Raw genomic sequence first — 282,156 nt, forward strand, 5'->3', positions numbered from 1 at the left:
TCACACAGTGAGGCAGTATCTCATTTAAAATGCAAGAGTGAACAAGGAGACATTGTTTCCATCTATCTTGTTGTTTCAAGTATGATGTTAGCTCTTGGAAGTAAATTTATATGGTTTCATTTATCTCTCCAACATAGGAAATTTCAAGAGAAGCCAATATATTTTTCATACATATTTTTGAGTATATTCATTCTGAGTGCTGGTTTTCATGTTTTTGCAAGTTCAGAGCACTTGTCTCACACAACTTGAGATATAATTAATCGCACAGGAGTAGGATTATATGTTTAACACTTTGTATTTTGAAAAAAATCAGACTCTCCAGAGGCTGCTCCATTTCCAGTGTAGTAATGTATATAAGCAACTTTCCATCAGCAGACGTGTTTGAGCAGATATACACAGCTTTACAGCTCCTCATTGGCTTCAGAATACAGGAAAAAAACACAGACTTGGTTACACTAATGAATTACAGCAACTTGTTTTAAAGTTTTTGATGAGAAAAAAAAGCTAATGAAGGAGTGTTTCCTAAAATCTCTTCATGGTTAAACTCTGGTTTAAGCCATTATGGCTGACACACAATATACATTCACAGCAGAAATAGAAAAGAAAAACTAATTAATATTAGGGGAAAAAAAAAAAAAAAGAAGAAGTGAAACCCTTGGACATAATTTCTTTCTTCTGCAGAATATCCATGCACCAGCTACTGCTCAGAGGAAGTTCTGCATAACTCAGGGTGAAAATACCCATCAGTGCTCTGCCATAGTAGGCACTCTGCATGGGATTCATCTGAAAAAATGTGGATTTCTACACCTAAGTGAGGCTTCCTTTTTAGTCCCCACAGAGAAACAGGCATTTCATGCTGAAATATGTCTCATCTTGAACTAAAGATCTACATTTGGTCAGATGAATCACGCGATAAAAATACCTATCTCTATCCACTATGCTGCTCTCTCCCAGAGTTAAAGATGACCAACTCAGATGTAGATGTCCTTGTCATACTTTCTGACCTCTAGGTGACAAGAATCCCATCCTAACTACCACTTCAGCATTAGTTGCTAACTACAGCTGCAGCTGCTTACAATTCCCTCTTACCCTGATAGTCATCCAGCTATATCTCCTTGGGCAGCTGTGCATGAAAAACACTTTCTGTAATGACCAGCCTGAGCTGGGTACTACTGCTGTCCCAGCCTGTACTGTCAGGCAAATCCTGTAAGGCTCAACAAAGTCCATATGGGAGAAGTACTGACTGACTGTATAATGGTACATTTTTTCCAGTATAGTACAGTAAAAGCAATGACAAGTTAAAGTCATAAGGAAAAACAGAGTGGGATTCAGTAAAAAGAATAAAACTATATCTAAAACAGAAAGATAAAAAAAAAAAAAAAAACAAACATTTCAACCAGGTACATAACATATGAGAGAAAATTATGTTTTAAGGTGAAAAACTAAATAATTTTGATGATTGTTATAAACCACAGTCCTTCTCCTTTGTACTCTCAGCAGAAGTCATCACAAGACTGATCTGTACAATGCTTCTAAGGATGCCCTGAGCATTCACTCTTCACTGTTTCTCTATAGCCATTAACTACGCTTCTCATTTTCTTCTTTGAACTTGTGTTCAAGCTGATACTCTTTGGCCCTTTTTTTAAATTATTTTTCACATAGTTCACTCAGTCCTCTTCCTCTCTCGTTCATCTTAGAAACTGATAAGAATGATAAACTGACCTTTTTCTTTGACTCAAATACAGGAACTTCCTGATACCACAGATGCAGCCCCCTGTCTTCTCTCCTGTTTTCAGTTCCACCTGCACTGTGGACACTAATTGAGAGGGAAGAGCACAGCTGTTCATTAAAACACAATATGTGCAGCAGCTTAGTCTCCTAAAGGAGTCATTCCTTCAATCTGTTTCAACATGTATTACTCTGTGTGTATATATAGATATGTATATCAAAGAAGACAAAAAAAAAAAAAAAAAAAAAAAAGAAGAAGAAAAGAGTCCAAGTTTAAGGTTGCTAAATTCTGTTAGGGTGTGGATATTTATATATTTATGTCATGTATGTATTTATAATGCCATCCAACAATTTTATCAAAATTACTCTGAAAGGTTCTTTCTTGTGAAAAGATCGTAGCTCAGAATATAAATATATATCAATAGCTGCAAGTATTTGATACATTTAGAAACTAGTTGAGAAGAATCAAAATCAAACATGAAGGCATGCTGGGGCAAAAGTATGTTCTGGAGTGTGCCTTGCATTGGTAGCACCCAAAAGAAGAATAGAACATCAGAGGTGTCTCCAGCCCAGCATGCTGTCTCCAACAGCAACCCAAACCAGATGGCAGAGGGGGGGTAAGAACTAGTAACCATTATTTCTCCCAACTAACCCCCTAGACTTCAAATTTTTCAGCTTGGGCTGTTTCTTGAACCAAATAGGGTTTGTCTGTTTAGTAACCTTCCATGAATATTTCCTCCAAGAATTTATTCAGTCTCCTTGAAACAATGCATCCACAACATCTTTTGGTGAGGGGCTCCTCAGGTCTGGTACCTAAAACTTAAGTAATTCTAAATGCACCAGTTGTGAGGTGAAATCTGGGCAGAATTGTAAGACAAAACCATGAACCATCCATCTTTAATTGTTACAGCATAAAACCAGAAAAAATACTGAGGATTTTCACAAACCTATTGCACTTTCAGATACAACCAGTCTATTTCTAATTTATTTTTTTTTACTCTGCAGCAGTATTAGGATTACTCAGAATTTCCTGCCACTCTTTCCAAATGGCTCCTTTGCATTATTGCTAATGGTCATTCTCCAAATCTTTGACTCTTTTTGTATAGACACAATTCATTTGATATTAATGTCACTTGCCCATGAATTTATAAAGCTGTTATCGCTGTGACGCTTCTCAGTTTTTTGCTTGGTTTTGCCAGAATACCATAGGTGGAGCTTTAATCTTTGCTGACTCATCCCAGTAAACTACTAGCCCATCACGTCTCCAGACTTTTCAACAGAGAATACTTTTTTTTTCTTTGAAGAGAAACCAAATTGTGTTTTAACAATCTGTACACTGTATGAGGGACAACCTACCAAATCAAACGTTTAGGCCTGAACTTTAACTTTTTGTTAAAGTTTTGGCTTTGTAATTTGCTGTGATCCTTTTTTCATTTTGGGTCCTTTTACTTGTAACAGAATCTGCAGACTATAAATCACTCTCCAGAAATATCCACAGCAGTATCTGACAAAAAAAGCAGTGAGCTTTGTGTTTGAGTCTTAAAAGGAAACATTTTCAGAAGGGTACTAGAGGAGCTAGTAGAAGAAATGAGGAATCACTTCAGATTATTTTTTAAAGAAGAATGACTTAATAAAGATTTTTTGAGAAATGGTGAAAACATAATGCTCTGATTTCCTGAATAAGTCATAACTTATCAACAGCTTTTGCCTTATAAATATTATTTTTCCCAGCATGAAGGTCTTTTAAAATCTCAGATGCCTGGGTTTCAAGGGCTAACGATATAGATAGTGTGAGAAAGAACACAGAGACAGTGTCTTTGCATCTTAACTATAGCAGTCCTCTTCTTTCCAGCACTGAACCAAGCTACACCCAGAGCATAGGGAGATAAATGTGGGAGCTGTACGCTTGACGTCTAATATCTGCTACTGAAGATTTGGGATTTGATTTAGTGCCTCTATTGGAAGGTTTGAAAAAAACAGGTCTTCCATCTTCTTTTAATAAATTCATTTTTAGACCTGCAATTTACCTTTTTGGCAGTTTTACGATTCAGAACAATGGGCCTTTTTTAGTTGTGTAATTTTTTTGGCTGTTTCCGTTTTCTCTCACATTTATAAGCAGAAAAGTGGTGTTCAGTAATTTGCAGAACAGGGAAGCAGGACACATTCATAGCTCCCTAGCTGGAAAAACTTCACCATGATTCCTGATTGCAGAAAATGTTGGGGGACTATTTGACATTTTTTAATAGTTCCTTGCACATTACTAGGCTACATTATATTAATTCCATATATGCCTGCTATATTGGAATTTCTGAAAAGTAACAAATTCTGAAATGACATAATACAAATAGCTCCCAGCAGAAGGGAAAAGATATTTTCTGTAAGGAAGAAAAGGATCCCATAATAGTATGACTTTGCTTTTATTTCCCAGTAATCTAAAAACAAAAAGACATTAGAGGGGGTGGGGGTGGGGATGGCACAGGACAGGAGATGTTTAAGAGGACACGGGTAAGCTCTGAAGACTAGTGATCCTGATGAATCTGAGACATGGTGAACTCAGGACACTGTGCTGGCCAAATTTGTGCAAGGCCACCAACACACATTACCAGAAACAGGTTGTGTGATTACTCAGACCACATACAAGAATGTGGTGGCTGGTATGGGCAGAAAAAGACAACAGGATTACATGTTCACCACCTCCTGGGGGACTTTCTGAACTTGTACCTAGAGGCCACTGGGGCATCAATGTGACCCTCCACTTTTGAGCAGACTTCTCAGTTGACCTCCTTATTGTCGCTCCCACTAGGTAACTATGAGTGAGTATGTGTGTGTGTGTGAACTGTGTGAGGAAACAAGTCAATGCACTTTGTGAACAGCTATTTGGTATTAAAAACAATGACTAGATTCTTTAAACAACAAAAACTTAAAACAATAGTCATTCTAATAAATTTTGGTTATGATCTGCCCCCGCCCCTGACACAAGAACCTGTCAGCAAAAAAGGAGGTCACAAAAGCAGCCATCATCCCTCTGCATACACGCATGGCATCTCGTCTGGCGGCGGTTGTGAGTAACACATATGCTATAACTGCATTTTCTTAAAGATTGTACAATTTGATAAAAATAACAAGAGTGACACAGCTGTTGGGTCAGCTTCTGTATTGCATTAACCTTTTACAAACCTAGATGTCTTGAGCCCATGGTTCAACCAGTTTTTAAATAAATTTTAATTGTTTTTAAATAAACTGTTAACAGAGGAAGAAACTATTCTGTATTCTATATAGATAAATATAGCATCATCTAATCTGTCTTCTGTCAGCCAAAAGAAAATAAAGAAATTCTGAGATTGATGCAGCAATTCAGTTGTGTCATATCACCATAAAACTGAATTAAGATCATAGTAAATCAGTCCTGTTATGTTTGCAACTCTCAGCAGATATTCTGTGCTCCAAGTTCCATTTCTTTGCTAGGAAGCAGGTGCTGGGAATGTCCCTTGATCAGAAACCAATGCCAGCTTCACAGTCCTTTTATGCCTTGCTTGCTCATAGACCTGGACAGGATCCCAGTCTGTGACTGCTCCATGTACACATACCTGCACTGGCTTCAATCTCCCCTGCTATTAGCAGTGCACACAGGATGATTAGGGTGATGGGATAACAGGTGTTCATGTGGTTGTTTCTATAGGGAAAATGTCTTCCATGCATCAGGACCAGTAACAAGAAAAAGGTGGTGGTATTTCTTATTCAGGTTGCTCATGGTTCAGTGTAAAGGATGTGTTAGATATAGCGTGGCTTTTTTTTTTTTTTTTTCATTTAGATCCTTTTCTACAGTTTGTGGGAGGAATCTTGGAATGATGCTGTGCTTAGCATTTTTCTAGAAATAAAATCACAGCATTATTCATATAATAAAACATTCATCTTCACTTTCTCCAGATTTCCACAAGAGTTTACTATATTATTCTAAGGGAAGCACAACTGCTTTTATACTTCTATTCAATTCTGTTCATTAACAGTAAAAGCCAGGGTTGTATTCTTGTTCTTTTGATTCTTGTAGTCAGCATCCTTTTCTGTAAATGAAAGTCCCATAGGGCATCTTTGCCTTTGTCTAAACCCAGTAAGAATGGAAGAAACACTTAGGCTTTCAAAGGAAAAAAAAAGGGAAAAAGAAAAAAAAAACCCACAAAAACAACACAAAATCACCCCATTCCAAACAATATAATTAGGACAACTAAGGATCTAGCCTCCACCCAGTACGCATACATAATTCTGATTAATGTTATCAGAAAATACAGACTCACAGACTGGAGAATAGGTCCCTTAGCTCGGAAGAGAGCATTACTCTTGTATCTGAATGTGTCCTTTTAAAAAATGACCCTTAAGTTTATCCCACAGCAACTATTTTCCCTTTTACTGCATATTTGAAACTATTTTAGTTTGAAGTGCTGTCAGGAAACTAAAATCTTGTTATAAAATTCCCCACAGAATTTGAACCACATGTTTAAAGAATCACTTGATATTAATTGCCAGATACATGGAAATAAATTCTGTGATACCCATGTGGACCATCTCACAGATGGCAAGATGTAACAGGGAACAGAGTCCATCCAGTTTATGCTCCTTAATGCAACAGCATACAGGAGTATTTTTGTAGAGAGGAAAAAGGAAAGAAAAAGGAAAGGAAAAGGAATTGTAAAATGGTTTTATCCCCTTGTTTTCTTAAATATCATTATGACTATATAGGTCTATATTCTGCAGTAACAATAACAAACAGAAGATCTATGCAGATATGGGCTCCAGAAAAAAAAAAAAAACCAAACAAAACCAACCTCTTAGACAATTACAGAATCTTACTTCTGTTTCAATTTTCCATATTGTAAGAAGGGAGGAAACTTATTTTAGTAAGCCATTTACTGAAACAATCTCAAAACCTATTTCATTAACTCATGTTCCTCATATCAGCAGACAAGATTCAAGCTTTTGCCTTCTCAGCTGTTTTGATGGGCAAAATATTACACCTCCCTCACAGATGTGCCATCAGGCAGGGATGCTTTCAAAACAAGTTTAAACAAGAAATGCTGGACTGGCAATTAAATTCAATCACTCTGTTTAGCTAACACATCCGTAAAAACAACCTCTTCTTTTTGCCAGTAGAATACAGATGTGTTTCTGACTTGCTGTATACACTTGAAGGCCTTCAGGTCATTTCCACCTCGATATACCAGAGATGGTCCATTACTGTGACACCAGGCACTGCAGTTCACTTGTGTATATATAGTTCAGTATCTCTTGTATTCCTCTGTGTGAAGTCTGTTATCTCTTCACTAAAAAATAGATGTTTTTAATCCTGGTAGAATGTGATTCTTCTGGGAAGTTTACTGAGAATGGAAATAATTGGTGTGTGGCCTAAGAAGGCTAATGCTCTTAAGTTATCTTTACAGACAAAATCTACTGAGGTCAACTGGAATCTTTCAGTTTGCTTCACAGACTTTTATGGCTAAAAGAAATCATTACATCTTCTAGTCTGAGCTCCTTCTTATTAAATTTCAACCAATTAGGTTTGCAGTGTGCTCACTAACTTGTTTTTGGCTAAAGCATATCTTTCAAAAAGGCATCCAACCTTGATTTTAGGACCTTAGCAGTTGAAGGACTGGTCACATCGATACATATGTTGTTCCAGAGATTAAAATCTGTGAGAAAATAACATTTGCAAACTTGTGCTTTTCATACATTAGAATTTGCTTGATTTATGTTTCTGGAAATTGGCTGTTGTCCTTCCTATCATTGATAAATTTTAGCCTTTTACCACTCACTATTTTCCTCAGAAACTTACTTATAGAAATAAGTAATTTCTCAGTCTCTCTTTTAACAAACAAAACAGATTTTTCTGTCTGCATAAATCTTGATCTAGTTCTAGTTAATTAGAAGCTGCCTTGAACTATTTTCTCTAATGTAAAATTATCTGTCTGTATGAGACAAAAAATATCTCATTTTTTCTGTTCCAGTTTTTAACATAGATTTAGAAAGAAGAATAAAAGAGTGGTTTGCAGCTGACAATCTGATTTAAGCCACATTCAGACATAGAACTACCTAAATGTATCCTAAACACAAGTCACTGATTCCCTATCTATAATTCTAAAATTTAGGGGTTTTTACAACAGCATCACACTGGACAGTTTCCTGTCTGCTATAATCACTTCTCAGAGGTGTTGCTTTCCAGAGTTGCAGCCCCTCATTTTGTAACAGTTATATACTTCAGGTTTAGATGTATAATTTAGACCTATGCAAATATGATTCTAAATTATGCTACTATTCTGAATTTCAGGCATTTTCTACTGATCTTCATCTGCTCCTCTCCTTCATTTAATAGAGTTTCTATACTGGATGCTAGCATGACACTAATACCTAATGCTAGTTCCTTTTAATTCTGCAAAAAGTTAAATAGAAAATAAGAGCTAGTGACTGACATGGGTGAGTTTCAAGCTAGCAAGCTTGTACATTTGCCTGAAAAGAGTAGGAAGCACTGCAATAGAAGATACATTACATCATTCTCAAATGCAGCTATGCCAGCAACAGCAGCTGGGAAGAGTATGGGGTTCTAATTACAGATTGCATCAATCTCTGTGAACAGAAGCAAATCTCCTTCCTAGGTTTCAGAGTTGCAGCTTGCCTGGAGAGGCATAATGAGTTAGGATTAAATGTTCACTTACAATAGGATGACATTATAGGATGTAAGCAGATGTTGCATGTAAGAGCTCTAATGATACATATTTCAGTGCACCAAAACTTCGAACTTCTAAATTAAGTCTTTATTAACCTAACTGTAGGCGTGAGGATCCCTTATTTTGGGATGCAGAATCAGTGATTGGAAGAGTGTTCTCTGTGCATGTATAGTAAGATTATAAACCAGCTAGAAACATCTTAAAAGAAATACTGGGAGAGGGTTTCCACACAAGAATGAGGCAATGTGTGTTGAATGCAAACAGAAATAGTGAAATTACAATGCTAAAAGTCAAAGTTTACCAGATGATACTGAGAGGTAAGCATGTTATCATATTCTCTCCCATAGCAACATTAATCCCCAAAGACCCCAAATTAAGATAGCACTGCTGTGTACTGTAACATTTAATCTGTGTTACTAACAATGCAATCGTAGTTCTAAGAGGATAATGAAATTGTGTTAAATCTGACCTCAAAGCACACATATTATAGCCCGAGAGTATGGTTCAAACACATCTCCATTTTGTTTGTTTTTTATTCCTATTACTCTGACTTCATCACTGCTGCTGGCTTTAAAAAAAATATTTCCTACTGTATCAGGAAGTTTATTCAACAACAAAGAACCTATTTAAAACCTTTTTAAAGGGTGTATAAAAATCAGTAATAAAGGTTAGACGGATTTCCTTTGCATCATCTGTACCATGAAACCAAGTATACTGATGCCCTTGTCTTCCCCTCTGCTGTTTAAAAGCCTACACCAAAACACATAACTCTCCAGGTGTTTGGAAGTCTAAGCAGAGCCTTAATAAATGGTGGTAAGGGAATTATTTAGAGCCAGAAGACTAGATACCTAAGACAGGCTTCTGCTTCAAATGGTTGAAAAACCTAAGGGATTCTTACATCAGAAGATCATTAAAGCCAATGCATCCGAGCTTCTGCTGATCTCCACGCATCACATCTTCCATGACCATCCTCTCACAGAAGGACACACTGCACCAGCCTTCCTCTGCTGTGAAGGACTCACTGATACATGTGAAAGTTAGGACTGCCTGGCACCAAGACTGGCCTTCAGAATCAGGCAGCTATAACCAGACACTGACAAACACTCTCGCTCCTGTGCCAAGAAAAGATCTACTGCAAGACTATTGACAGCATCATTTGCTTGTAAAAAAATTGTGTTGTCAATTCAGTTAATGCTAGAAGACAAACAAGATGCAAGGACTAGAAAGCCAAAATAATCCCTTTTCTCCTGTTTGATGGAAAGGAACAAAAGGGGATCAGAGAACATTTTAGTTTGATATTCCTAATCATTCCTCACAGAGCAGACATCTATGAGCAGAAAATAATAGCTTGCTTAATAAGTTATCTTGTTTACTAAACATAAAGAGAATCATGAACCTACAAATTTAAATCTGGCAAATTAAGATTTTAAAATATCTTTAATGGAGCTCTATTGAGTTTACCATAAAATTTATCTAAGGAGTCAAAGGTGACTCCAGGACAGAGCATGTCCTCATTGACAAGCACCACTCTGGACTACCTGAGCAGGTCACAGAAGTGGATCCCATCAACGATCCAGTGAAAATGAGATGAACATGAGATGACAAGTCAGGTCCAAGATCCAGTCAACCCAGGAAATTCAGCAACATCAGCTGGGGACAAGGCACAGATACTTCTAAAACACAGATCAGCAACAGCTCCAGGCAGATCTGAAACAGGGCACCCAGGCCCGTGTGCAGAGTGTGGGAGAGGGTCCCAGGTGAGGCTGCTCAGAGCCGCTAAGGCCTATTGGTGCCCTCAGGGCCCTGATACAGAGACCCTCTTTTTTTTCCTTTTCTTTTAATGCTAAGTACATTGCTTCTGGGATGTACTTTTAATGTTATTACTTTTCTTATATTTTGACAGACATGTACAGCTGTGCTCTTCAAGTACTTAGAATTCTTACTAACGTGGGTTTATTCATTTCAATAGGAGCAATATGCAATACCTATTCTTAAATAAATATGCAATTGGGTCATATTAGTTCAGTGACAGGGGTTTATTTGTGCCTCAGAGCTTCCTATGCAAAATTAGCCAGAATATATGAAGAAAAATTCTCTTGGTAGTTTCCTAGGATCTGTGTACAGAGGGAGGTGGGCTTGCCCAGCCACCCACTGCTGCAGTGACGACTGAACCACTGAGCTGCACAAGTTTCCAAAAGCCACAAAAGGTCCAGGGCTCTCTGAGGGCTCCTCTCTCTTTGGTTGCTGTTTGCATGCACACACCTGCTTTCAGCAACACGGCTCCATCCCTACAGGCACTTCCCAGGCACAGTATGTTATTTTCATTGCTATGGCATGGAGAGCTTGAATTTAACATTGAGATTACTTTTACTTAAACACTGCACAACTCAAGCAGTAAGAGCTTGGCTTTGACTGCAAACCAGAGCCTCAGGCTTTGAAAATAGAAAACAAACTTTGTTCTCTATAGCTGCAACCCACTTCCTTGCTGAAAAATAGCAACTGCTGCATGCAGAGCCTGTGCAGAAGTTGTGCAGTTTCACGAGAATAGATTTTTATTGAGAAGAGACCCTGTATAGAGAAAATCTTACTATTACCAAGGTACTGAATAAACATGGTGACACAGAGCAAGGACAACTAGCTAAATTTAGAGCACAGATTCAAATGCCTTCAGCTTATATTGCCAATTATGTCTAATTTAGGAGCATAGTTGTGACCAGAGAAAGAGATTTCCACAAATAAATTAGAACACTAGTGGCCAGAGGTGCTATTTTTTTTCTACTGTCCATACACAAAGTTTAAGTGACTGCCCTGATTTAAGTGGTTCACACTAGGTGATTTCATCTGAGCCTAGAATGGCAACTGTTAGAAATACCACTTCTGCAAATCCTTCTCCTTTTCCACCCCTGTGTGCTTGAGTTTAGAATAAGATCACACATTTTTTCAACTGGATGAGAGTAGAAAGATTATTCTTTCCCTCATGTAGGCTGTCCAGGCATTTGTCTTCTGACCAACACAGGTTTCTGTATGCCTGGAAACAGTACTGGAAGGAGATGTGGCTGGTGGGACAGGCATGGGTTTGTTACCCTAGTCCTGTGAATCCAAGAATTATGAGGGATATGAATTGGATGTGTTCTCTCTGCAAAGGAGTTCCAAAATGCATAGTATTACCCTGGAATAAAATTTTATTTTTTAATTCTTTTCCTAGGTGTGTAGTTTATCCAAGAAACACTCTTTTTTTGTTCTCTTTCTTAATTACTTACCCTTTCTGAGAATTTTTTTCCTACCTTGTTTCATAGCCCTGTCCAGCTTCCTTTGACATTTTCTGCTATACAGCCACCATTCTGGAAAAACGCTTTTTCCCCTGTCACCCATCTATCTGTTCTTCTATTTCCATCTTGTCTCAGCAACCAGAATACATACCTTTTTGGTTTTGTTTTTGGCATCCTTGCTTGTTTATTGTTTGTCTAAATTTTATTTATCTCACTGAAAGTCTTTAAGGATTCTGTTGACACAGAGAAAGCAAAAGTTTCTTTATGCTGGATTTTTTTTGTGTGTGTGTGTGGACTACTTATACCAGTGCCTTGTAAACCAGTCAATCCAATACTCCTGAAGTCAAGGTTTGCAGTTCTCCTGAAGAACTGATTTTATCATCTTGTCTATATTATAAAGGCACTGTCTGGTTGCTCAGTCAACAACATATCCATTAAAAATACTATTCTTCTTATAACTTAACCATTCCAAATTGTAATTGGCCCAAAAGCTGGCCTACAAGTACTGGCCCACTGTTGTGTTCAAACTGTTTTCTTCAAAAGGAAAACCAAAGGCCTTTTAAAAGATCTTACTATTCTGAATCCAACTGAAAGACTGTCATGGTAATGGCTAGACAAAAGCTATCGCCTGCCCTGTCTTCCTTTCCCATTCCAAGGTAATATTACTGCACATAACAAGTGCTGTTCTGATACTTCATCTTTAATTTAGACTTCTCTAGAATTTGTCAGCTTAAGCCAGAGACTTAACACTATTTTTATGCAGCTTTTTTGTACTTAACGACAGACAATCCATTCTGCTGCAGAGCAGTAAACAAGCTCACTGCAAGATGCCAATTGGGAATCACAATGGGAAATAACTGATCTCCTGTGTGATATAAGCTAAAATGGTGTGTCCTACAGCCAACCTTGAGACTTGATAAAACATTGTTTTGTGAGAGATTAACTCACACTTAATACAAACTGCGGCAAACACCATACATTATCAGATAACACAGAGGTGTTTTAAAAACAACCTTAGTTTATTGAGAGGCAAGTAAAGCTAGCAATCATATATATGTCGAGAGATGTCTGTGTATTTATAGTTTAGATGTGCAAGTGCACGTGTATGAAGTTGAAAGCAACTTTAAATCTGATCTCCTCTTGTTGCCACTGATACTGGCATAGTACTGAGGTACTTTTGATTAATTTAGAGACACATAAGAAAGTGTGAAGGATCAAATTTATCTGTTCTTTCAGGTGGCTATGAGCTGCTGTAGTTCACACCAAAACAAAAGAACTGTAAATCTGAAATAACTGGCAAATGGTCAGGGGGTTGACTTTCTGACTAATTTTGATTTAGAGAAATAGTCCAAAGCAGCTAAAATGTGCTGCTGAAGTTTGCAAACAGTCTTAGTGAAATATTTTCATTACACTGTACTAAGACTGAAGGAAAGAAAATTTAGGAAAGGCCATCTCTTTCTATCCATCAAATACTTGCCTTCTTTCCAAAAAATCCCTCTGAGATCATATAAAAACCTTCAGATCTAAGCCTAATCTAGTTCCTGTTTTGTTTGGTCTTGAGAAGGTATAAGAAAGAGAACTTACTTTAAACTTAAAAGTCTACAAACTAAGGATAGTGCATCATCCTTGAGTTATTTTTAGCTTGTTCAGATCATGGAGAAAATAAAACAAAATCTGACAAAGGAGAAATTATATAAAAGGAAACCATGACTCCGGATGCCTGAAAAATACCTGTCTTCATTTAAACAGATTATTGGGGTCACATGATTCACAATCTAACGATTGTTCTTTTGTAAACAGACAAGGAAAATTCTTGTCATTCACAGCTGTTTCATCTTAAAGCAGTTCTGAATGTTTTTGCACAAAGCACTGTTACATTCAATATGAAAGGATACTGAAAGGAAAATCAAGCAACTCTGATGGCAGGGGACAGGGGTTGTGTGGGGGTGGCAATAAGGATTATCAGCATTAGCAGTCCAGGTGTCTCCCAATGTCCTATTGCACACAATCAGGAGGCTGTAACTGAAATGTATCAGTTTACACCCGTCAGCATTATTCCATTTTCTTTTGCCACCCACTGGCTGAGAATTTCTATCTTGTACTGTTCAAGTTGCTCTGCCACCTCTCAGTGCTATCTTGATAAGTACCTTGGCTTTCCCAGTTAAAATGCATAGTAGGTCATGCATATGAAAAGCATTCCTATTTCTTGGAAATGATCAGAGTACACATTATGCCCTGGGGTTATCAAAAAGCCCTTATGAATATGTCCAACTGTTCCCCAGCTCAGGTGGTGCTTGAAGTTGCACAGTATGGACTTCAGGTATTGCTGCTGTTAAATGCTTTTTTTCATCTGGGGAACTTTTATCAGAGAAAGCTATTATCTGCCTTACTTCCCGGACAACACCATAAAGCTGAAGATTCTTAAAGATTCTTTGCTGCTATTTCTACAAAGTACTTGCTACGTTTTAGTTATTCGTTCTTCCCTTTTGCATGTATGGATAGATATGCATATACAAGTGAAAGTACCCCATTTCATTCTACAAATGTAAAAATAACAATACCAATTATCTCAGTTCTTTCTTAATTGCACTTACAGACACAGAGCCCTTTTTAAATAGCATATAAACAAAACATGTTATTTGAGCACTGACAATATATATTCCCAAACCTCACTGTTACTTGAGGGGAAAAAAATCACAGCAAAAGTAATATTTCAATATGACAAATTCATGTGTAATACTGACTCTTCTACTCCGCTTACTTTAAAGCAGGGGTCCTCAAACTACGGCCCGCGGGCTGGATACGGCCCCCAGGGTCCTCAATCCAGCCCCCGGTATTTACAGACACCCCCGCCGGGGGTTGGGGGGAAACCAAGCAGCCGCAGATGACTGCCTGCCACTGCATCCGCGCCGGCCCCCTGGTTAAAAAGCTTGAGGACCCCTGATGTAGAGGTTGCCTGCACTGCAGGCTTCAGGGTAGGTGGGACAGCAGCATCTGTGGAAGGGCAGTACCAGCTCCACATGCCTGGAGAAGGGAATAGGCAGTGTCAACACAGACAAGGAAGTCAGCGTGTGGTGGAAAAGCTTTCTCCTCTCTTTGGGTGGTGCTGGAGCCATGGAGAAGTGGCACAGACTCCTAGAAATGGCTTCACTAAGAGCTGGAGCTTCATGGTAATTGTGCAGCTTGGGACTCAGATGTTTTTCCAGGAGAGCTTAAAATGCAGTCAATGCTGACAGATTGTGATAGGTTTATATTTTCTCTGTTCAGTGTCAGACACGATTCCCTGTGTTGTAGTGTTGGTAAGAGTATGAAAATAATATTTGTGGCAGAATGCAGTTTTGTCAGGCTGTACATGTAGACTAACAGTAGGCAAGCGGGACGGTTTGCCCCAAGGCCCATCACTTGGAAGGAATAGAGTAGATTACAGACTTTACAGTAGAATATGTCATCATATAGATAAGAGACATACAGAGAGCATATATTTGTGAGTATAGTGGAGGGAATAAAAATTTTTGTCCTCGATCTCTTTGATTATTTGTACGTCATTACCTTCATGGGAAGGCCTCAGCTAGGCACAAACATCTCTTCACACTAAAGTCTCTTGGAAGAAGACTGTGTCACTAGGTCCTGTTTAAAACCAAACCACATACACACACAAAAAAAAATCCAAAACAAAAAAAAACACACCTTTTTTTTTTTTTCATGCATTGCATATTTGTAAGGGCAGAGCAAGGAAATGCTGCCTAATTTTCATCATCTGGCTTCATCAGGAGGTAAGAGTGAATCTTAATCTCTCCTGCATCCTCTATTCTGAAAAACGTGTGCTTCAGAAGAAACAACTTAAGGAGTTTATACTCCACATCCCTAATTTCCTAGAATGTTAACAGTGAAGCCTAAAGCAACTTGGATCATATTATAAACGTTTAAAGCTAATCCAGGGATCTAAGTGCAGCCCAGAGGGCATTCTTTGAAACAGGAAATTCTTGCCCCAAAATGCAAAGACTTATATGGTTCAAGTCAAGCAGTGTAGCAAAAGCAGGTCAAATAAGAACTGTGTTATTGACCTTCCTGTGGTTTCTCTGTGTAAGCATTGAGTAGCATAGCCTAGCTGACAATTAAAGTTTGTACATATTGTACAGCTTTCCAATACCAATATGATTTTATTTTTCTCTCAGATAAAGCTGGAATCAGCAGGTTAAAGGTTATGTCTACCTTACATTTGAACATATCTATAAATGTTTGCCCTTGTGCAGGTTACAAGCCTTGAGGGTTTTTTGTTTGTGTTTATCTCTTCATTGACTACAAATCAGATATTGCATAGAGAAGCTGGCTAGATTCAATCTGATATCCAGTCCAACTTTGGTTTATTGTTACTATCTGATTCAAAGAATTATTTAACCCATGCGTTGCTTTTGCATTGGGTTTTCCCAGTAGATACGCTAGGACTTGTAATATTTCTGGACTCTTGGGTGTACAGATGAAATACTTTGTACTTTTTTCTCCTCATTAGCACCCTAGCTGATTTCTCTTGAACTAATAAATAAAATGACACTAAAAAGCAGAGTGGCAAAACCATGTTTGTCATCCTCAGCAGCAAGAGGTGTTATTTCTTGCATGCAATAATGCATAAAAGTTCTTATCAGGGAACAAAACAACAATCAAGTGCCAAGAGCTGAAGCATATGAAATAAAAGCCTCTTACATTTTAAGTGGAGTGGGTAGAAGAAAACGACAAAAAATAAGACAGTGGGAAAATCCCAGAAAGGAGGGAAGTCAAGGCAAAGGCATACCTGATATAATCCGCAGCAGCTGTAGTACAGTCATTATCTAACCAAGTATGTCACCGGATTCCCAAAACATTAGATGAGCAAATATTTTGCCTTTAGAAAAACTCTGAATGATCTGATAACAGGCACATGGCACAGCGTAATTGTCTCACGCTTTAATCCTGGCTTGTTTCACTGCATAGTTCAGGACAAATCACTTTTCACCCCTCACCATCTTCTAAGTGTGAATAATTATAGCTATCCTACTTCACAAAGGTGGTATTAGGAACAATTTAATTGATGCCTGTGCAGTGCTTTAAGAAACTTGGGTGGGTAGATCAATGCTAAATTAGAGCAGGCAATTATATTCAGCCTGAGGGAGAGAAATCAATATCCATATGGCAAGACAGGAGGAACACTTTCAGGGGCCTGTTTTAAATCTCCCTTACTCCACTCTCACATCCCTGTATTCTGTGTACTTCCTTGGAATTAGCACTGGAAAGATAAAAGTAGTCAGACCTGGTAAACCCATACCTGTGAGTAACAGTGGCCAAAATGATCTGCTTGGGACTGGAAGAGAAAGAAAAGAGGAAAAGCAGTTACAGCTGAAGCTCTTCCATACTGTGCAGACTATTCTTCACTTTTACACAGGCTTGGATTTTTATCAAGTATTACCTTTTAGGGGAATAATGTTATTACATTTCTAGAGGAAAACTGAAATGCTCACACTGAGATTTTGTATTTTATGGCAGAATATTTTTTTATTTTCCTTCCTTTGGAATAATGACTGAACCTTTTATTTAGTTACTGTCTCAATAAAATTATTTCTTAAATGAACCGAGGTATGACCTGAACCTTCAAAATCAATTCACTGATTACATCTTAGAGGGTAAAAAAAAAGTTTCTAAAGAAGATTTTTATGCCTAAATATATAAACTCAACTAATAAATATTTTCAAAATATTAGATCTATTTCAAAGCATGAAACATGAAAACTTTTACATTTGTTTCTAAAGTATTTTTCTCATGTGCAATTAGGCAAAAAATCCTGACAAATTTTATGGAACAGCCCACTTTTTACAAAATGAAAATACTATATAAAAAAGGTTATAGCTAATTTTTTTTCATTCACAGGACCCCAATCTTAATTTTGCTGTGATCTCTGCACCACTCCGAAGAGTCTGGAAAGCTGTTTTATCCAGCAGGTGAGGACTGTCCTGATGAGGGGGTGAGTTATAGCAAAAGCAGTGATCGGTTATTAGAACAATTCCTTTGGGCAAAGGGGATAAGTTGGCAGCTGGAATTATGTTAGGCTGTCCTGGAAGCTTGAGACTGCTTTCACACCTCAGATCCAGTGCCAGAATTAAACAACAACTCAGAGTTGGGCCTGGAGAGTACAACATATTAATATCGACATGTCTTCCTTGAAAAAGCGTATGCACAAGTGTGCAAGTGTATTGCACTTCATGCTCCTGGGAACCAGCAGAGAGCCTTTCAAGTCAAGACGTGATTAGATTTGAACACTGGCCCTTTTTTTATGGTGTTTATTGCTAGAGAAATGCATGTTTTGTAAACTTGGTGCAAAGCATACTGAATTTCCACAAGCTGAAAAGGCTGGATCCTTCCACAAACACACGCTTCTACCTGAAATCTTTCTCTTTACTGTTACTGATGATGCTGTTGCTGGTTGTTGGGACTTGCAATTAAAAGTTAAGTGAAAGTTTTTGTTTATTTTGCAGTAGAATTCTTAAATATTTATGAAGGACCTTAAGTCTAGCTTGCCTTGAGGAAATATAGATGAATTAATAATTTATGTGGTTGTTTTGCAGAAAATTAAAGGTTGGGAACAAGTGTTTAAAAATTAAATCATCCACAATCTAAGACAGCAGATGTTATTTTGGTAAAATCTTGCAAACGACAAAGTACGAGGTGTTATCTTCTCCTTGGTCCAACTAAAATCTTAATGATTTATTACAATAGAGCAGATTCTAAGGCCTGAGGCTAGTTAATGTCAGAATAATGAAGAGGAACTTCAATTATATAGCCTAGATTTTTTATATTTGCTTTTGTTTTATTTTATTGCCTGCAGTGAGAAAGACTATCTGTATATTGCATAGTGATTTGTAAGATGTTGCACTCCCACAAAAATCACTGCATATTTCATTAGTAATCCCACAATGGAATCCCCTGTAACTAAAATGCGTGTGCATCTACCTGTGTAGCAATAGTAGTAGTAGTAGTAGTAGTAATCGTTGTCGTGATGATGATAATAATAATAATAATAATGTGGAAAATAGATTCTGTAATTACATGGCTTAATAACTTGATGATTCTTACTTCTTTTTTTCCAGTATCACTTTTTTTCCTTCTTCATTTTTCTGTTTTATCAGTGACAGGTGTCTGTAGCTCTCACTAAGTCTAGACATCATAGTTAGCCAATTTCTGGTCAGCATCATAAGTTGATAGTTAGACAACGTCTATAATGGGTTTCCTTCTTGGCTTTCTCTGCTTTAATGATCTGCCCTGACAATACAGTTCCAAATTCTGCTTTTGTATATTTAAAAGCCTTCCATGATTAAATCTATATTGAGAAGTTGTAAACAAATTGTCTTGCTGGAAGTAATGACAGGCATGCAGTCTTTTGGAGCTATCTTTTTACAATAAAATTCTCTTTACAACTACAGTATCTATGTCCTGAACACAGTCTGATGGCTAGTTTAGTCCTGCTTCTGGATCTGTTTCCAGTGCAATGCTTCTGCTAAGATCAATGCAAAACTTTCACAAAAAGAAAAAACTCTGATACCAGAACTTGGAGAAAGATCTGTTCTGTGAACACAAATTCCAAAAGCAAGTGCAGAACTTCATACCAGTATCCAAAGAAACCATACACTAATTTCTTCTCTCATTTTTTGCTTGTTTGACTGTGACTTCAACTGCATGTATAAAAATTGGTCATTTTGGCAATTTAAAGACATCAGTATATCAGCCTGTAACCACAACTGCAAATATAAAAGAGGTTTTTTACCCTGCAAATAAAAGATCTGTACAGCAGAGCAGATGAGAGAATTTTGTGTTCATATTCCATCTAATAAGAACCCAAAGGATTTCACTGCTATTAAAAATGTAAGTTAAGCAGAGACGTCTTCAATTTAAATAAAAAGTATATGCAGGAAAAAAATCTAATCATAAAGGGATGCTCTTTCAAGATACCATGTGAGGATTTAGCAATATGATTCCCAAGATGCGAATAAAGGCAGAAGAGCTAAACTTTTACATTGCTTGATAATATAATTCAGCTCTGCAGTTTGGCATTTTCTGCTCAGAGGAAACCAAGCACTGGCAATTCATCTACACTGATGCTAAGTTATGGTTGGTATAGGTATGTAAGACTGTAATTGCACAGTAATAATAAATGAGAAACTTTCACAAAAAAAATACATACATAACAGTTCATAGACTCAGTCTGTTCTGTTTTCCTTCTAAATGTTCATCTTCAATCAGTGTTGCAAAAATCAATCTCTTTTTATCTTGGTGGATTCCCCCCCCCCCCCCCCCCCCCCCGCCCCGTTCTAAGTTGCTGTTTATGAGATTGACTATTCCTAGGGATTTCAGAGGAAGCTATGTTTGTCTAGCACACATATCTTAATAAAATGGCAGCACTCTGAGTAAACTGAAGTGCTTGAAAGTAGAATCACTTTTCTAAATATTAAATGTAAAGGACATAATGAGTAGATTGATTTGATAGCATTATAGTTTGCATCTCCTGACTTTCTCTAGATGTGCATTTCCATATATGTAATCTTTCCTTTTTTTAATGTTCTTTCTAGTAAGCAAATTAATCTAACATTCCCACTGCTGGGGTTATTTTCATCATTTATTGTGTCAATGTTATTCAACATAGTCAAAACATAAATCTATTGCCTAGTTTTTAAGGGTCCATTATGAGATGCCAACCATTTTGTTCCCCCTTTCCAGACACAAAATGCAATTCATGAATGTCATCAAGTTCTAGGGGCTTCCTGCATGATGCAGAGCATTGTTGTGACAAGCACTAGTACTGCAAAGGCCAAATATTAGGAACGTTCAGGTTTTGAAACAGCAGGTTTGGCTTGCTGTGAGATATGGTTGAAAACCACAGTTATAGCACATAAAAAACCATCAGGGGTCTCAAACTTGCTCTTGTTTACTAGCAGTTGAAAAAGGAGAGGAATGAAAAGCTTTTGAAATCTGTCACGGAAGAGAGGAGACCATCTAGCATGCTTCAAAATATCTGGCAAGTCAGTGGTTAGAGAAGACACCTCACACCTTGAAGTTCAAGTGTCAGATCCTTCCTTTCAATAATCTGAAATTAAAATCTCTGCCTTCCACTTTTCTGATAAAATTTCTGCAAAGAGTTTCTATGAAATATTTCAGTTGCAATGAAACATCTCATAATATATGAACTACTGCACTGTTAAGTACTGTAAAAAATTATTCAGTTGCACCTCTGTAAACCAGACTGGATTTAAAATTGTTTAAGTGCCTGAAGCTCTGTTGACTTCAGTAAAACAAAACCCCTTTTAATTCAATTGAAGTTCTGGCCCAAAGGATCTAAGAAAAACTGTTGAAAGTTAAATGAAAATAACTTAGAATTATGTTTCTCAAAAAAATTCCTTTTATCTAGAAACCAAAAGTAAGATACAGAAATGTTTTGAGAAGTTAATAATGTATCTGACACTTCTTCCAATTTCCAAACAATCTGGAATTCACAAACAGCTGGTTTGCATAATATCTACAAGCATTGCAGATTAGACGCAAGCTATCACTTTCAACAGGACTAGCCAATCTGAAAATGCATTCTCTTTTACATTTTAGCAGTCATGTTTCATTACACAGCTAATGTTCTATTAGTCTGTCTAATGTAACATGACATGACTGGTAAAATTTGAGGAAGCAGACAATTTTTCATATTAGAAAACCACTCTTCCTCTCTCTGAACTGGTTGTCAATTCTGTTTTGAATGCACCAAACTCTAATCTTGTCTAAATCACCTATATGGGAGAACTAGCTAACATAGCAGCTATCTTACTACCAGAGGAATTAAAAACTAAGTTTGAACAGCTTGGCATGTCACTTTAAAACAAAAAAAAATTTAAAAAAATCATGACATACGATGTTTGTTTCTGTGAATGTGCTTTGAAAGCCTGTTATGGTTGAATACACGCTTTTTCTCTACTGTTTATGTATTCAACTACCCACACATACAAAATATAATTGGGTTGTACTTTTTTAATTAAGAAAAACATCACATAGATAGATGTTAAGGAAAATATATTGCAAAGTTTGATTCTTTTTGGAAGCTGAGTACTAAGAATTGAAAGCAGATGGAAATATCATAGTCCTACACATGTGACATGGATGTAGTCCTTAGACAAATGCAATTCTCATTAACTTTGGCAAGTGATCTGTTTTAATAACGATTTTGAACCGTAATGAACAAATATTTCTTTGGTGCATCTATCCGGAGTATGAGAAGTAACTGGAATGTCAGCTACATCAGAATCCTCAGGTGGGTTGATTTGACTCTACCTGTTGTCTTCAGCAGGGCTAAGGCTGATATAAGCTGCTAATTCAGTCTTAACTACGCAGACTTAGACCTGTGAGGTTTCCAGTTGTCTCTGTTCTTTGTGAGGCTGGCATCTAGAGAAAAGAAGAAAACTTCATGTCTGAACCTACTGAAGTCTGATATAAGTAATGTTTTAAATGAGATACAATGAATCTCATGGTGATCTTTAATGAACATGGAAGAATGACCCGGTTCACCTAGAATATTTGTAATGCTAACAAACATTGCTTAACACCTTAGGACATCTTCATAATCTCAAAGGTGACCAGGTCTGAACTAAGTCATTGACAATAACAGGAGGAGGATTACAGAACCAGTAATACAAATTAGGCTGGTAGGGAGTAGCAACAGTCTTACAAAAGCAGGTTCTCCCAAGTTTGTGGCAATCGTATACTTGGCTAGATATCAGAAATCCTAGTGCCTTTGGCCAGTGGCACCAACACCTCTACCTGCACATTGCTGGAAACTAAAACTATTAATAAGATTGTTTAGCAAAACCCTACTACATACATTAAAAAAGGCTCTCACAAAACCATATTTGTGCTCTATTCTGATGTTGGGTGCTTCTTTCTTTTTTTTTTTTTTTTATGTCAATCAATCAGTGTCTCTGGAGACGAATTCCGTGTCTTGGCAGGAGTTGAGTTAGGTATTAACTGGGCAAAGTTATTTTACGTGATAGAAACTCATATGGGTTTTGATGCATCAAAGCTGCACAATCATGGAGGACCATAACAGCTGTTCCTTTTTCTACTGAGATTTTGGAAAACTTCTGAAATTTAGGAGAGGAAAAATAACAAAATTAATACTTTTCACTCAGTGACTTTAGATACATATTTAGTGTTTTTGACAGTCATAATAGTCTTTTCTTAATTTAAATATACATAAACTATACACAGCATATTTATGCCTGGCATCAGGAAATCATTAGAAATACTTCAATTTTTATATAAAATTTGTTGGAAAAATAATTTTTTTTGTGTGCACCTTTTGCAAAGAAAGTCTATTTTTCAGTTGACAAAGAGGGCATTAATAACCAAAAAATTACAATTTTTCCTAAACTTTCAAGTTAAGTATACCGTGCTTCAGCAAAATTATTACTTCTTTATATTTTATTGAGGTAACAAAAATAGTAAGTGAATTAATCTGCAGAATAAATGTCCTACATGTAATTTTTTCTTTTCAGTTGCAAGACCATTATGAAAGACCAATATTAAAGAATATACCTAGATTTCACCCCAGTGTAAATAAAAGAGTTTTCATTGCAGACTTTTCATTCAGGAAGGATACATACTTATACTATACATGTTTTTCGTATTTAAAGAATAAAAAAAAATGATGAGGCAAAAGTGAGATAGAACTTAATTTTTCTTAGTCATACTGCTAAGGAAAAAAAAAAAAAGGGGAGAGAGTGGTATACATTAAATATCTGCTATAGCAATGGATAAAGCTTCTTTACAAAACCACTAAGACATATCCAATTTTTTTTACATGTCTGAAAATTGTAGACTGGAACCCATCAAAAATATATTTGCACTCCAGGTGTTTCTCTGACTGACACTATTTTTATCTTTCTTACCTTTTTCTAGATTTTTTTATTATCTTTTAGATCTGCCATTTTTTAAAATAATGTATGAAAATGAAATGTCTGCATGTCAGAATCATGTTCTTTTCCTTCATTCTGACCTCGTATCATTAATATGCATTCAGAGTACAGTATTTACTGTGCAACACACCTATCTTGCAAAGCAGCCACTAGGACTATAGACAGGTCCTTGAGATATCCATTTTTGGACAACTAATTCCTTACAAATAACCATAAGGTGACTTTACATAAACAGAGGCAATGATGCTCTTAAAACAAAGTGGTTTTGATTAATAGCTATAAGGTGGTTTTGCTTACCATCATGATCTCATAGGGAGCTTAAAATACATATATATATATAGAGAGAGAGGAAGACCATAGAAAATATTTTAGCCTAACTGCTATCCAAAGCAGAATTATCTGTGCCTGAAAAAATCCTAACAATTGCTTCCTTGCACCGCTCTCCAAATTTCCAGTGAAAAAGATTCCCTAACCTCCGCAAGAAGTCTGTGTACATGCTTAACCACTGCAACTACACTTTTTCTCTGATGGGCTGTACACCTTAAAAAGGGATAGTTCCTTGCAGAAGAGAAAAAGGAAAGGAATATTCTCTTTCAAAGGGTGTGTTTAGGAGAATGAAAAGCAATAGCCCAAGCTGCTATCTGCTGTGGACTTCATCAGGAAAAACAGTTTTTCTTCTTCTGAAAGGCAGTTATTTACCATTCTGAGGGGAGCAAGTTTTACATTCTGCTTTCCTCCAGAAATATTATCCCAAAAATAGTCCACATTTTCAGTAGTCATCTCCTTTTCTAAGTGTCAGATTTACTAGCATGTGTCCACACATGCATATATATACACACACGTTCCAATCCCACGCATATCTTGACTCTATGAGAGAATACATCCTTGCTATCTTCAGTGTGCCAGGTGAATTGGTATCCTTTTTTCTTTGTTGCCAGGATTATTACAATGAAATTGTCTCCACTTGTGATCTCATATTATAAAGATTACCGAAGCTCTGACAACTCAAGGCATTATGATATACTCCTCTCATGCTGTTAAAGCAGATATGGGGAGCAGAGTTCTCTGTAGAGCATAAGTAAAGATTTATAGACGTGGTGAAAGAACACTTTCCCTGCTGCCTTCTTAAAATAATTATGACTTTCCATGAATCTCTTTCTAAATCAAGTGCAGAATGACAAAAGCATAAGGAAACAAGCCACAAAAATACCATCTACAACAAGCCCTTGTGGACTTATTTCAGCAGCATATCATGTCCTTAGGTGAAAACTGTATATAATTATTTCAAGAAGACATATGAGACTTAATGTGAAAAATAAGTATTTATTGTGCCTGCCACTATGTTTCAAAAGCTTGCTTTCTGCCTTGATTGTTGTGTTACTATAATACTTTCATACGATGGTACTAAATATTGAAGGAGTGAACAGATACAAAGTGAAAGACACATAAAAGGGCACAATATGACACAAACATAATAGACTGACCAATTCCATCAGTTATGAACAAATATTTTTATTAAAAAAAATAAATGTAAGCAAATTTTACAGAGACCATTGCTGCTCTTCATTCAGGCTGTAAGAGAACACCTTCAGATTTGTCTGACCTAGCAGCAGCAGCTACGTGGGCTTATTGATATATGGGGTTAGGTAGCTGCTGCGTGTTCAAGGGTATCAGTGTCTTTCCACACTGCCATTTCTGCCTAAGCCTTATATATCTTACTGTAGCAGTACACACCACTGAATTAACACCCTTTGTTCTTTGTGTTAATTACACAGAATAAAACCATTCAAGATTTGTTGTTAACTTGTCAAGAAACAGTGGGGACAAAACCACCCTTCTGTTATATGGATCATAAATGCAGAATTTCTCTCTCAGGTGCTCTCTGACAGCCTTTCTCAGCTGAACAGTGCCTTGACAAGCTGTACAACCATCCTCACGCCTGGCTATTCAAGAACTTCAGCTCACCCACTCAGCCTCTCACCCTGCTGGCAAATGTTCCCCTCAGTCTCGGAAGTGCTGGGCAACACACTCTCATAACAAGATTATTTCATTTCATGAAGGACACCCTGCCCATGAGAAGTCATCAGAAACCCTTTTAATGAGTAGACTTCATTCACAGTCATCCTTAACTGACTGCTTCCCTCATAGCTGACATGTCCCTGGCTGTGTGGCTCCACGTCGGTAGGTAGGATGGGTTACTCCATTCTCCTTGGGTTTGTAACCCCAGATTTTCTGACCTTCAAACACTGGCACAGCCTCAAATGCTGTCTGTGGTTTCATGGCATGAACCTGATCCCAGTATTTTACAGAGATTGCTAAAGCCGTTCAGATAGACTTTTCCTGTTGGGTAGTAGCACGTTCAGTGAATATCCTCAGATCCAGTGAAAACCCCTACATGTAGGCTCTAAAAGATGATCTGGACACACAAAAGAAGTGAATAATAACTACTGATCTATAGGATTTGTATTATTAAATTGCATTAAACTAAAAGATATCAATTTGTGTGATGACTTCAAAGAAAATTATAACATAAATCCAGGTTTATGAACTACAAAGGCTCAGCACTCAAAACTGAGGGTCTTATAGCAGACAAGCATGACAAAGCATTTTAAATAAAAGACCCTGAACAGTGAAACACAAAAAGGTTGGTTTCTGCAAAGAAACAGAAATAACTGCTGAAAGAAAATAGTGACTTCAGATCCATCAAGTTTGCCCATTTTGTTTAGCCAAACCTTCCACTCTCTGATAAACTTCCAAGCTAGTGGATCTTGGTGGATGGCAAAGTTTTCTAACAGCTTGATTCTTTGAGATAAGGTAATTTTATTCTTTAAAATAAAACAATGCTGATGTTTGCGTACTTGGAAGGCAGGCATTCAGGTAATTCTTTAAATTATGTATAAACTTGTGCATGCAAGGAATAAAAAAAAAAAGCTTTTAAGTAACACTTGGTTTGCAAGTACTGTGATGTTAGCTTTGGTTTCACTGAAGCTAACTAGTTTACAAAGTAGTAATGCCCTATAAACATTTAAATTATTGAGATTCTTTAATCTAAAGAAGACAAAGGAGAAGGAGCATGATGGAAAAATGCCTCAGAACAGACTTCAGATACAAATCAGACCATTAGCAAGACCTGTGAACACATCCCATTTAGATTAAGGCAGCAATTAAAGTTGTGCTCATAAGTTTGCGATGTTGTCACTGCAATACAGCTTCTTCTCCCTTGTCAGGGAAGCAAAACATAAGAAGTAGCTAGAAATAATTTGAGAGGGTAAAAACTCCTGAATCTGGGGCAAAAATTCTCCAGTACAAAAAACCAACAACAACAAACAAACAAACAAACAAAAACAGATCAGTAATGCTCCCTCCATTGTAACAAAATTTCTTTCTACGAACAATTGGCCTAAGATGGTCTTAGACTCAGTGAATGTTCCGTGAGCTCACTAACCTGCAAGTAGGTATGTTTTTTGAAGTCCCAGTACCCTTTACAAAAACCTTTGCTTAGACAAAAAAGAAAACAAACCGACTGATTTTGTTTTCTTATTCTTTGATATAGAAAGAAAAGGAAACAAAAAATGGAAACATATGGAAGTGTCATGCAGAAGTAAACAAACTGCAGATGAGTACATTTAATTTATTCTGTGTTCAGTGTTTTTTTCAAGACTGCATTTATATCAAAGTTCACAGAGATCTATCTTTGTTGCATTTTGTATGGTAACTTTCATTTTCTCTTGGACTTACCCAGAACTGATGCCCCAAAAATCAAATAAGAAAATTTTTAATTAACAACACTAACCATTTTTTAACTATTGAACTCTTGCTTATATTTTGACTCTGTTTCTATTAGGCTTGCTGATAAAGGATACATATCAAATACCTGTAATAGCATATAGCATGAAAAAGACATGCTTCTTTTTTTTTGGCTATAATTTACTAATACAAAGCTCTTTATAGAGGTGCTTTTTACTGAATGAGAAATGCTCATGACTATCACTTTTCTTTTAGACAAGTTACATGGAAAGTTATGATGTTTCGTAGTGAACCTCCAGATAAGGAATTAAAATTAACAAGGTCAAATTCATGTCCATTTCACTTCCATTAAATTCAGTGAAGATTTGAATTGCTACATTTTACTATATGTTTATTAATATTTACACATTATATGTTTATAGAGAGAACAATGAATAGTTTATATATATTTCAACAGATATATATGCTTACATACTATTATATTACACAGAACATATTATTGTTATATATAAAGTACAGATATTTCAGTATACCAATCTCTAATTTGTAATGGCAGCATCAAGTTCAACCCTACAGGACAGAGGAAAAGCTCAAGACAAAATCTTTCTATAATTTTTTTAACTGGCACATTTTAGAAGAAGAAAAAATATTATTTTTTCAATGAGTTCAAACACAGCAGAGGCTGGCTTTTAAAGTATAGACCTCTGGTACCCCTTTAACACTTTACTCAGTAATACAAAGTACATTTTCTCTTGTGCTCCATATTACATTCACAATGTATGACACAGAGCTTTTGTGTAATTAAATGTGTTACTCTTGACACTCATACAGAAAACATTCACATTTTAATGGGAAGTGCTGTGTGGATGAAAAAAAAAGACCTATTTGTCATCCTTCATTATGTCAATTTGCCATAATAAATTAACAGGGAAGAAATATTCTCCATATTTCCACTGTGCATTCTATAGCTCTTCTCCAGTGTGTTAAGAGACCAATCTCTTCAGGGAAATAGTGCAGGAGTACTTAAAAGCACTTTGCAATCTGGTGTCTGAATTATATTCTTGTAAACTCTGTTTGGCATTGGATTAATATCTAATTTTGCTCTGACAAGAATAAGCACAATTTATGCCTGCTAAAATGCATATTTAGACTGAATATGAGAACATTTGTTTCTTTCTGGGAAATATACATATAAAGATACAAAAGAGAGCTGGAGCTATGGGGAAACAAAAACCTACACCACCTCTTTAACATTTGTAATGCTGGCAGTTCATGCAGCTGTATACAAAAGAAATTATACAACATACATAAATGTTTTAATAATCCATTTCAAACTCTTTGCAATATACATGATCAGTCACAAAAGAAAAACAGATATATGAATTATGTTGACAGAAAATGTAATGGAAATGGGTAGGGAACAACATATACCCTACATTTTATGAAAAGTGTGTTCTGATAAGCATAATTAATTGGTAAAAAGATCTTATGGGAACATTGTATAATCACTGACCACCATAGTTATCCTTCCTACAGGACTTCAGAGAATATTTATAAAATTATTGCATATTGTTGATAATTCTTGGTTAGGTCGTGACTGACGTCTATGTCTTTTCTATTCTTTGTATCACGGTTTCTTTAGAGATCTTTGAAACCAACAAAAGTCAATTGGTCTTTTTGTTAAATGCCTGGGGAAATTAATCTTTTCCCTGACCTCTCTCCCTCCTGTTATGACAAGAGACCTGATTTGATTTAGTCACTTTTTCAAAAAGTGACTTACTGATTACTACTAGTTAATCTTAATGCTGCTGAAATCAGTGAGAGAATCACTCCGGGATTTTAGTGAAAGACCATGTGTTCACCCAACTAATTGAAAATTTAAGCTCAAAAGGTAAGTTTTTGAGGAAGCTACAGTCACCCACAGATAAAGAATTAGAAAAGATTGCCTTGATTCCACAGAATCCCCACATACCATTTAGTACTTAGCTATTCTAGAATAAAAATCATAAGTTTTGCTTTATTGAATATCTAAGCAGCCACAAATATGCTTGGTGGTTTATTTTTGTTTTGCTTTGTTTTTAAACAGCTGAAAAAGCATTCTGATTGCAATAAAAACAATGTGACGACTGGTCCATCTATCCTTGAGAACTGTTACGAGATTTTTCCTTATCCATGTATTTCTTTGACAATGTAATTTTTTTCTCTAGACAATGTAGGAGATTTTTCTATTTAGACATTGGATATGTATATTTGATATAGTAGCACTTGGTATACTATTAGTATATCTGGAAAAAAGATTACAATTAATAGAGAAATTGTAAAACTGGCACAGATGCATTTTTAGGGAGAGCAACACAAAGATGTTTCAGATGGTAGTAACAAGGTGGTTCCTATGCAAGTTCCTCAAAATTTTATTTTGGAACTCATCTGGTTTATTGTCTTCAACCTGGCACAGTTTTAGATCTCTAATAACACAGTTTGTTGATGCCATGAATGTGGAAGATAGGATGGAAGAGACTGGAACTGAATACCAAAAGACCTGGATGAACAGAAATAGGACTAGATTGAAATGCAAGGTCATGCACATGGAGCTAATAATAAAAGGTTCTCTGGTATCAGATGGAAATGCGTTGTAGGAATGGGATGTGATAGTCAATCTCTGAATGAATGAACTGACAGTATGATGCAGCATAAAAATGGCAAATGCAAACTGAAAATGTATTGCAAAAGGTGAATCCGTCAGGGACAGGCAAGCACCGGTACCATTACACTAGGCCCTGGTTTAACCTCAGCTGCAATTACAGCATTGAGTCTTCTGGCTGGGAAAGGTAACCTTGAAAGAGAACAGGTGCAGAGAAAGCTATGGAAGAAAACAGAGTAGGCCAAATTTTCAGGATGAGCCTGAGACTGTTTTTCTGGTAGAAAAATATACAGAAAAATGAGGCAGAGATGAAAGTGATTGAGATCCATAAATACATCAGTGGATAAATAAAAGAAGGAGCTCATTAAAGGATAATACTGAAGCAAAAATCATTCTAGATGGACATAAACACACTGAGGTGGAAATGAAAAAGACTTTTAGCCATTACACCAAGCAAATTTTATAGCGGCTTTCCAGTTAGATTACTGGAAGATTAGGATTAGATTAGGAAGAGAGCTTTTAAAGGAGATCTTGGTAGATCTAATCCCATTATGAATTGGATTATTTGGTATATGCCTGAGTCAGGAAAGAAATGGGATACATGACACATCCCTTCCATTCTCAACAGCAAGACTCCAGGGGCATCAGTGCTTCTAAGTTACTCTAAAAGGGTAATACATGGTTCTGTAATACCTAAATGTATAAAAGCTGAACACATGTTTAGTGGTGTGTGTCACTTCAGAGAAAATTGAACAATACCAAAAATCAGATTACCAAAGTTGGAATTGAAAGATTAATTTATACACCATCTTCTAAATATGGCATCTAGAAAGACTATGTATACTTTATAGGATGTCACGTGCAATGCAGGTGCCACTTATTTCTCTCTATTTCTGCCAGCTACAGGTATCAAGAAATGCAAATTTACTAAGCATGTGATGCTGAGTGTTTGGATTTGTTACCAAAAAAATCTGTTAAATATGGAAGTAAATGTAAACAGTCACGCTCACAGGCAGCTCTTGAAATACATTATTCAACACAGACTTGTATACATTTACTGTTTTTTTCCATAAACCTAGAGTATGAGTTAAAGAAATTCAGCTGTTTCCATTGTCCAGAGCTTGCCGTGCACCGACAGTTCAAGGAGGAAAACACATCAGCAAGGAGAGGGTCCTAAAATGTGTGTGACACATTTTCTGAATTTTGCAGAGAAGAGCAGAGGGCCCAGCTCTGCAGCATCTCTCCACTGTCAGCGGGACCAGTGGATTCAAACAGAAACATGGCTCAGGCAAAGTTCAGAGCAGCAGTCTGCAGTGTGGCTCCAACAGAACTGGTAAACTTATAAAATTTCTGGTGGTTACAGAAATGACGAAAAAAACAGGGTCCTTAGTTTATCCCCCACAGGCTTGACCTTAACTAAGCTAGTTTTGGATCACAGATGAATCAGGTGATAGTCTATCTTGGTCCAGCAAAGCAGTTCCTGGCCAACAAGATCCTAGCCAACAAGAGATAATTCAGAGGAAATATCCACTTCATGATTCTCACAAAACTTCCCATAGAGAGAATTCCCCGCCTATGGGTTTTAGCAGAGAAAAAGGAGCGCCTCTATTTTATATCAATTACTCCTTGTCAAGCTAAAGATTTTTGATTTTCAGGTTCAGCACTTAATTAATATGAAAATAACTAACATTTTATGTTCCGTTGAAATTCTCTGAAGACTTAGTTCAGCAAAAGAAGTTTCCTGTGGACAGTAAAGGAAGAAATGGTCATATTTCATTTTCTTCAATGCTTCTTCCAAATCAGAAGACAGGAAAGGTTATCCTGGCCTCACTGTTGTTAGAAAACATGGAGAAAGAAGCAAAGGCTTCCAGTCTCCAGCAATTCCAAGCAGTTTCACTCTGCTTGGATCCTTTCTCCCCCTCTAAGTGCAATATTTCAAGTTCTTAAAATAATGAGATAACAGCACCAAAAGTGAAGTGGTCTGTTGACTTCAAAGCTGGAAATTTTCCGGCACTTCTACAGTGGACAAACTTTTCCTATTTGGCTCCAAAATAAATGTTCAGCAAAGTTTTAAGTAGCAGATTATTCTGGGATTTAGAGTTTCACTGTGCTTGAAGAACTAATACTCAGTTATGACCTAAGTCTAAAGCATAGGTGGGTTCCAGTTTAGCTTGTGCATAGATTTTGAAGATTTTTTTCTTTTTCTGTAGGACCTCTCCTCATCAGCACACAGGATGACTTATCTTTGGGGATAACGTGAGACATCTTATAATAATGCTGTCATCTGTTTTCTATCTGCTTTTTTTTTTTTTTAATTTTTAAACACATAGAGTGAAAGAAATTTCAGTATGCATTTCAATGAATGCTTCATTCTTAAACCATTTAAATGGTGACATGAAGAGCAGGACACTATCCCCTTGCATTGCTGGGAAGTTCCAGCGATAAACTGGAAAAGCCACCAAAACTGAAGTGTTCACATATTTCTCACAAGTTATGAGTATTTTGTTTTGGATGCCCTACTCAAAAGCCTGGATCTCATTTGTAGAAGCACTCACCTCTCAGCTGAAGTGATCACACAATAATCTTTCAAAAAGTAAAATGCTAATTCCTAGATAATTTACATTTACACGCAAAATTGGTGGATACATTTCCTTTAATTTGTTATGTCTCAGTTCTCATCTCTACAGTGGGAACGAAGGAAGCACTGTGAAAATAAATTAATATTAATTTGTGAGGTATGCATATGCCATATTGACTGGTATAAGAGAAAATTCTCTTAAGATGCAATTAATATTTTTTCTCAGTAGAGTTTGAATAAATTGGTAAAAAGTGTCTGACCTGCCCAAAAGCCAATGAAAATAAAACAAAACATTACACAGCTGCTTGGTCATTGAGCAGGACTCATCTCCTGCAGTGATAGATGACCTACACTGATGGACCGAAATATAGTACATGGGGTTATATAATTTTAAACTTCATTGTTTCTTTATAATATATATCCACAAGTAGGGAAGGAGAAGATGAGTAGTTAGTAAAGGAGACTTCAGTTCTGATGTTGCCTAACACATGACAGCAACACTTTATTGTAATAAGAGTTAGAGGGTCCCTTCTTCCCTTTCCTTTTCCTTCCTCTCTCTTCCTATTCCTTTCAATTTTCCATGCTCTTTCTATTCTTCAAAGAAGGATGCATAAAAATATTTCAAGAAATGGCCTGATACCAACAAGACTCATCATTGAGGTCAGGAAGCTAGACCTACAGGAGATGTTTCTGTCAGTAGAGCTAACATCAAGCTTGACAATGGTAACAGATGGTCAGCCCTTGCGCAGAGCAGCACCAGAGGAGAGAGAGGAGCACACTTTGCCAACAGGTTTCACAGATATTCATTGATAACAGTGAAATGCTGAGGTTCGGGATGGTTGGTTCATTTCCAAGATCCGCATGGCAGCATGCTCTCGTATTACAGACTTTTCTGTTTCTTTTTCTGCTTTCACGTCTTATTCAAGTTCTCTTGCTCTCTCCTCCACTTCTGGGACTTCATTCTTATCTTCATATCTTCACTGGCTTTTTTCCACCTGATTTTTTTTCACTTAGCCAGCTACGGTCTTCAGTATTTAGATTTCTTCTTTTTACTTATCAGCACATCCAAAATTATAAGCTTCTCACATAGTTTTCCCATCTGACTGTCACACAGACAGATCTGTTGTCTCTTCCCATGTTCCCTTCCTGCGCCTAGCTGTTAGTCATCTGAGTTAAGGCTCTTCATTACCAGTTCCTCCCAGGTCTCAGACCTTTCTCCCATATGTTTTACCATTGAAATCCCTGTACTTCATCTGTGCCAGCTCCTCGATCCCAAGAAATACAGGGAAGACTTGCACTCCTGTTCTCAGCTGAACCAGCCTCCTTCAACAGCATTGGGAGAGGCAAAACCAGGCACCATCTGAATCACCTGGCTGGAGAACAGATAAATGCATGCATTTAGCTGCATAACTCCAACAAACTGCTATTTAGCACGTGTGAACTGAACTTCCAAATGTTTATGAACTGGAAAAATTTAAATGAATTTTAGGAAGATTCCAAGTGGTCCTCAACTAAATTAATACTTATCACCCTGACAACTTACAAGTCTCTTCTGCAGAAGTCTCTGCAGGTTCTAGAGTTATTAACAAATTAAGTCTTACAAGGAATATATTGACAAGAAATAAAACAAAATAATGCCCCTCAGTCTCATTCTCAGGTACAGCTCAGCCATTTTTGTTGGCATGCAGCCCAAGGCAGAGCTCCAGCATACAGAATTTCACGTTGAATCCCTGAAGTTTAGCCAACTGGTAAGAAACTAAAAGCAGTGTAACATAACGTCAGTGTCAGGACCACGGAGGGGCAGTAAAATAACTGAGAGTTATTCCTCTTAAATGTAAACCTTTGCTATTTTGTTAATGCTTATCTGAATCGAAAACAAGTCAATAGGCCTTATATGTTAGTTTGGAACTGGACAGAGCAGTAAAAACATGGTAAACCCATGAAAACAATTACTAGTATAGGTGCCCAATGACCAAAGAACTCTGCACATATCCATTGATCTTCTATTAAAATTAATGTTAGGTCTTTGCAGATAATTTTTTTCTTCTTAAAGGGAGTCATGCATGGACGTTTGAAGACAGAATTTGATACTAAGCCTAGTATCTTTGGAGTTCTTTCTCCCAATGTGAAAGTCTCTCTTTAACATGCCAGTCACATTTCACTAAAATCTTAAATAAAGTACCTCACAGCCTATTATGGTTTAGTATGTTTTCCTGTATATTTATAAAGAGTTGCCAAAACTCTCAGGTGCTGCAGATAAGCCTGCAAAGCAGAGCTTCAACAAAATAAAGTAGGAGATGGTATAAATTCTGAAATATATCAAGGTTAGATTACCTTTGTTGCTTTGTATATCTAAGATTTGAATTGATTTTTCTGGTATGAAAACAATGGGGGGAAGGGACTCCTGATGTAATGCTTTGCAGAAAACAGAAAAGTCAATAATATGCAGACAGCTTGAAAATATAGTATTTACTGATTCAGTGAAGCATGTTTTTAGTGGGTTATGATGGCAAGTTCCAACCTAACAGAAGTATGTCAGCTGTATTTCTTATAAACTTTATCTATTCTTGTAGTGCATGAGTTTGCATAATTCCATAAGATCCATAAACACCTTCACTTTTTATGAAGTTACTGAAAAGTACAGTTTCTTCCCCCAAAAAATAAATTATTCCCATTATAAATTAATAAAAACTTGGGGTATGAGACACTTCACATTGAAGAGAATGCAAGTGTGAAAAATTGGGATATAATTACGTAAAACAACATACCTTTATGACAGACCAGATGTTTGACAAATAAAGCAACACTCTAATCACCAGAATTATTACTGAAACTTGAATTTTAAAATGAAATTGCAGGCAGAATATATTCCTATTACCATTAGCTACAACTGAGACCATGCATCTGTGTGCGACAAAACAGTACAGTTTTTAGTGGTCAGGTGTTGTCTTGTGATCTGAATTTCGTATTTTGTCAAAACACCACCATTCCAAGCTACCATCTCAGTTCCTTTCTTTATGTAAGGAACAGTAGCCATCTTGCACCAATCAGTGTCATTTTCTCCATCATTTTGACTTTCTTAGAAAACTCTCTTGAGTATTCAAAAAGCTCACTTGGTTTAAAAGCAGTCAATGAGATTACAAACCAATGTAACCATATAGGAAATGTAATAAAGGCTGGGCATTTAAATCTTACTATTCTTATCTATTGCTGTTGGATTTGCTTTTTTTGCAGTGAATGACAGTTCTTGTTTATTATTTTCTTCTCAAAGCCTGTTTGTAATAAATGATACGTACTTCTTCAAGTTACAGTATTAAAAATTAACACAACAAAGCTGTTGGATAATACGCTTTGTAGTAGAAAAAGAAATGAATGGAAAAAACCCCACCTTTGTTAAAAAACAGAGGGCTTAACTTTGTATTTCCTTAAAATAATGGCTAACAAGTATCAGCTATTTTTGTACCACCTGAAAGGCAGGAATCTTGGAAAGCCCACAAATTCACAGTTTTGTGTCAGCTAATATCAACGTGATTATCCTATACAACATATGCAAAGACAGACCAGTGTGTGATGCCTTACACCTCTCCCATACTACAATAGGCAGCTCTCAAGCAAGGAGAGAACATTTTGGACTTAGTGAAGAAAACAGAATGAAAAAGCAACCAGCTAAAATATACTTACTTACAATATTTAACAGGCTATCTACAGTAGCAGTAGGCACTCATTCATTTTTGAGTATTTAATGACTCCTTTTGCCACAGCTGGTTGAAATATAGCCCAAATTTTACACTATACAGTGTTGATTTACATCTCCTTCCGATCCCAAATGTCTGCTCTTGAAGCCAGGCAGTCTCACATACTCAAAACATTCTTCTAATGTATCAGTAATTTCTTGATTTTGTAACTGGTCTTAACAAAAGTGAGACTGAGATTTCATTTTCTCAGATTAAAACCATTAAATACCCAGCAGTCTCAGGCCTTTCTGTCTTTGGGCTAAAACAGCATAGTGGCAGCTGACTATGTCTGAGGAGTTGGTTAGGGTGACAAAACACACCCTTAAAACCTTCCTTCTTGGGATAAACACATAAAGAAAGATCATCTAGGAAGTGGGTGAGTCCTGTCAACTGAGATTTTTTAACATTTCCCGGAGTTTCATGTTTGTTTTTTGGGCGGAGGACTTTTCCTAAGCCACAGAGGATTTAGAAGCAATGTGTGGAGGTCTTGAGAGGATGTGTTATCCTACACTCCACATCCCCCAGTGAGCAATGGGATGTGTTTAACAGCACAGCTTATCTATGAGAATTGAGATGGTCTTCTTTCATGCTGTCTCCTACACATGAGATGGCATTTGTTTTCAGGCCCAGTTTCCCCTGTAACATACCAGCTTCTCGTATGCACTGTTGTCACCCAGCTAGCTCTACTCATCATTCCCATCACCTTTCCCATTCTGTTTTCCCAGATAATCATGGGATCAGTCATCATTTTTGCACATACTATCTTCCACTCCCAGACCAAACACAGCTCAATTTAGCAGTGACAGATTCAACTTACCTGAATGCACTTTCCAAAAACAAATATTTTGGCACATGGCAGTTAGGACCACAGCCTAATGTCAAAATGTCCTACACCAAAAAACAAACAAACAAACAAAAAAAACCCAACCAGAAAACATTGTACTTTCATTTTTCCACAGATTTCTTTCAATTAAAGAAGTTGCTTGTGTAAAGAATCAGGTGCAAGCTACAACTTTCATATTCTTTCTGTATCAGTGATTCTATGACTTCTCCAAGTAGTAGCATTTCTGTATGGCGCTTGGCAGGGTGTTGAGCAATGGTTTTAACTACTCCTTTTTCATACTCATTTTTTGAAATTATTTTGATGTATGTTATTTATATAATGGGTATATAGCTATATAATGTACATGTGCACACACATTTATGGATAAACATATAACTTCAGACAACGTATTGGGATTAAAGGGCATATATGTGTATATACATCTGTAAATACATGGAAGGACAAAAGGGCCCAGTATATATCCTATTTTCAGACTATGCTTTTTCATGGTTTTTTTGCTTCGTTTCTCTCTGTAAAAGAACTGGAACTAAAACTTTAAATGGCACACAGTCTAAATAATACATAATTAAATGGGGAAGGTAAACTCATCCAAAATCCTTGTTACAAAGTAAGATTTTTTCATATGCTGCTGTTCACCTTTATACATACTACCTTAAGCATGGCACAGTGTTTTTACCCAAAATGAACACGAAGTGGTAAAATCCCACAGTATATTTCTTTCTCATTACTATTATTATTGAAAAGACCCTCTCTAATTGCAACACAGGAGAGGGGAGTTTACTATGAAAAGAAAATGGCTTGTCTTTAAAATAAAAGAATTTGATCGCATGCTGTTGTTGCCCACCAACAATGAGCTAAAAGAGGTTAATGGATCATGGGTCTGGCAAACAGCCACGCTACCTCCGGCTTGATACATTTAATTGTGTAATCTGGGTTAAGGTTTGGTGCTTTTTTTTTTTTTTTTAATAAGGGCACGAATTGTTGGTAAATAAAAGTTAAGACTTTATTAATTTTTTTTGTCCCCGAAAACAGCACCACTTATCACTGATCTTGACTTGCACAGCGGGAGGAGTGAGGGCGCGCAGGCAGCACCCCCCGCGCCCCAGGCTCCCTGCGCCCCCGCACTCGGGCGCTGCGCTCCGCGGCCGCCGGCCCGCCCGGCGCAACCTGCGCGGGGTCACGGCGCTCCCGCTGGGCGGGGGCGGGCAGCTGCGCGGCGCACCGCGGGCCTCCGCCGGCATCCCCAAGGTGCTGAGGCCCGGATCCTCCGCCGCCCGGGCGGGCATCAGCGCCCGCTCCCGCCTCCCCCGGGGTCCCAAAGCTCCCGGGGGGGAGCGCTGTCTGGGGTCCTCTGCCCACTCCCCGCGGCAAACTCGGCTTGCTACTCAGAAACCGCCACCTGGGGCCACCCCTCCGGCAAGTGTGCGTGTTTGGTTTTGAGGTTCTGGTTTTTGAGAGACTGAGGGAGAGAACTACCGTCAGGAAGGGCGAGCACACGGGAAGTATGCAGCTCCCTCTCCCATCTTGCGTGTTTCTTGGGTACGCTGCCGGAGGAGGCAGGCAACAGCGGCAGCGTTATAATGCAAATCACAAAGCGAGCAACTTTCAGTGCTGCCGTGGCTATTTTTGAATTCTCTCCCGAGAACGGGCTTTTTTGGTGTGCGTGTTGCCTCCCCCCCCCCCCCCCCCCCCCCCTTTCCCGTGTGATTGTTATAATTATGCCCACCCTCTCTTCTCTGCTTGCTCCCCCCCACGAAACCCCGCAGTAACGATGCACTGTCCTCGGTCCGCTTCATCAGGTCACTCCGCTCAGGCAGAAGGTGAGCCGAGCAGGGAGAGCAGCGTTTGCGGCGGGGCACTGCACCGCTGCCCGGCCAGGGCGGGCCCTGCCGCCGCTCCTCCGTTCCTCCGCCGCCGCTCCTGGGGCCCGCCGCCGGCTCTCGGGGGCAGCCGGCTTCCCCCCTCCAGCCGCGCACCGGCGGGGGCCGCCTCCTGGCACCGCCCCGGTGCCTGGGGGAGCGCGGCCGCGGCTGGCGGAGGGGCGGCGGCGCCCCGCGGAGGGCCCAGCCCTGCCCTTCCCTCGGCCGCCGGGCGAGCGGGCAGCACCTGCCTGCGCTGCCGCCTTAGCGGGCTGGGTAGGAGGGAGGCAGGGAAGGAGGGAGGCAGGGAAGGAGGGAGGCAGGCTTCTCTGTGCGCGGGGAGAGGCTCCGGCTCTCAGCTGGGCGCTACCGGCAGCGGCAGCCGCGGCCGTGCTGCACCGGGGGCGGTGGCGGCTCCCGGCACGGCAGGAGAGCGCCGCTGCCGCGGGACCGCAGCTTTGGGGCGGGGGGCTCAAACCTCGCCCGAGAAGTAGAGACAGAGTTTTGCTGTTTTTTTCTTTTCTTTCCTGGTGACTGGGCTTTTTATTATCATTATTTTTAATCCCTACCCCCCACCCCCCCCGGCCGCGGTGCGTGTGCCACCGGGGAGGATGCGCGCCTCCCCCAACCCCTTCCGCGGCAGCTCCCGCCGCGGCGGCGGGGCGGCGCGGGGGGCCGGGGGGGGCCGCGGGGCCGGGGGCGCGCTGGGCCGCACCTGGCTGCGCCGCGCTGCGCGGGCTGCGGCCCCCCAATTCCCCCGCCGCTTCCCGCCGCCCCTCGGTGCCTGAGCAACGCGCACACACGCACGGAGGCACTCACTCACTGACTCGCAGCAGCACGCTGCCGAGCTGCCCAGGCTGCCGAGCAGCGCAGCTCAGCGCCGCGCAGCCCGCCAGGAGCCTCCTTCCTCCTTCTCTCCTCCTCCCTCTCTCTCTCTCTCTCTCTTTCTCTCTCTCCCTCCCTCGCTCGCTCGCTCGCTCTCGCTCGCCCGCCCGCCGCTCTGAAGGATGCCCGGTAAGCAGCGGCGAGGAACGGCACCTCTGCCAGTGCGTGATCTGACGGGTTAGGGACCGCTTTATAGTGCTGCCGCCCGCCGGGGGAGGGCGCGGGGCGGGGGGACGAGGGGAGGGGACATGACAGCGATCCGAGGCAGAAGGCGGCGGGGCTCGCCGAGTGCTCCTCAGAAGGACTTTTAGCTGCGCGGCTGGGGCTCGGATGTGGGCGCCGAGGGACGGGGTCTGTGCAGCGCAGCGGGCACCGGCCGGGGCGGGGGCGCTTCGCCTGGGCTGCGGGTCGCTGCCTGCAGCACCGCGGTGAGTACGGGGCTGCGCGCCGCGACGGCGTCCCGCGAGGACGGGGAAGGTGCCAGGGGCTCCCTGCCGTGCCAGGGGCGCCCTGCGCAGCGGCTCCGCTCCCGCCTTGCTGCGGCCGGGGCGCGAAGGGTACGGTGTCCCCGGCGCGCCCCGGGGACGGTGCCCTGCTTCTCCCCCACCTCGGTTTTGACGACGTCCCCGGGGGCTGGCAGCGCGGTCCGGTGTTGCGGGAGCGGCGGTGCCGCCGTCCGGGCAGAGGGGGAGCTCCGCCGGGCGCCTCACCTGCGGAGGGGAGCAGCCAGGTGCTGCGCGCCCAGGCGCGGCGCTGCGCGGGGCGGCGAGCGGAGCCCCGGCCGGTGCCCCGGCAGCGCGGCGAGGGGGTGCCCGCCGCTGCCCTGCCCGCTGCGCCCCCCGTGCGCTGCAGCGGGCGCCGGTAGCAAAGCGCTCGTGTCCCTCAGGGAAGGCTTAATGTTTGCAAAATGTTTGCGATCAGTTCCTGCGTGGCTCTTGCGTCGCTGGGGTTTGCGCACGGCTAACTCTGCTCGGGCTGGGGCTGAACTCCCGCTACCCAATGCCAGGGGCGGCGGGCAAGGGGCTTTTTGTTCTCCTAGACCTCCTGGTGCGATTTGTGGGAAACGTATGTAAGGGCTGACTGCTGGAGTTTTTTAAGGGGATTTTGCTAAATCACGTAAATATTTTTTTCTTACTTTTACAATGTCTGCTTTGACAATGATCCTTTTTCTCCCTGTTTTGCATCCTGTGCATGATGACTCTTCCACTGAAGTCAATGGTAAAACTCCCAGTTGACTTCAGAGGAAGAAGGTTCTGAACGATACCTAATACTTTTCGAATGAAAGGGACTGGGCAGAAAGCTGAGAGATGGCAAAGTGAGAGGGATGCAGAAAAGAAACTTCATTTTTAAAAGATGGCTTTTTAACCAAAGAGATTTAGCTCTACTCTGTCAGAAATGTCTTCAAGATTTTCATTCCCACTTTGCAGTGGAGAAATATTGGAATGGTTTCTTGACATGTTTCATATCAAGATAGACTGAAGCCCATTGTTTTACCTACAGACATTATAAAGTATTACCAGATCTAGTACCTTATACTTTTCCACTGCTGTATATCTTTTTTTTTTTTTTTTTTCTGCACTAAGAAGTTGGAAGCTGAGGGATACGACTGGATGGGCTCCCACTGACTTCAGTGGCCTGTAGATCAGGCCCAGAAAGGCTCAACACAGAAGTAACGGGAGAAATGTAGTACAGTTTGTAAGGAAAGGTGTTGCATAAGCATTTAACTCATGAACAACTTGCCTCTAGGGAGGAGGAAAATCTAAATGTACATGAATTTTTTATCCTGTTTTTAGAACTCTTTCACAACACAGTTACAAATAAGAAAGAATGCTTCTGATTAATAATTAAAATGCCCATATTTATATGGATGACAAAGAAGATTTTATGCAAAAAAAAAAATCCATTAGCAAATGGAAGTTCTAGTTCACAGAACGTCCTCTGTTCAGTGCAGTGTTTAGATTGGAAGCAGTCGGATATATAATGAAACACAAACGAAAATACTGATATTCAAATGACAAAAGCTAGTCTTATTCCTGTAACCTGACTAACCATTTTCAGTTGCTTGGAATGCCTTAAAAAGGGAAGTGTGAAGACACGCTTTTAATTCTTTTTCAAATCTGAGTGTTGAAAGAACCCAAAAAATGCTGCATGTGGTCAACAGCTTGTCAAGTATCAGAATTATGCCCATACTCCTTGAAGAATTTAACTATTACATTGGTAAGTGTGGTGGGTTAACCCTGGCGGACGCCAGGTGCCCGCCAAAACCACTCCATCACTCCCCTCCTCAGCTTGTTGGGGGAGAGCAAATATAACGGAAAGCTTGTGCATCCAGATGAGGACAGGGGGAGATCACTCTAATTACTGTCATGGGCAAAACAGGCTTGACTTGGGGAAAAAATAGTGTAATTTATTACCAATAAAATTAGAGTAGGATAATGAGAAATAAAACCTAAATGTTACACCACCTTCCCCCCACCCCACCCTTCTTCCCAGCTTAACTTCACTGCTGAGTTCTCTACCTCTTCCCTACCAGTGGTGCAGGGGGACAGGGAATGGGGGCTGTGGTCAGTTCATCACACGCTGTCAGTGCTGCTCCTTCCCCCTCAGGGACAGGGTTCTCAGACTCTTCCTCTGCTCCAGTGTGGGGTCCCTCCCACAGGAGTCAGTTCTCCATGACCTGCTCCAATGTGAGTCCTTCCCGTGGGCTGCAGTTCTTCACACACTGTCCCAGTCTGGGTCCCTTCCATGGGGTGCCATCCTTCAGGCACAGGCTGCTCCAGTGTGGGTCCCCTGTGGGGTCACAAGTCCTGCCAGCAAACCTGCTCCAGCCTGGGCTCCTCTCTCCAGGGGGCCACAGGTCCTGCCAGTAGCCTGGTCCAGTGTGGGCTTCCCACGGGGTCACAGCCTCCTTGGGGCATCCACCTGCTCTGGCGTGGGGTCCTCCACAGGCTGCAGGTGGGTACCTGCTCCACCGTTACTCCCCGTGGGCTGCAGGGGCACAGCCTGCCTCACCATGGGCTTCACCAGGGGCTGCAGGGGAATCTCTGCTCCAGCACCTGAGGCACCTCCTGCCTCCTTCTGCACTGACCTGGGTGTCTGCAGAGTGGTTGCTCTCACATGTTCTCACTCGTCTCTCCAGCTGCAATTGCACAGGTTTTCGTTCTCCTTCTTAAACATGTTACCCCAGAGGTGCTACCACCGTCACTGATGGAATTGGCCTTGGCCAGCAGTGGGTCCGTCTTGGAGCCGGCTGGCATTGGCTCTATCAGACATAGGGGAAGTTTCTAGAAACTTCTCACAGAAGCCACCCCTGTGCCCCCCCTGCTACCAAAACCTTGCCACACAAACCCGATACAGTAGGGAAAACAACCTCTCTCAGTTATGGTCCAATAATGTTTCCCTTCTAAGCACAACTTTGTGTTAATAGGCAAGTATGAAAAAGGTCCGAGGTGCTGCATCTCTTGTTCAGCTTTATTTGTAGGCATCTGGTAGAATTGTCATTGAATTGAACTGAATGTGCCACTGATACTTAACTGTGAACAGATTAATACGTTCATGTTACAATAGAAAAAAGTCCTTGTAAAATGGACAAATGCTTCACTGATTGTCTCTTCTCTCACTGGAATTACATAGGGAAGACAGAAACCTCCCTCTTAAAATGTCATATTACAGGTTCCTTTCTAATTTTCCTGTGAATTCAAATGCTTTTTTTAATCATGTGTCATATATGGAGGTGAAGGGTAAATATTTTATGGGACATTGGATGGAGAAAAATTTTCTTTGAACTGCTTTGTTGCTTCCTGTATTCTCCACTTTATCTGGTGCTTACTGATACATTGTAATGCCATGATCTATTTTTGTTGATAATACTTCCATTTCAAGTCAAATATGAAAAGTATAGTGATTATTTCCATATTAAGAGTTCTGGACTGTTTTGGGGTTTTTTTTTTGAGGGGTGTTGGTGTTTTTTTTAAAGTCCAAAGCGATGCGTAATCCTCTTTGCTTGCTTGAATGAAGACAGTCAGCAGTTCTAAAAATGAAGATTCATATTTGAATAAATCTTAAGTTTTGTCCTGAGAGCCATTGTTTGAAATACTGAATTCTTTTCATTTTGATGTTCCAATACTTGTTCTTCATATGTGCGTATGGAAATGCAGCCAGTTCAGCATCTCCAAAACAGAAAGTTAGGTCTTTAAGGCTTACCTGAAGAGTAACTGAAGAGTATGTAAGATCTGAGTATTTAAAACAGGATTGAAAGAAGCCAGATAATGAACTGCCAGGAATCTCCAGGACATGGTTCTGAATATCTGTTACTCACTTTTAGCATGTTTATAAATCTCATCCTGTTTTGAGGAATAAGTGCTGTTCATCTTTATTCAGGTATATCTTTTTCTAGACTATTTTTGCTGTCCCTTGCCTGCCTCTGAAATGTGTTTATGCCATTGTATTGCTATGGTTGTCAAGTGAGTGGTAGCGAGGTCTCTTAGTATTTGAAAGTAAGAAGCAATATTAGTGTGACTGTTGAAAGTCACCTGAATTTTGTAATTCTTAACACCTTTAAAAACTTTTTCAAAGTCAGTTTGATTCTTTGTTAATCCTAGAACACATTCATCAGATAATCTATTTAGGACTATATTATTCTATCCAGCAATTTTAGAACAAAAGCCTCCACTGTAGCTCAAATCAATCAAAATATTGGTTTTAGGTTATACATTGTACATATGGAACCTGGCATGTAAAGCAGATGGTATGTAAAATTATGCATAGCATGTCTGGAGAGCCATACAATATCTAAATGCAGTGCAACAGAACAAGGAAAGAGTGTCACATGCAACTTAAAATACCAATTACTGGCCTAGTCTAGCCTCAGCTGCACTTTGTTTTCATGTGTGTGTTTGTATGTGTGTTAGTGTGTGCTAATTTTCTCTTACCTCAGTCAGGACTAAAAAATCATGCAGATTGAAATGATATGCTACGGGCTAAGTGAAATAAAGATGCATATACCGGTAAAAATACTTTAGTTTAGTTTGGTATCAAAATACAAATGCATGCAAATTAAAAAAATAATCAAGAACAGAACTTTTAGTCTTTTAAGGAAAATGGCCAGACACCATTTACTACCAAGATTGTGGGTTTATGTTTTATTTATGTACCTGGTTTGCCCAACCCAGCAGTAGCACTTAGTAGTACTTCTGCCCTATTGCATAAATACTCTGTTAGCTCCACATGCTCTTTTTGTAAAGTATTACAAGTTGTAAGCACAAAATTTCTTCCTGAACAAACAAGCATTACTGTGCATTGTTAACATAATCAGATGAAATGGTAATTGCAGAAAGATTCACATCAGCAAAACCCTTAAATAAATATTAGTCTTTAAGCATGTGTGACCTCAAAGGGACCTAATCACCTGTTTTGTTGAACAAAGATTCTTTAATGATCAATGACCATGAAAAGTAATCATTTTCCCAAGTTTATTCAAGTGTTTAAACCTGTGGTTATAAAATATTGTCAGCATCAGGCAACTTTAATTTTTAACTTCCAGGGGAAAAGCTTAAAATATTTCTACTTTTTTTCTATTAAAATGTTTTGTATGGTTTAGAAGTACTGCAAGCTATTAACTGTTTTAAAAAGAGTTTCACAGCTGTATTCTTTGATATTTCTAATCACAGTGAAATTTTGTATATAAGGTATGAAGGATGAAGTTTATAATGAAGGACTACTGCAAAGTGAACTCTAGATATAATATTAGGAACTAATACTGCATAAGGTAGGCTTTAATAGCCAATTTTGTAAGTTCCAGACATTTTTCAAGGAGGCAAATTGAAGGAATGACCCCCTGTTTAAACTGTTGAATATCTCCAAATATTTTTAAGGCTTTTAAAAGTACCTGAGTTGCCATAGAATGTTTCACACTACAAACAAATAAACAAAAAAAGAAGATAATTTCTGTACTTTTTGTGCCCTAGCCCTCTTAGTCCTTTAGGATCTTGTTGCTTTCAACAGCGTTGCTTGAGAAAATACAGCTCACTGTCTGGGGGATAAAAGTCAAGCATTTGTCCTGATATGTTACAGAACAGTGTCTATCAATCCATTTCTCTTTTGGAGATGAAAGAACTTTTATCCATTCAAATCACTGTAATACAATCTTGTATTATAATGGCTTGAACAATCTTGACTGCACACAGTTGCTGGAGTCTCCAAGGGACTGTCATAAATAAAACTATTAGACTGTATTACAGCACACAGGTATTCAGAGTCTACCAAGGGATGACAGGATTTTACATTACAGCACAAATTGCTAAAAAATGTCTGCGAATACCAAAAATGATTGGTAGAAGGACTTCATGAACCGATTTATAATCTAGCTATCTGTTTATCTATACTATTTTTCTTTAAAAGTATGTAAAGGAAATATTAGTATTAATGGATTAATCCTATGTAGAATTTAGTGGAAAATGAGCCAATGAATAAGGGATTTGTCCTCTACAACAGGTACTTAAGCTTGCTCAGCAGCATGTAAACTTTCTGCACTAGCTGACGGACTTTCAACCTACATCGAAACCTCCCTTTGCAACCTGGCATTGCTACTATGATGACAGCTTTAGAAAACTGGCATCTCATGGGAGACAAGTCAGTTTACATCAATGGAAATGGATTTACACTGCCTCCTGGATTCTGTGCAGACAGGTTTGGTTTTATTTTTTCTCTTTCCAGATACTGTTATAGAAGGTGCGACTTTTGCCAGATACACAGACACAACTGAGTTTGGTAAAACCCTAAATGAACCTAGAAACAAGGTTGGAAATGGTGGAGACATGGCAAAATCAAGTAAAAAATATGTAGGGATTGGTCTTACTGGGTTTTTTTAAGAGAGGAAAAAAGTACTCTTTTATGAAAGATCCTTAAGGCAGCAGTAAAACATAAAAAATAAATACAACTGAGTTTAAAAATAAAATTACAAAAGCTGAGTTACCTAACATGTTATGGCCATGGGAGAAGTAACTAAAGCTGATGTACCAATAGGATGGAAGCTTCAAAAGAAGACAAAAGCCAGAACATAACTATTTCCCACATTGGAAATCCAGATGGCCCTGGCAGATTTTGTGTGTATTTGTATACACATATATCTGTGTGTATATATGTGTTTATATATATAATCTTTTTCTTCTAATATCAAAATCTCTACAGTGCTATGCTTCGTTACTATCTGGTTTCCTCACCTCAGTGGGGATTTGCTGGTTGTTCTTCCTTTCTGACCATGAAGATACAGAGGAAGATATGACAGCACAATAAATAGCTGAGTGGTTAAACTGTTTCCTGAAGGTAAAAGAGCAGCGTCCAGTGGTTCCCCTGCAGAATGTTTTAAACCCAAGGCTATAAATAATAGCCAGCACTGCCAACAAACAAACAAACAAACAAACAAAACAAAAAAGTAACCGAAATCTGAAAAAGGAGAAAGCAAAGTGAATCATCAGTTCAGTGTCTGAAGCCAATGTTACGTTATGTCCTGAAAAACATGAATCTGAAAGATATTTTGCCAACAGGCTAGTGTCATCTGCAATCACAGTTAAGATCTTCCTGTTAAGACTTGAAAAAGCAACTACACTCTTACCTTGAAAAACCAGGAAAGTTTATCAGACAGTGTAATATGGAGCTTCAGGAATACAGAAGAACAGAAGATGACAGTAGAGCAGAGGTGTATTTAATGCAGCACTGTATTTAATACAGGAAATAGATATGCCATTTTTTAATATCAGCTTTTGATGCTGAAAAGGCAGTTGATTGGTTTGAGTGGAGCTAACTTTGGCATGATATCAGAAGTAGGATTTGGGGGAAATTATTTTAATTTGCTGCTGCATGTCCTCGTCCTTGTAACTGCTGTGTAAGTATAAATAATGGCAGAGGTGGCAGAAAACCCTTCCTATTTATGATTTCACATTCCTGCCTCTTGTAAAAGGATTAATCTCCAATTAATCAGTGAAACAGATTTGCAGTAGGAAAACAGTCTATCAGCGTAGAGTCTATCAGTATAGTCAGACCACATGCCTTTATTTGTCTTCTGGTGGAAAATAACATTCCTGAATGGTGATGCACAATCTAGCTAAAATAATCTATTATAATCTTTTTGGTAAATAATTTAAAAAATGAAAAGATGACTGGTAACTTTTTTACCAGCTACAGAGTTTTCACTCAGAGGTCGAAAAGCTTTGAGGAGAATTAGTGAAAAGTCATTCTAGAATTAGAAGTTCTCAGTTTGCATGTACCAAACAATTCTGGTTACAACTGACATTGCTAGCCCCTCTTCCAGTATCCTGTATTCAATGGTTTCTGACCTAAGAATGAAATTAATTTCCTTCAGGTATAGCCAAAAAACCCAAGCTTCAGAAAGTTGAATTGTGCAACTGCAGAAAATGGAAACCCAATCCAGCATTCAGATCTACCTAAAAATGTGTTTCATTTCTGTGGCAGCTTTCCCAGCAGTTCTTTGAGGAACTGTTCCCTGGCTGCTAGTGGGGTAGATTCAGGTGGACACGAATCAACAGCTCTTTCCTCCCTTATATGTTGAACCTACTGTGTTGTAAGTACCTTTCCTTCTCTCCTGGTGGCTGGCAAAGAGGCTGTCTATGGTGCAGATACTTTAGAGACATTTGTGTATACTTCCACCTTACACAATTTAATAACAAGAAACAACAAAGGATGAATTTCCTGACAGAAGCTTTACGTACCAGCATTATCCCTGAACAGAAATTATTTTCTTTAACAAAAATGGATCGAAAAAGATTTATCTGTCATTTGGATTTGTCATCTTGCTTCTTATGTAACAAAGCACAAACTAGAAAATTTTGGTTTCTTTGCCTCAGAACCAAGTAAGATATAAGTTTCTTAAAATAATTTTCTCTTTTACACAAGGTAAATATATCCGATTAATGCCTTTTTATTATTTCTCACCTTGAAAATACTCTGCAGTAAAAGAATCCTTATTTTTTGTGTCACTTCAGAATGGATCAAAATTTTTATTACAAAAATTTTGTCTTTGAAGATATTTCAGCCAGCTCTAATGAAAAACTTGAAGCTGGTTGAAATGTCTTTGAAATTTATGTTCTTCAGACATGTAAGTTCCTTGAAACCAAAGCTGTCTGTAGAAAAAAATGTATTTTTATACATTTTCTGTGTGCTGTAATCATATTTCTGTCAAAAGGTGTATTTTTCTTTTTTTTTTATCTACAGGGTGATTTTTAGTAAAAATACGGGGAAAAAAATGTCCCCAAAATATTGACACAAGACTCTTGATTTGTCTCTAATAAAAATGTTTTTATTTCTAAACTTTTTAGATTCATAACTTCCTTTTACAACTTCCAAAAAGAATTTCAAAAGCTCCAAACGTTTTTCCTGATGTGGGGAATACTTCTTGCCCAGTTCTAGAGTGCACACTGTTGGGTAGATGAAATTTTTAGTCTGATGGTTGAAGTGGAAGTTTTGGAAAGGTAACCAGGTGCTTTCCTGGAAAGGCACTTACTTAGTGGAAGGTTGCTAATTATTCCTGAATACAGCTCGTGCTTTGAGGCAGACTGAAGGTGAGAACAGAAAGAAAGCGGAAGGGAAGTGTCTTTTTGCCATAACTAAAGAAAGTAGTAAGTGGGAAGTCAGGTGTGTCTCTTTAACGACTTTAAGAGGAAAATGTCATCTAATGTGTTTAGGCTCAGGGTGTAGGTTTAAAAGAGTGGGCAGCTGGAAAGAAATCTAATTTACTTAGTCTACTGTTTCAGCAATTTAAGTTGAGAATGTGTTGTTTATGTGACTTGACATGTATCAGTAAGCAGCGCTTATGGATGAGACAGCTTGCCTCTAGACTGGGATGTATATCAGCACAAGTGCGCTGGGTCAATATGGAAAGCACAGCATGGAGATACAGTGTAAATCCCCAGCATGGTGGTAGACAGAAGCTGGCCGCTCACTTCTGTTTATCCCCCAGGGACACAAGAGAACAGATTTGTCAGGGTTTGTCTCTTTTATTCTAGTAATAATGATATATTAATTGGGAATGTATGTTGTTTTTGGGTTTTGTTCCTTCTCTCTATTTACAGCTGCTATTATTTCTGCACCCTACCTATATTTTTTATGTGTAAACTGAATGATGCATGGCCTCCCTCTAGCCTGGAGGCCAGCTAAGCATGGCCACTTCCATATGGTTAAGCTCCCTTAGCCTCCTGAGCACAGGCTGCAGCTAGCCTGCCTCTTGGGAATGGTCCCCAGACTGGGCTAGTGCCCTAGCTGTGCCCAGGAAACCCTCAGAAAACAGCTGATCAAGCAGCCAAGATCAAAAGAGCGTCAGGGACTGCTGTGAGATTTTATGTTTCAGAAAAAAAAATAGGTCCAGGGCATGGATTCATGCCATAGCACTATTTAATTCACTAGCATAAAGGTAGTCTTAGTATTATTTAGGTCAGTATGACTCCAAATACACATTGTTTATTCACTTTTCTCGTTGGGAAAGAACTCCACTGATTTAAGTGGTGTTACTCCAACACAGCATGATGTTTTCACAAATAGTGAAAAAGGGGCTTAGTATTTGTTTGTAAGCAGTCATTAACTGTGGCATATGTAATAATGTTCTGAAAGTAGCAGAAGCTTTTAACATGGTATAATATTTTAGGAAATGTTAGCTACTTTTCCACATACTTTTCATTATAGTTACGTTTCTGATTGACTGCTGGGGTCAATTTATCCAGAAATCACTGTTACAGGAAAACTGTTATCTATTTATAGTGCATTTGTTGTCAGAAGTGTGTAAATTATTGAAAAATCCGGTTTATAAAAGTGAGGGTACAAGCACTCCTCAAAGATGCATTGCTACTTTTGCCAGAGAAGGCAAATTGAGACAAAAATCCTTATTTGGTAGAATATTCACTATTCTGTGTGTCAGAAAAAAATGGTTACAAACCAAAAGGGTGTGGTCTCAGAAATCAAACCCCTTTAAGTTTTAAAATAAAGACTTTCTTAGTTAACTGAAATTTATTCTTACACAGCATAGTTGGATAAAATGTTAATAAGTAATTGTATGGCAGTAGACTAATTGCATAACAAAAACAGTATTTCCTTTAGTTGTGGAGGAAAAATACATTAATTGATAGTGGTCCTTATCACAGATTTTTAATTCTTGGTATTTAGCGTCACTGTTACATCTTTTGCAACACCTACAAGTCATGTTCTCTACCCTTTCTTCATCTTATATTGGTGAGCTGTTGCAATGTTTTATGGTTCTTTCACTGATGCAGGATAACACAGCTTCAAAAATACTGAAAATTAATCTGGGTGTGGGTAAATAAAAATGTTGCCTAGGAGAGATTCTGCTTCTCACTGTAATCCTTCAGTACCAGTTTTGTGCTTCGTGGGTTGCATACTTACAAGTGCCCTTGGGGGAAGTTACCTAGCAGAGAGATAATACTTTCCCACCAATGGTAAAATAATTGCCTCCAAATGCCCAGTGTGGGGTAAGACCAAATCTCAGGGCGAAGGTCGTGAGGTCCCGGTGCCTTCTGTGGACGGTGTTTTTGGTTAGAGGTCCAGCAAGCTGCATTGATTAAAAACCTTTGATGGTTTCAAATTGGGAGAAAGAAGAAACCTAAATCTTTTAGCCGTTTCTTCCGCTAAGTGATGCTTTTAGGATATTTCTCAGGGGAGTTTCAAGGAGTCTGATTTAACTATTGCATAAGTACGTACATAATGAACCCAATGGACTCAATGTAGGAAAAAAACTGGATCTGAATCTGATAAATAGACAATAATCAAATATCAGTTTCATTGTTCAGTAGGAGCTCTTTGCCTTGACCAACAAAGACGTGAAGGTTTCTGTAGAAAATTGAAACTTAATGAAGCATACCAGGATTTTGAGCTTAGTTTTAGTTTGGAAGATGGGGTGATATAGAAGTCACTTTGCTTTCCTATTGAAGTGACTGAGTTTCCTAAAATTCTTTATGCTTGGAAAATTGTTCATGTGAGATTTCTTCAGGTTTCTTTCTTTAAAAGATGAAGCTTTTTCATCCAGCCTATTTCTTGGAAAAAGCTCAGAAGTTATGTCCTAGCTCTGCAAATCTCTTCGCAGACTGCCTTGATACCAAAACATCGTCACTGTGGCAATAACTGTAAGTGTCTATTAAATATTTCTGCCTACATTATAGAGGTACTTTGAACAAATGTTAGGTTGAGACATCCAGGGAGAAAGATCATGACAGACTTGGTGACAGTGTGATACTGGTGCCAATAGCTTCCTATAAACTACGAAAAAGCACATGTTACTCTGGCCAAAAATTGTACCTTCCTCTTGACTGCTCTCAGCAGGCGGCAGGCCTGACGCTGACCCCCCCCCAGACTAACCTTGAAGCTGCTGTTACAGTAATGCAGACCCCTCTGTTAGCGTGGTCCTGCAACTGTTTGGCACACGCTACAGCAAAATTCTTCTAGCCCAACTGTGTCAGCTGCCACCTCAGAAGTGTTACTGCCCGCTTATAACTCAAAGTATAACTCTGTCATACAAACGCTTAGTGCAGTATGGTTCTTAAAAGGCATTTTAATCTGCTGGCATTTTAGTTTGTAGGCCTCTGGGGTCAGGTTGAAAAATTACACTAATGCTGAACTTACTCTGATATTCTGGGCAGCGTTCTGAATTTTAAATAACTATCCTCAGAAGGCCACTCTCTTCAAAAATTATCTTTAAGACTGCACACAGAATTTTAAGCTCAGTTCAGTTAATAGCACACTGACATGCAGACAGAAATTTATAAAAATGCAAGGTAAGAATCTCTAAATTTATAGATACTGGCAGTTACTTTAGTTTTCATTATCTGAGTATCTGACCCGTAGATTGCTAACTGTATGAGTTCTGTGTTACTGTAATTGTTAATATTTGTATCTGAATTAACTGTTCTGCATTTTTGGTTTTGCAGTTGACTGCCAATTCAGATATGTTGGATTATTTTAAAACCTATATAGGAAAGGATCCCTTTATAGAAATTAGGAATTAGGCAAGGTGAACGATGTAGGTCTATTTTTCCAAACAATGGCATTCCTTAATCCATTCCCTTACACGTATATAAAGAAAAAACAAGACTGCCACCTCTTGCTTTAGAAAGATTTATGTAAGTATTTCATATGTAGCTTATCAAGTATTTGTTGCTTCTCCCAGTGCTACTGATTCTCATCACACATGGATTCTCATGCCCCTCAGCCTGTATTTTACAGCTTCTTCTGCTGTGGCCCCTTCCACTGCAAAATTGAATTGGATGATCCTTGCTTGTCTAGTCCAACCCATTGGACTCCTTCTCTGGTCCTCTATGAGCTACCTCTTCTGGTCTGACCCTGCCCTCGCCCTCAGACTCTTTCCAAACCACAGATTGCAGTGGGCATCCAGCCATGGAATGGGACCAACTTTTGGGCACAAAATAAACCCCACTGTTTCCAGGCAGGGACTGCAACTCGTTAGCCATCTGTTTTGCTGGATCGTTAGGAATAAAGGCTACCCAGAGACAGGTTTTAGCAAGGCCTTGAGCTATTGTACCTTTCTGGTGTATTTGAACCCTCTCTTGCTTACAGCCTTAGAGGCATGGTAGATCTAACCCTCTCTGTCTTTAAATTAAATTTTGAATAGCTGGAAACATTTCCCATCTCACAGCACATCTTCTTACTGAGCTTGACTGGAGCTGTTCTCCTTTGGGAGGAGGTCTTTTTGAGCCAGAGGGAAAGGAAGGATGAGCTCAATATATTCCTTGTTCTACCAGCTGCCACCGAACGTATTCATCTTCCCTCCAAGGAACTGTGAGTCCAGATCCATTCACACTGCACACCCTGATGAGGCAGAGTGACATCTTCCATGATAGGTGATGAGGCTGTGGTTCCAACCTCTTGGTTTTTTTTTCCTATCGTGTCTAATGAAGAATGCCAAAACAGATGTGTTTCACTGTTGGCGCTTTCAGAAGCAGAATGAAGTAAAAAGCCTAGGATGGCAGAGCTACAGTGAAATCTCGCAGCATGCCATGTACCTGGACTGTGAGAAAAAGAGATTCTTTGGCTTCCCAGATAAGTCACAATCTTTTCTGAGTGCTCCTGCAGATTCTAGGAAGAAGGTTTAACAACTGCTTATCTACCCTGTGTTGCAAAAGGCGTATTAACTTCGGCATGTATCCAGCCCTTTTGCTAGTTAGTGAAGAGTTTCTAGAATGCTTCTTCGGCTCTTTCTAAGATCATGTGTCTTATTTTTAGATTGACAGCAAACTGTGCCTGGCAGTGACATCTGCAAGCTATTCTTTCTGGGACTGAATGGTTGCTTTTGTGCTAGATGTGTGATGCATAATACACCAGTTCTGCTCTTTGAGTAGAAGGAGGGCAGCGTTTGCTTCAGAGGGTTTATTTTATCCTTGTCCTGGTCTAAAATCATTGCCTCCTTAGGAACTGGGTGACTTTTTTTGGTTGTTAGTTGAGGTAGATAATGACTCTGATTTTCCATGGGAGTCTTTTGGTACATAGTGCTCCAAATAATGAAAATAAGAAGGTAATGATAATGCTTTTTATTATTTTCAAAACAAAACAGAAGGAAAATTAAGATTGTGCAATTTCAGAAATAATCCATTAGTTCAGTGTACAAATTGTTCTGTTAATGTCTATAAGCATGCAGTTTTATAGATGTAAAGGTGTATCAAGGAATCCCTGTGTCTTTTGATGTTTAGATACTTTTTTTGAGAGTTCTGGTTGGGGTACTTAGGAGGGCAGAGTCCTCCTGTCAAACTGTTGTGCTTGATTAGTTGCCCATATTCTCATTTGGGGATATCTGCTGTTGCTGCAGAAAAGGATCAAAATGGCATTTTGTTGTCTTTCTCTTCTTCTTGGGAAATAGACATAGAGTTGCCCCTCGTTTGTGAGCTGCAATTGTGATTGTTATCCAGCAAATTCAGGTCTTCAATATTGAAATACTGTGTTACTTGCTTTCATTATGTTAAGTGATCCATGTCAGTTCTTCACTTCTATGAAGAATGACCTATGCTTTCTTATCCTTTCCTCTCCCAGAGTTTGACACAGAATTTCAATGCCACAGGAAGAAAATAACATATATGCAAAAATAATCTATTATTATATATCATTCATAATGGAAAACCGCGACTACTTAACATGTTCATGCTATCCCTGTAATAGAAATTTGCAAATATTAATGAGATTATACCACTGTTCTATTAATATTATCAACTAAGTTCATTTATGTGGAGGTCTTGGGATTTCTGCACAATTATTTTGCATTGTCACTCTAAAGATTTCATTATAAGTCTTAACAGGTCCTGACTACCTTTTTTAATTAAGTCCCCTCAAATTGTATATAACATGTTGCTGGGTATGAAGTATACAGCTCTTCTGCATGTAAGCAGACAGGGAGAATGCCCATTGACATGACTGGTGCTTGTGAAGAGTTACAACTATTTGGAGCCTTGTGGTTCCTTCCCTAGCAGAAAAGAAGTGAATGGCAGATAATCTAGATCTATTCCACATGTAACTCATTCGTGAATACATATATGTCTCTCCTGGGCAAAAAACCACTCAGCACTGTCTCTGGGAGACACAGCCTAAGGCTCCTGCCTAGTTCTTATGTGGCAGCTTTGCAATAAAAAGTGACCCTGCAGTTAACAAACTCTGTAGTTACTGATGCAAAGCTGCTGGAAAAATGACTGCCTTTGCACAGAGCCTGGCACAGCCAAAGCTGAACACTTGTACGCACACAGAGGACAAGAACTCTGTATGTAATAGCACTGCTTGGTGACACCTGCCATAAAAATACCATCGTTGGGGTGGTTATGGTTTAGTTACGTTTAGTAACTGTTTGATACCATAGTTATTTGTAACTTATATTTAATAACTGTGAGGAGTTAACACTCAGTTTTGAAGGGGTTATAAGTTTCTGAAAATGTCCCTGTGAACGGAAATTTCCAAGAAGGGGCTATTGCTGTAGGTACCTGGAAAGTGCAAGGAAAACAGTTCCTCTTTTTTAACTTTACAGAAAATTCCACAATCATGTTAATCATTAAAAAACAAAAGACTTGAATATTTTTAATGCCTGTGGAAACTGAAACTTCCAGGACTGAAAAACTGGAAAAGTTAAATCCAAGGCTATCACCCAAAGAAACCTTTCTTAATATGTATTTGGTCATTCTAGTGCTATTTGACTGAGCTCCAGCTTTTCGGAAAGTATGTAATGCAAGATTTTTTTCTAAACTTATAAATAAATATAGTTCTATATATATTCTTGTAATTATTTGGAATATACTGAGCATTCAAAGGAGAGAGAACTCTTGTCCTCTGTATTTGGCATGAAGGATGTCCTAATGCACACTTTCAGCTTTTGATTGAAGAAGAATGCTGCTGCCCTGTGGATTGCTTACAGAACAGGGGAGAGTCTGGATCTCAGACAGGCAGTCAAATGACATTGTGTAATACGCAGCATGTTTCAAACTTGAGAAATCTTTTTGCTTTTGTTACCTACCTCTCACGTTGTCCCTTTAAAACATCACCGGATAACCTTGGAAGAATCCTACTAAAAGTCCATATAGTGAGACAAAATTAAAGCTGTCATTGTGCAAAAATGTAAACTTAGTAAAAATAATTTACTGCAAATACTAACTCACAGATTTCTGTGTCCTGTGTTTTGAAAAAAGTCAGCGTAAATTATCATTGTTTCCTCCTGACCTTAGAATCTGTGTCATTATGTTTTATTTTTTATTGGAACCTGGCACTGGCAGTTCTTTGGTGCTTCTCTGAAGGTGCTATCTTTGATTTTTAAATAAAAGCAGCAAATGGGGAGGGGTGGGGGGGATATGTAAGTCTCTAGCTGTGACCATGACAAAGAAAACTTAAAACAGAGTTAAAATTTTGTCTTTTTTTCAGAGAGAGTGATTGGCACTTGGATTTTACTACTTGACATAGTCTAATTTTAGGTGTGAATAGTCATATTCAAAGCTCTTTGTGTCTGCACTGGGTCTGAATTTGCCTTTGTGATGTGCAAGAATTCTGGCTCTATTTCTAACTGCCTGAACCCTGCTGCAAAACTACGCCACCCCGTATTTTTTTCCAGTTAATTGAGAAAGAACTTCTGTGCTGTAGGAGACTTTCTGAAAAAATATGACATAAATTAAATAAGGGGAGATTCCAAAAATAATCAGTATTCCGTCATTCAAATAATTTTCCTGGGAATAGAAATTCATAAAATCATGACGTGACTTTCAGTATAATCTCTGAATGGCTTTCATACCCTAGCATAATCACTGAATTTTCCAAAACTACATCTATGGCCAAATACTATATGAGCTAAGGTATTAGTCCTTAAAAATTAATCTTCTTCATTGCATTAATTTCAGAGAAATAAGTAGGGAATTAATTAATAAAATACATTCAAAAAAAATTTTACAGAAACCATTACAACTGTTCTCTGCCATATTCCAGGACCTCTTCTTTTTCTTTTTTTTTTATTTCCCCATAAGCTTTGCATTTTAGTTTAATTGCTCTACAGATTACCAAATTCTGTCACGATATTCAAAGCAGTATTAGAACAGGGGAAAATCTGGGGCTTTCTCCAGACTGCACCTGCACAAGGTGTTCTTCACCATTTTTAATTTATCATGTTCAGAAAATTATCACATGTGTGTTTTTCATAGCGGTGTGTCCATGGACTCTGCCAGCATGAACATCCTTACATGAGATTAAGTGCTTAGTCACATATTTCAGTCTTTTCCTTTCTTTACATATATATATATATTAAAACCAATTCATGCACAGGCATATGTTATATTTCAACATGGACTGAGTTTTGGAAAGATGTTCAGCTACTGCTACTTCAATATTTAATACTAGTTTTAAAAATTATACCTTTAAGTATTTCCATTGTATAAATCTGAATGAAATATTTTAGACTTTTACCATTAAAACTCATTACTTTCTACATTCCTGTAGAATGTACATTTGAGCAAATTAGCTTTTCATCTGGCTGAGCTATTTAATTTATTTTCCTCCCTTTTGTACATTGGTGCATTTTATTTTTTTGAAATGTGCTATTCCCAATAATTTATAAGGAGTCATAATATATTTAATGGGACTGAAAGTGTTGAAATAGTAAAAAAGTTCACTGTTCTGCTAGTAGGAGGGAGATGTCTGTACTATAAATGGGTAACAGCTCCTGTCATTTTTTAGTATGATTGAAACCACAGGCTTGTTTCTGGTAAGACAGACACTACTTTCTAAAACTGTCTCATCTCTTAGCTCACACACCTACCAGCAGAATATGTGACCAATGACTGGAACAAATTCATTTTATTGGACATTATGCCATATTATACCAAATTATAATGATTTCCAAAGTAAGGAACCTGCTTTTCAGGATATTCTTTCACAACAGGAACTTTAACAAATATTTTAAAGGAAAATGTAGTGCAGAAAAAATAAACTATCATATCCAGCCTAAGGGTTTTTCAGGTATTATAAGAGAATTAACTGTTTATCATTCCTACTAAAGTTGGGTGCTTCACAGTATTTGCTTTTTGCAGGGAGGGTAAAAAAAGAAAATGCTGCATATCCCATTCCCAGCATGGTAAGAGGAGCATATTCCCATGATCAGAGCATTGCTGGTGCTAAACACAGAACCTTTTCCTTGCTTTTGGAGGCCATTGAGATCTAAAGATTTAACCTATCATTAAAAAAAAAATATTTCACCTTCTGCAGAATCAGTAACAGTAGTTCCATGTATCGGCAAAGGTGAAGTCTAGGGCAAGATGCATAGGCTTCCTTAAAAGTTTTTTGAAGAATCTGATCCTGGAGTAAGGTTTTAAGTTCGACTACACTGAAAAGTGAAGTATGGGGGTGTGTATGTGTATAACTGCAAGAATGTTCATATTCATAATACAGAAGTGTGTCCCCAAGCACCTTCATGTGGAGCCCTGTTGTCTTACTTAAAAAGGCATATGAGAAAAAACATGTACTGAGCCGTAAGCCATGACTGTGCTCACTGTTCTTAAGGCCAACAGCAAAAAAGTGTATCCATATGTAGACAGCAGCCGTTTTCCAACAACGTCCCATCCACATAATTTCTTACTTGCTCTATTCTTCTCAGACCTGCTAGTTTGTATGTGTTTGCTTAGCATCTCAACCCTCAGATGCCCAGGGTGTGCTCCCATCCCTCTGCCTGGCTCCACAGAGCAGCAGGGTGACCACTGCAGCCATGGCTTGGGCAGGAGGCTGTCCTCTGTCTGCACAGAAACAGTTATGATTGTGGGGAAGACCCTGGTGGGGAAGAGCCACGTTGGAGACCCTTCTCTGTGGCATAAATGTTAACATGTGTGGTCAAGGAAAAGGGTGGAAATGCTCTGAGGATGTTGGGAGGAGCTGGCAAAAGGGCAGGGTGTCAAAGGAACAGGCAGTTGAGTCTTTTGGTTCAAAATGGGCCTGTGTGGCTAGTTGCACCCATAGGTGGGAGCAGAGTAAGCGCAATTTTTGAAGCACATTTCGAGGCTGGGTTAAAAGAGAGGCATAGGAACAGAAATCAGATTTGCAGTCTGCTAGTGATAGCTGCATAGTTTTCACTACTTTCTCAAGAGAACCTGTGGCATAACCAGGAGGGAGTTTTCTTATACAACCAACTAGTATATCCAGCTCGAGACTCTAATGTGCCCCATACCGGTGATTACAGCCACCTTTGATGACAGGCTTCTCTCTGCCCAGTGCATCCAGTGTCTGTGATCTGAGACAGGTCCCACCTTGGGTGAAAACACGGGGAGACAGCAGGCGCTCTGTGGTGGCGGCTGTCCCGAGCGTGAACCGGTGTGACATGAGCTGTGCTCCCAGCAGGACTGCAGTGTAGACATCCCTTTGAGATTCCCAGGTAGGACAAACTTTCAACAGCTGCCTTAGTAGCTAATTAGTCCTATCCATGCTTTGATACATGGTTCAGTCACTGCATGAAAAGTCTTATTTACATATTTTCCACCTGTAGCCTGTTTTTCTATGAGCAAGGGTTTCTGCAAGTGTAATATAATGCCAAGCTTTCCCGTACCGATAGTGTGTTTGAACTGGTACTATTTAAAGGACTCCGATTTTATACTATTAAGACCCAAACCAGATGCCTCCCAATTTTTATTTTTTTTTTGACTGTATTAAGTTTTCATCTTGCTTTTCCTTGAGTCTTTCCCTGGAGAAATTCACAGTAGTCCAGTGCAATAGAAGAAAAAATAAAAGAATATCAGCTTGATGGAAGTGGCTTTTTCTTTCTATTGACATTGAATATAAAGAGGAGATATTCTCTATTTCTTTGTTCTTTTTTAAGAAAAAAAAACCAGCAGAAAAAAGAAAAGGGAAATAGAAGGACTAGGAAAGTTAATATGTTTCTCATTCTTTTGATGTCATTTATACTTGGTTGTAACTCGGAGGTCTTAAACTCAGAAAAGGGCCATGATGGCCAAAGGTCCAGCTGAGTCCTTCCTTGCTTTACAAAACTTACGACTTTAATTTCCTTTGCATATTTATAACTCTTCTACAATTGTACACAAGTAACTGATATTCCTGCTAAAATCATGGCAGTAAATAGGTTTGCATAGTAAGTTGGTACTTGAGTTTGTGAAGGAAAAATACCAAGAAATAGGAAAAGACAGGAAATTGCTTTTGTGGTGTATTAAAGTGCTCCAAAATGATCCAAAACCAAACCATTCCACCAAGGGAGGTGTTTCTCATCATCAGCTACACACTGTGGCATTCCCACATGACAGTGGGCTGCCATTTTACCACAGATGCTTAACCTGCCATACATTAAAATAAATAAAAAAAAGGCATAATGTCCTTTGCTGGTCTTCCTCACCCACTGTAATAATTGCTGGACTTTGTTGCTTCCTGCACTGAGTCTGCAAACAGTGCTGACGGTTATGTCACTGGGAAGGAATGAAATCCCTGCGTGTCCCTACAGATGAATGCTGGAGCTCTTCAGTGTTTTACACGTTGCTGTGCAGTTCATAGTGTCATATGCCACTGCCCCTATGACTGACTGCAGCCTGCAAAGTGACGGTCACCATTACGTTGTCAACATACTCTTTCTGGTATGGAAAGTGTATACTAGCTGCATTTAAAGTAGGGTTCCAGATACTTTTTCCAGCACAGAAATTTGAGGCAAAAAAATCTTCTCCTGGCCAGATACTGAGGGCAGACTTGAATTCAGAGCAGCGCATCACCTAACCCTACACCACAGAATAACTTGTCTTTCCAGCCACCAGCAGCAAAACATTTTCAACTGACTAGATACCATAAACTCATCTGCTAGGGATCTGAAGCAGGCCAGAATAGTCTGTTTCCATATAGTTATGAGTATCTTTTTTCTGGATTGGAATGGCCTTGGTCACTTGCTTGTCTGTCCTAGGAAATCCTGAAAATACCCCTTTTCTTTAGTTGTGGAGTCCTTGCTAGTTGTTGCACACCTGAAAAATGATGGTGTGATGTGACACGTGGTTCTGCACCACAGGAGCCTAGAAGCAGGTTTGTCCTGTGCACATCCAGACACTCCTGGTTCTACTTCAGTCATCACAGGATGGGGGAGATCTCAGCCTCAGGGTCAGTGCATGTGCAACAGGAGAGAAAGACAAGGGAGTTAATTAGTAAGAGCATCCCTGGCATGTTCCATGTTTATGTTTGAGCTTGTTATACATGAATGACTTAATTTCTTATAAACTATTTTTTTACTTTTATAATGTCTATAGTAGAGCGTAGTTCCCCAAGAAACCCATTAGTTGACTTTAAATACCTAAACGTATTCCTGAAATATTTCATTTGTCTACAGATCTTCTTAGACACAGGCGAAAGTGTTTTTTTAAACATTAAGTATTAATTTTGTAATTCATATATAACTTACCATAATCATGTAAATGTACATTCTAATTAACAGTGTAGAAATCAAATTTTTCTGTTAATCCGTGACATACCATTAAATCTGATATTTCAACCATGATGAACTATAATTAGATGAAATATAATTAGATCAAAATACTGTCCTGAACATTTGGTATAAAAGGAAAAATATGTGGCTGCTTACATATGCACCATTATGATAGATGTATTACAAAAGAACATAAGCTAGTGTATTCTAGGGTGTTTTAGTGGTCTTGTTCAGAACATGGCAGGAGTAATTTAAAAAGAGTTCTCTATCAGTTTTATCCACATTATACTTAATGAAACTGTCAAATTGAATCATTAGTATACTAATTTTGGCTCTCTTAATAATCCATTTTGTATTGTATAATCTTACATGATCTTAGAATGATGGGGAATGTATATAATTGTTGGTTGCACTAACAGCTTGTCTGTGTAAGAGCAGAACAGATTTCAAAAATAACCACAGCTTTCAGTTGTGAAGTTTGAGAAACCTTATTTAGTCATCCAGGACAAGAAGGAACCAAAATCAGGGTTCATGACGTCAAACTAGTATCTTGCCTTTCAACAAGGCTGTAAGCAAGTAAGCAGCCATATACCAAATGGCAAACACTTAAAAATACTGGAAAGGTTTTGAAATCAGAGCTCAAATGTTAGGAAACATCACAACCAGGGCACTTTGCTTTCAGCCCTCTCATATAGATGCATTATGATTTAGACTTCAATTACAGGAGTGCATAGTACTTTTTCCAAAGGAATCTTGGCTCATTTTGTATGATGGTTAGAGTGGGCTTTCTAATGAGCAACATTTCATTTTCTTTTTCTTTTTATTGTTTACTGAGTGAACCTGTGCCTCATTCGCTTCATGCTATCAAGGCCTTATCTTGAAGACAGAAATCCTGATTTTCTCGTTGGCTTTTTCCGGTGTTCATTGTTGGAATTTGCAAAAGTCACTAATGTAATCATTGATTTTCATAAGTCCTGAAGAGGAAACAGGTTATCAGTAGTCCATTTTTGCAGTTCAGAACTGAAGCTCAACTGAATGTTAGGAGATGAACTCATTTTTGCTGTTCAGCTTGAAATTCTTCAATATAGGTATGAAGATCTCAAAAGGAAAAAGAAAGAAGGAAGTGGAGAAAATGGCTGGCTTCCTTCATATTAAAAAACCCAAAATAATCTCCTGCTCCTGCAGGAACATGCTAGCTGTTCAAATGTTCATTTCCAGAATATGACTCATTCAGTGAAACTTCTCATGTTTGAGAACAAATTCTAGAATTAATTTTTATTTCCTAAAACAAAAAACAACCCCATCCACACGCCCCACACACCCCAAAACCAAACAAATTTGAGACCTCTACTTATCAAAATAAGGAATTCTGATAGTCTCTGTGTGTTTAGAGAGTGCAATGGCACCTTTCTAATCCATGAAGTAGTAACCAACTCAGAAAATGTATGAGAGTAGATGGGGCTGTGGTTGGGCAATATTTTATACTACTAAAATGATGGTCTAATTTTTTTAAAGTATAGACTGGCTGATGTATTTAATCGTATGCTTTACTAGAGCCCATCAAAGTCCCAACCAAGAACAGATCTAGAGGTCAATCTAAGATCTATATTGAAGATCTATTATAATTTCAAAATGCTTGGAATTCAAATGTTGGTCCTTTTGTTCTGCATATTTGAAAGGTGTATTTCATCAATATACTGGATGTATATAATACATGTTTTCAAAAATTGTTTTTAATTCCCTTGTTACCACATACAACATATTAGACATAGCTACTGAACAGCCCTTTTCTCCTGCTAGAAGTTCTTTCTTTGAAAAGACCTTTTTATTTTATTAGTTACATTATCAATTTACAATTCTTACTGAGTTTTGATGCGATTGAAGTGTAATAAATAAATAAAAAAACCCAAGATCTTCCAAGCAGTGCTTTCTAGTGGTGAACCTTTGGGTTGTTTTTCACTTAGGTTTGTTGGGGTTTTTTTCCTTTCATAAAAAACTATGAAACAATGTCCTATTGTCACACTTTGTTTTGTATTCATATGGGCATTATTCTGCAAGGTCCTCAACTCCTCATGTCATAGGAAAAATATGCTATAGTACATTTTACAAGAGCAAGGATGTTAAACATGTCCTGGCTGTGTTCCAGGTTGATTAATTAATTTTCTGCATAATTTCTCTGAAATTTCAAATGAAAAGATTGTCATTTATTTAGACTCATAGCAGATACAGTATTACATCTACGTTACCCTCCAGAAAAGAATGCATTTCTTATTGCAACTTAATTTTGTGAAGCCTTTTCAACTTCAAGGAACAATAATTGTAGAAGTGTTAGTACATCACAAGAAACTAAGGTTGGCTATTCAAAGCAATGCTCTACCTGTTTCAGGATATGAGATCTTTCATGGTAAATTCAACCTCATGTAAAAGACCAAGATGTAAATGAGACATGGGTTGTGCATATGGTATAGTAACATGGCAGTGTTGTCACATAAAGATGAACCAAGATGGATTTGACGGTTCCTGTGACCTTACTGACCCCTGTGAGGACAGGAGCAATCAGAGTCCTTGAGCACAGATGTGCCCAGGGTTGTTAAGTGGTGCTCTTGACTTGGAGGGAGGCGGGATGTTGCACACACTTTCCTTTCTATTGAACAGCACAGCTGGCCTGTGCATATCAGAGCATCTGCTGCTCCCTCTGAAACGCTGCTGCTGCAATCCCCTTACCACAGGCTCCGCATCCTGCTTGATTCCCACACCTGCCACTTCATAATAGTTACCCCAGTGCAATACAGAAACTGCGTGAAGCAATCCATAACAACAAATTTACAGTTTTAAAATCCAGCAATATCGTTATATAAATAGAGCTGGAATTAAAATGCAGTAATGCAGATGTGTTTCACCTCATGTTTTAGGAGACAACAAAGGATAAGTATGCCCTCAAAGAACCGGTTCTCTCTCTCCCTCTCTCTTTTATCTTACAAAATATAAATACTCAGTAATCCAACTGTAAGAGGTGCTGAAGATCAGCATCTATATCTTCAAAGTTGTTGGATTTTTTCCTGTGGTATAAGTAGGAGGAAGGAATTTTTGGAAGGACCCGAGGGTCTTCAGCCAAAGAAGTGATGGATTCCCATGGGTTTGGCTCTTGTGATGTGATTTTGAGAGAAGGTGCTTCTGATACGTTTCAGGATTGTAAAATGCCAGCCAGGCCTACTTGTGGGTATACCATGTATTTCTGAATTACATAGTCACTCAAGATGTCTACGGATGACTGGAAAACAGAGGCTGAGGCCTTGGCTTCTGAGTTCTGAAAGGGCTTTGGCTGTGAGATTGCAGATGATCTCCGCAGGAGATCTGGTTCCTCCACCCTGCTGTGCTTCCATGCTTTATTCAGACCAGGTTGCTGTAGCCTTTCTGGTCATGCTGGAGCCAGAAGGATCATTTATCACTGAGAGATCTGAAAAACAGTCCTGGTGACTCAGGCTGCCAACCCATTGGCACCTGAATTTTCAGAGCTACTGATACACTCGTTTTATCTGAGTCAGTCTCCAAATGGCAGGGGCTTGTGTTAAATCAGCATTGCATAATCCTGGGGAATGTCAGTGCCTCACCTGCTTTAGCACAGACAATTAGATGGCTTGGTCCTCATCTGTCGCCTCCGCTTCACAGAGTGCTCTGAGGAGACAGTGATTTGAGGACAGAACCTCACTGGGAGAAAAGGGTTTGAAGACAGAGCCTTGTTGTAAGGAAAAAGGGTAAGGTAAGAAAGGTAGGAGGCCATTATGTGGCAGGGCAGCACAGCTCACCACGAGCTAATTGCTTTTCTCTTTGGAGAATGATTTCAGGCTGGAAATAAAACCACTCAGGTAAAATAGCACTTGTCTGGACTGGTAGTGGTTTTCTGGCCAGAAGGTAAGCAAGTGTAAACCCCTCCGCCCATGGTTCAGGGGAAAATAGGGGGCCTGATGCCTCATGCTGCAGCCAGCTCCAGTCCTAGCCTACAGCAAGGCAGGAGTATTGGCAGGGTTAATGGACCAAGGAGAGACCCCTGCTCCTGCGCACGATCTCCGCAAACTCTAATGACACTTGTCCACATGTTTTAGTAGCATCATGATCCCTGATGATATTGTGCCTTTTTTAATACCAGGGGTTTGAGCTACTCAGGTGCGTTCCAAGTTATTATTACCCATTGGTCATAGCTGATGACTGAAAATCCCCAAAGCAGTGCTTAAACTTGGAAAAGCCAAAAAAAAGTATTTTGCCCTTTGGAAGGGTCATCCATTCAGTGCAAGGGTCACAGATCTTTATCTCGCTCTAGCCTCACACTCTCAGGATAGCAACAGAGGGAGCAATGTATTCACCTGACATAGACACAAGGACCTTGCGTCATCAAGCCCCGATATTGTTACTGAGTCTGGTGAAAACTTCAGCCTCTCAGCAGGAGTAATTCCTGCGGAGGGTCTGGTCTGGTCCAGCGGAGGCTGTGCAGAGCCCTTCTGCCCCAGGCGGTGCGGGGGGAAGCTCAGATGGGCAGCAGCGCGGTAGCTGCACAGGGGGCTCTCACTCAGGTCACAGAGCTGGTATGACTGACATGAGAAATAATCTACCAGAGCAGGACTCTGCCACCGGAATCTGACTCTGCTGGAGTCCCTGGTGGGTCTGAAGCCAGCTGCACAATTTAGGGATGGCTGTCACAAGGTATAATGTTCAAAAGGGCTGGTTCCAGTGCTCTGACACACCTCACTCCTCTGCCGTCTGTTTAGGAGAGAATATAATTATCTGGGTCATATGTTACCATCTCATATAGGAAATGAGCTGTGATGGTTAGATTTTTCTGGTGCATACCCAGTATCTGACCCTATTTAGGGTTCTGAGCATTTTTCCTTTCGTTTTTAATTCTTCACTCTTGCTACAGAGGTTGTGGTATGTGGATGACGGTGCTATGGAGCCAGCTGTCTTTATCAGACCAGAACAGGAAAGGACAGACAGTCAATATTTTTAGGTGGCATAACTATTAGTTTATAACCCTGTAACACCAATTCATTTCAAATAGCCTTTATAAAGTTCACAGTAACAGAAATGTTTGTAAATAAACACTGAAAAGGAGATTGTTCTCCAGAACTTTTATGGGCTGACTTTTCTCTTGTACCATCCATTAACAGTGCTTCAGTTTCTAAAGTCCCTGTATATATATGATTGTTCATTAAGAAAAAATGGATGTATTCATTGACAATGAGGCAAGTGATCTTAAACTGGAAAACCACCAGATTTTCATACCATAATCCCTGCATGAAACTACTTTGTTAGCATAAAGAAAGCACTATAAGCTAAAGTCTAAAAAAAAATTTCTACAGTTTTTGAAGTTTCATAAACGTAATTCACATTCTTTTTTGAATGATGCTAACTCTGTAAGAATTTTGCAAGTTGCTTTAATGATAACTGGGATCATTGTATTATATTCTGTATTCAGTAACAGTAGCGGAATATCGTGTATTAGTCTGAATAACTGAAAGCTGGAAGAGACATTTATGCAGTCCACAGATGCATTATGAAAGTACTTCATCTGAAGCAAACACAATTGTATATGCTTTTATTATGTACTCTTTTGGATTTAGCTATGACAGAGTATCTTACAGAGCGTTCTGAGATATTAGACAAAATTGAACATATTGCCTCAGTTCATCCTAATTTTAAGTAGATACGTCTTGGGTTTTTTTTAAGAAAACTTTTCTCAGTGATTGCAGAGACTGTCGTGAGGTGGTACACCATGCTACCGCTTCTTGTAGGCAAATAGCAGCTTTCTGAATGGCAGTTTATTTTTTCCCTCTGAGTTTTCTTAATGATGTTATTCATAGAGTGATAATTTGTCGCTGTGTGAGGCTGCCTGCTCCAGAGGAACTCAGCAGGGGCTGGGAACTGCTGCCTCTCTCAGGTCACTCTGCTGTGAGGCAACAGCTTGTATGCCTGTAGGAACTCACTAACGTCCACCCCCCCTCCCCAAAGAAATAGCACAATAGCACCCCTCAGTTTCCTCCCCTCCCCCTTCTCAATACTGGGTAGCATTTCAAAAATCCCCAAAGAAATAGGAAATTTTGCACACCCACCCAAATATGGATTTTACAAGTGGAGAGAGTGCTTTTCTGTTCTTTCAGAATGCATAAAGTACTTTTTTGACACTTTACATCTGTCAACAGACAACTAAAATATTAAGGAAGAGGACACTTCTGTGACCAAGGTGCCAGCCTAAAAGTCAAATTGGTTGTGTTCCTTATTGAACTAAGGAAGACTGTAGTTAGTCCACCAAATAAATAAATAGATAAATAAAAAGCTTTCAATATCTTTTGACATGTCTTTTCAATGTCTGCCTTGCATATCTAGAGGCAGTGACTTCATGTATGTGACTGCTGCTTGAGGCTGATGTGAATGCTACTGGAACCATTATGTCCAACAGACATCTTCAACACATTACATTTTGCTTATTTTCTCAAATAACTCTAATTGTTAACTCTTGAAGCTTTTTTTTAGTGGTCATTATTAAAAACAGATAGAAGCTAACAACTTGTTTTCACTGTGTTTTATTAGCCACAGGTATCAGAAGATTATTAAAGGTTTAGATGAATGTTTCCTCCACCATTATAGAATGAAATGTACTTGGCTCATTTTATAATGTGTTTCATTTTGTGAAGTGGACATTGTAATATGTTCACTGAATATTTCCTAATGACTTTGGAGAGCCCACAAACATAATACTTTATTAGGAGAAGCTGCAATAAGGTGTGAAATGCAAACTAAAGAGCCTAGTTGAGAAAACGTGTCTCAGTCTCTTCTGCCTTGTACAGCCCTTTGGAATTTAACATTTCTGTGTAATCCTCCTTCTTCCCTGTCTTCCTTAATTAGTACCCCTGTGTACCTACTGAAAATTTCAGCAAGAAAATATTGTTGGTGTGCACAGAAGCACACAACTACCTTAGCAAAATGTTATAAAATTTTTCGTTTTTAAATTATACTTCAGCGTCATTGTGCCTTTGTATTTCCTAAAGGCCAGAAAGATGCTAATTTTGGTGGAAATAGCCTAGATAGTGAGAGAGAGAGAGGCAGGGTGTGCTGGTATTGTCTGAATCGTGGACATATATTTGAAGGGAAGGAATCAGGAGTCATCCTAGAACTATGGGTTCACTCACAGTAGTGTTGCTCTGTTAAGATGAATGGGAGATGTATTGGTTCAGTGACTTTGAAAATGAGGTTATATAAACTCTGCAGGGATCCTTACTTTCTTTCACACCCTCATCCCCAGTGCCATGCAGAAGCCACGTGTGTTGAAGAGTTCATAGTTTCCTGTCTCCTAATGCTTTGTGTCCTCGGTTCTTTCTTATCTTTAAACCTGGAGTTCACCCATTGTCTTGGACTGGATTCTTCACACACACTTCACAGTGTTGCTTACACAGCTAAACACACACTTCTTTGGGGGAGAGAAAGAGTGGGGGGAGTGTGAACTATAGCTTGTGCTGTTCGGCACTGAAGTTGTCAATAGTTTTATCCGATATAGTGCAATTTTTCGTAGAGTTCCAGAAAGCTTTGTTTTTTCCTCCCCTTTCTATGTGAAAAAAAGTGGCAAATTAACATTTTTTTTTCTATCACTGAATTGCAAAAGGTGATTTTTCTTTATTGGCTTATTTGAGGACATTTTGGCAAGAATTGATAATTTAGACTCATTTTGACTCAACGCTTAAAACTGATAGTCAATTTCTCTTTTAACACAATAATTACTCAAAAGAATGGAGTTTTCACAATGAGTCTTCAGGCTCATTATAGACCGTGGACATATGGATGGATGGATGCATTTTTTACTTCTGGAAAATGAAATTCTTACAGAAATTAATTCAATGTGGTTGTATACAATTAAATTTAACAGTGATAGTCCAATAAAGAAGTCTCAATAACTAAAGAAAACAGTTGAAGAATTAAAATCTAGGCTTATCTTAATTCTGGTAGTATTGTAGACCAATTTAGGTAATATGGAGTGAGCTGAGTCTATCTCCCTTTTCTTCCCTACCAGAATTATGTACTTAAGTTCCAGTCAATTACATCTATGTAATTCCATCGCAGGCTTAATCTAAAGACAGTGGGGTGGCCCAGCATTATTGTGGGGTTTAATTTTGCCTTCGGAATCTTTATTACTGGTGATGATGTGTGAAAAGGAAAGAGCACAGCTTGGCTTTCAGAAGCCAGGGTGAGTTTGTTTGGCTGACACTTAGAAACAATAACAAACAAAGCCTTTGTCAGCTGGTCTCAGATGATGTGTAAGTCCCTAGAAAACAGTAAAATTTAAATTATTCCATTTTGGAATGTAATCCCAGTTTAACTTGTAGGTGCTGCAGAGTTTGTGTTGCAAAGTGATTATAAAATATTTATTTACATGCCTTAAGCTAAAAAAAAATTTATGATTGCAAAGAACTAGATCATATCAAACAAAGCAACATGTGCCAAGTATTATATTGTTCCTCACTGAACTCAGTGGTAAGATCTTGACTGAGAGTTAGGCCTACATTAAATAATTTATGACAGGCATTTTTCTAACAAAAGATGAATTCATTTTCCTAAGAAAATTAGCCATCCTTAAACTAAAGCTGAAGTTCTGCTCTACTGAGGTTGGACCAGCATATTTTATGTTTACTTAAATAACGCTCTTAGATACTGAGAGGACACTGCAGTTGATGTTGGTAATAGGTGTGATTTTTAGAACCTCATTGATCCTCTTAAAAATACAAACAAAGAAATAGTTGGTCAACTGTGCTGAAAACAAAATGCCTGAGCACTTGCATTGTCAACCCTCTTCTAAAAAACCAGGTTGTTTATCTGATGGTGTTCCTTAAGGTTTGTAAAAGTAAATATGGTAAAGTTAAATTAACCTCTTGATATCCCTCTAAAGACTTAACAGTAGCTATGTCCTATGAAGACTGAGCCAAGACAGAGAAAGTGTGTGCCCTCCTCAGACTACTGGTTTGTAAAGCACTTCCATTACTGATTTCATGTTCTGTCCCTAACCTGTATGAGTCCTGTGTACTGACTGACCTCTCCTTTCTATTTCAGGGACTCTTGACACTTTTTGTTTTGTTTCCCTATAGGCATTGATTGCACTTTGCTCCTCATTGGTTCCCGTCCCAGGTCTCCACTTTTCATTGTTTGATGTGATTCCTAATACATTCTGCCCCGCTTTTCTTTCCAGACCCTCTTTCACTGTGTTAATATTCCCGGTTTCCTGTTACCCACTGTGTCTCTGTTCTGCTTTCCTCACATCAAGATTCATTATACCCCTTCTCATGTACCTAGAGCTTTGGGTCTTCATCGACAGTCATGCTGGGTCCCCTGTTTTTCTCAGTTCCACGGAAGGTGCAATTTTTACCTGTGCCTAAACGTTCTTCTCTCCCCTATGGCTCTGGCAGCTTCTTCTCCCTCTCTCTTCTCTCTAATCTTATTTTCCTCTCTGAAAGATATATCATTTAGAGTGTCAGCCTATAAAAATCTGTTGGGAAGATAGATAGAGCCAAGGTGGGAGCATTGTTTTGCTGCAAGGTATTAATTTATGTTATCAGCCCTATTCTTTGAGCTGTAGATAACTGGAAAGGTGCTTAGCTGCTTAGGTAAATAGAGGTGAAGGCTTAATGTGTGATACGGTTTTTTTTCTTTTCATGTTTTCCACTTTCTTTTGCTCTGAAAAATCAATATGTTTCTGCCTATTGAATATTTTCTAGAATTTGGAACACTGATCACATGCAATATACAAAAGTGTTATGGACAAAGAAATGTATCAGGCTCAACCAGAGGCTTTATAAACATGGTTAGTTGGTAAACAAAGGTAAATTTTCCTGTCTGCCTTCCTTCCTTCCTTCATGCGTGAGCAAGTGAGTAAAGAAATAGATGTTGTTCTTTTTAGTTCTTATAGGTAATTATGGTTATTCACTGAGGTTTATTTCTCATAGATGGATTTATGAAACTTCCTCAGATTACCTTCTCACTTTCCATGAGCAAGTCTCTCTTTCCATTTATTGTTGTCATCTTCTGATGGTTACATATAGTGGGATTGAAATTCATTTCACCTAACTTTCCACATCTACAGTATTTCAGTTAGATGGCCTTTATAGTTGAAGGAAAGAAAGAAATTTTTAATATATGATTTATTTGACCTGTTTAAAATGTCTACTTTAGATGAAACATGCCATACAAGTACCTCCACTAACTACAAAGAAAACCTAGAGGCACTAGATCAGATGTGAACCTTTTATTTTTGTATTTACATTTACTCAAATTAGGAATCTCAATATATTTATTGGAATTAATTAATAAAATCCACTTCTGTACAGAGTTGGTGTACAAGTAATTTTTATCATGTAAACCTTAACTTTAGAATATGCTTTTTCTCTTTAGTTTGGCTGGAAGGAACCTTTAAAGAAAATCTAGTCCAACCCCCCTGTCATGGTCAGGGACACCTTCCACCAGACCAGGTTGCTCACAGCCCCATCCAGCCTGGCCTGGAACACTTCCAGGGATGGGGCATCCACAGCTTCTCTGGGTAGCCTGTGCCAGTGCCTCACCAGCCCCATTGTAAAGAAAATTCTTTTTCACAGCCAATCTAAATCTACCCTCTTGCAATTTAAAACCATTGTGCCTTATCCTGTCACTACAGGCCTTGGTTTAAAGACTTACTCTGTTTTGAAAGGACACAATAAGGTCTCCCTGGAGTCTTCTCCAAACTGAACAACCCCAACTCCCTCAGTCTTTCCTCACAGGAGAGGTGCTTCATCTCTCAGATAATTTTCATGGCCCTCCTCTGGACTTGTTCCAACAGGTCCGTGTCCTTCCTGTGCTGAAGGTCCAGAGCTGGATGCAGCACTCCTGGTGAGGTGTCACAAGAGCAGAGCACATGGGCAGAGCCACCTCACTTGACTTGCTGGCCCTGCTTCTTTTTATGCAGCACAGACTGGCTTTTCTGTACAATGTTGAACATTGTTATTTGTGTCTTTTTCCACAAATGAGCCCTACCTTCAGAGACAGCACATTGTTGAGGCACTGAGAAAAAAGAAAAAGAATGGCAGGATAAAGAAGAACAGCTCTAGGAATCACTTAAAATCCGAAGTATAATTTATAGTGAAATTTTGCAAACAAAATCTAATACAACAAAGCTAAAATAATTTCCAATGTGTTTTACTAAAACAAGCAGACCTTAAAAAAAAGTCTCTGATAGTTTCTTTACTTAGACCATGTTTGCCCTTTAAACAATTTGCTGACATAGCTGGGATGGGTAGGGGTGAGATGTTTTCACCATCCTGACTGACATAAGTATGATAGCAACTCCCTGGATGTAGAAATGCTTCTAAACCAGAAAAAAAAGCCATTTTGCAAGTGCAGCTTATTCTATTCCCGGAATGAAACTCTTTTGCTGTTGCTCTATCTCCATGGTTTGGATTTACTAATGTAACTTTAGTGTAAAGCTTTTTCAGCAAACCCCTGTAAAGCTAGGGGAGGCCTTCTGCCCTCCAGAAGAATCAGCCCTTATATTCTTGCTTTTCGATAACCTTATTAATCACCTCTGATGAACAACCTTTTTCTTAAGTGACCACATATAAATACCCTCATGTCATCTTTGGAACAAATTCGTTTGACCTTTTGTTGAGGACCTTCTCTGCTGTACAGTCAGTTTATAGTGGTCTCGAGTGGTCACTTATCAGATATGTATATTCATTCAATAAAGATGTGATGTCTAGCTGAATGTCTGCCAAAATGTTATCACTTCCCCTCTTCATTTCTGCCGAACAGTCTGAAACTACTTAATAATTTCTGACATACTGTGTTTCGTCACTACATATAACCTGAATTATCCAGACATATATTATCCAGAGCCTTTATCTCTTATTTTTCAGTGGGTGGGAGAAAGTCAATTACTTATCAGGAAACTGCCATGTTTAATTCTTGAGGGTATTTAGTTCCAGAATATAGTAGGATTTGCATATTCAAGATACTCATTTTATGCTATCCAGGCAATACCTTGTTCTGTAACCTTCTGTAAAGCTCACAGAAATTCTTTGTAGCATTGAGGGAGGAGGGTGCACGCTGCTCTGTGCGCTGGAGAAGAGGTGGGTCAGCATCCCTCACAGCAGCACATTTCCCCACACTGTTTTGAGTGCATCAGCTTTTGCTGGAGTCAGGGCACAGTGGGGTCATCGAGCATTATGGTCTTGTCAGCTTAGGGAGAGTAAACTGCTGTAAGCAAAGACAGGGTTTTAAATGATGTAAATCTACAGGTCTAAGTCCGATTTGTAAATTCCTTCATTTTAATAGCTTTAAGTTGGGTTTTTTGTGGCTTTTCTCTTTTTAAACAGAAAATACAAAACTACAAGAAAGACCCATAACAACTGTTCCAACTCCAGTATGAGAGCATTCATATGAGGAGTTATACCTATATGGCTTGTATGTCCAAAGTAAAAACATCTGTGTTCAGACAAGCCCTTAGAAAGGAATATTTTATAGCTCACCAAGCCTCCTCTGCTCTTCCGAGTGTGGCAAAGCTGTGCTGCTGTGCTCACGGGGATCCTGATTTGTACCCGTGTTAGCGTAATGTACCCATGTTAGCGTAATGCCCTGCTGGAGACGTGGCTGTACCAGGATTTCCTGTACATGAAGTTGACTCAGTGACTGCCTGTACTCTGTCAGCCCAACAAATATCTCTGCTGGTTAAACAACCTCCCTACTTTTAACTTATTTGCAGTCTGTCTATAACGAACTGGTGAGCCTGCTCGAAGCTGCTTGGGCTCTCTCTTCCACCAGATTACATTGTCTCTTCAATTGCTCCAGCATTACCATTTTACTGCTCTCTACGTTAAATATCTGCAAATGATCCAGGCTAAAATCAGAGCAAGGGATGTGTTCTGCAGAACAGAAACTTGACACTATTCCTGCTGACCTGAGATTCCCCTAGTATTCATGGATTTTGGTATGAAGTTAGTAAACTCTTGGTGGACCACAGCATGAGGTGGAGTGCAAACTCAGTGTTATGGGAGTGTAGCCTAGTAAAAAACGAAATCTCATTCAGTTGTGTCGAATAGATTTTTTTTTATGAGAGGTGTGAAAAAAATCTCATTTTCTGCCAAGATGTTGTTTGCGCTTATTACTAAATATTGCAGAATTCCTTTGGGGGATCTCTAATACATAACCAACATAACACCACATGCATTATCCTGGAGATTCCTCTTAAGTTGTTGTGCCTGTTCTTTTACCTTATGTTTTCTTTCTGAGTTAACTCTTTCATAGGCAGCAGCACATCAGGAGAAACAAATTTATTATACTGTTATCATTTTAGGTTACTGATAACTGTCAAGTGCTGTGTCATCTACGTCAAACAGTATAATCCACACTATTACAAGCCAGGGTTCAAAGAGGAACAAGTTCCTGCACATATTGAATGTTTCTTTAGGTCATGAAAATGGTAGGAACTAGACATATGCCATGCCACTTATGCTGATTCAACTGGAAGGTTTAATTACCCCTAATTTTGTTATACTGTAGAACCGTCATGGCAAGAAGTATCTGCTGTGTTGCTGTTGGCTAGAAGAGCTGAGGAACTGACCAAAACAAGATAAGTTATTGCAAACAAGGTTATGCCTGGCACCTGGGGCTCTTTAATTAGCTAGATTGAACTCTAATGAGAACAAATCATTAGAGGAGAGAGCTTTCTGATTTTTTCTTGCATCTTTTTGGGCAAGAATATGGTGCATAAAAGATAGTATGAGGTAAAAGTTCAGATAGGAGCTTAGGATTTTTCCTTAATAACAGGAACAATTTTTGGGGTTTCTTCCCTTTTCTGTTATCTCTGTGGTGCTGGAACCTTTAGGCCAGAGGAAAAGGAGACAGCAGCCAGGTTCCTCCTGGTGCAGGGGTGAGAACTTTGCAGCACTCACTGCTCCACGTTTTTCACTGCCGAGTGGTGTGCATATAAGAAGTCTCCAACCAGCTTCCAGGACAGAGGGAAGCAGGCTATTTAAACAGCTTAAACTGCTAGTCTGAACTAAGATGATTTTATTGGCAGTGGATTAGGAAGTGGTTATGCTGTTGGCTCCACAGCAGGAGATGAACCTATGGCCAAAGTTGAAAAAGCAGTAAAAAGAAACAGGGCATTTGGGTGGCTCTACAGAGCCCATCAGATAACTTTTCCTCCAAATATGCTTCATGGCTGAGTTGTGGACTAATTCTGTCTCATTTGGTTAGCAGTTTTAGTAAACATGACACATCCAAAATACATGTAAGAATAGCCAGTCCCACATGCAGCCAGTCCCACATGCAGCCAGTCATTTTGGAAAGTATTAAACAAAGGCTGATTACAGCCACCAGCAAGCTGGTCTACAGATAGTGGAACGGGGAGAGCAATCTTCCCACAGCTCCTCTGGGTTAGATTTCTAATCTGAGTCACCACTTTAGGCAATCACTTAAGTAGGAATCCCAGTGATCAGATGCTCATTGGTACTGCTTTTTTTTGAGAGAGACTATAGAAGGAGTGGGGCTGGAATATTTTAGCCACACAGATCAGACACTGGTTAAGCTGGATTCAGAACTATATTGGTGCTGAGTTTCTTCTGGCTACCATAATTGCTCTTCTTCTATCCGATGGCAATCAACTTCCCCACACTGACATTAAGGTGTCAACCATGAGATTACTTAAATTGGCTCACTTTTCTGAAAAGATCCGAATGTATCACTGAATGATTACCCCTTCCAGCTATTGCACACACAGGAGTAAAGCAGTGGGTGTGATCGGTGTCTCCCTATTCCCCTTTCAACCCTTTTCATAAAACAGTGATGTTGGGAAAAAAAAAATGCATGTTTGCTCCCTGCTCTGGATTCACTTCGTATTTGGACAGCAATTCAAGTTACCCAGATAAAGAGCAAAGGAGCTTGTAAAATTCTATAATATATTTTTCAGCCACTATTCTAGTACAGACAATTGCTTGAAATACAGAGGACACCAGAGTGAGCCCAACAGTGAGTCAAAAAACCTACAGGTACTTTAGCTGCACATCCACTGTGTACAGTGCTGTTCAGGTAATTTCTTCTCCACCACATACCTGCAACTCAGCTCTACAGATCTCTGTGCCTTAGGCAGCACGACTTCAAAATCCCTCTTTGTATAACTTTCATCTTTAAAATAGGATTTCAGTGCCGATGGCCAAGAAGCTTCCCTCTTAGAGGATCAGAAACCATTCAGCTCTCCTGCAAGTTCAAGGACTTCAGCCTTAGCTCACTCCTTTGGAAGGGCAAGAGAAAAAATGTTACTGTTTCCTCAGTGTGCTTAACCAAAAAATAAATTCTCTGCAGAAAAAGCTAAAAGAATGATCTGGAGTTGTTCTCCTGTACTTGGAGTATTTGAGCAAGTTTGCTTCATTCTTTGAGAATTATTTGACCCAAAGTGATTCTATACAATTTGGCTTCCTTTTCCATTTCAGAACTTCAGTCAGTTAAGAAGGGTGACCTTACTGTTGGATAAGATCCAGACCAGTTCCACTGGTTAATTGTTTAATTAGATCTTTACAGCAGGTAATGCATCTGTAATATGGTTGCTTTGATATATCAAAACACCATAAAAAGCTATTTTTTTTTCTTAAATATTTACTTTATAAATATATTAATACCAGTGTTCAGACATGGAAACTTGCTCCAGGTTTCTGTGCCTGAAATTAAAATGCAAACAATATTTAGTTACTCTAATATTTATCTAACATTTAATTAGCCAGACTTTTACATAACAAATGAATATAAGAAAAGTATTTCTGTGAAACAAGCCACTTTCTTTATCTTGTATCAGTAATTATCAGCCAAGATTTTCTATTTTGGGCTGCATGCAACGTGCATGATAACTGCACAATAAAATAAAAATTCAAGTAAATAAAATAAATAAAAATAAAATTCACTGCTTGAGATTTGCACTTAATTTTGGTCAAAACCATGTATAAAATTGACTTAACTGATTTTGATTGTAGTAAGTATTTATATGACAAGACTATCAGAGACCTAGGCATAATGTGTAATGCTTCCCAAGGCAGCACTTACAAAACAGCAGAGGTGTTGATAGACCTATTTTATGCCTTTTGGCAAGCTTTTGTGAGGAAACTTGCTGTGTTGTATCTACATTATGTTATTCTCACATGTAGTTAATGGGTTTCCCACCACTGAAACAGGAGATCCAAGAACTCCTTGAAAATCTCCAAATTCACTTGGAAGTCCAACTTTAAATATTCAGCTGGAAAGATGGAAGGCCCAGGAAATAAACTCCTTCCTTGTTTTGTCTTTTAAATAACATAGAGTAACAATTTTAAATACTAGGGTATTGTACAGATTCCAGAATTTGTCGCTTTTCTAAGATTTTTTTAAATGATAATATTATAGATTCTTATATATTGTTTATTCTTATGGTTGTTTTGACCACTGTGTTCTACTACTTCAGTGAAATATCCAGTAGAGCTGTTAAGAAACTAAGCCTGTAAGACTCTGTAGTGTCACTTTTTTAGTTTGATTTTGAGTCTTTATCAAATTTTAAACTATTTCTCAGATTAAAGGAATTCTGCAAGCTTGAGAGCACACAAACTTGAAAACATCGCAGTTTAAAAACAGGCTAGAGTAATTTGCCTTTTAGCAGCGTGAGCCAGCACCGCATGTATTGATTCCAAACGGCACAGGCATTGGAGACACATGATGACCCAGTTTTAAAATGCATATTGTTGATTAGAATGGTCATTTCATTTTGGTGGCAGAATGAACAATACTGGAGCACATCCAGGCCCTTAAAACAGTTAATGGCTGCCCTCCTCCAACAGATGGCCACTGTGTTTGTTGATAGTTTGGGTCCGTGCAGCTTACTGCATCACCGGCTTATTGCAACTAGTTGTGCTACAGTTGGAAGAGCCAATTCCACAAGCAGGTTATGTGATGGTGTAATTTATGTACATAATTATCAGCATGCAGTCAAACCACTGTAATGAAGGGATTAATTTCTAGCGACTTGAAGAAAGTGTTAGAGTCAAAGAAGGTAGGTTATTACCAGTTGCTCATTCACTGATGGCCTAATTTATTTTGTATTATAATAAATTTGGTAACTGTTGATAGAAAAAGTCATGCACACAGGCCTACTTCCATTTACCTTAATGGTACTGCAACATCAGATTGCAGCATGAATGAAAAGCTGGTGTGTTTCAATGCCTTGGCAGCTTGCATTGACCTTCAGGAGAAATGAAATGCTCTGTTGGCTAGGGAAACAACTGAGCTGAAACCAGTCAGGCGCAGTAAACTCAGTGAAAGTCTTTCCAAATTAAAAGCTGTTAGCAGCAGCTCAAAACAAGGCAAAAAGTGAGAATGTAACATCTTGCAAGGTGATTTTTATGTGCAGATTAAAACAGGAGGAGAAAAAAAAAGGACAAAGTTCAGATCTAAAGGAATTCCCATTACCTTGAAGAATTTGGAGATTAGATTGAACGTTAGCATCCAAAGGTAGCTGATGTATGAACACACTGCAGAAGCCATAATCTGCTGAAAAGCACTAAGATAAATTTAGGCTACTGACCTTTTAGCGCATTAGGGCATGAAATAAATCACTGGCTGCAAGTAGTAAATTTGCTACAATCAAAATGCTTTCCAAGTACTTCTAGTTAACAGAATTTTGCAGTCAAGAACACTATATTTCTGGAATAACCTTTTAATATTTCAATTATGCCTGAGTATTATGGACCCAATCCTGTGTTGTTGCATGCCCCAAATTCCTATTAATGTCAATGGGTATTTCAGAGGACAAGACGGAAAAGGTCAGGCTTTAAATCAGCCAGCAATGTCCTCATAAATTAGTGGTTATTTACAAACTGATAAAGAACTCAGATTGATCTCTAATACATTTCCACAGATTTCAGCTGCAATGCCTAGAAATATATTTTTTGGTGTTAAAATACGCTTCACCAGGATCCCTTTCTTTATTGCATGGGTTTTACTTCACAGGTGGGTGCCCTGGAGAGGCCAGCCCAGAGGGTGGGAACTAACTAGCTACTGCTGCAAGTTGCAGTCCTTACTTGAAATGCAATGTTTCAGAAATAGATTTTGTAGCCCTGTTTGTTGTGCCCTGCTGAGACCGACGAAGTTACATTTTCATCTGGTCTAGCAACACAGCTTTAACAAGAAGTCACTTCAAGTGCAGGCAATGCTTTCCTCTTCTTTCTGTCCATTCCAGAGCCTTTGTGTGGATGATACACAAGTAATTACACAGTTATAAAGGAAAAGAGTATCGGTGACCTGTATTTGGGGGAAGGAATTATATCTTCCGCTGTCCTTGTGCGTTTTCCTGCCTCTAATGCCACTAAAATTTTTCTCTGCAGAAGATGTAATCCATACAGCACATAAATGTCAAATGCTTTTCCTCGAGGTGGCAAAAGCTTCATTCTTTTTCTGGGGTACATAGAACTTTGACTGGCCAAGCATGGACTTTTTCAGAGGTCATCAGGAACCACTGTTGTCTTGAAAGCTCAAAGGAGTTACAGGGTTCAACATCTTTCAAGATCAGACTTTGGAAGAGACAGGGAGAACTACTATCTCACTGCAGCAGGAGATGATGTTTGTTTTATTTTGCTAGGCCTGGTTATAGTCTCTGTGTGAGGGGGACCGGAAAACTGTATGGAAGGAAACACAACTCTGCTTTGTCAGCTGAAACCCAGATCTCCCTCACTTCACCTGGTCAGCAGCATTTGCTGACCGCAGCAACCAGCGGTGGCTCTCTCCTTGGCTGGAGCAGTGAGTGGTCCCATTTCTCCGCCAGCCAACTGTTAAGAGATTTTTAACAGGTGGATGATCAGCTTTTAATAAAAGTAATTGGTTTATGGAGTGCTTTCATGGGCAGAGTCCTGTATTTTAAAGATCTTAACAAATAACAGCAATTAGCTAGTTTTCAAATAATTTTTATAGGTTGGTTTTTCTACTTTAGTATCCAAGGGATCTTAGCTAGTCATGCTGGACTTTCACTGTTACATGCTTAGTACATTTCCCCTTCCCTGAAATAAGTATTCAAGGCATATGCTTTCAGGCTGCTCAGGGGAATACTTCTCCCCACACAGCTCTCTTGTGAGATTTTCAGGGAATAGCATGTAGGAAGTTATTTTCTGCACAAATGTCTTAGCAAACCCAGAAGGCTGAAATTTGCAGGTTTCCTTCAATTCTGAGGTCATAATAGCATCTAAATAGACAAGGAGAGGTCAGGCACCGACCACTGGTGCTCCTTAAAAATACATACATACATATATAAAGCTTTGGGAATTGAATTCAGTTTCTGACTTTCCTGCTCCTCAGTTTAACAACATGAAGGATAATATGATCACACGTGGCCTGAGATCTGCCCTTAATTCCTGATCATCTTGTTTGCAGTTGAGGTGCCATCTTCTGCTAGGCCTGTTGCCATCCAGGGGGACCTTTTTACGAAGATGACATGCAACAGAAGGATCTTTATTCCACAGCATCAATTCACCAAAAGAAGAAAGAAAAAATAAACCCCCTAGCCCTTTGTGTCTTTATTTTTCAATTGACTACCAGCCTGTTTATGAGCAACTTTTAAAATTATTTCTCAAATTTACAAAATCTGTTCATAAAGCTCCTTTATTTTGCCTTTCTTCAGAGTTTGACTTACATGTCCACAGAAAATTTGAATACAAAACCATCATGCACCTGCACTCTCAGCATATTGCTGGAGTTCAGAGCTCTGTACAGCTTACTTGGCTCTCTGCAGAATACCCCATTTGGTGAAGATATTCAGATAGTATGTCCCATATATGCAGTGTTTTCAGAGTTTGGTGAAGTACAGAGTAGGAGGATTTGGGAGGAGGCTGCGATAATAGTTGACCTTGCAGGCAGTGATCAAGGACATAAATAAGTTACAAGTAAGGTATACAGAAAAGAAAACACAAAAGAGACGAGAGAAAGTTAAAAAGGGGCACTGGAAAAGCAAAAAATCTAAGTTCTTTCACATTGAATATGATCACTGAACATGTATATGCCTTTTATTTGAAGCTAATTTTTACAGGGATCAAAGAAGAGTTTTTCCATCCTAGCCTCCCCTTCTGTTACAGCATATTGTCTCCAGTACTTTCGTCATCTTTTATTTTGCTTCTTTATTTTTAATCTTTCAACTCCATAGCTTTTGGGGATGTTTTTGAACCTATGTGTAGCATTATCCTTTGACATTTGCCTGTCCAACTTAGTAGCCTGTGCACTATCAAAATTTAATCAGGATTCGATATTAGGAGGTGTTGCTTTTAGGTGAGTATATCATCACAGGGAAAGCAAGGGTTTTGTCTGTAAATTTTCAGAAATATTTGTGTCATTATCTAGCAATGAGTGAGAGAGACAGAAATGATTGCCTGTTACGGGGTCATGTGTCAGTCTTAGTGGAGAAAATATTTACACTCACAGTGACCTCATAAACAGTAGGCTTGGTAGTTAATATATTTTTTATGGGATGAGCAAATCACTATAAGGACACAGGATTTGCAATAGAAATGAGAGGTAACATTCTCCATGCTATTTAGTCTGTTTTAAGTATGTTGACAAATATTCTCCTTGAGACCATAGGCTACAGACAATAGAAGGTGGCCACAAGCTGCACCATAGGTCAATACAAACTGAAAGTCCACTAAACGTTCAAAAGAACATTTGTCCCAAACACATGGGTCGAGCATCCGTAATTTTTTCTCACAATGAGAATGTCAAAACTATTGACAGTAGCTGGAAAACACCTGAATAATAACTCCAATGTCTTCCTCATGCCCAGCTTGAAGTATCTCTAAAAGTCCAATTTTTGTGAAGTCCTGAGCATGAGCCTTTTAGAATCAGTTTCTTGATGTGTTCCAGTTTGGGGAAGGAAAAATTTAGGTACATCAATTACCAGAGTTTGAAAGTCTGCTGTAGATGTTTCTGCAATATTAATTATATTATAACCTTGAATAGTTTTCTGAAGAGGATCACCACTAACATGAATGATGATGCTTTGTTCTTGCATATCTACAGTAAGTAATTTACATGAAGCATACAGTCCATGCTCCAAGGGGACATTAAATGCATAAATATGCCTTTAAAATACTTGCTTTATTAATGTATTTATTGATGAAAATGCCTTATTTTTGTTATGTTGTTTATTAATTTAAAGTGCTTCCATGTATGTGTCGCAAGCATCCTTTTGGAATCCCAGCAGAAGCTGCTGCACACTCCATTATTTAAACTTGCTCTGCTTCTGGGTTGGGCTCCCTGTTGTCTTCTGTGAATTCATTTCCCTACTGTCATCTGTTGTATCCAGTTTTTTTCTGGTGGAGAGCTGTCCCTTTGCTCTTACTGATCTAGAAATGAGCAATCAGTAGAGCAAAGTCAAGAAGCTCAATTTAAATCAAACCCCTTTGCCTTGCTAGTTTGACTATACACTGCTGTTTGGTCTTGGAAGTAAAGCGTGGCTGGGCCCATTTAGCATTGAGAAAGGGAACATGAGATTCCTGTTGTAGCACAAGCCAAGGAATTATGGTGAAACAGCTGATAGAAGTCAGTCTGCAAAAACCGGAGGAGCAGAAAGGTTTCACTTAGTCACTTTGTCATTATTAAATAAATAGTGTGATTCCAAGGAAAAACCAGCCAAGACAAATCTTTCACTTCAGGACAAGATACTGTCTTCTTTCCTGTCAGCCAGAATCTTTCCTCAAAGCTTCTTGATTCCTTCCCAGAGCCACCCATGCCTATTGCTCATCATCCCATTGAGCCTACTTTTCTATGCTGACAGTCACTCTTTGCAGCTCAGATGTGACCTTTGAGGCTTTAGCTCGTTATAGCAGAGAGCTAATTTATTTCTTTTTCATTTCCAGTTGTTTAAGCGGTGTCTCTGTTTTAGATGCAGTAGTTAAACCCCTAAATTTTCCTGAATCCAAAATGAGCAGTGGGCACCATCTGAAAGGGTTCTAAATATGAAAAGAAAATTGAATTCATCATTTAGCAGCACTAATTAAAATTTTTGTTTGTTCAGTGCCTTCATTGTTTATTTTAATATCAATATTTTATTAGGCATTGAGAAAAAACCTGCAGTTCTTGGTAAAATGCAAATTCACTTTTGTAGCTTTAAATAAAAATGCAAATTCCTTCTTCCCACTTATCTCTTCAAAAAGAGAACACAGTAATAAAAAAGGAAAAAATTCTTTCTGCCACCTGCATTTCCTTCTCTAGCTTTGGCCACACAGGGAAGTTGCATAGGTATAAACCAAAAAGATGGTTTTAAATTACTTTGCTAAATAGGTGAAAACCTGTCTGTGGATACTGTTTTAATTTTAATAGTGTATTTTATGGGTCAGCTGGGACCAGATTTATGAATGAAACCATCCTTTCACTAATATAAAGCCATGGACATATGAACACAAATGCAGAGGTCAAGGCATAAACCAAATCACTCTACAGTAAGTTCATGCAGCAACACCCCCCCCCCCCACACACACACACACCCCCCAAGAAAAAAACCAAAAACCCAACTCAAACCAAACAAAACTCATTAACCCTCATTTAAGCATTTAAGGCAGCAGGGATGCCCATCTCTTTGGGAAGCTGCTTCATGACTCTAAAGAGTTTGAAGCTCGTCAGGGTGAGGATGTCATCTCTTGTAAAAAAATAATGTATTCATATGCTTGAAGATTAAAGCATATGTCCATAGTGCAGCTACAGAGGCAATTTCAGTGTAACATGGAGACTCAAATCTAGGATTAAACAGTATAGACTACTACTAAGTTTTATTGTAGTGGCATCATAAAACTTGGGATAATTTACCCTACTTGTGTGAAGTATTTAGACATACTCTTTTTAAATATCCATGCAGGTGTCTATCACAATATAACAATCAGCTTTCACATATTATCAAGTGACCAGGTGATAATATTTTACCAGACATCAGCGACTCCATGATAACTGTGCATTGTGCATGCTCCATTTCCTCATGATAAATGTGAAATATTTGATATGGAGTACCCTTTGTAAGCAGACATGTACAGAGGATGCTGCAGAGTAAGATAATGCACAAGAACATCAGCAACTGATTCCTAGGACTACATTTCTGTGTTAAAGCTTCGTGAGAGATTGAAATCCAATTTAAGTTAAATCAGTGCAATTCTCCCCTGCAGGTGGGGCATTAAGATTATTGCAATAGTACACACTAAAAGCTATACTGGTACAATATTTGATTTAAGCAGTTTCCCAGTGTTAGTGGGTATATATTAGTTCAATCCCATATGGAAAGGGAGTAAGTCACACCAGCCTAAGGCCAAATTTGCATTACATGTTTTACTGGCATGCTATATTAGCCAAAAGCCTGACAGTGCACACTCTGGTTGACACAACTATAGGAGTAAAAGCACCTAAAAGCATTTAAAGAAGCAGTTAAGCCAAGAATATTAAGCTTTTGCCAGCAGTAGTCTACATTCAAAGATGTTACATTTCTGGTCAGTCTAGATATAACACCCGTAAGCAAAACAGTAATGAAGGCAGAAGTGCCAGTTCAAAAGCCAGAAAAAAACCCACTTTGGTAGTATATGTTATTCCGTTCAAGGAGCTGGCTTAAGCTGTACCTGCAAAGAAAGCTATTTTATCAGAGTGATCTATTTCTGTACTACAAAGGAGTGGCTGGTGTAATTCTATCAGTGTAGCTCTTATCACCAAACCTGTTAAGTGCAGCCAGGCTCTCAAGATAACTTATTTATCATAGGAGGAGGAAAGGTGTGCTGGAATAAGGCATACTGGCTGCAGTACAGTTTTGCTGATTTAAGTTGCCTTCTCAAGAGAAGGATTTTGCTTGTCATATTCCAGCACAAAGTACTCTTATAGTGGCCTTGACCTTAGAAAACTTTTTACCGTGCAAGTGGTCTTATCAGGGCTTACAGCAATATATAGCTCTCACTAAAAAAGTTATTACTTTAGCTGCAGTGGCTATGTAAAATCGCATAAAAAAGTCTCTGTATAGACCAATATTTAGGCTCCAAATATTTTAATTGGATTTTATTGGAAGTTGTGACTGGATTTTTTTGTAGATTAGCACTTCATTGTTCTGCTCTGGTCCCGATGGTTAACTTCCTGTGTCGTATTAGCTATTTGTAACTTGGTTTTCACTGGAATAAATAAAGGTCTTATTTTGATGAGACCTGAATTTCTGATCTTGTCTGCTGTGTCCTCCTTTGCCTAAGGTCATACGCATGTGCTGCACCCTGAGAATTCCAAATTTATTGTAAAATTCACTGCCAGGCAATTTTCACATAGATATTACATATATAGGTATGGCACAGAGAAGACTCTAAAACTAGCTGGGTTTTTTAAACTTTTTTTTTTTTTAAGAGAGTAATCGACAGGCTTAATTTAATTGCAGTGGCTGAAGAAAATGCTGAAAGCGAACCTGTCTCTTCAGAGACGTTTGATTTGGGATTTTAGCAAGAACTTGCAATTCTGTGTATTTCGTCCACATTTCTACCAGAGTCGTATTAGCTATTGCTTTCATCAGCATGTCTTCTCAGGAGTCCTGCCCTTCTCTGCTTTTTCCTGTGCTGAAGGGTGTCAGACTAAGCTAACAATTATATCACTCCAAGTAACTTTTACTCAGTTTTTCTGAAAGATGAGCTACTTCATCCCAGTTCTCACATTTATCAAGTTCAAAAGAGAGACATTCTCTGTCTTCACAATGAAACAGTCAGGACCTCATAGTTATTCTACCTTGTTGAAAATAATAATCTGATACAATGATTCCCTGATCTTGACATTTCTAATTCATAACTGAGATGTATTTATAATTGACTGTGCAACATCGAAGAGTTACTGTATTTTTATGTACATCCCATATCTTGGAAAACCTACACTCCAACAAAAGCATCGGCAATTAAAGTGATGCTTACCTTTGAATAACCTGTACAAAATTAGAAGTGCAGATAAGGTACTTTTTGGAAATATCTTTTCTTTTGGAAGAAAGCCATCTTCTTTTCCTGCTTTCAGTTCAGCTGCGTGAAAATGCTGTACTTGCCAGCCACCATTGCTTTGGTATTTGGTAATACAGACTAGTATGGTTTACATGATGCTGATAGGATCACAACAAGGGTAAATGTAATATTTTTGATAAATGCAGGAGTTATTTGTACTGTGATATTAAAAATTATTTATAGATAGCAAACCTTTTTTACACAACTAGTCCTCATTCAGTTTTTGTGTTGAGTGGGTAGCCTTTCTCCTGGAAGGAAGCATGGAAAATGTGGAAGAATGAGTTCATTGACAATGATGAATGCCATTCATCAAAATCTAGCTAGTACTGTTCTCATTTGTGTTTAAAATACTGTTGTGGGAAGTTTAGTAATTTTTCTCTTTTCCCCCTTTTTTTTTTTAATAAAGAAATTTTGGCCAGTGATTTTATACTGTCTCACCCAGAGCGATTTTGCATCCTAACCTGAAAGGAACTTTTCCCTGGTGAAAAGCTGGACCACATGCATTTGGAGTTAACTGTCACCTCTTCTTGAGCTTTTAAAGATAGGCTGCAACTGAAATAGCTTACTAATTGTTACTGATCAGAAGTCTGGGACAGCATAAAAAATACTTTTCTGTGGTCAGCCTGGTCCACGTACCTATCCCTACACTGTTTATGAGGAGAAGGAATGTCTTCCCACCACAGGTCAGTAGAGATCATTGCACTTCTCTGCGCAGTGTGGTGTGAGTCCTGTAGTACAACTAACTGGGCATGCTATATTTGTTCAGCTCTCAGTTATTGCTAGGGGTTTAAGGAACTACCACAGCCTAGTTTCTTGCCTTGCCCACAACAGGTTAATCACCTGCAGATCGAAATAAAAATTCAGTCTAGTCAAAATATTAGGTTCTAAACGGGCCAATGGATAACATTTAATGAGCTGTGATATTCAGGAGGTCAGACTCAATGATCAGATGTTCTTTCTGGCATTAAATTGCCTGAAATCAATGATACAGGAGGAAGCAGTGATGCTAAAGCGAGTTAGACATACTTTCCATAAAACAATGCAGAGGCCTCATACACTGTCCAGAATCCCTCAGTTCAAGGAGAGAAAATACAAGCTACTTAAAACTTATGTGAGAACTAAATAGTGCCTTTTTTAATTCAACTTCCATGGGATTAAACTGCAGCACACTTTATGTGAGCACAGTTACACATAAACCATAAATTTTAATCTCTTTGAAATGTTTTTAACAGTCCAGAGAGCTTAATGGTATCAGTTTCCCTCCGCTATTTTTGCTCAACCAAATGCTTAACATGTTTTTGGCCATACAAGTCAATTTTATACTAATGGCAATGTGGAGACATAAATGCCCTTTAATTATAGGGCATTGCGATATTAGTATTGTAAAAAGCCAAGATGCCACTAACAGAATTTTGGCAGACTACATTAGTTGGGGAAAAAAGCTAATTTTATCTGATCATACTGACTGTCTATAAGATCAGCCTTTGGAGTCCCTTTAAGCCAATGTCTCCCGGTTGTGACTGAAAGCAAATGTGTGACAATATAGTAATGATACAACCTGTTCAAAACAAGGACAGCTTTTTGTGATTTGCAAAACTGAAGAAACTGCATAGACATCAGGGATCAGATAACTAGAATTTTAGCAAATCCTATATGCATATTATTATGGTATGCTTAATTGAAAGGAAAGTTCTTTGCTTTATAGAGAGATCAAACTATTTTGAGCTGCAAAGTGTTTGCATAAATTACCCAACATAAAATTGTTTCTGAAGCTGCAGGCAGTTTGGGAACAAACCAAATAGTTAAGAGGCTAAAGAAGACAGTGCTTCCTCATGGGTACTACTACTCAGCTGTATGAAGGTCAAAAATTAAATGGTAGTTGAGTTCAAGGGTGTCCTCAGGCTTTTAGCCTCAGCAAGCCTAGCTTGTTTCTTCGCATCACGGGGACCTGTCATTACCCTGGCAGTTGCTGCTGTCATGCCATATACACTTGGCAGGGGAGCCTCACTTGAACTTCTCAAAAGCCACAAGATAGTCTTCCATTAATAATCAGCTTGAGCTTGATTTGGTAGCTACTTAATTTCTTATGTATGCCAGTCAAAGATTCCAGTAGTTCTACAGTAACAGTCACTTACTTTCAGGTTAAGATTTTGATGGTACCACTTTGCACAGTGGCCACTGCACACAATGAATCCCCACTCCGGTTTCTGTATCCTAAGATAACATCAACATTAAGCTCTAGGTTGCTAGATGGTTCACACTCTGCTGGAAAATAAGTAATTGTAGAGTGAAGATGGTTAATAACGGAGTCCATGGGAACAACCAGATGTTAGAAAGAGTTCCTTTGAATGGAGGAGAGGGATTTAATCAGGACATACTAGCAGTTTCTTTTGAGATAGTGTTCTGACATGTGATTTGTCCTGTTTTTAAAGTCTTTAAGAGAAGGTTAGAAATACATACACTTCAGTTATTGCACTTGTTTACCAACTCAGACATTTACACATACAGTTACACGTTACAGAAGCATATACACACATGCAAAAAGACCCCTACACAGGGGAGTGGTGTTCTGGGATGTCCCAGAATTATGGTGTTTAGGACATCTTCATTCAGTTCCCCAGGGTGTGTATCAGGGCACAGGAATCACACAGTCCCAGCCTGCTTTCCATGCACTCATTCAGTGCACAGAAGAGCATCATATGCTACTGCATGGTGTAGTTCTTTGTCCTCGTGGTTTAGTATGTCTTTACCCAGCATTGTGTACCATCTCAGTTGCTTGCTCCTTATCCAACTTGTTAGTCTCTCTTATCTTGATTTATTCCCATGTCTCATCATACTGGGAAAGTGCCTTTCTCAGACCCTCTTCAGTACCAGTTTCCTTGACTGCTTGCCTTTTAGCTCCCTCTTCACCCACCTAGTATCTTTTTCTTACCTCATTTTGCCCTTTCTCTTTTTCCTCAGCATCTGCAGCTTTCAGGCTGTCTCAACCATCCCATTCTAACTTCTTTATCCTGTTCCATCTCCTAACTTCTTATACTTCTGGCCCCACATCTGCTTCATCCTTGCCTTTCCAGGTATTTCTGTGGAGTATACCTCCGAAGCCCATTGGTGCCCAGTAAATCCTAGTCACTTAATGGATCCAAATCTGAAACCTTGTCCTCATCCTGTCCCCATCTCCTACTGCTCTGGCTGAACTGTCCTGCTGACAGCCTCCTGTTTTATGCCCACATCACTTGTTCAGGCTCCTCCTCACCTCCAGACCTTCTTCTTGCTCCTCCATCAGCACAGGCACATGCATGCAGTGTACCTAGCTCTTGTCTACTTGTCACTTGAGCTAGATGGCTTTCCCTCACCATGCTGGCTGGGATGCCAGCTCCCTGTGCTAACTTCATAGGCTCAGATCAGTGCTTGGGGTGGGCCACACAGCAGCCCAGAGCTGGTACATGCCTACTGAGAACAGGATCTTCAAGAAAAAATTCAGCTACAAAAATCTAACATACCAAATATGAAATTACTGATTTTTTTTCCCCCATGAAAACATATATTTAGATGTAAGAAAAGGTAAAAGATAGATCTTTGGCAGAAAAGTCATATCTGTGTAAGATTTGAGGATCTTGCTCCCAAAACACTAGGGACCATGAAATCTATTACATGAGTCATCCCTACAGATATTGCGGGGTTTTTTTATTTGTTTGTTTGGGCGATTTTTAGCAATGTTGTTTCCAAGCCTCTTTCTTTGAAATGGCTGGAATGAACCAAAATGTTGCAGTCTAAGCCAGACACTTAGGATGAATGCTCTAAGCCCCTTTATTCAAATTTGGGAAGGTTAGAAACAAGTGAAATTAAGATTTTATGATGGAAAGTATTAGACAACTTTGCATTTTCTGTGACTGAAGCAAAGTTCAGACTATCACCTGATTAATAGCTGTAGAGTTAATGAGTATGCAGAAGACATAAAAAGAATTGATCAGCTCTCTGTGGAGTCTTTTGAATAGCTTAGTAGCTTTGGCACCAATGTATAATATGCTGTTGGGTTTTTTAGATGTTATACACATGAGAGAAGACTGGGGCAATGATCCTGCCCCACTTACAATATTGTTTATTCTCCCCTCTCCCCTCTCCCTTGACATCTAATGCCTCAAGATTTGTATTCAGACTTCTTGGCTTTATGAAACTGTTTCCTTTTGGCTTTCATTCCTTCAGTCTCTAACAGTACAAACTGTTTCAGTAAACAAGAATATGATACTGCAAATGGAAGTCTGTATTTTTAGGTAAGATAGAAGCAGTGTAAAAAACAGAGCAGAAGGAAACTTACAGAGTTCTAAAATCTGGAGAGTGTTTATTTTTTCATCAGCTCATTTATCAGTAATATCCAACTTCTTTTTGTGCTGATGTTCTTAATATCTAAAAGGATATGAAATTGCATCCATTATTTATATGGAAGATAATCCAAACTTTACAGATGGCTGATCTGGCATTCATATATGACTCTTAAATATCTAGCACTCCTGAAACTGTGTCTTAAGAACAAAAAGGAACCTCAAGTGACCAGATCCTTTTCACTTGAAAAATAATCATAGAATAACAGAAAATCTCAATTTGGAAGGGTCCCATAAGGATCATTGAGCCCAACTCACTGCTCCTCACAGGACTGCCTAAAACTAAACTATATGACTAAGTTTAATTCAGACGCTCCTTGAACTTTGACAGCTTGGCGCTGTGACCACTTTCCTAGGAATCCTGTTCCAGTGACTGACCGCCCTCTCAGTGAAGAACCTTTTTCTCATGTCCAATCTGAACTTCCACTGATGCAACTTCATTCAATCTCCATGTGTCTAAATAAGTCCTATTAAAAAAAAAGGAAAGAAGAAAAAAAAGAAAACCTTGGTTACATAAAGGTTTAGTCTAGAGAAATAATCAGGCTGGAAAAGGATTAGCTTTTCAAACGAAGCACTCTTCTGTGCTTCATAAACTCCTATTTGAAAGCTGTAAAATGTGGAGTATATGTCCAAATTAGCTCAAACTCCTTTAGATGAAACACTGAAATGGCTCAGTCCTATTCTATTGTGGTTATTTTGAGTGTTTCAAGCATGGGTAGCTGGGAGTCTCCAAAGTAGCTTGATTTTTCAAAAACTGCCTATCTCCACTTGGAGCCTGTAATTCAGCTCCAAGCCACCTGAAGCGAACACCCAGAATCACATTTAACAACTGTAGTGCAGTCAGCTCTGTAAAGCTGACTTTTTGACAGTGTATACCAAATTGCCTGCTTAACTGCAGTTTCTATAATTTAATATTACTGACATTGACATAAGTCAAGTACACATAAATGTGGATATTCAAGTTCAAAGTATTTTATATATTTTTGCTTTAAGATGAAGTAAGTGTTGCTTTATGGCTTTATTATCCCTTTGCTAAAAGGAATCTTCATAGAGATATAGGACCTATAAAATGGAAGAACATTCTAGCATATTTTTGCTGCTTCAGACAAAAATACATAAATATTTTTTTTTATTTTTTTTTTTTTAATTTTGGAAATACAGATATAACCTAGTATATTTCAGAACGTGCCACCAACTGGCAGAAAACAAGGCTGTAGCACCCTAACTCCGAAGCTCAGCTAAGCTATGCACATCCTGACAGGCTCATGTCTGATCTGTTCTTAGAAACCTTCACTGAAGAAGACTTCACAGCCTGCCTAAGCAGTCCAATCTGCCACCCATCTACACTGTTCACAGGTCTAAACTAATGCCTGAACTAAGCCTGTAGTTTCTTCATGCTCCTATTCTGTCAGAAGCCCATCACATGGAAGATGTGTTGCTCCTGCCCTACAAGTGGCCATGCATTCCTGTCTCCCGTTGAGCCCCAGTGTTTATTTCTGCCAATTCAGCAGTTTTTTCCCTGACTATTAATAAAAATGGTGAAATTGCATGTTTTTATTTAAAGGCAAGATTTTATTTTTTTTTGAGCACTTCATTTAAACAGGTCCAGTTTAAATGGATGTCTGAATCAACATGACTGAGAGGAGGCAAATCTCCAAGGGGGAACTGGAACAAGTGGCTAAATATAAAGAAAGTGAATAGTGTTTGGACTATTATAAATGCCATGGTTAATGTTAAACCACAATCTGCAGGTCCCTCATCACAGGATCAGCCCTTCACTTGCTTCTCTGTTCCCAGTGTGTTCCTGAGAAAAAGTTAAATTTCAATTAGAAAGTAGTCAAGAGGTCATAATATGATGAATGAAAGCTGGCAGAAAGATGGTAGAGCTGACCCATGTGACTGCATAGATACCATGAAAGATGTGGTCCCCAAACCATCTGCCTGGTCTGCTGTTCCTCTTTCTTTCCCCAGCCTCAGCTATTCCTGCTCTTTTACCCCTTCCCTTGTCCAAGCTCTGGTGCGCCTCCGGCCTCACAGTACTCTGCTTCAGCTCACTAATGTGGCAGAAATTTACTTGCTCTTTTCACTGGACTAACTTGCTGCACTGGTTCAGCAAACTCATACGAGCAGCAGCAGGCGAGTCTGAGCCCGAGGGGGGCAGGAATGGGAAGCTGCACTGTCCCTGTGCACAGCTGCCCCATCAGAGGGATCTTGAACTCCCTTATATCATAAGCAATAAAAAGATGTTATTCATTCCTTGTACTATATAAATCATGTGCCAATGGTGCTGTCTTATCTGTAGGGCCTTTCATGAGCAAAACCTGAAGACTTGTAAAGCTGTGGCTACTGAGGTTGCAATGTAGTTCAGTCGTGCTTCGTTCTCATTTGTGTGACTAGACCCATTGACTTCAAGTAAAGTCAGCACAGTTAGTAAGTACTCACACTAGAAAAAAGGACTAGAGAAAGGGTCATTATTTTAATCAATAGAATTGAATTAGTTTTCCTTAAATCTAACAGAAGCACACCGCTTGCAAAACAAGGGGGGGGGGGGGGGAATCAGGTCAACAACCCACAATAGAAAAGGAAACATAAGGCATGCAAAGCAGTGTCTGACGCAAAATACTGGGCAAACTGTGCCTTGTTTCTTTCCCTGAAGGCAGCAAGAGACTTGAGTTTCAGCCCAATATCTCCCTGAGAGAAGGGTCAGCATACCCTGACTCTCCACTTAGGGTTTTGGTGGGCGGGTGGCCTCCCTCACCCTGTCAGACGTCTTCAGCTGAGAGGGCAGCAACGCAAGGCATTGGGGAAGGACAAGCACCAAGAAGAAATCCTCACCCTGAGCGTAATTGGGTTATCCTACTGTAAGGATGCCTTAGCAGGGCAGACCTGGACTCTGATGCTGGCCCTTTTATGCAGGTTTTTGTACTAGAAACAGGAATAATATTGCAGAGGGCAACACCTGAAATCCTCCTTTCCCCTCAATTCCAGTTTTTATTGTAAATATTGGCTTTCTTTTCTCCACTTTTCATCTGAAGTTTTAATTCTATATTCCTAAACAGCTGAAAACCTAATCTTTGTCCTGGGATTTAGACTCCTTAATTTTAGTCAAAACACATGCATATATCAGAAGATATATATAATCCCATATCAGCTATAATCTTGCGTGAATGATTAATGAAGTGCTCTTTTTTTCATATTATTTCACTTTATGTTGCTGGCAATCTCAACAGCTAAAGGTTATGATCACTATTTATATGGCTGGTATTTCACATTTGTCCTCATGTCTGGTTTGCTTATGAAAAGTGGATTGTATGTATAGAAAGCAATAGCTACCCACAGTCACCAATATACTATTTCTCTCGTTTGAAGTTTTTGCTAAAATTAGATTGGTATTATGGTTAGCGCATCCTACAGAGTTACTGCCTTCTCTAAGATTGTTTATACATACAAGATTAAAAAAAATGCCTAGCTTGTTGAAATATTGAGGGTATAGACTTTTTTTGCTGAATTGACAAAAAGGAATCTGTACTTGCATTGTATTTTCATATGAAAACGTTACATTGTGTGATAAGAAAAAAATCAGTTTCAACTCCAGATATACGTTCTTATAGTATTATTTCTAGTAAGCTTTATACTAAAAGAAAAAATGGTTTCTGTATTCTGAGGAATTGTTCATTTAGCATCCCCTGGTCAGCTTATACCTTTTTGAATCAAAGTCTTGTTCTGCTTAGATTTCTCATATTGTTCTGACTAAATTCAGAGGTTGAATTTTACCCTTAAAATAATTTGTTCAAAAAGCAATGAATTGTTCCATTGACTTAATTACTTTAAAATGTCCTAAAATATTAATCAATGGAAGATCATTCCTAGTAATAAATGCTTTAATTTATGTTTTTATTTGTAACAGCTGCCCATGAATTTCCAGGATTTGCCCTTTGCAACAATGTACATCACCGTGGCTTCTTCAAACTGCCTTTCATGGTATATTTGAAGAGAAATGTTACTTTCACTGTTGCAGGGTAGTAACAAGGTTTCCTTCATCCTTGTTGCTGCTGTAGGGCTGTTGGAAAAAAAAGAACAGAAGTAAATAGTAGTCATTGTGATTGCTTGCTAATAAAAGTGGATTCCTATTTAGCCTGTGCAACCAAAGAACACTAATACTTTGTTTCAAATCTAGCATGTTCTACTGTAAAATACCTATCACATGACAATATCAATTTCTTTAAATACTGAACTGATATACAGCATATGTATTTTTTTTAGTTAAGCGGGTTTTCTGAGGGCTGACTGGGTATTAGTGTATAAGAGGTTGGTTAAAATGTTTGGGGTTTTTTTTCTTTATTTTGCTGTCTTACCTGATTAGGTTCTCCTCAATGCAAGCCCAGCTTTATACAAAGTTCAAGGTGAAAACTAGTTTGCAGAGGGCACTTAGAATTATGCTTTTATCCTTTAATGATGTTTTCATCATTATATCTGGAAGAAATCTTTGAATCCTCCCTTCTAAGTCTAATCAGCTGCTAATTATTCCAAGCCTACGAAAAGAACAATAATAAAGTATTTGTCATCTTAAGCCCCAAGCGCGATCTACAGCAGTTATTGTTTTTGGTACAGTGAACATTTTTAAAAGCTGATTCATGCAGTGTTTAACACATCTTCCTAGACTGCTTTTTGAATGTCAATTAGATTGAAGCTGAAAATGTAATAGCAATAGCTAACTACAAGAGAGGATTTATATATATCTTATATCAGCATGTTGACATTGCAAACATACAAAAGAGAGAAGAGAAGGAAGGTTAAAGGGAAGCATGATTTGCAATTACCTACTGGATTTTAGTAACAAATAAGAGTAAACTAGAAAGCTGCACCACCACAAAGAGGCTTCAATAATTTATGCACTCATGAAGACTGTCAACAAGTGTGCCATTTATACTTTTCAACAGAAGTTACTCCTTGCTGCCTTAAACTGAAAGCCAAGATCAGTTCTGAATAGAAAAAATGAAAGCAGAGGAGTTTATAAATTTTGAACATTGAAAAAGGATTGAAAACTGGAGAAAATGTAGATGTCATTTGTGGCCCATTTTAACTTGTATTCAGTACGTGTATTCAGAGCAGCATAGAGACAAGCTGCTACTTGTCCATTTTATGAAACCCTGATGAGATCTGCAACAAGACCTTACTATGCTAGATGAGGGAAGGCCTTTCTGAGGTTAAGGGTCCATCTCTAAGAGGTTTTGCTCTTTTTCTTCTGTATTTAAATTAGGGACATAGCTTTTTGCTAGTGACAGTTGCTGTGCTCCACATAGTTGTTCAGGTAGGCAGAGCACAGGTTACTGCTCTCTTTACAAACAGGTGGGTAGGGATAAACTTCTGATAGGAAGTACCCTGTAACTTGTCAGAAACTGCCTACTAGCCAAAATTTCAAAACTGTCTTAAGGTAAAGCCCCATATAGAGAAAGTTAATTTTTTTTAATGGAAGAGAACACAATTTGGCTCAAATGCATATTTGATTTACACATTTACATGGATAAATAACATTAAAATCCCCAAAACGTCACAACTTTTTCTGGGAATTCTTACCATGGTTTATGATTACTGTATTGCACCAGCCCATTTTAGAATGTGAATAGAGCTTAGCATTTCAATCAATACTAAGCCTAGTAACACTGATTCTATATTGATGGCCTGATGACTGATCAGTTGAATTTGGATCTTCTGATAAAATGTATTGTTATGATTATCTTAGAGTTCAGAAGACTGTGAGAGTGTCAAATAAATACTAATGTAATCAAATTTAAAGGTCGTAAAAGCCTGGTGATATAAAAGTAGCTGAAACATTAGTGTGTAAAAATATGAGAGCATTCTGACTATGGAAGATATTAAAATCAAACTGTAAGTAATTGCATTTTGATTATCTTATCTCAGAAATGAAATATTGCAACAGGGCAGAAAAGTAAAATATTTTCTGAGGAAAGCTAACTAATGGAAGCAACCTGTAAGGGAAAATGACCTCCCACATAAGGAGATACAAAAATCTCAAACTTGAAAAGATATGAAAGCTGATATATAATCTAACTATATGTAGTGGATAATGTTCAACCTCTAGGTAGCTACCTGCAGACTGGATGTGTCCTGGAGACAGGTGTGTGGCTGCACAGAGGGTGCTACTAAGAAAACTGCAGTTTGCCTTATCTGAGGTCAAGTTCCATGAGCAGTGGGGCAGGGATGAAAAAGAAGAAAGGAACACCTTTACAAAGCTTGTGGAAGGGGGTTTACAAGTAAGGCACAGAGAGGCCTGAAGAACAGAAGCCCAAAGGTAGCTAAACAGCAGAAATCTGCTCAAAACCACAAAAAGTAGGAAATAAACATTTAGTAAGAATAGGGTCATAAGAGGAATGTGAATCATAGCAAATCAGTCTACTGAAAATCTAAGGTATACTAATGCAGAGAATACAGGAAAGAAGAAAAAGAGCTGGAAGTCTTACTGCAAGATCAAAATATGATTTAATTGGTATAAGGGAGACATACCAATTACCCCTTTTAATTCATATGACAAATATTACAATAAAAGGTTACAGTTTGTCCAAGGGCAGCCAGTGGAATAAAGGAAGTGTTCTTGTCTGGTACATCACAAATTCTTCCTTTTGCCTTCAGACTTGGATTAGTAGAAGACAATAGACCCAACACCAATCAGGTGGATGAGACTTTTTGTGAATGCTATAGTTGCTGAGTGGCAATTGGGAATTTTGACTGTGGATAGAGAGTACTGCAGGGATATGATGTCCAGCACTTTCTAAGATTTGGGTACAAAACTTCGGGAAAGGATTTAGAGGGACATTTTTTATTAACTGATTCCAGACAACAGAGGATATTCACTGATACTATAAAGGCTGAAGACAACCTGGATGACAATGACAGTGGGTTAACAGAGTTCACAGCTTTTCAGAAGAGAGCCCAAGCAGCAGAATGGCAAAACAAAAGCAAGCAGGCAAATTCAGCAGAGACTGAGATTTGAGAAGTAAGGTTAAGGGGAAAGGAGTTAAGCAGAACATCAGTTCTTTTAATCAGCAATTTTAAAAGTAGAGTTTCAAATTGTTCCATTCTTAAGAAAACATATAAAGGGACCAATATAGCTGAATCACAAGCTGTTAAATAATTCTCAGAAGAGCAGAAAAACTAAGGAAAGGGGAAATTAGATTAGATAGTCATGAACAAATTGTAGGAACAAAGCAAAAGACCACAGATATACAGTACACAGAGCTATGGTTAGGAGGGACACCAAAACCTCTCTCTCTCAGAAAAAAAGAGCTATTAAGTACATTTATAAAAAGATAAACAGCAAAAGCTGATATTAAAAAGGAGAGAAGACTACAAGCAGATGATTCTGGGAAGGCCAAAATGTGTAATATTGTAACAAAATATTGACTGATACAACAGCAGGCTGATGACAGAAAGATGAGCAGAAATCAGCACAGATTTCTGAAGAGGACACTGTATTTAATTTCAATCTTACAGAAAAGCAGGCCCTGTGGAAAGGGGAAAATGGTTTAGTAAAGTTCATGACATGATCTCATATAATGTTTTAAAAAATGAGGGGTTTTTTTTCTCTATAAAGCCATATTAAAGTTACATGAAATATATGAACACATCTGGATATTTCTATTTGCCTTTGGCTGGAAGATGTAAAGTAAATACTTTGCAAATGTAATATTCTTTAAAAATAAAGACTGCTTTGCAAATTCAGAAGTCAGATTCAAACAGAACAATATAGCTAGATAAAATTAGGGTGTTTATCATTTGCTTAATTTTAGAGGTTTTCCAGTTTAAATTGAGGACACAGAATAAGTGTTCTTTTCCTTGATCACACATACATGGATGTGTGTGAATATGTAGCTGAAGTGGATTCTATTCCTCCAAAACACGCACGATTAACCACTATTGGAAACCTCTGTTCTATTCAATCAATCCAATCCCATCAGTCAAGCTAGACACACTTTGAACTGGATATATTAGAATGAAATTTTGCAGTGTTTGTGTGTACTTGCTGAGACGTACTGTATGGGACACAGAAATCCCGAATACTGAGGTATTTTTTCTTTGTGAGCTGCAACATCACTTGTCTTGTCTGGTTTCAGAGATACCTGCATGATTTGGGACTTGTTGAAAAGAATATAGCTCCAGACTCAGGTGACCTGTAATGTGTTTCACAGGAAAACCATTCAATCTGCTATTTTTTTGTGAATCAGATACACATCCCATTCTCGAGGTGAGATGCAAGTAATTGAAATCAAGGCTTTTCAGACTTTATGTCTGCATTGTACCATGTAATTGATTTGTTTTTGGTTAAGTCAAATTCCAGCCATGCCAAAAATCTGAAAAACTTCCCCCACTCCTTTTTTTTTCCAGTCTGCTCTCTAAAGTCATTACTCCACTATCTTGATACTTTTGATGACATGAAGTAAAAGGCAGAATAATAAGTTGAGCCAAAGTATTGGTCACAGCAGAAAATTTCTTTAATCATCTAGAAGATAAACCTGGTTGGGATGATTCACTGGAGGTACATTTTCCTTTTTTTAAATTTTTCTTTAACTTTAGGAACATAGTTCTTAGGAAAAACAAGCAAGCAAACAAAAATCAAATGCCTTTTTAAATGTATTTGCCAGCTGCATACTCATTAGCAAACTGTGTTCATTCTACCACTACTTGCTTATCAAACTCATAGCAAACATTTAAATGAATCACGTTAAATGAAAATGTTGAAATTCGCAGTGGCATGTGGAAGACAGACTGTTGTGCTTATATCAGAAGGAATAGTAGGAAAAAATGAGGCAGAAAAATAAGATAAATCCCATGAGAAAATATCTGACTTTCCTGTTCATCCTGTTCAATTGTTGCAGTTTATTTAATTTGGTATATACAAATGAGATTTAAATCATATTACCTATAGCCTAAAGCAATAAGCATTTATTTTAATTTGTAAAAGGGTAAACCATATTTTGCTGTCTGCTTAGTTCTGTGTTATCTAATTTTTTGGCAAATATTGACTAAAGATAGAATTCTGTCTACTTCTATTCTTCTTCGACATTCTTCTCTTGGGACAGGAACATAGATAAAAGAATATTAAACTTTTAATCTTTTCTTCAAAATCCAGTGCATGGTCTAGCACTCAGAGCACACATTTCACTTTTCTAGCTGTATTTGGAGAATTACTCGTTGATATATTTGGCACTTTAGTTTTTACAAGATAGCTACAATTACACAAAAGAAGTCTCTTTTGCAGTTGTCAGTATTCAGGATTTATATTCTACTCACAAAAATTATTTGGGCATATTTTACTTCTTTTTAGAATAAAAAGCAACAAAATAAATAACAAATAAGGAGTCACTAATTCTGAAGCAAATTGCATTTTTCTTCCAGTAAAAGAAAGTAGAGCTTATGGTACGCTGCAGAGATTGTTGTAGGTTCTTGGTTTCTACTAGGACCATGAACAACAGCTGGTGATCTCTCCGATTAGCACACTCTATTCAGAACAAAGATATGATGGTTGTCATACTATTTAAACTACATTTTTGTAATAAGAATACTACTGAAAAGTTCAGCATGATCTTAACACACCAACATAAAATTGCAAGACACTTGAATTGTCCAGAAGGGAAATATAGTAGAGAAAATAAGAGGGAAAGTTAAAAACATTCTAAGACAAGAGAAAAACACAAGCCTCATGTTCTAAAGCAATTTAATAATTAATATAATTTGTGAAATGTTTGATTCAGGCACTCCAAATTGGACTGAAAGCGTTGCTATGAATTTTGTATGTGGCTAAGAGTAGACTTTTATGCAATAGAAGTAGAGAGGAATATTTGCAACATCCAGCATGTGGATTAGCCTTTAGAAACAATTGAATGGTTCATGAAATTCCACCAGCCTCTATGCTGCTTTTGTAACCTGGCATCTCCAACTATCATACTCCCCCCATTCCTAAAACAGCAATATTCCTACTGTTACAGAGCTTTCCTTACTCTAGCACATATCATGTTGAAATAGCAGTAAAAGCAAGGAGACATTTTTCTTCTTAGCAAGGTCATTGCTATTAGTTGGAAGTAAATATTCAATCATTTTTTCTTCCTCAAAAATATTGGCATTATGCCTCAGATGCCTGATATTACTTTGATCATTAATTTTTTTCCTAATCATTGAAGAAGTGGAAATCCAAACTGTTTTTTAATTTTGTCTTTGGTAAATTTGTATCATTGTTATTAGAACATCTTTTGAAAACTGGACACCTGTCCTCCCCAAGCCATAGAAAAACTTTTACTTTATTGGTCTTTAAACAAAACACAGATTATCCAACTACATTTAGGAGAAAAATGCAATGTTCAAAGTTTCTGCATGTAATTAGAAGCGTCACAGCACTCTACAAACTATCAAGCTACAACAAGGTCTTTGACCATCTCATACCAACATACTCTTCAGACAGTCCTTCTCACTGCCTTCACCTCATCTCTCCTCTTGCTCATCTGCTCCCTCTTCGTTGGCTCTCAACCCCTTAACAGAACCAGCCACAGCTGCACCTTATCTACATCGGCCAACCCACCGCCCCTGAAGCCAGCCCACAGCTGTATGTTATCAATGTTAATTAACCCAGCTTCATTCTTCTACAAGTAGTTTCCAACCCCATCTGAACATGACACTTGGAATAAATTCTGTAAAATTCAACACTCCAAGGGTTTTATTTTCTACTATGTTTGTTTTCTGGATACATCTCATTTTAGGTGTTGTGAGATCTGTTGGAAGTATGAAAATGTTACAGCTTGTCAAAAGTTAAACCAGAAAACACTAAGTAGAAACAGTAAATTAAGAAGTCAAATAATACTGCTGTTAGGCTATGTGTCAGTCTCTAACAGGAGAAAGTAGTTCCTGTTAGAACAAGTTAAAGCAGCTTGAAAAGACTAAAAAGAGCAGGTTCATGTTTTTAAATGCTATTGGAAATTGATAGTTTATTATTAGAATATATGCTTACTACTAAAAAATTCCAAAACTGTACAATAGATTAAAAAAAAGAAAAAGCAACCAAACCCTGCACTAGACTATCTAGTTATTCACACATTTTACTGAGGGCTCAAAAATCCCCAATATTATAAAGTCTAGAGTACCACAGTGTGTTCAGTCTAGTATCCTTCTCATCAGCTGCTGTTTTCATAGCTTTCCCTTCTGCTCCTTTAGAGAACACCATGCATGTAGTGTTTATAAACAACAACACTAATGACTAATTTGAAGTTAAAGAACAGACCTCCCCAGCATGTTTAGTCTTTGGACAAAGCTCTAAACATCTCAAAAATGCTCAAAAATTACAAACCAATGCCCTACCCTAGAGATTACAGAATATTATACATCTGTGCAAACCTTTAAGATTTCAGAGTCAGGAGACAATAGAAACTGAATCAAATTTCTGTGTACTCTCCCTGGGGTCAGTAACAAATCAACAGCTGCGTGTTTCCATCAATAATAGTCCATCTGCTGCTGCTACTGCAAAAAAACCCCAAGTTTGAATTCATGTGATTCAGCTAAGGTGAGACAGTGTGGTGGGTGACTGGCTTTACAGATTATAGACCAGGTGCGTTGCTGTCAGCTAAGCAGAATGGATAGTGCTGATGCTTAATTACTATGCACTTGGTTAAGTCATGGTTTACATAGTAAAAAAAGGAAGATTTACAAAGTAAGCCATTCTGTTTAAGATGATCTATGTAATGTAGCAACATTACCTTGAGATTAGAAAGGTTTTAATATAGTCTAGATCTGTACTTACTTATGAAAGCTGTCTTTTGGCTACTGCAGCACCTGGTTTTTATAAGATTTTCTGCAATGTAGCTGTATTTCTAGAAGGTATTCAGTCACTACTCCAGATAAGCAAAGGCTAAGGCAGTAAAAATGTCCACTGGTGATAATAAGGAGATTCATTGATATCTCCTGTTTCTTAATTGGGAAGTGAAAGAGTGGAAGCTTTCAGAAACTCAGTTATAGTCCTCTGATTCTCAAGGGTCACGTCCATCCACTTTTAATAATTTATAACAATGTAAAGAGTAACCTGTTGGAGTCAAAGTGCTTTCCTTTCCATGCTTTTCCCCATCCTTTGATCACCTGCCTGGTGGGAGCTGTCAGAAGGGGTGCTTGTTCCCTGAGACTCCTGTAACAGTGACCTTTCCGCATGGTGAATCTAAGTAAAATACCCCAAAACCCCAAATAATATTATAGATAGCCTTCTACTGATACATATTGAACATTTGTTTTACCTGCCAGGTCCACCCACCAGACTTTTGTAAATGTTTCTGATACCAGCAGAGGTATTTCCAACATGACCAGATCACTATCGATGTCATTTAGAATCCAGTAAAGCTTATAGGCTTATAAAGACCCTTTTCCTTAAATAATTAAGTATGTGAAAAATCTAGGAGGCAAGTGGATAGGTCATCTCAACATCATAAAGATTGCCTTGCTTAAAAATTTTCTAAGTCTTCCCTAAATTATGTTTTTGATCATATTTACGTTGTAAAAAAACCTACACAATTTAATAGGTGAAAAAAACCCTAATAATGTAAATCTGAATAGTGAGTCCAAGACCTGAGCAGCCCTAAATACAGATCCTGCTAAAATATAACTCAGTTTGAACTGACTCAAACCCTAGTTCTACTCAAAGCTTACAGAGAAAAAGACAGTTTCTCTGGATCTAAATAATTAGGACATTACAAGTTCAAACATATCTCTTAAGTGAACAGCCGGTGTAGCTGCTGAACTGTTGTATTTGTGTGTTCACAATAGGGTTTGCCCCATAATATTCAGGAAACAGAATACATAACTTGCTTTAGGTTTGAAATGATCTCACAAAAGTGATTTCACACAGGCTGTATTTTGGCATCCTTGTCTCAAGTGATGAGGCACAGATAGCAGCAGTGCTCCCACCTGAAAGAAGAAATGTTTTGATCTCACCATACAAAGGTAGAAGAGCTCACTGTTACTTAGCTGCTATGTGAACACTTGAGAAGAATAAAAAAATCTGAAAAGTTGCATAAATTTTGAATCTATATAACTATGTGGCATGTACAGATGTGGTGTAATCTGCATGTCCAACTTGTTTCTTTCACTTTGTTAATATCAGCATTTGTCCAAGTTCCAGTGTCCATATAAGTATCCTGCACATATTACAGACAATACACTCCCTTTTACCTGTCACTTTGAGAAACCTCATGCCCCATATGATGCATAGAAAAGCAGTTCATTGCAGAATTAACAGTCTGTGGTTATCTTAAAGTTTAACCTTCCATGTCCTTTAAAACATAGCTGTATCTCAAATGTGTTTGAATATCCATCTTTTTCTTTTATATTCATAACAAAAACTGAAAAGTCAGCAGAGCAAACTCAGTAAGGAACATCCTTCCACCTTTGTCTTGAAGCAATAGACCACTCACAAGTGGAAAAGCTGGCTAGAGGGTGAGCTGGAACCTGGAAGTCAGACATTTTCTCAGCCGCATGCCCAGAGCCTGCAAGGGGCAGCCCAAAATGCAGTCCCTGACAAAAGGTTGAACCTGGGTTAGATCTGAGCATGGCCAGCAACGGGCTACTTGAGTCAGCTGTGTGCTCTTGCAGCAGTGAGGGCTACCTACAGACCAGACTGCATTGTCAAGTTATTTGCAGTCATTCAAGTAAAGTGACTGTTTCCCTAACATTAGCGCTTGTGAGACTTGTCACAAATCTGGACAAATGAGTCCAGCTTGAGGCCCCCAATACATGAAAGACATTGACATGGTAGAGCAAGTCCAGAGGATGGCTGTAGAGCAATGAAGGCAGTGGATTGATTGGCATTGATAACATGCAGCTGTGGCCTTGCCTCAGAGGCGGTGGGTTGATTGACATGGATGATGTGCAGCTGTAGCTTGTTCCTGCCAAGTGGTTAAATAGCCCTGAGGATGGTGGGAGAGGGGTTGGATGGAGGAGGAGCAGCAGTGTTGTGTGGCCTCTGGAGGGAGGAGAAGCAGTTGGGACAGTAGAATCTGACTGAAGGTAAAAGCCTTGTTGCAGCCTACTAGTTTGTTTGTGCTACAATGGATAGCTGCCAAAGTGATAAGGGGGATGGAGCACAGGAGCTGTGTGGATGGGTGGAGCTAGGTTTCTCTGAAATGTGCAAAACAAAAGGGCCTGAGTTATAATGATTGATACTCCAGTTAAATACTGGGGAAAACATTTTTTGCTCCTTTCAAAGTAAGGGTGGTCAAACACTGCACAGGTTGCCCAGGAAGGCTGGAGAATGATTCTCCTTTGGTGATATTCAAAGCTTTACTACATATTACCCTTAATAAACTGATCTAAATTCAAGGTAAGATTTAACTTTAAAGGTGGCCCTGCTTTGAGCAGGGAGGTGAACCAGATGACCTCCATATGTCCCTTCAAATCTAAGTTGTTCTACAATGCTGATATTAAACTGTATGTTTCCCAGCTGTATAATCTTTCTCTACCACCACCCTTGAGTCTTTCTTCTCTGCAGATTTATGAAAGATTTATTTGTGTCCTGTCACAATAATTCATAGCAATCGAAAGGGTTGTATCTTGGCTCTCAAAAAAAAATCCCTGAATTACTTTCTCTACTACCTCCTAGATTCATTAAAATATATACAAAATTGAAATTCTCAGTCATCTTCTCTTGTCAATGAAAATGTCTGCAAGCTTTATTCAGTTTGTTTCTGGACAAGCCCTTTGAATCAACAGAAGTCAGTTATCTAGGCTGCCTTTTTGACCTAATTATGTGCTCTAAAACCTAGAGTGCATCTTGCTCTAAAGCACACTTGATATGATATGGATTTATTATCCACTCCACATACAGAACAGCAGGAAATCAATGTGCACATAACTTGCTAATCTTCTAATAACTGATAATTTAAAAAAGTCAAAGTACTGACTGTCCATTCATATGTACTGTCTAAAATGTGGTCTGTGCAATGTGCATGAGTAGGGAGTTGAAAGTTGTCTGTGAATTTGTAAGGCAAATCATCTGCTAGTTTACATTATTTAAACATTCTCAGAGTCAATAAAGCTATGAAAATTTACAGCGGCTACAAATCTGTCCCTTCCAAGTCTTAATTTTTCACATTTTAGTTAAATTTTGAAACAAAACATTTTAATAATCTCCTTTGGAGCTCAGACAAAGATCACTGAGGTCAATGAAAATGTTCTCAGCAAAGGCAATGGGCTTTTGGTCAGAACTACTACATTTAAGTTACTTGCATTGCAATTGTTACCTCAGTTGTGTCAAAATGACTTTAACGGGGGAAAAAAATTCAGTAGCTCTGGGACATGCAGAGAAATTATTTTAACAGATATTAAACCTAAAGAATAAGATGACATTAGTCAAGATTTGAGGCTTTCTTGGAGTCATGCTTAAGGAAGATACTGCTTTTTCCTATTTTGGTTACATTATATCTCTCTCTCTTTTTCCTCCTCTCCCCTCCACTTTAAGGTTTTCACGCACACACATCTACTCCACACCACCCCTCTTAAAGTCCAGTTTCTTCAATGAAGTTCTAATGGACATATTTTTTGATACAAGTGTTATCAGAAAAGTGGCATATTGGTAGTTGAGAACCAGTTCAAATGTCTCACTGCGAACTGTGTCACAGAGAAGGAGAAAATGAAGTTCTGTAAGAGAAGACATCGTGTTCTGGATAGGGATAATGGAAGAAATATACCATTAAAAATCTGTATGTCCCTTGTCCTGCTACAGTGAACAAATCTAAAAGCCTATCTCATTCCTTTCTGGTTTTTATCAGAGTCAAGCTTGGAAAGCTTCCCAGGTAGCCATAAGGGAAGGAGGGATGTGATTGGAGAAGAGGGAATATTTCAGGGTTTTGGTTTTTTTCAAGACCAATTACCCTTTTGGTCATACTATTTTAAAATGTTAAGTAATAAAACTGCCACATGAAATTTGGATATGATGCCACATAGAAACTTCTCAAGCAAATTCTTATTTTTCACTATAACATAAACATTTGACACTAATGTCTCATTAAATAGCTGAGTCATGAAAGAATTGGAATTTGTGCTCAATTGGTGCTCTGCTGATGTGTAACTGTTAAGAGAATGATAGGCACGTAAAACAGCATGAAGGGAAACCTGACATTTATTTTTAAAAATATTTTTGCTATCTAGTTCTGTATCATTATTCATACTATTAGCAAATTTTACATAAATGAAGGCATTTTTTAAAAAACTTCAAAAGACAGCTTTTGAATTCCCTTCTCTGTTAGCAGAAATCTCACATGGAAGCAGCAATTGTCCCCTCTACAATGGCTTCAGATATTGGAATTATTTCAAAGGTTTTTTTTTTTAAAAAAAGATCTCTTTAAGCATAATGAAAAAAGTACATTTGAAGATTTTTAATTTCAATGGAACTGTTTTCAGGGGCTAATGTCTGAAGCATTGGGGTGACAGTTTATTAGTCCCTGATGCAGGACAGTGAAAGAAGTCTCTTGGCTGCTAGACATCTTCCTGCTAGCAAAATTTCCCTGCATTAGATAATAAGTATCTTCTTTTATTATTATTAATTTTTGCTACTTGTGTTGTCCGTGTTTCTGTAGTATTGCATTACAGTCTTGAATAATGATAGTTTGTAATTAACAGCTAATACAAGAGGTATAATGCTATTTTCATATATGTTCTTTGACTCCTTGCTCTAGTATTAATATGTATTTAAATTATCAAATTAACAAAAGTATGAATTCAGGATGTCTGGGACAAAGAAGGAAGCAACAGCTTTTGCACTTTTTTAAAATTTACTTCATTAGAACTTTTAAGGTAGCACACAGATTCTTCAGATATGATTTCAGCTAAATTTTATTCATGGAAAATCTTGTAGGGGTAATTGATCTAGTCTGTTGCCAGCATTCAGGTACTGCCAGTGGAAGTTCAGTTGAACTGACTGAGTCTGTTTGCTAGGTGAGTTCAGATATCCTGAGTTTGTAAGGATTTAGCTGTATTTTTAATGGTTTTCTTCTTCAGCAGATTAGAACAGATTAAGGCAGATTCTATTTGACAAGCTTTAAAAGAAAAGTCAGTTTTCTCTGCTAGAAGGACAGCAAAGATGGGAAGATGATGCTGAGTGACTGGTGTTACAATGGATAATATTTTAGGTTTAAAAGCGAACAAATAAGACAAAACTCTGTGTTTTCCAATTGTGGCAAAGTCTGCCTGGTGCAGGAGCACGGCAACCAACAGAGTTACAGGTCTGATTTGTACACATTGATCCAGAAAAAGATTTGAATCTGCCTATCGAAACTAATGCCAGCTGTCTGCAGCACCCCTGGGACAAATACGCCAGATGGAGGTTGCCAGAACAGTATAACCATGTCCCTTCCCTGCCAATATGTTCCTTTACAGCAGTGGGACTTGGAGAAAGCACTTGAGCTGTATCACAGGGGAACTCCTCGGATGGGGCTTTCCTCTTTCTTTGTCCAGAAGATGGAAAAAAAAACCCAAACCATAAAAAAAGAAAGAACTGAAAAAAAGCCAGTGACTGTATCTCTGCATCTTCCAGACAATATTTAAGTTATCATCATCATAACTATGGTGCAATAGCATTGCAAATAGTATTGTAAAGCTGCAATTAAGTTCCTCCTTTGTTCCTATTCTGACATTTTCCTTAGCATTTTATCAGTTATTGTAGCTTTTGAGTTTCCCCTATGTTTGTTTTGCCAATAAATAAGATTCCATTATGGTTGCAGTACCACAGCCTATGATTTGATTGCTGTTTGAATCCTTTATGTGTGATTTTTCTTAGGACTTAGTTTTCTGAATCCTAAATAGTTGCACTTGAATTGCACTTGATTTCCAATTCATCAGGCAATGGATTGTGTAAAACTACTGCTAAATATGACCATTCTCTACTCCTTTTCACTAGCACGTACCACACTCATTCCCTTTGAAAGGTAGTGGAGCTTTTGTCGGGACTGAAGCGCTAGAGACATCCAGGCTGCTTATACTTAACCAGTGATGGGGTAGGACTATACTGATGGTCATCTGGTCTGATTTAATAGACTCAGTGGTTAACACAGCCAGACCTAATTCAGTAGTTAAAAATGTTCCGTACAAGTTCTGTTCTACTGTGTCCTTCTGGAACCTTGGCTTTCCACATTTCTAGAAGGGCTTTTTCTAAGTTTGCAGCTATTTAGAAAGCACAAATACCTCTTCTTGTCCCTGTCACAGGTGCATGGGAAATGGTAATCTAACAGTGAGTTATTATGCTAAAAAATTCTGCTGTCTGCTTCTCAGGTGCACATCACAAAAAGACTAATCTTGTATAGATTTTCCTGTTTGTTATCAGAGGCAAAATGGGACTCTTATGCAGGTATATAAAAGTGTTTTTGCTCTTCTTTTCTTTCCTTCATTATGTACAGTGAGAGAGAAGGGTAGCTGCAATTCTTTACAGCTATCAGGAAAGACATGTTACCCTGATTGTAAGTCAATTATTTAAAGTCAATAAATTTGCTTTTAAATAGGGAAGTTATCTGGCTTGTAAGTTAACTGAGCCACGGGTGAGGTGATGCTCTGTATTGTAATGCTTCCAAAGCGAGCTGCCATTTCCAGATCATTTAGGATATCAGTGGTCTGCAGTCAATACTGTGTTGTTTTCTTTTCCAACTTTTTAATTGTATATCCTTACAATTACATATGCTCTGTGGTATCCATTTTTTGCATCGTTTGGTGCCCTCTGTTATCCCAGAAGATCAGGACCTGACTATAACAAGTCTGTGCGCGTTCCTGAAAGCAGTAATAGGCTTCCAATAGGTATGTTCTTGCAGCAGGTTATAACGGCGTACAGCAATGCATTTCCAGTGAGTCTGTCCAACACACAAGCATTTGCCTAGTGACACTGACTTTGCCCCATGTGACCATGAAGAGGGCTAGAAACCATGAAAAGCAGAGGCCTCCTCCACAAGGAGAACATATTCCTATTGCTCCATTTATGATGAAAACAGCCAGGAGGTACTGGCTTAGAGCTGTACATAGCCAAAGGTGCACAGCTTCTTGGGACCCACAGTCACCAGATGACCTCCAGGTAGCAAGGAACTGGCCATAGATGGCACATATTTATACATTTACAAGTTCCTATGTGTTTTCAAACTGGTATGAAAGACTGCTGAAGTTCTACAGTCTCAAAGTAAGCCTAGATTCCATTTCAAGGCAAGAGGCTGTATAACAAACTCACTCCCAGTTGCAGGCTCCTTTTAACTGATTAGTCATTACTGCAAGCAGTATTCAGTTGCACAGCTGGTGTCTCTTGCCCTATCACAATGAACTTTCCCTCCTCCTGGTAAAGAAAAATAAGCAATCTCAATGTCAAATACTAAAGTATGTTGTGTTGACATCAAATTTTGCACCCTGTTGTGTTTTTTTTCCTCCCTGCCCTCCTACTCCCATAGTAAGCTACTGGTGAACTATCTGGATTGTCTGGCGCTCTGCAGGCTATTTCCTATTGCTTCACTTTTTATTTTGAAAAATATGCAAACTTCCATCTGTTTCTTGAATACAATCCTTCTGAGATCTATGTATGAGATTTTTGTGCTGAAGAGGCAGGTTTCTTAGGACTGTCAGTTTATGTAAACACATTTTGAGATTAGTTTTCTGCATCCACATATTCATCCTATCAGTATATTGTATTTTAGATGCCACTCAGAGTAATCACTAAACTTCTGTAGTGTTTGTAATGCAGGCAGGCATCGGTGTTAAGTAAAGCAAAGGCAGAGCTGATCAACAGTAAAATCCCAGGTTTCTGTTTTTAGCCAGGGTGTATGTGCTTGTGCTCTACAGCAGATGTTTCTGCATTTGAGGCAATTTCAATGCTGAGCTATTTTAAAGATAGATTATTCTACATGAACAAGTAAATTCATAATTAATTCCGCTTTCAACTTTTCAAGACTATTTTTTTGCCACTGAGGGAAAACATGTTACTGCCTAAAATGTAAGCTCTGAGAGTTTATATAATTCTAGTTCCATCAGATGGTGTTTCAGTGGCAAAGGATAATGTGTTCTGACCAGAGATGGCTTTGATTCGTACCTAACGCTGAGAGGTAGGATGTGAGTCAGATAACTAAAGGCTGTCATTATGTAACTGAAGAGATGCATGTCAACCAGACCCCATTAGAGCACATTGCCTAAAAATTCTCTCTCTCTCTGAGACAGGTGATGTTGACAGCACTTTTTTCTTACTTGAATGCCGATATAAGCTGTGTTTAGTAATTAACCCTGGGACAAGACTCAGTTTGGAGACCCTGACTATGCAATCTCTCCTCAGAACCGTCTGGCAACTTCGCTGCAGTTTCAGGATACCCTCTTTAGGGTAAGAAAGGCCACTTTGCTGAGTGGAAATAAGCAATGTTGGCAGATAACTGCATGCAATTCTACATTTTCTGAAGGAATGCTTTTATGGCTTCTTGTGATGTGGTAAATCTGAGTTGCTGCAGTGACTTGTGATACGACTTCCCTGTTCTGGCCTCCTGGAATGAAACTGGGGGAAAATGGAACTGCAAAAGGTCTTGTCAGTGGTTTAGCATGTGTCCTCACCACAAAAGGGGAGAGCTACTGGTCCAAATAACTCTCTAGATTTTAGGCAGTCCTACTTAGTCATCTAAAAAGCACAGGCTTAAATACCAGAAAATTTGGATTAAATGTTTGGGATAGACACAAATGGAAAGAAAAAGCTGCATGTGAAAGTGGAGACTGACCTTCCTTTTCAGCAAAACATGGTGAGCTGAGATGTCTGTATAGCTCTGTGCAGGGCTGTGTCCTAGGGGTGGTACAGCTGCACCTGTGCGACACAGAGACATGGGGCCAGCTGCCCTTGGCATCCTGCTGTACCAACTCAGCTGCATCTCTGTTCCAGAGCTGTAGGTGGTCTTAGTCCAGATACCTGAGTGGAGTGGGACAACATGACACAAATATACATTTGATGTGAGGCACTCTGTTCACATTCTTGCAGCTCTCACTGCTTTGACTCTTTTTTTCTTTACCTCTTCAGTGGCTGAGGTTTTGCGTATACATTTTTTTGTGTGGTTATTAAAGTGACATGATTATGTTTGTTTTCCTTTCGAGGGTTGTTGGTGTCCAGATTATAGTATTTTGGAATATTACTATATTTTAAAAGTTATCAGAAAACATCTAATCTGAAGAATGTGATCTTGTGGATACAAACACACTTCTGAATAGGGCAAAATAAGTTTTGGGTCTGGTAATAGCTTCTTCTTTCACTATATCAATGGAAGCTACTGGTGGTGTGCAGTGTTAGCAGTCAGCCCTTGGGCAAGAAAGGAAAAATCACTAATGCTGGCAGAAGGAGTAGGTTTTTCTGCATAGCCTTATGGATTTAATTTTTTTTTTTCATGCTCTAGTGTGTATATTTACAATGTGTGTATTCTTGGGAATTTGTATTTTGGAGTTCAAATGCAGCTTCAGACAATACAGCAACATTTTCTTGATCATCTCTCTTGCTAAAGTACAAAAGGTTCTTTGCTTAATATCATATTTTATCTTTTTATAGTCTTCCAACACTTCTGTGTTCCACAAAGAGCAGTTGGGGGAGAATTTTTGGACTTTATAGTTCTAATCCTCTTTTATGTGGGTCACAGGTGTTTTTTTTCAAATAGGTGTCTCATTATCTTCCACAAATACTAAGGCAATGCTGGTCCTAATAGTAAAATAAAAATTATATCAACTAATTTAAGACCCAGTGCTGGAGTTTTGGTGCCACTGTTTCCCTCTCAAGTGTCATTCTTCTTCTAGAATAGAAAGGAGCAAGCGAGGGGAAGATGGGGGACAGGGGAATAAAGAAACAGGAGTGGTTTTAGAAAACAAAACCTGTGTGTCACTTGGCTAAAGGAGGAGGTGACAATCAACCATATTTTATTAAATGTAAATGGAAGAGAACAAACTTGTAAATGCTGTGTTCATGTAACCCTGAGTCAATGAATGACTCCGTATCAAAGACTGGTTTTCGTTTCAGGAACTGGTGTCTGAGACACAGCCTAATTCCTGGAGGCAGCCATTCATCCAAATGGAACTTGTAGATAAAATGAATGGAGTTTAGTCTTAAAAAGAAAGACAGACAGACAAAAACTGTGTGGAAAAAGCAGATTCCTTCTCTTTCCCACCCTGCTTAAGAAAAAGCTTTTGCTTTGAATTGCTTTTATTAATTTTGTATTGAATTAAGTATACTGTCAAACCTCTTGTCCACATTGCTCAAAACAGTGTTTGACTAAGTTGACAGCTATTATAAAAGCCTTTACTTGAGCCCAAATCATCTTTTCATTGCTGCTGAAGTCCCTCAGAGAATATGAAACAAAATTGAATAGGTTGCACTTTATAACTATTAATGAGCCTTCTTTCTAGGTATATAAACTGTCAAAAATGGTAAAACATTATAAAAAATCTCTTGTCTAGTTAATATTTCTTAACATTGCCAGATCACATCAGTTTTTGACAATCATTCATGTTATGTCAGTTTTAATGCTGTTCAACATGGTACAGGATTTCCCTTGGCTTCAACCTACTTTTATTATTTATGTGAAATAACTTTTCTCTAACATAAATGGAAGCTACTTTTTCCTTATATGCTTTGTAGCATGTTTTTATTTTCTGGACACGTGCTATATTATAACATTTCATTTCATTTCTTGACTTATTCAGTAATTACTTTTGAACAATTTGAACAAATTAATATGTATCTGAGTTGTATTTTAGATAAGTAGAATCTAAATTAGCTTGTGCAAAAGGCAGACCAAGTCTCAGTTTCAGAAAGTCCTTGAGGATGTCCTTAGTTTTCAGTCTTTAAGTCCTACTTGAGTCCTATTCACTTCCCTGGTTTACACCAAACTTCAGCTCAAGGTTAGCAAATCATATAAGCACATGCTTAAGCTTTGCTATTCAGAAGTCATGATGTAAGAATAAGTCAAAACAAGCCAACAATATTTGCACTTGGTTTTATTTGCCTTTTTTTTACATGTTCTGATAATATTTTCAAATTTTAGCACAGCTATCAAGGCCAGCAATATGCTTAAAAATTATAACTCGACAATTAAGCAAAAATAACTCCTAGAAGCTAGTTCTTTAAGAAAAGCACGTCAGGAGACTCACAAAAAGTCATGGGCGCTCTCAGTATTGAATTGTCCTGAACAAACTACTTAATGCTGAATTATGGATTACATCTAATAGCAAAATGAGTAAGCGAATGTTTTAACAGACTACTTCTGCCAGGCTAGGCTTTTCCCCAGGCTTCTCTTCGGCTGGACATGAATCAGCTCTGGTCCTTAAACTACATAACTATGTCTGTGTATTGCTAATTTGCTCTGCTGTGTCTCACTGTCTTCCTGGTTTGGGAGGCAGGTGGGTCAGCCCCTCTCTAAAATGCTGTAACTGAAGGCTTTTGTGTTTCGCACACTTAATCTGAAACTTTTTGTATTTCACATTTCTTTCTAATCTAAAGATGTTGTTTCTCATTAAAATCTGTACCCTGTGCTGCAGTTGGTACTTTTGCAGCAGTGACTGCTTTGAATTGGCTTCATTTTCATTAGACAATGGGTAACAAATCACTATGCTGAGGAGTCTTACTAACAGTTAATGTTTTATAAATACATGGCCATTATGCATTGCAGTATGCTACTTTAAAAATAGCTCTTTTCATATCATTCTTATGGTACAAAAGGGAGAATAAAAGGTAATTATGTGATACTTCACAAATCTGTATTTAAAGTGATTAAAAATTGGGATGATGTTTCCCATTGTGAATCTTCTTAGTAATGACAATCGATATGAAAATACACAAAGAAATGGAATTAAGTATTCCACATTCTTTTGCATATCCTGTTTTTTCAATTGTCTAAATAATAGCTTAGTTTTTCTATAACATTTTTTGTATTTATTTCTTTCACTTTGCTGTTAATTACTTTTATAGTGATCAAAGAAGCCTAGGAATCTTGATTTACAAGTGCTAAACTAGAGACTTCACTTCTCACAGTTCCGATTCTTCTGTGATTATGGTCTATTAATGTTACCAAGGACTTAAAAGTGCTTGTGAGGCTGAGGCTTGCTTTCAAACAGAACAGAAGCTGTGGGAAATATTGGAAAGACTGAGCATGAACAATTAAGTTATTCTACCAGCATAGGCTGTAATCCTATTGCTACTGTGTATTGGTTACAGTCTTCAGGACTGTGTCCATAAGCTAAATATTTAAAAGTCAGATGTTAGAATAGGGCCTCTGCCAGCTCTCTCCATCTCAGCACTGCCTGAGGGTGGGATTTGTTTGACCTAAGTCCAACTGTCAGAAAATCAGGTGTCTAAAAAAATCCATCACCTGTTGTGGCACAAAGCAGACAGATTCACATGCATAGAGATTTATCGGTTGGGTCCACAGCTGGTGCCATGCATTGCCACTCGAAGTAGCTTCTGGGGAAAGGTAAAAACAGAAAAGGAAAGGGGGGAAAAGGGAAAATGAAAACTGTCCCTGGTGGCCATCAGGGGAGAGCATTAACAAGGTCCACAGCTGAGCACCCCCAGGCCCTGCTTCCATCAGCAGCAGGTGGTTTACCAACACACACACACACACACACACACAAACTTTTGTAGTAAGTATATGGATGTCTTCAAGACCTGCTCGAGCTGTCCGCTGTTTAGGGGCATGGTGCTGATGAAGCACACTTTGGGGGCAGGTGCTGCAACTGGTTAAGCTGTGTGCATGCATTTTATTTGGTTCAGTGGGTAACCAAAGTGTAGGGAAATGATGGAAGAAGGGAGACTTGCACACCGGTGGCAGTCATTTCCCATAAGAACACACCATAACAGCCTTGAGGCTTGCAGATGCAAGGATGTGAGAATAACAATGGGAAAACATTGCCACAAGGCTCTGGGAAAACACTGTCATGGTGGCTTTGACACATGTGATCTGCGACTGAAAGGCAGGTTGTGACTGAAAGTTGCAGGTATGAGGCCCTTGGTGATAGAAAACACGAAGAGACTGTGCAACAGTGCCTTGGGAAGGGATGAACCACCCCAGGGAGGTGCCTGTCTCCACTGGCTACAGAGGGATTCCCATTGAAGTTTTTTCCTTAACTTTTAGTTAATGCGAGTTGAATCCTACTCCATATACACACATCTGACAGCATGATACTTTTAATGTGAAGTTATATATCTGCCTCCAGGAATCTTCATAGGCCATGCTCCTGGTGATAGTACATTTTTCTTGTGTACTTACAGCTATCTTTAGCTTAGCACTTTCAGTAGAATACTTCTATTTATATCAAAATGACATATTCTGTAAGGAATTGACACTCTTCTAAAATGATCTGAGAAAATGGCCTTGTCCACACTCAGCAGTTGCAGCACTTCAGCTGTGCCAGGAAGCTGAAAAAGGCCAGTATGCAATAACTGAAAATTATGCCTAAATATTTCAGCAGCTCATGTTGTTATATCATCAGTTATATCTTGCTTATCCAGGCATATTCCCACAGGATTTAATGAACTGCTTAGAGTGGTAGTACTTCAGTCCCATTAGCAGCTGGAGAGGTAAAACAATTTCAGTAGAAGGAATCCCTTCCATCACTGAAATAGTTACACAGGCACAATATGTCATGTAGAGCAGGGCTAAGAAACCATTGTAGGATGATTTACTGACTACAGCACTGGGATTTTTGTTCTCTTCCCTGCCTTCTACCACCTGCTGTATCCAGTTTTTAAGTTAGATTCTTCTTTTGACAGAGCATCACTCATGCAGATCACCGTCCTGTTAAGGTTATTCTGATATATTCCCTTTGTGTGACTACCTCTCTGAAGATCAGGCCCTTCACCCAAGTCTACAAGGTTGAAGAACTGCTGCTGCTCTAGCTATGATCTCTAGTTCAGGAGCGAAAGGACTAGCAGGAATAAAACTAGTCCTCAGGCTCTTTAACATACAGTACCTCAAGTATAGTGAACTGCCTTATCTGATCTCAGCTCCGATACTGCTCATCCCTCCTTCACTGAAGTGGCTACTCTCATCCTTTGGTGGGTGTTACATTAACCTGTAGCTCATAGGACCCCATCACAAACCTACAAACACACAGATGCCAACATGCAGTTGCATCCAGGAATGAAGCTCTGATAGTCAGATTGACATAATCAGTAATCCACATATCAACCATTTTTATGTGGTTTGGTAGCAGCTCTGTTCCCAAGGAGTATAGATATTCAGTATTTCTATCAACAGCAAGGTCTGGGCTTGATGACCAATTTGGCTGGTTTGTCTGAAATGTGTAGATAGTATCTTCAGCAGTCATGTAGTATCACTTTTTAAAACATTTTTTGTCAAATAGTTATCAGTTTTGCAGGTATAAGCATTTAACAGAATAATGTTTTTTGACAGCTTAACGAAGTTTGAAAGCATCAAGCACCAGCACTTAGATAATGACACTGGCAGGAATGCTTTTACTGCATTAGATGCCAATTAAATTACTGATTTCATAATTATAAATCAGCACATTACAGTGGATAATTAATGTTGTCACACTCAAGCTGAAATACTTTATATAAGCACAAGCCTTTGCTCTGTTGATTTGCTAATTCAGGAACCAGAAAATATTGCATATCGTCTTTTAATATTTGAATATGTATCTTTTTAGGATTTCTGCTCCTGCCTGCAGCCATAGCAGCACACTGTGCTATATAATTTAATGAGCCTGGACAGTGTTCAGAACGGAGGTAACAGTCTCCAGGAAAAGAACTGTTCATATAAAATTAAGACTAGATGGGGGAGGGGTGACCCAAAAAACTTAAAAATAATTGCCAGACTTATCATTTTACCAGTAAGATAACCTGTTAGAAGAAAGGTGGTTGGCAGCTCACAGGAGCAAGGACTTGGTGCAGAAAGTTTTGTTTGTTATTTGGAATTGCTCTAGATTATAAAAGGGGTGGTGAAGAACTAGTTCTAGAATAAGGTCTTCAGTCCTATAATAATAAATTATAATGCCCCAAATCTTCTCAGCTACTTGAACTTCATTGTGGTCAAACTGACTGATTTTCCATTGATAAGTCACACTAATAAATGCATAGAGAACCTAACCATAAAACACCTGGAAAACTATAGATTAAAACACTTTAATCCCTCTTTGAGCGGAAAATAGGGTCTGATAGTATCTTTTTTTCTCAGAGATAAAAATCCTATGATAGTTGACCAAGTATCAACACAGTAATTCCACTTGTAACCACAGATGTGTTCTATTGATTTGGGCTAGGAAGTGGGAGACCAAACCTCAAGGCCATCCCCATCTTCAGGGAGTTTAAAATCACAGCTTCCCCAACCAGGAAAACACAATCAGATTAATGGACTTGCTTTGTGAAAGCATCTTCCACATCTCTGTTGTAATTGGGCCACACGGAAAAGTGGTGGGGCTAGAAGAAGAACAACTACAAGAGACCCATTTCTGGTTAAAAATTTAAGACACTGTTCCTGTTAGCCAGATATGGGGTTCCAGCCTCTGCTCTCAGAATTCTTCGTGCCTCTGTTGTTCAATATTGTTGTATTAAAAATATACCACAGTTCTCAGCATGTTCAATAAAAGAATGAAACTTATGTGCACCTATCCAAAGTTGCACATTCTGGTTTGTAAGGGAATCGGGCGTGCATGGGAACAAAATAAAATCAGAAGCTGCTTTAGGTCACCATTTGTCTTTACTGTCTACAACTTCTGACACAGGCACCCTGCAGTATGCCTTTCAACATTGCTTTACTTTCCCAGCTCTTTTATGTAGTTAGTTTTCTTTCTTTACCAAATAACAAATTTCTGGTCATAAAGTAGAACCACTTTCCTGACTGCTCAGTAGGATCTTGAACCCTCCAAATATTATGTTTTAAAGTGTGGAACTGCCAAGTGTATGCAGCAGTGGAGAGTGGCATCTGCTGACCTGATCGTTCATATTTACATTAAAGAAAATCAGATTAAGTACTTTATGATTTTAAATATTGAAAAAGATGTAATTTTGTCAGTATATGGCTTTATGATAAAAGTATATGAATTTAAAGAGGTAAAAAATGGAAATAAAACTAGTTTATTTTAATGTAATTTTTCAATACTAAAATAAGGAAAATGTTAAATTTTTACAAAATGTCTGTACTTTATCAAATATAGTGTAAAGGTAATTGTTATGCTTTTATGAGTAAACAGGAATGATACAATGACTGCCTATTCCCAATTTTCTACATACATATACGTTCTCTCTTTTTGACGTTAATACAATTTTGAAACATTTAGCTGCAAGAATTAGTCTTGGGATTTTTTTATGCCATTAATAATTTTGTAGTCCACAACTTTTTAAATTGAAAAATAAGCCTATCTTTTATTATTGAGACAAAAGCAACACTGTCTTTATAAATATGTATATACACCCAAAGTTAATCAGTTCACTGTTCTGGAATTAGCTGACTTGTTTGCCTTGGTGTGAGGCCAATTAGCAGGAACCCAGGGACAGTGTCAGCTGACAGCTGGAAAGAGATCCCAAGCTCTGCAGCATACGGTTTGCTATGTTGTACAAAACGCTGAGCTTATGGTATTAATGCTTTAATATTACTTATTAGAATTTTCATCAGCAATCTGTCTGCCACTTCTTAATGAGCAAAATATACTGAAAGGAACTGTTTTCCTCAAAACAATACTTATGCTGGTGTTTGAAAAAGCAGCATTTTGGTTGGTATTCCTAAAAAGGGGTTAGTGAGAAGAAAACCAAAAGAAAAATCATAACAGATAAGCAGAATGGGGGCAGAGGGGGGGAGAAGGAAGACATTTTACTGTCCAGAAAGCTGCATAAGTCAGAACAATTTCTTAATGAACACCTTTAGAAGATTATTAAAGAGGCTTGTTCATGTGAATCTAGCTTTTAAAGAAAAATGTATACTTTAAGAACTGAATGTTTAATGGAGTTGTACTTTTGAGGTCCAAAAGTGGATTCAAATATTTTTTTGATAAACAGTTGTGAATAGTTGAATTTTTTCTAGCATAGAATATACATGCACAAATACAGTCTACTGACATAACAGGTACAATATAGAAACACAGTTTGTGTCTTTTAAGATTTAGAATGAATCACAGCTGTTTTCCTAGTCTGTTTATACTTGAAAGGCTGGATAAATAAAACAAAACCACCTAATAGGATCAGAAAGTTAAGCCCCACAAGAGTGAGCAACACTGAAGGTACGTTATTTATTTTCCATCTTTAACTTTATTCTTCTCTAGAGAAGAATATATTCTAGAGAATATATCCTCTATATGTCCTTATATATATTTATAGGGAGATAATGCAATTCTCCCTGTATTTCGCACATCATCTGTATGGGCAACGTTGATGTTGCACACTCCTGAAATCCCTGCCACGACTGGGAAGGAGCGGCCAGCCAGAACCTACTACATGGGATGTGGCTGGAGTCATAAATATAAGATGTCCATGAAAATTACACATAAACAATTCAAGATTAGTATTGATCTATTTTTTGCATTATTTACAGTTGCCCTTGAGTCCATGTGCATGGTTTTAATGGAGCTTAGCTGCATTAGGATTCAAGCTGAATATCACATTAGATGCCCCCCACCCCTGGGGAGAAAAGTTTTCCAAGTGCAGTAATAATGGAAAACACATATCTGCAGAGCGCCAAAGATGACTGTATAACCTCCTGTGTTGGCTGCTATGTAGATTAACGCATGACTGTGCAAAATAATAGATATTTGTTGATAAGGTAGAAGTAATATGTGTGGTTAATGGACTGAAATTAAAATTGCCACATGTCTTCCTTTGTCTGGGGAAGTTTCATCACTGAATTAAAACATTAGGAGAATAATAATAGAAGTAAAGAAAGGTGGTTGTTTTTTTTTTTTTCCAGAGAAATTTAAAAACAAAAGTGTGATGGGAGTGAATGACCTTGCATGATTCACAGGCTTAAATAGGCTCCCGCTGGCAGCGCACTTTTGAAGGGCAGATAACAATCCCGCTGTTCTCGTCAGGAATTGCAGTCACTGTGACAGAGCTTGTCATGTGCTGTCTATGGGAGCAGCAGCAGAGAAGAGTGCAGATTTGAGATCAGCGTTATCTGTCAAGAAAGAGATTTATCTGTGACTCGAGTATTTTGAAACGTACACATCCCTCATTTGAGTTTTGGGAGTTTGAGAGGGTCCACAGGCAGAACCACTGGATCAGCACTTTCCCTGAAAAAGCTACACAAAAAGGGTTATGTAGCGATAGGAAAAATTTATGTCCTGTGCAAGGAGGAAATGACGAGGTGCATGGGTGCAGCCAGTGCTCCCTGGAGAAAGTACGGTCGTGTGTGTAGAGGCAGTTTAAGGTGGCAACGTTGTTGCCAGCCAGTCTTCCTGATGAGGCAACTGGAGATGTGATGCAGTGCTAGCATCTCATTGTATCACTTTTTTCTGGGAATGGTCTGCTTTTCTGTATGAAAGCTGCAAGGATAGCCATCAGCGGAACAGCCCGACTCTTCACCATGCGACGTTCTCCCTTAGCAAGGATAATTTTATTTCTCAAGTCATGTAGGCTTTAGCGGGCAGTATCTGTGGCAGTATAACTAAGAGCAGCTCCAGCTTCCTAGGGAATCTAATACCCTGAGTTACAGATAGAGGAAAAAAGTAAGTTTGTTACTGGATAAGAGCAAAGGATTTGCTAGCGTGGAATTAATATTTTTTAATAATGGATTGTTACTGAAAAAATGTGTAATATAAAACACTGACATTGTTAGCGCTGCATTTATACTATCATAACTTAAAAGCAAGTAGAAGACAGTAGATCTGTTATTTTACTCAGTAGCATGATGCAATGATCTTACCTATGATGCAATTGGTATAAGTGTGTTTTATAATGGTCTCCCTTGCTTAAACCAGAGCGCCCTGTCTGTCTAGCCCTGTTTGTTTGTCCTGCCTTTCCAAATCCTTGTAGTCTGGGACCCTGCTCCCTCCATATCATAGACCTTAATGCATTTGTACTTCCTGAAGACGAGATAGCAAGGAGAAAGATGAGTGTCTCAGGATTTATTGTTTTTTTAACACAAAGTTGGTGATTGTGAGTGAATGTAGAGTTTAGGTATGTTTGAGACTGAAAGCTATATGTAACTTTTGGACATTCATATTAATACTTCGGGAAAAGATTCAGATCATGATTCAAACTACTAAATTTAAGCATTCACATCTAGGTGTCCAGATGAACTAGGTGTCTAAGCTCTCATTATTGTCAGTAGTTCATTAGTCAAAGGCTTAATACAGTTATCCTAGAGAGCTACCAGTAGGTGTTTACAGCAGTCAAAAGCATCAGAAATAGTGGTTCAGCCACCTCCCTGGCTGCTTGGCCTGTTCTACTGCTGCTTATTAAAGATTTCCTGCAAGATTTCACCTGGTACCAAAGTCCAGAGGGACCAACCCTTGTTTTTCAGGGCTACAGGGTGTTTTTTTGACAAAACAAACAGAAATGACTAATAAAACTCAGCCTTCTTAAACAGAAGTTATTTGGTGTCAATTTGTGCAAAGAGCTATACTATTGAGATACAGAGCTGCATGCAAAAAAAAATATATATCCATTAAATGTAAGGGTTTGAGAAAATTAACAATTTATTCTAAGTACGCTTGTCTAGTACAATAATGTATTTCTGTCCATATTAAAAACATACTGCTCATAAGTTTTAATCACATTTTGTGAGGTCTGATCTGCAAATCTTCAGCACTTAGCCTTCAAAGAAGTTCTATGTCATTTCACCCAGTGTTTGGGTAGCAAGAGTACTGAGACAAGTGTGCCTGGTGTCTGTGTTCCTGAAGGGAGGTAAAGGAAGAAAAGGAGATACATGATAGGAAAGGTGGTCGCAAGGCTGCCTGTTACTTTTAGGTAAGAGCCTCCTCTTCTGTTTGGCTTAACTCCCAAAGTGCCTAAAACCATGCTGAAAGACTGTGAACGAGAAAAAGTTACAGATTTGTATATGATGGTGATATCCTTGACTTGAGACAGTGCTTTCACTTTCAGCAATTTGGAGGACCTGAGGCAGAGCAGCACATTTGTGCCTAAACTAATAGGTTCTGCTGAGAAAGCCTGCAAGCATGGCCATGGCTGTACTGCTCCTTGAGTCAGCTCAGATGTTTCTACATCATGTTGTCCAACACACAGAACTCCAAAATTGTCTCTAGGCAGGAAGTGGAGCAAAAGAGATGTCTATCTGTACCCTCTGCTTAGACAAGCCCCTTAACTTTATGCAGGTTTTCCTTCCTGGAAGGCACGTCAGCATTTTACCGGCTGCTCCATCTTGGAGAGAGATGGCAACAGAATCAGCTAAAAGTCCTTAGGAACTCAGAGAATTATCGTAAGGGACAAATACTGGTCCCACCACTATCAACACTGCATTTGTAAGTTAGGAGAGTTGAGACTGCTTTCTGCTGACCAGACTGCTCTACAAGGCAGTGAAGTCTGTCAGATTGCAAGTAGCAATCCTCACACACCTCCCACGGCACATGCTCGCCATCAGCATTCATTTCTGTATTCCCCAAACATGATGGGGAACATCAGCTGAGGTTCAGCCTTCTCTCAGCAAGCTAAGAAGCTACATTGCCAGGAAATCACAAGGGTGTAGCTGGACATGGTGGGAAAATATAAGTGTTTCACAGATAGAGCAGACTAGTTCTTTTCTAGATAGGAGGATCAAGAAAAATATCAGCTGATGCAATAGTTAATGTCAGTTTAGAATTATGTTAGTTAGCTATGATTTGTGACAGAAGTGATTGTAAAATGAATTGTAACACCCCAGCCTATGCAGATATCAGTTTCATTTTCTGGTATTTTTTTTCTGACCTCAATGCATTTTTCCAGCCTCTTTTGCTTCATCATACCTTGTCTACTTCATTTCCCCCCCTTCTTCAGCACTCACTCCCTTGCGGGTTCATTGTTGTTTACTGCTGATATGACTGAGCTTTGTGCACGTCTGTGCCCAGTGCAGGAGCTTCTTGATACGAATGTTGACCGAAGACTTTATTCACACAGTTAATATTTGACTAAACATTTTTTCATCAGTGGGTAGCACTGAACATCTAGGCTTTTTTTTTTCCTTTGTTTAACCTTTGGTGCTTTGCATGAGACTATTATTACACATATTCTGAAAATGGGTATCACTGACTTCAGCGTTATTGGGAGAACACACTAGTCAACAGTTTAAGAGCAATTTTTGTACTGATAGTAATTTACAGTTAAGCACATGAACAGAAATCATATGAATTCTTACAGTGAGTGGTATTTTTCTCTGCGAATAGGTCAGAGATGCAAAACACCCAAAAAGTGTACTTCTAGCCCTTCACAGCTAGCTTTTCAAATTGTATTTATTGATTTTTAAATATGCAATAACACTTGCCATGTATTGCGTAAGAAGGCATGAGGGACCTTAAAGAAGTGTCAGTCTCAACAAAATCATCTTTCACTGCGATAATTTTTTTAATTAGTCTTTAGTGCTCTAAGCTTAAATCTTGATGAAGCAGTTCAGTTCAGAGAGGTGCCTGGTTTAGAAAATGGACTCCCTTGTTTTAGATGATTAGCTGTCATCACAGATTTTGAGTTTTTACACTTAACATACTCCAAGCTCCATGGAAATTCTTTGAAGAATTAATCTTACTGTGTTTTCAGATTCCATTGGAAACCTATAATGTTGCCTTCTATCCTTAAAAGCCATCAGGTTATGCATTCCTTTCTATGAATTTTTGATAAGGTGGTCCAGAACAAGGGAAAGAAGTAGATAATTTCATGAAGTCTGTATTCTCTGTTTAAATGCTTGCTTTGTAGAACTAAACTAGATCATGCAAAACTCCCAGCAGATCCATGAATAAGAAATACATTTTGACTCGTATATTATTTTCTGCTGCAAAGCTTCTGCACATTTTATGAGAAAATAGATCCTAGTTTATTAAAAGAAGAAAAATTCAATAATGGGATTTTTTTAATTACTTAGTTTCATCATTCAGTTCTGTCGTATATGCAAGTGTCTTACTACACAAACCAAACCTGCAAATCTGCGTGTTTCTAGCAGCTGGTCTTAGAAATGAGGTTTCCCTTGGTACAATGGGGAAGAAATCCTTGGGGTCCTGCACGCAGTTATATTTGCACCTGCTGGATCAGTTGGGCTCACCTGGTCCATGGACTGTACATGCATGCTGCCATGCAGCTGTCTTTCATGCCACCCAGCCTCTTTGGAGCCTCATCTCCTTTTTGAAAACATGAATTTGTATAAAACGGTTCCCTGTTTAGTGCAGCTTGAGTGGTGGACAAAGCAAAAGATTGCATACGAGTACACAGCATAGAATTTATCTGTACAAGTTGCATTTCACTTCACCGTGGTAAGCTTGATAGCTGTATTTCTGGAGCCTGCCTAATCCACAAAAAAAGTGTCAGTTTTCTTCCTGATGAGAAAAGCTGAAATAACTTAAACACTGTTTCCCTAGTATTTATCTGCTTTCTGAAGATATGAAAGCATGTTCAGAGACTATAACAAAAAGGTGGATAAAATGTGAGTGATATTATGGAACTATAACAAAAAAAAAAGGTAGTAACAATTCAGTGAATATTAATCTTTAAATCAAATCAATCCAGCAATCAATCCAGTATTGAAAGAAATGCTGGGGTTTTTATAGTCTTAATATTTTCTCAGATATTCATAGCAGCCTTAAATGAAAAGAGAACAATTATTGTTCTTTTGAGGGCATGTACAACAGGACACTAAAATGTAAAAATGAGTTTTCTGTGTTGTGTAATATTATTGTGATAGAGAAAAACACAGTTAAAAAGTTAAATAGTTTGCGGCTTGGTTACTTTAAAAAAAAAAATTGATGATTCACTAAAGAATGTCTTTCAGGGTCTTGTATTACTCGTTACAGGCACCTTTTTATGAAGATTCATAGCTGTGACAATTCAGCCTATTGATATCAAAAACACTTTGTGCAAATGCTCTGTGCTCCTTTGTTCCACTGACAATATGCAAAGCCCTTCTTGTATCATTTGGGATGTTCCTCTATTTGAACTTGGAGATTTCTAGCTTCAGTCATCTGTTCAATCAATAATGCATTTTATAAAACAACAATGCTTTAGGATTGTTTTCTGTTGCTCCAGGCACCACTACATACAGAATGGCAGTGGTTTTGTGGGTTTAAGTTTAAAACAGTATTTTTACTAGCTGTTGCAGAAAACTACAATTACGTTTCTTTTGTGTTTAGATTCTGGATATGTTACAAAATGACTATAATTATGTAGAAAAGAAAGTGATGATTATATGGTTGACTTTTTTACATTTCAAAACTATACAAATATTATAGTAACATTGCATGTCTGAGTTACTGTCATAGAAAAGTGAAGGGTACACGTTTCCTTCTGGCCTTAAACCAGGCTGTTTGTGGTGTATCTCAGGTCAACCTCTGTAGGGTGTAACCACTGCAGTAAGCCCTCCAGTGTCTAAAATTCAGGGGTCCCCAAGCTTTTTAACCAGGGGGCCGGTGTGTGGATGCAGTGGCAGGCAGTCATCTGCGGCTGCTTGGTTTCCCCCCAACCCCCGGCCAGGGCGGGGGGGGGGGGTGTCTGTAAATTGAGGGCTGGATTGAGGACCCTGGGGGCCGTATCCAGCCCGCGGGCCGTAGTTTGAGGACCCCTGGTCTACATGATGAGCACAGTGGATGATTTAGGCACCTCAGAGGATGAAAAGAAAAATGGCTTTGGAATATGTCATCCTTGTGTAAAAAGTATTAAGTTAGCAAACAACTAGAAACTTTGAAACACGGAAATGAGACTGAATTTGCTTATCTGGCCTGGCAACCAACACCTCATTCAAATCTCACCCCCAGCTAGATTTTGATCACTGACAAATTCAAGCAAGCAACTTCTTTTGTTACTGATCAAGAAAGGAAAGCATGTCATCAAATTTGGTATGTGTGTATTTTTAACTGTTGCCTGGACAGACAAATTAGTTTTTCTTGCATAAATTACTTTCATAGGTTGCTTTCTTGAATAATAAATTTTTGCACCTGTGACACTGGTGAAAGAATTTTTTAAATGAAAAATACTCTTTGACCTGACCATGCTGTGGGTTCTAGTTCTATCAAGGTGCAAGTGTAAAATGCTTGCTTTAAATAGAGTCATAGCCATGACTCCCAGCCATAGTAGATTCCCAGCTTCTAAACCAACCAAAGTGAATAATTGTGACAAGTGGCAGGCGAGTATGCTGGGTGCCTGGGGCTTTGCTCTCTTCAGTGGGGAGAATAAGTGTCCTACTTAAAATTGCTGCAACCTAAGGAGCCTCACTGTGCGTAGCTTATGAGTCCTCGATGGGGCATAATGTCATATAAGTCACCCAACAAGTGCTTTGTTTGGGAAATAGAACCCAAAAGGGAATTTTAAAAATTTGTATCTTTAATATTTTTTTAATGGAACTCTTGTTTGAAAACTTTTTTCTTCTCTTTATCAGCTTAGTTTTCCCTGTAAGCGTAGCGTTCAAAATTTAACCAGGGAAAAAATACAGAAAAGCTTCTTTCCTAATGTCAGGATAATCTTTTAAACATAAAACCCAGAGGATAACAATATGAATGCTACCTCAAAAACTGGGTCACTCATCACTCTTAAGAAAAGTTATATTCCATTCTTACAGTGCATCAGAAAAAACATAGTGCTTTGATAGAAGTAAAAAAACACTGCTAAAACAGCAAGATAGATTTCAAATTATTTTTATTATTCCAATCCGCCTTGTTTCTCTGAAATTTTCTTCTGGAAAACTTTTATGAGAAATAAGCTAAGTAAACTTGTTTTCTACTATTCTTTCTTCCTAAATGCCAATAAATTTATTTGTATCTGGAGTGATAAAACTACCTAACTTGTTTCGCATTTACTACCGTGGGTTTCCTGCACAACTGAAAACTTTCCCAGACCACCTTCTGTGTTGCCCTTTCTTCATCTATGTGACAGTGATTATCTCAATCTATAATAAGTAGAGGCACAGAGCTGAATTTCTTATGCCCTCCTTGCACTTATGCTCCGCCTGGCTCAGGGTGTAGATGCTGAATGTACTTACATGCTAATTCAGCACTTCTGCTCCCCTGGAGAAAAGCTAAATAAAGTTTGAAAGTAGGGGGGAAAAAAGGCATTTCCTTGGCAAATGAATGCAGCATTTTTTAGGTCAGGTCCTCATTAGTGGAAATCAATGTATCATCATTGACTTCCATAAAGCTATGGCAAATTACATCAGCTCACAGTCTATATGCAGTGATGATATTTGCATTTGTTGAGGCTTTGAACAAGAGCTGTAAAGCTTTCATATGAAACAGATTTGTTGCACTGGGAGTTCTTAAGACAGTTTCTGTTTAGAGCATTTGGAATTTGCTGTTTTTCAGATTTTCAGCAGTGCTATAAAGTATCATATTACTTGTTCCTCTGGCATTTCCTAATTAGTAATGCTGAGCAGAAATTTTTTTGAATGTGAACTGATGTGCCTCTGTCCATTTTGTACATTTCAAAATTAATCTGATCGGAAATGTGTCTATAGAAATTAATTAAATTACCAGATGTTATACCTGAGTTCTTGAACCTGAAAGTTTGTCTATGAAAGTACTTATTTGAGAAGTATAATTGATTTGCATAAATATATTTGCAAATAAGATTATTCTTTTGTTTTTCAGCAAAGCTAGTGTGAAAATTTTAAAATTTTGATCCCCAAAAATACATGAAAATGTTTCTCCTAAATTGCTTTCCTTTTCTTTACTATCTCTAATCTTAAGCTTATTCGATGGCAAATCCATCATTGTCCACATGAGTCGCCACAGGGCTCATACATAACTGGTGGGCAAGCTGAGCTTCAGAAACACGAGTGCAGGTTATATGCATGCTGTGACAGCAACAAGCCCAAGGGCAAGGTCTTCTATTCTGTAGAAGTAAGGTTGAGGTCCTTGGGACCATCTGTTCCACAGGTCTCTAGAGAAAAGTATGAAAAAAGGAGTGAGCACTTTCTGGAATCTTCTCAGACAGTGATTTAAGAATGATTCTTTCTGTGTACTCCTGAAAGTAGTCCTTCTAAAAGAAAAAAAAAAAAAAAAAAAAAAAAAAACAACTTGGTAGATTAAATCCCCTTCTGAGACATCCATCAGTCCCTAGCTGCACTGAGACTGTACCTGCTCAGAGCAGGGTCAGAGAACAGGGCTGCAAATATGTCTGTGACTAGTCACGGTTTAGTTCAACTCTGCCTGTTGTCTTTCCCATCACCTTTATCTTGATGCTTGAAGGTAGAAGTGGAAGATTTGCTGAACATCAGTAGTGTCACTTCAGCCTGAATGAAAGGGAGTGTAGGAATCGGAGCTGAAACTAACATTTCATTAGGCCCACACAGCTGTTCCCTTTTTCTGGCATCCAGGTGCCTCTGACATCTGTTTGGTCTCTGCTGCTGTATGCAGGGTGGACCTCAGGATCCAGGGAATGGCCATTGATGATCTCTTTGGGTCACATGTTGTGCCAGATCAACCCAGTCTTCCAGTAATTCATAGCTGGTGTGTAATGCAAAATTAACTTAAGGGGGAATTGTAAGAAAAGAAGAGAGGTCTCCCTCCATAAGCACCTGCTTTGAAAAGATTGTGTTTTGCTGATGGGTGGTTTTTTTTTTGTTTTTTCAGTGTTGCCAGTGTTCTTGATGTGATTGTAAGCACAATGATATTTTGTGGTCATTTTAAAAGACCAGAGTCTAGTGAGCACATAAGAACCCCAGTTTTCATTGAAGAATGAATTAAAAGAGACCCATGTTGTAGGAAACATAAAACCTTGAAGGCATGCCCTGATTGCATGGGAAAGGCTTGGTAACCAGAAGAGGATAGAAAATAACAACTCTTTTATCACAACAGGGGAAAAAAATCCTCTTTTTTTATTTTGATTCAAAGGAGGTTTTTCAGCTACAGATTCTTTCTGTGCTACAGCAGTCATGAGAACTCCTAAGAAAATTTATACTCTGCATGTCTTTAAAGCTCATGGGTGGAGTAGTACACATGTGGAGCTAAATCAATGCCCTTCATGTCCAGCTTATCATACTGGGATGAGAGGCTCGCAGAGTCTCTGCTTAACTTCTTGCACCCTATTTGCAAGCTTTCTGTGAAAAGTATTCATATTAACATAAGTGGAAAACTTTTACTGGGAAAGGCCCTGTAGGGTTGCCTTTAAGGCTTCTTGGCTCCATCGTGTAAATCATAGTAGATTAATTAGATGTTATGGCTGCAAACCACAGCTGAAAGAGAAGATCTATTGGCCTAGTTATGTGGCTAAACAAGCTTTCTATGCATCCACAGAAGCTCCACTGCTCTTACGAACAGTCTGCTGAACATAATCACAAGTGGCACTGTTTCCACATATTGACAGTTTCTGCGCATTGCAGGTTCTTGTGTTGTACTTACCAACATGATGCCTGAGTACCCTAAAGATGTACACTTAATTTCCAAAACTGACATGCATGAGAAGTAATGTGGTTACTCACTAATGTTAATTGACTTCTAAAAAACCAAAAAGTTTTTCAGATAGTACTGATCTTGATATGTTTAACAGAAATAGAGTGGAACTTATCCACCAAAGCGAAAAGTCTTTCCAAGCATTCATCCTTCTTTTTCAGTGAAGCAGCTTCTGTCACTCACTTGCCAATCCTTGACAATCTTCATTCATCACATGCCTCTTTTTCAGTTGTTTTCCCCAGACTTCCTATCAGTTTCAGATGATGAAACACCACCAGCCAAAACAGCAATTCTTGGTGCTGTGTTCTAGAGGATCTGGTTTTCACCAGAGCTGGTAAACACACGTGCATAGAAATAACACATGAAGTGGGAACAACTTCAACTGACCCTGTTTTGATTTCAGTTGCTTTCTCAATTTTTAATGAAAGCTGCCTTCCTTTTGTTGAAGAAAGATTCTACACACACACACACACACCCCAAACTGTCTAGTTCTTAAGCAGCATTAGGTAAAGAAGATATTATGTACATGTAAAGCTGAACATCAAAGTTAACTCTGTATTTTGCTGGATTGATTCATTTCTTATTCTCCCAGGTAACCAAAAAGAGCATCAGATCACCTCAGAGCAGATTGTAATTCTTTCTTTTTCTTTCTTTCTTTCTTTCTTTTATTTTCATGGGAAAGAATGGTATATTGAAGCTGTCTGAGCAATGCTGGGGTTTGGGTTGGGGGTTTTTTTCTAGTTTTAAGTAAAGCAAATATGACCATGGGGAGGAATAATTTTATCCCAGTGGTCCTGATGCTGATCTCTTTTTTGCCAAAGTAAATCAAGAATAATCTTACCAACATCAGTACAGCCACATCAGTAAAATTCTAGTGGGAATATGGAATATGGCACAGTATGTCTGTAAAGTATAATGAAAGATTGCAGTGGGAATTGTTGTTCCTGTGTATCTCTGCAGGAAATCAGTGGAATTTGGTATTTGAGATGGTTGAATAAAAGAAACTTCTAGTTTTAGTTAATCAAGGCTGAGTTAATTAATCTGACATGTGACAGGAGAACACTGTGAAACTTCAACCATGTCATCTGAGACTGGACTGAATACCTCTGCTCTGGAACCGAAAAATGCTTTTCAAATCTGCTGTTAATATGATAATGGTTGGCAGCATTTGGGCAGGGCGGGAGCTGACATAAAAACAAATTGGAAACAAAGGCTGCTGCTCTGTTTCAAACCTGCCTGTTAAGTGTTGCAGAGCAGTCCTTTCTCTGTGTATTTATGAAGGAAAGCAGGAACCGGTAAGATAATTTTGTTAGCACAGGCCACTTCTTTGCATTCTTCATGGCTGACAGTGTCTTCACTCAAACTGCAGAACCAATTTCTGAAAAAGCGGCCATTTAGGCTGTTTAAACAACTGACTGGGTAGTGACAGGCTGCTTTTACGGGCTGCACAGATAGATACATGGTGCATCCATACCCACAGCGCTGCCTCATACACCTCACAGCTGTCCCTTGGCGTGCCCATGGAAAACTCCAGTTCCCCCATAGCTGCGGGTGTTGCACAAGGCTGCTGCAACAGCCAGGAGAGAGCAGGGACCAGTGGGCAACGTATGGAGGTTGAAGGATGCTGCCTTTGAGGGAGGGAGGTTAAATCAGATCCCAGGAGGTTCAGTGCAGGATTACATTCTTTTCACTACCTGCCTGGAAACATATTAAAAGCCTTCACATTGAGAAAACGAGAAACTGCTGAAAACACAGATTAAACACATAAACTGTCCAGTCAGAGAAATTAGAACTGGAAAATAATAATTCCTCTAATTTACATGCTTATCAGTTTAGGATGAGAAGGTGGTCAAGAAGAGACATTCAACTCATTTTATAATTGGCTTGTACTTCATTTCCAAATGAGAAAAAACTTCCTTTAATGGGCCAAGGTGCTGAAAAGATAAGCCATCATGATACTTGCGTTGAGAATGTACATACGGCTCCCTCCAGTCTGCGCACCTTTGTATGGCAGCTCAGTCTGTGAGGTTAGGCTTCTGTGAGGCTGTGCTTCCTCCGGAAAGCTGGTGGGGCTGAGGCTCTTCGGGTCACATACATACGATCTGGTTTGGGATTTGGAGTGCTGCTGTGTCAATTTCGCTCAGAAAGTTAAGAAAACTCTTTCCTCCTAGCAATACCCAGCATTTTGTGGGCAGCAGGTCTGGCGGTAGCGTTTGATCTGTCAGCAGAACTGGGCCTTCTGCTCAGCAGAGTGACCCGGGGAGCAGGGGGCCTTGGGGCGCCTCGTGTCCAGCCTCCCGCTGAAAGCAGGCAGGTCGTGCAGCCCGTAGCCCAGCCACGTCTTGTTGAGTGTTGAGTATCTCCAAGGATAGAGATTCCACAGCCTCTCTGGGCAACCTGCTCCAGCTGGCCACCTTCACGGAAATTATTTTTTTTTCTTTTTACACAGCCAGAATTTCCTGTGTTGTGTGTTGTGAGTGCTGCTTCTAGCCCTCCTGCTGTCCACCTTTGAGGACAGTCTCGTTCCATGTTCTCCACACACTCCTCTTAGGTGCCTGCAGACCGCAGCAAGGTCTCTCATTAGCCTTCACTCCTTAAGGCTGAACACAGTTCTCTCATCCTCTCATTGTAAGTCATATGTTCCATTAATGGGTCTTCTGGTGGTTTCTGTTGCCTTTTTTAAAAAAAATCCAGATAACTGGAATATTTGGAAGCTGCAGTTAAGAGGACATGGCACAGGACCAAGTATACAGCTACCCTTACACTCCCTAACATTAAATAAAGAAGAGCTCACATGTGATCTTGAGCTCACGGATTAGGAAAGACAGATACCGCGACACAGGAATGAAGAATCCCTTCTTATGGTGGCTTGCCAGCTGTTCTCCCCCACTTACATTTTGTATCAGGTACTACATGGTAAGATGTAGTAAGTAGCTCTTACTTCCTACATCAGTAGATGCAGCAGCTGATACTCATATGGATCCAGGTTTTGAAGGAAAACACTTACATAGCACTTATCATAATATATGCTTATTTTACCCTCTTCCTTTTGTCACAAAATAATTATAGTGTTATGACTACATGTATTTAAATACATGTGAACATAGAAATGCATCTATTATGAGAAATATCTTCATACCGAATGTCTCTTTTTTAAATACAGGTTCCGTAACTGCATTCATGAAACCTTTGGACAGGGTTGTCAGTTTGTAGTGCGCTGATGAGTGTGTGTGAGTCCCACTGGTCCTCCCTGTCTTCTCACTGTCACACAAAGCTGCCAAGGGTCAGTATGTGTTGCAGCCCTCCTTTCACAGCGAGCATGCTGTAGCCAAGGCTGTGACATGGATAGTGTCATAGTTCCATCCACACCTTGGTTCCTTTTGCGCTGTCTCTCATGTCAGCGTCATAGTAAGGCATCTCTCGTCCCAGAGGTGTGGATGCTGGGCCACTGGCTGTTCCTTTTTCTGACTCTCATAGAAAACAGATTTCCTGCTAAGAAAATTCACATTGGCCTTGTGTCTGCAGGGAGATGTCCCCTCAAGGGGAAGTTCACTATTTATGTCCTCCAGGAGCTAGAGATTTCCTCATAAAACTGACCCCTTTCTGTAGATCATGCGCCAGAGCTTCAGCTGCTGTAGCTGGCTGTACAGTTGTGCTGATGTGCTGAATTTAGGTTAGCAGAGCAGCTGCTCTTGTCCCAGGTAGCAGTTTGTATTGAATAACTGTTGCAGAGCTGGTGCACTTGAGCCTACATAAATTGTATGTGATGTGTACATATTGCATATACAGTCTATATATGGAATATGGTGGATTAAAGGTATATGCGTGCTCTTTTGTGGTACTTTGAATAACACTTAGGTATAAATGAGGTTTTATTTATTGTACATACTGTTGTTGAAGGGTACTTTGAGAAGAAGTTTGTTGATGATCATATTATCCTTCTTTTTCCTATTAAACATTTATTACAATAGAACTTTGTTATTTCAGACTACTGCCTCAAGAGATTTATAGCACATTTAACACCTCTCTTTTTTTAACATAATTTTAGTTTGAGGATTTTTTTACTTGTAGCTTTCTTAGTGTCGACACACTGCAGTAGGTTTGCACCATAGTAACACGTTACTCAGCATGGAATGTGAATGCCATTTTTGCCTGACAGTTAAGAAACAGGAGGTTTGTGCTTATTTTGAAATGTGGACACACTAGCACAGTGTGTTTACCAACCTCTGTTAGACATTGATGCAAATAGTCCAAGTTCTGTTTCACCACACTCAAATTTGAGTTCAAATAGAAAACCATATATTTTAAAAAATACAAGCTGCTAGTATTCAGCTTTTTGGTGGCAAATTGTTAAGCTGCTTGGAATTCATTCCACAATGCAGACAAAATTTATCTTGGAACTGAGAAGTTGATGGGCATGGTGGTGTGGTGGTCATGATGATATGCCATGGCTTCACATGTCTCTAAAACATATTGAATAACAGCTAAATAGGTAATATGTGGCATGTCAAAATTTGTGAGAATGGACTGTTGTTTCCCTGAGGGTAATTGCACTTCATACATATGCAGCAGGTGGAAGAAGCAATCTGTAGAAATTCCTCCCAGATTTCATCAAGAGTTCCTCGACTAAGTGCGGTCAGCTCTGCAGGTCTGTGCTGGAGGGCTTCCCAGTGCTACTGCCCTGAGGCAATCTGTCAGAAGGATTTACACCAGAGGTACAAATACTAGAAGCTCCAGCTTCTTAGAAGTTGGGGCAGTCGATTGTCAGGGTTGGACAGATGCCACAGGCTCAGAAATCTTGGGTTATTCTAAAAACTATTTTCATGGAGCAGAGGGAAACCAGGAGGTGAAAATCTGTATGAGAACCCCAGATTCCTATTTTTTTCCTTCTTCTTCATCCCCAGTCACGTAATTATGGCTCTCTGTATGTGTTTTCACAGCATTCATGGCAAATTCATTGTTTTTGTAGGAACCAGCTCTGACTGTGTCTTGAACCTGCCAGAGCAGCCCTGATACTTGCTGCCAGGACAGCCTCTTCACTGCCATCCAAGTAGCTGTAGCTGCTCTCTGCACTGTTTTTCAGCAGCATCTAGAAGGAAATGTAGCCAGTTGGCTGCTTCTTATTCATTTTAACTTTTACATAGATTTCTATTAAAATACTGACATGTGAAATGCTTTGGAAGGATGCACATTAACTATTATGTTATTAAATTATAGTATCTGGATGTGGGCTCAAAATAGCTCTGAAAGCAAACAATGGAGTAGTTCATTAGGTCTTAGTCTGAATGACCTTTGGCATTAGTTACTTCAGGTAGTTGCTACTGCAAGAGATCACAGTAAGAAGTAAAAGAAAAAATCTACCCTTTGAGATTTAATGCCTTCTATCTCTGTTGAAGCAGAAAGTATGATACAGCTGCCATGGCTTAATCTAACTCATTTAATTTTACATTGCAAGGGACTAGGTGTATGCACATGGCCGGGTTTTGTGTTATTATTTGAGGAAGAGTAACTTTCATGTGTGGAGAAAGAGGAGGTCACGTACAAATTTTTAGTTGCTTGCTATAAAAAAAAAAAGGTTTCTTTAATATTTCTTCTTAAACTCTTCTGTTTTCATCTGTTTTCATAAGATTTCTTGCAGAGTGCTTTCTCGTACTTGGGGAAAAAAAAAAGAAAAAAAAAGAGCATTTAGCAGATTCAGAGAAGGAAACCCGTAAACTAACTCAAGTTTATTATTAAAAACAAACAAACAACCTTCAGCAGATCTTACTTCTTGGTGTGCCTTGACTCATGGTTTTTAATGGTTGGAGTCCATGATACTGGTCACTGGCGCAGCCACACAATTACACAGCGCCTAGCTGCCCTCGGTAGGTGTGGGAACCAGCTCAGCCTTGAGCAGTGCAAACCTTCATGCAGTGCAGGTGACTCCTCTTGCATAGTCTCTAATGAGAGACAGTATCCGTTGCTTTGAATTCAATGAGCTTTTGAAATGCTTTTAAGTCATCAAGTGGCTGAGTAAGGGGCTTGCTCTCTTAATGGAGAGGAACGATACATCTACATCTATTGGTTATTCTCTTATTGTTCCGTCCTTCTCTCCTCCTGTCTCCCTACTAAGCGAATGCAGGAAAGGCAGGAGATGTGTCGTAAGGGTGTGTGGGAGTATGTGAGGACCACAGCTGGCTGGATTATGCTCAAACAACTGTGTAGGACAGGAGGTGTCAAGCCTGGCAAGGTTTAGTCCCTACCACCTATGGGGAGTGATGTCCATGTGAACTATGGCCAGGGTGATGCCTAGGACATGTGCAGAACCGACCAGTTCATTTCAAAAGGGAGCCCAGGAGCAAAGTAATGTGTGGCAAGGGGGAACAGTCAGAAGACCAGGACCCAGCAGCAATTCATGGACCAAAACAGTAGCTAAGACTGCATGAAGGCACTGCTTGGATCCCTGAAAATGTTGCTGCTTCCTTATTGATAAAGCCCCTGGATATGCCTAAGTGTATCTAGCTTATAAAGAAAACAGCTAGAAGATTTTGTGGGCAAAAAGAAACACAACTTACTGGTTAATAATGTTGACACTAACGCTAGCACCTTTACAAGAAAAACAATCAGTCCGCTGAAAGGAATCCTACTCTGGGAAAGAACTAAAAGGGGTTGGATCTACCATGTTCTTTTGCCCTTTTGTGGGGCACGGAGATGCCTATAGATCCTAGTCATGAAGTCTGAAAGGACACATTGGCCAAATAATCTAGTCTTAGGTAAAGTGGATAAATGCACGGTGAGAATGGACAGTTGTTAATCAAAAATCTGTAGTGTTCTCATTATCACAGCAAGAAAGAGTTCAATTAGAAATCAAATAAGAGAAAAATAGTAATGATGTTACCTCATTTAATTTGATTTTTCACTTCATATGTATTCATTTAATCTATTTACAATAAAGAAATTTATGACATTTGTGTTCATTATATATAATTACATATATTGATATTTGCTTATATTCCATGTTGAATTGTGGCTTTTATTGGTAGATCTGTCATTCCTGAAACTTACTGTTTATAATCAATATGACATTTCATCAAATAACAGATGAGAAATCCTATCTATTACTAAGTTTGAAAGCAATCTTTTCTTGGCAGAATATGTGTGTTCATTTGAACTGAACAGTATCCATTTTATAAATAAGTCTACATACTGTCAACACATTTTTGACTAGTCTCCTGAAGTCTGATGGGAAACAAGTCCATTCGGCAATTAGAGAATGCCTATAAAATAACAGGACTTTCAGCAACAGTAGTATTAGGGAGCTTGAGTACTGCCCTCGAAAATTGCAAGTTATTTAATTCCTGTAATACACTTATAGGAAAGAAGGGAAATGCATATATGCAGCTTTCCTCCAGAAGTTTTTTCAAATCTCCCTCCTTTTCTCTAAAACCTCGAAGGTAGTTGAGGTTGTCAAAGCAGAGCCCTTGGAATACATTCTGTTTATCTTGTGATCAACTTAGCTGAAAATCCTGTAACTCAGAGCACGGCTTATTTGTGATATGTCAAGAGCCCTTGAGAGCTCTCTCTTAAGGGGTTTATTGCTTTTGCTTTTCGTGCTGTCTATGTCGCACACAGGAGCGATGGCAAACACTGTTTGGATCTAATGCTAAAATCTATATCTCTAAGTGTCACTGACATCAAAGGAATCAGACCCTTCTGATTTCCGAGGTCCCAATCACACATCTGAGAGAGTTCTTTTGTCTCCTTCACATGACTATTAATCTCATCTCCAGGGAGAGCTTGTGTACTTGCAGAGAAGTTTTGTGGGGCTGGTTTCCATGTTTGTTTTCTGGAGACAAACTGTTGGTTTCAAAGATACTGTGCATAATATGGCATGATTTCACAGAGCTGTAGTTGAGATGTTTTATTATTTATTTCAGCTGAACATTTACTCTATGAAACTGGAGCAATCAAAAGAGGGCTTTTGGGACATTATCAGTTCAGTCTAATGTATGAGCTCCGATTATTGTATCATTATAATATGCTGCTCGGTGTCTTTTGCCATTGATTTACCTACATTTTTTAAATTGCTCAATCAGAAGCCATTTATCTGATAAATTATTAACAAATAAATGTTCCTGATGGAAAAACAAATAATTCAGTGTTGTAAATCATGTCTCACACAGGCAACAGCAGTCAGAAGTTAACTGCTTTTGAGCCAAGTAAGTAGTTTATGTAATGTACATGGAAATTATGTAGTGAAATAAACATTTCATTGCAAAGAAAGGATGGCTGTTATTTTCCTAGACTTATACCAGATTCTGCAGTGTCTGCATTGTACATTTCTATTTTCTTTTATTAGTACACCAAACGTAAAACAAAATTTAGTTTCAGGTGTGCATAGGCATCTGCATTTGTTACTGGAAGGTGCTCAAACTGGTCATTTGTAATATTTCTGTAGAAACCTTTTGATGTAATTCTGCTTCTCCACTCAGAAGCACATTTTCTTGATTAATGGAATATTTACAGGGTTAATGTGTTTGGCAGGTCATGTTGGCATTGATGATTTTGCAGGCTTAACTGTATTCCAAATTCCTTGAGGTCTGATATACTTTGAAAGAAAGTAGATGTGTTCATGCTTAAAGCTAGAAATTGTAGTACAGGGTTGGCAATTAAATACCATATTCCTGTTTCTGTCTGTGTTCCATTTCTTCAATATGGAGGCACAGATAGATAATTTAAAATAAGGAAAAAAAAAAAAAAAACCAAAAAAAAAAAAAACCAAAACCAAACATAGGGGTAAAAAAACAACCCCAAACCAGAAAAAAACAAGAATGGTCAAAAAATTCTCACTAAATACTATTAATATTTTCTCCAGATGGGTCTGGCATTGTTCTCAGTATAAAAGTGGGGTTTTCACTGATTTACAAAAAGCCTGTAAATCACATTTCAGGTCAATGTCAAGGGTAAAAGGCAGCAGAGTAGCAACAGCACGTGCAGTATATCATCTCTTGCTAGTGAAGTTCTAACATTATTTTTCATGTAGCCCACTTAAAATAAATGTAATTAGCAATTTTCTGTTATTGGGAATATTTTTATTTGGAGCTTACTATTGAGAAACACATTTGATGAAAATTTCCTTCCCCTTCCCCTTCCTACCCTGAACTTCAGATTCCAGGCTGCTAATGTTTACAAGATACTGAGACAGTACTTCCAAAAACTTGAGCTGGCAAGTACTACTTCTGGGGCCCTACTGCACAAAATTTCTGTTCGGTCTTGAAGAAGGGAACTGAGTGTTTGTTGTATTGTTTGGGTTTTGGTTGTTTTTTGGGTTTTTTTTTTCCAACTATGCAGCAAGCATCTTCTCTTTTCATACAGGCTCAGCAAGTTGTACACTATTTCAGCAGAGATGTCTGATCTTTCCATCTGCGTACCTGGAGTTGCTTTATTCCTTGACTGGTCTTTTCAGTAATCACTAAAGATTCTTGAGAATGAACACTGGAACAGATGAGTTAAATGCATCCTGAATGTTCTTCATCAAAATTAGATGTCCTGGACTTCCTGGATGTGCATAAGGACACAAAGGTTAGTGTATTCCTTAAAAGCCTGAAGTTTCAAGATGGTTTCATTTAACCATTAGCAGTGCAGACTATGTTTCAGTTTGTTGCTTAAACATAGCCCCAGGTGGATTAAATGGTGGATGGATGACAGGCATCTAATATATAGTTGAGGTCATGCTTTTGACTGCTGTGGAAAAAATGTACTTAGTGAGCTGGTGCAACTTAAAGCCCTCTGAATGACTTGCTAGCTGCCGCCAAGAGCAAGACCTACCCGTGCTCTGAGCTTGGTTGCCATTAGCCATTTTTGTGGTATTTCTTCTGAGCTTCAGTTTAGTGCATTGTAATCATACTCATCTGATTTACAACTGGTCAAAAGGGGATGAAAAGAGTATTCTAGTTACCTCTGTTCACAAGATGGTCCTTGGTTACAGCCAGTGGGGATAAGGGGGTTGATGTCCACCTGTGTGCTTATTTGTTCAAGGTGGCATGTGGGCTTCAGGGTAATGCTGAAGACATATATAACTTTGAAAAAATTAATTTCTTCCTAATGGCAACTATTAATTTCCTGGAAGCTGTGAGATTTTAATAAAATGCTTTTTTTATCCCTTGATTTCTGTTAAAATATTATATCATCTATGGATATTGGTCTGTCTCCACTCTGCCATCTCCAGAAATCACCCTCAGTCAGGACAATTCGCTGACATAATTTTTCTGTGGTACAATCAAAAATGTAGAAGAAACCATTCTGCAAACAGATACATGCTCAGAAAGGTGGTGGAATGTGTGTGGGCATATGTGCGCATCAAGTCATGTCTCAAACACATAACAGACAAGGAAAGTAACAAGATCATAAAGATACATCATGATTTTCAGCACCAATCATAACATTATAAAAAAAAATGTTTATAATGATGTGGATAATGCTACGTGCAGTAGAGAAGGAAAGTGAACAGTCATGTAACCTTGATTTTATTCTATGATTGCCATCTGTTTTCCATCCTTTGCAGAATATTCTTCAGGATTATTGCTCCGTCTGGGTTTGGGGGAGGAAGGGGCAAAGTTATTTTCCATTTTACACTGTCAACCTTATTTGATTTGGCCATTAAAAAAAAGAATTAGTTTTACAAATACTATTTGTTCTTATTAAACATTTCAACAACCTATTAAAACAGTTTCAGGAAACCTATTGGCTAAAATAGATGGAGTTCAAACTTGATGCAGTTAAAACTACATGAATTGAGTTCTTCTTGCTCATTTTTGTGGAGGGATTCTAGTGACATCATTTGAATAATCGCTTTTTAATCAATGTCTTTTTGTCTACTGCTGTAGCTGGCTTTTCTTTTTGCATTCTAAATGCCTAGTCCCTGTATAAAGTAAATAGAAGACAAAAATATCATTCCTCATCAAAAGAAATTGTTTCCCCATTGGCACCAAATGTCTACTCCAGATAGGAGAAGAGGAGAAAAAAACCACAATAACAATACAGTTTTGTTTAATCTAAGTTCTATTGAAGTTACTGAGAGTTTTTTAATACAGTTCAGTAGGAACAATAACCTGCATATAAAAATACAGACTCCATTTAAAGGCAGAAGGTCAGACAAGTTGTAAGATTTTGCAAAGATTTCCATATGGGCAAGAGCTATGTTAGTTCTGTGGAGTGCACTCACTGTGTAGCTAAATATTTTACAAGAAAATACGATTCATATAGGAGATATATTGTAGCTTTAACGTGTAATCATTTTTTTATAATATTACATCTTCTATACGTGTGTGTACTAAGGGGTGAATACCTCACACAGTTGCAGAGCTCAAATTTCAAGTGTGGTGAACTCCACCTCCCTGCACTGCATTCATGTTTTTACTTCTTGGGGTATTTGTGTAATACGTATTTGTGTGGACCGTTAAATATATATAATGTATATGATTACAGGTTCTGCAAACTCAGTACAATTGTTGACACAGCCTTGCTATGTTAGGGTAGGTAAAGCTAGAAGATCCTATGTATCTTTCAATGTGCTTATGGTATTGCTACTAAAGCACACATTCATTAATACCAGTATATAAATTTGCATGAAAAATTATGCAAACAAATGCTTTATTTTTCAGTTTTGTGGACTTTGTAGTTTATGCTATGACAAATGTTACAGACATTATTTGATAGATTGGAGATCAAATTTTCATTGATAGGTAATGGATATGTTCATTTAAACAGCGGAAATGAAAAAATGAGCTAAATTATCTGACTGGCTGCAAACCTGGTGGAGTTTCACCTGTCCAAATTTTCCACAATTACTTTTGTTATTGGCAGAAGAAAACACTTACTGCAAGAACTGCAGCTAGGTTTAGCCACTAGGCCTGTGGAAGCTTAAGTAGTAAAAGTAAGAAATTACCCTGATGTAAATGAATAAATGTTATACTAGATTAAGTACCTAGCTTATTAAGTCAAAAGAAGTGTTGTGCATTTAATGAAGAAGCACACACACACAAGAAAATATATGATGGCTTGTGAAGTGGGAATGTTTACCATAAACCTAGATTTGAAATTGATCCTGGAGATTTTGTGTGAAGCCTATACGGCATACAGACCAAGCTCTGGAGGTTACAGCTTCATCCTAGAGGTTGAAAGGAGAGTCCCCTGGCAAGGGGAAGACTGAATTATGTCTTGGGAGGTTGACTTAATATGCAGGAAAAAAGATGTCTTCTGTCAGTATATTTTGTGAGGAGGAAAACCAGAAGTGATCTAGCCACCACTTCGGAAGTAGGTCAGAGCTGTGAATCCTAATCCAAAGCAACATGACTGCAACTCAGCATAAGGTCTCTTAAGTTCCGGAAAAATGGGTTGTGTTTAAGACATGTCTCTGCCCTTGTCATCACCTTTGCCTGATATGCTGGCTTTCCTGAGAGCCATCTTTCACACAAGAGTAACCACATCTTCCTCTCAGCTATTTTGCCTCTTCAGCAAACCTAAAGTTACATACTTCTGTCTATAGCAGCAAATCAGGGCTTGGGCATGAGTTTGATACCTGGCTTCTGCTCAGCCATCCCATCTGTTCACATGTTCCCTAGCATGGTTTTGCCCCATAGCCCCAGACAGTGCCAGGGTGGAGTTCAGGGAGCAGCATAGGGTAAGGACGGTTTCCAGGAGGCAGCTAAGAATACGGCCACCTTGACTTGGGGTGGAGATACTGGGTCACCCACACTCTGGGCAAGAGAATTAGCGCTGGTCTGTTTAAATTACAAACATGCACACAACCGGTGTTGCAAAGCTGAAGCCTCCTCTAACTTCAGCTGTGGAGCACTGATGTCCATGCAAGTTGTTCTGTCATGTTTCTTTATCTTTAACCTTTTCACTGGTCACTACTTAAAGAACAGAGAATTTGGGGAGGTTTAGCTGAACCACCCCCTCTTCCATTTTAGACACTCAGACAGTATGTAATGCAAAGCATTTGCGGTATTTGTGGCTTTTACACAGTAGATAACGATTGTTCAAACAACTACAGTGGCCTCTCATACTTATCCCTGGGACTGTTTTCTTTCTCTTTTTTTTTTTTGGTGCCATTTCTAGCTTGAATGAGATAAAGAACTTGCATGAATGAATTTGTTTTCCATGCTGCTCTTGTGGGGGACATTTACTCCCTGTAGTTGCTTGCTACTTTGTGGTCTTTTCATTTTTGTATAGTCTTTATTGAATACTTTACATATGAGTTTTAGCTTACTACTGTGTTGGGCATCATTTCTATTAGTAGATTCTGATGAAATATCTATTTTACAATTTTCTTCTGTACAAAAAAAAGAAGCTTGTAAACATGGAATTTTTTCAGTAATAAAGTGATGAGGGAGATATGATGTTCAGCTTTATTAATCTAATAATTAAATAATTAAGATAAAAGTATAAGACCATAACACTACTATCAAAAATTTTAATATCAAACAGCTTTTACAAAAGGAAGTGAAGAATATATGACTTTGCCTTTCTCAATAATTTTATTCACATAAGATTTAAAAATATTTGATTTAAGAAAATGTGGGTATTTTTACTCACTTTGAAAAAAAAACACATTTCAAACAGCAGGATGTAATTTCAGACTATTTGCAGTCAAGAGGCCTCTGCTGAGCAAAATACTCATTCAATTTAGGAATGCAGATTATAATAATTTTCCTATCTCCCTCACAGCAGGATTCCTGTCATCGTTTTGCAAACTCACAGGTTGCAGTATTGAATGACTAGCTAACTTCAGTTCCAGGTAACACATGCTCCAAGCATATTCTCATTAGCTCAACTTAGTTATAATGCAAAGCTGCTTAGTTTCACCAAGTGAAATGGGATACACTTAAATTGCCTCATCTAATATAATGCTTGTTCTTAATACATGCAAAGTGGTTTATGATGGCAAAGCTTGTAGAGCATGAAAATCGGCAGGGAAAGTAAGGTTTTCTGACTAAAACTGTCAAAAAGAAGTCCTATTTTGTATCATTACTTTTTAAAGAGGTTAAGAATGAGGAAGGAGAGATTGGAGAAAGAAATATTCAGGCTAGAAAAGCGTAAATTTAGTGCATTAACATTTTTAATACATCAGCTCTACCAACCAAGAAAATTACCAAGTAAAGCCGTTCTTTCAGTAATGTCTTCTGCACCATAAAATTACATGTAAAATACACACTGGTCAAAATATATTGCAGTAAGGAAAAACAGGCTTTATTCTGTTTTATCCAGAGAATTTTAAATAGTACACCATGTTTCCATTTGTTGTAATTATTAATCCAGCTTCCTGTGCCTGTATTAATTTGCAGGGACTTTTTAATTTCAGATGTGGATAAGCAATTATTTATCTTTCTTCTTCTTTTTAATGCGCTTTAAATAAAGTGACTGTATCCCAATCTCATATACCTTGCAGACACAGAAGCTGGTTTCAATAAGACCCCAAAACAACACTGGTAAAATTGTGGGTTTTTTCCAGTATCCTGCACCTGCAGTCTGACCATAGGGCTATAACTCCTCTCCCTATATCCCTTTCCAATACTTCCAGAAAACTGTTCAGAGAGGGGCTAAGCTGCTGCAGGCTTTGCAGATGACACCCAAGTGCATATCTCATTTTCCACAGATGTAACCAGAGCCATCACAAAGATGTTGCACTGCCTAGAGGAAAGTGGCTCCTAGAGAAGAGCATCTGGCTGAGACTGAAATTGGGTGAGATCCAGACAGTACTGGTTGAAAGGCAGAAATGATCCAGGCAGCCAGTTGAGCAAGATTCCTAGGCACGTGCCATTAGGCATTAGTTTGCAATGAGGCTGCTCACATCCTTGGAAAAAGGCAGGGATAAGCATTATCCCTGTTGCTTAGCTGTGGCCCCAGAGAATGAACCAAGAACTCTTCCTACTAAAAACAAAGCATTTGCGACACAGTTTTTTTTTCAGTCTTTCTTAATTTTTCACTGGGTTTAGAAAACGAGGCCGCAAAACCAACAAAGTCTAGAAAACTATTCCATACCTCCCAGGCAAAGGCCTAGACACAGACATCTCTGCAAACTTTCTGAGAGGTTGATATAACTCATAGTATCCAAGGCTGTTTCACTCTTCACAGTAAGAGAGCATTGCTCCTGGACCACAGTGCCTCTGAGGCTCCTATTTGCATTTTGGTGGAAGGCACTGTTCTTGTTCTCAAAGGTACGGACATTTTGGATCTCTTGATATCCATGAGCATTTTTTCCTTTTCCACAAATGAACTGCTTCTACAAGAAACGATTTAAAAACTTCTGAGCAAAGAGGGCTCCTGAGAGAGACATAATGCATCTTTTCTTGTTATGCAGCGAGCTTTTAGGAACTGTACACACCACAGAGTCCTTTCAACAAATAATTTGACTTTCAGAAGTTCTGTACATCTACTGAAATTAAGCCTTCTGCTCTTGGTAGGAGAAAGGTGAAAGATGAGTGACTTAAACTCTGGGATGTCATCAAACATCCCTCATCTGTGAAGTGCCAGGACACAACAGTGTTAGCTTATAGGAATGGATAACTGGTGGGTAGAGATGAAAGTATATGTGAAAGCTGCAAGCAAATAAAGCCCCATGAAAACACACAACTGGAGCAGCTGCACACAATACCCTTGGGGAAGCTGGAGTCCAGTTTCAGGATGGAACAGGTATTGGAGCCTGGTCCCAAACATTAATGAAAAGTTACGAGTGTCTTTATGGAGGAGAAATAACTGTAAAACTGTTAGTATTCACTGTCAAAATCTTGAACCTTCTCCCTGACAGCATTATCTTTGCTTTACTTGGTTCCCTCAACAGGGAGCAGAGAGAAGGCATCCTGGATCTCATTTGTGAGGATTTTGTTGGTGTAAGCAGTCACCTGCAGTTTTATTTCCCTGGATTTTCTGAGGTCACAACATGACCCAAGTAAGACATGGTCATCTAAATATTTCTCTTGTGTTTCCTCCACTTCACATTCAGGAATAAGCAAGAGTAAAATGATAATATAGGTCTTTAGCTTTTTGCTTTTCTTACTGGTGTTTGCATGGTTTTGATTTTTGGTAGATACTTCTCAGAGAAATTTCTGTCTCAAAAGCAAAGATGCTTTCAGAAAGCACTCAAGTCACCCTGTTTGTTTTCCATATATATTTTCCATTATATGAACTGAAGTACTAAATTTAATTGGTTAATCTTTGGGCCTCATGAGGAAAATACATTCCTAGAACATTTTCCTCCTGGTAATTCCTTCCTTTTAGTCTCTTCACTGGCTCACCAGCTGTGCTGCTTATCACAGCTTCATTCACTTTATGAAAACTATTTAAAACATTCTCCATTAAAAACTGTGTAGAAAACTCAGTGCATGTTTGTGAAGCTCTTGTAGGAACATGTAGTTATTGGGAGGAATAAAATAAAAAATGCAAAACTACTATTCAATTGGTATCTGTGCAGCCAAGCTGTACTTATTGCTATCATGAATAAAGCATTTGTTTTTCTAAATTGTGTGTATATTCCTAGAGGGGTACTTAAAAAACAGAGCTTGTTAGAGAAGGCATGGAAACAATGCAGAATTTCTCCTGTTTCAGTACTCAAATAATAAGGCATAATCATAAATTCTTACTGCAGTCCGACCAGCTAAAAGGGCATGGAGGACTCCTCCAGAAATCTGGGAATTTCTTTTTCTTGACCATTTGCGTAACCCAGATCCTCTGAGGAATGAATGGCCAACCGATCCACTTTGGGGTCTGCTTTTGTCTTCCCCCCAAAAAAATCCCTGTCTCTCTGGGCAGTCCCAGTGGAGCTGGGAGCAGTGAACACCCCAAAACATTATCCTGGCCAGCTTTTGCCTCCTGAAGTCTTTGGAAGCTAGAAGACTAGGGTGTGAACATTTTGCTCTTGACGGGGTATAATGAGAGCCGATGTGCTTTGTTCAGCTAGGAGACTCACATAAAACACTGGGTTCCTTGGGGAATTTATGCTTGTCAGTTTGGTTGGTGGTTTTTTCTGGATTTTAAACTGTTACTTTAAATCCTAAATGCTCCTTCCTTCTCTAAAATAGAATTAAAAACTCAGCTGCAAAATGTGTATACTAAAGGATGCCAAAAGTTTTCTGTGTCCTTCCTTTTGTTCTCATAGACAGTGGCATTTTCCCTCCTTTATTAATATGCTGGTATCTTGATTAAGATCAAGAAAGCTGCTGTCGTAATGGGCCTGACAAAGTGTGATTTAACAGCTATTGCATAGTGCTTCAAATATCTTGTAATATTTCAAATATACTAAAATTGAACACATAGTTTACAAATATATAATTGCAAGTTGCTTTTTATATTAGTAATGTAAAAGGAAAAAAATATCAAATAGCTTTCTTTTCCTTATTGTTTTTGATTGATTGTTCTAGCTGACTTTTATATTGTGTGGCACGAATACCATTCTCTGAATTTTTTCTCCTTGCAGATTAATGTGCATAGAAATTAGGTAGCAATAGTATTTTCTTTCCATAAACCACTTCCTTTTACAGCTGTATGTATTGTATGACTCCATCACATGGTAAAATGCACATATTGCTACATGTATATCTGTAGCAGTTTGTTTGAAAGTGTCAGCTGTGCCTTTATATAGTCATAAAACAGCATAGACAAATCTTGGATATTTGAGTTTTTAACATCTTGTAGATGTAGTGTTCTAAAACTATGTAAATGCATACAATGGATAGAACTTTCTGATGTAATTTTGCTGTCTAATGTCATGTAACACTAAGTTATTCCTAAGCCATGTCCTTAAGAACAAAAATCTATCTCTTTATATATGTTTCTGGATTATTGGCGTGGTCCTAGAAGAATATAAATAGCTGAAGTATAATGCAAGCAGGATTTGGATACAGAAATGTACCAGTATAATTGCCAAAAAAACCCACAAAAAAAAACAGGAAACAAACAAACAAAAAAATCCCAAAAAACTTTAATGTCCACTTAGTATTTGAGGATTCACAAGTATCTTAGCTTGCAAGAAAGATTGTCACTTCAAATAGTGCAATCACACAGATATAGCATTGCTGTATTGGCTGTGCTGTGTATTCAACTAACACTCATATTCTGCAGGCAGATCAGATCTCATAAGCCAGGTGCCTCCAAAAATTTGTCTTCTGCATTGACCAGACACTGAAAGTTTCTCAGTAATCTCATGCTTCTCACCTGGGAACATGGGCATTTTTTCCCTGATTTGAATACTTAGGCTTTACTTAGAAAAAGCAAAAAGGGAACAGATACTGAACTCTAAAATTTGGTCTCTCATTTTCAGAGGTAACTGACACCAAGTCTGCTTCCCAACACCAAGTCAGCAGAGATTGTGAAGCCGTAGGATAACATATGGAAAGTGTATTCACTAAAATACTTTACTGTTCTGATTTTCACTGCCTTGTGCTCATGCATTTGTATTCTTATGCTATCATATATAGAAATTATGTTCAATTGTAAATGGAAGAAAAATACGGAAAATAAATGGGCTGTGCACTTTATCCACTTCTCCTTACTGTCCCATATCAGAGATGCTTATTTAACAATTCAGATCCCTGAACAGCTTAAATCTGTGGATGTTTAAAAAAAAAAAAGAAAAAAAAAGTTTTTCTACTTTTGTCCTGTTTGGCAAAATTCAAAATGTCACATGAAAATCACCCTATTTGTGGCTCACATGAAAATGTTTGGTTCTTTTCAGTTTCATGTTCTAAAAATGACATGGGTCTGAAGTTTATTTTTTTAATATCGTCCCTTAAAAAAGAAAAACCGAACTGGAAAGATGGGTTTGCTGCACCTAAATAGCTATTTCTTTCATCAAATATATCCAAGATTTTAAGTCAGCTTCAGAAGATATTATGGCTTCATCCGATCCTCTTATCCACAGTAACTCTTGGAACCTGGCAGCTCAGTCAGGTGTGAAAAATAATCTCATTTTTATAATCACTCCAGATATGCTGGAATTTGGTTCTTCAGTAAATAGATGACACGAAATACTTTTTTTTTTACCAATATTAATTCCAAGATAGTTGCATTACTTAACAATGACAGTGAACTAACACAGAGGAATGCAGAATTTCTGTGCCTATGGAGACTTGACATGCATTTGGATTCTTTGTCCCTGTTTCTGAATATCATGACTTCTTTACTTAGAATCTCAAATATAAACTAAAAATAAAACAAGGAAACATTTTTCTCTTCCCCCCCCCCCCCCCCGACAAACTGCTTAGATCTCACAGGCCCAAACTTGAATTGTACAATCTGTTCCTTGGCCTTATTGGAGGGACTAAGGAGTTTTCCTGCCTAGAAGCATAAGCATGTAGCAGAAGTCTCTACATTGAGAACTTGCTCATTTTAAGATGATTCTGTAATCAGCAGCCCAGATCTGAATCACATTCTGGAAGTGTTCATCTCTTGGCATTGATTAGAGGGAGAGTTTAAGGTGACTTCAGCTCCCAATTTAGGCGCTTAACTGAAAAAGTCATCACAATGGATGGTGCATCCAGACCCTAATGTTGCCACAATCCTACTCCAGATTCTACATGAAATCCAGGTGTAGCTGAAGCTGATAGGACTTGTGTCGTTGACCCCAGGCACCTAGAAGCTCTTCTTAGACCTTAATTCAAAACTTGCCAGAATGTTTAACCTTGGGAGATAAGGACATATGGAAATATTGTCAGAGCCTTAAAAGCTGTAACTCAAACGTGTCTGCAGTAAAACGTATCAAGCTTGTACCTTTGACACAGGAATGGGATGATGCATAACTCAATGAATATAAGAGGTCCTTTCCTTTGAAACTCCAGACAGCAGTGCTCTCTCAGCAAAGCTTAACAATATATAAATATCTCTTTGTCACTGTCATGAATGCTTGTTTACAAATCCCTCAAGCCCACAGAGTGCAAATAAAAATTGACAGGTAACATTATAATTGAAGGTGCATGCATATACACTGCAGTGTTTTTTATTTGTGCAGTGCTGTGTTGAGCTGTGCCAAGCTCACTGAAGACATGGGACCATTGCAATCATTTTAACAAGTTATTTGGCTGCATGCATGATGTGATTTACTTCTGGGTCTCGTGAATGCATTCAGCTTTACTTGTTAACCTAGCAGAGCATTATTTATTAATGAGTTCTTCATGCTTTATTAAGCCTAATGTCAAAACACCTCTGTGGGACTCTAGGCATGTTCTCCCTTTGTGTTAAAGCCTTCTAAAGAAAATGAAAAATTATGCAGCAAGCTACAGATAAAACCCAGTAGATATCAGTTCAATTACTCTTGATCCTGGCAGATGATGTTTCTGAATATTTGTGAAAGCACAGCATCTGATTGTGTGCTGGCTTAAATTAAAGCATTCTGCAATCTCAAATGTATGTAATTAGGGCTCCTTAGAAACCTAACAAGGCTACTGTGGTCTCCAAAGCTGAGTGGAGTGCTCAGATGGCAAAAACTGACAAGTTCACCATGGAAGTAGGATTCATGCTTTTTTCTATGAACTGATGTTTGGTATCAGAGGAGGAGGCTTCTTTATGAGAACATTAAAATGTTTCAAAGTAGTAACATGGTGAATTATCTGTGATTTTCTGTAATTTGAGAGGACTGTTATGACTCAGAAAACTAACAGTGGAGTTCAACAAACTTTTTCACCCTTGATCTGACTGAACACGTTTTTTCTAGCACTGACATGACATTCAAATCCAGCAGTGCTGCATATCTTAGCCTGTAAGAACATCCTGGGACATATTTCATGATTCTTCTACATGCATTGGTTTTTAATATAGCAGCTTTTACACCACAGAAACACAGACAGAATGGAATAAACATGATTTCATGTAGTTGAAAAAATGATAATTTCCAGAAAGTTAACACATTCATCACTTTTAACATGAAATAGATGTAAGTGTAAGAAGCTTTCAGGTAAAGTTCTTGGTTTGCTGTCATCTTACATTTGAAAAGCAACCTTTTAAACATGTGCATTCTAAAAAGATTTTGGTTAGCAGACTTAACAACAGCCAATCAGAATCACCTGACTTGTCACAATAAGCAGAAATAATATTAAAAAGCCCTAATCAATAAGAATGAAAACAATTAGAAGTCAGCTCCTTTTATGAACACAAAAGAAGACATTTAGCATCTGAAGTGACAGGCACAACAGTTTAGCTGTTGAAAGCCAAAAGTTTTGCACAGTTGAGATGCCATCTTGTTTTTACTGAAGACAGAGTTTCATTAGAGGTTTCAGTGGAGAGTAGAAATACGGTGTGAAGCCTTACTTTTACTCACAACTCAGCACAGTACCATGTGTTTATGTATTAGATAAAAAAAAGTAGCAAAATTTGACCGAAGATACAGGCTAAAAAGGCTGCCTCACTTTCCAACTCCAACAACAGATATATGTGGAGAAAAAGTCCTGGAGGGAGCTGCAGATAGATGATTTGGACGTGGCATAATCACTACTGCTTTCTCTCCTATTTTCTGTTTGTAATTACTACCAGTTATGAATATTTAATGTAAGCTTGTTTTGAGCTTTTTCTTTTTCTTTCATCTTCATACTTTCATCATCTTTCACATCTGAGAGATCAATGTAATGCAATGGGATGGTAAGGGAATGTACTGTATTGTTACCATATCACAGCGAACATAAGTAATTGAGGGGACAGATCCTCAGCTGGTGCCTGTGAGTGGGGCTCCCCTGGTTTCAGTAGAAGCCGGCCAGTTACAGGCTGTCACACTGAGACCTCTTGGCACAGAGATTTTGGTACTGTAAACCAAAGAGTCACAGGCCACCCTGCTGGAGTGCTTTCTCCTGTTTTCTGTCAAGTAGTCACTGGAGCCAGGTTTGCCTCTTTCTGAGTGGGTGCCTGATCATCAGGGAAAGAGTCCTGCTTGTCTGGTGCATGTGTTTTGTCTGGCGGTAGCTATAAAGCTGTGAAATAAGGTAGGGATGGTAAAGGAGGGCTCTGCTTTTTCTTCTCTGGTTATCTTTTGTGATAAGTAATTGATCTTGCTACAGAAATTAGTCTGCAAATCCCAATGGGAAGGAAGCATCCTCTGCTAGCCCAGGAAAAAGCCAGGAATGACACAGAGGCAGGATCAAAATTTAAGCCACATCCATTGGCGCTTCCTATTGTTTAACTCAGTTAACTATGGAGAGTTTCTCCTACAGGTTTTTTAGGGATTTTTCTCCCGTGTTATTCAGCTACCGCAATTGTTACAGATTTTCCTCTTCCCAACCTTCCTCATGCATTGCTTATACACAGAACACAGAGTGTGGATGATGGAGGGATGTGAAGTGTGGCATTGCAGTTCTGTGCCCAACTGCCTGCTCTGGATCCAGCTCAATAAGCCTTGGACTGTACAAGGGCAAAGAAAACGGGTAATGTGGCTTCCTGAGAGTCGTAAGGCAACGTGGTCTCACTGCAGGCAGGCACGTTGCAGGTATTGTTGGTTTAACGGCCACTGTTTGCTAGTTTTACACTGCTGTTTGTGTACCGTCAGAAACTTCCACTAATAAGAAAGTAGAACTATAAGAAGCTGTTACATCAAACCCTTTATATATTTGTTCAATTTTTTTATTTTAGAGTAAAAAGATGTCAATAAAATTGCATTTGTTTCCAAACCAGCAAAACACAATTTGCCACTAAGACTTAACTAGCATCCAGAAACTCAGCAGTAACTTGTCTTAGACCAAAGGGAATCTGTTGAGAGCTTGTTAGGTTCCTCTAGACTACAAGGGAGTCAAGCAAGTCTGTCTTGCACAGCTTTCCCAAGAGGACACAATTAAAAATCATACTGTTCAGGAACTACTTTATATGCTTTTGTTTTTAATAAAGCCCTTTGAGACCAGCAGCAGTATGTAATATTCATCCTGCTTTTAGTTTGTGTATGGTCTTTACTCTGCTCATCGACAGAGTCTACCATGCTTTCTTAATCGTTTGCTGTCTAATGAAAAAACTCATGATTAAATGGAAGGTCACTTGCTTCTTTACACAACTTCCATACAAACACAGCATGGAGATATGCTGTTTCATTTATGTGATTTCCAGAAATAAAATTTCAACTGATTAATGTGATTTTGTGATACGCTCATTCCTGTGAACACATCATTTTTTCAAAATGTAAGTTGTCTACTTACAACTTAACGCTGGTTTGGGCTGTGGTATACACCTTTCACTGAGGACAGCAGAGCAAAGGTAAACCTTGCTGGCCTCAGCCATGAGCTGATTTAGGTACAGACTGTCACTGGCATGATGCCTGGCACACTGGCATCTCCCTGTGCTGCGTGTGTGAGAGAGCTCACGGGGAACGGTGAGGCACGTTCCTGCCTGTGATGGCGTTTGGAGGAACCTGCTATGGAAGGAACTGTCAGCTGAGACAGAGCTCTGGCAAAACCCCTGTGAGCTTGTGGAGCTGAGGACACAAAAATCCTCTTGTCTTAAATCAGTGCAGTTACTGGAACATTTGTTCTGTAAATCAGAAGGAAGGCAAATACGCTGAAAGAGACTGGATTCTGTGCAGTGTCATCTTAAGGCAATTTCGCTTAGTCATGTAATTTTTGCCCTTTCTTGCATAGATGTGCACCCCATCATTCTATATCACACAGAAAAATATGAGCTATTACATATGCAGTCATGGGAAGAGAGAAACTGCCCAATCATGTAAAATTAAAGTTCTAATGATTGAACTTTTGCTTTGTTTTGCTTGTGTTCAGGGGAAAAGCGTATTTGGAAAGCTCTTCTCTATCCTCAGTTACTGCTGCTCCAGGCTATTTATGCTGTTGTAGCAGTTCCGATAAACCAACAGAAGAGAATCGCCTTTTCTGTTGATGGCACATTTGCTGGTATTTCTGCAGCAGTGCTGTAATGTCTTTATTGTGTAATGCTGTATTTTAATAGTCAATTAAAATTCCCATTGAATTGACAAAATGGACTTAGGAACTTCTGAAGACTATTTGGCTAAAAGTACTCATGAGACTGTTCTGATAATCACTGCCATGGCACTATTCAAAATTACTCAAAAGCCTTACCTTATCACAATGGGAAAAGTAATGAGGCAAGAGAAAACATTTTTTTTTTATAAAGGAAACCTATTGTTGAATTGAGTTTCATCACACTGTTGTGCCCATATCGCCTCTCTTTTTTCTTTGTCCTCCAGCACCACCACCATGTCTCCTCTGCTTTTTGCCCGTTTCCCCAACTTCATTCTGTGTTGTCTCTCTTTTTTCATGTTTTCCTCTTTTTCTCGTGTTATCTAATAATAACAAATGGTGCAGTGCCTTTGTGATGAGAATGGGAAGGTGATGAATAGTCCTGTAGCAAGATTTCAGGGGCTTCCCACAGAGTTTGTGTAATTTTATTCTTTTCATAACAAATGTGTTTACAGCCTGCAGGTTAAAATGAATGAAAGTAACAAAGAATACATAAGATAAACTCTGTATGAGTAAGTACACCGCTAACAGGGAACGGGGCATGCAAACACATGAGTCATTCCAACTCATCCATTGCTCACTTCTGCCACCCCCGCAATGTTATCTTCAGTCCTGTGATACTTGATGGGTTTAACGCCCCAATTGCTGGAAGCGCTTATTGCATGAAGACCTTTGCTTCCCTTCAATGTGTTTCTCAGTTGTCCCAGTTTCATTAGAGGATTTGTTTTTCCAGATGTCATTGGTAGATATTATTTTGGCACTTTTATGACGATTTCCTCAGGGCCTCCCCCATACAAAGAGGTAACAAGCTTATGTAGTGTAGTGCACTGCCAGATGTGTTGTGGGATCGTGTTCATAATATTTAGCAACTTTTGCAATTGCTCCACAGAGGAAGGATGTTGCAGCTTTCGCAGGCAGACTCTGCAAGCAAGGCAAATGACAGAACTCGGGGAAAGCCATAAATAGGAAGCTCGCAATTCAAGATACAAACCAACCCATAGGGCTACTGTGTGAGAGAATAATAATAGTTTTAGCCTTTTGAAAAGGCATGGACAGACTGAACTGCAAACAACATTTCAGTCTTCCTCATTCTATTGCCTCTGGCCTTTTGATTCTCCACTATAGTGTGCAAATAAAAGTGAATTGGCACTTTCAGACGCACTTCTGTAACCCTACAGATGTGTTATCAATGTGGATTTTTCAAGTTTTAAGACACAAAAGGAATGTGATTGAATTATATGAAAACATAAACAGAATGAGCATCTGCTTACAGGGCATTCTTCTTTCTGTTATTTACCACAGATTGTGAAGAATCATTTTGAACAGAGATGGATGTTGGGGGAGGGAGCACACAAACATGCTTTTACCGGGAATAAAATCTGGGGCAGGATGGGCAGGGGAGTGAAAAGGGTAGTTTTTAAAAATGGCAGAAGTGGTTAAGCCCATGGGAGAACTGCTGCAGTGAGGCAAGGGCTTGCTGAAGGCAAGTATAGGGGACGGCAGCAGACGGACAATCGGCAAGAACTAAAGCCGCATTTTTTAGTCTAGCATTTCTTTGTAGGTAAATCATTCATTTGACCTAGTGAAGTGTTTGTTCCCTCTTCCCTAGTGGGATCTCCATGAAGTAGTGCACAGTCTGGTTTCAATTACATGCTTAAAGCAAGAAGAAGAAAAGATTTATTCCATGTGGGGAACAAGTCCAGATGCTCCTTAGCTGCAGTGACACAGAGATGCTGCCGTGTGTGTACTGTAGAGCACCTCTCAGCACTCCCATGTAGACGGAAGAACGCTACAGCATGCTTCTTGCCTACAAGTCTAACCTTTCTGTCATGAAAAGCAAGGGTGCATGGAGAAATGACAGGGTTTTGCCCTGAAATGTAGCCAGGGTAAACACCCATGGGCTAGAGTAACCTAATGCGGCATTAGTTAACTCCCTTTGAGTGTATGCATTATAGCACAGTCTTTAGTTCATGCTTACATACTATTTTTTTCAGACCTCTGCTTTGTTCACTGCACTGGAAGGACTATGCACTGAGAAAAAACCAGCAATACACAGAAAAAAATATGCTAATCTCTGTAGGATGCCTGTCTCGTATGTGGTAAAAATGGAAGCTATATGACAGCTAAGGCAGAAAAATGCAGGAAGAAAAAATTGAAGCACCTGAGGCTTCAAAAGTCAGTGTAGCAATTTTAGCAGTTACTACCCACCAGCTGTTCATTACTATCCTTTAGCTGGAAATTTCTGCTTCCACAACTGAGTTGCATTCACTGCTGACAGTTTAAAACAAGTCCACTGGCTTTGTGCTGAAGCAGACTCAAACTCTTGATGAGGGGAATAAAACAGTATAGCTGTGGATGTTGTAACAGCAGGGGAGGGCAACCTCTTAAATTGCTTCAACTCTATCCCAAAGAAGGTGTACCCAAAGAGAAGACTCTGTCTTGGGTTTCTCCTGGCCTCTGCCACAGGCTTCCTTGTGGTGGTGGACAGGTGATTGAAATTTACCTTTTCACAGCTGTCCACCAAGTGCATTTTACTCAGAGTTCACTCCATCTGGCTAAGTAAAGAGAAATACTTGGAGTCTGATTGACCAAAACGGTGAACAACTCCCAACTGCAGCTGAAGTTCATGGCACCCTTCTCTGAAGATGCTAGCAGCATAGGACCAGGTGCAGGCTCCTTGGACTGACTTTCTGTAGTGATAATTCTGACAATTCATCTTAAATCCCTGTAGGTCAGTTCCCTCTTTTGTGGAAACACTAGCAATACTCTCATTTCACATGGGCATTGTTAAGATATATTTATTGGGTTTTATAAAGAACTTCATTACAGAAAGTTGTTTAAGGAAACTGTCATTCTTATTAGAGGTATACAGTGATATTCAACCCATCTGTTGCGTACCGCTGTCCAATTTCAGCTTTTTCTCTCATCCTTATAAAATTTTTGAATGTGACAAAAAAAATGACAATTTTTTTTTTAAGTTGCTCTTCAGAGCATGTGGCAAATGGTGCTTGGATACCCTTTTCACATTTGCAATGTGTGAGTGAAAGGATGTATAGAAAGACTTGTCTGCCTTTTATTTTTCTTTGTTTTAGCATAGAATGCCTCCTTTCCCAACATTACAGAGTACCTTTCTGTGTGTGCCCTGTGTCCTTTATTGGTTAGCATTATCCTGTCAACTCAGAGTTGATTAGGAAATTGATGCATTTACTAACAAGCTGTATTTCATATGTTGGTTTTGGTCCACAAGCTATGTTTTCTCAATACTACTTAAGCTGATAATGTATTAAAATGCATAGTTGACTTATTTCCTGGAAATTTGCCTTACATCATCACTAGATGTAACAATTGTTTATGTTCCTGTGATCTGATCATCATACAGTGAATCAAGCAAGACCCATCAGCTTGGTTATCTTCCTGGGTACTGCTGAATAGTGACTCTGCATTTGTGATGAAGAAACAGCAGTTTGAAATATCCCTTACTGATAGTGCCAGAAGAAAACTGGAAAATCTCCAGAATTCTTTCATTTTTAAAACACTGCTGAATTTCTTTGTGAATATATGAATATACATATCTTCCTTATTTGAGCAATGAGATTATTTTTTTTCTCACTTGACTGTACTTTCTTCTTGTACTACATATTGGTTCAGAAAGAGACTAGAGCTTACCCCATGTATCAAGGGGGATGAGAGGTGGGAATTTTAGTGTTATGCATATTAAATTAAGGAATTTGTAATTTTTTATATATATTGCAATTTGTAAATAAGGGGAGAGTTGGAGAAAAGCAAACACTACTGAGCATGTATCAATTGGCACTGCAACAGAATCATTCCAGAATGGGAGGATAGTTGTTTAAACCAGGATACTGATTAGAAAATAGAATAACAAGGCGGTAAAATCAAAAGGCCTGATTTCTACAAGAATTGTAGCCTCTCTTGTTTGAATAGAAACAGAATAACAAATTAGAAAACATGCTTTTGTATGTGGTCACATGAGAAGGAATGTCTATACCCTTCTTTATTTTAGGTGACATCCTGTATTTTTTCTTCTGATGGTGGGGAGCAAGCCACAAAGACTCCTTAAGTTTTGGGAGGGAAATGTTGCCCTCTTGGTTCCTGCTGCCACCCTCCAACAAGCAGCTGGGGAGGCAGGTTCCCCCCGAGCAGGATCTGACCTAGCCTTACCTCTGCCAGTGGCTTTGTTTCAACCTTTGTCATTGCTCAGGAAGGACAATCATAACCAAATCTACAGCAGGGCTTAAAAGGAAAAAAGCCTGAGGGTGATGGAGAGTTTGTCAGGTGGGTGGATGGATGGACGAATGGATGGACGGACGGACGGATGGATGGATGGATGGAGGAAAGCTTCCTCTTCTTCCTCTGCTCCTGAGCTGTCACTCAGCCAAAAGAATTTACAAATCAAAAGTTATGGCCCATGTGAAACCAGAGAAGGAAGTACATTAGAAATGCCCCCTGACTGCAAACCCAGGTGAACTGGTTCCAAATTTAATGATGTTATTGCTCAGAGAGGAGGATTTTGGGGGGATAAAAGGCAATAAGCACAGAAATATCTTTGGGTAAGTGTTAGTCTCTAGTGTGACCTGAGCAAACACAACTTTTATTGTGAGCCATGTTAACAAGGAGCTGAGCCTATAAGCCGCATAATAGTAACAAAGAAGCAATTTATGCAAAATGGGGGCAATCCTTATCTCATAGTATCTAGAGAATATGCAGTTGATTAATTTAAAAAAAAAAAAAGGAGGAAAGAAAAAAAGGCTTGCATAAGTTATTTAAAAGCCTTTTAGTAAGCTGCTATTGAGGAAGTATTAAGAAAAATAGAAAGGGTATGGCACTTGAGGAAATGGCAAGGCATTGTGGGAATATAGTATGAAATAAAGCAGGATTCATTTATGTAATTATTACAGAGACACAGTAGTCATACAGTAGTTAAAAGTTATGCCATGATTCCCCAAAATAAACTTGTCTTCATGAAGGTATGTTTCTTTGTCCTTTATCTTTTCTAGTAGGTGTTTTTATTGAAAGCAAAGTAAATGTAAACATACAAAGAAATTAACAACTATTTCTAAAACACTCTTCCAGGTTCAGAGTTTGTTTTGCTCTGGTTTTGTTGTCTTTTTTTTTTTCCTTTTTTTGATAACAACTTCAAAATGATTTAATCTAGGTATTGCAAGCATAGCCACTCTGAAAAGAATTGCATACTGCTACCTTTTTGTATATTAATCAGAGAGTTGAAAGACATATAGGTTTACATTTTCAAAAGGAGTCAGTAATTCATGCTGAGTGCTCTATTTGATATGCATAGAAAGAAAACACTGAGTATTAAATCAGCATTTAATATCAGGTTTCTTTAAGTGTGTAAACTTAGCTACCTGACATCATTAATCAATTTTGGTATATAAGGTCATAAATATTTACGTAAGCAGTCACGATTGGCGTTACCGTACAAAATAGTAATTATTGTTGAGACTTTCAAAAGAGCTGAAGGATAATAGACACCCTGGGTTAAATTAGACCAGTCATGAAAGCTAGAAATGATAAAGGACTTGGAATTAATTTCAGAAAGTAGATGTGGGGACTTCCACACTAACATTTTTTTAAAAAAAAACATCCACATTCATGTTGCTATTTCTGAGGTACTGAAAGTCTTTCAGTAGTTGTTGTTTATTTCAGATTTTAAAGTTCTTGATCCATTTTTGATGTTTCTGCACAGGCACCAAACGACTTTTGCCTTAGGGAATTTAAATATTTCCTCCATACAGGAGAATGCATTAACCACCAACTTCTAGTTTTATTTTGCTGTAGCCACAACACAGTCAGCAGACTGTTTAAAGCACTAAAACTAGAAAAGCCAACCTTCAGATCTGAAATAAAGCAGCACCTTTCAAAGTTATTACTGAGTTCACACCTTGGGCTGGGTCTGAGATTTTGCACCTACCTCCATGCTTGGTGTTTCCTTCTGTTCTGCTCCAGCTACTCACCCGAAGGCTCACAGTTCTGTCTCTGTGTTTCATTACACATTGTATCATATATGGTATTTCTGAATGTATTCTGGGCCCAGCGCTGAAATTCCTGACGAAAGCAAGCCTTTGCCTATGACAGTACTGCCACAGTTGAGGAGATGCTCAGAGCATTGACCTCAGCTGGTAAAGCAAGAATTTAACCTTGTCTTAGAAGAATTTGCAGCCTGTCAGCATCCAAAGCTCCAAGTTACTGAGGCTTCTGCTTTTGCAAACAAAACCAAAACCAAAGGTTTTCCAGGGGGGCTGGTTAAACCCTCCTTTGGATGGCTCTTGGCCCCCAAGAAAAGTCATTAATAGTCATATTTAGAGCAAGGGCACAACCTAGCAGAGAGCCAGCAAGAGCCCTGGCCGTGGCACAGAGGCATCTCGGTCAGCACAGTGATAACCAAGCAGCATGTCCTTTGGCCAGGAGAGGTTCCCGTCTCCTAAAAACCATATGGACTACTTTAGGAGAAGGTCATGCCTCTTGTTATGAAGAGGAGAGGAAAAGGGTGTGAAAAAGGCCTGCAGCTATTGAGACAAAAGTCTGCTGCCCTCAGCTCCACCGTGGCGTGTGGAAGCAGCTCTAGCCCCTGTAGAAGTAGCAACTGGAGGATTATCTGCTGTATTTCAGCACTGAGAAAACAACCACTGTATTTTAACTAATCCCTCAGATTTATGCCTGATTAGCAAGACACTGTTGATGGTATGATTAAATACTTTCAGAATATATATGTAATCAACTTTTCACTCAGATTTTATGGTTTGCAGAGAAAGTGGTAATTGGATAATGTTAGGAATGTTCCTTCAACACATGGCTATCAGTGAATTAAGTAGTAACAGCTTTTTAAAAGCCTGCTCATGGGTTAAAGGCATTTTTTTCAGTCTAAAATACTTATTCCAGGCTACAGTTTTAGAACAAGACCAAATTATTTCTGCAACTAAGTAGTTTATACTCTCCTTTAGTTTATTCCATCTCTGTCATTATATTGTCCTTGAAACTATTTTCTGTCACTGTCAAACACGATAGCCTCAGGACAGAAAAGAAAGTGAGATAATATATCTCCATGAGCTTTTCTGGTGAAATTTTTTTAAAAGTTTTCAAATGCAGACATTTGGATTTAAGCAGAAGATGAAAGAACAATGAAACTAGGAGATTAAAGGAACAAAAGCAATTATTTTAAATGTTATCATTCTAACATTCCAATATTAATCATTGAACACCATTATAATTGCACCAAATTATTTATATAAGTAACAGAAAAAAATATTTTATGTTAACTTCTGCTATTGCTCTGCGAAGAATGTCTTCTCCGTCAGTCTCATCTCTCGTAATTATGATTCCCAGAAATGTGTCACTAACATTTTTCTAAATATGGTATTAATAAGAAGCTTAACTTTAGTGTTTCATAAGATTATCAAAACCAATTCTTAAAAACATATAGTACATTCATTTTCATAAATCAGTGTTAGTTCAATGTGTGCTATTTTTCCATTTCACAGATAACCTAAGTAGAACAAGAAAATCCAGAGAGTAAGACTTTCATTGTTGGAATACTGGGGGAGGAAGAGTGAGGGGCAGAGATTATAAGATTTATGCTTTTGCCCTATTTCTTCAGTGTGTGTTATAGAATTATCAATTCTTTATTTCCCATATGCTAGCATTTTAAGAGATTATTTTCTGAATAATTTTTTGCTCTGCTTAACCACCATTACATTTTCTAAACTGGAATGTCTGTCATTTAAGTTTTGAATTTCCACAGACTGACATGTTTAGAGGTAGAGTGACTGGCTGGCTCAGGGAAGCCATGTCTTAGGTTTCAAGAAACATGATTCAGACCTCCTTGTATTGCTTTGAGTGTTGCAACATTTTCTTTACATAGAATTACCCTTGCATGTTCCTTTGCTTTTTCATTTTCTCCTTGCTTAGCACTGGCAACTTCATCAGCTCCTTGTAAAAAAAGCAAGTAAGTATAGTCCCACCTTCAAAGAGTCCATAAAACAGGCATGAGTAAGAGATGGTTCAATGAAGATACACAGGAGAGGATATACAGATGTTTTACTGCTTTAACTCACTTCCAGTTGTTGGATGAACCAAGGCCTTTGTGCATCCCAGTTATTTTGATACAATTTCTGATAAGCTGGAAATTAATGTATGATAAAGGGTTTATATAGGATTGGCACATTTGTGTAGGAGCTGAGAGCACAAGCCCTCATCCCCATCCCCAGCACACAGCAGTCGGTTTGTGCAGACAGGATGGAGGAGCCCATTTATTTTGTTGATCTCGCCACAATACATTTTCCTTATCCAAAGGGAATTTTGCTGTGCAGTGCTTCTCTTAAACTACCACTTCAGCCTCTTAACAATTTTGCTAGCCGTGATTACTGCCCCTACTGAACAAGAATATCAGACAGGTTTCAGTCTTTTCCTGAAGATTGGTGGTTGAGTATATGTGCAACAGCAACAAGCAGTTCAGCTTACCTTATTATACAGGACTCGCTGCTTACTTTTCAGCCTACCAATACAGGGAGGGTTATTATATGAGTGCATGTGTATACTTGTGTGTGCATGGGTGTATGCTCTTACCTTTAAATACAAGAAAATTCTAGTGATGCTCAAAATTGTTCAGATATTGCTGGTTTACCTGCCTTACACAAACACGTGCACACACAAACATCCATATCTATCTTTATATAAATACAGGCATTTGTATATTCATGCATAGTCAACGTATTTTTGTACATATTCACAAAAAAGTTTTTTAACTGCAAGTGCATACATTTAAAATTGTAATTAACTTCCATGTTATTAAAGTGAATGAAAAGACATAACATGTAGTCTTGAAAGCAACTACTGTCTGCAAGTTAAATTCTCCATTATTTCACCATGTCTTTTTCAACATTCTTTTACTGTCACAAGATTTTGTAACTCACTGGCACCAAGCATGCGTGTTCTATACACCGAAAACTGTTTACCCACACGGATGGATGGATGTGTATGACGCTGAATCATACTGAAATAAAATATTTTTCATGAAGGAACGTGTAAATACTAACCAGTATTTTTCAAACACTTTTCCCACTAAAACAAGAAATAGTTATAACAGCACTATTAAAGAACATGTTAAAGAGAAAGATATTCAAGAAAATAAATCTTATTGAAAGGGCCTATTAAATTTGGATAGCTCCATAGCTGAGCACCCAGCTGGGGAGATGCTGCCTTTTAGGGACACCTGTAACTGTGATTGACCTTAGCAGGTACTGGAGGTGGTTTGTGTCACTGGGAGAAATAGTGCAGAGGCCATGGAACAGGAATGTGCTTATGGGAGGTTTAGAAAGTGCCAGCAGATGGCAAGCGTGAGTCCACAGCAGTGGGTTTTTTCACATGTGGGGGAGAGTTCTGAACCAACAAAATTTTCTTGAGTGCCCCAGATGACTTACTGTGCACAACTTCTGAATGTTACTCTGAAAATCGAGATTTCTGAAGACATCATGTTTGGTGAGGAAAAGCAAAAGAACCGCAAACTAATGAATATATTTAGGAAAGGATTTGCCTGAGTCATTAAAAAAATGTCTCTGCAGTACTGAGAAAGCTCAGTTCCTATTACAGATACAGATTAAAGATGTTATTTGTATGCACTTCTTCTTGGCCTTCACACTTGTCTTCTTTGTTGGGAGTTTTATAAAAACACATTAAAAACATCAGCGTTGCAAAAAGGGATTTAAAAGCAACTTGTCTTCTGGAAAATGTTTGTTCCATTGATGTTTGAGCTTGCACAGAAGTAATAGAAACTGCATCTCTGATCACTGGAAAATGGATTCTTGTCAAACGCACTAACTGTCCTAATAGTGTGGTGCTATGTCTTGCTCTGTCTCACTGCCAGGCTTAGCTATAGAAACAGCATAATTATATGAGTAGCAACAATTCCCTTATCTAGTATGAACACTTGCTACTGTTAACCATATTTCAATGTGCTGAAGATGAAGCAAAGAATTAAAATTTAAGCTGAGTTTTTTGGGTCTTTTAATCCAATGGAGGTTGTTTTTCTGTTGGGTTTTTCGTGTTGTGTTGTGTTCTGTTTTGTTTTTTTTTAATTTTACACCTTTCAGCATCTGCCAGCCAGCCCAGAAGCAGGTGATGTTAGCAGAGCCAGAGCTGCTGCTGCCCAGGGCACACCACCTGCCCTCATCTGGGCGCTCTTTGCAGGAGTCTTTCCTGGACCTGCTAAATCTCTGTTCTGCTTGACTTCCTGTGCCACTGCCATTACCATGACCACGGACTGTGGCATTTGAGGACTAATTTTTTCAAATAACCTCAGCAGAAAATTCTCCATTTCACTCTGTCATCATATATATTTCCCAAGTGTAGACCTTACTAGTAAATCAGTCCAGATATCTGCATGCTGTTCTTAAAGACAGCCAACTAATGGCCCGATATTCCTGATCTAAAGCTTATTAATGTCAATGAAAATTCTTCTAGAAAAAAACTTGAATGCCATATCAGGCAACCAGAATAAGCATCTTCTAATCCACCAAACCCATGAAACTGTATGGATATTCAAATTACAATAGTGAAGTAGTTGTAATGATATTAACAATTAGCAACCTTTTGATATTAGAATACCTAGAGTTTTGAGAATGACTAGCAGTTATTTCCAAAGCATCTTACAGAATCACTGAGATAACAAAGACCTCTGTAGAAGGCACAAAAGAAATACATTTTAGTTAGAATAAGGGAAAGCAGAGAAAATCCAGCTAAGAACGATGAGTCAGAATTCATTGTATATCGAACAACATAATTACAGTGATTATGTTTTTTGTCATTGCAGAGTTGATGACTATTTTCTGGAGCAAATGGAAATTTCCATCCCACAGTCATTGTAGTCGTCTGATATTGCTGTATATTAGTATCTTAGAGCACTGTGATAGCGTCAAATATAAACAGATTACTGTAGACAATCACCAGCCAAAAACAACAAAGAGGCCAGATTATATCTAGGCCTTCTGATGATCAAAGCTTTAATGTGCTTCATATGCTGTTTCATAAATAATGAATGTGAAATGGTTGTGGCAGTAACATCAAGGCTTACATATTTTTGTAGTAATTATTTCAAAATTAAATATAAGTAAACATATTTTAAATTACTGTATTTATTAAATATAAAGCCCGAAGAGCCAAACACAAAGAAAGAGAGAGGAGGAGATTTATCATTTGTAGGTCACTTGTATCCTATTTGTAATGATTCCTTCCCTGCACTAAAGAGAAAAGCTAAAACAATTTCATAAAAGTGTCATCTAGTAAAAGATAACCCTTTCTTTGGAATTATTTCTAATTTGTTGCAGAGCTTCAGAATGAAATATGCCAGCACCAGGATTTATTTTCCCCTTTTTGTTTCATACATGCTGATTTACGTATTTTGCTGGTCTTGTTTAAGTAGCATACCATCTTCTGTGAACTAAAGAGACTTTATTAGCAGCAATGATACCAGCCATTCAAACTGGAATACATAAAATTCCTTATTATTTCACATCACAAAATAGGCATTCTTATCTTTAGAAACTATATAAGTAAACAACATCTAAGTTTGAACACTCAGCTTGCTCGTATTATCTTTGCCTGGACATCTAAAGAACACTAAAAAAATATTGAGATAAATTTTCAATGCCCTGCCAAAGAAATTCAGGTGAAGGTTCAATAAAGTTAATCATCCTTTCCAGAATAATGAGGAATTAATACTCAAATCATCTACATTTGATACACTTTATATTCAGCAATGTCATTTAAACCTTAAAACGGCAAGAATTATGGGACCTCTGAAGCTAATATTGATCTAATGCCGGCAGCTCAATGACAATGTCAATTACTTTATCTTCTTTTTTAAGATAATATGGGAAGTACCCATGCTGTTAGAAACCATACGTGACAGCAAGGTCCTCCTTCCAAAACTGAAAAAAATTAATTTCCCGATTTCTGTTCATTGCAGCTGATTCAGATTTTAACTCAAAGCATATATAGGTTTTCCTTAGGGAAAATTAACAGCTTACTTGTGTAAACTTTAGACTATTTAAGGAAAATGGTTTAAGCTTTAATTAAAAATCCTTTCTCATTTGCTTTCTATTTTTAGGGTTGGAACTATTGTTCCCTTCCCGGTTGTTTCCCTTTTTAGGACACTAAAACTTACCTGTCACTGGCCTTGTCTGCATTGTTCCATTCAAATTCAACACCTGAAAATACTTGCGCTTGTTATTCTTTCTCTCAGTCCTTGCAGAGAAATGAAAGAAGCCCAGGATCCCTCTCACTGTTTGCACTATGTAGTTTTACCTCTTTGTTTAACACCTCCTTCCTATTTTATCTCAGGCCTTTCATAAACAAACCATCTCCAGATGTAGATCACAAACCAGTTTATCACGAGAAGGTTTGGGGGAATAACAGTAGGGCAGTGGTCTAATAAACCCACAATGTGCTTCAGCTGCCTATATCTAAGGCCACACTACACAAATTCTTTACAAAACATGAGTCAATGCAGCATAGGTGAAAGATGTAGCAGGTGTCTACAGGAGCACCACACAGCTGCATCGGAAGCACGTGTCTCCTGCTTCCTCAACACCTTCCTGAGTGCTCCACAAGGCAGGTCAGGTGCCTTCTACTTATCAGACAGTGGTCAGCCTATTAAGGGTATTACCAGAAACAAGTCTGTATATTAGCAGCCTGTTTACATGTTGGCAAACCAGCTACAGAAAACAGTTTTTAATTTCCAGGTGTTGGTTGCAACAGTGCAAAAAGGTACTGATTGACCCAACCTGTCTCCTCAGGGTCAAGAAAATTCTGAACATTTTCTTATGGTCACTCTGAGAGTTGTGTCTGAAACAAGTTCTCTAGGTTGCAGCTGGTTTAAACTGATTACGTGTTTCTTAATAGCATACTTGTAATAGTAACATCAAGCCTGAACCAAAGGACAGTTCAACGGATAATTTTTCCTCAAACCCAAACTGAATCTCAGTCTCTCCTTCTCAACAAGAATCAGAGCAGAGACAAAAATGTTGCCTGGTTGGGACATGATGAATTCTTCACTACAAAGACCTGAAGAGTTTTCCAGTGTAGGAATGGTAGCTGCTGCAAGGGTGTGCCTCTGCAGCTCCGTGCTGCTCTGGTAGATCTATGGGGATTTCCCATGGTGGCCCACAGAGTACCCAAATTATTGCTGCCAGTGGCCCTTTATATCAATTTCTGATCTCTTGTGCTGAGTTACTGGGTGTGCCTTCAGAGCTGATGTGTCCACATCCTGGGTAAAACTTCTTCCTTCAGGCCTGTCGTATGGCATTTTCTGGTTTAAAATGTATTTTTCGATGAGAACCACTGAAGCAGAACACCCAGCCTGTCTTCACATCCTGGAAAATGATGATTGAAATGAGATACCACACATCACAGTCTCTGAGGCAACCTATGAACATTTAAAGATGTTATGGCCAGATATGTGGGCCCTTCTTGGAGGGAAAGGACTGTGCTGTCACTTTACCACACAGAATTAAAATCATACTCATTTTAAATCTTTTACATCCAGACCAAGCCAAAATAGTGAAGAAAAGGATGGAAATGATTATTTCTAATTGTAATGCTCATGGTACCATATATTTCACCTTTAAAATTAGGTCATATGCATCTATTTGTTCCTTACAAATACCTGAAACGCCAGCACTATGCCAAACAAAGCATTCCTCTTGGTGGACCAGCAATCTTTGTTTCTAGTAGCACATGTGAGTTAGTATCTCCTCAGTTAAACAAAAGCTTAGTGCTTTTATCTGCTTGTGTGACACATACAGAGCATCTACTTCTAAATTAACTCATACTTTAGAAGATAGTAGCATGCTGTCATCACGGATTTCTACTAATGCAAAACCAAGTCTTTAGTGTCTTTACTAATACTACCACAAATATTTTTCTTTCTGACTGACTTCAAAGGCTTCTCAGTGTCTTTTCTCCGTTTTGTATACTGACATAAATACTTCTTGCAACAGTTTTTCAAGACTTGATGTCCCTGAGAAGTAGTAATATGTAAATGATCCTCGCCCTTTCATGCACTAAGAGTCTCATGCCTATACTTAAATGAGCTGATGTGGAATTGCTACTTCTTAATTTTTATCACAGTATGGTAATGCATTTACATTTGTTTGACTTCTTCCTCTGGAGCATGGTACGTAGATTAGCAACACGTTCTTAACAATTGCCCGGTCACTTGATTGCAGGCACTGGCTTTGTTCACTTTCTTTGGAATTGCTTATTAGGCTGAATCTACATTAAGTAAGAACATGAGTGACTATATTATCTTTTGTCAAGTATTAAATGTAATTATTGATTTAAAAATACCTTGATTTTTTTTTATTTACTGATAGGTCACTCAGTTGCCCTATCCAAGACACCAGAAACTGGGCAGCAGTGAATTACAAGCCAAATTTTGCAAGCTATCCTTTTCAGTAAGCTTCTGTATCACATGGAGATGAAATAGAATATGTCTAACTATAGAACAGCAAAACAGTTCTGTATTTCCTGCTTCATTATTCTGTAAGACCATCTGTAAACAACTGCATCTAATACTTTTTAAGTTATGAATTTTTTTACCTGTGGGTAATACATGAGGGATTTAAAGTGCAGCAAGTCCTACTGAATCTACTGAGTCGTGATAGTATCTTCTATAGTATTTTATCCAGAAAATGCCCTAATCTATATTTGTGTCCTTTCATTGTGCTGTTTTGATTATGATGTCTAAGTGGAAATGAAATACAGAAATCCATCTCTGACACTACTTGTTTAATAAATTTATGACCTAGACATGCTCAGAAATTGATTTATAGTCCTGTGATTTTTTTATCCTGTGTCCTTAAGTAAAACCTCAAACATGGGTAACCAGGGTATGTCACTTCAGCTTCCTCTTAGAATGTGCTGGTGAGTCTTTCGGAGAATAACAGTAAGTGCAGTTTTGCTAACCAGAAGATGCACATCATGCATGCCATTTCCCATGGAAGGATGCGGCTGCTCAGCCAAAGCTTAATACAGTTCACCTCCTTGTGTAGCAAACTGTTCCCAATACTATTATTTCAGTCCTGAAGAATGTTGGCTAGCCAGTGTGTTCTTTCATTGCTTTTGTTTGCAAGATTCTGCCCAATCCTCATTTGCATTTCTCATATCCTACCCAACACATTATGTGCTTCTTGCCACAGACCAACCCTTCTTTCAGATCTCTTTCCTGTCTGGATGTTACAATGTTCTAGGCTGGGATTTTTGTTAGTTCTTTGGCCAAACAATGCTGAGAATTTACTGCTTCATTGATAGTCTCTTCTTTACATATATCTTACACCTAAGCTTGCTAATTCATGGCTATCAGCAACATATACATCAGCGTTGGAGGGAATCTTGGTTTCTCCCAAGTGCTCTGTTGCCCTATGTCATTCTTTCTATATGATTAAGTGTACTGACTTTTATGCCTGAAAGCTGATCTATTCCTTCTAGCTGTATCAGTTGGTTTAAAAAAAAAAAAAAAAGATCTTGCTCTTCCTAAAAGTCTCCTCTGGTCTTTAACCAGCGATGCTAATTATACCAGGGATTTTTTGGATGAATGTCTTAAATGTAAAAGCTTTGGGAAGTTGTATGTACCAAATCTATTTAAATAGGTCCTACATCTTTATGGTTTTACAAGTTGTATAGCTTTCCCTGCCTCTGTGACTAGGATTTTTCTTCCTATTTCTAGGGATATTTTTTAAGAGGGAAGGGCCTTCAAAATGACCATAATATTTTAGCTCCTTCCTGTAGTCAGAGTAATGGGTGCTGGAAGAGCTGAATTCCAACAGAAGTGGTAATTTTTATCAATGGTGCAATTTCACCTCTCCTACAGACATGGGATTTGTTTTTCTGGCACTTTCTCACTCTCACTCCTTTTCTCCCATTTTCTTGGGAATTTCATGGTTTTTCAGTGGAATATGTGCTGCAGAAAAGAAAAGATACATATTACATTATATTACAACCTCAGCCCCTTTCACTAGCAGGGAATGTCATTTTCATGACATTTCAACACTTTCAACATACAAGTATGCTAAGTATATTTTGTTTGGGAGGTTTCTTATATATTTATTTATTTTGTAGATGAAAGAAAAGAGGAGAGAAGGAAATGCTGCTTCATGCAATATGGTCTGTGAAGCTGAACTGTTGTCATAGCTGGTATCTCATTTTAACTTTGCAGGTCTTGATGAAAAAGGATCTGAGTTCAGGCAGTTATTGAGCGTATGCTCCAGTGACTACCAGATTGATGCTTCTGTCATACAAGAATGTGACAATAGTTGCTATGGGTTTCTTGATTTGCTTAATTAGATTTTTCCCTGTATAATTAGCACATCTTTAGTCTGAACTTCAAACTATGTCACCAATTTATTTTGAAATTAGAGAAAGTGTTGGAGAGGATTTTGTTCCTCTCGTTTCTTGTAAATGTCTGTGTGCTAAGACCCACTAGGAATATCACAGAGCAAAATTGTTAAGAGGTCAGTATGTGATGTGGAAACAGGCTGATTGACCTAGTTTTGGCTGTGGCTCAGACATCCGAGCTCACTGAAGAGCAGCTGTGAGGAGAATCTCTTTGTTTCATTTCTCGGGATTGAGGTGAAGCTAGTGAGAAAGACTGGGGTAGCTTTGCAATTATATGAACTAGCTATTCAGTTCCAGAGGTTGTTGCGGACACAAAAGTATTGTCATAGCACAAGAAGGACTGGCTCACCATACAGAGAGGGAAGGAGGAAAGCAGCACTGCAGAGCAAAGAAAGATACATAGATGGTATGAAATTTTGTAAGTCATTTTATTCATATGGGTAACCACAGGAATTCAGAAGCCTTTGCTTTGTCCAGTAAAGTTTCTGTCCTTTCATGGGCTCTTGCAGAACTATTGTAAAACTATCAAAACTTTAACTTTTAAAAGTCCTGTTTTCATACTACACAATGTACTACACAGTTGTGACAGGGATGCTGTTGGGGATATTTGGCTGAGGTGGTGTCATTAAACTGGAGTTCACTCTATAAATCCCCAAACTTTTATTTTGATTTATTTTTAACATACAATCTGTTGCTGCTTTAAGGCTAAACAGTATAACATATGCAAAGAGAAATTTGTCATTTTGAGAGGCTTCTGAAAAACATGTCAGCACTTTGCATTAGCTGAAGCCTGGCTCTGCACACTGCAGCAGCTCCTTAAAGATTTCCAATAGGCTGCTGCACGCCAATACTTCACTGCAGAATTGTTTAAAAGCACATTAACATGAGGATACATTTCAGTGGAGTGAGAAGGGTCCAGGAGAGGTTATGATAGGTTTGTGACATCCCCATGCGTGACATGAACGAATACACATCAAAAGTTGAAGCATCCTCAGCGTCCCCTCTGGCACCGTGGTCCCATGGGCTCCCTGGTGTCCCTGCAGTGGGTGCTGTCTGTACTGTGCCACTCATTCAGACTCCTTGCTCCCTCCTGCTTTCCCTTACTTTGCAAACACACACTGTACTGAGCATGATTTTTCCTCTGTCGTTATGGCAATGGAAGCTCAAGTGAGCAGCCTTTAGGATGGTGCTCCGTACCACACCACTCAGACTTTCCAATGGGAAGTGACAGGGACCTCTGCTTAAATGCGGATACTACGAAACATGCCAGGTCACAACATTTGCCTACACTTTTTTCTTTTCTTTCTTTCTTTTTTTTTTTTTTTTTTTTTTTTGGAGGCGGGGTGGTGTTAGGGAGGGGATGTTGTTTAATGTGAACTAATATTTGTTACCCTTTGAACACAGGTTCCATACTGGAGAAAAAGGGATAGCAATAACTTTCTGCCATTTCAAGACATCAGTGTTCAGATTGTTTATAACTCTTTCTTGTCTCTCATAGAAAAAAAGTACTAAAATCACTTTTGTAGCACAGGTTTATGCCCCTGCTGGCTCCTTTTATAAATATCACTGACTAAACTTCCATTAATTCAGAACTACAATTTCAAAGCACAAACAGTGGAACTAACAATGCTTATATAAACACAGATGGCCTTGGTATCCATTTGGAGAAAGAATGCCAAGAGATTTTGTGAAAGGCAAAAAGTAAAATAAGTTGACAGAATTAGGATGTCTAACTTTTCTTTACAAAGTCGTTCTGCATGCATTCCTTGAAACATATTGATATCTTCAATTCTAATCCTAGTAATTTAGTATCATTGCACATACTACTCTGTAATGGGGACAAACTTGTGTTAGTCTTCTTCCTGTGAACTACAGCTCCCAATTACATTCATCAGCTATTTAGTTCCCAAGAATATCTTCAAAGTTTGATAATAATTTATGGTGTCAGTCTATTAAGTTGATTTTATGGGATCCAACACAACCAGCGCTTACTTACAGGAGGCCTGAAGACTACTTTGGGTCTCTGTGAAGGCCATTTGATATTTGCCTTCTTTTATGGTTGACCTTGAAGGAGAGTTCAGTTTGGTAATTTACAGCAAACAGCATCCAGGAAGACCCATTTGCAAGATTCACTGTCACTTAGTGCTAAACGATCGCTCCTGACTCTGAAGACAATCTGAGTCCCTGACAGGGCAATCCCATAAAAAATATTGCCTGGCCACCCAGGTGTCTTTTCCAATTATCTGGAGTAGAAATTAATACTTTTAAAAGCTGCTAGTTTTTGAAAGGTTATTACAATTTATTCCAGTAGTTTCTTTTACACATTATGATGAATTGGTTTATTACACCGTTATTTTCCATGTCAGCTTTTTAGAAGATTGAATCATAATGTTGAAACATTAGAGTGAATGGCAAACATATTATTTTACAGCTGACTAATATATTACCCCTAAAAAATTGTACTCTGTTTTTAATAACAGGTAATTTTATTATTATATTGCTTAATGCTGTTGTCCCACATTATTTATTTCCTTGTAGTAAGGACTGGAGGACTTTCTTTTAAGATGTCAGTGATAGCTTGGACAGGACACAAAATACGTGAAAGTCCAAAAATCCAGATTGTGAACTGTGCTTGGAAGCTTAGCAATTCATGACTTCTCAATATCAGCTTAATATATGGAGCAGTGCCAGGGAGAATAAATGGTTAGACTCACTTTGGTGGGCTTCTCAATTTAGAAGTAAGTTTTTCTAATGTCATGTTTTCTTCTTTGATATTATTCTTTCTGTGATAATCTCTGGGTGCTATTTTTGTTCCCCAAATCCTCTCCAACTGATCTATAAAAGGACAGTAATTAGCATTTTAATGGGAATAGTTGAATATCACTGTTTCCCTACAGTGAGCATATTCCTATTTATGTAGAGCTCAGCAGTACTCAAAGACATAAGAAATTCATCGTTTCATTTTCTTTTTTTTTTGGAAGCTGGGAGAGGGGGAGGCAGGGTGGGGAGGAGAAGGAACTAAAACTCCCATGCTTTTTGACACTGTATCTGCATGTAGAATAGTTTCTTTTTACAGTATGAATTACAAATTTTTGGCTCTCTATCATCAGTTCTGCAGGTGGCTGAATACTTTGAACTCCCATTGACTTCTTTCACAGCACAATAAAGTTTCATCCTGAGGTGCACAGCAATGCCCCATGTATTTTTTAATTGGAACAATTATCTCAGAATGGTTTAGTACAAAGTGCTATTTCAAAAAGACAATTTCCTGTAGGTAAATGGTGTCAATTTCAAAAGTTGTAGGTTACTGCTAACGAGTGTCTGACACTATTTTTCAAGCAAGCACATGTACAGATAAAGATTTGGAACTCAGCCCAAATGTTTAGAGAGTAAGGCACCTACAGCTCAAATAGTCAGATAATGGCATCAAAAATAATCTTCCCTCAAAACCAGAACTTCTTCCCCTTCACTATCACCCTTCTGTTGGCTGTGTGAAGGGCAACGTACTGTACAATCTGAGCACCTCACAAATATTACCAATTTTCATACTTCATTTCATTAGGCTAATTTGCATGGCAGTGTAAAGGGTAAAGCCCTGGTGAGTTTATCTTTTGTGTGATGAGAGAAGTAATTTAAATTTAAAATATGTAATGTGTGGATTCCTGCTTCATACCTTAGCCACAGTTCCTATGCAATGCAAGAGTTCATCGAAGGCACCATGGTTTTACGGATGAGAAAGAGGTTATATTGCAGGAGAACAGGGCACAGTTCCTGGCTTAGCTGGGAGAAGCTGGTGGTGTTGTATGTGAGACCATGGAGCTGATCTGCCTCTGGGCCTCACAAGGAGATGCGTGCCCCAGCCTTACCCAGACCCCTTGGCAGGAGACCCCAGGGTCTGCCACCCCCTTCACCCTCCTCGTGGTTCAGATATGGCCTTCGTGAACATTCACACGATGTTGCTGAACGATGCTGAACTGTGTGTACATCACAAGACTCTGGGTTTTACCAGACCACAAATCAATAAATTTGTGGCTATGTTGACCAATCTGTTCATTCTTAAACGTAAATGCCTCCTAACTCTATTCAGCATATTCCCTAGAAATGCTGGTGGAGATGAGTTAGGAAAGATGGTTTTTCCCAGTCCTATAAACATTTTTTCCACTGTATCATATTAATATCAATGAAAAAGGTCACATATCTGAAATTCAGATCCATGGAGAAGTGATTTCCAGATATTTCTGGTTAAAACACTGAGACTACAAATAACAATATATACATAACAGCCTCTTGTTTTTTTGAATATCAAGATTTATTTCCCCTCAAGATAAATATTGACCTTGGCTTTAAATTGGTCAGAATTAATCTTTCTGGTCAATAAATCTTGGTATTCCCTTCCACAGAAATCAATACCTGTTTAATATATCAGATTATTTAATGAAATTAATAAATTTAGCTCTGTGTGAAGATTTTCATAAATCATCCAAATTTAGGAGGCTTCAGAAAGGCTCACAACATACTATATGGACTATTTCAGTTTAATGTTAAGAAACTGCTGAACTATGCATTAAATAAATTACTGTATTGCTCAGAGAGTTACAGTAAGGTCTATTAAGTACTTATTTAAAGACTTGGCAACAGTGAACAACAATAAATAATTCAAGTAGCACCTCTAATCTTGTTTTCTTTCTCCTTAATTGGTTTTACAGCATTGTTTTGACATTTACCCTTGAATTAAAAAGAAAAAATACAAAGAACAAAATGCATGCTGTGCACTAATCCAGCTGCCAATGGAGTACTTATATATTGATGCATCAGAACAGCAGAGGAGCTCCACTCTGTCTTCAGAGCTGGCAAAACCCATTATAGGTGTGAAGCAGTATGGGTTTCTAGGCTTGCACAAAAACTGAGTTGAAGAACTGTTTGTTTATACAGATGCACATGTTCAAACACAAATAACAAAAAGTTATGTAAAAAATGTAGAGATATTGCATCATCATTTCAGTGAGACTCCAGAGCAGATACGTAAGAGACAAATGTCTGATGTATTGGCCAGGGAGGCATCTAGATGCAAAAATTTGCCAGGAAGGACAAGTGGATCCAGAAGAGCTCAACAGCTTGAAAAATCAAGAATTAAAGGAGATCCAACACTTTTTCTGTCCAGGTTTCCCCAGCCTGGTGAGAACTCTGGAGTGATTCTAGCCTTCAGGTTTTGAATTCAAAGGGACTGTGTCAGGTCATATTTGAACTCAGGTTTTAGAACTGGAAAAATTGTTGGGTTGGTTTTAATTAAGTTTACAGAAAATAAGACATAGTTTGGTTTATGCAGCAGTTTTTCAAAATCTTGTGTCTAAAATATTTTGAGCTAATTGGCCTTTTTATTCAAAATGATAGCGTTTATAGACAGGATTTCTTTCAAATTCTTTTTTTCCTGAAGAGAAAAGAGACTAGGAACAGCAAAGCCACATATATTTTCCATTTTTGTGTTTTAATCTTGCTAAATATTTTTATTTTGAGGATACATAAGGTATAATTTTGCGTGTGTGTGTGTAGGTAAATAAACACAGACACAGATATGAGAAACTAGATTATACTGGCCTGTTTTGAGCAATGTATGAATATGTTCAAAGCATACATTTTAGTGAACCCCAAACTGGTAAAAATATGGCACATACTGCTTTTAGATGTCATATTGGCACCTCTTGGAACTTCAGATGGAAGTATTAACACTTTTGTCATGTACGTATCACCTCCATGCATATTCATATTGGGACTTCTATGCATACAGTAATTTTTTTCCCTGACAGACACTGTGTGGTTTTGTATAAGTATCCACTGTTTTAAAAAATTACATTTTACAACACATACTTCTCTTAATTGTAAAAAAAACCCCATTTTTTTTCAAAACAGCATTCTTACGCTGTATTAAAGTTTAAAAGTTAGACAAACCAAGCATTAATCAATCTAAAACTGAATAATATATTTTTATCACCCAGAGACAGATGTAAATACTCTTCTCACTTACTTGTAAGTTCTCATGCTCCCAGCCTTCCTTTCAACAGGGCATACTTTTTTTTTTTTTTTTTTTTTTAAAAAAAAAGCTCTTTCCTTTGTACCTAGTCCGTCAAGGTGTTTCTACTGCACAGAAGCCCAGCAATACCTCTCTAGAGTGGTATTGCACTGAGCAGTGGAAGACTGCAGTAACATTAATATATTCCCCTCTGATAGTGATATTTGCTTGAGATGTTACATATTCACACCTCCCCAGTAAGCCCAGACACTAAAAGTAAAACCTACTGCTCTTATTTGCTGTTCAATTTCCTACATGTGTCCTTGTGAAGCTTACTGTATTTGTTATAGTTAAAATTTGACTCACCATGAAACATGAAACAAATCTAAGCAGTTTCATCTTTGTTTCCAGCCCAGTTATTAACAATTCATTATTAGGATAAAGTAGCTTTTATATACCATATTTAGCCTTCCACAAGCAATGACTGCATTGCCAGCTCTGCTGATAGCCTGCCAAGTGAACTGGGTTAAGTCACTTTACTCCCCTTACTCCATTCCCTCACCAAGGAATAGAAACATTTAAAGTCCTTAGACCTTGTTCTGAGCCCTGGGAAACAAAACCCCTATGCATTATTAATGTCCATGTTGCAATAGTGTAACAGTCCCCCAGTAGGATAACTGGGTGGGTTTCCTCTCACTTAACACTGGCTGAAGAAGTAAGAGTCAAACCTGAGCTAGATGGTTGCCCATTAAGACCTGTCTCTACAGAGAAAGGCAACGTTCCACAAGCGACGAGTACTATCTCTCTCAAAATGGTATCACAGGCTGAGACGAACTGCCTTTGGGACGTACCTGTTACTCTCCATTCAGAGCTTCCATAGTTTACTTGAATTTGAAACCTAGGGAATTAAGTATTTAAATACATGTCCCTGACACATTTTGAGGTGCCCCAGAGTATCAAAACTCTGAAAGGTGGGAATCCTCTGTCATTCCTTTGTCGTATCTGTCAGCACCTTGAATTATCACAGAGCATCTCAATTGGCATTAAATGCCCATGCCTGGGTACCTGAATTACTCTTCACATTTTTAGGGCACTGCAGTTGAAGGAATTCTTCCTACTCCCCACATACCATACAGTGAGTCTTATGCATAGGCACAATGTTACAGTGCTTGTACAAGAGATGTCTTGACAACATGCTGTCACATGCAAAAGCAATATTCTCTTAAAACTATTTTTCTTCAATGTAAATAAATATTTTTTATCAGTCAGTTTTATAGTTATCCACCCTAATATGCCACTGGTATTTAGCTTGCCTTAGGTAACAAACTTACTCATGGTAGTAGAACTAAAGCACTAATTCTGTGGTTTGCACTCTTGAAATAATTATTCTGGTCTGGTTTTATTTTCTTTCCTCTTTAAGAACATGTTCTGTCTGCAAACACACAACTTGTTTTCAAGAAGAGTTCTTTCTCTAAAAGAAAAGAAAATCAAATAATATTGATCTAATTGTGCACTTACTAACGAGTGTCTCAGGAAAGCAAGTAATTCAGGAAAAGGAGGTGACATGTTTGTAGTTTAGCCATGTCTATTATCTTTTTAATTTCATAAACTATAGACTGACCTTGAATTGACCATGCGTTTTATAAGCTCAGATGAACAGTTACACAACCAAATCAGCTACCACTTGAGAGGGAAAAGCAGTCAGCTGACCAGTCAGTTAAACTCAAGAATAGATGAATCATAAACCTATAGATTTTTCATACAGTTTTAAAATAAATACCTACAGTTGTTTTGCTTTGCAGCTACGTTGCAGGCACCCTATGGTATGGGCAACTTTGTAATTTCCTTTGAATTTACATTTACCAATCTAACAAGTTTGGCTTTCATATCCTTGGCAAAACATTATATTGGAAGGCTCATTCTCTCAGATGGCCTAATTCAGGTCCCATTAAAGTCACAAAATTACCTTATTGGCTTAAATGATAGCTGAGTTATGTACTACGCACAGAACAGCTGTGCAGGATCAGCTCAAAGCATTTACTCCAGTATCCTATTTTCTGACAACAATAAATAAAGTGTGCTTATGGAAGAAGTCTAAGAAACAGGGAAAATACAGAATGATACTTTAACTTGTATCCTTGCTGCTCCCAGTAATTTGCCTTTCAGAGACTTTGTGAGCTGTATGTTGTAATCACTTCTCTGTGTTTAATAGCTTTTGATGGATTTTTCATTTGAAGTCTTCAATCTGCCTTTGAATCCACTTATACTTTTGACATTCACAAAGAGTTTCACAACTGAATTATGCTTTATTTGAAAAAGTACTTCCTTTTGTTTATTTTAAACCTCCTAATGATAATCTCATTTGGTTCTTCCTAGTTCTTACATACTGAAAAATAATGAATAATCAATCTCTTGTTCAGTATCTCTATGCAATTCATAATTTTATAGACTTAAATCATATTTTCCTTCTACCAATATTCCTTTTTCAACCTGAAGTTAAGAGTTTATGTAATTAACCTTCACAGGGAGGTCACTGCCCAACCTTATCATTCCTCTTTCAATAATTTATAACTCTACTTTGTCCCTCTTGAAGTGACAGAACCGGAACTATCTGCAGAATTCAAGATGTAGGCACACCAGGAATGCACAGAGTGACATGATGATGTTTCCTTTCTTGTTCTTCCTTCCTTTTCTATCATTTATTTCAACTACCCTGAGCACTAAGCTGACATTTTGCATAGAACTATTTTCATCCATTTCTCCTGATGGGCAACATTTTCATGACCATGCTTTAGTGCACATATATACTTAAGATCATTCCGACAAACATGCACTAGTTTCCTTTTTTCAGCATTGAACTTTGTCTGCTATCTCATTTTCCTGTCACTTGGTACCAAGAAATTCCTTCTGTAACTCTTCTCAATCAAAGTGGGTTTTTTTGGACTAACATGAAATTTTTGTCATACAACTGTTTCACTATTCAACTCAGTTTCCAGGTCAGTTTTGTTTGTGTAACAACAAATCACATCAGAGACTCTTTAGAGAGGTTGCTCATTAGTGATTAAATCTGTTCATTAGAAAGAACCAGAATTTTGATGTAGTCCTTGAGCTGAAGTTTTACAGTGTCCTAGCTTCCCACCTGTCTGTGGAAATGCATCCTTCAAGATGTGTCTCTGTATGAATCGCAGCTCCTCGAAATTTCCTTTCTCTGATACATCCTCACCTATTTCTTCACCCCAGGTAGCTGAATATGCCTTCACATTTTTAATTTGGGATTAAACCAGCGTTTACTTCTTTCGGTGGCAACTGTGAGCATTCAGGGGTGATGCCCTCCAGCCAGCCCAACCACCCTTACACCAAGCCTTCCAAGTGGCCGCAGTCCCACCCTACAGCAAAGCTGGACTCCATTCTCTGCACTGAACATGCAGATTTAGTGCCTTTGAGAGCCCTGTTAGCACTGGCAACGGAGCTTGTCTGAGAAAGGCATTTGACACATTCTGGTCTGGGTGGCACATTTTGGGTTTTGTACAAAACTGTTGCTGGTAACCGTTTTTGAACAAAAGGTTCTCCTCTGCCAGGTCTATGAGTGCTCATATGAGTTAGTATACAAGGGTATTAGTTTCAGAACAAAATTTGGTTTATACAGGAATTTTTTCCTTGTGTAGGCACAGCCTAAAAGGTACATTCATAGCCAAGGCACAACAATTTTTCTGCATCAGTCTACAGTACTGTCCAAATAGTTCCTAAAACAGGCCACAGGCAAGCCGACGCAGTAATATAGGTGTGTAAAGGGAAGTGGCGTACCTCAGTACAGGGCGCAGTGATCAGAGGTGCCGCAGGTGGAGTGATGAACTTCACTCTAATTCAGTAAGTAACTTCACTTGTAACGCTACTCGCAAGTAGCAATATATTTATTGCTATAAAACAGATTTGACAAAGTTTGATGGTAAATGTGACAGTGGTTTAAGACGATTCGGTGGCAAAGTATGCTTGATTGTTTCCTGCACAGGGGACAGGGTCAGACAAAGCTGTCAGGGAGACACCCCCCTGCTGGGCCATGAGGCTCATAAAGACCCCCTTACATTCTAAACTCCTTCTCAGAGGGCAGTTTAGGTGCGGCTAGATCCAGACTTACTCTCAGACTTGGTCAACTGTTTATATCTAAAGGATACGCGCAATCTAGCCTTTATACCACTTAGCTAAGATTTCAAAGTATAGCGTGCTATTAATCACTTACTGATGATCTGCTGTGGCAAGGGATCTCTCAACCTTGAGGAGCAACCTCGAGAGGTGTCCCTGCTCAAGGGGCGATGCTGCCGTACAGGAGATCGCAGGGCCTGGGGGCTGTCCACTGCTCAGGGGTAAGGTAACTGACTCGGAGTCACATTTGCATAGCGACTACAAAAGTTATTTTCTTTCACACATAGCCTGAGTTGGACCCTGGCCAGCACTGTTAAGTGGGCCGGTTGTTCACAATAGCCTTTTGTGTCATTATCTGTGTCCCCCAAATCCGCTTTGAGTCAGATACAGCCATCGCGTCCCCCCCAGATGGTTATCGCTTGAGCAGTGTCACGGAAACAATGGGTGGGGTGGGGTGGGGGGGACTGGGGATGGGAGGGACACCACCACAGGAGGGGAAGGCGAGGCCAGATCTTGCTGCGTGTGAAGGATTGCTCCATGTTCCTGGAGGGACTTACCTTGAGTTAAGGAGCTGGGGAATGAGCAGTAGGAAAACTCAGTTCTAGGGCCTTCCAAAATATTTTAAAGCTTCGGATAAAACTTCAGATGTAAATACCAAATCATCAAGGGATTTAAATAGAGAAAGGTATATGAAAGGTAACCGCAAGAAAGCTAGCATACCATATACATTACTTGGTGAAAAAAGCGCTGATATATTAGATGGAGCCCTGCAGGGAGCTGTGACAACAACAAAACCCCTGAAGTTAAAATACTATCTAACGTGCTTTAATCAAAAGCCGTGTGGGCCTTTTGGATGCTCTCTTCCATCATTGCTGTGATTAACATCATCTGTTCTTTCTGGCAAGCAAATAAATAGATAACTAAAACATGCTCATATGCTCTTGCCTGACATGTGACAAATATGCCTTGCCAGCAGATGAGAAAATCTCTTTGCCAGGGATGGGCCAAAGTCAAAAAGTTAGGAGGTGGGTTATTTTTTTTTTTAGTTTATATATCCAAGTGAAACTTGGGAGTGGTACACTTCTTGAGTAAAAAAACATCATGTATATGAGTATGGCTTTTGAGCGAGAACTGATACCAAACACATCAGTATATGTGAATTACTTGATGAGATGAATGAAATCATCTACTTTTTTATCTTTTTTTTTTTCTGAAGAAAATGTGATTTACTTAAATATGCTGTCCATATTTGTCTGGCAGGCTCTTCTGCCTTTCTATTAATTTTTGAACCCATTAACCAAACTTGACAAAAGGTAGAAGTGTCAGTGATAGCTATGAAGAGAAAATTATTCGGGTATGCAAAGTGGCTATTTTCAGTATTAGAATATTTGCCTCTGCTATTGTGTGCCTGGATTTAAATGGAATGTGTTAGAAGTCATACTTATAATGAAAATATCAAGGTTTAATTGAATTTTTTTATCTGCTTCATTATCTCCTTTAGAATATTTAGAGTGCTGTATTAAAAAAAAAAACTTTTTTTTTTTTTAACTAATCTTTCTGTACATGCAGGTGAACATGGAAAGCACAGTGCAGGCTGTACGTTCTGTACTTTCTCCCTGAAATTTTTACATCTAAAGAACAGCTAGATATCCCAGGTGTGTTGTAGCATTTTCTCTGGGTTAGTTTATCCTTCTCTCCAACAAATTGCGAGATTGTACTATGTACTCCACAGTAGGTGGAGTAGGTGCAAGCAGCAACAGCCACAAAAAATGAAGAGAAAAATGTTTCAAACTGGTAAGACTGTAATGGAGCCTGCATTTAAGAACAGCCTTTATTAAAGGCTATCAAAGAATTTCCATGTTAGAAATACTATAAACTGAATACTGTATTTCCTGGTAGATTGGGACATATTTTGAATTGTCTTTCATATAAAGTATGAAACACAACTAACATCCCACAGGTCAGTGAAAAGAGCTGTCATTTTCTTGATAGTATGAAGCGTGATGTGTGTGAGTTTGTGTTTAAAAAATGAAACCTTTCTTTCAAGAGGCTAAATATTGGCATATTTTAAAAAATTGTGCATTATAATATTCACCCCAGAGTATTGGTTGTTTGTATGTTCGTTGTCGCTTCAAGAAAAGAGGGCATAATTCTCATGTTTCAATTTGTTTCACAAGATAGATCTCAAACATCAATGTTCCATGGAGGGAAAGTTGCCTAAAGATTGTAGATTATCTATACTGGTAGTTTTCTTGCAGGCTATGAATTACATAGACCTCTGATTTAATCTGCTTTGGCATTTTCTACGTCCCCATGTTTCTTCTAATTTCTTCAATGTAGCTTCATAATGATAAAAATCCTAAAAGCGTTGTCACTACATGCTTTACACAAGAAAAGTGAATTTGTAGGATGACTGGCTAACATAGAAACAATTAAAGGTGAAGGAAAAAGTTTCTTGTGATGGGTATCCATGTGTGCTGCCCATGCACATTAACGGCATAGTTAACAATAACCACTTAATTACACTGCTTTCACAGGTGTTTTTATAGATGCTTTCACAGCAATCCTTTCAGATATCCTTTCAGTTAACCTTCATTCTTTGGAATGCTTTTCCTTGAAAGCAAATATTCAGATAATTTTCCTTCTCAGAAAGCCCACACTGAGGAAAATGACTTTGCTCAATGCCATGAGGGATTAAAAAAAATGAGTTTACTTCATGTTAAGAGAAAGGACTTTGTGCTAAAGGATGAAGTCAGGAAAATACTCCAATGCAAGTAAAATATGATGAATATAAACAAGGGGAATTCACTCTGTGATGAGGGAAGGGACTTAGCCTTCCCTAGCTATACAAGTGCAAACACCCTTTTAATGTGTAGGTCACACATAAAATATAGTAGTAAGAAAAAAATATATTTTAAGAGGAAATACTAATCTAAAAACTGCTATTGACAGTTGGCAAGATTACATTGTGGAGTAAAATTGGGTAAGAGATTTCAGGTAAAAATTTTGAGTATTATTTGGAGTAACTGCAAATAATTCCAAAATTAACATGTTTTTTCCAGTCGGGGGTGGGGGGTGGGTGGGGGTGGTGGTAGTGGTGGTGGTAGAAGAATTTCTCTTCAATGCTTTTTAAACAGAATATTTCAGTTTCCCATGTGATTATCCCCCTTTTTTCAAACCTTAATATCATAAAGTCAATTCATGGTTTGGAGGCTGGGGCTTGTCTGCATATTTGGAGTTGTCCCCAAGATGTCATGCTGAAACCAAATGAATGGTTTGCACACCTGTAATGATTTTTGCATTCAAAAAGCAGGTAATCATTCCTACTTCAACAGACTTGATTAATTGAATAGATTTAGAGCAAAGACATGTTTTGCTAGCAAAAGAAAGTAATTTAATGTTCTCTCAAAGGTAATCAGGAAGAGGACAAAGACAACGCTGCCTTATTGCTCTACCTCTTTGCAGCTGCAAGCCACCTTGCACGGGTTTTATAATCGACTGCATGAAATAATTCCTAGACATATATTACACTCTGAAATGGCAACATGATCAATTTTCACTTTATGAGCATCCTAGCACCCAATTCAGATCCTGTCCTCTGCCTCTGTGCACACTTATTTCTTTCATAATCACTCTTTTACTTATTCTCCTTACTGGCTTCTGTACTTCTTTCCCTTTCTTTGTTCTCTCCATCATAATTTCCTTGTGCTTTTTCTGATTATATTTTTTTTTTAAGAAGCACTATTCAAAACTGGTTCTTTTCTTGTTCTCTGAAACAGATGAATTGACTAAGAAATTTCAATGCCCAAAACAGGCTAAAAAAGACACCAGACATAAAACTCAAGCCTGCTTCTTCAAAATCTGAGGAAGTTTGAAGCCACAAAAGGCATTTTTTAGTGTGAAGAAATAACAAGCTTTTACTAAGGTCAGCAATACCTACCTCATAAGTCCTTCCTTTCTACTGGAGCAGAGAATGTGTCTAAAGAGGCGAGAGAAGAGTATGGTCATGTTCAGGTGGTAAAAATGTGCATCTGTTGGACAAAAGACCAAATAACAACCCATTCATTTAATTGCCTGACTAATGGCAGGATTTCACTTGAAATCATTTCAGGATTGTGATGTTGAATTATTTTTTATTCATACTGAGTTCAAAAGGAGCTAATGACTCTCAGCCCCTTACACAAGCGAACATTAGTAAATAAGCTGGCCAGGCAGAGATAGGACCTACAGGAGAGATCCCTCTAGATGAGGTATCTGACTTCATGGAGAAGAGGGGTTGGCCTCAGTGTTGGCACCCTAGAAAACAGCTGTCTTGGAAAGATGAAAACTCTTTTGTAAGCACAAGTGTTGGCAGTGGGCTGGCTGTGGGACTTGGGGTAGCTTCACCCTTGCCAGTAATTGCCCCAGCTGCTGAGGGCTGCCTTTAGCTCCTCTGGATCTTGCTGCACGCTTCCCCAAAACTGAAGAAAGGGCAAAACCAATCCAGCTGCTTCTTCCCACTGCTTTGTGTGCCACCTATTGTGAAAACCCACATCAGGACATGGGAGAAGAGGTGTGCTTCTGGCAGAGAGAAGGCCAGGTCCCTTGCCTGTAGCTGGGCAGTTCCCTCAGAAGACGTCCCTGACCTGTACTAGAGCATCACAACCCCATCCCTTTCTGCAGCACTCAGTGCAGCTGCCTGCAGCGGGCTGCCTGGGTGGCACTTGGGGTGACCGCGATGCTCTGCGGGAATGTGCATCACCAGATGGGATAGAGACACCAGACTTCACTCCAAGGTGTCATCAGTGAGTGCAGCTCGACAGGGCTAATGGATGCAGATGTGTCATTTTGTGTGTGCACAGGAGAAGGCCTTAGATAACACATGTTCTCTCTGACAAATTCAGACTACTTTTTTGCCTTATATCTGGCAGGAAATATAATCTAGTTTTTGTTCTGGCAAACACTAAATCACTTTCTTTAGGTGAAGAAAAAAAAAAAAAGAAAAATATTTTAGGTTTGCATATTCTCCAGTAGCTGAAACTTTGAAAAATGTTTAGTAGCTTAAATCCCAAAATGGTCTGTCTTATCACTCAGCTGTAAAATGCAATTTGAAACAGAAAGTTTCATACATTATTTAAAGCCTTGTAGATCTGTTATTTCCTGAAGGACATTCTAATTTCATGATGCTGTTCTGTTTGCTAGAATTTTCTCAGCATAGCTGTCTCGAAGATTTAGGTTAAAAATAACAAATATATCATACAAATAGTAAAAATGTCAGAAATTGGTAGAGGAAATTCAGAGGATTCTTGAATGTTAAAAGCAATTTGGAGGACTGCTGCAGTAGAGAGACATTTTAATTTCCAGAAACTTCAAAAGTGTTTTCCACTGGTTTGGGTTACTGATATTATTCTTAAAGGAGTGCCTTGTCAATCAAGTGCTACTTCTTAAAACTTCCTTAGATAGACCAGTAACACCATGGCTGTTTAAATCTTCGTGTATCTTTTTGCATGAAATCTAATAAGCAACACCCTAGTTACATTCCAGATTTCCATGAGCATAATGTTTTTTCCCTTAACAAAGCATCTGGGAGCCCCCAGAAGGATGCTGTGGAGGTAGGGGAGGGTCCCCTTCTCCCTGAAGCACCGCAGCGCACGGTGTGCAGGGCAGGAAGGCTTTCACGCTTGTATGCTGTGTTGAGCAGCGCAGAGAGGCACCGACTGTGCTGAATGGCACAGTACATGAAACAATGCAGATAACCACAGTTACAGGTTTTTCTACCCAGTGTAATTTCTTGTCTAAGGTTCTGATCCAGTATGCAGAGAATTGCATGTGGGGTTTTTTTTCATGGGAAGTTTTATGCTGAAGTCTTTATAGGATCTAGGCTTGCCCTGTACAAAAAAAAAAAGAACACTACACCCCCTTTACAAGCAAGGCATTGTATACCCCAAGTAACAATAACATAATTAGCACAGCAAGGAAAGAAAGCTAGAAATAGTATTGTCTGATGTACTTTAACCTTAAAATTTAAAAAAAAAAAAATCCACAAACTTTACTGATGCAAGGAAAGTGCAAGATAATACCCCTCAGGCCACTGCTGGCTGCAAGTGTCAACTTCTTGGAAACCAAAAGGTGCAGTCAGTGCCACTGTGATCCCTGCTGCCATCAGAAAAGCGCAGCCAGTCAGGAACTCCCTGCAGACGTATGGAGTAGTCACTGATGCAAAGGGGAGCTTCCCAGCATGAGTTCCTGCACCTGCTCGCTATGCTGGGGCTCTTCCTTCCTTCAAAGGCTTTCTTTTTGATCTATATATAGAAGAATTGCAGATGTCTGTTGTGAGGGGGTGGAAAGCATGGCAGAATAGTTGCTTTCCAAAGCTATAGAAGTTAAGGCGCCTGCAATAACGCACTTGACTCATCTTGTACTTGGCACTGAGTCAGCATCTTAGAGCAAAGGAGGGATCGCATGCAGCAAGGTCATATGCAACCACTGACAACCTCACAGTACTAAAAAGCAAGCCCAGCTAATTTTAGTCACTTTATTAAAATCATTATGGAAAAAGGTTACCCCTGACTAAAGGGTTTCTAAACACTCTTCCATCACCAAATTTGTGTTTATGCAATGGGAAGAGATTGTAAGCTGAGATGTATTCCTGAAAATTGTGCCTGAATCATGCTCTCACTGCCATGGCTTGCCTGAGTGAAACAAGCAGTGCTGCCCTGTGGATGCTCTCCAGACCTCCACCACACACATCCATGCTGGTGGTGATACCAGACCGTGATGAGCATGCCAGGGGCGGTGTGCTCACTGGTGAACTGCTTGCGTGTTCATGTAGGAGAGAAAGGGATCTCCCACCACTTGTTCCTAGCATGTTACTCTCAGTCTTGCCTTGGTGAGGACATTATGGTAGGCATGGATAGGAGAAGCCTTATGTCTTTCATCCTTAATTCCCCCCAGCCCTGCTATGGAAATGGAAATTAGCTGGGCAAGGGACAGATCGGCACAGCCCATCCCCTCCGTGGACTGAATGGAAAGCAAGGACACACGTTTTGTTTGCACACATCTTGGTTTTCTGTAAACTAGTTGTTGATTTTCATAATTTCTAGCTCTTAGAAGTTTTCTGCCTCAGAGACTGAGTTTGTTTTCTAAGGAAAACTGGTCTCTCTCTTTAGCTGTTCCATGGGTGGTTATAAAATTGTCTTGAAAGAAAGATTAGTATAAGCTTGCTTACTTTTTCACTCATATCCATAGGTACCTAACTTTTATTTGACTCGTAGCTATACACTGGCAGACTTTTTAAAAGGGCTATCACTATTAGGGAATTTAATGTACTAACAAGCAAGCTGACACAGAAGCATAAACAGAATCCCAGCTCTCCATTCAGCTTAGTCGTATTGCAAGGCAATCTGAGTTCAGCAAAATTATTTCACCAGCCTACAGGCAGAATCAGACCCTCAATATTATATTTAGAGTTTTCTGGAAATTTTTCAGCAGGAAAGATTTTCAATAAAACCCAGGAGGATTATTGATGAAAATGTTTGTGATTAAAAACTACATTATGAGCTGACTCTTGAAATGATTGTTTATTTGTTTTTGCTGGTATCTGTCCAGCTGGCTAGAGAAAAGTAAGAATCTTCCAGATTTTGATTCTATTTTTCTGTCACTTTTCTGATGGAAAATGTTGAGGGGGAAATGGCAACAATGCAAAACAAAGCAGCATTCTTCAAAATACTGTTTGTTTAGAAAAAATGCCCATTTCTCTCTCCTTGAAATTTTAACAGCTCTAATTCTTATGTATGCATGAAAGGAAGAGAAGAATTGTTCCACTAACTTGTCCCCTTAAGCAGAATACCTTGCCCATATGTTTTGCTTGCTCATGGCTCTTAGCCATTTTTCATCACATTTTGCCCATTTACATCCTTTCTCCACCCCCTCCACAGCCCTGTGCCATTTGCAGAACACTTGCAGGTGCTTTTTTTCACTGGCATTCCCCAGGCTGCTCCTACACCAGGGTGACTGCTTAATGCAGCATGCTGGCAGGGCTCCACACGGAGCACTCGCCAAGATTACCCCCCTCCCCCCTCCTTGGGATATGAATGGGCGCAAAATAAACCCAGCAGAAATTTGCATTCAGGCTTACATGGACCGAACATGGAGTTTTGATGGACTGACCAAACTTAGCACAAGTTTTCACTTTTCTTTCAGTCAGGGTAGAATTTCAGACAGGGTATTACTGTCACATTTTCAGTTTGTATAAGAAAAGAGCTGCATACAGTTAATGAAAGTCATAGGAGCAGTTCAAACTGTGCTGTTAGGTTCAGAGCATGAAAGATCATATATCACTGTAACCTACCTAACCTTCCCTGTACTAAATGACAAACTACTGGAAATAGCCTTTGGGTCAGGTCTCACATTCACTAAAATACTTGTCCTTCAGCTGAGGACTCTGCTGAACTCATATATCATCCAACATCTTAAATCACACAGACTTGCATAAATGCTACATACTAATTAAGATTTTTAAAAATTACTGAAAGATAAAGTCCACAAAATGGGTCAAATCAAGCCTTAATTATATTTAGAATTTATCTTTTTAGGTGACCTTAGGAAGATATAAGACTGCAATTTTCTAAGAGTTTATTAGGTTGCTACCATACTTCATGCTGCAACTCATAGCACCCTCAGAACCCATTCAGACTACAGCTTGTGCTCATCCAGAAACAGATCTCCAGTCGAACACTTCAAGAAGCAGGACGTGGTAACATGGCTGAGCTCACAGGGACTTGTCAGGTGCTGAGAAGCTTTTCAAATTGTCCTTCAGTAGTTTGATTAATGGATCTCAATGAGCCGTTCTTAAAAGGCTTTATTTCACAGGTTTTATTTCACATACGGGGCATCATTTGCTGGGGAAATGTTATGTGAAAGATTTCAAGGACTGATATAAAAATGCATTTTGGAGTAAAGCAGGTACTATAGGTGGTGGCTTGTGCAGTTAGGTACACAATTAAGTTAGTAATTACTTAAGTACTGCTCCATGCATGTTAAATGCTTTTTGAGCAGTGTTTCTGCCCTAAGGAGCAAAGGCACTAAGAGAAGACAGCTAAATAGTCAGCAGACACTGAAAAAGGAAAGATGAAAGACAATTTGTATGTCAAATCAGTCAATTCCCTGCAAGTAGCATGGTAGAAGTTGCGGGGGGGGGGTGGGGGGGGTGGGGGGGGGGTGGTATGTGGCAGAAGGCAGGAAAGTGGCAGATATGATCAGGGAGGTCAGGCAGTGAATATAGAGCTTTTAGGTGATGGAGAAGCTGACAAACTGGCTGCTTTGATGTGAATTGAATTGCACCGGGGTTTTCAGGACTGAGTAACATGACTTTGTGTAGGGCACATGGTATAAATAATGAAAAAGAGAAGGAGACATGGTACTGAGTTATGTTTTGCGATAAGATACGAGTTGCTGGCAAGGAGATGCAGGACCTATTCTGAGCAGAGCAGTAGAGGAGAGGACTCAGACTAGAGAGGTGATGAGAGAGGGGAGAAGGCGAAGGGCAGGAGGTCAGGAGGAGTTGCATACACATGACAAGCACTTTTCTCCTGCATTTCAAAACGTGATGTTAGCACAGCAGCCATATTTGAAAATAACAATATAAACAAGTTTGCCCCTGCCCTCTCCCCATTCCTAGAAATCAGACACAAAGGGTGGCACAGCAAGCACTACCTCAATTTACAGTCCGTCATATTCCCTTCTGCACCTGGGCTGCTGCAAGTGTGTTATTACTGCTGGCCTCTGAGCCTAATTCAGCGGCTCCTGAGGCAGAGGTGCAATCCCCTCTGTCAGCTGAGCTACTGCGTGTGCGGTGCTGTCATCGTCCGCAGTTGTGCTTTAGTCCCTAGGAAACTATTACCAGCTGGTGGAATTTAGAGATGGTCCAAAGATGCTTTGAATTATACCCCAGCTATGATTAACACAGGAATGTAGTGCAAACTGAGCTTCTGTAAAAACTGCAGGGCAATGTTCTGCAAGGCAAGGAAGGAAAGAGCCTGGGGTAATTTTTCCCCTCTATTGTTTAAAAAGCCACAATATATCTGCACCTTTTAAAATGACATTTAAAAGAAATTCAGACAGGATTGTGATTCTCAGGTGTTTGATATGTCTTCTGATTAGTCTTTGTTGGAATTATCTGTACTGCAGAATAATTATCTATACACAATTCCCTGCATTAACATTATAACCTAATCAAATCTATATAGCTTTCTGTATAACTTTTTTAATTGGTTCTGTAATAGCCTCAGTGTAAAAAAACAGTAACCTGAAGTTATTAGTCATTCATTATTTTCCCTGTCCCTGAGTCAAAAGAAAAGAGATGAGCTAATCAAATCCACACCACTACCCAGTGTTTTCCAGAAGTAGCTAGAAGTAACGTAAGTTGCTTTTACAGGGCAGAAAATCACTTCAGTTCTTTCCCCAAATGACTGCACAAAATTCAATGTGGAGCTCCTTCAGTATCTTCCTTGAAACCACTGTGGGTTTATTTACATTGGAGAGAGAATTCATGTGATTGTGTGGAAGTCAATGCCTTATTTAACAAAAAGGAGAAACATATTCCTTTATGTCCACCACTATCTTATCGACATGGAAATTTTCACCTGATTAATATATTAAAAAGTAAAATATGGTGCTAATCAAACAACATAAATGAAAATAACATATGCAGTATTTATAACATGCAGTTAACTACACTGGCTTATATTTTGGAGTGAGATAAACTGGCACTGTCTTACAAAACTAAAAGCACTATGGCTAAATAGCTGCTTCTGTACCTTGAGAAAGAAAAAAAGAAGCTATATTTGAAGTCTGTAGTTTCATATTCTTCATTTAATACACAATTTCACATATGTATGACATGTAGTTATATGCAATGCACAAAATAGTATTAATATAGTATACAAGCTTATGGCAATATTTAATCTTATATATGATTTATGTACACTATGACAGTATTATGTTAAGTATTATTTAAAGGTACAGGTGACCACTATTAGAGGTTAATATTGTTAAAGATACAGATGTCACTATTTAATTTACTAGTGCATATGTAGCCAATGTACTCAGTACAACACATCTTTTTATGTTAATCACGGTACATAGCTAGACAAGGTCCCTAACTTGAACAGTTTGAATCTATTTAGATGAAATGGAGAAAGAAATATTTTAGGATATGATGCTGAGGCACAGATAAACTTAATCACTTCCCCAGTCAGCTGATAGTCATTAGGTGAAGGGGAAACTGGATTTGGATGTCCTGAGTCCTAATGAAGTATCTTGAATTCAATGACCATCCTTCCCTGCTAATGTCCATCCTATTCTGTTATTCCCCTTTTTATCTTATTTTACACAGTGCTGTACTTCCTTTTTCAGCTTAAGTATATAATGGTCAAAGATAATAGTGGTGCCAGAGGATAAAACTTCCATTAACAAGCTGATGATGTCAGATGCTGTTACCAATTTATTTGTTTAAAACTACAGATCTGTCTAAAAACTAAAACTAAAACTAAAAGGGAGTTTACATTTCCCCAAGTCATCCCCAAAAGATTTAACAACTAAGCCAAGGGCATCAAGCTGGACTGATGTTACACAAAGGCTAAAAAACTGCTGCTCAGCATCTTCACACCCCCAGTGCTCTGCAGGTTTGTTTTGGTTTTTTGTGGGATCCCTCCCAATGGTCTGCTCTGTCTCCCCTGTCCTGTTGGTCTCTGGGATGTGCCCTGGAGAGGCACGCTCGGGTGCCAGGACCAAGGCAGAGGCTTTACAGTGCGCTCCTTTGCCCAGAACAGCACGGTCACAAGCCTCTCACAGTCATGCCTTGCTGGATAGCTGCCTTGCGACATTGGATTTCCTTGGACTCAGGATGGTTGGCCAGAATATCTAGTTAGGTCCCAAAAATCATGATATTGCTAAAAACTATTGAAAAATATTGGCTTTCTATCATCCTTGAGCTTAGCTTTTGGACAACACTTCAGTAATGTTTGCAAGCTATTCTCCATGGCTGTTAAAGCTGGTTAATTGGCTGCTGATACATTGAGTGGGTTCCTGTTAGTCTGTTTCTCTTTTTTAATCACATGAGTCTATGAAATGAGGCTTTATTAAAAAAAAATAAAAATATCTGGATATTATCAGATGCACCGTAAAAAGATGAAGGTGTTATATATAGAGGGAAAAAAAAGAAATTTTATGCTTGTAAGGGCAGCAGGTGTGATTCAAATGGAGCCGTACCTTCAAGCATATTTTTTTTTCTGCAGAATTTTTGAAAGACTTTACTTTATTCCCCAACTATGTTTTACCCAAACACCATTAATCTGTTCCATCCAAATGGTCACAATACTAACAGATCAGAAAAAGGTTTCCATGTCTTGTTATTAAACTACCTTTTTTCTCCCTTGTCTGCACATCTTTTGTCATTTCAACTAATACTATTTTTCGCTGTGATTTAGATGTCCAATTAGTGTAAGCACATGTAGTGTCAGGAGTACAGGTGAAAAGAAGGGGGGGGGGTGTTGGGGGCAGAAGGAGAACTTGTGAACCTGAAGACAGGAGAAAACAGAGTACTTGTCATTGTGTTAGCAGAGCCTAACTCTGCTACATTATTTTCTAGTGAGATCTTTTTTTTAGATGTACCATTTTAAATGACATGAGAAATTAAGAGGAAAATAGCACAGGCTGAAATCTTTGAACAGGAATTCAGCAGAGCTATTCACTTTAGATGTAGGAGCCCTTTTCCTATGTTCATAACTACTGCTACCTGCTAAAAAATGTTACTAAATATCCAGATTAAATTGTACCCTTGCAGCAGATCTTGTTATGAAATAGGAATAAGGTGGTAGTTTGGGAACTTCAGGACAACGAGATCAGTCTGCAAGGCTTAATACCAGTTTGAAGGGAATCATGCCTCATCTATATCCTCCTACAGGCAAGGACCATGTCTTGTATGTTTTCTACAACCAGGCTACACTCACAGAACTCTGTAAATAGCTAATGATAATACTAACAAAAAAGAAATCTTTGTCTGAAATGGTCAGTAGCTGCGTGAACAGTGACATTTGCAGATCCAACAGTAGGTTTACAAGCACGAGGGTACACAAAATAAAACAGCTGGTTTATATCCACCTTACTTTTAAAAATTATCCATCTCTGGATCGAGACAGTGGCAAGAAATTAAGAACAACAGATAATTCTCATGCAACTGCACCTTCCTCGGAAACAGCTGGGTAAATCTTCTGTCTGGAACTATTCAAAACTAGATTGGACACTTCGTCAAAAAGCAATTGTTAGGAGAAAGCCTGCCTGGGAAAAACACAAACTAACATGCCACTTTAATCTTCCTCTCCTAGAAGATGGTTCAGTAATTGAACTAAAATCAACTTTGACTTTCACAAATGTTTTTCTTATAGGAAAAATTGTGATGATCCTCAACAAGTTTGTTTCTAGGCCTGGTAAACACAGGAGAATTTTTATTTTGTGCAGCAGAATACCGCAGGACCATAGCCCTGTTTTTTCAAAAGAATCTGGTTTATGTATATTTATGCTTATCTGACGAATATAAATACCTGACGCACACACACCAAGCAACCATCTGTGTAAAAGTTAGTGTCAGGCAACACGGTACGAATCTTTCCCTAAATAAATGCTAAAAAGTGATAAAACAAGTATTGTAGTACTTGGTAATTGTGGTGTATATTCTTCAGGCAAGAAATGAGTGGAGGGTTAGATGGGGAGTTAGTTTCTTTTTTTTCCTCCCACCTGGGTCAGCCCCTTAGATAACCTGACTCAGTAAAGGTCCAAGTTTTTAGCTCACTGGGAGATGTTTAGCACAGTATGATTGTGGGAATGCTTGTCTCCAGCATGTGAGCCTTCCTATCTCAATACAGTCCTTTTCCTTCCTACCCTGCTCCTGCGACTTGCACACCCCCAGCATTCTTGCTTCAAGACCAGCTTTGTTGGGGAGAGAAAAGAAAGCTTCTGGCTGGGAAGAACTGATTTGCAGCATCCCAGCCTTGCAAGGAAGCCTTGCAAGGGATGAAGCCGGAGCCATCCTGAGAGCAGGGATCACCAGTGGGAGTGCAGGGCTGTACAGAGCAGAACAGCCTCAGGCACACAAGCGCCACAGGCTGCACTACACCAGTAAGACAGTGCCAGCATATGGGCTCAAACGCTATTCGCACCATTGGTCACTAATGGCTAATGTGCTCTCCTACATGCACTTGGGTTCATGCCAGCTGGCGCTCCCTAAGCCAACACGCCAGCACCATTCAGGAGGCTGTAAGCAAAATAGATGTTCTCACCCTTATTTAAAGCGTGTTTAGCTTTCTGCATGCAAACTGCTTCTAAGGCCAGAGAGTGGGCTATGGATTGCTTGATTTACTAGTCTAAATGTAGTGATGGATACCACAAGAGTGATGACACTTCATGGCTTTAACATCTTTTGTTATCACTTACATTCAGCTTTGTAGTGCTACTACACGGCGGGATATCTGCCTGTAACGTGAAGGAATTGTGCATCCAGCCACACATGTCATTGTGTGTGACTGATACGGATATGCTGGGAGAAATGCTCATGTTAGGACAAGTACACGTGAAAAATCCAGCTTTCTAATCTTGTCCCTTTAGAGGGCTATTTAAAATGGGGTTTAGCAGCATAAAGATGCAAGATTGTGCTCACTAATTCTTAGGACTGTTTGTGGCAGGAAAAGTATTCTCCTAATCTCTTACTCCTGAGAAGCGTAAGGGAAATAAAGCTATTGGTATTAGTGCCTGGACTCTGAAGAGATGCCATTGCAGTTTTGTGACTACTCTACAGAGACCTGTTCATCAGCATCAGATTTTTAATTTTTCCAAACCAATCCAGAGTTCAGTTAATTGTGTGTCTTTAAAAAACTCCTTTTCTACATAAAAGTAGGTTAAAATATTACCTTAACATGTTCCCCTTAGCAGACATTTACATTGCGGGGTAGCCATGTCTGTCATCCTTATTTTGCTTTGTAAGTTTTACTCGAAATAAAAGGACATAGATATCTCAGCAGACACAGGATATGCAACATTCATTTGTACCTTTGCATCTACTTTTACATCCCTGCCCATAACACTCTTATAGCCCTGCTTACTGTCATGCGTCGGGGCCAGGATTATAAACAGGCAGGCACTTGCTCAGCTTTTCAAACGCAGGTCTCTTCTGTCTGCCTTTTCTATTCACAAGGTAGCAGCATCTCAGCAGAGGGCCATGCTGCTCACAGGTGGAAAAGGGAGATGCTGCTGACTAGCAGGCATGCTGCTGGACTGCTGCAAGTGTGCACCTGTGAGCAGCAAAGGACAACAGCCTTTCTCCTGCTCCAGGACACTATGCATCAAATGCAGGTTGTGGGTACCTGAGGCTGACCCTGACACACGAGGCCACAAAGCAGGGAAGAGGTGTAGCACAGTGCTGCAAAAGGGTGATGTGCCAGCCTGGCTGGAGAGGAGCAAGTGGCAGACACCTGTGATGGCAACCAGACACTCAGACCAATACAATGGTCAAGTGTCCAAAGTGGCCTCATACAAAATACTCCTGTTTCTAACACCAATATAACATAATGTAGTCAGCTGCAAAAGTTTGAAAGGTGGTATCTGTTTAACAATAGTAAAGAAAGGAAAAAGAGAATGGTCCCCAAATACTTTTCTTCTGGCTGTGTCTTTACTGCTTTGGGATTCCACAGTCTCAGGATCGGAGCAATTCTGAACTTCAGACAAACCCAAACCAGAGAACAAGTTATGAGCAGGGTTTTGTCCTGGGTTCTCTGGTGTTTCTGCCGAGGCCAGAAGTGTTCAGCTCTGTGGAGGTACATTTGTACTGGGATCAGACTGGTTGAGAAGGGGTGATTGTTTTTTCAGTTGCATTTCACCATTAATGAACACAAAAGCTGATCTGATTAATAACCAGTGTGTTGCAAGCCTCAACTGACTCAAGAATAAATGATTAGCCAATGGAGTTTTCTGTCAAAAGGAATGATTGAGGACATGAACTGAATAGGATTAAATACATTTGACATCAGAATTTTAAAGCATGTAAGCAGAAACGTGCCATATACTGGGCATAACCCAGTAAGGTTAGGAATTAACTTCCTCATTAAGCAGGTTCTTCTACAAATGTACATTTTGATTATATTTCACTGTGTTGTTTCTTATCCATTTTGTACCATTCAGTTCCAGGGAGAGCAAGAAAGAGTGTAAAGGAAAAAGCCAGAAGACTTTGGACTCCATTGGAAACTGCCATTGGAAACTGCTAGGAATGATTTGCTTAGATTCCCTCAATACAGGCGAAATAATAGTTCTTAAAATTATTTTTTTTCTGTTACATCAGCCTTTAATCTCTCATTTCAGGAAATGTGATGTGAAAGAACTGAACGGCCTGTAGTGGAGTATGGTATTGGAAATTGGCCTAAATATGGCATTGGGTCTGGTCATTTGCAAGTATTGTGCCAAATACATTGTGTCAAGTGTTTCACACCGAATGGCAACTCATTCCAAGAGCTATGCCACGCACAGACATCATCTGCTTCCGTGAGCCATCATAAGGCATTTAAAAAATGTAATACTTGAGTCCTGGAAGTAAATCCTGGAATTGCAACCCCAAGAGAGAATTTTCTTTTGCAGATAGCATGCCAGGCTTTTTCTGAATTATTATCACAGATGGTGAAAAATTCCCATGGCCTTATCCTCCTGTTCTTTTTCATTCCAAATGGAGTCCTTTGTGAAATAGCGGCATGATTGCATATGTTTGAACTCTGACTGTCCACTTAAACGTATGCTGCACTTCAGTGGTGTGGTCTTTGGGAAAGACTGTTAGGCTCCATTTCAGGAGGTTTAGAACAATTTATTTTCAACACAAGGCCACTGAAACCTAGCCTAGTATTATCTCTGCTGGACTATACCTCTAAACTAGAGCAGTCAGAGCTGAAACACAGCCCGTCATGCTGTGCTTAATCCAATAGAGCTGCAAGCTTCAAAAAGACAATTCCAGTCTCTCCCTGTCCTCTACACCCAGCTCCATGTGCCCATCACTTCCCTCAGCTCTCCCCAGTGATCTTTCAGCTGTAGAGTTAGTGGGATCTGCTCGCTGATCCAGTGCAAAATGATGTGTAGCTGGCTCTGCAGTCTCTTGGTCATTGGACTGATGGATGACCTAAGGCAAGGTCTTCAACTTCAAAATTCAACTTCAAACTTCAACAAATACTTCAACTCCCTCTCCCTCCCACTTATGCCCCTATGAAATGGGGAAATTATATTGGTGAGGTCCCTGTAATTAGTTTCTATCCTGGTGAAAGATCTTCAGCGACAGTCTATTTCTCAATAACCAGGGTGAGCCTATTTAACTGACAGGAAAGCCAAATTTAAAATTAGTCATCTGATCTTAAATCTCAGAGCTCAAATGTTCTTATGTTTGTATCAACAGCTATATAATGCCCATTTGTTGCTTGGTATAATAGCTCTTCAGAATGAATTTTGAAAGTACATAGTATCAGAGACCTATAAAAGAAATCACAGGATCTGCGAGTACTTTTACAGTAGGCGTAAAATTTTATATGTGCTATAAATTTGGGGCTGAAAGTACTGCTCACATTTTGCAGCTAAGTAGCGAGTGGATTTTAGAAGGGGTGTGGGGGGAGCCAGGCAGCCTGACGGCAACCCTTCTGGTGTGCCCACTGTTTGTCACCTGATAGGGGCAGAGCTGACTGCCCACCCATCCTGCCTTCATCCCTCACCCTCCCGCTGCCACTTAGCACTGGCTGCTGTGGCTGTCCGCTGCCTGCTTCTGTAACCCCGGGGCGATAGCCCATCGTGCTATACAGGGGTAATTTACCTTGACTCCTGTTGGTGGAGCAGTATAAAACAGCTGGAGTGTGCTTATGGACTTGGCATTTAATGGTGAGTAGTGAGTGGTACAAGCCTTATGTATCTGGTACTGGTACACGGTGTACAAGCTGTATTGAAAAGGATCTGTTCCACAGGAAATGCGATTTATGCTTCCTAATTAAGCAATTAATTTGAGTTTTGCCTGCTATTTTGCAAATGTCAGGGGACAAAGTTGAGAACAAGTGCATGCTGTATTTGCATCAGGAACCAAGGGCTAAAGATTTGTGCAAAACAGATAGATATGCAGAGCCGATTCCCAGATTCATGTTTGGATGCATTTGAATAGATAATTTTACTTCCTTCTTTGCTGATTTAATATAACCTCGTTTGAATCCCTGCAACAGAATAAGAATACAGTTTTAAAGAAAGTCTTGGCTGACTGATCTCTTTGAGTGTCCTTGAAAGTCCTTCTTTATTCTTATTATGACTCTGTTCTTTTCCACTGGGAAACACATGTTGTCCTGTAACTGAACTTATAAGAGACAAATGTCAAGAAAATTCAGATAGTTAAATAAAAATTGATTTGCATGGTCTGAGACTGACAGCTGTTTCATACGGTTTGGACCAGACTATGGAAATTTTGAAAAATTAATAACCAGCAAAATCTGTCTCAAGTAAAATATGCTCTGTGTGTTCCATCTAAATGATACTCATTTTATCCACTGAAAACAGACTCTTGAATAAAACTTGGTTTGTTCACAGAAAAGCAACTAACAATTTTGCTTAATAAAGTGATAGCAAACCTGTTTAGTATGAGCATGTACTCATTTACCATACATTACTGTATTATTACACACATCTATGTAGGTAGATAGTTAGAGGCCTAATCCAGAAAAACCCAGAGAGGGAGAGTCAGCGTTGTTCTGGGTGTTAGATCAGTTCTGCACCTGAGGAATCCACTTTATTTATGGAGAATCCCCATGAAAGCAATGAACACAGTCAACGACCTGCTTTACATGAGTGGGAAGATGCTAGTCATGCATGTCTAAAATGTGCCATAGAAAAGGACATGATTGCAGCAACATTTTATGGAATGTTGGACTTCACACAGAGACTGCTTCTAGCAAAGAACATTTCTAAGGTATTGCATGCAATAAATGAATCCTCTAGGCTCTTGTTTTCAATGTTGCATGCACTTCTTTAGTGTGAAAACTTCTGTGGAGGTTTCATGAGCTAAAAATTTTCTGAGGTGAGGTGCTGAGACTCTAGGAAACAAAACTGATAATGTTGCACCTCTGGGCATCTGTATTCCCACTCTTCTATATTCAAAAATCAATGTATGACAAAGATGTGGTTGTAGAAGGCCCACTGTATGCAAGTGGCTATTAAAATGGTATTAATGGTATCTTAGGCAAATTAGCATTTGTTAAGCATATGGGTAGTACTATTAGCATGATATATGCCTGGCATTTGAGTAACTCTCATCAGTATATCTGAAAGAGAACGTGTTCATGGGTCAGTTCTCTGCTGAAATCTGTAGAGAAATGAATTGAAACTAAATAGTCGCTGAACCCAGCGCAATTTGAAGAAACGGTCCCTACATCTCCCATGTAGAGTTGATATTGAAGGAAAAGCTGCAATTGACTCAGGATGCATTATTCAACATAAACAACTGAGGTGACGCAGATGCCTTCATCATGCAAATAAAAACATGTAATAGCAGTGCACCTGCGGTGTGATAAAGTGCCCGGTGTGTGTGTGTATGGTGGCAGCTCCACAGGCTGTGTACTATGTGTTTTGAAACTAAATCTTTCTTCCTCCTATTGACTTCTTGCCCTCTAGTACATTGAGTTGGCTGCTTGAGATGCTTTCACTAAGTACAAAGTCAATTGAATGTAAGCAGTGATGAAGAAAACGTTGTGTGATTAATATTACAGTTCAAGCTCTTCTGATCAGTTACAGAAAGAGCAGTCAAATAAACTCAACTTCATTTCGAAGAATCACACACTGTTAATGGAGAGTCTGCCTGGAGCCCAAAGGGAAAAACAAGCTACTTGAGGCAAATCTCTCCTCTTTTACATAGAACAAACTAGTTGAGCAGTGTTAAAAGCTGCCTATTGATTTGTGCCCAGACTGAAAGCCATGCAGTGATGTAAATGAAAATGCGTCAAGAGTCAATATTGATTTTTTTTTTCTTTTTCTTCTTCTCTTTTTTTTAAAGCAAGGCCACCCCCCTTGGGAAATGCTGTTAGCTATAGTGCTAAGCTTGTCAGTGAGTGAAGTAAGACCCTTTTCCACAAGACTACATATGTCCAGACATCAAATTTCCTTCTTTTACTGAGGTAATACGGACAGCATGCTGACAGCAGCTATGTTGACAAAATTTCTTTTTTTTTTTTTTTTGAGAAAATTGTTAGATGAAGAAAAAGAAATGGCAAGAAGAAGAAATCAAATGTTAAGAGAAGACAAATTCACTGGGCTGAGCTTGCAGTCTAATACTTGCAGAGTAAACCCAAATTTTTAAAATAATGTTTGCTTGCAATAAATTTGTCTAACATAGATTATAATGAGCAATAGCCAAGGACAAGGAAAGGGTAGAAAGGGAGTCCTGCTGTCCCTGGAGAGGTGTGCACTCAGCTGGAGTAGACCTGAAAGGAGTTTCTCTTCAGAAAGGTAGAGGCTGCAGCAAGAAGACCTACAAGTGTCTCTCTTTTGAGTGAAGGCTAACAGAAGAGAAATGGGCAATCCCTGAAGGGTAATCCAAACATAATTTATTGAGTCCTCCTCAGCTAGGGACATTCAAAGCAGTTTAGGAATGCTTTGCAGTTTAGGAAAATACAGCTAGCAGTTGCCTATTTTTTTCCCTGAAGAATCAGATGCAAAGTCCAATAACCACTGTTCTCAAAATCAACGTCATAGCTTTTCTTATTAGATTACAAACTGCAACCAGGCTCTTTTAAGCAAAATTTCTACCTTGCTACCTCTTAGCGAGCGATATTCTTCCAGGTCTGGCAAAGGCTCCTTCTCTGTAGCCAAAATAAGCTCTTACCAATCTGTGTCATCAAATCTGGCAACTAATTGTCTACACCTCACTTAGAGGTGACAACATGGCAGATAGCCCACTGCAGCTCTGATCTTCTAAGAATGAACAAAGACCCACAAGGGAGGGTTGTATTTATTGTGGAGGTAGCCTGGTGAGAGATGCTTTATTGGCTTTGAATACTTTCACAGCTCCTAGCTTTGCCTCCTAGACAGAAGAAACACCTCTCCATCTATGGTGGTGGCTTCCTTCTGGCCATCCATCCATCTCTAGTGGCCTCTCTCCATGAAAGAAAAACATTTCTCCTGACTCTGTATCTATGCCCAAGAAATCCTCAGCTCAACTGTAGTTTTACTGGGGTGACAAAAGAATTATTTCAAACTAAAAATAAATAAATGGAGAAATGAAATTCCAAATTGTATAAGGAACCAGACCACAGCAGCAAACTAGCAGTCTTGCAGCTGCTGGCAGAAAAAGGTTCCCCAAGCTAGGAAAAAGCTGTGGCAAATCAAAAGTGCAACCCCAAACAAATTAAGTGTGTGGAAATACTCCTATCGATTTCATGTTGATGAGGTTCAGGTTCCAGCTGATTAAAATAAAAGTTCATTTTTAAAACTCCAGCAAATTGAATTTGGCCTTCTATTAAAGGCTGCAACTGAGTTATAAATGAATGCCTGGTTATTTGGGCTGATGAACTGAAAGTAGTTGAATGAGAGATGTACACATGGCTCCCTTTTTCATTTTCAGCATCTCAGACAGGTTTTTGATCCTTTTATTTTGCTTTTCTTTTTTTTTAACTTTTGTTGCCAAACAAAATGAAAACCATAAACGTAGTGACTTTTTTTTTTTTTTTAAGAGAAGAAACGTGAGGATAATAACATCTTCTGTACAAACTAGATGTAATTTGTCACAGATCTGGAGAGTAAGGCAACACTGAGTTTGTTCATGTGTTTTGCCTGGTTTGTCAGGCAGGTTGCTTTCAATTTCACATTAGAACCATTCAGACATATTATTATTAAAATTCAGGCAGAGGAAGACAGAAGAAGATATAAAATTATTCTACTGCTATGTTCTGTACATTATGCACAGAGATATTCACTTAGTGGAATTCTACAATAAAAGAAATTAACAAGAAATATGAAAGGAAAAACGCTTATGAATTGGAGGCATTTTATAAATCTGTTTTAAAAATGTATGAATGGGAATGATCTGACATTAACTACTTTCCAAACATTTTAGTTGTCTCACAATAATGTTCTTTGTGTAAATTATTTCGCTTTGTCAACACCACAATTTCCAGTGCTATCTCACACTTTTCTGTGCACAACAACTGAATGTAATATGGGTGATGTCAGCTGACTTTGGAAACACCTATTTCTTCTGTACATCTTAAGAACTAAACAGAAGGGCTGCAGGTGCTAGGCATGTAGAAGACAGGTGCCGACATGCAGAGGATTTAACTAGTATCCCCCAGACTCCTCAATCCCTGGTGTGGTGCTCTACCTTGGAACTGCCCAGGAAGCCACCTGAACTAACCAGGCATGAAATGAAGGGGAAAGAAGCACCTGCCTCTGGCCAGACAGACTTCTTCTTTCTTCTTGGCTGCAAACTCTGCCCTACAGCTAGGTACCAAGCCTTCTTTCAATATTTGATGAAGCAGACGCAATGACATTTCACGTTTTTCCTTGATATTTCTTTCATCCATTCATTCACCCAGTGTGAATAGAAACTTGCGGTTAATTATTTGTTCTGGAGCAAGGACTTAAATCTTGATAACCCAGCTGAGTGACCCAGCTGTTGGCAATACTTAGACCTGCAACTCTTAACACCAGCCTCAGACATGTTCTGAAGGCAACTCTGTCACCTGGCATGGCTAGTAAAATGGGTGGAGAACTGCCCTTTTTGAGAATTCAGCTTTAAGGACACAGGATCTTTGGTCTGTGCTAGGACTCTTACCTGGGGTGTCATTGCTTTTCTTTAAGCCTGCCCAAAAAGAACTACCGGTACAGCTCTGGTATCTCCTCCACACCACAGGAAGAGAAGTCAGCCCAACACTAATACAGCATAAAAGCAACACAAGCTGAGTCCTGAGCTTTCTGAGGTGCTGTTTGACCTTTGGGGGCACCCAGCACAGCAGTGATCTGACCAGATGGTGACCCAGCAGACACTCAGTACCAGCAGCTGCCCCGATGCAGACACAAGCTGCAGCAAACAAGGGAAGACCTCTTTTCCTGGGAGTCCTCCTGCTGTACCTAACCAGTCACCTGGAAGGTGAGGGCTTCCACACCTCACCAGCCAGGGCAGAGGGAAGGACTGAGATATATCTTTCATTCAGGGCTGTCACTGGTTTAAATAGCAAGTAGTCTTTAAAGCAAAGAGCAGAAAACAGGTCTCTTTCCCAGCTGAGTGCCCTAATTGCTGCTCTATGGTCATGCTCTGTCCTGCTTTCTGGCCCAAGGAATCCTTAATTATTTAATGTAAAATAGAACAGCTTTTTTAGGAGCAACACGGAGTGCTCTATGTCTCTGTGGATATTTGTGTATGCATGTGCATACATAAAGACACCACCAGTCCATAGATGGAGAGGCTGCAGCTCTCTTGGGAGGTGAGATACGTGTGTTTGAATCTTCTGAGGCTGGAGGGCAAGGGAGGATTAATTTTGTTTTGTTCATAGTCTTATACTAGAAGAGGGTTTTAATGGGGGGCTTGAGGGAGGATAGTAGAGTGACCTTGGGAATGTTGTATGCCTGGTAGTATTTGGTTGAATGCTAAATTGTTGAAGGGGAGAGAGGATAAGTAGGGGAAAAGAGGCAAATCAATTTATCTCAAAACTGCATCAGTTGAATTAATCATCTAAATGATCCGATCTGGGTGCTTTATAAGATGTACACTTTTATGTGGAAGTCACTTGTCTTTTTTACAGATTAAATGCTTTGAAGTCAGTGTAATGGTATGTCTTATTTCTCAGCCCAGAACACAGAAGGTAGACATGATAATAGCTTATCTGTTTTTATTTTAAAAGAAATCTGAAATATCTTCAAGATGAGAAAAAAAAAAAAAGGGGGATGAAGTAGCAGCTGTCCAAGAGCTCCACTTTCTCTGAGAAATCTTTATGAAAAACAACATAAACAATTGTGTTGTTTACTGATTTCTTTGCTTGTTCAGGTGTTACATTCAGGAATGAATTCAGCCTGTAAAAAAAGAGGCTGTGCCTGAGTTTCAGAATATGACCAACAAAACATGTGACTCACACTTTGGAGAAAAGGGTGAAAAAAACATTACTTATTTTTCTAACCCAACTTTTAATGTTCTTTTAACACTTGCCTTATTTCAAGTACATGCTTCTGTCATCCTGAATCCAATCCCCTCGCCGCTGGAAGAGGGAAGAGTCTGAGTCACATTGCTTTGGGGGTGTGACTGAGTGTGGAGAGGGAAAGCAGAGGTTTGTGTTTTGTTTAGAAGAAAAGGAGACAGGAGAAATATTGTGTGAATAGGAATAAAGATTATGCATTCAAAAGCCTTTCAGAAATCCAGCCCTCCTCCCTTTTCCCTCTACCCACCCCATGAAATTATTCTGGCTTTGATCCCATCTCTCTCTCTCCCGCTGTGTTCAGTGACAAACAAGTATGTGACCCTTGCCCTGAAAGGTATCAATTCCCATTTCCTTTCCTGCTTAGGTCAGGAGGAGGAACTGTTTGAAAAGCAAGGGTTATGAAATGGATTTTTCATGTGAGCTCTACTTGTTGTAAACATTTATGTCAAAAGAATTTAACCTGCCTGATTACTTAGAGACAAAAGCAAATACAAATAGACTGGGAACACAGTTAAAATGTGATTTCTAATTTATTGTAGAGGTTGGGAGCATATTTTAACTCAGTTTGCCACATTCTCCATGATTACTGTAGGCTTGTCAATGAGAAAAACTCTTCCCAGTGAAATATCTGAATCCTTGCCCTTAAATAAGACAGTATTGTTTATGCCTTCTAATCAAGGATATTGTTTACAGGGCAGATAACTGTTAAGTCTTCTTGCCATTATTGACTACATGATTTATTTCCTTTTGCAACTGCATTTAGATGTAGTAAAACCTCTCTTGACTGTTTATAATCTTCTCAGTACCTTGCTCTAGTACGTGAATGCAGCACAGTTAAATCATAACAGCTGAGTATGGAGCAGAGCCCAAGCTACCGGTCACCTGTGTCGAATAGCTGTGGCAGTCTTTTTACTGTTTGTTTTCTGCTCTGTAGCAGAACATGTAAAGATGCTCAGGGAATAGTGTATTATTGGACATGGGTATAAAGACTTCATCAGCCTAATGGAACAATTAACTTGACCATTCTGCTGCTGTTGATCTGCAGAATTTTGCTTTCAGATCAGAGTGATAAGGTGAAGATTAGCACCTCTGGGTCAGTGGGGCTGATGAGACATGATTTATTAATCCTCAAAGAAAACCTTAATTGGACACTGGAGCACTCTTTCCTTCATTGTTAAACACTGCCAGAGAGTTATTGTAATTAGATGCACCAAAACTAAGATAATGACTTTTTCCCCTGGGAGCCCATGTGTTATTTTCTCCAAATAAATCAGTGTCAATGTTTGCTAACACCTGAAAAACATCCCCTACAAATGGTCATTGATGACCCAAGCATAACTTACAGAAGGGAGCTGGAGAACAGAATTCATAAGAATCCTTTGATTTAGAGGAACTGTCTTAAATCCTGATCTTCAGAGCACAAAGAATTTACTGTGCAAGCAGGTTAATGAGCAGGTTGATTTATTCTTATTTTTTCACCTATCACTGCTCATTCTACCATCAGGTTACTTCCACTAAGAGGCACTGATTTATAGGAAGAAGCACTCCTCTAAGGAGTTTGGTAGGTTTTGAAACCAAATCTTGGAAACACTTTCTTTTTCAAAGAAATGTCTTTTTGCAGGCTGTGTAATAAATGGGTTCATTATAATGCAGCATGCAGCTCAAGATGGGAGAAAAGTCCGTAGGCATACTATTCTAGGTACTGTACCCCAGGCTTAAGAAACGGAGCTGTGTGACTTGAGGATTCATTAAGACGCTTGGTGTAGTGCAGCCCTGATGAAATAAGTTAACATTCTCATTAGGGGGTTGGAGCAATCATTTGGAAAAAGCCTCCCTTTGCTACATTTGTTTACTGTGTCACAGGAAGCATATCCTCAGTCAACTGGGATAATCATTGTCAGCATTTTACATAGTTACGAAGCAAACTAATAAGCCAGATTGTCGAATTATGTCAATCATGTCTAAACATCAACAAGCAAATTGCTGTATGCAGATGGGAAATTTGTAAAAAAGCCTAGCTATTCGGTGCAGCGTGAGCAGCGCACATTGCGGGACTGTGATTTAAGACTAGTTTCTGGGGAAGGTGACTTTCCACCATGTGGCTCCAAAGCCAGATTGCTGTCTCTATTAAATTGTCTGGTGAGACTTTTGACATTTAGGGCACTGACCGAGGAGAACTTGTATCATCAAACATTACGTCCAGCTTCTCCTACCCTGTTGCTGTACCCACCACATTATCACACTGGTGCATTAGTTTTCTTCTTGTTGCCTCTGCTGGAGTCCTCAGGATTTATTGCAGCTTCACGCCCAGACTGGCTTCCCAAGGCTCTAGCTGGAGGAGAGATGAGAATCAAGAAGTGGTGTCAGAATTTTTTTCTGCTAAAGGCAGGAAAATTGTATATATTCCTACTCAGCCCTGTTGGGGATTGGAGTCAACTTTTAGCTCAGCGATCCTCATGTCAGCTCTCTGAGTGACAAATACTTTTGGCACATGTCATCGTTGCACCAGGCATGACCCTAGGGGGGAAGGGACCTGCTTGTGGCTGGTAGTTGCTGAGTGCTTGCGTGATTTCGCCCCTGCCCAGGCTGATACATAAGGGACAAAAGAACGAAGAGTTTAAAAAATGCTATAAAACTTGCAGAATGCTTAAATAGACTGAAGTGAAGATTGCACGAGAAAGCAAGATAAAAAGTAAGACATTAATCTGTAGAAAGAACAAAAGATCTATTAAATCAATCAATAGGTCTTTTACAGTGGCAAATATAATTTAGTTAAAGAAAACAGAGAGAGTGCAAGAAGAATATAATGAGTTTTCCACCTCTCCAAAAGCAAGGCCTGAAGGAGAACAGTTATTGATTGACAGGTATGTTCTTCAGTGAGGAAAAGTGTGCTCTGGAGGGTGGGTCTTGGAGCTGTGCTGAAGTTACAGACCCCCTTGCACCGTACTTTCCCATGGAAGCACGACCTTCAACTCACAGCAGAGAGATGTCACCTGATCAGGAATGCTGGAACATGACACACACCAAAGCCAGTTTCTGTCTTTCCTCATTTTTTGAAGGAAATAGCAAGGAAGAGTTAAATATTAATTCCTCAGCAACTTTAACTGTCCTTTGGGAACATGATGAAATAATGGGAGAAAAAATAATGTGTATTGCAAACAGGAACAACTGTCCAGGGTCCCAGGTAATGGGAAGACCTCTTTGTTATTGTATATACCAGTGTAAGTCACTCTTTCATTAGGCAAGTCCCAAAGGGTTTGGTGTTGGTTCTTCCCAAGACCGATCCAATAAGTTGTTCGGTCTCAGTGAAATGTAGACTTGGGTTTTTTACTGAGGATATAGTGTGTCTTTATTCAAAGGTTTTTATATTCTGATACTGAAACACCATCATTTTGATGGTCATTCCTTACTGATGAATGACTAGTTTAATGCCGATTTGTTTTTCCAAAGACTGACTTAGCTATAGTTTTACCTGCATCACTGTTGCATGTCATTTTATATTAACTTCCACTGATCCATAGTCATTATTAGTTGGGATTCCTTCATTTGTCCTGCATAATATGGACTGCTTGGTACTTATTTTGTTTTTTCTTTGCTAACATCTGTTTGAAACATAGTCATGAGCTACCCAGAGGCCAGGGATTTGAAGACTCAGGCTTTTGCAGTAGCTCTCCCCTGTAGCAACAAGACTTAACTTTGAAATTATTAGTTATATTATTACAACTTCCCAAGAGTTTAAGTGTCCCAGGCTGAATCGAGGTGCAGTGTGGAATGTCCCTTCTTCTAAATTTGAATGCCGAAACATGGGCACCTGCTGTTGAACAACAGTTTCCTGAAACCTGGGCAAGAGGAAAGCCAGAAGCACTAAATAAAACTATTAGTATAACACATAGGAGAAGTGGGCGTGAACAAAATTAACAGTTGTATCATGCCCCATCTGACTGAAGTACTGATGTTATTAATTTAAAGCTGAACCAGCCATCTGGGCTCTTTAGCATCCATGTATGTTATGTTGGAGTCTGATCCTCACAAAGCGGGAACCAGGGAAAACTTAATCTGCCATTCTGAAGAAAGGCGATGATATTTCCTTCTCTCAGTGTGAAGCAGCCTTTGCTGAGCAGGAATTTAGGAGGCCCATGGGGTCTGTATGTGCTAGCAGGCACAGAGGTTCATTTTAACTTCAGCTGGCCCTTTGGGAGAGAGTAAACACATAGAGCATCTTTCTTTCCACATAGCTTCATAATAAACTTCCAGAGGAAAATCGGCTTGACAAATCTGGCTGTACAAGTCTAATTAAAATAGATTTTCCCTTAAAAAAGTCAATTCCATTAAAAAAAACCTCCACAGTTCTGTTTCAATTTCATCACTAGAAAGACAAGTATCAGTAAGCTGCTGGATCTTGTGGGAAAAAAACCCAACATATACACAACCTGAGTGATTGATTTTAAAATGCAATCAATTAGAAATCACAGTTGACTCTTTTGCTTGGATCTTAATTTTATTTGGAATGGGTTTCTGTCCTTGTCTACTATTAATTAGTAATAATAATAGTATTGTTCTTCTACGGGAATTTCAGACACATCTGCCTTCCTATCAGGCAGATGGTTGGTACAGCTCAAAGCACTCTCAGTCACAGCAGAGGTCTCAGCTCCATTACTTCTGTTAGCTGGCAAGGGAAGGCTTTGGTGAAAAAAATGGTAACCCTGAACAGAGGAAGAAATTGTCAGTGGAATGAGTTTCTCTTTTTTCCAAGCTGCAGCCTGAGAGACAGTTGCAGGCAGGGGGGGCTGCAGCATTCTCACAGCATTGCAGCCATCAAGGCTCGGATGCTGGGGCACTGCAGGGACATACAGAGGAATGCAGTACAGGAGCAGCTAGAGCCTGATCTAGAATTCCAGGTATTAAACTGGTGTCAAACCGTCTGATCCCCATTTTTATCTAAAGCAATAGGCCAGACCTTCCTTGGGCAAAAGCAAACTCAATTGCATTATCTTTTGTTTGTTCAAGGGATAAGCCTAGCAGCTGTTCTTGTTGTGTAATGTTTATAGCTTTACAGAGGCTGCAATAACAAGGGAAGCTCCATGTGCAGGTATGGGCCCCTTCAGTGACCTTGGAAGAAGCAGGATGCACAGCCCCGAGCCGAGCAGTCTCACTGACAGGAGACAACTGGGGGAATGGCTTAATTTTCTTTTTTTCACTTTTACAATGCAGACTAAATACTGCTCTGCAGTAATGCTTTCCATTGATATTCAGCTGACAGACTTGATTTTAAAGCAAGTATTTGTTATTTTCGTAGATGGAAAAAAGCTGTTAGTATTCTAAGAGATAAAAGAGGCTTTTCTCTTTTTCCTTGTGCATCAAAGGTTGCAAACACATCTGTAGTTCTGCAGTTGGTTTCTCCAGTGTACCCTGGTAGAGCTGTGAGGATTTAGGACAAGGAGTGTGAGTGCACATGAAGTGTTGGTTTCTTTTTAATCAGCCCCGTTCTTCACACAGCAGTGTGAATAAAGCCTGAAGCTGGGCACTGTGAAAACTGACATGTAATGGCACCTTTGGGGGCAAGCTAGGCAGAATGATGCTTAGTGCCAGTTATTATGTAGTACTAGTGTAAGGATACACACAGCGTTCCATGACCTGCATATAAAAATAGCAGAGGGAGCCCCTAGGGATCTCAAGGTGGCCAGGTGCAGGGGAATGTCCTCTCACTGGGTCTTGGCAGGAAGGGGACCAGCTACATGGCATGTCCCTGGTGGCCTGGGAGTGTGGTCAGAGTGGGCAGGAGCCTGACACCTTCTCCATGGGACAGGCCTCCTACCAACAGGTATGTGGGGAGAAGCAGAGAGCAGTGGGGAGGAGTCGGCCCACAGCCAGGAACAGCGCGCTGCTCACCTAGGACACAGAAACTTGAGTAAAATTTTTGCTCCTGGAGCCCCAGCAGGACCATGGGAATAGTTCCTCTAATATGGGGTAGTTTGAGAAACCTACTACTGCTGAGGCTATTTTGACATATTGCTGCAGGTAGATTTAGCTGGTGAGGGCACTGAACCAGCAGCTTTCGGAGATAAAAGACAGACACATACAAACACAAAGGGGAAGGGCAGAAGCATGTGCTGCAATGGAAAGCAAGGTTCTCTGCATATATTAAACTTCATCTGCATGGTACCTTTGTACCTATACGCACCTGTGCTTTACAAAACAGAATTTAGCAACTTCCTTAGCTCACCTAATACAACATAAAGGCAACTCTACAACCGCATAGTCTGTTAGGTAGCCATTAAATAAACAGCATTAGGACCATTAACTTGGAGGTAAGAGGTGCCCCACTCCCCAGAAGTCTGATTCTGTTGATAATAGCATGGCCACAGACATCATCCCACCTGCTTGGATTCTTATTTTGATCAGTCCCACAGAACTACTAAATACATTAAATTTAATCAAACACAATACATTTGGTGCTTTTAGAAGAGTAAAAGTGCCTGCCATTCTCAAGAATGAGAATTGCTGAGGGAATTAATACAGGGCATTAGTACATTAATGCACACAAAACCCAAAAATATTTCTAGGGAAAAATAAGGTGGTTAGTTAGCAGCAAGAATGTTCATGGAGTCATAGGAGAAGCGTCCTCAAAGACCAAAGGGTTAAAGTGAACCTGTAGATAGGGCAGAGCGCTACTTGAAAGAAATCACTGAATTAATCCATAGCTGGTACTAGAAAAATAATCTTAGGTAATATTGTAATATTGTTTCCTTATCCTAGGGTATGATCTTGCATTTGCAGAAAACAGGGCCTGTTGCAGAGATGCTAGGAGGCAAATTGTTTGCCTGAGTGGTTGTCAGCACAGAGGAAGGAGCGTGGCACTGCCATCCATCCTCTGTCATGACAGGGGCCTCAGGTGGGGACGTGCCACTGCTCTACAGCACAGGCAGCTCCGTCACAGTCTCTCACAGCCAGCTGTTCAGTGCAGCTACTACCTCACAGATGTGGATTTTTAAGCAGGTATCACTGGGTCTTCTTTGCATAAGAGGAACCACAGCTGGGTAGAAATGGCCACAAGCCCTGTCTCACTAGAGCATCTCCTTCTTCCTCCTCATTTTGCAAGAGGGCTTCAGCTGAGGAGCCCTGGGAAGGGGAAGAAACAGATGCACAGCACGGGTGCTTTCCAGCAGAGGGGAAATTATCTTGGACCAGTGTAATTGAGTCTGCTCTTCTACCACACAGTGAGGATAAAGTTTTCTGCCAGGCTAAGTTATGATCTGGCTCCAGTAGCACATTGTTTCACATTGTTTTGGGTGTAAAGCTACCCATTTTTATTATTATTTATTTTTAAAAAATTTTTTTCATGGAAATCTGCCTGGTAGTCTGCTACCTGGTAATTCCAGCAGCAGAGCAGGATGAGAGATGGCACGAAGGGATGCAAGCTTGTAATGAAAGTAAACCAGGAGGAAGTAAATCATAATAAATGTTTGCTTAAGAATATACCATACATTCTGACCTGGAAAAAGACTAGTGTCTCCTTTACACTCTGTAAGGTGAAGTAATTGAGAAGCTGTTCCATTCAGATGCTATTGCAGCTGGGAAGCTATGAGGTGAACTGCCTCAAAAATTAACTTCAAGGAGACTTAGAGTATATAAAAGAGGATCCGTCTCTGAACTTAACCAGCATAGCACATGATTCACTAAGTTTCAATGGTGAATTTATGATGTCGAAAAAATTATTTCCTGTCCCATCTTCCTACCTAAAAAAAAAAAAAAAAAAAAAAAAAAAAAAAGATAGAGAGAGAAAGGAAAATAGAAATATATCATACATAAACTTCAGTTACATCTTATGGTGAAATACAGGATGAAAAGCATAATTAGGGTTCAAGGTCACAATGAAATTCTGTTCACATCTCAGTCCTTCACACATCATTCTGTGAGAAAAGAGAGCTGAATAGAGGAAGAATTAACTGATTTCTTTTAAGTTTAGTAATTGCAAATGCAAAATGAGTATCATTCTGCAGACATGGTGCCAGAGGACAATGCAAACTAACGAAATAATGGTAGTCCTGATAAATAATTTATGCACCATATCAAAAGCTGAATGAGATAAAGAAATGGAGAACCCATTTGAAAATTTGGAAATTGCTCAAAGCTCTTCCTCCAGTGACTCCCAAGAGGATGAGCATGGAGCACTAATAAACTCCATGACCGTGTATAATTCATAAACTTTCCCTCATTTTTTGATTTTCAGTGCTTACAGTTTATAGTTAACAAAGGAACAAAGAGTGGAAAAATCCTGGTAAGAGTTGAGAGGACAACATAAGCCAGCTGATTCCTCCACTTAGTCTATTCATAAAGGGCATTTGTTTTCATCCCAAACTGCACATATATCCGTCATTAAACTTAGCACACTGAAAACAGAAAAAAACCCTTCTGCTCACAGCCTCATGCCTACTTTGTATTTGTTTTTTTATGACAGCTATTACAATGTGAGATTATAACACACCAAAAGACATTTCAGAATGATTTTTATTAACAGTATTCTGTTGTGGCTCTTGGTTAATGTTCAGACTGGATATGTTATGGATTCATTCAATAGCAGCAAAGCAAACTCAGAGCAAACCAGTGGGTGCTGTCTAAAGGCAGTGGGGTGTTTCTGGATGGATTACATAGCAAGAAACTTCCCCTCACACAGCCACATGGAAAGATATTACTAAATTCAACAAATCTAAAAATTACGTTCAGATAAGACTTGCCTTGAAATGATTTTGACAGTAACAAGCCTGTGAAGTTCTATTCTGAAAAGACATGGTGGGCAAGAGGGTTATTTCAACTCTTTGCACATCAGGAATTTGTTGCTTGCTGTCAGGCACAGCACAATTCAGTCGCACTGCCAGACTTTTGTAATCAGTGTGGATCTCAGTAGCTTGATGATTTGCCCTTCAAGGATGCAACATTAAATATTTTAAGCTGTTATGATTTTTTTTTTCTGTAAGATGCCTTGGAGCTTTATTTTTTTTTTTTTTTTTGCAGTCTTTAGAAACAGGGGACAGTGTCTTGTGGCTTTCTGAGGGAAACCCTCACTTCCTACATTGACTACACAAGCACAGCACACCTTGCAGCTGCATGATGAGTTTCAAGCTGCTGAAAGGCTGTGATGGCACCCAAAGCCTCTGTTGCCACATCAGAGTGAGCAGCATCTGACTTAAGCAATCACAGCAGAAGCTGGTGGAACACAGAGGAGGAATCTCCAAACAGCTTCCCACCATCACCAAAGACACAAAGAAATCACATAACACTCTCAGGGCTCTTTGAGATCTGTTGTCCAGGACGGGTAGACGGGAAAGAAGGTGACTACTGTCAGCAAGCTACAGAAGTGGCTACAGGGCAGCTGCCCACTGGTGATCCCCTCTGCTCATGCACAGACTGTCATGAGGTTGATGAAAGGGATCCATTCCCTCAGTTCCCCCCGTCTGTCCTGCCTGCCTCTGAGAGCCTGTTGAGTGTAATTCAAATGTTGTTTATTTCATTAATTTCCTCCTACCATCAATTGATGAATAAATTATTCATAAGTAAATTTATAAATTATTCTACCGTTTCTATTGATGATTGACTAATATTGACCAAATAAATTATTCACTCTTCTTTTCCCCCACCAAATGACAAATTATTTGTGAGTATTCTTTTTTTCATTATTAGATCAACTCTTCCATCTATTGAGACATTTATAAGATGTCACTCACTCTGACAGCTACAAAATTTGTAAGCAGGACCCTTTTAGGACGAATATTTTCATAGACAAACAGAATTTGTTTAACTATTGTATGTTTACATGACAGCTGCTCTAAGTATGAGGTCCTTTAGAACATGAGGAGGTGGTTTTGTATATTTCAAAGCCAACTAAACAAAATGCTGTGATATTCTGGGGTTAATTCTCACCCAACCAATATATTTTGAACTGTGTGGATTTTTTTACAGTCTTCTGTATTTGTACAAAATAGCCAGTGTTGAGGCTTGCAGCCAGCCGCTGAGCTCAAAAGGTGTTTGGATGCAGGTTCCATAAATGAGCAAAGCCAAATCAGACAGATACCTTGACTAACGGCCACTACAAACAGGACCAGCATAGGCCAGAGCTTATTTCAAGTTCCTGGATAAATTACATGAGCTTTACATCTAGCTAGATCCATTGCTTCTCTCTCTTCTTTCACTGATACAGCAAGAATTATGAGGCAGACAAGTGATATCCTTTTCTAGTGGCATCATTTGTAGCATATTTTACCATGCAGACAAAATGTGTCTGCATCCAAAAATATGGACAGTCCATGTGTTGGCTGTCGTTATGATGGGTCAGGAAAAAAAAAAACCAACATAATAAATAAATTCATGTCTACAAAAGTGATACTAAGTCACCAGCACCCAAAAAGGATTAAATCCTCTCTGGTTCATGGAGCTCAAGTTAGATTAAGTCCATCAGGTCAATCAAGCTGTATTAGTGTGAAATCAGTATAAGGACCATGAACACTGAAAAGTATTCTCTAAAAAGTCGGTCTAAAAGAGACAGAGAGAAGGCATCTCATGCCATCAGAGGCGCAGCCCTGCTGTGTTTTATCAGGTGTGACTGCCAGTGAGGGTCAGAAGCAGAAGCACACACCTCTCTCTGCTCGCATCTTTCTTGCATCAGAGACCCACCAGCAAAGCATGTGCAAAGAGGTTTCAGTTGACTTTTTATGGGTTTATGTTTTTTAATTTAAAACCATGGAGCAGGCATATTTACCAAGCTGGGTGCATGTAAAAGAGTGACTACAGCCCCCAGACAGCAGTTAGTTGAACAGCTCAGGCTGCCCGATGGAAGATGAATGGGCTGTGCAAGGCAAGCAGGGCTGCTCTGCGCGCAGAGCTCGTTTGCAGAGGGCTCATTTATGGGGGACTCTCCAGCACCACGCGGCTCTGAAACACCTGGCTGCTGCAGACATGAGCTGTCTCTTTGTTTTCCCTTTCCTTTCCACCCAGACGGGGGCTGTGAGCTGTCACTCGGGCCAGTATAGCAGTGTAATACTGGCCTTTAAAACACACACACAGCAGAAAATCACAGCGCTCTCATTTTCTGAGAAAACTGTTAATAGGTCTCCCTCTCTCATGGAGGCATTGTTACTGTTTTAAGTTCCTGGCTAAACTGGCATTGATTTTTTAACTTAGATTTCCACATTAAAATAGGCAGCAGTACTTAAGGAACTGTTGTGGTCAGGACTTACAGGGGAAGCACCTAGCTCAGGGGTCCTCAAGCTTTTTAACCAGGGGGCCGGCGCGGATGCAGTGGCAGGCAGTCATCTGCGGCTGCTTGGTTTCCCCCCAGCCCCCGGTGTGTGTGTGTGGGGGGTGTCTGTAAATACCGGGGGCCGGATTGAGGACCCTGGGAGGCCCTATCTGGCCCGTGGGCCGTAGTTTGAGGACCCCTGACCTAGACTTTGCATTCTGAAAAATAACTGAATAGCCTTTGGGGTCAAGTTTTTAATGTCCCTTTCTTCCTGTTCTCCCAGCAGAAACCCCATGGAATACCCAGACACAGAAATACACAGAAAGGTATGACAGAGAAAGTGGGAAGGTAATAAAAGGGTGCCTAGACAGATGTGGTGTAGTCAGAGAGCCAGGCTGGAAGAATGCTCTTTGCAGAGTGGATGTGGATGGACCACAGCTGTACTGGTCAAGGCCAGAAAAAAGAGCACTGCAGTAGCTGGGATAAAACGGTGAAGGGAACCCATGGGTAAAATTTTAGGTATACAGGTATGTAACAGACTGTATCTTTGGGACTTTTATGCAGAAAGAACCTATGAAACTTAGACTTCATGTGAGGTTTCAGAGAGTAGTCTGAGCTGAATATGTCTCATATTAAGAGCCTGCATAAAACACAGACATGCTACCGATGCAGAACAAATGTAGGTGCTCCATATTAGACAGTGTGATGTCCGTTCATCAGTAATGGAGCAGACCAGGATATGAGTTTGGGCAAGACAAAAAAGATGAGCAAGTGTACTATGTGAAGATATGCAGGTAGGCAAGAGAGAGCTGCCTCCTCCACAGGACACTCAGGGGAAGCTGAGGCTGCATAAGAAACAGATCACAGAGTCACAGAAGCTGAAGGAGAACAGGACCACAAGAAGACGTCACCATATTTAGTTGTCTTGCAGTATTTTGCAATACCATTGCAAATGGTCATTTGCATCAATAATAGGAAAAAGGACTTTTATCACTGCTGCTTACTCCAGTTTAGCAGCCAGAGCAAAACAGCTGTGCAGGTGGTAGGTATTACTGCAGCACACATGGCATGGTGGTTGGCAGCAGTGTAGCTAGGCCAGTGTGTCTGGCCTGAGGAGCAAGGACTGCAAAAAACTGTTCAGAGTCACCCAAATTATTTTTTTTTATAACATGTCCATATAGGCACAGAGGGGTGTGGGTGTGTGTTATCTCATACATTGGAATTTTTTCTCACTGGGGAGTAAAAGCCATGAACAAAAATCTACTTAGGTGTTTTTTACTGTAAATGCAGTGTACCAGCAAAATATACTTGCAGCTTGGTTAGGTTTTTGCTGTTAGTTTTCTGATGAATGCTTGTGACTCCTAGTAATGTTTTGCATTTAAGTCAGTTCTGCTACTTTGCTAAAGGAAACTCATAGAAAACAGAGCTGCAAGGAGCTGCAGGAGGCCATGTAGATTTAGCCACCATAATAGCTAACAGGATAATTCATTTAAATTGTCTGCCAGTTTTAATTAATTAAAGAACCTTCAAACAGTCTTTCATATGCCTTATTTCAGGAATGATATTATTTGGGAAAGGACAACTTTTTACAAGGGAAAAAACCATAAAATCAATAGTCTGCAAGCACAACTCAAAGTAGTGGAAAAGAATATTAAAATTTCAAGCATGTGGAAAATGTAATTTTATTTCACGCTGAATCATATCAAGTAATACCTCCCTGCTTTCGTAGCTTACTCAATGCAGTTAAACTGTTCATGATGAAGACTGGACTCTAAATGAAGGACGGAAGAAGAAAGCTCTGGCTACCTACCTGCTTACCTTTCCCTCTGAGGTCTCATAATCTTCTTTAAGTCTTTCCCAGAGCAGGAATACAAACTGTTTACTTCTAATGTGTCAGTGCTATTGGCCTTCTTTTGTAATTTCTTTTGACTTTTGCAGTCATTCCTCACCCCTCTTCTGTTTCACTGCATTTTGCTCCTCAACCTCCTTCTTCCTTTTTGCTTGCTATTTTTGGTTGCAGCTGTTGTAATGCCAGCTGGAAGAAACACGGCTGGTATTCTCTTTTGAAGACTGTGAGATTAATATCTATTATAAACTTTCTAGAGTCAGAATTGCAGTTCCACAGGTTTTCTACCTTGGTGTCATCAGCTCCACTGTTCCTGAGAAATGGAGTGGACAAGGCAGGTGATCATTTCAGAAGAAAAGGAGGGAAGTAGCTGGGGAAGCACCACTAATTCGAAGAAAAGGGCCAGGCCTATTAGATTAATCTCATGCTCTGTGCAAAGGAGTGGAGGGTAATATACTCAGGATGCTGGCAAGGAGACAGGCATCTGTATTTTGAACTAATGAAGTCCTATTAAGATCCACGTGCTTGGAAGTGTTCCTGGAGTACTGTAGCTAAGTGTGGATCATGGCAACCTAGTCATCATTCAGCAGAACACGGCCGCCTGCCTCGCCGGCTCAGATGCAATAAGGCAGTTTTCCTAAGCAGATGTGTCTGAGACCTCAAGGGCATCAAAGTGTCTGAGATTCCTAACTACTCTGACAATCTGGCAGCAGATCTGTTTGGCACAGGGCACGGCAAAGCCAATAGCAAGCTTTGGAGTTGTTTCTCTCTTCCCAACACCATCTTGCTCAATGTCTTTCAGTAAGATGCAAAAAAAAATAAGGGGTCAGGCTGAGAAAGGAATGTGATAAAGAGCTGCTTGTGGCCTTCTGTACTGTTGTCATTTGACACAGCAGCTCTCTAGAGATTGTACAACTATGGATAGATGAGTTTTGAGGGTGTCTGGAGTTAAATGTCCTGTGGGTAGTGGACTAAATAAACAGCCATTACCACTCTCTATAGGCTTGAGAGAACCTCGATATCTGGGTGTACCACCCACCCCAGCCCCGGTGGGCTTGGCATTATGAATCACAAATGCTCTTTCAGCACTGATAGTGTGCTAACTTCTGTGAAATTAACATATGTTTTCTTATCTAGTATCCACACACAGGTGCTGATTTTGTGGGTGGTCTCCCAGAGTAAAGCAGACTTTCTGGAAAGAGGGTCTTAACCAATTCTTCACACAAGGAACTGGCTTCAAGGGCAACTTAAAGGCAGCCCTAAATGTCAAAACTCTACAATAGCAGACAAAAAAAAGGTATTTTTAAGTTATTGTTACAGCTGTGCCGTAAGATTATAGGAAATCTTTATGTTAGAGTTTATCTGCATCGTTTACTGTTTTCCATCAGCTTTGCTGACATTTTCTTCTCTGCTGTTTCAGTCAATATGAGTCAGGAGGAGAAAAGGACATGTTTAGTACACAGGGACATTTACCTGAATCTGAACGTGTTCCATGTTGTGAACATATTTCCTTCTTTTCTTCCTTCACAACTTGGAACTGAACAAGTGTGCATTAATCTTATTTCATCCCATCCCACTTTTATGCTAGAGAGAAAAAATTGAAACACTGTAATTACTCATCAGACTCAAATTTATTTTTATATTAAAAATATGAACCATTAAGGGGAAAAAAATCCAAATTCCATTTCTGCAGGCTCAGCTCTTTGCCATTCCCTCCAAAAAATAGTATTTTCAAAGCTTTCAGTTTCCATTATCCATTTCATTTTACTGTGTCAAAAAGGGAAAGAATTTCATCTGTTCTCAGGCTATTCAGTGCTATTAGGAATGAAAAATCCTGTCTAGAATGAAAAATCATGTTCTGCTTTGTTATGATTATTCTAGCTCTTTAATACAGTCCACATGGTGCAACAGTACTGTTGCAATTAAGCCATCCAAGCAAAGGGTAGTGGGGGAAAAGTACAGTGGGGCTGTATCTTTCCTTTGCCGCTAGCCTAGTCTTTCATCGGTGAAATAGCACAAGGGGAAGGGGAGGACCTGGAGGAGGCTAAAGGAGCAGAAGCATAACCAGCCAGACCACGAAGAAGATCATGAGCTGCTGAGACGATGCACACAATCTGAGGGATAAATTCCCTTCTTTCCCAAATGCCATGTGATTTCCTACCCCAGAAAAAGTCTAAGTGCTTGATTTGTATAAATTTTACTCCCAGTGTGAAATGCAAGAAGCAGTATTTAACGTTCAAGAAACATAATGCAAAATCAAGAGAAATGGAAACTTGCCAAGTGATCAGTTCCCTGACTTGTTTTCTCAGTCACTGTATTTAAATTCCACATAAACTCAAAGATCTTTTTTCAGTGTACGAAGACAAATATTTGTTGGTCAACAGATGACCCCTGCTGGCGTGCAATATCAAAAAAAACTATGCTAACTAAAAATATCTATTTATTTTTTCCAGCCTCCTTTGTGCATATTTGCCTGTGGTTTCTACTTCACTTTGATTAATCACATTACTCCATCAAGACTGTATCTCTGCAGTCTGTTTCCCGAAGGATTATATGTTGCCTTTCTTTCTTACACTTCTCTCCATAATGAATAATATGCTATCCGTTTATCTACAGTATCTTCTCATCTCTGCTCCATGTGTCCAACAATTTCCCTCTGATCATTTTCAAACAAGTTCCTGGCGATCTTCTTGTCTCACTGTCTGTTTATTTGGTGATGATAGCAACAGCTTCTCTTTTCAGTGCTTCTGCACAATTTGTAGTGTTATCAAATTCAGACTTTTATCAGTAATACTGTCATTATTGGTATGCTTTTCTCTGTTTTCTCGTACTTATTTGATTTTGACCTAACTTGGACATAAATTAGTTTTTACAAGAGTTCACTTTATTTGGCCAGCACATGCAATATCTTCCTTTATCTATGACCACTTCTTGTTGTCAGGAATAGTCCATCTGTTTTTCAGTTGGCATTATCACTGGAATTCTACATAGTTGTACTGTCTTTTGGCAATTCACTCAATAACCCCAGCATCCTCTCACCAGCAAGGATGCAAACATGGTAAATGGGATTGGGTGAGACATTCACATCAGTACAATGTAAAGTTACTTTCTAGTGCTAAATGAAAATTCTTTATTTAACTTTACCATGTCCATCTAACAAGTTCAGTCAGCTGTGCATCTGAAATCACAAAGTACATTATAATTTTTCTCTACATGATGTTGGACACACTTCTATTACTAGAAATCATGCATCGCATGTTGTGAAGTCTTTGTGATGTTCTTTGTGCATCGTGACTCTCTTGAATAACCAAGAAGAGACTTTCCTCATATGCGTATTTAACTACGTTGTTTGAGATAGATACTTCTCATGTAAGCCCACTGGAGCTTTTTGTGAGTTGTTTTTTTGTTGTTGTTGGGTTTTTGTTGTTTGGGGGTTTTTTTGTGAGCAAAGACTAAATATAAAACAGAACTTTTATTTTTCTCCAAACTTTATTTTGCTTTTATTTTTGCTTTATAGCTAAAGGATGTCAGCAGCTTAGAGCATGCCTTTCCATCAATATTCTTCGCTTATTCTTGAAATCTTTACTTCTACCCATGATTCAGAGTTGTTACTCCATGAGGTAGTGTGTCACTGCTCACTGACTGCTTAGCAACTTCAGTGCTAAGAAGTGAGGTGTAGAAGAAGCTGTACTTACGACATCCCTTAGGACAGTATACTGTCCTCTCTTTGGTGGGAGCTTCCACATTTAGCATCCACATCCAGCTACTGGGAAAGTTCTGCCTGTGGCTTTCACAGCTCTTCTCCTGCTGGTCAGTTCCTTGTTTACCAGTTCAGCTGTCATCCATAACACAGAGGAATTTTGTTGGTTTTTTTTTTTTAAAAAACACCCTTATTTGCCTTGGATAACTGCTAAAATCTTGTCACTTTGGATTACTTTTTTTTTTTTTTTTTTTTTGCCTTCCAGCCTCTCATTAAGTTTAAGAGCATGTGTTCCTTATAGAAAACTTTGTGCAGCTTTCAATACGTCCCAGAATTTTCATTTCTTCCTTTTCATTTCTTCTTTCCATTTCATTTAAGTGTTGCCATGTTAGTCTCCAGCAACATTTCTGCCTTAGGGACCTTCACCTTAAACATATTCTGGTTGTATTAACTCCATGGCTTAAATAGAAATGTTTCTTCAGCCCTTTCCTTTGTCACGTAGAGCCATCTCAGTACATCCACTGCAGATGTAGCCTTTTCTGAACCAAAGATATTATTTCTCTACTTTTTTTTTTTTTTCATGAAAAAGCCTAACATCTGAGGAAAGTATTATAGAGTTCACAACCTCTCTTAAATAAAACTCCTTCCATGGACTTTAAATTAGATGCTGAAAGTGATCACAAAAATGAAAAAAAAGCAAATAAAAAATGTTATATTTGCATTTCTAGTGAGTGTAGTTGTCATTCTGTGGAAAAGTTTTCTGTACTTATGCAAACACAGAGCAAATGGAACTGATTGGGTTTTGGGGGTTTTTTTGTTTGTTTGTTTGGGTTGAGTTTGGGTTTTTTTGCATTGAATCTTATTGCAAACATCAATATTGAAGTCATGAGACCTTGTGGAATCTATATCAGGAAACAGCTTGTCATTAATTTGATTTCATTATGGCCTGATGACCTCCACAGCTTTAGTTGGGCTTGCAGGTAGGACTTAATTGGTGTCCAAAAGCCTGTATAAGGGAGAACATGTGGACGGCACTTTAGTCTCTTGTATATGTTTTCTGAGAGATGAAGTTCAGAACCAATTCCTATAGTGCTGAATTGATACTTTTTATTTAGAGAGCAGCACTGAAGGGTTTAAAACTGGAAACCAATGAAAATTTACTATCATCATCATCATCATCATCATCATCATCATCATCATGTTCTTCTCTTTCCTCTTTTTTAATTAAATAACTTAATTAAAAGACTAATTAGCAGTAGCATATCAACATAGAGATATAGTATCTGTGCATTTTTCTTTATAATTAAGCTTCAGCTATGGGTTTTCTGCCTTTCTCAGTGTCTAGAATTCCACATTTATATGTCATTTTAATGTTTATTTTGCAATGTTAAGAAAAAGTATGCTACAAAAAAGGAAGAAGTTTATCATGTGGTTAAGGCACTAGATAGGAATTCAGGCATTTCACACTGAATGCCACTGGTGCCACAGGTTTTCTCTGTAACCTTGAGCAAATCGCTTAATCTCTCTGTACCTCTGCTCCTCATTTATTTTTTAAAGGATGAAATATTTTTCCTGTTTCTGTATTTACATTGCAAACTCTTTACTGTATGTTTTATATGATTCTTTTTGCAATAAGGATCTTATCTAAGAATTCTTATAACAGGGTTGCTTTTATCTATGTAAAAAGAAATATATTATGTATGATAGATTATCCTGTATGATAGGTGATCCTAAGTTATGATCTAGCTGTTTAAGGAGTTACTATTATTACTAGTAAACTAGAATCATAGAATGGTTTGGGCTGGAAGGGACCTTTAAAGCTCATCTCATTCCAAGCCCCCTGCCATGGTCAGGGACACCTTCCACTAAACCAGGCTGCTCACAGCCCCATCCAGCCTGGCCTGGAACACTTCCAGGGATGGGGCATCCACAGCTTCTCTGGGCAGCCTGTTCCAGTGCCTCACCACCCTCACAGTGAAGAATTTCTTCCTAATATCTAATCTAAATCTGCCCTATTTCATCTTAAAGCCATTTCCCCTTCTCCTATCACTATGTGCCCTTGTAAAAAGTCCCTCTCCACCTCTCTTGTAGGTCCCCTTTATGTACTGGGAGGCTGCTATAAGGTCTCCCTGGAGCCTTGTCCTCTCCAGGCTGAAAAAAACCCATCTCTCAGCCTTTCTTCATAGGAGAGGTGCTCCAGCCCTCTGATTGTCTTCATGGCCCTGCTCTGGATTTGCTCCATCAGGTCCATGTCCTTCTTCTGTTAGGGACCCCAGAGCTGAACACAGTACTCCAGGTGGGGTCTTACAAGAGCAGAGTAGAGGGAGAGAATCACTTCCCTTGACCTACTGGCCATGCTTCTTTTGATGCAGCCTGGGATTCTGTTGGCTTTCTGGGCTGCAACTGTACATTGCTGGTCCACGTTGAGCTGTTCATCCACCAGCAGCCCCAAGTCCTCCTCAGGGCTGCTCTCAACTCATTCTCTGCTCAGCTGGTATTGATTCTGGGTGTTGCCCTGTCCCAAGTGCAGGACCTTGCACTTGGCCTTGTTGAACTTCATGAGGTTTACTCAGGACCACCTCTAAAGCCTGACAGGGTTCCTCTGGATGGCATCCCTTCCCTCCAGAGTGTCAACCACATCACACAGCTTGGTGTCACCAGCAAACTTGCAGAGGATGAGCTCAATCCCACTCTTCATGTCACTGACAAAGATGTTGAACAGCACCAGACCCAATCCCAAACCCTGAAGAATACCACTCATCACTGGTCTCCACTTGGACATTGAGCCATTGACCACAATTCTTTGAGTGCAACCATCCACCCAATTCCTTATCCACTGAGTGGTTCACCCATCAAATCCATGTCTCTTCAGTTTAAAGACAAGGATGCGATGTGGAACAGTGTCAAAAGCTTTGCACAAGTCCAGTTAGATGATGTCAGTTGCTCCTCCCTCATCCATCAGGGCTATAACCCTGTCATAGAAGGCCACCAAATCTGCAAGGGAAGATTTGTCCTTAGTGAAGCCATGTTGGCTGTCACCAATCAACTCCTTATTTGCCATGTGCCAGGAGGGTCTGCTCCATGATCTTGCTGGGCACCAAGGTGAGACTGACTGGCCTGTAGTTTCCCAGGTCTTCCTTATTTCCCGTTTTAAAAATGGGAGTTACATTTCCCCTTTTCCAGTCCATGGGAACTTTACCAGACTGCCACAACTTCTCAAACATGATGGATAGTGCTTTGCCACTTCATCTACCACTTCCCTCAGGACGTGTGGATGCATCTCACCAGGTCCCATGGACTTGTGCACCTTCAGGTTCCTTAGATGGTCTTGAACTCAATTTTCTTCTACAGTGGGTGGTTCTTCATTCTGCCTGCCTTTGCCTTCTGTGGTTTGGGTATTAGTGTGTTAGAGATTCAGTCAGACTCAGAGCTTCAGTGTGGCATGGCTCTTTTATCAAGAGATGATGGGCTGGTCTTACAAAGGCTGTCTCTATAGCAGTAAAATAAATGTGCTTGGGAATTACTATGCCACCCTTGAAGACAACCACTACAGAGTGACCTGCTTCCATACCATTAAAGTCAAGCCAGCACTAAGGCAAGCAGGCTGCATCCATACTGCTTATTGGGAATTGTCCCTGGCTTGTAGTAGCTCCCAAACTATATCCTGGAGTCTCATGAGAGCTTTCTGGGTAAAAAATTTAAAAGTATTGGCAGAACAAAGAAACATTTGTAGGCTCTGTTTAACAGTGGCCAGTCAAACACTGTACTCTCACTACCCACTCTGCTTCTCTATATAGCTATATGCTTACAATACTCTATCCCAGTCTTGCTTGATGTAAATCCTGAGGCTGGAAAAGAAGAAAGTGAGCTGCAAAAGGAGCTTTGCTAGTAGTAAAACATAGGAAATGACATAGAAATGTGTTCAAAGTAAGTCTGGTCAAAATCCAGATAAAAAGCCATTTCTGTGGAAACTACTCCATAATACATTAAACATTCACTGGCTGAGTAAGTTAGACTATGGATGAGCAGTTCAAGTGATTCAAGTTTACATTTTGTTTTGTATCAAGAGGATCAATTTGGTGATTAAAGCGTTCATTCAGTAGGTAGATGATATGGCTTTACGTCCCCTAAGCCAGTGAAAGGATTTGAATTTAATTGTCTTTTATATTTATAAGAAAGCCAAGGACTGGTACAGAGTGAAGAACCACATTATCTTGGGCTGTGCTCTTGAAAAGAAGAGTTGATCGTTCTCCTCAGTATACCTTGTAAGAAGGTATTAGGCATGCAGCTGAGTCTCCTAAACAGGTCTGCAGTCCTGAGCACAAACCTCAGGCTTAGGGAAGAGTCAAGCTAAAGACAAACAGGTTTGCTCAGCTCTTCCTTCTACCTTACCTAGGGACTCCTGGTGATTCTAGTTGAATCTTCCTAGCACAAAGTCATTATCTTTTGACTCCTGCCTGCCTCATATCTAAAGTATTTGAAGCAAAGTTCATTTGTGGGCTTTAGGTCGTCTCTGGAGCACATCAGAAAAAAAACCAAAACATTAAGTCTATGCTTTGGTGTTGCTGAAATCTGGGGATTATAGGCATGCTCAGTTCAAGGATGCCAGTTTGTGTCCCAGCCGCTTCTGAGGTGAACAGCCAAGGCTGGCGTCAGACAGATGAGGTGCTTAAGAGGTTCTCTGCAGAACAGCCCAAGCTGACACTCAGCACAGGGAGAGCTGGTAGGATGCACTGGTGTCAAAAATCATTGTTGTGCCCACCCCAGCTACATGCTTCTCAGGTCTGTCATCGTGGGCTTGCTGGCACAGACCTCTCCAGCTTACACTCTAATAATAGTAGAGACACAGCAAATGTGCCCCCATACACTGTGTGCACAGAACCTGCAAGTCTAACTCCTGATTACTTCTGCCTCATTTGACAGCAGAGCATTTAAATCTCTGTTGAAATCTAAACCAGGCTGATTCTGAAGGGCTTAAATTCTAAACATGTTTACCTAAGAAGAGATCCTATTACAGTACAAGCCTCTACACAGTCAAGACCCACAGTGGGGCTACCAGACAGCCCTAGTAATGGTGGGTGTAGCTGAACTATCACTTCTAGAATTGTCATCCTATCCCAGATATATTGCCCGGTGTTACCATGTAGGACAGAAAAACAATAGCAAACAAAACAGTTTTAACTCATTATTTTGCAGTTTAAAAAGATTTTGCAAGTGTGGCTTAATCACTTGCAGCAACTGACTAAACATTATCTTGCATATTGCTTTCCAATGAGTATTTTATGTGTTGTTGTCTCTGCAGACTGAAGAAGTCCTGAAGATTGATGGAGGGCCATGCTATTCAAACAGCAGGCGTTGCTGAGACAGAAGCTCTTTGTGCTAGGCAGCCTTGCTATTGGAAGTCTCCTATATCTAGTTGCCAGAGTTGGGAGCTTGGATAGGTAAGTTCTTTTTTAATAATAAATGGACTAGGATTGTTCAAGTTTTTGCTTCAAGGATCTGATTTATTTTCCTTTTTTTCCTTCTTTCCTGTTGTAGTGTCTACTCGTACAGAAAGACAGAAAGACTGTCTATTCTAGTAGTAGTTTTCACTGTTCTTTCCGCCTCTTTGGAGAAGAAAATAGGAAAATAGAGTCACAGGTCATCACTGTTGAAGAATTTCTGTCTGTCCATTTGTATTCTAAGCACACTGACACTTGTTTTCAGAGAAGAAATAAAACAGCATCCAGTAAAAATGTCATTACAGTAACTCATTTTTGTTTGTGTGCATCTGTGTGTTGACCTCTAGTTTCAGCAAAACAGTTATGATGTATTTATATATCGTCTTTTCTAAATTTATGAGCAAGCAATTAATGTGCTACAGTGGTAGTTAAAATTAAGTATGAGCCTACAGAGTAGCTCGTCAAGTTTTGAATACTATTTCACTTGAAAGATTGCTTCAGGGTTTCAGAATTTTAACTATGTTAATTATCCAGTATTTTCTGGAGCTGAATGTGCTAAATAAGTGGGTTTTCTCTGCAAGTGATTTCCTGGAGAGCAGTAGAAAATCCAACAGAGAAAATCAAAAACTATTTGGCACTTTCGACCAAGCTGAGTTTTGGCTGGTTATTGACAGGGCAGCAGTAGTGCTACCTGCACCAACGTCACTGTTTCTGTCACCCTAAAAATGACCTGGGTTTGGTCTGTTAGGTGCTACACAAAGACAGGATATAAAAAAGCTCTTTCAAAAGAATGAATGAAATAAGACTTCAAGATTTCCAGAAGCTGGTAGAAAGCTTGCCAGTGCTAATGCTCTAGTGTCCTTCTTTTAAATAAAGTATTAATTGAGTTCAAAATTGAGACACAATGCTGTGTGAACATGGAGTGTGTGGAAAGTGAATCAAAACCAGAGCTCCCTAGTGTCCATTGCTAGGTAATGTTGAGCTCCATTCGAGATCACTGAGTGCCTTCTTCAGCTGCTTAAATCCATTGCAGAAGAAGAGGGAGACCGTGTACTCAGCTAAGACCAAATGCATTGCAAATTAAGCCCCAGAATTTATATCTTCTTTCCCTTGGTGGTCAAAGCACCTCTGATGCTTCAGAGGTGAAAACTTCACTGAGAATAATGTCATTCTGTAAATGGAGGCAGAAATCCTTACCGGCTCTTTCAAAAGTATATTTTATGTTCAGAGGCATGAAATCTAATTAACCTTATGCTATTATCTATGCTTGCACATCTACAGAATTTACTGATGGCTATAAAATTATCTTGCCACAGTATTTGACTTGCTGACCTCCTGCGGCAGTGAATTCCACTGGTTTCATATATAATGTTGCCAATGACAGTAAAATTCTGTTTCATTCTTTTGCATTATCCAGTGTGAAAAATACCACACTGCTAAAAACCAGTCCTTGTATTTGGACTTGGTATGAAAGAGAGAGAGAGAAAGAAAAACTAGAAAGGATGAGACACAGATGAATTAACTGGAAATGTTCTTCTGCCTCAGCACTAGGGCAAAATCCAAACTTGTTGAGTCTGTCAGTAAAAGGATGCTGAATGGCTCCAATAATTTATGCTGATCTAATTTGAACAAGAGAGCTGGTATTATCCCAAATCTGGATTCTTCACGCAGTGTGCAAGAGCTGATCCACACACAGAGTCAAGATATTTGCTTATTGCATGTCTGCACAGAGACGGGTGCTGGCTGGTAATCCACAAAGCCAACCTGCCTCTTCACACATAGCAAATCTTTTTATACACTTTGAAAAACTGTTTACAATTACATTTAGTCACACTTAATTTTCATAGGTTCTTACAAGCCTCATCTCCATTTAAAGGTACAGTGTTCCTTTTTTCCACCGCACATGTTCTGTGGGGAGGGGGCTTTACTAGTAGGGGGCTCTATTTGCTCGAGGGTAGACCTTGTAGTATGCTAATCAAGGTAGTTCACACCTAGTTTCAGTAATTTTCTGTTTAGTCTCATTAACCACTTAGTTCTCCTGGAGTTTATCTTGTTGTGCCCCAGCTTGACGTGTTTATGGTGTCTGTTCCTTACCCCAAGGCCATGTTTTGTTAAGTGTTTGTAAGGATTTCACTAACATCCTCTGCGTTTCAAATTCTTCCTTTTTTTTTTATGGTAGATACTTACATTTTTTCCCCTCTGTTTTTTTTTTAAAGTAAATAATTCTTATATCACATACATCAGTGGCCCACATTTAACAGCCTCAGATTGGGCTCTTCAACAGGAATGTTTTGAATTTTCTTAGGCCCAAAGGGAAACTGCCACTAGTTTATCAAATTCATCGAGTCATCAAGTTTGATAAGCTGAGCACTTCCCTTGAGAGGCAGCCACCGTCCTGCAGATCCTGAGTTCACGGAGCTGTTTAGTAAGTGAAAGCTCAAATAGATTCTGTGCCTGGCATTTTTGAGAAGATCTGGTTCAGTCTTTGAGTTGCCTGACTCCCTCACCATCAGTATGGGGAACCTCCATACCTGATTTCCATGCGCCAAATTGCTTTGGCTGGAACCAGGTTTATAATCTTTTGCCACTCTGACGCCTCCATTGGAAGAAAAATAGCAAGTATTCTGGATCAGGAGAGACAGCACTGCTACTTGTCATTAAGTCTGTCCGGCTTTATTTTAGCTGTTTTGAAATTTGTGAAAAATACAGTTCTCTCATATGAGTTGTTTTATGGTGGGTTTTCTCAAGAAGAATGTTTGTGGAGTTTTACTGTAGCAGTTTGAGAAATTGCCTGTTTTGGGAGAGCAACTCAGTGATATAATAGAGGTCATGTAATCTTTTTTTTAAAGACTTTTATTTTAATGGAAAATATTACTCAGATAATAAAAAAATATTAACATGTTGCAATGTAACAGCAAATAGTTACATTTGGGGATTCAACTACCAAGATCTGACTGCCTGCTTAGTACCACCACTGCCCAGATCTTTTTAAAGGCTAATTTTTATTGTTTAGATAGAGGAGATGAAAGGGGAGAGTAAAAAACCTGAAAGGTAAAGGGTAGAGGAAGGACTTTTAACAACATCCAATCTTTTCCCGTAGGCTAGAGGATATCTTGAGTATTTATTTACTTTTAAAGGAAACCACCCTGTTTGACAAGCTGTTGTGTTACACTGAAGGCAGTGATAACTGTCTTTTTGAGAAAAAAAGAGATAAAATTAGTTGAGATGGGTCTGGAACTGCTGTTGTGGAATCCTCTTTGCTTGAAAACAAATAACAAATACACAGAAGGAGAGGGAAGAGAAGAACAGAGCTAGCAATTGCAGCTTCTGTTTCTTATGCTTTTAACTGCCACCTCGCTGCTGCAGAAAGACTGTCTTGCCAGCCACACCACAGTCTGATCAAATTGTACCACTGTTAAGTCAAGACATTGCTTTCTACTTCGTTTTGGGTTTGGTTTTGGGTTTTTCAATTGGCAGGTTTGCATCAGCGTTTCAATGATTCAGCATTCGTCACCAAGTCAGGCTCTTATTCAGTAGGTGGCAGATAGTAAAGGAAAAGAAGAGACTAGAAACTTGAGAAAAGAAATAACAACAGGAACTCACTGCTCATCACAACTTCTAATTAGTCTTGCAGGACTTAGCCAGAGTTTATGTGAACTCAGCAATGTCATCTGGGTTATTTCTTCGGCTCTGTCTGGACAGGCTATATCTATCTCTCAGCATCTGGATAATCAAGGAAACAGCTAGCAGGTCAGCCAGGGGGATCAAACTTACTTTGTCCAAACCATCCATTGTCCTAACGTCAGTGTCAAATTAGAGATCCCAACAAGCAGTGATGGATGGAAAAGCCATAAAGAAATAAGTAATTCTGTCCTGAAAGCAGGGTTTGAATAATATACAGTGAGTGAGTGAGGGGCCACATGCTGAGAAACCAGAATAAATCCTGAATACCTAAACAGCTATTAATGAGCATCGCCCATCTGGTATGCTAGCTGAGGCAGGGGTCCTGCAAAAAATAATAGCATGTGGCCATGTAATTTAAGAACTGTATCATAATATACATGCACAGTGAGCTCATTAAAATTGCCTAGGCAACCTTTGTTCTTACATTTCCTTAATTTTGGAGAGCATGGATCTGCAAAATTATTAATAATATTTTTCTGTAGGACTTTGGAAGCTCTGTCTACACACCAATTTAGTCTTCAGTGCAATATTGGCCTGTATAATGACCAAAGTGCTGATTTGGGAGTGGAGGTGAGGGCTTATTCAAGGTTCTGTAGTAGCAAAATTTTAACTTTTTTCTTACTGCATCATTTCTCGCATACAGTGACATGAATTACAAGAAGGGAGCATTAGTAAAGTGGAAAACAGGTGAAATAATAATTGCAGGTGAATATAAAAGAAGCACAAAAATGCAAGCACAAAAGAAGAAACCGTAAGGCACAAAATGAAGTTCACTGGGAGGATAATAAATGATGATAAGAAAATCATTGACGTAAAGATGTAATAAATGTATTTTTAAAAACTTTTCTTGCCATTCTTTCTGTGCCTTGCTTATCATGTCTGGTTCAAGGTTCAGAACCTTGATCTTTCCAATTCTGATTTGCAGGGAAAACACCAAGCATCTTTTTAAGAAGAGGGAAAACACTGAAACGTTATGCCTAGAAAGCTGGTTTTCATCCCTTTTGCTCCTTTTCACTAAAAAAGCCAATTCTGGATCAGCAGCTAATAAAGTCAACTCAATGGGAAGCACAGGAAAGAATTCAGGCTAGAATAGAAAAAGCATTTGAAAGAGATTACTTAAATGAACTGGATTATCAGATCAAAATGACCAAATAAAATTAATCTCAGAATGCTTTAAAAACTGCCAAAGCAATCACAAAATAATGAGGAATGTGGGAGGTGAGGCAAGGTTCAAGAGCCCTGAGAACAGTGATCGTAGTGCCTATGCTTGCAAAGACCAGAAGGGTGGAGTTAGGAGTTACTCAGCTAAATCACAGCAAAATACCAGAATAATCAAACCATTTGCAAACAATTTAACCGTGAGCAGAATAAAATAAAAATTGAAAGATGGACACATCACATTACATTGCAAAAGGTTTCCAAGAGCGTGATTGCCTTACATGGAAAACTTACCTTAAGAGATCCCCTCTTTTTACAAATATCTCTTATTTTGCTTGCAGACTGCAGCCCCTCTGCCCCATTGACGGTCGATTTGGACCCCGCAGCCAGGACGAAATCCCACTGCGAGCTCTGCAGTTCAAGCGAGGGCTTCTCCATGAATTCCGAAAGGGCAATGCCACCAAGGAACAAATACGACTGCACAATCTGGTTCAGCAGCTCCCCAAGGCCATTATCATTGGGGTGCGGAAAGGAGGCACCCGAGCACTGCTGGAGATGCTGAACCTTCATCCCGCAGTGGTCAAAGCTTCTCAAGAGATTCACTTCTTTGACAATGATGAGAACTATGCCAAGGGGATCGAGTGGTACCGGAAAAAAATGCCTTTTTCTTACCCTCATCAAATAACAATTGAGAAAAGCCCTGCATATTTTATTACTGAGGAAGTACCTGAAAGGATTTACAAAATGAACTCATCTATCAAATTATTGATCATTGTCAGGGAACCTACCACAAGAGCTATTTCTGATTACACTCAGGTGCTGGAAGGTAAGGAAAGAAAGAACAAAACTTACTACAAATTTGAGAAGCTGGCTATTGATCCTAATACCTGCGAAGTGAACACTAAGTATAAGGCGGTGAGAACCAGCATCTACACAAAACATCTGGAGAGATGGTTAAAATACTTCCCAATCGAGCAGTTTCATATAGTGGACGGCGACCGGCTCATCACAGAACCACTGCCAGAACTCCAGCTGGTTGAGAAGTTCCTAAATCTTCCTCCAAGGATAAGTCAGTACAATTTATACTTCAATGCCACCAGAGGGTTTTACTGCTTGCGATTTAACATTGTCTTTAACAAGTGCCTGGCGGGTAGCAAGGGACGCATCCATCCAGAGGTGGACACCTCTGTCATTACCAAATTGCGCAAGTTCTTTCATCCTTTTAATCAAAAATTTTATCAGATCACTGGGAGGACATTTAACTGGCCCTAGACTAAATTTCATACCACACTTTCTGTTGCACCTGAGGCATGCAATAAATGTCTCTGCTAAAATATGCACTTTTCATAGACACGGCTATCAAAGTAACTTTTTTTCATGCATACGTGTACATATGCAGTGTGTGACCAAATATATGGTGGGATCAATTTTTTCTACAGAATAGTAACTAACATAAATTTACTGTCAGCATAGTTGTATCTTTTAAGATATAATAATAAAGGGAAAGGAGGTATTTAGGGAATAAAGTCAGACACCGTCAAAAGGGTCAGTATTCCTCTCACTTAGTGAAGTGTTTATGTGACATACTTATTGATCTAATAAGAATGTTAGTCATGCCATTAAAATTCATGTCAAAAGTCTGTGAAGCTGTGAGCAAACATAATCTTCAGGCTATATTTGGTATGTATATTGCTAAAGGAATACTGACACTTTACACACAGTGCTGAATTTTTACAATGGGAGTGGATAGTACTATTTTCTTATTATTTGAAATTAATATCTTATCTCATACAAACAACATTGTTTCAGAGTTCCTGTGGTGAGTTTGCACTATTGTTTTATTGTACGGACCATAGTGTCACTTGTAGCATGTCAATCATGTGTCAAAAAAAGGTCAAATAATTTTTAATTCTATGCTTGTGTGTCAACAAAGCTAAACATTGTGTACATAGTGTACAATGTTTGTAAATACTGGTTTCACACTAAGTAATTCTATTTTGTAAACTGAATATGGCTATTTAATTTATTGTGAAAATTAAATTTATTGTGGTATTTAAAAATGGAATGGATTAAAATTACCTATATGTGCAATGGCTTTTCACCTTTGCTTGATGTACATCAGCGTGGTCCCTTAGCCCAGACAGATCATATGCATGGGTATGAGCGCGCTGCACATGTAAACTTGGTTTCTAGATGGTTGAGAAAACTGATACGTGCAGTGAAGCTGAGTTTATTAAAAAACTCATCCATCTGGGAATCTGGTGTAATGCACACCTCAGAGAACATTATTGCTGTTCTGTTGCAGCAGTTTGCTATAATTAATACAGTTGCAGTAGCCCGTGAGGCTAAAGAATGACTGCAAAAGTGTACTGTAACCAGGTGCATCAAAAAAAGCAGAGCCACCATTAAAACCAAGATGACAGACAGACAAGATTAGAAGAAGAGTTATAGAGATTTCAACACCAAAAGCTGGTGATGTTCCACAAGTCAAAGAAAACAATTGTGATACCTCTGCTTTTATCTAGTAATATATGTACTTGCTCCAACCAACCAGCCACAGTGTTATTACTGGTACAGATAGGTCGTGTTCCCATTCAGTAAGGGACAAGAAATTAGCTCAGGAAATGAGTATTTTCATGCTTTATACATTGTATGGCTCTTAAAGAGTCATAAGCGCAAGTATAAAAGCAATTGAAAAATTTCCTTTAAAACAAGAAAAAAGAAAGAAAGAGAAAAAAAAACAACAAACCAACCACTTTAAAACCAACATCTAAAGATTGATGGGGACACAGATTTTGGAAGTATCCAGAACATCTGAATATTCTGAGCTACAGTATCAGAGTAGCTGGTAGTTCAGATTCTAATAAAATAAGTTTTCCCTGTGGGCTGTTTATCTTGCTCGTGATTTGGAAGCATTGGTTTTCTAAATAAGTGATTTTTAAAACTCTTGCGAGAGATTGCTGCTTGTCTTGCTGTATCTTTAATCATATGTGCTAGCACTGTGAGCAATGTGCCCTTTCTTCATGCTGCTTCAGAGCCTTGCCAACACAACACGGTAGAGCATATGTGAAATTTTCCGCAGTAGCTACAATACTACTCACTGTTTTCCTGTATGAGAGCCATTTATCCTGCCCACATCCAGACATAAAGGCGGAGACATTTAACTCATCTAATAGCAATCAATGAGGAGATTTTATCCAATTTTACATTTTCACGATCTTCAGGTGAGCAGACAGATTCCAGATGGCTTTGGGTGATACTGGCTTCATGTAGTCCTGGCTGCAAACTATGACTGAAGGCTGAAATGTATTTTCAATGAAAGGGACAAATTAGGCCAAAGTTACCTCTAAACATGAAATATGCATATTAAATTAATATCTCTCTGCACTGATCAGAAAAATCACAGAGACTGTGACCTAACTGATACACTTCCACTGAGCCTTCAGTGCAATGTCCTCAACTCTTTCTGACATTACCTAGGGAAGAGAAAATTTCAAGACTGGTTCTTAATACACAGATCCAACGCACCACCCAAAGCACACTGCTAGGTTAATGGGGGTTTTGCTGCAGTATTCATAACCAGTTTGAGAAGTTCTGACCTTATGGTATTTACCTTTTTGGGAGCAATTTGTGAATAATTCATTGCAACCTCCTTGCTTTGCTTTCCAAATCCTGAGTGAATAATTTCTATTCAAATTGATCATGACTGTTCAGACTGGGAAGAGCACTCTTAGCTGGAGTTTATGATTGCAGAGTGATGCACAGCTATATGAAGTTGCAGCTGTTAACTTCCAGTATTCAAGTTCTCTGAAGACTTGCATCTTTCATATTTTCTGTACTGTCAAATAGCAGTCTTCACAGCTTTGATAAATGTCTGGATAAAAAACTGCTAATATTTCTGTGCGTTTTTATCAGATTGTCCCAGCTGCTATTTAAACTACATAGAACAACAGTTTGCAGCATAAAAGAATATCAGAGATTCAATTGAAATTGTATTTTCAGAAATCAGTATATAAGTATATAAAGGACTGGCATTTGGAGATCAATGATTCATTTAACAGTAACCCACTACACTGCCTTTTCTTAAGGAAAGCAGAATAAGCATGATGAAAATGTATTTGCCTATTTTAATGGACTTTTTCCTTAGGTTTTTTTTTTCCTCTTTTTTTTTTTTTCTTTTTTTGCCATGATGTCTAAGCGTACAAGAGAGATGTTTTTGGCAACATATTTCATTATAGTACTCCAAGATTTTTAAGAGGCAACGATCACAAACTGAAACACAGGAGGCACCATCTGAACAGCAGGAAACTTTTTTACTGTGAGGCTGACAAAGAGCTGGCACAGGTTGTCCAGAAAGGTTGCAGAGTCTCCATCACTGGAGATATTCAAAAGCTATCTGAACACAGTTCTGAGCAACTGGCTCTTGGTGGTCCTGCTTAAGCAGGGGGTTGGACCCCCCTTCCAACCTCAACCACTCTGTGATCCTTGTGAAAGTCTCCCTCTACTATTAATGTTCTTCTTCAGTATTACCCATTAGTTCAGCATTGCACTGACCACAAAGGTCCAAGCTCAGTGCCACAAGCCAGTCCAAACCCTGTTCAAACCCAAACTGTGGAAGCACTACTGTGCATGTTTACTCCCTGGCTAGCTGACCTAACTCATGTTGGGAGCCCGTGCAACTTACTGGAACCCTCTATTATTGGAGAAGGTGAGGAAGTAACTTAAATCTTTCTTTTTCCCATTCTGGATGACCTCAGCTATGATGTTGAGTGGCAGAAGGTATAGTAATTCAAGGTCCATAGCAGGTAAACTTCCAGAAAAAAGAATTTAGTGAAGCTCTTTTCAAGAAGCTCACAGTAAACAATGTCTCTTGCATGGCATTGTCTACAGCAAGACTGTAAGGTACACCAATAAACTTGAGGAATAGAGACATTAAAATTTGTTCATATATGCCTATTATTTAAATTCTCTGCAGTTCCAAATTACATTATCAGCTACTTACAGTAGACACATGCCTTAGGGATATACCCAGAACATGTGGACTGCTTAGTGAATGCAAAAGATTCATGTCTGAATGTACGTGATAAAGATTTAACTTATATTGCTTCTCCTTTTTGATTTGAGTTATATTGAAACCAAAGTGTAGATCGTAATTTGAAGAAAACCGAAGAAAAAGTTCAAGCAACCCACAAACACACGACAATAAAATTTTAGAGAAACTTAATTTCCCTGTCCTCAATATAGGTTCCTTGATACTAATGAGACTTGTTGAGATCATTACTTAGCAAGCTAGAACTATTTTATTCTAACAATTAAATGTTAGCAACAGTGACAGAATAAAGCTCCTATAAAGTTGCTGGTTTGTATGAAGCTTTCAAATGATGCTGTTGTAATAGACAAGACTTTACTACTTCAATGCTCACAGACCTATGGTGTTAAGCTTAAAGATTCCATGCATTTGAGGCCTTTCTAAATTCCACAATTCTGCTTCCAGATATTTTCAATTTAATGGAATAAAGTTATTATTAAAGTGGAGTACCTAAATTCCACACTGAAGTCATTGCATCCAGTTATTTTGCAGACATGATTTCACACATGCAACTGGTTTATCTCCCATGCAGTAGGGTTGAGTGCTCTAACAAAAGGTGTTTGCTTGCAGTTTAACTGATATATCTCATTGAAGTTCCAGCAATAACATATAACTGAAATGAATTATCTGCTTCTCTGGAGAAGGCTAAAGACAGAGCCATCACTGGAAGGGATTTTTAATACCCACTTGAAAAAGTTCAAGGCCCAGTTCCTCCTAAAGCAGCTAATCATCCAGAATCATCCAGAAGCATTGCTTGTTAACAACAGCCTTACAAATCACTGCTGCTGGTTTTGGTACAATGACTGAGAAACCCACAGTGACCATCAAGTTCATGAATAACCCTTCTTCATGAAGAAAAGGTCAGCAGTTGAATGTTACAGGGAGTGGTATCGCTGCTTTCATTTAAAATGGGATAAAATGCTATTTCTTTTCTGTGCAAAAATAACTTCAGAAGCCAGATTTGTAGGAGCCTACAAACCCACAGTAGTTTAAGTAAACCCAGCTGATGCCTGCCAAGGTCCCAACCTCCCAGCCCACACAATGTGTTCTTTCCCTCTCCTTTGCACTGACTCATGTTTACTCCTTCCACATGGAGCTGCTTCAGTTCACTATGCCAGCAGAAGACTAACCTGTCCTAAAAAGGTGAGTAACATCACTAAAGCTTTACTGAGTCAGAGCAAAGGTCTTTTCAAAGCAGGATCTGTCAGTAGAAGTGGCCAATAGTTAATCCTTCAGGAAGTACATAAAGACAAGGGAAGCATGAAGACATTCGCAGGCTTCAATGGTTTGCAGTCATCAGATGTCTCCAGTGAGAGAGGGTGGTCTTCAGATGTAGCAGCACTGAGTGCCCTCCTCTTCCATGCACTTAGCCAGAAACCCCTTGAACCCACTGACAAAGCGTTTCTGAGCTGCACTCTAAACTCTCCTATGCTATCAATTTGCAAGAAATGAATCAGAGAAGTTTGGGTAGTACTTCTAAAATCAGATAATGAATATAATGATACGGTAATAGTAGTTTTATTTTCCCTCCTAACTCACTTTGAAAATGCTATGGTTTGTTCTATTAAATTATTCTCAATTACTCTTATAAAAAACACTTGCTACACTATTTCAAACTTATTGGAGATCCCTCACCAAACTTGGTCCTCAGATTTGTAAAAGACTGCAGATGCAGAATAAATTATGGCAAATTTTACTTTCTAAAGAGCTTGTTTGCAAAGGAAAGGACTTCGTATAAATGCTTTAAAGAGAATTTAATACTAATATCAGACTTTGATACAGTCCTTTGATACAGTACACATACCATACATATATAGTACATATACTGTACATGTAATACACAGCAAACCATAAGACATGACAAGGAAACAATGCCACTTCAGATGTCAGACGTTTTTTGTTATTGTACCTGCCAACTCCAAGGACCCCAACTGGCTACTGAGCTGCAGTTCTACTTCAGTGTCACTGTTTGGAGTCTATAGCGTAAGGTTTACTTCACAGAGGAGAAAAAAAATACTTTAAAACCTTAACAACATAGATCTAGTGAGTCTTAGATTGCTTTATAAGGACTTGATTTTGTTACTGAAGGCTCATGCATGTTACTGAAATAGTGATGTATCCAGGCTAACAATCATCACTACCTATAAGTTGATTTTTCCTTTGTTTATGAATTTCTTTGAGGAGATGCTTTATGTGTGATATTCATAGAATCCTAGAATGGTTTGGGTTGGAAGGGACCTTAAAGATCATCTAGTTATAACTCCCCTGCCATGGGCAGGGTCACCTTCCACTAGACCAGGTTGCTCAAAAATCCATCCAACCTGGCCTTGAACACTTCCCATAGCATTCTTCTACCAGCTAATCAGCTCTGGCTAATCTGTTCTTTAAAGCCTGATTTACCTTCTGACAACTTTGAGACAGACATAATAAAGCATACAACTACCATTATTTACATCAATAGAGAAAGGATTTTCAATTCTTTCTGCAATAGTGCACCGATGAAAGAGTCAAGCCCTTAGAGAACATCCATGTGCTATCAGTCTGTATACCAGTCTTTTCTCAGCGCTTGAATTGCCAAGTGCAAGGAAAGACAGAAAAGACTAGAATGCTGTCATCCATCTGCTGCACCATGCTTAGCTTATGGTAAATAAGATTACCTGCTTCTTTGAGATCCCTATTACAACAGGCAGTAGCATGACTTGAGGAGCTGATGTTGACCAAGCTACCTGACTCTTTTTAGTTTATATCTAGCTTACTTTCAGTTCAGCTTTGCCTCCATTCAACTTTATATCAGTTGAAAGATCTCTCACATGGTGCACAGTGATCCACAGCTCTCCCTGAAATGTGTGTCTTGTGAGACAGAAAAAGAAATATCAGCAGAGGCTGTCACAGTCTTTGCCACTGTGGCTGCAGAGAAAGATTGTGGCACAATGAATTTAATTCTGCTGATGTCCTTGTGATTCCTAGCTGATTCCCTCTAACAACTCTCAAAATAATCTCCCCTCAGCAGCAGCGGTCACTACTTTAGAAGGTTAATGCTTCTGTTAAAATGTCCTGATTATTGATCAGGATTCAGGCAAAATACGACACATCTATATTGTGAACAGATAGCAGTCCTTTGATACAGTACATATACTGTACATGTAATACACAGCAAATCATAAGACATGACAAGGAAACAATGCCACTTCAAAACATCTAATGTTACGCCTCAGGCTGATTAAATAAACAAAAAGGAACATGACAGACTCATGCACATCTTACTCCTGGCCTTAATTGCAAACAACTGTTTTGTAATGTATGAGGCCTTTGCCATCCAATTCCTTGGTTGATTTTCTACTGATGAAAGACTTTCCACTTCATTGAACTGTGAAGGTATCATTTCTATTCCAAACCCATGGAGACAGAAGAATTAATTTACAATTCCCTACTATATGAAAAAAGTGATAGGCATTTCATAAGAGGTGGGACTAGCAGCAGCACTATTACTAACTTCATCTTCAGAAAATTGCTCCAGCTGTTACAAGCTCCTCAATGTAGCTCCACTAGTAATATAGCTTTACAGGAACAGAAAAAAAGTCTTTTTACTTTGGGGATGGCTCTGGTGCATCACAGTGCCTCGCAAAGAAACAGCCCAGACCTAAAGGGTTGGTGAAGCAAAACTGTAATTTGTCTCAAAAAAGGAAAAGCACCACATTTGCTATTCATTGAAAGGGCCAGCCTGCATCAAGAAGATAAAGGAAATATGTAATTATTTTTTTTTTTTTTTAAGTGAATGGTAAGGCCAGTCTTCTAAGAGGTAGCCACAGGTCATTAGCATTGCTGCCAGCTGTAATTAGCAGCACATACCCCATACAACAGGCAGTTACTGTTACACCTTTAGGCTCATTTAAATCACTTTGCTCTGAAGGCCCACAGGATTAACTGGAGGAGAAACTTGCACTCTGTGCTGATTAGGGAAAAAGTCTGACTGTTTCCATCCTGGAGTCTAAAATTGCCACCTGCACCCATTCAGTCTGCCCTGGCACAGTGGCCTGCCATTCTATCCACTGATAACAAAAGGGGAACAAGTACAGCTACTTACACAAGTTCATTTATATTTAAGATCCAGTAATATTTCATTTTGCAAAACTACACAGGCTTTATTTTAAAATGTTGTAAATTGACATTGAGTATTTCACAGCTGTCATGTTCACTTCCACTTTTGACACTTAGATATTAAAAGAGATCCAGAATATAGCTACTCGGAGATCTTATCAAGCCTTGGAGCTACCTGAACGCTCCAGATCTCTACTTTTACTCCATTTTAATGGATTAGAATAGCAATGACACAAAATGCTAAGTTACTTGATAAATAAAAGTATTAGCAATTCATTTTTATATTGCATAAAAGAGTAGAAACAATCACAAGAGTAGGATATAATTGTAGGTACCTTCTCTTCCTGTTTGTTAGCCTACAAGGCTCTTCCTGCCAGCTTTCTTGTCAACCTCAAAAGTGCGCTGAGCTACATCCAAGGGCTGTTTCTAATTGCACCATGGCTAGGATATTCTTTGAATATATGAGATAAGCATTCAAATTCTCCCAAGCTGAGGAAACTCTGCAGTGTAAGGTAGCCATTTTGTGGGACAAGTACAAAACAGAACTGCTGGCAAAGCAAGGCTGTAGGTTATGTACTATGAATATTTTCTAGGCTTGCTCAGCACCAGCTGATCTTGTACAGCCTCCACAGGAAGCCTAATGGATGGATGCCACAAGGTCTTGGAGAGGTAAGAGGCTATACTCATATTTCTGGCATGGACTGTAGTGGTTGCTGAATCATTAGAAAGCACTATCCTTACTGATGGTAAAGGCAACCTAGCACCTACTCCGGGATTACAAATTCTGCAAGTTGGTTACAAAGTTCAGACATTGCAAAAATGATCCCCAGTTACCCCAAATGTCTCGCAGTGACACCCTTGAACTAGAAAATCCCATGTGTGAAACGATGCTCTAGGTCTGCAATTTAGCAGCCAATTTAAAACCATCTAAGCTTATGAACACCGTACCAGCCTGCACAGTGAAACCAACACTAGCTCTGTTTCCAGAAGACAGATGAGACCAGGTACTCTGCAGTATTTCATCTTTGAACAGTGAATTACAGGGCTGATATTATAAGTGTTCACATGGTATGGGGAAAGCTAAGTACTCTGACTAGTTTGGTCAAACAGTCAAGTGGCAGAATTGCTCTATCAGCCACCAAGCGATCTTCAAACCTATTCAAACACATTATGGAAACAGAATTAGAGTTTGTTTGAGGAACACTGGTGATCTCATTTAATTTCCTTTATGGTTCCTTATTAGTTACAATTCAGCAGACCTGATGTCCTTTCAACTTGCACAGCTTTTTGGGTAATCAAGCTGAAGGTGTAGTAGCACTTTATATTCCATTAATTCCAGATTTTCTGCTGCAGCTTTTTGGAAGCACACTCTGAGAATCTAGAAGGAGCTCATTTTCTACCACAGAAAGAGAAGTCAAATCCAAGACAGAGGTAGAGCCCACAGGAATGAAATACCACTGCCTTTAATTTAAGAGGCCCTGTCAGCCACACCTATAGCAAAATCAGTGGGAGACAGCTCTGTAAAACCAAACCTAATGATCCTGCAGAAAGAAGAGGAAAGCTTCAGGTGTGAAAAAGAGGGGAGCATCACAGCTACTGGAGCCATTGTTCAAAATAACGTAACCTCAAAGACAGGCCAGGGCTATGCAGTAAACATGCTTTGTCTATATTTATTTTGATCCTGGCATACCCAGCCAGTGTATCCCAGCCAGACTGGGAAAGCTCCATTGGTGTTACACTGCCGTGCCCCAAGTATGGTTAGGTAATTGACAGAAACCTCTCTAGGGGACTGACACAACACCCCTGGGAGCACATGTGCACCTGTTCTCCTGCTCCTCCTCTGCCTTTCCTATCCCTTCACCTTCCCGCTCTGAATCCTGCATCATTAGGCTCCCCATAATTTCTACCAAAAGGAAACACAAATCTAGAATAATGACTAACCCAATGTCTCCCATGTGGGTAATTGTGGATAGTGCTGACTGGTACCCAACGGGTGAAATCAGGGAAGCCCTTGAGCCAAATACAGCTCATAAACCGCCTCTGTGCAGCTCCCAGGGTTGGGCTGTGCTTTCCAGCTGGCAGAAAGGCTTGGATTTGCTGAGAAAACCCAAATCTGAAGTGGGGGCAAAGCAAGCTTGCTGATGCACTCCAGCTCATCACTCAGTAAAGATCTATGCTTCTGAGGAGGCTGCTCTCGTCTTCTTAGGGATGTAAGGCAGGTCTCTCCCTTGCTATATAACCTTTTTATATCTGTACATGCAGAGCAAGCCTTATTCTAAAGCTTTCATATACAGCTGCTCTTTCCTAGTGTCTGGAGGTCATCATCATGTCTGAGCTCTTTCCACCTGGGAGACAGACACTTCGCACGAGCCTTCTCTCAGTCTGTCCCTAAGGCCGTTTAAAAAATCTCTTATCTTGGTAAGACTTCTGTTTGTTTGTTCACATATATTGTTGTGGGTTTGCATTAGGGAAGGGGTTCTGTGACTTTTGTGTGCTGGATTTATGTCCTTTTGTAAAACAGTAGGTATGTAATTGCTCAGACTTCTCACATGAGAGAAATCTTGCCCTTGCTTTGGGTTTCTGGCTTGACGATTCACCAAATTTCCAAGGGGGCAGAAAGGGTAGCTCTATATGTCAACCCAAAGGTCCTATGAGCATGACTGACAAAAGTTATTACTCTCCTAATCAAAATATAGGAGAAATTAACCACTTAAAAAGGAGCTAATTCCAGTTGTCAGCTCAATGTTTCAAATTAAGAGAGATGTCTGCATACATTTTGAGCTACTCTAAAGCAGGCATTGCCAAGCTATGACTCCTGACCCACAAGAATTTTTCTCAGGGACAGTTCATGCATGCCTTTCAGGCCACGATTATGTTATTACTCCAAGACAGGGAATGCTGTTAGGCTGCAGGGTGCAAGGGAACTTGCAAAAGTTGTGGATGAGAAATCTAATGCACTAAGCTAGCCAACTTGAATAGTCCAAAGGAGTCATTGCTATAACCCTGCAGTTTGACACTTGGAAGGATAAACAGTTTCTGTACCTCAGAAAAAAAGCCTTACAAAAAAACTTGGAGGAAACAAAAATGATAGACAAAAGACACTGGTTTCTTTGGAAGGAAAGAATACATTGAAGCAAGAACAGATTAATTTGACAAGAAATAGGAATAAAAATCTGTGGCTTTAAGTATGAAAAAAATTATATTGAAGAGAGGAAAAAATAATTAAACAAATCAGTTGCCATATGTGAGGGCCCAACATAAAAGATGGAAATAAGCAAAATCATTTAATGTCAGTTAAAGTATTTAAGAGAAATCCAAAAGGCTTTTACAGCTACATTGAAGAAGAAAATAATAGAGAAAATAACATGATAAATAAACCAGGACATATATTCCCCAATGAATGGAAAAATACCAAATAAAGATTTGAAAATGAAGTTTAACACAAAACATAAGAACTAAAATAAACTGAAGACATATACTGTAGCTTGCATTTTCCGATATTTTTTTTCTCCAGGTCTATACCTTTGCTATGTAGATTATGCACCCCTACATAATCCTGAGTGTCTGTGCCAGATTTGTGCTATCTGACGAGCTGGCTGAATTCTGTCCTTATGGCTGTATGAATGAGGGCAGAGGCCCACCAGCACAACTATTCTTTTCCAGTTAGGAACACAGGACTCCGCAAAAGCCTCATTCCTTCTTATTGTAAATAAGAAAACATCCACCTGAAGTGGACATGTTCAGTTTAATACCAGGCGTTTGGGTTTTTTTTTTTATTTTCCTTCTATTTTCCAGCTGAAACTAGGACATCCTTCTATAAGTCAAACTTGCAAAGGATCCTCTTGCTCAGCTGAGTGCCACAGCTCAGCTGCGAGAGCTGGGCTTCCTCCCCTGCTCCCAGCAACATCCCAAACCTTCCTGCCCTCAGCCGTCCTCCAGCAGAGACACCAAAAAGGATCTCCCACCAGCTCGATACTTAGGCTTGAATTTCCTTAGCTTGTGGAATCTGAACTCTTGGTCTCCACCTGCAGCTCTCACCATCAGGGTTTCATAGAAAAGGTGAGCTTGGCAGCGCTAAGCACAGGTCTCTCTGAAATAGCACCTGCCTCCTGTTTTTCTGCACTTACAGTGCTGCCAAACTGGGTTCATAATTAGGTCACTTTAAGCTGTTACAAAGGCCAGTAGTCCTAATTCTGAAGAACTATTACAGCTGTAATTCTAATACTAAAAACAAGAACACAACAACAGCCATAATAATGAGAATTTAAGAGCTGGATTATCCAACAGAGCCAGCGGAGAGACCTCATTGCTCAGAAGCAGAGATGTTAGTTTTCTATTCAAAAGCCAGAGACATTAACTAAGATGAAAATCCATAAGCAATAGGACAAGCTATGGAGCAAGACAGCATAACCCACAAACTAAAAAAAAAAGTAATAATAATTAAGATTTCAAACTATGATCTTATTCTCAAACTCTGCTGCAGAAAAGCACTGTAATGCTTTAGGATAGGCAGAAACTTGTTTGACCCATTACATGCCACGGAACTTCAGATCATCCCTTGTCATGTAAACTTGAATACTTTGAAAGTCAGAATTTCAGTTAGCAACAGAAATCCTAATAATAGTAGCTGTGATGGGGTGCTGCTGTGGATCTGCTTCAAGCCACCAAATCTACCTAAAGAAAAGGATGGATGTCTCCTTAAAAATCTGTCCAAAAATTATAAGACAAAGTAGCACCACAGCTTATGATTTTGTCCAAGGGCATTTCTGCTGGAAAGCTCATCAAATTGAACATAACTTTAGTGGTGCATCTTTTTAATATGATATTTTAAATACACTATTATTTAATAATTAATTACATTTTTAAACACAGAAAGTTCAATGGCTCCATAATATTTAATATTTTAGCAACATTGATGAATATAAAAGTCTTTCCCCGATCATTTCCAGGTATCATAAATATTGGTGAGAGAATTAATGATCGGGAAGTCAGCTGCTATCACCCAATGATTGCACTTTATTGTCATTTTGACAAAAAATACATCATTGGTTCATTGAATCTGACAAAAAAAAAAAAAAAATCAAGATCAGTTTCCATGCAGAATTGCTCCATCAGTGTCAAGACCATTTACATTATGTCTCCTTCAATACTACTGTCCCTCCTAATATTGTTATCAAATAGTGCACAAGTCCCTTTTGTGTCATCTGCAGGATGAATTATCAGGATGCAAGGTAGTATTCATAGCTGCCTGGGGGTTACTATATTTCTGTTCTTTTGCAAATGTCTTCAGCATACGATATATCTCCATTGTGCACAGCAGTTATGATGACAAGGCTGGGATTTCTAAACATCTGGTAGCTCAGCTGGTTTAAGACACAACAGCTCCATTTGACACACTGGATATCCGGAAGCTCCAGCCTGATGGCCAGGACCCTTAAATCATTCCTAGGTCAAAATTGCTTTTAGTGGGTTGAAATTTTTAGGCAAAAAAAATTTGCACATGCTCTAGAAGAATAGCAAGTTCATCTGTGTCATGAAGCAGCCTCAGAATTTATCCCACAGAGCACATGAAAGAAGTTTGTTTGACAGCCACATTGACTGAAAGCTGCTGTGAATAGCACCAAATTGCCAAGAGCAGCATGAATTTCTCTACAGTTACAGTAAGTGCTGGACAAAGCAGGACAAGAGAAGAGAGACTGATCTAGTCTTCATGCCTCGTTCAGTCCTTTGCTTTTCAGCTGGTTCATGCGACAGGGTCTCCTGTTCATAGAGGAGAAGACTAAGTTCTCAAACATTTTATTTCAGTAAAATGACCCAGGAATACAGGCATAAGCTGTCATAGCCAAGGTTTCTAAAGGTAGTAGTAGTTACTAGCTGGTGAAAATTTTAGTGGTATTTTTAAAAAAAAAACATCACTGAATCAAAGTTCAGCAGAGACCCCTGAAGAATGGAAATGGACCAGTTTAATGTCATAATTAAGACAAAATCCTATGAGTATTCCAGAGATTATAGACCAGTTAGTCTAACTTCTTTTTCAGTAAAGCATTAGGTACCACTTTTTAGAGATCAGATGGGAACACTTTAAAAAAAGGAAAACGTCTTTATTTAAGGGTAGGTAGCCTTTCTGAAGAGAAGCATAATCATGTTTCACTTATTACTTTTCTAAGAGGCAGTTGACTCCCATTAATCTTGAGTAGATCAAAAGGATACAGACAGCATAATTAAAATTTCAGTGAGTGCGTAACCAAGTTTCACAGTGGAAGTGAAGGGCTAAGAGTTGTGAGAAAAAAAGGAAGAAATTTGTTTGGTGTTAATGCAGTATAAGTTTTTGGCAGCAATGATATTTCTATGAATATCCGTATGGGTTTGCCTATTTAAAGCTAGAAAACAAACTGTTCCACAAGATTAGTATTAGTGACTGTTTCTAAATTGCAAATGAAAACATAGGAAGACTATTTTTACACTTGGCTTTCCCACTTTCAAGAATACGTTTTATAACTTAGAGAAAACATCAACAAAAATCTCAAGCAGCAAGTCAGCAGCTGAAAAGCAAGATATTTATGGAAGTACACACAAATATGAATATGTTTATAACTTTAGGCATTCAGGCTAGAAATTACTGGCTTTTAAGAAACATGTATGATCTGGTAAAAAGGAAGGCTCATCTTACTATTAAGACTCTGCCTGAAAATACAGGCGTGATGGGTTGAATTTCTGGCTCTGCCTCACTCTCCCTCAATGACCTTTGGCAGGTCACTTGTGTCTCAGTTTCTTCTCAACAAAGTGGGAATCATGTTTCTGTGCTATGCAGAGGTTGTACCAGGTAAATTCATTACCATCTGAGCCTAACAATGCACAGCAATAAGGAACAAATAAATCAGACATGTATCAGAGAAGTCGGTGACTACAAAAATCTGTGTTAGCGTGACAGAAAAACAAATTCACAAATATGTTGTGTTTTTTTTTTCCCTTGACGTTTAGAGTTTCTGGACTTTTACCAAACTTCAAAATGCCTTCAAGCTTCAGTAGCTTAGCTTCAGCCTGATAAGGTAGCAGATGCCACATGAGACAAGGCACCTGTTTTGCACCCTTGCCACATTAGGTAATTATGTGCAAAACAACTTAGATGTGCAATCCCTAAAAGTCAAACCATTGCCTCTATCAACACCTTGAGCTACTCATGGAGGCAGTGAGAGTGTGCTGAATGAATTTACAGTGAAGTATACCTCCTCAATGAAATGTGTGTGTACAAGTGTGCCTGCATCTGTTCCTGTGTGAACTACAGATCCATAGATACAATATTTTTTCCTCCAGAAACTGCTGGATAGAGCAGGAACAGAAAGCTCATGTTTGTGTGAATGAATTAGAGCCAGATGGTGAAATATTATAAACTGAAAAGTTCATAAGGTCAAACAGACATATGGCTGAAATGCCAAAATGTCACATCAGGTCAGAAAAGGTCACCACAAAAAGAGATACACAAGAGTATTTCTGCTACTTTGCAAAACAGATAGGAAAGAGATAATGATCCATCACTGATATCTTCTGCTTTCTGTTCTTACAGGTCCCAAACTGCAACCGGCTCTAGTCAATACCATTGATTTAGCTAGTGGGCGTGACTGACTGGGACAGCTCATACCTCGGAATGGAAATGATAATACAACATTTTATTTTTTAGCTGAGGATTTACACTCCTGCTAAGTCTGTAGCAATCTCAACTTTTCTTCTCATCAGTTTGTTTCACCAGTGTCAACTCTTCAGGCACTTGTCTATCAAACACCTTTGGCCTCCTGGCAGTAGCATGACATTAAGCTACACAAGTGTCATGATCCCCTCTGCAGGTGGTTCTGCCTTAAGAATTTAGGAACATATTCTTGCAGTCTCAGTCACCGTGGTCAGTGCTTTAGAAGAATCAGATTTGAAGAGTATCAGGGTCAAGAGAAACTCCATTGGTACTTAAGGGTCTCTTTCCCATCAGGTTTCTTTTCCATGTGTAATTGCAAATGCAATAGTTTCTTTCTATGGTAACTCTATTACATCTGTAGTTCGGGAATATAAAGTTTTCCTGTCTGCAACTAAGAACCTGAAAATTCTGGGGATATCAAAGGCTTTATGGCTCCTCCAAAGCACAGATAATTTGGTCATTATTATTCCATTTAAAGCAGGTAACTTGAACCTAAGCAACAAATCAAGGTGATATATAAAAAAACCAAAAACATGAATGAAGTAAATTTGGAAAACAGAAGATAATTATTAGCAAAAGAACATGCAGAATGCTATTCTGTGTACTATTATTATATGTACTAACCAGCTGTTTCTGCTCATCTTTGAGCAGCATGTTAATACATGCTAAACCTGAAGATTGGCAGCAGTCATAACATGTGGAAAAACAGCTCAAATACTTTTCAGAAGTCTTTTGTGAGGCAACAAGTGTGTATTTTCATGAGGAAATTACCAATCCACAGAAAGAATATACATGTATACTGAAAGTAAAGCAAAGAAACATTTACAGTTTTCATATTTACACATTTAAAATTTACTTTGTACAATATGCCTAATGAACCATACATCTGCGGAGAAAAGGAACAGCTCTGTCGCTATCTTTTCTTTCCATTTGATTTATGTTTGTTTGTAGTGATGCTACATTCCTAATTGCTAGGTTTATTGTTTATTGATTTTTACTATTATTGGGCTCTACATACACACTGGAATTCATGGTCCAGAGATTTTTACTAACCGTGCAGTGAGAACTGTGCACAAAGACTTTTGTCATCAAAGTCAATGAAATACCAAGGAGGTAGGGTGAGGTTCTAGGTGCAGTTAGCATTCGGGGACTGAAAGTGCGCACAAGTAGGGTTATGAAAGTATAGTCATACAGAACCATGGAAAGTAAGCTGCAATCTTGTCCATGCTGTAGATGTACCATAGGATAAAAGCTCACAGATTTCTGAATGCTGTAGCCAGCCCTACTAGTGTGAACACTTAGTCAGCATTGACCTGGTATCTCATCTCCCAGCCTTCACCGCAGATAGCTGGGACCAGACTAGTTCTAGCTTTGCATTGTAAGAACTGTAACACTGTCATCACAGAATCATTTCATATTTTTACTTACAGAATGTTGTCAAGAAACTTTTCCATTCTGTTACAGTTGTGGAAAGAAATGTCCTAGGCCTGTAAAATGTCTCCCCAGTATAACTACTCTCAGGAGCATGGTCATCAAGATCTTTCATTAAAACTTGCTACTTTCAATGGCACTCACGTTACTTTTCCAATAACCTGCACAAAAAACATTCAGGATTTTGAGGTTGGAGAAGACTAACTTCTCATTTTTTACAGCCTAGTCATGAAATGAAAACATCTCAGAGAGGTTCACAAGTGAAGAACACAAAAAGGTTTAGGTTACTGATAATAAAGTCTTCAGAAGTTGGATCATGCACCTACTTAAGATGATAGTTATGCAGCAAGCTAGACAAGCAATTTATCACTTCCGAGTTGTTTGTCAAGGAAATAACTGATGCCAGGAAATACTGAAAAATGCGGAAGAGCACCAGGTTCAGTAAGATACATCCTCTACAGGCAACATTCTATCTTTGTGTGACATAAAGGGCAGAAATCAGAAAAAGTCATAGGAAAAGGTGAAAAACAACTAGTATAGACTAAGTACCATTTAAATACAGTCTAAGGAAATAATAAACGATTATACACTTATACTTGATTTAGATTCTAGAAGTCTAAAGAATAAGATTGGTATGAATACAATAATAGGCACATCAAGAATCCATTAGAAGGAAAACAACCTGCTGAGCACTATGGCTGCGTCTACCAGTAACCTAATCAGGGTCAGGTCTTAGCCTAGAGCACTGCCTCAGCATGGTCCATATTGCTAGCACTCCTCATGGCAAGGCAGTGACTTGTGGCAACAAGTGCTCTCCAGATATTTTATTTATTAGTATATATGTAGCCTATAGTACTGAAGCATACAGAAAAGCTAGCATATGCTAAAGTTAAGATGTGTCACATACACAACTAAGGACACTCTCAGCCTTTTTTTCAGGTCTAAGCCAAAAGGATTCTCCCTTCACTTTTGCTAACTGTAACTTTGCCACTTTACATACCTTAACAGATAAAGTAGAGAGGTCTCAGCCTTCTCCTACGCTCCAGACACAAGAGCCTGTTGGCCATGCCCAACAGGAACACCAGAAGCCTCTTTATAATTAAGTGTAGTTCAACATAAAACAGATGGACGAGCTAATGGAAGGAGCTGCTTTGAAGATGGAAAAAGAAGAATGGTGGAGCCATCCCATGCTGAAAAAATGGGATAAGCAGCGATAAGGTTACCTTCATTCAATACCAGGCATACTCACAGAGGTGTGAGCCACTTTGTCCCAGCTCATGAGCTTCGGCACTTTACTGAGACACAAATAAAGCCTAGAAACAGGCTGCTATTACTTACTCAATGCAAAACATCAAGCCCAGACAGATACAGATCAGTCTGGGACTATAAAGCCTACACAAAGCTGTCTTTGAGGTTTCCATTTCAATTAACACTATGCTGTCCCTCTTCTTGTCAACACAGGCAATATCCAACACACTTTGAGTGTATGCTGTCCCTCAGTTGCTGCATGGGTACAACTGACAGCACTGACTGTCACCAAGACTCAAGTTCTGAGAGGAAATGTCTGCATTCAAAACCCTTGCAGGACCTTGGCAGCGACCATTGCCATGACTGCAGCAAGCAGCAGATGATAAATTGTTCTCCTTCAGGCAGTAGCTTCTGCTCCTGCTGAGCTTTGGCTGGCAGGAGGAAGCAAGCTGCAGTGTTGTCCAGAGGGGAAATTCTTGCTGTAGTAGGGGGCAGCTTGCTCTATCATGAACTTCACAAATCCAGTAGGAGCTGGAAACTGCTGCTCCAGCTACACATGGTGCTTGTGAAAGGCCGCCATTGAGCAGGTGGGTAGCTTTTGATTTGTGCATAGGGAAGTGAGCATTTTGCTTTTCTTTTGCTCTTCATTTTGGGCACACTTGCCTGAGAGGCAAGATTCGTGACAGTAGGCAGCTCTGTAAGTCTGGCCTGTTTCAGCTCAGCAGCCTTTCTCCACCCTTTGTGACAAAGCCTTCTTCATCACAGTGAAGAAAGTCTGTGTTTGATGATGTGCTCTGCAATGGAAGAACGGTGGTAAAGTGCATCTTTAGACTGACTGCTTTATCGCTGAACAACCCTTTCACATTTGTATATGGAAAGCAAATGAAAATGGATAAAAGAGTAACACAGCATATTCAGGTTGTTACGAGATAAGTCAATCTTGATGCTTTTATTCACCTAGGAATATGTATATCTTAAAGAAATAAAGATTCCTTTCTTTCAAGCTTTACTGAACCTCATTGATGCCTAAAGCCTGTCAAAAACAGTATTCTAGCAACCATGTGACAAACAAAGGTCATAAAATTATTTACATACCTGCTGTTTCTGTTTTATTGCAGAAGATGTAGAGACAAGTCAACAGTATGATGGCTTATGGCTTTCTTATCCAAACACTAGGTTTTGTTATTTTGAAATACAAGATAACTGCCGCAGTACTCTCCAAACTACCAGCTGCAACAAAGTCTTTTACCATCTCATACCAACACACTCTTCATGTCAGCCCCTCTACTGCCTTCACCTCATCTCTCCTCAGCCAGGGCACATGTTCTCTCCCTTCTCTCTGCTTCTTCCTCTTCTTCTTCTTCCTCCTCTCCTCTCCTCTCCCCTTCTCTTCCTCAGCTGCTCTCTCTTCATTGGCTCTCAACCACTTAACTTAACCAGCCACACCTGCATCATATCTACATGGGCCAACTCGCTGCCCCTGAAGCCAGCCCACAGTTGTATATTATCAATGCTAATTAACCCAGCTTCATTCCTCTACAGATAACAAGGACAGGAATCCCTGAGGTCTCAATTTTCAGCAAATTAGCCTCTTCCAAAGCATAAAAGGCAAAACTGATGCCCATGCACACCTGTGAGGGTAATCTATTTCCATTTCAAAGGCAGTAAGATTTTTTTTAAAAAATCTTAAATGTCAATAACTTTGTAGCAGTTAACTCTTAAAGTGCAATTATATTTCCATATTAATTCCATATTAAAATGAACCTTAAATTAGAAAAACACACAAACAAACAAAAAAAAAGCAAGGGTGTGTGCGTGTGTGATCTCTCTCATTGAAAGAGAAAGATGTTTCAGGAAGAAAAATCACAGCTGGAAGATCCTACCTTACTGTAAGAACCTCTGAACCTGCAGATTAAAATGCAGTACTACACTCAAAAAGATCAGGGTTAGTACTCCATACAGAATTTGTAGCACTTTTGCATCATTTTCTCAAAGGCTGAGATTAACAATACTCCTTAAAATATAAAATATTTAACTGATTTATCTTTGTGTTTCATAAAATAGTATTTTTTAAAAAAAATTAACTTAATGGAAACTTTTATTCTCTGGAGAGTACCTGGGAACTCACCGAAAAGTAATATATTCGTTCTGAACTGGAAGAGGCCTAGAAATTCTGTGCATAGGAGGAGCACAAGCTGAGGGCACAAGAGATGGTTGGACCTTTGTGCTCTCCTGAAGATGACACAGAAATCCTGGTTATAAAGCTTTAATGTGTACTGATTGAAGGGAGCCAGCTGACAAAGCAGTGTATCAGCTAGAAAATTAAGCTTGTTACAGATGAGTGAGAGATTCATTCCATCAATTGGCTTATTAGTATCTCTAGAAAATATTCCTTTACTTCGTAGTTTTTTCTCCAGTGGATTTCCCCCTAAGTTGTTTTCATTAACTGGAGCTCCCCCTCAAGGAATACAATGGGAAAATAGTTTTGCAATAAAAGAGATTTCTCATTTTGACTAAAACAATCCCAATATCCAAACCTACAAAATCTTAGAGATTTTCTTCAGTGTATTCCCTTGCTTACAGCTGATACACAGTTTGCTAAGCAATTTCACATAGAAGGGAGGCTGTTCTTAAATAAAGAAATCTAGGCCAGAAAAGATTAAAACATTGATCCAAGTGACTCTGGATATTTAAGTATGATTTTACTCAAAATACATCTCTTGTACCATAAAATGGCTGATATCCACACTCTGCTGTAGTACAAAAAGCCTATATTTTGGCTCAGCCCTGTCCTTCACACTTCAGCAAAATTTAAATGAGACCTGCTAGATGGGTTACTGGATGGAGCTTTTTAGCTGGGCACCACTTCGCCAGCCCCGCTGCCCCCTGTTTGCCAAGTTAGTACATGCAGAAGAGATGATGGCTCAGAAAATACCCAGTGGCAAAAAGGGAGGACACAGGACAACAAATCACCTGCACTCTGTCAGGGAGGTCTTGACCATGGTGTCCAGAAATATTCTCTAGGTTTGGTCAAAACTGTGGAAGGAATTCTTCCCAAGACATGAAGACCTCATAAATCTTACAGACTGTAAGAGTCGGTCTAAAGAGAACAATATTTTGTCTCAATATTGCCAACAGAGACCTGGAGATGGAATGTGGTCCTCATGGACACCAAGACACAAAGACCCTGGGAAAGAGAACTGCACAGTACGAGGAGTACTATGCCGCTCCCTGCAACCTGGGACTGAACACCCTGGGAAGGAGAACTGCATGGTACGAGGAGTACTATGCCGTTGCCTGCCACCTGGGATTGAATAAGGCCGCATAACAGCTGTCCAGAAGATGGATCACAACTGTGGTCATAACAACGAACCAGAAAACAATACAAGAACACACCTCCTGGTCTGAAGCTACCCGCCTCTGGGGCAAGATAACCTGGCTCGAGAAGGCGGAGACTGGCGGAATTCCATGGACCACAGGAGGAGCAAGGTGTGTTGCTTGGCATAAAAAAATGCCTTCTTAGCAACTGAACTTTGGAGATATTCCCCACCAAGGATCACGATGATCGGAAGGACCAGCGGGACGCTGCCTGGACCTGGGACCATAGGGACACCTTGGACCCGTGGTGGTAGCTATAATCCTCTTTCCTTTTCTTTTTACTTTACCTTTTATTCACTTTCTGTCTTTCTACCTATCGCACGCCGCTTTACGGGCAAACAATAAAATTGTGCTGTTTGATTGAAGCATAACCCCTTGGCGTGGTTGTCTTGATTTTTGTGCTTCAAGATCACAGTTAACGAACCATCATGAGTCCACTGAGTGGACCGTGACACAGATTAGGTTTTGCATTTCTTCAGCCTTGACTTCTCTGATATAGGCATTTTGCGGTATAGATAAAGAAACCCACATCCTATCAAAACAGGGGTATGTATCAAACAAAACACAGAACACAATTATTTTGGGGTGAGGGAGAGGAATGAGTCATATATGACAAATGTTAGTCACCTGGCTGAATTCATTACTGCAGCATCAGTATATAACGTGACGATACCCAAAAGGGAGGGCTGAGGGAGAGAAGAATGAATACCCAGTACCAAACAGCTTCTACTGCAGGGGTCCTCAAACTACAGCCCGCGGGCCAGGTACGGCCCCCAGGGTCCTCAATCCGTCCCCCGGTATTTACAGACCCCCCTGCCCCGCCCCCCCCCCCCCCCCCCCCCCCCCCCGCCGGGGGTTGGGGGGAAACCAAGCAGCCGCAGATGACTGCCTGCCACTGCATCTGCGCGCTGGCCCCCTGGTTAAAAAGCTTGAGGACCCCTGTTCTAGTGTCTCTACTACCAAGCAGGTGAGCATGAGTGAGAAGATCATCAGGAAGGAGACTTAACTTTGTTCCCTTCTCAGTCCCTTTAGTACCTCCAGTGTCCCTTCACCTTCGCTTGTCATTGGTCCAGTCACACAGCTAGAAAACTATCTTAGATGGGAAAAGATGTCCATGACTCTTAGAATTTGGCCAAGATACCTTCTCCAACTGTTTTGGTAGCATTAGAGCTTTCTCTGCCTGTCCACATTCAGCCACACCACGGTAGTAAAATTATTAATATTTAAGACTTCTTGAGGTCTGGCTAAGAAGTTTATCCTAACTGAAAAGAACATTCCTGGCGCCTACAGGCTAACAGTCTGTGACTGTCCTCCCTAAGATAATACTGGGTATGCCACTCCCACAGGGTCCACTGACAGCTGTCTCTCCATATTGTCACATACTGTTTGATTTCTTCTTTGAATTGTGGCAGATAGCAAGATACTTGATGAGTCCATCCCTCCCATGGGTGGATTCCTGGTTTTGTTAACATTGAAATTATTGGGTTTTCTCACCTCTTTTTTTCCTGAAACAGTATATAGGCTGGGTCTCAGCAATCACTCAGCAGAGAACACAGAGCAGAGGGGAAGTTGCTGGCTGAATGTTCACTCACTATGATCATAGTTAGTAAAGCTTATGTCTGACCTGTGCATTATTATGCACTTGAAACTCCCAGATCTACAAAACCACCTTATAAAATACCATTTTTCAGGTTATCCAGGGACCTGGTCCCACTGTGTGCTAACACTCTGTGCTACAGCTCAGCATGGCACTATTAGCCACTCCAGAATCTGTTTTGGATCTCACTTCTTCCAGAAAATGGATGAAGTCACAAAGCTTAACCTGACACAGTATCTATCACTTGGTTTTCTTTTTAATATTGTACAGCAGATAGCAGAATGCCCCAGTAATGGCACCCTGCCATTCGTCCAGCAAACCCCTTAAACCCTACAGTTCCACGTCATTTTTCTTGCACAATAATTAAATTTTGTATTTTGCAGGCCCTGGCAGCTTTGCTGCAGCCTACGCAGGCACTGTGCACGCAGCCATGCTGTAAGAGGTGACCGTCTGGCCCTGCGCAGGTTGCTTCTCACTGAACCTTTGCTGTAGGGTATCGCCCCTTATTCCTCCTAAGCAGCCAGAGCAAATGTTCTGTCATTCAGGAGACAGGATGCCAGAGACCTAATACTTAATCTTTGTAAATTATGCTTATTTATTCAACAGAATCTGCAGGGAAGACACAACCAAACTGGAGGGTTTCCTGGGACCTGCTATACCTACCTACCTGTAAATATGATGCAGCTGTAGAGTCTGCCGAGACAGAAAAGTTGCTCTTGCTCAGTTTAAGAAAACACGAGTAGCAACTGTTTGAAAGTAAAGCAAGCTGTAGTTAAATGGACAGAAGGGATTTAATTGACTTAATTATATAAAATTTAGTTAATTATTGTTCAGCTGGTGCAAACAAAGCTACTGTTCTATCCTACTGCAACAAGATCTGTAGAACTTATATTTCCCAACTCTTCCAAGAATTGCATTAATGCTTAATGCCACTCTCCACCAAAGGTAAGGCCTCAGTCTACTTTCCAGCTATACTGTTACCCCTTTTCTATAATCACCCAGCACAAAAAACTCTTCCTGGCTTCTTCAGCAGCAATTTTCCCTTGAGGTGGTATGGACCCTCAGACCTTGGCTAAATTTCAAGTGGTAAATACACCACTTCAAGCGTACAGCAGGAGCTACACCTCTCCACAGCTGATAGTCCTTTCCTGCCCACCCACACTTTTCTGAGAAAAAAATCGGTGTTACCCATCTTTTCTCTATGCTATAGACTCTGGGATATGACCTGAGAAGTCCAAATGCTTCAACCTAAGCAATGAGAGCTGAAGGGAACACTTAGCAGCCTGGCACGTCTCTACTCACAGCCATGCAAAGTCATACTTCATACTTTGAAAGCAATGCAATTGCAGCAGGATTTTTTTTTTTTTTTTAATGTAGATAAATCCCATCGAGTAAAGGGATCCATGCCTGGCCTTAAAACAGTAGAAATAGCCTATACACAGCAACACTACGCATATATGTGTGTGTATATATATTTTCTAGGTAATGTTTTCTCTCATTCTTCTGTCTTCCTGTTAGCTAACTAAAACCTTTTCTTCCTCACCTACAGCATTATTCCCATGGATACACAACATACAGACTTTGCAAACAGTTCAGTTATGCTGTCATTGCATTTATACCCCATGTCCTCATTACTTGTAGCCTCTGATTTGTCACAAACAATGTGCGACTAAGCAAATGCAAGCTTGTAACAGAGTGCATCACAAATTTCTATTCATGCACAAAGGAATAATTCTGTGCCCTGCATCAGCTCACTTTGTGCTTTGCTGTAGTATCACCGGATGATTAGAGAAGAAAGGAAAAATGCAGAAAATGCAGTTAGTTTTGCTACTGCTACCCCCACCAAAGTAAGCACTTTTCATTTGTCTCTGTAATGAGAAGGAGCCTTCCAGAGCCCCAGGTACATTAAGAAAAAATGTGTGCATGGGGGGTCCCCACTGTGTGGTTACCCTAATGTCTTCAGGACTCTTCAGATGGCTCCCACTGAATTAGATACATAAAGGAAGAACTAAGCCTGCTGAATCAGGAAATGAGACGATGGGGATACTCTGTATGATTCCCATTACCTTTATGTTAAACTCTGTAAAGGCTACAGCTCTGAATGTATGTTACTTGTCTAATTCCCACTGAATTAAATAAGAGTTTGGGGTACAAGTTCAAACAAACTGCATGGGGAATGTGGAGGACCCTGGTGACCAAAAAAAGAACATTTGCTGTATTATTCAAGTATTTAGAGTCCATATCTCAGTGCTTTGAGTCTCATCTGTAAAACAGGATTATCTAGGCTTCAGAATAAAACTGATGAACAATTTACAACCTTGTTCTCTAATATGCCTTTAGCTTCTGGTGTACCATTAAAATTAAGAAACACAAGGAAAAAGTTCCATTATAGAGCAACAAAGTTCATTTTAACTGCAGACCATATGGTCCAATATCACCTATCTTTCCATATTGTTAACTAAACTACTGGCGTCAGCTTGATTTGTTGAATAAATAGATTAATTAATCTAAGAGAGACATGGCATGCATCCCCATTCTCTTCCATTCTGTGCACAAAAAAGAGCAATCATGATGTGCACTTATATTAAATTTTGTCAGTAAAATATGCTTGCTTGATATTGTAGGAATTTGCATTTTATATACTTCAGTTACCATCTGCTAATGGTAATTTAATCATTCAATAAATAACACTAAAGAGAGCAACATTAATGAAGATTGGAGAATTTTTTAATATAATGAATAATTTTTGGGTTATTTCTGAGAACTGCAACTGCAGCCAGCAATAAAAAGGATAATCCATTAAAACTAGAGCACAATAATGAAAGCTGTTGTTATGGTTCTGGCATAGTGGATGACCAAAGGGGATTGTAAATTCCCAGAGTGATGACTTTCCCTACCCTTTACTAAGAAATAATGTGTGAATCATTACGCTATAGACAGATGGGACTACTTCAGAGATGCTGTGATTGCACACCAGCCTAGCAGAATTTTCAGGAGGTATTCATAACCTGGATAACTGCAGCATCTCCAGCAAGGCAGGAGAAACCTGGGTATGACCAAACTCTTTTAAAGGGTGCAGGCTTTAGATCCCAGGTCAAGAAAGAATGCCTCTTAGGGAGGGCACTTCAGGCCTGCTGAAGAGTAAGTCTGCTTGACTAACACAGAACCTTAAATATAAGCATGTACTTACAGGTTTTCTTAATAAATGTATGCTGATATATGCTTATAGGTATTTCTTTGCTACCTAAGATTTTAATTTGATTTTTAGCTCAACCTATCAAAGCATGAAAAAATTTTTGCCGGGTTTTAAATGTACATTGAATTGATCCTGATTTCTGAGGTATAGCCCAGATTTCTTTTTAACTGAGACTACAAATTATTCTCTTAGTAAGATTGAAACAAGCTTAATCCCAAAATACAGAGCTCAGACATCCCCAAGTAAATTTCAGCCCAGCAAAGCCTGTATTTTCATGCTTGCATCTTCTACACTGAACATAATTTGTAATTCTATATGTGATGAGTTCATACTGTAGTTCTTTGTTGCATAGGGCCCCCTCCATTTCTGCATTCAAACAGCATATGTGTAGACTTTTGGCAGCTCCATATCTAAGTACACTGATAACCAGCTGAGGCCCACAGTGAAGTACCTTGGATACTTTGGTGTGATGTCAGATGAGTCCATGATTCAAAATCATCCTCAGTGTCACAAACAGTACTATTTCCAAGGCACTAGCAGAGAGCAGTAAGTGGTAGTTACTCCATCCAAGGAAAGGTTGGTTAAAAAAAAAAAAAAAAAAAAGCAGCTTGATTATCATGAGACCAAAGACAGCACAGATAAATCCATCAGCTCTCCTTTTTCTGTGACAGATTTCACTATATACCCAATACAGTCAGACTTAACAGGCTTTTTAAGACACTTGGGTCTAGTTTTCAATAGAGGTTTTTGGCAAAACCAGAAACAGAAGGATCAAAGGACTTCAGACAGGTCATATGAGTGGTAGAACCACAGTGAAGGATCCAGGAAATGTACCAGATACACAGCAGCAGTGGTGTTGCAGCCAAGAAATAAATAAGAATAATTAGGGAGATATCATGAGTGTAGTGTTATCCACTACGCCCTTTGCCCACCCCCAGCATCCATAATCATCAGGGATGATAAGAGGGCACACCCCTGCCTGTTTCTCTGCTGTTTATGGACATGATGTCAATGGATTTGTTTAATTTCCTTTTGAATTTGCTGATATGATCTGCATCCCTCAACCCCCTTCAGCACCAAATTCCAGAAGTATGCAGAATCATTGATCCTTGCAGGTTGGTTGGGATCTCTGGAGATCACCTACTCCAACATCCTGTACATTGTAGGGTTAACTTCAATGCTAGATCAGGTTGCTCAGGCCCTTGCCCACCTGAGCTTTGGAAACCTCCAAGTATGGAGATTCTGCAGCTTCTCTGGGCAACATGTTCCTGGATTTAACCACACTCATTGTGAAAAATATTTTCCTAATTGGAATCTCTCCTGTTTCCTTCACTCCAGTTTGTCAAACTTCCTTTTATATTTTTTCTATCCACTGTGTAAAAACTACTTCTTTTATTTGTTTTAAAACAATCTCCTCTTAATTTCAGATATTGCTTCCCAGTTATAGTATTGTCATGTGATGAGAGCTGCCATAAGTCTTTTTTTATATTTTGAGTGAAATTTTCACCAAAGTGAGAGGATTTTCTCCCTTATGAGTATTATATGAAGTGAAGTGGTCTTTGCTTCCGCTGAAATTATGAGGTGGAAATGTGACTATATCTCAGCCTTTGGATTATCTATAATCTAAAATGAACTATGACAGTAAAATCAAATATGTAACCAGTGATTTATTCTTGATTTAATATGACTGTTTACTGCTAAATAATTTATTCAAAATCATGTTTGCAGATTGAGCAATGTCTGCTGGTACAGGAATATGTAACATTAGCAAACACTTTGCCCGAATGTCCTTCTTTTGTACAATTCCTGAACAACTTGTGGTTTTAGGAAGTACAGAATACTTAATAAAGACTTTGAGTCTGGTCAGTATGTGGTTCAGTACTTCAGTTGTCTTGGACAAGGATGGCTATGCCTATGACAGGTGAGTCTAGCTCAGCATCCTACCTATGCCAGTCCCATTTTCTTTGCTTTGCTTAAAATGTTTTCATATGAATAAGCTTCCTCAGGGGAAGAAACTTCCCTTTATCTTTTCTCACTCACCCTGTAACTTTTTGGTTTTTAGTCAAAGACTTTCTACAGTAATTGTTTGTCAATGAAATGATTTTTTCCAATTGATTGATGCCATGCTACTATAAACCCAGAAAATGATCCCTCATCCATTCTGGAATCTTCAAAGTTATATAATTTCCTGCATGAACTACCGCATAAATAATCCATGGTTTATGAGCTTCCAGCACCTCTGCACTGAGGCATCATTTCTTCATTATAATTTTAAAATAAATCACAATCAAATAGTTTATCATTACCTTGAGTAAATTATGATGTCTCAGGCATGTGTTTCTGAGACACAGCAGAGAAAAGATGAAATAGACCATAAATAGAGACAACTGGTGGAAGACTGCAACAAGTGACAGGTCAAGAGGAAACAGCCTCAAGTTATGCCAGGGGAGGTTTGGTTTGGATATTAGGGAAAATTTCTTCACTGAAAGGGTGGTCAAGCATTGGAACAGGCTGCCCATGGTAGTGGTGGAATCACCATCCCTGGAGGTATTAAGAAACACCCAGATGTGGTGCTTAGCAACATGGTTTAGTGATGGGCTTGGCAATCCAGAGTTAACGGCTGGACATTTTCCAACCTAAATGATTCTATGATTTTAATAGTGCAAAATACTGTTGAAGAAAAACATGCCATTCTTTCCAGTGGCAAACTCCAAACAAACAAACAAATAAATAAATTAAAAAGATATGGGATGATGTGCTGCAGGAAGCATGCTTAGATTTGGGCTCACACGTCAGACCAGAGTTGGACAAGGATGGAAAGAGAGCAGTGGCAGTAATGGCAAAGAAATTCTGCCTGGGTGTGTGTAACACGAGCAGGTGCCTGAAGGCCTGGGGCTACTCAGGATTACAGTGTCTGTGGTGGGTGAGCGGAGTGTTGAGGGAGGAGCAGCTGCAGCAGTTACAGGTCTCTAGTGGCCATTGGTCCATTGGTCTCTTGAGCACCAGCACGACTCCTCACTGCAGTCTGTGCTGGCAGCAAAGTCCAGGTCTGTCCCAGACTGGGCTGGGCAGGTGGGTGATGGCTGGGGTGACCCACTGATTTCTCAGGGCTTGTTGCCATAGTGTTCCTGTTTTCACCCCCATGATCCCTGCTGTAGCTGCAGTGCCTGACTTCTCCTCAGCTTCAGGCGATGCTCAGTACCTGACATCTAAAGCCTCCTCCTCTAGTGTTGACTACTGGCCAGTTCAGAGGGTCCTGCTGGACCTGAAGACCTCCAGTCTAGTGCTGCTGCCCCTTCCCTTTGCACGTCTCGGCTCATAGCCTGGCTGTTGTGCACGTGGATTAGTTACACTAGTGTATGCGAGATGAACACAGGCATCTCCATCCACTGTGCTCTGTCTCCTGTGCTAGCATCCAGGTGAACACAGAGGGCTGCACTCAGGATATGCTGCATTTTCTTCTTCTGAATTCAGGCCAGAGCCATTCTGGGAACAAAAAGAGCTCCATTGGACAATGCCTTCCCTCTTATCATTTTCTAGGCTGTTTCCCAGTCCTTTAGCCCTCACAGAACTGCTATGGCAGTGAACAGCCTTTGCAGTTTTTGCTACTTCTAAACAAAAGGCATTTAAAGTTTTTCCCTGTAGCTTGAAGGGAAGATGGCTGTTGCCCTCAACGAGCTAATTTGCCTGAACCCAGCTGAAGGGTGAAGCCAGCTATTCAGACATTGGTGAAAAGGAACAGAGGCACCCCCGCTATTTCTTACAGTCCATTTTAGTGAATTTAGTTCCCATTGGAGGCATGAAAGCAGGTGACAGCAGCTATAGCCTGCTTTGTTCTGATTATTTCTGGCTTGCTCTAAAAGTAATTTACTATAGAATAACCCACCTTAGAAGCTGTAGCTCTGCAGTTTTACACAAAGCAAGTATAGCTTGAGCATCCTTCTCACATTGTCCTGACAAAGAAGAGTTCTCTCCCATGTTAAGAGAGTGGTTTGCTCCTCCAGCACCTGATCTGTCTGCTAAAACAGCCAATGAGGTTGCCACGGGTAACAGTGTTTTATTTTGGATACACAATGGTATTTTTTTGTAGGTCTAAATGTCTGGCAAGCCTATTAATTGTGCCTGTTCCAGCAAGAAGTTGCAGAGATGTAACACTTTATGACCAAATAGACATTCATTAAATAATTAAAAAAAAAAATCAGTTTTATGCTTAGCACTACAATTGTGTTTAGTTGTTTCAAATCCATTAGATATTGATAGAGTGAGAAAATGCAATTTGGAGCTACACAGGCAGCTTCAAGGTAGGGTAAGTATTGGACAATTTACACTTCACCATTATTTTACTAAAATCAAAGCGGCTGTGCCAGTTAAGGATGACTCAAGGATTTGTCTCATTGCTCTATTAGAATGCCAAGCCATAAACCAAGTAGGAAAGTATTGGCGTTCCCTGAGCTAACCAAATGGCCATGTGAAGGCTGAAGTCACCCAAAATAATCCAACATGCTCCCTTAGCCATGAGTAGCTGAGTTCAGCCATCTCAAGTAGCATCCCAGTGGTACTAGAAGGCTAATCTATGCATAAGCTGTCCAAACCACTCACCAGGAAGAGAGAAGGAGATATATTATATCTACTTCAGGAGTTCATTTGGATGGCGAACAATCCTTGGAGACTCAAGAGCGAACAACAAGCTACAGTAAATGTATAACCTGAACAACCTAAGGCACTATGCATTTCACATTCTGAGAATAAGGTGCATATTGTTGGGCAGATCAGTCTTTGAATTAAACTCTGAGACATTTAACAGGCAGATGCATTTCTTACATTCCCAAGGGAGACAGTGAACATTTATTCCTTATGCCCTCTTCATCACAAACTGTTCAAACAATTGCAGCAGGCTTCCACCGCACAGCCAGCTGAACCAAAATAACATAAAAAGCAATTTTTCCAGACATACATTAAGAGACCCAGGAGTCCTCCCGCTGGCGAAAATAGCAGTCTGTGGCATTTGGACTCTGCCAAGCTCATGCCCCATGAAAGACGACAGACGATAAACTCGGAGCTTGTGAACAATGAGGAGACAAAGGCAGGAAAACGGCACCCACTGCCCTCCTCAAAAGCAGGGGATGAAGTGTTGCCTTTACCATTTTTTGCTGTCTGCACTTCATGCTATGGAGTTTTTTGTTACTTAGTAACATAAAGGCAGGGTTAGCCTATATGGAGAAAAATGTTAGGCTTAGGATTGCTGCCTCAGCCAGTGTAAATCAAATACTCATTTTATCTGAGAATAAAGGAAACTGTGTAGTTATAGGGAACCTTTTAGGGGGCGAACACAGAAAGAAAAAGAGCTGCTGCATTTATTAGTGCTGCAAAAGATATAGAAGTAACTCAGCAGCTCAGACTGAGCATTTTATGTACAGCTTGCATGGCAAGAAAAGGATTCATGTATGATCAAATTAGGTTTATTGCAAAGTAATGACATATTTCTGCTATGGAATGTGCCAGTTATGGATATTCAGTAATTCATCCTGTTGATTCAAAGTTTCCCTTTGACAAAACTCAGTTCTCATGACAGCCAACATTTCACCTGGGATTAATGCAAGCCATTTTATTTGTATTTTCCTGGTTTTACAAATGTCCTATATATTCTAGCATATTCATGCATTAAGGAACAGAAGATTCTTAAGAGGCCTGGGATTTTCTTTGTTTTTTTGATTGGGAGATGGTGCTTGCAGAAATTCACAGCAGTCACAGGTAAGAAGAAATGGCACATCTCTCAAGAAGCATGCAGGTAAACTGAAGAGCTACCCCACCTTCCTCCACAGAAAGTCTCTTAAAATGTAATTTTATGGTTTGTAATTATCCCAGATATTACTGGACAGGACAGCCTTTGAACATCATCATCTCTGGAAAGTACTAACTTGGCTTCCCTCCCAGGAGGACTGACACGGGACTATCTGTACATACCTGTTGTCCCCGTGAATAGCTGGGTGATGGGAGAACACTGCACCTGATGCACAGCTGCACGACATCAGCTCATGAAGCTGAAAGGTATTACATTGGCAGAGAACTGCTATGATGTACGTTGCAGAAAAAAGTGGTAATCTCTGGATTGGACTATATCCAAAGCCTCAGGATTAAGGATCATATTTGAATCCTTTTCTTTTCATGCAAGATGTACGTAAAGTGCTTAGTCTAAGCTGATGAATTACTTTTATATCTTTTAAAGTGCTAGCAAATATATTTACTAGGGTTTTTTTAATTTTTAAAATATATTTATTAGTGAATATATTGGTATCAGGGATATGAAAATGTCTCAGCCCACTTTCTCCATTCCCTATAGCCCTCATGGGGGAGAAACCTGCAGACCCAGACCTCCAATACCTGGGATCATGCTGCTCGCTGCTGCAAGGGGTGGTGTGCCAGCAGTCTGTGCCATGCACACACTGCTTAGGCAAAATGCAGTCACAGTGATCTCTCAGCTTCCCTTCCTTCACTAAAAGCTTGAGCCATCTCTGTTTCTTACTGAAATAACTCCAAAGAGGCTCACATTTCATGAAAAAACTTTTTATGGGAATAAAGAATCCAATCATGATATTAAGTCAGTGAAATTGCTGCAGGCTTAGTTTGATGTAGGTGGGAGCAGAAGCTGGGGTACAATAATTTGAAAATATTTTGAGGCTATCATTTTCCCCAGAACTCCTTTATTAGTGTCACTTGATGTGTCATTTATTCACCACACATTATACTGCAGTTTCCTGACCAGACTGTGACATTTTCCAACATCCTTTCAGCATTACTGTCAAAATTGTCTAAACTAAAAGCTAAAACTTTAAAATAATTGATTTTTCCAGTTTATTGTAGTCCTATCTTTGCCACTGGAACCTTTCCAAAATCTATAAGAGACTGAAATCAGTCCAAATTGCCTTCTCTGAATTCCAAAAGGGAGAAGGAAAGAAAAGAAAAAAAGCTTTTGGAAGAAAGCAAGTCAATTAAAAAGAAGTACAGGCTAAAGAAGTGGTTGCATGGTTTAGGGAAAAATATCATTAGCAAAGTGTTATGGAAGACACTGACATTAAAGTCAGAATTGACACTAAAGACAACAAAGAGAATAAAGAATAATGAATAAATGTTTCTTCCTCCTAATAAAAAAAAAAAAAAAAAAAAAAAGGAGAGCTTTAGTATTTTCTGTTTAGAATGGCCTTAGGAAAAAAAAAACACAACCACCTCCCCAAAATACACCACTTTGTGCCCCACTGGCATGAAACTTTTTCCTTAATTGTGCTGTCATTTAAAAAATGTCCCTTGTAATGCAAGGGACAGCAACATAATAAACTCTTGGTGTGACTCTTCTGAAAGAAAACTTGCAAAGAGATAGACTTCATGCATGAGAAACCTTAATTTAGGTTTGGTTCTGTCCAAATTAAGCATTAATACTAAACACTGTGCATTAACACAGGAAGCCCAAAATACAATCAATTACTTTCCTGTGTTTCTACTAGTAAGTTAATCAAGCCCGGGACAGCTCTGTGGCCTTGAAGTCAACTAGAACAGTACAGCCCATATTCATAACATAAAATTACCTTACTTATCAAAACCGGATAGCTTCATCCAAACTGCCTATTGGAAATGGTCCACAACCATACTAACTTCTGACACGTGGCCAAGGCCTATGTTTGGAAGACTGATGACAAGCCTGTGTCAAAACCAGCAACCCCTGGCAGTTGTAGAGCAGACACTGAGCAGCAGTGTCTGGGAACACACCCTGGAACTTTTTGGTTTGCTGCTAGAGACACAGACCTTGCAGACATTGATCCTACAGCAAACACCAAAGGCTTGCCATGCAGTCTTCGTGAGTTTATGGCACAGCTCAGAAAAGGTCCTGAAACCAGAACCTTGAGTAGAAAAACCAGAATCTTTCGCCATAAAACAGGGGAATAAGGCAGCTGGGACTGTAATTAATATCAGGTTGTGTGGTGAACGGGGGCTCTCTGCAGGAAACCAGCTTGGTAGGAAGCCACCTACAGCCAGCTAATAAGAAACACCAAGGAAACAGCTTTGCTTTATGCCCAGAAGGTTCTCCAAGAAAGTGCCTTTGTCCAGTTGGAACCCACAGCCACAGCCTTCTCTTGAAAGCTGGTGCTGACTGTAGTTTCTCCTGAACCTTTCCTCTAAGGCATGTCTGTAGCTGCCTTTCCCCACCTGTATGATAGCTTAGCATACATAGAATGCTTACAGGGGAGCAAATTTCCGATGGCAATGGAAATGTAAGTAGCTCTTGTTCCCAATTGTTTGCCCTAGAAGTGGTGAAATTAAAAACACATTCTGCAGCAGCCAGTGTGGTGGGTGGTGAGCTGTGCCATAGGGCATGAAATCTCCTCACTGGGAAGCTGTAATTCACTGCATGTGGACAGGCAGAGAAGGCTCTAGGGCCACAAAAAACCTTCACTGAAGAGGGTGCCTGACTCAGATCTTGAGATACAAAACTTTTCCTATGCAAGACAGTTATACAGGTGTGTGACCAGTCCTGAAATTAGTAAAGGCGAAGGAGCACTTTGGGATACCGGAGACACTGATAAGCAAAGGCAGTAAAGTCACATTTCTGATGATCCTGGCAGTCTTCTCACCTGTGGTGACCTGCTTAGTAGCTGGCATACTAGCAGCTGCTGTTCACTAGGCCTCACAGCCTCCCCTCCTCTTCCCTCCTCCTCTGTCCCCTGATCTCCTCCATTTATCTGTTCTCATGCTACCTGACCGTGCTCTGCTCCCCATTCCCAGGAACACTGTGTGACCCTGCCCTTTGTGTCAGTTCTCCTGCACACAGAATTCTCCTAAGAGTGAATTCAATTCACAGATCCAGCACAGAATTACCTGCTGCATTTGCAGGCTTACTGGCCTTCTAAGCATTGAATCAGCTGGTGGAGGAGTCCAGTGGCAGCTGAAGACAATCAGCATGTCCTGAGGCCGTGAGGAGGAGGAGGCTGCAGCCTTTGTTAGGGGTGATCTTTCTTTGGAACTGCACCTGTAGGAAGCAGAGGCTTCCTTCCTCTTCCTCAGTGCTCTCCCACATCTCCCCAGCCACCAGAAGCCACCTAAATTATAGACGCAGGAAGGGTCTGCAGGAGAAAAAGGCAGCATTGTTCAAATCTTTTGTTGTGGTTCTGCAGAAAGGGACGCAGGATTTCCTGAACCTGAAAGAATGAGTACAAGGAGGAGCCCTATGTTGTGCCTATTCTTGTCTCTGTAGTCTAATCTCTTTTTTTTAGATTTAATTGCTAGTTTTCTCGGTGTGCAAACTTTGCTTTAAAGGACTTAAACAAGAAGGTATTTCTCAGTTTGTAACTACGAAGTGTTCCCTTCCCCAGGCTCTCCTTTATCATGTGTCTATCCTCCAGACTCCCAACAGAGCTTCTCAGGGACTGTAACAGATTCCCTGATATTTGGCACTTAAATAACTGTCTGTAAACACTGTGCTGGTTTTATTCTATTGGCTGCAACATAGAATTTATTCCACTGGGATTTACTGTAGTATCAATGCTGCAAAAGGAAAAAAAATATGGAACTTGTGCAGCCATTGAAAATTATTGCTTTGATCAATCAACATCAGCAACAGAACTTAAATATTATTTTAAATTATGATTCACAGCTCTTAGGCCCTAATTCTGTATGTTCTAAGCATGTGATGATGTGAACAATGCTAATAGATATATAGAAATATTTCAAAGCCAGGAAAACTAATTCAACCTGCTAAACAAGTATGTATTACAAATGGTTGAATTGCTTCTACAAAATAAAAAAGCACACGTAACATTTCATGTTATGAATGACCTATAACTATTCCATAATTGCAAGCAGCATTACGAGGAAATGCTGCCCCCTACTCCGTCATTTACTGCTTGTTTCCTCTGCTATTCTCTTTGTGAAACTGGCCATGTAAACCAAGTCATGCATTTTGTCCCTTAAGTTTCTCACGTAGGAGAAAAGTTATTTTCTTAGATTCCTAAGTCTCTCAGCTGCATTGTTGTTAGCGCACACATTTTTTGCCATTTACCCAAAATGTCTTAAAATAAGTTTTTCCTGCATCTGTGTTTGTTAGTTTCCCTAAGAATGAAATCTCCAGTTAACGTGGTCAGAGAGATGCACTCAAACACGGGAAAAGGATGTAACAGATGTAGCGGCATCTGCTTGCACTTTCAGAACCTTAACTAAAAATGTTCTAAGGAACAGTTTCCCGCATCCTTCTCAGTGAGCACCAACTTAGCTACCCATTGATAATGCTTTAGATGTCAACACCCTTCTATCACCACTTATCAGAGACAGAAGAGCAATGACTGCAGTATACCATCAAATTTCTCCAACCCGCAGTCTGAAAACAACCTTAAAATACTTACCAATGACATTCTGCTTTGCAAGTTAAGGTTGAGTGAAGGTCACAAAGCTTAGACAGCAGGAAGTGGCCTCAGGAACCTCAACGTTAATTTGGAGGGGCATACTCATGAGACCATGTGTGTGTTGTTCACATGCCTGGACATCTGATCATTTCACACTACTCTGTTCAGGGAAATATTTTTTATTAAAGTTTTTTTTTTTTTTTATGTTATAAATAACAATTGCTATCAAATGTTAGCAGAGCTACATCTTACAGATTCTCTCAAGCATAACCATGGAGGTAAATATTTAGCAACTATTGCTATAGGTGGAAGAGAAAACACCAAGTTTTTGTTTTTTTAAAAAAAATATTTTTTAATTTGGGGGTATTTTATACTTCCTTTTTTTCTTCCTTCTTTCTCTCTCAGAAGAAGTAGGAATCCAATAAATTTGCAAGCTCAGGATTTGTATGAAACACAAACAAAAGTCCTTTGTTTCTATTCTACATGTCTGTTAACAGCAAAAGTACTGCCAGAAGTGTACTCCAAAGACTCTCTTGACATAGCTTTTCTCCGAGCTCTTCCTTCTTACTCTAAGGACATTATCTGAATCAAGAAACTATGTTAGACTGGAGAGTTGTGGTGGTTAACCTCATGATGAATACAGATCTGTAAAAGTTCCCTTATGATGGCTTCAAGACTAAATACGTAAGTTTTGGAACACTGTTTAGGAACATCATAGAGTGGTACTTTATTATCTTTATTATCTGCAGAGCAAACTTGATGGTCACCTAGTCCTCACAGTGTTTCCAGACATGTTCTGAAAGTGTAGTCCCCTTCTCCAGAAATGGCTTAAATTCACTATTATACATTTCACAAGGCACTGTAATATGGTCACTGTATCTTCACACCAAGCTCCACTGCAAGTATAAGACATTGTTCTTAAAAAAACCCACAGCTCACTTGGCACTGAGCCACATGTGTGGGAAGTCTTCAGCCTGCTACTCAGACTAAAATGCTCTAACAGGAGCCTCTTTTTAGAGGAGATTTTTGTAAGGCCTTAGCTTTGCCAAGGTAGAGCAGAGTTGGGTCATTCCTGAGTTTATTGATGTGTAAATGCCCCAGTCAGGTATATACAAACATGGAGGTAGTGCTCATGGATGGAGTATGATAAGGACAAAAATAACTGCTCAGGGTGAGGGGGCTTTCCTACTTCAGATGAAGTGTTTCAGGAGATTCACAGCAGAGGGCAATTTGTGTAGCAGAGGAAAAGAAACAAAAAAAAAGTGTCAGTGATAAATTCTGGGCTGGGTAGCAAAGAAAATAATTTAGAATATCCACAAAGCAATGGATGGTGCATCAAACTTGTGCAGCAGGGACCTTCCCTAACCATGGCCTAGACCACATAAAACCTAAAGATGACAACAGGCAGCAAGCAATGAGATCCCTTTCCCCAGTGTCCAGTCCTCCAAGCTCTTCTCCATGAGAGTCAGAAGGCAACACTGCCTCCTGCCACCAGCCGCCCTCTACCATCTCCTCTCACCCACTTACTAGCCAGGCTCCTTCACTTTAGAGTGAGTCAAGACCACCTGGAAATTGACTCGTTGGCCATCATACAATACATACTTCCAGAAATGTCAAAGATGGTGAACCAAGCCTTGAAATCAAGGACTTGATTATACTCTTGTTTTGTCAGAGCAGTTGATCTGAGATTATGACTGGCACCTGACAGGGTGACATGGACCTCAAGATGAGCTTAAGCAGTTTGGGTGTGAGTATGCTGCTCCCTTCTTTGAAGTTGTTGAAACATTTTGTTCCTTTCTCTGGTTTCCCACCATTATATGCTACCACATATATCAATGTGCTTGCTAGAAGATATTGATGCACTGAGTTTGGAGTACGTGCTGAAGAGCTGCATGAAGGGGTGGCATTGAATAGAGGGGTCACAGAGCATGCATGGTAAAAGAAAAAAAGGGCTGAGGAAAGTCTTTCCAGACACACTGTAAGGGTCCTCTCACGATACCCTGTATGCTAAGTTATCTGCTCGTAAATGAACTGTTTTGTATCATCCCCTGGGGTAGAGCATGGACACAAGCAAGGTTTTATTGCCTGTAGCCTTCTCATTTGGACACATCCCAGAAGCAATCTAGCAAAGTAGTCCAAATGTGTCAGCATTTTACCTTGTAAATATCTACAGTATTAAGTAAAAGGAAACAATGTGTAGAGACTGTATTATGATGACCACTTTTTACTCATCAGAGCAGCAAGGTAGGGATTTGAAGAAACTAATAAACTAATTCACATGGCTCCTTGGGAAAATTCTAACATAAAATATAATTTTCCAGATCTCCCTAAATAGAAAGAAGAAGGTTAGTGGAGTGGATAACCTTTCATCCTATCTTCTGACTCTAAGAAACTCTAATAGTCCCTATCAGTGGTTTCTTTCTCTCTGCTTTTTTGGTTGCAGACTTGGGGGAAACATCTATCAGATTTGGTTAGTAGCATCTAACTGGTGACTGCATTTTCTCTTTTTTGGAAGATGACTCAGCTAGTTGTCTGTACCGCTTCAAGAGTCGGCAGGGACAGAAGTACAGTGAGTTCTTCACTGTACTCCAGAATGCACACTGAACACTAAACCAGACTTCACCGTGGCTAAAACCACCACAGTAATTAAAAAACCCAACACTTTCCACTGGTGAAGTTTCAGTTATATATATCCACTTGCTATGAAATATAGCGCCCTGAGAAAGTCACTTCAAAGCTTAGAGTAACAGCTTAAAATGAGACTGGCCTTGTCTTCAGATGCAAGGGAAGTAAATATTTTTCTTCTAAAAAAGCATGAAGAAATGTGACTTGATTTGTTTTTCTGCTCTTGAAAAATGTCAGGGTTTGTCATGTCTTTAACAGCCTTTGGAAACTCTTTGAACATTAGAGAATGCAGAGAATCTGCCAGTTGTCCAAAATCCAGCAACAGCACTGGATGGATTATCCTAACTGGTGAATTCACTGTCTCCTCTTTTCAAGTGCCAAATCTGAAAACACTTGTTTCCTTAGCTTTTTGCTAAATAAATCTGTAGTTACTTCTTGCCCACCTCTGGACTAGAAGGTAGGCAGTGTAGCTTCATATGTTTATCCTATGGTTCACATATGGTTCCACAACAACATATGGTTCACAACATTGTGAAGGCTGCGTATCAGTATCTCAGGATGCTTAATCATTGCCACCTAAAAATCTGAATCAAGGGACACTTCACAGACAATATTAAATCCTGCTTTAAATCAGGACTCCATAAAGAGTAAAGTAGTGGAGAATTAGGCCATCAGGTTATGTTTCAAAGAGTAACCTCATGTTCTCATATTGTCAATGAGCTTAAAAAAGATAGGAGATTTAGTTCTATTTGCTTTTCATGTCAGAACTAAAGCCTTTGGTTTCTGCTATATTTTGCTTTTAAAACCTAGGTCTCTTGGAAGACTGAAGATATATTTAGAACTGTTAAAACTTTCTGCATAAATACTGTAGTGGAAATAAGTACCCATTGTTCTCAAAATAGGTTTGGCTATTTAAGTAAACTGCAGTGAAAGTAGGTAGTTTGGGAATCATTTGCAATGTACTTTGTCCAGAACCTCAGCTGGTACGATTAGCTTAGGTGTTAAACCAGCTGCTTGCATAGACATTTAGGCTTAAGTAAATCACATTTGAAAAAAGGAGAAAAAGAATGCTTGATAGAAGCTAGCTAAAGCTTAGAATTTAAGAATTCATTCTCAGGCCCTGAACGAGCTTTCTCCCTCTGCATCTCTCATCAGATCAATGCATCTTTTTGACTTGTATGATCTCTTCAGGCAGGAAGTATCATGGAAAACGTAAAATACAGAAGTGACTGCCTCCCAGCAGACTTTGGAATTTGTGATGCAGGGAAGACTGAGAGATGCCCGCTTGGGGTTGGATATGAAAGCATCAGGCTAGATTTAGAGCCAGGGTATATGTAAAATGCAAGTAGTCACAGCCTCTCAGCTATGATCTTGCTAAATCAGACTGTTCCCTTGCCATTCCTTCTGGTCATTTTAGAGGACAACCCTTCTATTATGCTGTTTTATGCCAGTACATTTCATATTTCTCTTTTTCTTAGCTTTCAGCCTAATGGACACTACATATTATTGCAGTATCATGTGAGTACTCAGTAGATCTGATTCACCATGCTGCTCTTCCTTTGGGAGAGTGCGACGAGCGAGGGGAAGCAAGCGGCCGACTCAGTGTGAGTGATAAAGCAAGCTTCGATTTATTACGGCGCGACTATGTCTTATATACAGTTCCAGTTAATTATGCCTACAAGTCATCTGCTGATTGGCTAAGCTCTAAAGGGTTACATGTTCATACGTCCTCCTACTTGCGGTTTCTGCGGATAGCTAGCTACATATATTTTTTTCTCTCTTGTCTACGCGAATTCCTCAAAGTTATTTACAACATTAGGCACAAGGTCAGTGCCTTTCTCAGCTTCCTTATCAGCATGCCTCAGCACAGCTGCAAGGCCTGCTTCAGCTAACTTACGCTAACTTTGTTTCACAAAGATCTTTAAGGGAGTCATGGCCGTGATCACACAGCCATTCTGCAACAGGAGAGCACTGGTCTCCACAGTCTTCTCACTGTTGAAGCACCCTGCAACACTTCCCACGCCCGTGCCTGTCTCATCTTTGCCCACAATGGCATTCTGATGGATATGCCAAGGGACCCAATGACCTGCACAGAAACCAAGGATGGGACTGAGGAGATGAGGATGGCACATGAAGGAGACGCTTTTTTTGGTGGGTGCACAGCCAAATGTGGAAACAGGAAAGTGATGTAGGGGCCAGTAAGACAGATGTGGCCGTGCCAGCCCTCAGACAGCCTTCTAAGATGTCTGTTATTTAGCCCTCATATTGAATATATCATGGACTAAAACAGCTTAAAAAGCAAATAAAATGGCATGGGCAATTTAATAGGGAATAAAAATGTAATAGGAATTTTCTCTGTTGTTTTTTTTTTTCCTGCAAGAACCTAAAAACTCTATTTTAGTTTGCTTCTCGGTCACTTCAGTGCCAAGAAACATGCTTCAGCCTGCCCTTCAAACGCTTTAATCTCCCAGCTACCACTTGCATGAATGTGATATTCCTGAAGAAATCTGCTTATCAAGTGGGGTGAGGTGAGGAAACAGGAATCTTGGCAGAAAAGTGAGTGTACAGCCAGCATATCAAAATCAGAGGCTCCTGGAGAAATGATGGCAGAAAGGTGTAGTGAAGAACTTGCTTCCTTTACTAAAGGCAGTGTTTCTAGTAAAAGGACAAAATATGCACAGTATATACAATGCAGTTTTTTTTATCTGGGTACAGTACTACGTTATTACAGACAGCTACCAATAAATCACAGGTCCTAAAATGTGAAATTCATATGGTTTCTAGAATGTAATATTAAACTGGGTCAGTGGGGTATGATGGGTGTTTTGGTATTTGCGAAACGAATTATTTTTTTTTTTCAGCGGGCTTCTTGAAAAAAAACTCATAGTTCCTTAAAAACTGCTAAATGATGACCTTTTTTGACTAGATTGATGAGAAGTAACAAGATCTTTCTTTGGGACCCATTTTGTAAAAATGCTTTTGCTCACCTTTGATTCTGTTCTTTGACATTTGGGTTTCCTGTGCTGCAAAGGAATGTCGTGGTGCACTGCACCTGTGATATATCCACACTAAGAACAGATGAGGAGAGAAGGAACATTCATGACTTTGCAGTAATGAGACTGCTGATCCACAGCCTGCTGGTAATTCCTGCACAGTGGAAATAAAGGCAAAGAGAATTGCCAAGGATCTCATCTGCATGCTGACAACTACATGTCTCCTCAGATGCATCCATCCTTAGGTCACTTTTTTTGTTTTTTAACCTTGCTATGGTATGGCTAACAGAGTGGCAAGCATTCTCTGCTCTTCGAGCAACGAGCTGTCTACAGACTCCAGAATTCCATTTATTTTGTCTGGTTTTATTCATTGGCAATTTATTCATTGCCAAGAGTCAATCAGATAGGAAATTCAAACTGATATAGCACCAGTTATATGAGAAGTTTCCCCCCCGTTTACCTTGTTTTCTAAATGATACACATAACTATGTGGATGCCGCTTTATACCAGATTAGTCTCCAAAGATTAGAATCAGTTTATATTGAAGCTAATCTGCAACTGTCAAATTAAAATAGTGTTTATACAGTGCCTCACTGCAGTATATATTGGTTTAAAATTCAATTTAAGATAAAATGATGCATTTTCCTTAAGCAGATACAGCTTTATTTTAACAACACTTCAGAGGGTACACCTGATGTGCAAAACCAAGCACTGGCAGAGTGTTTGCATAGATGGCCAGTGGCTCACTGATTTTTGCTTGCGGTATCAAGGGTTAATCAAGGAATCACAAGGAGAGTGAATCATGCAGGGACCAGAATGCCTTGTCAGCTGTGACCTGTTCAGCCCCTGAGACAGAGAAGAAATAAAGAAGTGATTTATAGGTTATAGCAGTTCAGGAGTTGCTGGAGTACAGTGTACACTGCTCATCTGTGTCCCGATATGCTCCTCATATGGGGACTTTCTGCCAACAAACTCTTTCCCACTACCAGGGTACAAGTTTCCTACTACTTACTGAAAACAAAAACTTACATGTGTCCACAACAATTTCTGTAAATTAGACTGCTGCTAAGAACAGAAACATTTAACCCTAACAATTTGTAAGCATAGAGAGCTATTAAAACATCATTTATAGGCTGAGAAGGCCTGTCTGCTACTTTACACAAGTTTACCTTCCTCCCAACTTTAGTATTTAGCTCAAAGTAGGCAGGCTAAAGCAAAGCAGACATAAGTAAGTCATAAGTACATAAGTACAAAGCAAAGTAAGTCATAAGTACTGTGCTTGATATGGAGGTCTGTGGCTCTGGGAAATGTTGTGATGGATGGTCACTTCTTTTATCTGTATTTTTTTAATGTTGTAACTGTCAGGTTTTCTTTTAAACATGTCTACCTTTCTTCAAGCACTACCAGGTACAGAGAATATCATTCAGTCACCTCACCTAAAGCTAGCATAACGTAAACTGAACTCTCTTTGCAAACAATGAAGGCTGTATATACCAGGCACTCTAGCAACCACCAAGAAACAGTATTTTAACTGCAAAAGCTAGTGACAGCCATCTAAGTTCTTATAAAGATGAATGCATACCATTTTCTTTAGGTCTAGCTAAGTTTGCAATACAAATAGGAAAGGCTAATTACAATACTCTCATTATATTATACCTAGCATTGCATTTTTCTTCCAATCCACCCTCCTACTCTTAACAACTTTTAAGAGTTTTTAAAATAAAATTTTTATGTTGATTACATGCTTTAAAAACATTACACAGCCATTTTTTTGAAAAGACAAGCATTAGAGCTATTGCATTGTATCATGCCACTTTGCATAAAACTGCAGCTATGTTCACATGCTGTGTACCAAAAAACCCAAGACCTTTCCCAACTATCTGTCTGTCAGGCACACAACTATACAGGGAACCAGTTTCAGGCAATTACAAAAGAGATTGAATGGGCAGGTACAGCAGCACCAGGTAGAATATACTACTGATGTATTATGTTTACACACATCACATAAAGATGAAGACCCTACACAGAGAAATGATAGGCATGTAAGAGAACATACTGGTATACCACTCTAAACTGAAACCACCATTGTGTTTTACTAATGACATGAGCATCCAGGAGCTGAATAAGTTCCCTTAGCTTCAAGGCCAACAGTAACAACTGTTGCAGAGCATCAATACAAAACCACTACGAGACTTAGCACTTTCATGCAACAATTAAGAATATTCAGCAGCCTACCCTCTTGAAATTCAAAAAGCAATTAGTAGATAGCAGTATTACTAGTGCTTACTGCACAAATAAGGAAGGGAAAAAAATCTGAACCTCACAGTTAATCTTCTATTTAGTTTGCTTTATCTATTTGTTCTTTAATGATTTTAACATTCTGCATAAAATGATTTCATTAGGAAGGTATCTGCATGATGAAACCCGTGTTTCCTTCTCAGGAAAAGAGCCCCAAAACTCTACTTACTTTTATGCTTTCAAGAACTCTTATAAGGTCTATAAATATCTTTAGAAAACTACTTTTTTTCCATGTTAATGCTCTTCTGTGCAGTCAGGAGAGTGTTAGCCTTACCAGACAACAGGACAAGTCAATAGCATTGTAAGTACTTCTTCTCTTTACATTTATGTGTGTCTCTTTGTATTTATGTATGTGTAGTTACAAGTTTGCAGCTGTGAATGCTGCTAATAGGTAGCACCTGAAAATTATTAATTTTCACAGATAAAAAAGGAGAGGGAAAGAAAGTTGGGGGGTTGTACTTAATAGTATAGAGAATAGCTATTCTATGAGGTAAGTTAATGATTAGATTTTGTGTGTATCTCTAGATTAAATTAGTTGGCTTTTTTTGAGTATATGGTCTGGATTGAGGTAGTTTAAAAGGCTTTTTCTGGCATTTGATAATGAGGAGGCTCATTAATTGTGAAGTGAATAATTTCCTTTGCTCTTTAAAGGCTTTTTTATTGTTGTTGTTTTCATTTTTTCTGGGTTTGTTCTGTTGTTACTGGTTTCTGCTGAAGTGAACTGAGGTGGTTCTATGTATACGAGTGCACAGGGTTGCATAGTTTAGGTAAGTAATGAGTTAAGTGATGGCAAGCTTTCTAGCAGTATCCTTTTGCTGCTGGATTATGCAAGAAGAGAGAAGTAAGGTGATCTAGTCATGATTTCTGTGGTATGAGTTGTGCCCCTCTTCTATAGCAGCTGCTAGGAATAAAAAGTAATAAGTGCTATAGAGCATTTCAGTTTGGTTTGGTTCTTTTTTAAAAAAATCTTAGTCTGGCTTTTACTGGGTAGGGGGTGTCCTTTGCATTTGAGCATGCTATATTAATCACTTTCTGATAAGAAAACAAAAGTTTTAAACTTTTGCCTATAGAAAACTTCTCACTCACTGTTCACATAAGTATTCACTGAGCTCTCACAGTAGATGTGCTTTAGGAGACATACATAAGATATAGTAATACTTCCTGCTGTAATGTTGAAGCTGGAAGTTATTCTTCTCTTTAAAAGATCCTTATTATTACTTTTTTAATGTCACTTACTAAATAAACACTCTCTAAGGTACAACAAAAGTGCTGTGTGAAAGAACAAGCTAATGCTAGTACAATGATGCAGAGAACGGGTGAATTAAAGTTAAGTGTCATCTGGTTACAGCACAAGCAATTACAGGAAGATATAAAAATATCTCCATTATGTTGTAAAACTGTCTCTGTATGTACCTACATATTAAAATAGAATAGTCATCTTTCCTACTAGTGCTTTATTTATATATTCTTTTCTGTCTCAGAACAGCTAATGTTTGTGTGAGCTTACTGCTTTAGAGTTTTGTCTGTGGTTAGCTTTTGTGTAGCATGGCTGCCATACTGTTTCCTTAACAAGCAGGTTTCAATGCATCTGCAGAACTTGCATTTCTAGAAGCGAAACTAGGCTAAGTAATAACCCTTGTATACACACCTTTTGAAATTTCATGTTTAAGCTTTACTGACCTGTTAAATTTAACAGTGTTCTTGCTGTAATACTGAATTATTGCAAATTAATTCTTATCTCTCGGGCTAAAGGGTAACTACTTATACCTGTTTGCACTTGCTTGATTCAGGAATGAGTTACTACTCTAGGAGCTTCTTTAAATGACAACTATACTTGCATAAATTCAGGTGTTAAAAGAACATGTATAGTCATTTTTGTCTTCAACTGGTCACTTCAGTTTCATTGAAACCAAATTAAGCTATTTCTATGTGAGGCTGAATACCCATCTCAAACTAATTGTATAACTTAATATATTTTTTTCTTTAGATAAAGTCCGTAAGAACTCTGACAAAACATCACTACTTGTATTGAGTTCCCTTCACAATACAAATCAGTGTGTTCCTCATTGAGTTGGCTGACTTGTGCTACCATATTTTTTTGATACAAATGTTTATGGGGCAACTACAAAACATCAAGTGACTTCTTTGACTATTGAAATTCAATGTGTTTGAGAAGTCTAAAATAAGTTATTTTGTATTAGGGCAGCATTAGGCAGGCTGCGACTGAAAGGAAGTTAGTGAATAATACCATGTTTATTATAGCTTATATCATATAGGTGTTTTGCAGCAACTTGCAGCAAGAAGCACTGTATGATAAGCTGTAGAAATCAACTTTCTATCTTATTTCTAAGAAAACTTTTCCAATGGAATATAGCAAATATCTTTTAAGTATGCTACACCACCTGGCTATGTGACAAAGTAGTGTCCTTTTGTTACAACATCAAGAGGTGGGGGAAAAATCCAGAACCCATTTTTATTTCAGTGGGTCCTAGGCTTGTCCTCTGGGTGTTGTGTGTGTACATGTGGTAAACTCATTTTAGTTGGTTCTCTCTAACAATATAAAGAATTCCTTATCACCTAGAAGGACCTGGCTTCCTGTCAGGTATCTCTGAGTGAAAATAACCTAATTCTGGGAACAAAGCTCTAACCTGTGTTTGGGCATGTACTAGTTTTGATGAGTGACACTGATAACAAGTAGGCATTTATATAATCTAAAGGTGTATGTGGAAATGACCAGGGTGGGTTTCCAGGTACTTCTAGAGACTCCAACAAATTGAGGAACTGTGGCCAAGACTCCCACAATGACTGCAAGTCCCTAAATATTGGATTTTCATGTCAGCTGAACAAACAGTAATCTTTTGTGTAGCCGATACACATCCCCAGACTTAGATATACCAGACCTCAAGTTCTAACAAGTGTGAAACCCTGTATTTCTTCTTCCTGTTTGTAGCTGAGCTGCGGCCAGCAGAGAAAACTGCTGGTAGATCTCGAACTGAAAGTTGATTTGGATATTGAGCCCTTGATGTAAAACCACAACTACCTTCACCTTCTGTAGCATGCCTTGGAATTTTGGAAGAAGTAATTCCTATGCACACTGTTAAGGATGCTTAGAACCCCTTCTATGATACAGATACTGAGCAGGAACTGCCAGCCCTGCATCTGCCTAAAGCCTGCTTCCAGCCACCTGTTGCCTCTGGTACCTGGTGGATGGGTGAGCAGCCGAGCTCCCCTCAGACAAGGGCAAAATGGCACCTCTACTGTAACTTTAAGATACTCGTTAATAAACAAACAAAAAAGTGTATGTACCCCCAGCACTCGGGGAAAAAAACCCCAACCAAACATCAAACGCGAAAACACCCGCCAACAGAAACCGGTTTCGTGCTGGAAAACAGCAGATGCGTGACCTGTCGCTCGGCGGCGGGGGCACACGCTACCGAGGCCGCGACACCGCGGCGTGCCCAGCCCCCGCGCCCCTCCCGGGAGGCG

General features: G+C 39.1%; 1 protein-coding gene and 2 long non-coding RNA genes across 7 annotated transcripts; 1 reads left to right on the plus strand and 2 right to left on the minus strand.

Moving 5' to 3' along the window:
- Positions 1-11,999: 11,999 nt before the first annotated feature.
- Positions 12,000-38,533, minus strand: LOC308064767. The gene is made up of 2 exons (XR_013928519.1): positions 34,236-38,533; positions 12,000-34,195 (listed from the first exon to the last, which is right to left on the minus strand). It is a non-coding gene; the product is annotated as an uncharacterized lncRNA (long non-coding RNA).
- Positions 38,534-38,565: 32 nt separating this feature from the next.
- On the plus strand, positions 38,566-238,488 carry HS3ST5 (heparan sulfate-glucosamine 3-sulfotransferase 5). Of its 5 annotated transcripts, XM_080389721.1 has the most exons (5): positions 40,110-40,398; positions 140,221-140,427; positions 219,800-219,959; positions 227,665-227,803; positions 232,987-238,488. In XM_080389721.1, the coding sequence occupies exons 4-5, from the start codon at positions 227,697-227,699 to the stop codon at positions 233,915-233,917; spliced, it is 1,038 nt and encodes a 345-aa protein (XP_080245847.1). In that variant the 5' UTR covers positions 40,110-40,398; positions 140,221-140,427; positions 219,800-219,959; positions 227,665-227,696; the 3' UTR covers positions 233,918-238,488. The 5 variants fall into 5 exon arrangements, with proteins under 5 accessions (XP_080245848.1, XP_080245847.1, XP_080245845.1 ...); XM_080389722.1 differs by lacking the exon at positions 40,110-40,398 and adding an exon at positions 38,566-40,099 and having other exon boundaries at positions 219,800-227,803; XM_080389719.1 differs by having other exon boundaries at positions 219,800-227,803.
- Positions 238,489-254,271: 15,783 nt separating this feature from the next.
- LOC308064768 lies at positions 254,272-273,873 on the minus strand. Its single transcript, XR_013928520.1, has 2 exons — positions 255,500-273,873; positions 254,272-255,433 (listed from the first exon to the last, which is right to left on the minus strand). It is a non-coding gene; the product is annotated as an uncharacterized lncRNA (long non-coding RNA).
- Between the last annotated feature and the right edge of the window lie 8,283 nt (positions 273,874-282,156).

Source organism: Falco punctatus (genome assembly GCF_963210335.1).
Source record: "Falco punctatus genome assembly, chromosome: 5".
NCBI classification, from domain to species: Eukaryota; Metazoa; Chordata; class Aves; order Falconiformes; family Falconidae; genus Falco; species Falco punctatus.

Excerpts from the sequence above, each read along its gene's own strand:
- HS3ST5 (XM_080389722.1), top strand. The coding sequence starts at position 227,697 with ATGCTATTCAAACAGCAGGCGTTGCTGAGACAGAAGCTCTTTGTGCTA. Across the intron at positions 227,804-232,986 it reads AGAGTTGGGAGCTTGGATAG|ACTGCAGCCCCTCTGCCCCA; the intron begins GTAAGTTCTTTT and ends TTTTGCTTGCAG.